Source organism: Hesperophylax consimilis, chromosome 2, assembly GCF_061612785.1.
Source record: "Hesperophylax consimilis isolate HC1 chromosome 2, BYU_Hcon_1.0, whole genome shotgun sequence".
NCBI classification, from domain to species: Eukaryota; Metazoa; Arthropoda; class Insecta; order Trichoptera; family Limnephilidae; genus Hesperophylax; species Hesperophylax consimilis.
Genome location: NC_142837.1, coordinates 31652069 through 31905445, shown reverse-complemented (window position 1 = coordinate 31905445; position 253377 = coordinate 31652069). Strand labels below are relative to the sequence as shown.

The 253377-nt window shown below is 33.2% G+C and overlaps 1 protein-coding gene across 1 annotated transcript; it reads right to left on the bottom strand.

Annotated features, from left to right (window-relative positions):
* Positions 1–31169: 31169 nt before the first annotated feature.
* On the bottom strand, positions 31170–249028 carry unc-13 (protein unc13 homolog). The gene is made up of 28 exons (XM_089642160.1): positions 242968–249028; positions 237526–237569; positions 221509–221599; positions 215746–215754; positions 211940–212014; positions 209216–209435; positions 146416–146536; positions 124596–124702; positions 111479–111620; positions 105679–105805; positions 97997–98137; positions 63874–64052; positions 62971–63121; positions 61901–62059; positions 60907–61032; positions 60619–60786; positions 60078–60191; positions 58779–58946; positions 56518–56739; positions 53737–53903; positions 52799–52943; positions 50584–50715; positions 49614–49760; positions 48682–48904; positions 43987–44085; positions 41864–42026; positions 38314–38440; positions 31170–37938 (listed from the first exon to the last, which is right to left on the bottom strand). The coding sequence occupies exons 1-28, from the start codon at positions 248131–248133 to the stop codon at positions 37774–37776; spliced, it is 8898 nt and encodes a 2965-aa protein (XP_089498286.1). The 5' UTR covers positions 248134–249028; the 3' UTR covers positions 31170–37773.
* Between the last annotated feature and the right edge of the window lie 4349 nt (positions 249029–253377).

The window sequence follows — 253377 nt, the reverse complement described above, 5'->3', positions numbered from 1 at the left end:
CGAAGGTTTTGGGTTCGATGCTCACATAGAAAGGGGGCAGCTAAGTATAGATAGGTGTAGATACACAGGGCCGGTTCTGAGCCAATCAGCGACTGGCGCGCGTAAAAAACCTTTACAACTCTGTCAAAACCAGTAGACGTCTAGGTAGGTGAAACCCTAACCAAAAATATTCGGATGATTTGTATTTTTGTCTATCGGCGTTTTTATGAAAAATAATCTAAAGTGTTAGGATTGTTGGGGGTCAGTTATTACCAGCGCCTTGGCAATTTGGCGTCCGAAGCGGACTGCTCCAATTGGGCCCACGTAGAGCCGGCCCTGTAGAAACATATAAATAGATTTATGTGATAAAATGTTTAGAAATAATTATTGCGTTTGAAAATGGACATTGTTTTATTTATTCTTTTACGCCGGTCCAGCTTTTACATAAAACAAGTATACAACATAGTACATTCAAATTAACATAATAATTAAATAAATTATTATTATATTTCGGCTACTGGCATAATACCTAGCTCATTCATTAAAAATTTACGCGTATTAGATCTATCAAAAAATTTACATATAAAAATGCAAAAATCAGTCATTTTAAATACATGTAGGATAACGAAAGATTTTTTGAATATTTATGTTGAGGGATCAGTAGGATTTATAGGCCCTGTTAGGAGTTCTACCGAGCCGAACCCTCTGATATGAAAATATCTGGAGTCGGTGAATTATTTTCCCATTTGATCTCTGGTGACAACTCACGAACACGTCAACACGTGTTGTTCTTTTATTGTTTTGTATTTATTTTGCTTATATAATGCACTTGCATAATGTGGATTGACTAGATGATCATTCGTGGAAAAGTGTGTGAAAGGGTTTAGTTTTTTCCTGTGGCGAAGATTTAACCCTGACATAAAGTAGAATGACTTAATGAGTAAAACCTCAAATGGTAAAATTTAAGAATTTAAGACAATTTTAGCGATTCTTAAAAATAAGAAAATGATACGGTCGCATCTAGGGCTTGAACCCAGGACCCTCGACAGATAAAGATAAAAATGATACGGTCGCATCTAGGGCTTGAACCCAGGACCCTCGCCAGATAAAGATAAAAATGATACGGTCGCATCTAGGGCTTGAACCCAGGACCCTCGCCAGATAAAGATAAAAATCATACGGTCGCATCTAGCGCTTGAACCCAGGACCCTCGCCAGATAAAGATAAAAATGATACGGTCGCATCTAGGGCTTGAACCCAGGACCCTCGCCAGATAAAGATAAAAATGATACGGTCGCATCTAGGGCTTGAACCCAGGACCCTCGCCAGATAAAGATACAAATCATACGGTCGCATCTAGGGCTTGAATCCAGGACACTCGCCAGATAAAGATAACAATGATACAGTCGCATCTATGGCTTGAACCTAGGACCCTAGCACGCTAGCACGCTAGCGGTCTAGCACGATCAAATTGATAACTTAACAATATCCGATCGATAAGCTCAACTTCCTACGATTTTATACCGATATCCCTAGCACGGTTGCGTTGTCGATAGCCGAACCGATATTGACACGAAAAAATAGGAAATCGTTATACGATGGCAACACTGGCGGATCTGTTTATGTTTTGACATTACTACATATCAGACGGCTACGTAAAAAATAAAAATTCGAATAAATCACAAATAACTTTACCATATATTGGCGGTGGCTAAAAAGAGAGTAATCATTATTTACTTAATGTTATTATTATTTACTTGAATTATTATCTACATAATTTATTTACTTACTTACTATTTATTATCATTATTACCTATCTGTTATTATTTACTTATTTTTTCTTATAATTTATTATTCATAGTATCCATATTGTAATTGTTAGTATGGTTACCCTATGCTTGTGTCTGATAAGCCAGCACAGGTACCTTGTACTTTAGTTTACAGAAAAATATTATTGTTGCCAACTTACTATAAATACTGTACTGCCCAATGTTTCTTTTGAAGATAATTTTGTTTTATTTTCCGAATATTTGTTAATAAAAAATTGTTTATATTTGCTACCGGTCTCTAATTTTATTATTATGTCAAGTTTACTTATATGTATTTTTTTAAATGATAGTAATTGTTAAGCTGCACATCTTGACACAGGAATGCCCTAGTGAGATGTGCGGATTATGTTTGTTTATGTTCAAAACTATTTTTTGAATAAATAAATATGAGATCTTTAGCCATATTTGATATTTGAACAAATTGTGTTGCTCTAAGCTGGAACGGAATCAATAATTGATGGCGTCTTTAGTGAATTAATTAAGTGTATGGATCAAGTGTACGATTTCTTTCAATTCTACGAGCTTCGTTAGTTCACCTCCATTCATTAAAAAGCCAGTTATTCCGCATAACGAACGACGTTATTAAAAAAGTGTATATTAACAGTTGTCATACTTTAGAGGCCACGCTAAAAGCTGTCTACCAACTGTCGGAATCATATTATACTGACCGTGTTCGCAAATATAAGTGCTCAAAGATGACGGATTAAGTCAATATCGTATTGATATTCTGTTTTATCGATCGACCGTGCAAGATGACCAGAGCTATTTAATATTTTCATGAACATACATAATACATTTTCCGCAAAATCGTATTCGTTTTGGGGACCCATCCTGCATTACTTCAACGGCCTCCGTCCATAGCAGGCCCAATGCCCAGTCCCTCCTCGCACAGCCTCTGGAGTGGTTTCTCCTAACTACAATAATACTATTTGAATGATTTGTATAGCGCCGTTTTTTGTGAAAAATCACCACAAGGCCGCTGTACAAATATATAATATATTTCTATAATGATCTATCTGACTGTGAACTACCTCTGATATCGGACGCCAGCTCGAAACAACAGAACAGAGCTATTCAATATTTAGATACATACTTCTTCCTCTTGTCTTATTTGGGTCGGGGAGCCATCGCATGGACAAGGCGTCTCACGGCGTCCCTGTCCCGCGATACTTCAGCGGCCTCCGTTCATAGCAGGCCCATGTCTTTCTCAGTTGTTTCTCCCTAACTCCCTACTATGTCTGTAAACTCCCTACGATATCGGGCGCCAGCACGAAATAAGAAAGCTGAGTTATTCAAGGTTTACATCAGGGGAGGGGAACCTACGGCCCGCGAGCACGTTCGGTGCGTCCTGCTGATTACAAACAAAAAAATAGTATGAAAAATTACTTTTAGAACTCGAGAAGTGTTTTGTTTCACGGTGTTTCAGATACATTATTACAAAACCCAGAGAAAAGTATAACATAGCTGAAAGGTATTCATGTATTCGTTACTAGGAAGCAGTATAGACACGAATAAATCGACAATCCAACATCCCTTTTTCATTTAATTTAAATTTATTAAATGAAAAAATACACTTTGTAAAAAACCGCCTTTATTTTGAATTAATATTAACAGCCAACCAGGTTTCGCTTAGCTCAAGCTTCGTCAGGGCTTATTATATCAACTGATGAAGCTTGAGCTAAGCGGAACCTGGTTGGCTGTTAATATTAATTCAAAATAAAAGTGGTGTTTTACAAAGTGTATTTTTTCATTTAATATATAATGTCACATCACAAAGTGTTTGCTTTCTTCGATATAATTTAAATTTCTTATTAAATTACTAATAAGAATTTAAATGTGTAATGCTAATTAAAATGGGTACTCGTTAAAAGATAAAATTACGGCTATAGATTTATCTGCAGACGCATTTAAGAAGGAAACCATTCTTGACCACAAATTGGTCACAAATTGTCCTTCATCTGATTTTCCGTCAGCGGCGCTTTTTCCGCGTCTTTGTGAATGTAAAAATTCATATTTCACTTCATTATTTATTAATTAATTAACGGACTTCGTCCAATATATAGCAAAGCGACACGAGATTTAGGACAATGTACAATGTAAGAGTAAAGGATGGTATATAAAAGCAGAGACAAACAGAGAAAATATAAGAAAATAGAAATGAAATAGAAGTGTCAAGTCAAGTCAAGACCTTGCTAAAACTAAAGTGATACAAAATATCCTCAATTGCATAGTGAACGACAAAAAACATTCTGACTTCTACCAAAAAAATCAATGACGTGAGTTGACCATTCTACATATTCTGGACAATGGTGAATTATAAGCATAATTAGTCGAGTGTTGATTGAGGAAGAGCAGTTCTTTATTTCTGAGTCTACAAGTAGGTATATTGAATGTGATGAGTTCTAGTAATGTAGACGAGTCAATCAAATTGTTGATAATTTTAAAGAAACAAATGAGATCAGATTTTTTCCGACGGTCTTCTAAAGGAGAAAGGTTTAGAAGTTGTTCATTTTCATAATACGAGTAATTGCCTTAATTCCCTTCACCCATAGCACATGACTACGCCAATTGGGAATACCGTAAAAAAAATTCGCCTATTGCACTTTTTCCGTGTGTTTGTGAATATAGCAATTCATACAAGAGGTAACCATGGAATAAAATTCGTTTTTTTGTATCTAGGTATTTAGATAATCTACACAAATTTACCAATATTAAACGCAGCAAATTTGTATTACAAGAATTGACTCTGTTCTGAACTGTATGGCAATTCACGCTAAATCTTCATTCGGGCAAAGATATTATTTGTACCAGGCTATCTAATAGCCTTCCACATTAAGCCGTCAAATTATTTGTGTTCTTTTAAAAATAATATTAAATTATTTGTGCTAACCGAGGATTTCCAACTTTTTTTTTCGTCTTTGTCCTTTCAAATTATGGCATAATATGTTGTATATGTATATTTTTTCATCCTTTTCCTTTTATAATGTTCCTTTGATAAAATTCTAGTTGAAGATTATGTGATTCATCTGCTGACGCATTTTGAAGAGAATCATTATTGTGTTCGTAAATATCGTAATCGTGAAATTATGAAATATAATTTATAAATTAGCCAAGATATAGACTAAGTGCTCAGATCGGAAGAAACCATTTTCATGTGCTCAGTGTAGTTTTAAGCAAAGCTCGAACTCGCACAAAGTTTCAATATTAAGTTAAAAGCAGTTTTTTCTTCCGAATTTTGTGTTAAAATTCCAGTTGCATATTCATATCTATATTCAGCTGCGGATAATATATATCAAGAATTCCAACACTCTCCCCCCCAGCCAGCAAAAGGTTGGAGCGTTCCTACGATAATAATCCAAATAGCCCCCGACGGCGAAAAGGTTCCCCACCCCTGGTTTATATAGATTATAGATAATGCAATTGGAAGGTTGAAAGAGCCTAAGCGAAATCCGAACACTAAGAACGGGTTGTTTCGGAGAATTTGAACAATTCATAAAATTTCTAAAAGGTACTGTGAAAGTCCTATTCAAGTTCTGTTATTATATACAAATTTAAGTGGGTCAAGATGTCCGAGAGAAACTAAATAAATAAACCAGGACCACACGGAGAAAAATGAGTATTACTAATTTACGAAGAATCTCTTCAAATTATTGGTAATCCGGTTAAAGACGAGATTACAAGCCTGATAAAAATTTTCGAAAATTCGTATTAATATCGGAACACGTGTTCATGCATCTCGAAAATATTATGGCGCCGCAACCGATGAAGCTGCAACATTTGCTGTTGGTTCGTTCCTTTCCCATAATTCGAAGCTCGGCTTGCGTTTCGGCTCGCAAATGTATACGCAACATTAGGATTTTTATGAACACGTTTTCCGACATCGAGAAACATTGGCATTTTATTAAAAGTTTTCCCGAAAACCTGTCAATTTATTTGTTAAGGTTCTCGGATCCCCGTTTTGACCGAATTACGAACAATTTGAAGAGATTCTGAATATATTAGCAATATCTATTAGACGAGATTTTTATCAGTAATTTTTCTCCGTGAGAACATGTAGTTTCTAGTTTCAGCGTTCTATTTCAAAACGATTATGCTGTTTTATTTACATATTACATTATGGTACCTACATTTATTAATCAAACTGCAATAAAAGCAGTAACGGACACGAATGTTGGAGTTGTTCATTTTTCACACTGCTTAAGGCGATGCACTATGTCGTGTAATATTTTAAATTGAGCCGCTATCAATAACAACCTTTACGTAGATGGCGATAAGGTTTAAATTCCCGCTTAACACCATCCGCCTGTTTTGATTTATGCAAGAAAAAAACATGGCCAAAAAGTGCCTTTTATTTTATTTTGTGGATGTTTAGGCATAAATATTTAATTTTTTTTCGATCATTTTATAAATAACTTAATTTGCCACATTATACAATAAAATTATAACCTAAAATGGATTCGTAAGTAGGAGATTTTGAACTTTAAAGCAGTTTTCATAGGCCTTATACATTATTTTTTTCTGGGCTTATAAAAAGACTTGTCTAAAAAATACTCTATTATTTCAAAGGCCAAGATGTATTCTACTCGCAGTATTTAATTGAAGTATCTGAAACATTTCTAGGCGACCAAATTTTCAAACCAAAAACACTTGATTTTGCATTACTACGTATGGCATCGCCTTAAATGTTCATGTCCACAGTCATTCTTCCGATTGATAACGAAACGTTTTATCTGTCTATCGCAATCCATAGCAATGCAACTCGGAGTTTCTAGATGAAACTGGTAGTTTACGTACTCTTTGTGAAAACGGAAACGACATATTCTATAGTTATATTATTATAAGTTGGTAGATACGATGGTACGTGGTAAATTATGTTGTATGACAAAGCAGCGAGCTACTTGGCTTTGGGCTCAGGGCCCGTAGCACAAAGCAAATCGTTCTCAAAGTTTTATCGACAATCAGTTATTTAACATTCCCGAGCACACCAGCAAATGAAAAAAACGTAAATTTTCGGTTATGTGCATATACGTAACAGTAATGCTACGTATATGCACATATATAACACGAGCCGAACTGCCGAGCTAAACCTCAACTTACGGGAATGGAACGAAGCAACCGCAAATGGCGCGAAATGCCGCTTGTTTTTGCTTTGTTCCTTTTCCGTAATTCGAGGCAAGGAACATTTCAGTTGTGTATACTTAACATTCAGAAATTTTTAGAAATACGTAATTATTATTCTTGGTATATTTTAACAGCCTTACTAAAAACGTGGTATAAATATCACGTGGCGCTTAAGGATAGAACAGTGAAAAACTTGCCGAAATCAAGTTTTATTTTTTTATTACCATGGCGTTTGTTTGGTTAAAACTGTCTTGGCCTGGTCTAAACCTGGCTCAAGGCCGGCTTTACTAAACAACATTAACCGGGCGTCTAAGTATTTAATTAGTAAGACGGCTAGTATATATATATAATGAAGTGTTCCATGATAACTCAGCACAGTGACAATTCAACACACTTTTAAAAAGTGATATAAAGTCATTAGAATCGATGGAAACAATTTTTTTTAACCTAACCTAACCTACTTAGCACAGTTAATAAAGTTTTGGTTTCATAACTTTCCATGACTTTATATAACTTTTTAAAGATGTGATGAATTATCATTGTGGTGATTTATCCGGTCACCATTATGAAGTTATGCCGCCGTTCTTAAAATAGTTGGTGATGTAACGGTTAACATAGGTAATTAACTTCCAAGCAGTTGTAAAAAAAATTACATATACAGGGTTTTCTAATAAGAGGTGTTATTTTGACATTCAATCGTAAAAGATCAATGGTTTCGTTGCTTGTGTGGCACGTAGCGCCGTCTTGTTGAAAGAAAACGTTGTCCAGATCAATACCATCCAATTCCGGCCATAAAAAATCATTACTTAATCATCTCTCGATAGCGCAATCCATTCACCGTAACTGTTGCTCCAGCCTCATTTTCGAAAAAGTAAGGTCCGATGATTTCGCCGGACCATAAACCGCACCTAACAGTCACATGTTGAGGATAGAGAGGCTTTTCAACAATAACTCTTGGGTTTTCCGAGCCCCAAATGCGACAATTTTGCTTGTTGACGAAGCCACCGAGGTGGAAATGGGCCTCATCACTCAAGATGATTTGCATTTGATTCACTCAAGTGAATTTTAATAATTTCAATGCGTTGTTGAAGCGTGTATCGTTCCATTTTTATTGATGGCGTAGATTCTACTTGTCAAATGTCAAAAAATGACAGCTTCAAAAGTAACATCTACCGAAATAGCGGGACATTCAAAATAACACCTCTTATTGGAAAACTCTGTATGTATATATATAGTATTTTTTTATATATTTTTCTTCACTGGGATGTTTGTTAGAGCACACATATTGATTGAACACCACTATGACTACGTCAATCATCTATAATAAAAAAATGAGGCAAATACTACAGCAATTTAAATGATTCCTGATGGTGTGGCACAAAATGTTTGAATGCCCCAGGCGCCAAAATACCTCGCCCCGGTTTCGTATACTACACTTGGGGTCAAAAACAATTGTAGTCGAGCAGTTATGAGCATTCACTCAAAAGGACGTTTAAATTGCAATGAATTCTGTGAATGCGCTTTCATTCCCCAACCCTAGCGTGACCTGTGCCAGTTTATTATTCCGGACTCGATAGACCTTTGTTCCGTACCACGAAGATAATAAGGGAGAGGAGGTGGTCGTATGAACATTAAAATTTACTACAAGACTTTTGTAGCCTACTTGCGGTGGCGAACTATGAAGGGCGGGGGCCTTTCGGGCGGATTTACCGACCGGTGGAGCATTTAGCCAACTAATTAAACTAGACATATGGATAGATATAAATAAACTAAATAATAAAACAGAAACCTTACACTTGTTTTTATTTTTAATCTATTTACTCGGTTCTAAAGAAATTCCTTCAAAGTATTTTTCGAGGATATTCAACAATTTAAAAATATTTGGTGAAACATGCGGACCGCGGAAGGACGTTCGCAAAAAAGGTAATTTTTCTGATTTTATTTGATAAATGTTAAGACCATGTAAATTTTAAAAATATATAATTTTTTCCTGTTAAAAACTTTATGTTTATCGAATTGCGTAAAAATATTTTTCATTATTTCGAATTAAAAAAAATTACATTCCACCTTAAATATCTGGCTCGTGACCAAAGATCTATCGCTTACCTCATGACGTTGGTTGAAGTTCCAAAACTAGAGATGGTTAGTGCCTGAAATGGGTTGTCAACATAAATATACCACTCTCTAGATCGATATCTTCCGGCTTTTTGTATCCAACAGAATTATACAGTACTTAACCACAGATATACAAGCAGTACCTACCGTGCGGAGCAGAGCAGTAGACAAGGTAGAGGAAACTCAAGGCCATTTAAAAAAAGATGCGAACATAGACAACATAATTGCTCTCAGCCTACTCTATTCATTCACTAGCCCAAAAAAACTATTATAAAAATAAAAATGTCCTTGAAGCAGAAAAATGTCGAAATGTTTTCCAAGGGCAAGGTTCATCTGACTAAGAAAATAAACTTTTACAGTGCATTTCCTTAAGATGAAACTTGTTAATCTGAGAAGAAGAAACCCAAAATGACAAGAAATTTGCAAAAACACTGAAGAAAATTTCCAAAACATGATTGTCCGACAGTACGACGAAAAATTCCGACATTTTTCAGCCTCATGAACTCACGGTTACATATGTTTAAAAATCTTTAATTTCACCAAAACAATAAGATAATACAGGATAACACTAATCAATAACATGAATAAGTTTATCGATATAATAAATAACATTTATACGTTGTGGAGGAAGACATATGTCAAGTATGAAGCATTGTTCAAAAAACCGAACGAATAACCTAAAACTGTTAATTCACTTTAAACTTGAACTTACGTAGGTAGGTTGAATATAATATGTTTGTAACTCGCTGACACTATACTGGCTTATATTGTATTTTTATCACGAACAACTTTAACACGCAGTATTTTCGACGGAAATGATAGTATTTCGGCAGCAAATGACAACCCGCGTGTATAAATAAACCACTCTCATTTTGTTTGAATGATTTGAAACTGTCAAACGGCAAAATTCCGTCATCTCTTTCTGTTACACGAGTCATTATGGTAGAGAGCGAGAGATCAAACCAATCCTTCTGTTCTCACCAATGAGATCTGAGCTTTTAGCCATATTATTCGTTTTCTATAAGAATTTTGAGGTGGGCGTGGCGGTTTCAAATGAGTTTCAAGGCCAAAGCTTAGTTAAATGCCCCTGGTTGTCAATGTGGTACTAGTTACCGGAGACGATGTGGAACCGTTTTTTTTTATCTATTTACTTTTGAAACCAGTTCTTGAAATATAAAACAGGGAGGGGGCGTTACATGAATGATTCTGAGAGAATAAATGAACCGGTTCCACAAATATTTCATAAAAAAATTTCTTTTTTTTTCTTCTAATCTTAATATAATTTTTTTACGTATTCCACAAAAAACCGGCGCCAAAAAAAACGGTTCCTCGGGGAAATAATATCTACAGTACGAGCATGGACCTAAAAACCCCTTTAAAGGGCTATGGGTATTAGTGACAGCAAATGAACCGGTTCTATGTAACAGCGACAAGAATATTGACCATCTCTATCGGAAACAAAAGATCACTTGACAGTCGGCCACTGAGTGGTTTATTTATGGTCGGCCATCTAATCTTATTATTATCTTAATGACTATAGAGTTTAGGATTGTTGTAAACGAAGGGGTGCCTTCTGTTAATTTCAAAAAGAACCAAAAAGTTTTCAAACAGCATATCCGACGAGAAAGTGTCAAAAATAAAATTTACAAAAATGGAAATTCTTCTAAAACTTTTACACGATTTCCCGCCCTATTTTCCAAAGAAAATTTTCGAGATTAGATGTTCAGATTTTTTTCGTTTTTCCTGTAGGATGTTTTTTTTTTAAAACAAAAGTTTCCAAACATGGAAAATTTCGAAACCTAACACAATATCACAAAGATAAATGTCTGTAAAGTATATTTCTTTAGTTTGTTACTTAATAGAAATTTGTTAAAATTCGTACAGTGAATTTTTAAATAAACGAATTGTTAAATTTTGGATAGGGCCTGACACGCTTATTACGAATATTTTTTAGAAAAAAACTTTATATTCGCCTTAATTACTATAAAAGAAAACTTTTTGCATTTCGGGCGGCGGAAAATGATGCATTTTGATTTTCAATTGCGTAAAACCAAAATTCACTTCGCGAATCGATGTGGTGACAATGCGCCGCCATTAGGAACGCACTGTTATGTTGGTATCACTGATGCATTAACAAGAGCTAAATACGACCGTTGCTATCTTCGTGCGATACACATGAAAGGCGCTTAGTTATGAAGTGCCCGTTTATAGCGCCTGCTCGCGTCAAGGCAAGAAAAACATCCCAGTTTTCAAGTAGTTTAACGGCTACGCTAGGTTTGTGTAACATGGTTTGTGATACAAAAAAAAGTGCCCGTTTATAACGCCTGCTCGCGTCAAGGCAAGAAAAACATCCCAGTTTTCAAGTAGTTTAACGGCTACGCTAGGTTTGTGTAACATGGTTTGTGATACAAAAGAAAGTGCCCGTTTATAACGCCTGCTCGCGTCGAGGCAAGAAAAACATCCCAGTTTTCAAGTAGTTTACCGGCTACGCTAGGTTGGTGTAACATGGTTTGTGATACAAAAGAAAGGGCTGTATCTCCCTCAATTTTAGAAAAATTAAAGTTTGTTAACATTAGAATTCTGTTGTGTTTTCATAAATTCGCGCCAATCCATTTGTATTACACGAAGTTAGCCATAGTCGTATCTACGCAATGTATCAGGGATACCAACATAACAGTGACGTACCTAATGGCAGCTGATTGCCGCCGCATCGATTCGCGAAGTGAATTTTGGTTAACGCAATTGAAAATCTAAATTAATAATTTTCCGCCGCCCGAAATGCAAAAAGTTTTCTTTTATAGTAATTAAGGCGAATATAAAGTTTTTTTCTAAAAAATATTCGTAATAAGCGTATCAGGCCCTATCCAAAAATTACCAACGAATTTATTCGAAATGCTTATGTATATTAAGCCGCATCTCTTGCAACCATTTCCACAAACATTACTACAAACATTACCACAAACATTGATTCAAACATCCTAAAAGGGGGTCTTACCATCCTCATTTTTTGTGGCCTTTTTGGGGCAGGATTTGAATGAATTGTTTATATACTCGTAGCTTTTTCGGTTGGTAGATAATATCCCAATAAAACAGCTAATATCTAATACCATTACAACATTTGACCATTACCAAATGATAATTGCGTACTCCCTAATGCTTATCAAATCATATAAGGTAGTAAGTAAGACAATATACCCACGGGAATAATATCTCGTTGTCAAGCAATCCGAGATATTTTTTACGTATCTCAAATATGGGAATCGATTTGATCTCGATGAATTCTGACCAATGACGTGAATGCTTTAATATCGATGAATTCTGGCCAGTGACGTGACGGCTGTAGTTTCGAATGCTTCTTGACAGAATCGTTTCCTAGCGGCAAAAAACTCGAGGTAGGTGATTTTATCCGCCAGTGGTTCTTTATAATCTTCTGTAATACGTATATGGCGCCTGCTAATATTCTAATCGTTTTTGATAATTTCCTCCACGAACGTGCCCCGTTTATCATCATTCAATTATTCTCAACATCTTACCTGTCATAGCATGATGGTCGGTTAAATAAGACTTTCATTTTGAAAAATTGACAATACTTCTGAGACAAAAATTAGTTCAGAAAAATAATATTCCTAAATGTAGAAGCGTAAAATTCATTAATTACCCCGAATTTATATAATTAGTGAGGAAGTAACACTGCAAATATTCCAGGGATTTTACACTATTTTAAAGGCCCCCACACTGCAAATATTCCAGGGATTTTACACTATTTTAAAGGGCCCCAAAGTTGTTCAAAAAATCATAGGGGGATACAGAATCACCTTTCTACAAAGCCCCTATTACCACGCCCAACTGCCCTAATTTTACGAAGATTTATAACAAAGACTGTGACGCAATGACAAAGGAAATAGATATCCTCATCTGAAAATATTGGAGCCGGCAGTCAACAACTCCGTTTTTTTTCCCAAATGTTCTTGCTACAAAAGGGGGACGGCGGCAACAGACCTATCCTCAATCTGAAAGGTCTCAATCACTTCTTATGGGTAAAAATTTTTTCCTTAATGTCTCATCAGAAAGTTCCCGAATGTCTCAAATCACAAGACTGGATGAAAAAAATAGACATATCGCACGCATATTTCCACATACCAGTCGCAGATACTCACCGTCGTTTTCTAAGAATTATGTACAAAGGACAGTCTTTATAAATGACATGCCTTCCCCAGGGCTTGAGCAGTGCTCCACATGCCTTTACAAAGTTGACCAATTGGGTTGCAGAAACCCTACGATATCAAAATGTGAGGACCATTGTGTACCTGGACGATTTCCTTTTGGCCCACCAGGACAAGGAAATTCTGAAGGTCCAAACAAAACAGTTTTCGGACTTACTAAGAGACCTAGGTTGGACCGTAAATTTGAAAAATGTGTCAGCGAGCTGACACGGGTAGTGGAATATCTAGGTGTGTAATGTGGGATACGCAACGTGGTTGGAAGTCGCTGAAAAAGAGGAAGTGCGAGGACCTTCAACAATCCCTTCAAAGGTTTCAGAAAAAGGGAAAATGGAATGTAAAAGAGGCCCAGAGGGTTCTGGGAAAGCTAAACTTTGCATCATTTGCCATCCCAAGAGGTTGCCTTCTACAATGCACTCCATGATGAAACTCCCCACATAAACGAGAATTCCGATGAAGGAACCCGTAATAAAAAAACATATCGTGGTGGGCACATAATGTAAATGTCTCTAAGCCACTATACGTCCCCGGTTCCTCTCATTTTTTTCTCGACGGATGCAGCAGATCATGGTTGGGGCGCTCAGGTGGACCATACACCGATTGCAGGAAATTGGACCAGGAAACAGCAGCAACTTGAAAAGGATGTTTGCTATACTAAATACCTTAAAACACCAGAACAAATGTTTGAGAAGTTCTACAGTTCTGATACAGTCAGACAACAGAACAGTTCTCGCTTATTTGAGGAACGAAGGAGGGACGAAATCCTTAGGTCTCCTTCATCTGACTTTTCAGATTTTATTTTTAGTAGACCAATACAAAATCACCATACAAGTTCACTATTTACGAGGTCAGTACAATGGCTTTGCGGACCGCTTCTCCCGAGGAACTCGTCTTCCGGAGTAGCACCTTCTATCTCCTGCAACAGAACAGATATTTCACAAATGGGGCAGACCCTTCGTGGATCTGTTCGCCTCTTCGACAGCTCATGTAGTGGAACAAAGTGTATCTATATACAGAAAAGACAAAGCGGCGGTATTTCACCTTGACCTTGACACTTTCCACTGGCGTAGGCATTTCCACCTCCTTGTCTAATTTCCCGAGTGCTGGCTCATCTGAACAACTTCGCAAGAATTTATCTGATAGTGGCTCCCAAATGGACGAAAGTATTTTGGGTATCAGACTTGAAACAGAGAGCCTAGAGCCTTCCTCAGGAAATCAAGCATCTACCAGAGACGCTGCAAGTGTGGAAAATCGGGGCTGGGATGATGCATTGCAAGGATGGTCTGATAGAGAAAGAGAGATTTTAAAGACCAGCTGGCGAACGTCAACGCTATCTTCTTACAAGGTAGCGTGGATTAGATGGCGTAAATGGTGTTCTTTAAACCACGTTAATGACAGAGATTCAATGGGAACTGGCAAAGTTCTTAGCACATTTCAAAATAATGCTAAATTTAGCTCCTAGCAATATAGCTTTGCATAAATCAGCTATTTCAACTTTATGTAACCCCAATAGTGAAAATAGACAAAGTAACCATATTGTGGTGAAGCAAGTTATGAAAGGTATAGTAAACAGCTCGATTAAAGTGCAACGGGATACAATATGGGACCCGAGACAGATATGTTATTGGCTCCGGACTAACAATCCGAAAACTATAACCTTGTTTGAAGCATCCAGAAGGTGTGCAGTCATATTACTATTAGCCTCTGGACGAAGTGTACATGATCTGACACTTTTGAGGTTAACCTCATAGAATTTTATTGATAAGGATGATCATATTGTTTTATGGCCTGCATTCGGTTCAAAGACAGATTCTGCAAAGTATCAACAATCGGGATGGAGTTTAAACTCATCATCAAATCAATCCACAAAGCCTGTATTTTGGCTTTAAAAGCTGTGTGTTCTCTCAGAAGACAGGAGACGAGAGACACCCAATATTGATGACCTGTTTTTATCCACATATGGTCCAACAAGAGCAGCTTCTAGAACAATTATAGGTGGATGGATCAAGACAATACTTAGGGATGCTGGTATTGCGGCCTCTGCGGGGAGCACTAGGTCGGCAGTGGCTTCACTTCGTTGGTTTGAAAACTGTTCAATAGAAAAATATTTGGAAAGTGGAAATTGGCAAATTGAAAATACTTGAAAAAATATTATAAAAAGACAGTCAAATATTCGGAAGCCGGAGACGTCATCCTTGTCAAACCTATTCAGACCAATCATTCGACCAAGGGGGGCAGACCCCCAAAGGCTCTCCATTTCTGGAGTCAGAAGGAGATGCGATCGGTGTGAGGGCAGACCTCCAGCAGAAGCTTCTACATGAAGGTGATCACAATTGACATCAACACTGCCACCAGACGATATACAATTCGCACACAATTCTCACCAAGGAATATTCTGGATAAGGAATGGCACTACATAATATTGGAGTTATAACTACCATTTCAACTCTTATTATGTTGCCTTCCTTATCCAGAATATTCTTCATCCCCTGTCTGGTGAGACCACAATTGAAGAAGACGGCGTGTGTAAGTAGGTTTGGAATGACAGTAAACTAAAAAGTTTGAAGATGTATGTGATAGTCTATGGTTTTGAGCTGACAAAATTTGAGTGTTTCATCTATGTGTGAGTGGTTTATTTATGGTCTGTGATGTCTCATGGACAAGGACATATAACTCCCAGAAACGCCCAAATCCGTTTTCTAAAAAAAATGTTGTGGCTGAAAGCTCAGATCTCATTGCCTTAGAGTTTGACATCTCGCTGGAGGCCACGCGGGCCATGACACAGTTGTAGGATGCCGTGAAATATTATCATTTCATTTATATTGCTTGTTTTATTATTATTATTTTTTACTTTATTTTTTTATTTCATATGGTCTTCGTGATAAACATATAAAGCCAGTGTAGTGTGATCGAATTACAAACATATATTCTTCACCTAAATGTACTTACTACATACGTAAGTTCAAGTTTAAAGTGAATCGACAGATTTTAGGTTATTCCGACGTAAATTACGCGTCAGTTTTTTTATTTTGCAATGGCAAAAGACGATGGCTCGTTGAAAAGTACCTCATACCAACACCTTCTTGGCATATGTCTTCCTCCACAATGTATAAATGTTATTTATTACATTGACCAACTTATTCATGTTATTGATTAATGAATATCCTGTTTATTTTTTTTAAACATACCTAACTACGAGTTTTTTTTCCATTTTTCTATTAAAAATAAGCAGAATAAAGCCGGAATTCATTTGTTGTAGAAAAGCACAATCATGTTGTGCTAAATTTCTACGGTGTTCTTTGTTTTTTTTCATTTATTAAAATTTCTTGTTCCTTATAAAGAAATTCAAATTTAAAGTCATTTTGGGTTTATTCGTTTCAGATTAACAAGTTTCACTGACAAAGTTTCCTATTGAGAAAATTAGCTGTAAAAGTTCATTTCCTTAGTCAGATGAACTTTGCCCTTAGGAAACATTTCGATATTTTTCTGTTTCAAGGACATTTTTATGTTTAAAATAGTTTTTTGGGATAAATAATGAATTGCCGAGTGCAATTATATTGTCTATGGTCACACCTTTTTAAAATGGCCTTGAGTTTCTCTACCTTGTCTATCATCACCGCTCCGTCGACTATATCCGTGGTTAAGTAGTGTACACTAGGGTGGAGTGACATTGCAAAAATCAAATCTCGGTATTGTAATAGCTGCCAAAAGATGCTTCATGTCATTCATATTCTCGTAAAAATACTTAAAAAAATCTAAACTTATGTCTTCATTCAACAACCTAGCGATTTCGTAACGTAAAAAACGTAAATTTAGCCTTTTTTTCCCAAAATCTGAGTACAGTCTCAAAAATATAAAATAATATCCATTACTTTCAATTGCATTTACCTTATTGAACATTACATGTTTTATATAAAAAAAAAAACTGCATAAATTGCTCTTAAACCAGTAAGTTTGTGAGCGCTGTGGAGGTGGGGGGGATAATTTCGCTCCTATTGTTTCGTCGCAGAAACTAGATGCGACTTGCATCTAGTTTCGTTTCGGCTACCGCTGACCGTAGACGTGTTAGAATCCTTGTCCGATTAAATTTTAACACATATAATTGTTGTGAAAATTAATGCAAATTACACGAGAAGCAAAATTTTATGTCCAATATTCGGGGCACCAACTGAAATGAACTCTCAAGTGTTACCTACTGTCTCAGAAGTGATTAAACATTATTTGTTCTTACGATATGAGCGTAATCTTAACTCTACAAAAAAACCGTCAGTATTCGAAATAAAAAGTGTTATATCTGCAATTGTTGAAGGAATTTGGAAGCGCGCTTCTATTCCCATTGTTTCACACAATCGAGTGATGAAACTGATCCAAGATCATTATAACGAATACTTAAAACTTAAAAATTGGCCAAAAAAAAAGTGTGCATTATTATGTTAAGTTAAATTCTTATAAAATCAAAATGAATAAACTTTTCGATATTGCTTCATGCAAATGTAACTATCTGAATATGTGTTCCTGCGAAAAGACGCGCAAGGTACCCACCAAAGAACAAGCATTCCTTGAAGACCAAAGATCCTCGAGAAAAATGATGCTGGGAGCAATAGACACCGACACAACAAAAAAATTACATCGGAAAATGAGGATGCAAGCTCGTTTATCTGAACTTGCTTCGAAGGTCAGCTCATCTACAGCATCAGCGACAACACCACGTCAACTCTTTTTTGATGAAAACCAATCATTTTCTTCACATTCTTCGCAACCTCCAGAAAATTCCCGTATGATGTTAAAATTCCCCACTTTGGCCAGAATCTGCGATCAGTATGGTTTGTCAGACAGGTCGGCATCAGCTGTTGCAAGTGCTACATTACAAGATTTTGGCATAGTAATCGAAGACGACTCTAAAATGGTGATTGATAGGAGCAAACTCAGACGAGCTAGACAAACGTGTCGCACTTCTTTAATAAAAACATGGCAGATGTCGTCGGAGTCAACAAAAATTCGAGGTCTATATTTCGATGGAAGGAAGGATAAAACACTGTCTCAGGAAAAAATAGGGGATAGATATCATCGGAGAACGATTTCAGAAGAACATTATTCCATTTTATCTGAGCCGGGGTCTCAATATGTTGGACATGTTACACCATCATCAGGAACTGGCAAAAACATCGCAAAGAGCATGTTACACCATTTAAAAGTGAACGGTTTTAATTTGAATGATTTATCAGCGATTGGATGTGATGGGACTGCTGTCAATACAGGCAAAAAAATGGAACTATTAAATTCATGGAATTGGAATTAGGTCATTCGTTACAATGGTTTATCTGTCAGCTGCATGCAAACGAACTTCCCCTTTGCCACTTGTTTCAACACTTAGATGGTGCTACAACAGGACCTAAAGGGTTTTCAGGACCTATTGGAAAACTTCTTTCAAGCAGCTCTAAAAACACCGTTATAAATTATTCACCAATACACTTTGAGATGCACAAACTCAACGCAGAGGAATTGAAAAATTTGAGCACGGACCAAAAATACTTGTACGAAATATGTTTTGCAGTTACAAAAGGTCACAGCCCACCAAATTTAGCAAACCGTCATCCAGGTAGTATTTGTCACTCACGCTGGTTGACGACAGCAAACTTAATACTTCGATTATATATAGGAACAACTAACCCTTCAGTGAACCTAAAAATTCTTGCTGAATATGTTGTTAAAGCATATGCTCCGACCAGTGGCGGTTTTCTCTAAAGTGCGTTTGTGCGGCGAACCCCCATTAAAAAGATGAGAAAATAAAACAAACTTGTTTTATAATAATATAAGCACATTATAGATAGCACGCTATTAAAATTTCGCCTTCAAAACCCGCGCCACCGAAAAATACGATACATATTCCAACTTTGTGCGAGTTGTAATCCGCGCCAAACTCTTCATACAAAAGAATTTTAGCCGGTACATACCCTATGACGGTGACATATACAAAATTTGGTCTTTCTTTGCAAAAGTAAGACAAATTGTGTGCGCCGAACACGCGTTATGTTATCACGTGACCTCCGAACATTGACGAATGTAACCGAAGAAACCCGAGAACTTCGCGGTCGACGTTTGAACTTTGAACCATATGGAAGCAAGTGTTATTTTTTATGTTATATTATGGTATTTAACTTTGTAGTCATTTTTGTACATATTTTTGTTTTCTTGTTTCTGCATTTCTCCAACCGTTTGCTTATGGCATTTGCAAATCTACTACCTATTGAAGTAGACTTAGTAAATTTATTTCGTGCCACCTTTATTTGTTTTTTTTTAATGTTTTAAATATCTATTATATATTCTACGAAATTATTCTTCTCGAAAAAACAATAATAATTAGCAACATACATTGAGTGCTATAAAAACATTAAACAATTTAATTCCTATAAAACTTTTCTCATTATCTAATATTTGTGTCTAGTGTAAAGTGATTTAAAAACAATAATATGTAGGTACCCCTCCCACTAACTTTATTTAAGTTGTGTGACTGCTGCCGTATTCGACTATTTGACGAAGGACAACAGTAAGTAAATTTTAATTAGATATGTTTATCTTCTCTTGAATTTCTGAACCCCCTGTTAAAAAGACCACGAACCGCCACTGGCTCCGACATGGTTTGAGATAAAGAGGCACCCGTCGTGTAAAGATGGGGCATTACATGTTTTTACTATAATAAAACTCACCCGATATTTGAGCACCGATCTACGTATATAATTAATCCAGTAATTCAAAGAAACGCCTATTTTTGCCACCCAGAAAATCTGCTACTATCCATGATAATGGATGACAACCTTATTGTAAGAGAATTGGGTTTGAGACGAATATTAAAGGCGCGAGATAGATGTCCGAGTCCATCTGTTGTTAGAGACTTTATTATTCCAACAATAAACTTTTCAGCAAGTAAATATTACGATATTATCAACTGGCAGGAATGCGAAGTTACACCGCCACCGATACTATCCGAAATCAGTAATGACGACCTAGTCAAAATGATAAATAATTTCGGTGAAGAAAAGGACAGTATTGAATTTCCCAGATTTCCCTGCCACACTCGAGCAGTCGAGAGGTGCATCAAATTAGTTACCCAGGCATCGTTGTCTACAGTTGGGCCTGAAGCAAGAGATGGATTCATTCGGGCGACAATAAAATCTAGGCATATAATGCCCGAATTTGGATTGCAACAATAACATTTGGCTGTCATCAGTTGTTTTGTTTTGCTCTATCTAAAATTAATTTTTTACCATTATATTTTGTTTTCTGGCCAAAAAAAAAGTGTAGTGTGTTGTGCCTTGAGGTTTCTTCTCCCTTCTGATCTTCCAGGAGTCACTTTTCGCTGCTGATTTCCAGATATTTATAAACTTTATTACTTCTGTCATTTTTCATACTATTATTGTAGTTGTTTACTGTTGTGAATAATGGAGGAAGATTTCCCTCCTGTACCCCCTACAAAGCCCCCAGATCCCTCTCCGGACCCCCCAGACGGGGAAAATGTAGAAATTTCTGACAGTGATTCTGTCATTTTGACTTCTACCAAAAAAAGGAAATTTACTCCTTCTTCCCCAATAAAACTTGACTCGCCTTCGACTTCACAGTCCCCACCAGCACTTTCTCAACTTCCTCCAACAAACTTTTATTCTCCTCATTCCCGTGGCCCATTCATAGTATACGCCCAAAAAACTGAGCAAGGAAAAACCATCCACCCTCTTGAATTTGGAAAATTCCTATCAAATAGCAAGAATCTTTCAATCAAGCCTGGAGGTGTAAAAGCCGAGGGTCGCTTCCGAATCTCCGTCGAATTCCTCTCAGGGTCAGCTGCCAACAGTTTCATCAAAAATATCTTCATTTCATCTAATTCAAAGTTTAAGGCATATATCCCTACTTTCAATGTCACTCGCATGGGCCTGGTCAGAGGTATCTCGACCGATCTGTCCATCGAATAAATTCTGTCTTCACTTTCAACCCCCCAACACATTGGCAATCCCATAAAAGCCAGGAGGCTAAATTACAAGGACTCCTCTGAGGGTATAATTTCCTGGAAGCCCTCCCAATCTGTCGTTATCACCTTTGAAGGTCAATCTCTTCCCTCCCATATATATTTATTCTTCAACTCATTACCAGTTGAAATGTATACTTATCCCACCACTCAATGTTTCAATTGCTGCCGTTTTGGTCATACCAAAGCTGCATGCAGATTTCAACCCAGATGTTTTAAATGTGGAGAAAACCACGCAGCTGACCAATGTCCTTCTTCCTCCTCACCTAAATGTTTTAACTGCTCAGGCTCACATACAGCTATCAACACATCTTGCCCAGAACAATCTCGCCAAAAAAATATTAAAATTTCTATGGCCTCTCAGAACTTGTCTTTTCTGCAGGCTTCTAAACTATTCCCGCCTGTCAAAAAATCATTTGCTGAGGCTTTTTCCAGCAACTCCTCATCCAACCCTCTTCCCTCCACTACAACAACTTCTTCTCGTTCAACTAAATTCACATACAAAAACGCTATCTCTAAACCGGCTCCTGGATACGATCAGCAACAACACAACTCACTGCTCTTAAATCCCAATGGTTCACCTCTTTCAAATGCCACAAATGGGTGTGCAAATAATTATAATCCGTCCTCAATGAACTCTCTTAAACTTTCTGTAAAACTCTCCCAAGACAATTCTTCATTTATCCAAACTCTTATTATGCTTCTAATTGAGCTTATTTCTTCTCAAACTAATCTACCGTCCAACGCTGCTACTATTATTTCCACATTAAAATCATTTATTCAAAATGACTCTTCAGGATGTCAGAATACTTCAGTGGAATAGCCGAAGTGCTATTTCTAACAAATCTGATCTCCTTAACCTATTAAATTCCAACTTTATTTCTTTGGCTGCTATCTCGGAGACTTGGTTTACTCCATCCACCCACTTTAATGTGGGAGGGTATTCCTGTCTCCGCGACGACCGCCCGGAAGGTTCGGGTGGCGGTGCTGCCCTTTTTATTAAAAAATCCATATCATTTTCCCCAATAAATAATATCAAACCCCCCAATGCTGACTTCCAAATGGTTGCAGCTAAAATAAAGGACACATCCTTTATTTCAGTCTATCTTCCCCCAACAGCCCACTTCAATAAACAAACCTGGTTGCAAATTGTAAGTCAACTAAGCCCTCCTTTCTTTATATTAGGCGATTTTAATGCCCATTCCCCCGTCTGGGGTTCTGCTTTCTCCGACCGAGATGGTCGAAGTGTGATGGATTTCCTAGATCAATCCAACCTTTTCCTTTTGAATGACGGATCTCCTACTAGGATCTCACGCCCCAGCACAAACCCCAGTGCAGTGGATCTATCGATATGTTCTACTAGTCTGGCTTCTCTCTCCTCGTGGGTGGTGTCCCCCGACCCTTGCTCCAGTGATCATTTCCCGATCACCATTACTTATCAAACTTCTTTCCAATCAGACAAGTCTCATATTTCAACAAAAATTAAAACGAAACACACCAAATGGGATGAATTTAACTCTCATATGGACAAGTTCCTATTAAATTCACCCGCCACCGATATATTTTCCGTCAAAGATGATTATAATAACTTCAAATCAATGCTCATAACTGCAATAAATAAATCAAATCCTCCCCCTAAAACTAAATCTCTCAAAAAACTCCCTCCAACTCCCTGGTGGGATGAGGAATGTTCCAAAGTAGTAAGAATTCGGAAAGCTAAATCTCTTTCCTATCGTTACAATATGACTATGGAGAACTATCTTATATACAAAAATGCTGAATCCAATGCCAAAAGGGTATTGAGGTCAAAAAAAAGATCCGGGTGGTACAACTTCTGCAGTTCAGTATCTCCGAACACTCCAATTTCGGAAGTTTGGTCTATGATCCGAAGATTTAGATCCTCCTCCAGTTCACCATCTCCTCGAGCGTCTCATTCTAAATGGATCGATGAATTTTTGGACAAAATTGCCCCCCCTTCTGTACCTAACTTAGATGAAATAACGCCCATCTATAATACTCCTATGTCTAATCATTGGCTAGACTCTCCATTCACCTTAATTGAGCTAAAAAATTGTTTATCAACAGTCAAGGACTCATCTCCAGGCAGAGATGGTATACCTTACAGCATAATCAAAAATAGTAATGATAATGTTCTAAACCACTTCTTGAGCATCTTAAATAAAATCTTCCAGACTGGTATAATGCCTGATGACTGGAGTTGTCAAATAATCATCCCTATTTTAAAAACAAACAAATCACCAAATTCTGGATCCAACTACAGGCCAATCGCTCTTTCATCCACCCTCAGTAAACTTTATGAAAAATTAATTAAAAACCGATTAGAATTTTTCGTCGAGAGTAAACAGCTTCTCTCTCCATCTCAATTTGGATTTAGGAAAAAAAAATCCACTCAAGATAACCTTGCCATCATCAGTACTGATATTAATTTATCAATTTCTAAACAGGAAGTTTGTCTTGCCGTCTTTATAGATATAGAAGGCGCCTTTGACAATGTTTCCATCCCAATCTTGAAAAAAAAACTTCTAGGCCTTGGCCTTCCCCCCATGTTTGTCCAATCTATTATTAATCTATTTCTAGATAGAAAAATTTTCATTGAACTTCCAGATATTTTTCCTCAAAGTAGGTCTATTTGGAAGGGTTTACCACAAGGCGATGTATTGTCCCCCTTACTGTATAATATATACACATATGATATGCATGTCGCTATTCCCCCACAAGTAAAAGTTATTGAGTTCGCAGATGACATAGCTTTCTTCTTATCATCCAAAATCATCCCTCTCGCCGTCAAATATCTTAACGAAGCCATGAATGCTTTTTGCACATGGCTCACGTTAAATGGTCTTGAACTTTCAATCCAAAAGACTCAGTGTGTCACCTTCTCAAACCGCCATAAAAACCCCCCCGTTCAAATTTTATTTAAAAATTCTCCAATCCCCAACGCTTCTGAAGTAAAATTTTTGGGAGTAACATTTGATAGGAAACTTAAATGGTCGTCCCATATTAATAATTTAGTTACTAAATGCGAAAAAAATTTAAATATCATCAGATCATTATCTGGCGTTTGGTGGGGTGCTCACCCTACTTGCATTAAGTTGCTTTACAACGCACTTATTCGAAGCCATCTTGACTATGCCTGCCCACTTTTTAGTACTGCCTCAAAAAATGTACTTGATAAATTAGACAAAATTCAATCTAAATCTTTGCGAATTATAACTGGAGCGATGCAATCGTCACCCATCAATTCCCTTCAGGTAGAATGTTCTGATCCTCCTCTTTATTTAAGGCGTCAACTATTTGCTGACAAATTTGTTCTGAAATGTTTAAATTCTAAATGTCATCAGGTTATCCCCAGCGTCTCGTTGTTCATTGACTCAACCCATTCATCTACAATCAGAGCTTCAACTAAACCTCTTCCTGACATCTGTAAAAATTTTAAGTCTCTCTCAGAGCTTCACATCATCCAAAATGATCTACTTCCCTTATACAAATTAAAATATAGTCACGTCACCCTATCCCCAACAATAATAGAAGGGATCGGAATCTTTAAAAGTCATTCCAATCTCCCGGCCCGAACTGTCAATAATATGTTCAATGACATTATTTCATCTAAATGGCCCAACTTTTCTCTTCTATTTACTGATGGATCCAAATCTCCCGATTCTCCTAACTGTGGTATAGGTATTAACGTTTACCACAATAATTCTAATGACAGAATATTTCATTCAATTTCAAATCAATTTTCAATATTTTCAGCCGAGTGTATTGCAATAATAGAATCTCTCAAATATATAATAAAAAATAATTTTGAACATTCCCTCGTTCTCTCTGACTCCCTCAGTTCCCTCCAAAAACTTAAATCCAGTCCTCTTCTTCATCCTGATGATCACTTTGTATGCCTTATTCGAGAGATGATAGCCTCCATTCAAAGCTCTGGTAAAACTGTAACTCTGATTTGGATTCCTGGACATGTTGGTATCATGGGTAATGATATTGCGGATGCCTTGGCAAAACAAGGAGCGTCCAACCCTGTTGTTACCCTCGTAAACCACATTCCCCTATCTGACATTTTTTCCATCATCAAAGATAGATCCCGCAATGTTTGGTCGGAGTATTGGCACATTGCTAGTCAATCCAAGGGAGCCTGCTATGCCTCAATACAAAGGACTATTCCATCAAAACCGTGGTTTCAGCAATTCCCTCATTTTTCCAAAAAAGAAATTTCTTCACTCATTCGAATGAGAATCGGACATTGTTCCGTTCCTTCCCATCTTTTTAAAATTCACGTCCTTGACTCCCCAGATTGTACATTCTGTGGTCTAGAAGTGGGAACTTTAGATCACATATTTTTTGGTTGTCCCTCTCTAAACAAATATCCTCTCTTCTATCAAGCCTTATCTAAAATTGCCTCCCCTCCATTCAACATCTCATCTCTTCTAAGTCTGAACTCGACTCCAATTTTCATTATAATTTTGAAATTTGCCCATTTAAATAAAATTAATATTTAAATTCACCTTTCATTTCTCAATAATTTTAAATGATGGCCAAGAACACCCTTGAAGGGTGAAAGCCAGAAATAATAAGAAAAAAAAAAATGCCCGAATTTCACACCAAATCTCATTTCAAAACACGATAAATATTATAAAACTTCGATAATGTTTAAATAAATTCTCTTTGTTAAAGTATTTTATTTAATAAAAAAACATGTTTCTCAAAAACACGAAAAAATCAATAAAAAAACAATAATCCTCTTAAAAAAACCAAAAATAGACCCCGCCTTGATACTATGGTAATTTTATTTTTATTTTCACATGTGTTATGCACCTTATTAGCTATAAAACCCCTAATAAAATTGTATTTTTGCTATGAATATCGCTTGTTTATTATGCTTGGCAGAGTTTTCAGCGACTTTTTTCATACAATTTTTTTCTAAATATAAATGTGCTGGTTGTTGAATAAAGGAATGTTTCGATCGAGTTGATTTTTTTAGACGAAAGAGGTGTTATATAAAGGCAACTTTATTTTGCTATTACAGTACTGGCATCTTTAAAAAAAAAAGTCCCATACAACGTCACTCCACCCTAGTGTACACACTTTTTCCATACAAAAAGCCCGAAGATATCGATCTAGATCTAGTGAAAGGTTTTTTTTTTGCTCATGGATGCAGGCAGGGGTGTATAACTCCGAGAAAAGAGTGGGTCAGAAAAAAAGACACGGTAAATCTCTATGGCTGTGTATCTGTGACGTATATTTTCCACAAACCAGTGCGAACTTCATGCATGTTTATAGGCCGCTGTCAAAACATGAAAATGTCAAAAAATGTTAAGTGCGATGTGAAAGGATGTACGGACAATACATCGATTCGACACCGGTTTCCGAGTACCCTAGTCTTTTTCGCAAATGGTCAATACGGATTGATAGATTAGAATTTATTACGAAATACAAAAATCTTCTGTGTTTTTCATTTTTCTGTTAAAAGCAGAGAAATATCAAAATTCGTTATTGTCGTAAAAAAACATTTCAAATTTGATAATCTTATAAATGTTCTTCCTTTATTTAAAGGATTTTAAGTCATTTTAGTTTATTTTTACGACAGGTTGATTGTTCATCTCAGAACAAAATTTTAGGCTAGTGAATGGGATTGGCTTCGAATGAGAATTATATTGTCTATGGTTACGCCTTTTTTATAGTTTCTATCCTAGTCGATGGTGAGTAAGTGTAGTAGTGACGTATATTTTTCAGTTACAGACTTTTATCTATGGCAAACATTAGGACCCATGGGCTCAGTACTAAAAACCCGAAGATATTGATCTAGTGAGTGGTTCATTTATGGATGCAGGATTATTTATGGATGGATATATTATGGACAACATCTTGGTAAAAAGAAAGATCGTTTAAGAGGAAGCTACAAGCCAAAAATTTATATTCCATATTCCTGGTATATCTTATATTGTAGGTAGGTAATAGGCATTTAAATCGCTAGACAAACGGAGTCTAGAAACGTTCGATTTCAAGCACAAAACTGGTTTTTATTTATTTTGTAAATAATTTTAATAAAAATAGTGATTTGGCAGCTTCGCCTTAATAGATGTCGCGGGTTTATTTATGTTATCACGGCTCACAGCAGAGCAGTTCGCTGAGATATTATTTTTTATTTTTCCCCTGCTTTTTCAAACATTTTTGGATAGCTGTTTACTTGATGGTCTGTTTACCATTGTAACGATTTTCCACAACGCATAGTTTTGGAAAGTACGCATGCATCGAGTATTCTCCTATCTAATTTTGACATGTTAAGGAACGCAACACTCGTTGTATTCTACGTGTTCGCAGATAGCGTTAATTAATTAATTTTGTTTAAATACGCTTTTGCAAGGTATTGCTTTACAGTATTAAGACAAATTATTTGTTTGCGCCCTCATATACGCAATATGAATAAATAGTTTTGTCCATATAAAAACTCAATTCTATCGAGAAAGGCATACAAATACAATATTGGATTGAATCATCGGTAAAATTAAATAAAATGTAAGGTAAAATGTATTGCGCCCGTATGGGCGCAAACAAATGATTTGTCTTAATATTCTAAAGCAATACCTTGCAAAAGCGTATTTAAACAAAATTAATTAATTAACGCCATCTGTGAACACGTAGAATACAACGAGCGTTGCGTTTAACCTTAAGGCGATGCACTACGTCGTGTAATATTTTAAATTGAGCCGCTATCAATAACAACCCTAGATACCCACTTGATGGCGATAAGGTTTAAATTCCTGCTTAACACCATCCGCCTATTTTGATATGCAAGAAAAAAACATGGCCAAAAAGTGCCTTTTATTTTATTTTGTGGATGTTCAGGCATAAATATTTAATTTTTTTCAGATCATTTTATAAATAACTTAACTTGCCACATTATACAATAAAATTATAACCGAAAATGGGTTCGTAAGGAGGAGATTTTGAACTTTAAAGCAGTTTTCATAGGCCTTATACCTTATTTTTTTCTGGGCTTATAAAAAGACTTACCTAAAAAATACTCGAATATTTCAAAGGCCAAGATGTATTCTACTCGCAGTGTTTAATTAAAGCATCTGAAACATTTCTAGGCGACCAAACTTTCAAACCAAAAACACATGATTTTGCATTACTACGGATGGCATCGCCTTAATATATTTGTATTTCAACAGTGTAAAAATAGTAAGAATGTCCCATTAAAAGAAAGAAGAACACATAACGCCAATCAAAACACAAATAGAGAGTGCTATCATTTACATGGTAAAAAATACTTTTGCTTAGTAAATTGGTTGTCTTTGAAATCCAAAGGAAACCACCGATTGTAGAAAAGTATATTCCATAAAATAGGTAATAGATTAATAAATAATTATAATACGAAAGATTAATTAGACGGAATCAAAGAAACAAGACCAAAAAACCAAAAACGTAATTATTCGGGATCGCTGGCCACGCTTAATACGATTTAAAAAAAAAATAAAACATGTTTATTCACTTTAATTATCTACCATAAAAAGAAGCTTCTCTATCTCTATTTGGGAAATTTTAACATTCTAATTTTTTATTATGTAAAATGAAAATTCACTGTCGTCGCATGAGATGACATCTATTTCAAATAATTTCTGTCAATTGGTATTACTGATTCTGCATAATTGGCTACATCATTCTATCCAATTTTGTTTACAATATTAGCGACATGAAGCAAAGATTTTTTTACTCTACTAGCCAGTATAAAGAACACAATTGAAACGAAAAATGTAAAATTAAGATTTTAATCAGAATTACTCGAGAGTTTTACTGTTGCGCTAGCATCATATTGGTTTTCATCGCCATTATAAAGCAATATGTTGTAAAAATATTTTAAGTTAGAAATTGAAACAATAGGTACGTTGTAAAAAATGTTTAATCAGAATCATCCGCATTAAGTTGGACGTCTTGATTTGTCTGTGACCGGCACTTACTTGTAGTTTTTCGACATCTATATAAAATATTGGCGAAACTACAAACGTTTGCACATTTTTCCCGCTGGATTATGTCGTGACTTCACAGTCATTCTAATAACACCACGTTCTTTCTAATCACTTCCGACAACCCAATATACCAAAAACCCCAACAAATTACACGACATCATATATTTATCGCACGTCTCGCCGATCAGTGAATTATTTTGAATAATTAATTGTAAACAGAAACAAAACAAACGGCTAGAGACAATTGAATAACATAAATTAAAAAAAATATATATGTATATAGAAACTGTCATTAAAATTGTACCACCTACATGTAAAAGCCCTCTGGGCGTTAAATAAATAAATATAAATAATGTTATTTGATATTACGCCAAAATAGTGCCTACCTAAAGAGCATAAATTATTTATGTAGGTATTATTATTATTTTATTTAACCTAACCTATCCTATAATAACCTAACCTTTTTAAAAATATATTCTTTATTTATGAAACATTCTTAAATACCTTTATTTTATTTTCAGAGTTCGGCCGAAATAGTACCTATATAATTTCCATAGACTAAATGGTAATAACGTCTCTTCAAACCACTCATATGGTATCAAGAATATCAACATAAGAAAACTTCATCAACAGAAATCATTTTGGCTGTCTCCCATACAACGAAAGCATTTTTTTTTTAAGTAATTAAAAATTTCCAAAATGCAGACGGTTTCCTTTTATAGTAATTAAGGTAAATCAAATCGGCCAGCTTTCCTGAATAATTACCAAAAATTTTAAGTGACATTTTCCACAATATGACGGGTACTGATATCGTTTGACATCTTCAGATCATTGGTAAACGTTCATGAGATGGAACAACTCGACTTTGACATTAAAAACAATCAAATCTTCCCAGTTTTCCTTGTAATAATTTAATTGTTTAGAATTCACAACTAGTTTTCATTTCTATTATTAACTAGCTGAAGTCCCTGGCATTGTCCAAATCAAATGCATGCCGCCTGCCACAGACACTCTTCTTCATTATTTAAATGAAAAGATAAGTATTTCTACAAATTAGGTAAATCAAATATGTGTGTATTGTTGTTTCTCCAACTTTAAATAAAGTTTTTGGTAAAAGTATAGAGTTTTCAGTAATTTTTAATAAATTTTCTGTAAAAATTAGTGATTTTATCTGATGTATATTTACTTTATACTAAAACTTAACAAATTGTCGTTAATTTTATGTGCGGCCCATTGCTCAGACTCCACAATTTATTAATCTTATTGAAATGCTTAATTATCATTTACATACATAAAGCAGGGTACTCACCTAACCGTGTAACCTGTAACGTATCTGATACTGTATCAAGTTAGTACGTAGGCATGAGTCTACTGCGAGCCGCTCGCGCGTGGAGCGCAGTGTGCTCGCAGTGACCACTGTTTCACTGCGAGCACTAAAGGCGGATCCGGGAGGTCGTAGCTGGATACGCGGTTACCGTGGACGAGCCGTACCCACTTGCAGATTGATACAGTATCAGATACATTACATGCTACACTCTAGGTGAGTACCCTGCTTATGAGAGTAACTAATGTACTGGGGACTCATTTAATACTTTTTTTACATTTAACATTCTTTAAAACGATGGCAGGAAGTTTTATCCAAACTTCAAGAAATGGTACATTTGGAAGAATTGAATTGGTGTTGGTGTCTGAAAATGTCACAAAACGAAACATGTCTAAATCAGTTAATCAGTTAAACTGTAGAAAGAAGAGAGGTGTAAGTGTTAGGTTCTTGTCAAGTATGTGCTTTTGAAGAACATATCTGACGAGCACCAAAGCACCTGCCGATGTTGGTATAGGAAACGGTGCGACTAAGAGAATAAAGTGATAACACAAACGTTCATGGCATATATTTACAGGCAGTACAACAAATCAAGTATCACAGTTACAATAAAATTATTTTCACAAGTTTATTTCAACATACGTAGTAAGTACTTGGTCAATTTGAATTTTCTTATATTCACTGAACATAATAATCTTTATTTATATCTACCATCATAACATTAGTGATGACAATGGCTAACGTATGCTTCCACGATATTCTAAATTATAAAGGCTTTACTTTGACCAAACTGGCTATTTCTTTTTGAAGGGCCCTCATATGAACATCCCTTGGGGATGAAGCAACTTACCATTTGAAATGAATGCTACATCATGCAATACATTATTATTTGTGATAGTTTAAGTAAGAAACATTTAATTCATATGTTTTGGCAATAAATGTTAGTTTTTATTAAATCTTCAATGGATTGTATTAGTAGTCCTATCAATATATAAGTATATTCATGAGTTTTGTTTTGTTTTTTTTTTGTTTTTTTTTTTAATTTTGCAGTGAATTTAAAATATTAATAATTATTAAGTTAAATATTTTAGTCAAATTAAATTTGAGCTAAAAGTATTTACAAATACTTAAATTTGTCTTTCTTTTTTAACCCTTGACAACAGGAAATATTTAGGTGTTTTAAAGATTTGAATATTATAAACTATTCATAGAATAACTAGCCAAAAAACAATATGAATACTGGTGAATGAATAATGACAACAAATAAAATTATGAAGTATTTGTATTTTATTTTCCATAAAAATTCTACGATCCATAATATGCATGTAAACAGTTAAAAAAGAAACAATAAACAGAGAATGACATACATCGCAAGACTACATCATATCATTAGTTTGTTGTATTGTCAGGGTGTTTTCTTTAGAAATAGTGTTTGGGGGATCTTACAAAACCTATGTGCGCAAACAAAACAACAAAACAAACGTCTCTACTGATACTTCTTCGCGGACCGGGCTGGCGAAGCTCTTTCAACCAATCAATTAATCAATCTAAACAAATGCTTTGGAAAGACCAAAAGTTTACGGTTTACAAACATGGACGAAATGTTTCATTTACACAATAACGTAGATATATCATTGGGGTTAACAGTCAAAACATAACTAACCATTCTTGTGTTATAATAATACAATTTAAAGACATAACATTTAGCTTTTTTTAAAGAATCTTAATACAATTTTTGTTTTCCCTCTCTCTCTTTCTCCCTTCTATATATTTATGTATAAAGTAGTTTCAACTCTTCATAGAGACTTTGGTCCTCTGAGAGGTGTCCTAAGAATATACTAATAACGTGATATGATCTATGTTCTGTAGAGACCCACCACGACCTTGTTTCACTGAGTCGCGTAAACCAATAAATTCCCACTGCACAGGACCATCCACCTATACTTTCAAATTTTGCTTCTAACTCTTGTATTTAAGGTATGACGTGACTCGTTATATTCTATGTGTTAAAAATGTATGTTTTAAAATACGCTTTTTGCGAGGAATTGCTTCACAATATTGAAACAAATAATTTACGCAATATGAATATGTATAAATAGTTTTGTTCGTTTAAAAACTCAATTGTTTCGGGAAAGGCATACAAATACAATTTTGTGCCGATTTTTCAATTCAATATTTTATTTGTATGCCTTTCTTGAAGGAATTGATTTTTTTACGGACAAAACTGTTATTCATATTCATATTGGGAATGTACGGGCGCAAACAAATAATTTGTCTTAATATTGTAAAGCATAAATTAATTAACGCCATCTATGAAAACGTAGAATATAACGAGCATCGCGTTCAACCATATTTATTTCAATGTTTCGATAATGCAATACATATATCTTCATTGAAGTAAATTTTTGTTGTGATTGAACGAAGTATGGTGGGATAGTAATTGATGGTCGAGTACCACACAGGAGAAGTTCAAAGAACAATTTATTGAAATGTTTACTATGCAGGTGAATGTTTTTTTCTACAAGTTAATACAATTTTATTGTTAGAAAAACCACAAGTCGGTAACAGCAGTCATTTTTATTTATTGCATCTGAACTGTTTTCAACATAAAGTGAACCTGTGAAAAGTGAATTGTAGAATTTTCATTTTAAAGTTAATAGAACAATGTTTTTTTTGATTAGTGGAAATGAATGAGAGTTTTAAACATCATGATTATTTTATACTGAGAAAATGAGGAAGTACAGAGAAGAGGCAATAAACAAAAAAGTGTTGCATTTGGTCCTAGAGAACATAAGCCACGTGACAACTTTGGCCGAACCCTTTTTACACTGGTATGCACAACAGACATGGTGTACATTTATTAATCATGTTATTAGGAATTTAAAATTTCATAACATTAAATAATTTGTGATACACATTGGAATGCCATAATATATTGTAATATTTGCGATAATTATAGGAGATTTAAATACCAAGGAGGATTTAATTAAAATATGTTAATCAATTATTTATATTGTTAAAAACTTATGTATATTTGGAATTAAACAGTATTTGTGTATTATTAATATTCACTGTACAACAATCAATATCTTACACTTAACTCTAGGTAAAATAATACATGTAATTCCACCAAAGGAGTTCATCAGTTTGCCAAGATGAATATGAGAAGATCTGAATGCAAAGTTGATGACTGTTTCTTGGTAATGGAAGTTTCAATGAAATTTTATTAATTCCTGCCGATCTTTTTACTAGTTGCGAGTTAATAAGTTATGTTATTTTAGTATTCAAACGGATACAGATACACGAGAAGGATATTTGAATATTAGTTTACATCAATCATCAGCTATTTAAGTCTCATAAAAATAGTTATGGGTAAACATCAATTCTCCCAGCGTTGGCTAAACAAGCTATGTATGAACTTTGTTTATTTTGTGGACCGCACGCCAAACACAAGATAACTTTATAATTATTGCAAAGATTTTTTACACAACAGCATACTTGTAATGAAAATCACTTTGAATGAAGCCACATTCCAAACTGAAGCGGGTCTATAGACATGAGATTATAAGAGAGCTTAAATTGAATATTCCAAATTCCATATTTTGACAACATCAAGTTAACCAAATACTTTGGGTACACAGGGAGTTACAGTAGATTAGTTTAGACACACTACAAGTATGCAAAAATAATATCAAATCACAGAAATGAAATCTTATGTACAAACAGCCTGATTGCCAATATAAGTAATGAATAATTCATTAGTGAATTTATCTCTAAGTTTAACAATTAAATTGATGATATATAACGGATTTCATTTTATTATCTAGCTAATATTTATCCTAAGCCTCGATACAATAATATATTATTATACTAATACCAAATATATGTCAAAAGGATAACAGAATGAGAACATGATACACTAAACACGTAGTAGAAAAACAATGAGAAATTGGAATACATATTTCAGTAAAGTTGTATACTGGAAGATACATGTAAAAGCAATATACTCTTATACATTGCGTGGAATATTTCCAAAGTGGCAACATTTTGGAACACAGTCAGTGTCCATTGTTAGAACTACTGTCCATAAAGACAAGAACCCAGAAGACAGGAACAACACATGAATAAGCATGATCCATTTTAAATATCACCAGACAGAAATGTGGCAAACAGAATTAACTAATTTTTGAGATGACACTCCAGTAATAATTTTTTTTTTGATGTTTGTAATTTGCGATTCAATAAATCAAAGTTATCGATAAACATTTCAAATTGTGATTGAAGAAATCAAAGTTTGTCTATGACATTTCCAAAATTTCAAGATTTTTACTAAAACCACTCTAAAAATTTTATACCTAGAATTTTATTCATCTTTCCGCAGTGATAAAGCTAAACTATATGATATGCAGATTCTTCTAACAGACCTGTATGTATTATTAGTTTTTTTGAATTTCATTGAAAACTAGTTACTTAGTTTCAACCAAAACACATTAAATAATTTTGTTGAAAACACAAAGGAAAGAGTTGCTTTCAATGACATTATAATACATCTAGACATGTTATTGTCTCACAAAATGTGGCAAGTAGCAGTAAACTCTTAATTCAAACGATGTTCGTGATGACAAAGATAGACATTCAAAGAATATGTGGGTATGAACAAAATAGTTATATAGGACCTGCCGGTGTTTTCGTAATAAAACAATTGCGTTGAATAGTACATCCTACATCACGGGTGAGAATGTGATGACCGTGCGCTCACTCGTTTACACCAAGATGAACACGGAACACGACCTACTATCAGTAGGCTGTTCTTCTTTTACTTATGTGTTGATACGTTCGCTACCTCACTTTCTCTAATGGCACTTAAAATCTTTGGGAAACAACCGAAATAATTGTGTAAATTATAATAAGTCATTATTGTATTTTCAAATGAAACGTTATTCTTGGCTTTTACTAGTGTTTGCAGTGTAATGGAAACACTTTCCCATCATACATGAAGGTATTATGGCACTCATTTACGCAATTTGGTTAGAGATAGCACACAACCCTACGTGACACTTGACAGTTTAGTATTAAAAACTAAAACTACGAATTTGAAAGTATAACAATTACTGTATCTTTTACTTGCCACTTTCAGATCTCTAAAACGTGTCTATATGTTTTATAGTGTTAATGGTTGCTTTATAAAAAGTAGTAAGGAGCAAAATAAAACCAACAATACTAGAATTATTCAAAGAAGGTTATTCATATTATTAAAATTGTAACTGCAATAACATTAAAAAACATGACAACAATTAAAATTTATGAAGTATATATTATATATTTTTAGTTAAATCAAAAATCATTTGCCATTCTACACAATTTTATTTTCAAACTAAAATGCATTACTTTACAACAGTCTGTTTTGTTTTAGTTTTGAAAATGTTTTGCCTGTATTAAAAAAGTTTAATATTAAATTTTAAAGATAAAATAATTAATAATATAAATAAAGACTTGTACTTAAAATTATGAATTGTCTATACATTGCAAAATTGCTTACTCTTAATTCTAATCATTCTTATTTCTTGAACCAACTTTTGTAAACTTTTTGGTGGTATTGGTAGTGCAATTTAAAAAAATTCAATAGGTGTCGACACATTTGGCAGTGACAATGATTATTATTGTACCTAAGTATAAAATTCACATAAGTATGCTGAATTAAATAAACTACTTGGAAGGAGAACTCTGAAAAGTTTGTCTAAGAGCTCCCAGTAAATATGTAAAAACAAAAATGGTGACTTGACAACATCTTGTTCTGACAAAAACAGTAACAAAATATTGTTGAGTCAAAATACTATGCCATTTTGTTGAGGTAACATTGAAATTTTTACTATTGTGTTGGCTATTTTTATGAGGATGTTTTGTCTTCAAATGCAATGCTGTTGAAACCAAAACAAGGAATTAAAGACTCAAAGTTAACAAAACTTTGTTCAAGAAACAAGTAGTAAAATATATTGAACCTGAATTTTGTGCTTAATGTGTGATGATAATATTATTTTATAATGTTGTTTAAAAATAGCTAACTGAAAACTTAATGTAGGTATAGATAATAATAAAAATTTATAATGAACTGAGAAAATCATTTTCAATTGATTGATCTGATACTAAAACTCAACAGAGATGGAAAACTAATAGAACATCTCACGAAAGGGAATTTGTGAATTGAGAATGTATTAGCAACAGATATGAACAAGTTGGATGATTCAATTTGAATGATAAGTTAAGTTATGTTAGAAAAATTACATTTAAGCTTAGTTCTAGTTTTCCACCTTTGTTAAGTGTAACCGCAGTACGTATTTACGTTTTACATACATCAGTCACGATGATTCTTAAATTATACCCAATAATAACCAGAACATTTTAATATTGTCATGTATTAATATTTAAAAAAGAGCAAAAATTCTACAGTGAGACAAAATATAAAAATGCACCGCCACGGAATGTGTACATAAAATTTTTGTCTACACTTTTAAAAACTTTATGTAATAAAAGGCATTAGCTATATATAGATTAGACAAATAAACTTGAATAATAATAATATTTTCTTAAAAAAATTCAGTTCAGTGCACAGTGAAGATTCACATTTTGTGCTGAGCTTAACAATCTGATGGGACGACCGCCATCGTGATTGCAAAACCAAATACGTGTAATGCAATCAATCCAAAGAGAGAGTTACATGTCCTGGTGCCATCAGATACCGCCAATTACTTTATAACAAAACATCGTATTCTTCTACACACGCATTCAACACATGTGATATATTACAACTTACGCTAATTTACATGACATTTTAAAATTATTTTGTGGCAAAGAAGCAATGATTAAATTGCGGTAATTTTATTTACGATACCGATGAATTTGCCACACAATGAGCTTGGAACGAAGAAAATAAAGTCAAATCCCACGCCTCACGGAGACGCAGACTTCTCTTTATCATTGTCGACAGGATGGGACAGACAAAACAAGGCGGGTTTATAGTCAACCCGATTGCTGAACCGTCATCCAATGATTGGGGAACTGCCAATTCATTTGAGCTCAAACCTCTGGATTCCTTCTGTTTGGGATCCCCTTCGTCCTTTCATCGGCTTGTGCGTGGTTATTGGAACACCTGGCTGGTGGTGTCTTCGGGGACAGTTCAAGGGTTAGGGGTGGGGTTCTCCGTGCGGATGTCAGACTTAAGCTTGACAAATTCCTTGGCCACCTCATCGTTGTTGCGCTGGGAGAGGATGCGCAGGATGGTCCATCCCGTCTCGTCCATTTGAATTCGACTGCCCAGCGACATCCAACATGCGCATGATCCCTGAAATCAAACAATTATCACATTACAGGCACTTCTGTAATATAAGGTCTTTTGTTATTTAACCTACCCAACACTACCCAATAAAAGTGTACAAATAAACAATAATGTGTTTTATTTTAGACATCCTGGAGTGATTTTCATGCAATAAAACCTATCTTCCATTATCCTAAACATTATGTGTTGCATTGTTTACACAGTGGAACGAATCGCCCCCTGTAAAAACAGAAGCTTATTTTTAGTTTCGAGAAAGGCTGATGATTGTCTTCAAATTATTCTGTTTTTGCTATTCAAATTGATACCATACCTCTATGTATGTTACAGAAAATATGTCAAAAGTTATCTGATGAAATATGAGGTATCAAAGCAAGTTCTTACCTGATCTTCTATGTCCTTCAGTTGCATCACAGCAACACCAACCAGTCTATCCTCTCGGGCAAAGCAGTAATCCTTCACGCAGATGTGAAGTTCGAAGAGACTGAGTTGTTCTTCTCCTCCAATCATGCTGAAAATATTCATGAAAATCATTAAATAAATCTTCAATGTTACTATTATAAGAACATGTTACCAATTGACGTTAATCCATACATTTTATGGCAGACTTTTGTGTTAGTAGTCTTTAATATAAGTTTCAAAGTGTCTTGTGACATCATTAGATGGGAACCGATTCCACAACCTTCCATCAGAGTCAGATAAGAAGACTGTTATGATACTGAGGTCAACCACAAAGTCAGATAAGTAGAGCGTTATATTACTGAGGTCTTCTACAAAGTCAGATAAGTACACCATTATGCTACTGAGGACATCTACAAAGTGATGAGCACCAAAAATTTTGTGATTCATACTTCCCTCTGGTAAAGTTATCCATATTTCAATAATTTAGTTCTATAATTTATTTCGGACCTTACTAATAAACGTGTTTTAAATTTTACACAACTGATAAACAACCATTAATGTAAGGTAAATGTTTTTTTATCAGTTGTGTAAAATTTAAAACATATTTAAATTTTACACAGGCATTTAGTTGCCATTTAAATTAATTTCAATCCTATTTGATAATAATAACCATCATTACTTTCCTTTTTTTTTTAAAAATATTGTCTCTTAAAATATTCTATACCTTACGAGATTGTATATTCTTATTTTTTTGTTTGGTGTGTACCGTACATGCATAATTATTGCTTGCATATATGTCATGGTTATTATGTTATTGTTAATACTACTTATTAAGTAATTATAATCTTTATAATAAACTATGTAGGTATGTAAAAACCTAATGGGCATCTAAAGATGTAAATAAACTAAATAAATAACAATGCCATTGATATAATTAACTACCTTTACTTAATCCACCTATGTTGAAAGAGGTTAACAGTCCGATACACACAGACCAACATATTACTGGAAGAAAAAACTGATTGGTAATTTACTAATCAGCATTTATAACGACTATACATCCTACAATGATTAACTGCATATATGTATATGAATATCAGGGAAATGAGGACAAAAGTTGATGAAATATACGAAAACATCCTTATCAACGACTACGTCCTAGTAAGCCTAATAGAGACATGGTTAAAGGAATCTATTTGTGACCAGGAATTAGTAGATAACCGGTATGAAGTATTTCGGAGGGATTGACTACACAAGTCAAATATAAAACACTATCATACTTTTGGCCGTGAAAATCTCAAATCATACCCAAATGTGCCGTAATTTCATTCACAAAGAACGTTAATAAATTCTCAAACACATATCACATTAAAAATGTCCCTTTACCAAACACAACTTCAATGAAAGACTTGGGCATGACATTTGACTCGTCACTTAGCTTCAATAAACATGTAGATACAATTTCAAAAAGTGCATCACAAGTATTAGGATTAACGCTAAGAATCACAAATTGTTTTAAAAGTGGAGAATCAACTTTAACATTATATAAATCAATTGTGCAAAGTATTCTCAAATAAGCATCAACAATTTGGTCTCCCAATTATGAGATTCATAATTATAGGATTGAATCCATACAAAGAAAACTAACCCGTGTAATTGCTTATCGTGAAGGTTTATCTGGTCAATTTGGAAAATATAATGACCGAATTTTGTACTATAAACTACACTCACTGACAGCCAGACGTAAACTTTCTGATGTATTGCTTCTACACAAAATTATACATGCATCAGTTGATACACCAAACATTTTATCCCAAATTAACATCAACATACATACCATCAAGAAAATCAACAAGGACAAGACATTTTCTATATTAACTCTTTGCACGCGGCCGTATCAACTGTTGTTACGGCAAAAAGTCTATACTCACACGCGGCTGTATCAACAGTTGATACGGAAACTTTGACGGTCGATATTCCAGCGCTCTTTCGTCATAAATATATTTCTTGCTCACTTGGACATTCGTAGAACTATCACGATGCTGACATCTACAAGAATTTCTCAAAAATAAAATTGTATTTCATAAAAAAAGATCGATAGTCAAGTGCGCCTCTTCGCGCCTTTTAGTTAACATTTTTGTCAACGGATGGCGTTAGTACTAGTATGTCATTCACAACTTTTCATAACTAAGAATGATAAGTGATCATGGTGTCCCACTTGTGTCTATCAACGCAGTGGCCTAAGTACACACACGCCGAGTGAATGGCGAGACCACATTCAAAAGATACGGTACGTCTTTGTATGAAATTTTATGTTTGTGTTTTTATAAACATCTAAGAGTGTTGACACACGAGGATTTGTTTTCATATTGTGGAGAATAATCTGTTCTGTCTATATAGTCCAATAAATCATGCCAGAATGCTAAAATTTGACATTTAATTGCGTGCATAGGTATTTGAAAATATGTACCGCGTACGGGTATAGATAAAACGGAGCAAATTAACGCGTTCAAAAGGTTAAAGCCTACCACACAAATACAGGATATTTCTCCCCTGTACCGCAAACATTAGGAAATTATAACACTATACATGGCTCTAATAATGAAATAAGACATTTTTAATGACCAATTTAAACACTTAAAAAAAACGTTTTACCATTAATCATATCAAGCTGATATTGTGATACAGCCCTTTATTTAAAGAGAGGCAATATTGTACCTACCAAATCAGTGTCTCACCAGTAGAGGTGTGACAATAACAAATCGTTTATGAACCTATTTGTATTTATCCTTTAACAATTCTTATTTTTCATTTACTTAGGCATATTTACCTAATTCATTTTGTTACTATTTTTGTTATTACTATGTATTTAAACATCCATGTATAAAAATTTTTGGGCACCATGCCTGTTTTATGTACTCAAATAAAATAACTTGTAAGTTCCTAACAAATATGGTCATGGGAGATCCCATGTTGTTGTTTACGCTCCGAAAGTGAAAACTTCTGCCTATCAGAATGCGCCAATCAACAGACCGAATTAACTGCTTAACGATGCTGCATTGACCATAGATATTTTCAACGTCACTTAAGGACGGTTCAGAAACTATCTTTTGACGCATGTTTCGATACTTCTAGTTGTACCAACGTAACTTACAACAATAATGTCACCTCTTGCTTGTTTATTTGATATTGTTATTTTTAGTATTGTTATAAATCCTCAATACATACATATACTTACTTCTTCTATTTGTTAATGCTACTACTTGTTCATAATATAATTTTTTTTTACCATTTCATTTACTGTACCTTTTGTAAATTGGTAATCTTCCCTGTAATAATACCTATATAGGTGTAGATACAACGTTTTATGGAGACTATGAAAAATAAATAAATTATGGGATTAGGATTGTACACCTCTCTGAACATATCCGCGTGTAGATTAGTTAGAATTAAAGGCACAGTACAGGAAATGTATCAAATAAAAATAATAATAATAAATAAAAGAATCATTCAATGGACAAATTGTACTTACAAGTGGAAGGTCTCATTGTACTTGGGGCTCCAGTTGTTTGATTTGGACTTGGTAGCAAACTTTCTCTTCTTATCGGCGAGGTGAGGTCCAATCAGATTCACTTCCACAAATGGCCGGAACATTCCTGAGGCTATCTGCCACTTGAGTTCGTTTGCCGCCACCACTGTAATAAAATGATTATATCATTTATATATTAACTAGTTACATTGTTGTATCGTATTTATAATATTTATAGCGCTAAGCATAAGGTAGGCGACACATTACGCTATACGCATCATGGCTTGGTCAATTTCAAACCCAATGTAAATATACACTACCAATGGGAATGATTTGTGAACGATATGTTGAAATAGGCCAAGACAAGAAAATATAGCGCGCTTATAACGTGGTCTGTCACGTGCAAGAGTACAAGTAAAAAACAACAGCTTTCAGGAGAGCGATTTAAAATTTATAAACTGTGGTTACTTTTTTTGGGTGATGTAAAAAATGCCTATTTTTAATTGATATATATATATTTGAGATTTTTCATTTAGATTCCACGTGAAGATTTTGTCCAAGATTGAAAAAATTAAATAATTTAAAATTTCATTTTATTTACTTATACTCATTATATCTAGCATGATCGATATATACAGTAATCATACGGGAAGGAAGAACTATATATTTCACAAGCAAACGAAAAAGACGGGACTCAAATTTAGGATGACATCTGTTGTGTATATTAATAAGTTAACCATCGAGGTATGTTTCCTCATCTGAAAGTTTAAGCCAGTCCCTCTGCACAAAGGTATTATGTACACCAAACGGTACCAGGAAAGAATCATTTTAACTCATACCACTCCTTTGTCGAGTGTGGCTCGACATTATATTTCTTACACCAACTCCTATGTCGAGTCATACTCGACATTATAGTAACGCAATTTCGAAAAATAATTTAAATTATCAAATGTATTTTTTTTTCTTTTAAACACTTTATATCTCATTCTGAATATTCCGAATACGCAAAATACATATATCTCGTCAAGTTTCGCCTTTTAGATAATTTTTAAAATCGTATTATTTTTAACCTTGTAAATGCACTGCGCAGTTATTTGGTTGCGACGCATGTAAGTAGGTAGGTACTTGCCTGTCTACCTGCGTAACAATAGGAAGCGCTGAGGGATTTCTCCCAACACATAACAAAGGATTATTATACCTATTCACTTGTTATCACATAATATTTTGTTCTGTTTGTGTATTTACATTTGTTTTTACTGTTTTTAGTAGCAAATATTTCGTGGCCGAGAAAGCACATGTGTCGTTCGGTCTTGAAAATAATACTCAGTAATTAGGTGAAAATATAGTTTTACATTTCTTTTTGTAAAGAAAGAGTAATAAAAATTACATATTTTAAAAATTTTTGTTTAACTTTTTATTGAGGCCACTTTTTATCCCTTTTTTGTAAATTAATTAAGGAGTTGGTAGTAGGTAATTAAAAAAAAAATTAGGAGTGCAAAGGGTTAAACATCAAAGAAGTCAAGTGAAGGTGAACAAAATGATACGTTGTGATGTTAGTAACTTGTTTATATTTTATTTAAATTGCTGACAAGTACATATTCGTTATTCTGAAAATTGAATAGAAAACTTCATCATATTCATGAGGACAGGTTGATTCACAAAATTCGTCAAATTTCAAAGGTAAAATTCAAGTCCTGTGAAAGTTCTATTCAAGTATCAGTATTACCGGTCAGTGGCTGAGTTGGCATCGCGCTTGGGTCAATTCCACGGTTGGTTAAGTCCTCCATCACGACACAAGCAACATTTTCCACTTAATGTGGTGGTAGTAGGAGATTTTCAAATATTTTCAGGTTATTTGTAACCTGGGAATGTTGTTCACAGTACTTGGATAGCAACAGAACTTGAATAGTACTTTCACAGAACTTGAATATTAACTTTGAAATTTGATAAATTGTTAAAATTCTGTCCTCAGCTAATAAATAACAATAAGCTGGTAATTTTTTAAAAATGTATTTAACAAACTGCTTATTATTTTCTTCAATAGTTGTGAATTGTAAATGCTTTTTATTCATTTAAGTAGGTAGATTATGATAAAATTAATAGAATAGAAATAAGTTATATTTTACCTTTGACGGTGACTTTATGTTCCCCAGTAGAAGGATGAGTAAACAGGTCGATTTGTAGTGAAACCTCACCGACACTTCCCTCTTCTGATGTGGCAGTATCTGCAATAATCAATAATAGTATTAGAGATCTGTTTCTTGGTTGTAATCATGAATTTATTAAATAAATAATTCATTTGGCAGTTATATTTGAAGAAAGTACATAACTTATTTGGCAGACTGGTCAAAAGATGAGAAATAAAGTTGTTAATAAATAAGACATAGATGTCAAATTGTTACAACATGAGATATAAATGACAAATTGTTACAACATGAGATATAAATGACAAATTGTTAAAAATGAGACAGTCAAATTGTTGAAAAGAGTAAAAAATTGAGACATCGACGTCATATGGGATGAGATATAAAAAATATCACAAATCATTAAAAAAACCGTCAAACGCTTTCTGCCCATGCAAATTTTTTTATTTATTTATTAACGATTGGTAACTATTAATCAGACACATCATTGGATTGAATAAGTAAACAAACCCAGCATGCAAAAGTTTAATAAACCAACCTTTTGTATTAAAATGTAAACAGGTTGTTTTCATATTTTTGTTCTTGCTTGTTTACAAGACCATTTTACAAGACAAAGTGAAAGCAACCTCCTGAGATTTTGTTCTAAAAGTTTCAAATCTCACTAAGTTAACAACTACCAAATTAAAAGCAGAAGTAAAGACTCTAAGGACGGGTTTTTTCACAGAGTTTGAACAATTCGTCAAATTTCAAAGTTGATTTTCGAGTTCTGCGAAGGTTCTATTCAAGTTAGTTCTTTTGTGATTTCAGTTTTGTGAAGCAACTGGCCAATAATGATATAATAATAGAACTTGAGTAGAACCTTCACCGAACTTTGAAATTTGATGAATTGTTAAAATTCCGTAAAACACCCTGTCCTAAATTCTGCTAAATTCTATTTAGAAAACTCTCACTAAAATAAATAATTGCTAGAAAGTTGTTGAGTATAGTAAACTCTTATGTTTTTGGTGTATTTTTCAATGAACCTAGTATTTTTTTAATGTAAATATTGGTGATTTGGGTATTTAATTGAGTTTTTTTCAGTGATTAAGATTATTAAAGGAATATTTATGTTATATCACATTACCACAGGGGTTAAGGTAGCACAAAAAAATGAACACAAAATTATCAAAAATCATTAATAAGATTAAAAGTAGATGCCAAAAGATGGTTTATTTTACAAAAAATAATGATTGTTTAATAATGATGAAATTACGCCCAGGGTTCATGTTACATACTTATTGTGATTAATAATGTTTGGTTTTTACGTCGAAAATTTAATTTATAAAAATATGTAAGATTATTATATTTACCTAAATCATAATTATTTTAGAAATAAATTGATAGTTAAAAAAAGCATAATATACAACTGCAACTAAAATCAAATAGAAAGTAATGTTAAGTTACCTTTTATACTTATTTGAATACATTCAATATATTAGGTACTCTAAAGTGTACGATAATTCTATTAAAATTATTGAATATTATACAGGGTGTCCGAGGGTAAAGTGCATAAATTTCGGCAGGTGATTCTACATGATGGTAGAAGTAAAAAAGAAAATTAACTTTTTTTCTACGTTGTTTTTTTCCATACACAAAAATATTTTTCAAAAGAAGATTATTATTTTTTTCCATACTAACAATTTAACAGTTTTTTTTTTTTTTTTAATTTATTTATTTCATCAAAAAATTACAGAATATATATAATATATCATTAGTAAGTTGTATAATTATATGTCAGTTAGAAACATAATATAATATTTATATTAAATATAATATTTGTACCTAAAACCTACCTTAATAGGTTTTTTTTCCAATTGTTTCTGGCTTTTACCCTCCAAGGGTGTTTTATGCCATCATTTCAAATTATGGAGAGAGGAAAGGTTAATTTATATATCTATTTTGTTTAAATGGGCAAATTTCAAAATTATATCGAAGATTGGAGTCAAATTCAGACTTAGAAGAGATGAGATGTTGAATGGAGGGGAGGAAATTTTAGATAAGGCCTGAGAGAAGAGAGGATATTGTTTTATAGGGACAATCAAACATATATGATTAAAGTCTAGACCACAGAATGTACAATCTGAGGAGTCAAGCACATGAATTTTGAAAAGATGAGAAGGAACGTAAGAATGTCCAATCCTCATTGGAATAAGTGAAGAAATTTCTTTTTTGGAGAAATGGGGGAATTGAAATTTCGAAAAAGGTTATTTGTCTTTTTTACTTGTACTGTCACGTAGAATCACCATCTGAAGTTTGTGCACTATACCCCCAGACATCATGTATAGTTTGAATACAAGATGTATTTATTTAATTAGGAAACCATTATTTACTCTTCATAAAATAAAAATAAACTGTCAGAAAAATCTCTAAGTACATGGTGTTTATTCTCAAAGTAGTTTCAATTTATTTTCTAGTAATTTAGATTAAGTTTTCTACCAAATCAAACTTATTTAATCATACAAACTGAAATACTAACACTGTATTTCTTAGTCTCAGTTGCTTAGCAGAAATTCAAATGTAACATTGTCATCAAATGGCCATTCTTCGTAATTTAATTTTTTTTACAGTTGGAAGGTTTCCGTTAAATGCCATTTCTAAGCCTGTTTCAGCTTTTGAACAGATTGTGATCAGCAGAAGAGGACAACAATCATACTGTTAAGCTTGTCAGCTTATTACAATTTGAAAGAAAGCTGAAACGCACCAAGAATCAGCATTTAACAGGGACCTTTCAAATGTAAAAAAAAAAACTAAATGGCTATTTGATGACAATGCTCCATTTGAATTTTTGTGAAACAATGGGGACTTAGTATTTAGTTTCTAAATTTATTAGGCAAAAAAAATATATACAAGATAAATCCTTTTCATTAAAAGATTACTAAACATAAATGTCATTCTCCTGCGAAGTTGAGAGCAAAAAGTATAGTTTTTTTTTGCCTGTTGATCACTTCACCTTTGTTGGGCAGAGAAAATGTGTAAAACTCTAATAAACTTGATTGAAAAATGTTTACATGTTTTTGCATAATACATATAGTTCTAGCATTGATTATCAAACTTTCTAATTACGCTAATGTAAGCTAAGTAAAACTTTATAACCTAAATGTGAAATGTATTGGGATAAAAGCTGTGTAAAATTGTAAATGTGGGCGTAGTAAAGTAAATGAAGCATTTGAATGGATAATGCTGTGAAACTAGTAAGTTAGTGGTAATATAAATGTTATAAGGTGAATAATAGTGTGGTAATGTAAACGCTATATATTTTATAGTTGCATTTTTGCTGTAATAGCCTACGTCAAAAGATCTGCTTTAAAATCGGGACAGACTTTTCATAGAATTCATCAAAGCTTTATTTACAGAAGTTGATTTAATTTGATTGGGTTGAGTAAAACAGAACAGTGACAAAGGGAACACGATAAAAGAATAGGCAAGGCTAGTTCAGATAAACAATTCAAACTTTTCTTAATTTTTCTTCAGTGTTTGTTTCATCATGGAACCGATTTGATCGCTAACCGGACAAATCAACACAATGACAATTCAACACACCTTTAAAAAGCGATATAAAGTCATGAAAATGATGAAACAAAAACTAGGTTAAATAGGTTAGGTTTGTGTCTTTTTCATCCATTTTAATGACTTTTTAAAGGTGGGTTGAAATGTAATTGTGTTGAGTTATCATGGAACCAATTTGATCATAAGAGCTTGATTCACATAAAAAAAATGATTCTCCAACGAAATGAATGGAATGATTTGATTTCTTTGATAAATTTCATGAGGCAATCCTCATACATGATAATAATATGAAAGCTTGAAAAACTGCGATAAATAGAAAAGATTGTGCTACATAATGACGACATGTTCAGCACTTTAACCTTGTCGACTTTGCTTTCTTCTGACGGCTCTAAGAGGTTCTTCCAATCCTTCGAGATCGCCTTCCCCTTCGTCTCTATCGCTGATGACCGATCGTTGGCGCATCAGCGTGTCTTTGTTATTTAGCGGTACTGGAGACCATTAATCAAATCATTTGTTTTTGTCCAAAACTGAACAATGCTACTTAAAAATATACATAAAATCATTTGGTTTCATAAATTAGTCAAAAAAATTGCACAATACATATATCAATTCGTTTTAACCAAAAACATGTTAACTACATCACAAGTAAGGGTGATGTCATTCTGAACCACGAGAAGGAACCTTTTGTAAAGTCCAAACATAGGATTTAACAATTATTCTCACAGTTAAAGATAATATTAATACTGTTTCTTACAACTGTGTTAGATAAGGTTAGGTAGAGATATGCCAGGTAAGACAAACATTAGAATGTTATTAACCTTTGAAAGCACAATGTCAAGTCCAAATATCTGAACCAGACATTAAAAAGATGACTCATTATTTAAATGTTAGGTTAAGAATAGCGGCTATTACACGTCCGCTTCAAAGTGGCGGTAGCACGTGCCACTCCAGGCCGACGCACAGAAAATTAAAGTTCGAAAGTGAGGTAATGATTTACAGCGCAGTCCATTGTGAGACTTTTCTGAGCTTCGGCCTGGAGCAGGGCGTGGTACCGTCGCTCCGAAGCATATGTGTGGAAGGGCGTAATTTGTAAATTTAAGAATCCGCTAAAGAAGTATTTGAGTATCTCACCTTCGTTGAGTTGACTAGTAACAAATGTCTTGATGAGTGTATCTGTGGTCTGCGTATACAGCGACAGGGCGTACCGCAGAGATTGCAGTTCGGGACTCCGCTCGAGGAAGGTCTTCTTGAGACCATTGCCACCGGCGTGGAAGTAGAGTTTGATGGTGTCGAGGGCGGCGTCCAGTACCGCGCACTGCTTCGGGGAGAGATTGCGCTCCATGGTGGTGAGGTGCTGAAATAGTCACAATTTAAGGGATCCATATGAAGGTAATATGATAATAGGTTGTATATATATAATAATATAAACGAATTTTTTTCATTTCTGGCAACACTGATTTCTGAACAATTTATAGAAGATTTAAATGTGAGGTTATAATTGGCCCCGAATGTAAAAATTAGTAGATAATGGACAGAAAAAATTGTTTAATTTCATCACTTCATCAATTTTTATTGATTTAATTCATGTAAATTGCTAAAACTGCATATTTATTCCATAAAGTTTTATTTTGATATACTTTTATAATGATCATTTTTAAATTTAACATCATATTATGCACATTCCAAAAATATCAAATATGAAATTTAAATTTCAGTAGCGGATTTTCATGAAGTAACACTATTTTCTGAACACCACTTGATGTTGGTGTGAAAAATATTCACTTAGAACATAGCTTTTTTTTAAAAGTAGTTACATTATTTTTCCATATGAAACCATTTTGTTGCCATTCAAATCATTGCAGTGCATCCATTTTTATCCACACTTTCTTGAAGGAGTGTATGTAATATATATCGAATGAGTTCTAGTACCTTCTGTTGAAAATAGAGGACACTATCGCGAAATAATAAATGTCGTTGCAAAACTCAGATAAAAAAAAAGACAAATTTTATTCACACAAAGTAAAAAATTGAATTAAATTAGAAAATAATATGTAGGTACTTACCTCTTTGGATATGTCCATAACTCCAGACAATGCATTTTTGACATCTTGTTTTCCTGCCATGTGGTTCTTGAATAGTCTCGACATGTCCTCAATTTTAGCATTGGCAGCGAGATTCTTGGCATTATCAGTCAAGTTCTTGAACATCATCTGTAAGAAAACCAGCATATAGCCAATATGTATAATGACAAATTTAGATATTTTGAATGATTTTTAAAACAGTGTCGTCAAATTCAGGCAGGATTAGAAAAATACCTGGGAGTCTTTCTAGTAATGTCAGTCTTTAAAAGTATCGCAAATTGACACTTTAGTGGTTATCTTGTCTAAAAATAACACTGTTTTCTTAGACTCAGAACAGAGTATAAATATGTATCTTGATTACTTCGGTAACTTTTTGAAATTTTGTACAGTGACCAACAGACATTGGGTTGTAGTCTTCGCATAAAAATTATTATAAAAATATTTGGTCTTTAGTGCATATTTGGAACTTCTATGGTCGTTGGTGAATATAATCTGTTAATGCATAGGCATTAATAGTTCAGCCCTTATATTCTTCAAAATATAGACGCAATTCAAATTAGAAATGGTCGATATTCTTGTTTTCCTGAGGAACCGGTTATTTTTCGAACAAAGATCCTATTGAAAATTTTTATCAAAAAAGTGTAAAGAGTGATTATAGCAGAGATTGCTGTGAATTTCGTCAGCCACCCCCCCCCCCGAAAAGATTTTTTCTTGACCGGTTCTTTCCACTGAGAATTTCTCTAGCGAAAAGCTAGCAAAAAAATTCCCGAAGAACTGGCTTCTGTTTTTGTGGTATACTTTAGTCATATATTTTGGGTTGGTAGTGTGTATTTTGGCATTAATAGTGCATATTTCACTATTTTTATGCGTATATCTAACCAATGTCTAGTGATCAACAATGAACATACAACCATTGATATTTAATAATTCTTGGGATAACACGTGGACTTACCGTTTTGTCAGTCATAGGAGGCAACACTACGGTCTTCTCCAGTATCTTCATGACAATCTTCCACAGCTCTTTCAGTAACCTCTTGAGTACCGTCTTTTCACAGGACTCTGCATACATTGTTAGTGAACCATCCTGCAAAGCAAATATTTCAAATTAGTACAGAAATCGTTGCACATATGGTCACCGTGGAGTGAAAAGTCGCTAACAAATTGACAGTTTTGAGATAATGGGTGTATCGTGGTTGCATTTTGAAATGTCTATTAATGGGTGTTATAAAAGTTTTTTTTTAAGAATTATGGTTTTATACAATAGTTATTAAGTATTAGAATATAATTACATATTGCACAATTAGATCTTTATACATATTAACTAAATATACTAAAAAACACAAAAAAATACATTTAGTGATTTTTCGTAATACTGGTTTCTATGAGTATAAATTGTGATTTTATTTACTTTCAGTGACTTTTTGTATCAGCAGTTTTTTGGAGTTTAAAGTAGACTAATCGTTGACATTTAGTGCGTAAAGTCACTAAGTTATTTTAGCGCACTTGAAGTGAAACAACACAAAACTGCGCTATATAAATACTATGTTATTATTATTAGTATTTTTGTTTTTATGAAGGAGATTACTTTTTGCGAAATAAGCGAAGCATTACAATAACTAAAGGAAATTAGTTAATTTATCTACTCAATACGTAATTTGGTAATAAAATGCACGAAAAACTGTTATGTTATCTTGTTTATTTATAATTTCACGCCCGGCTGGGCTTTTACATGTTATTTTTTTTTATTTATTACAAATAAAATCTAAATAAGAACAACAGAATCAAAGCAAGATCAAAAAAAAAGCAAAGCAAAATCAAAAAGAAAACATAAGACGAAATATAAAAAAAACAAAAACAAAGTCAAAAACGAAATAAAAAAGAAACTAGATACTCCACTACGCAAGATGGAAAAATATAACACTTTGAAAATTACACTAAATTGGTAAGATAAGTTGGGAAGGTAAACAGAGCTACGTAGTTTGCATAGTTAAATTATATTAAATTTGATGTTCTTCTTTCTGAAATAAATTGGTTAATGACTTGTTTATATTTAGTGAATGATGTGTTGAATATATCAACAACATCTTTAGTCACCACCCAAAATTTTGTATACGGCGAACGGGGGTATAGAATTGTGATTCTGTGTTGGAGTTATCACAATAAAACGGTAGATAATGCATTGATGTTGGTTTGCGAGGTATATGTAAAGAAATCAAGTATAATAGTTCAGGGCTGTCAATTATTAAATTTTAAACAAGGGACAAATTGAATATGATGTGGATAGTTCAAATGCAATAAATACCAATAAGAGGTTTGATGACAGACAGAAAATAAAAAAAATCTGATTCTATGCTGTTAGTGACTTATACCCACGAAAAAAAAACGATTTAGAGATTTTTCATTTAGATGACTTTTCACTCCACGGTGACGATATATAACTTTTTATGAAATCGTGAGAATGATTTAGTGATCCTTCCATATAAACAAATTTATTACCTGTGGGAAAACGGTAACCGGATAAAACAGGACTTGATAAAAGAACAGGTTATGTTAGGTTAGGTTAACTTGTTATTTTTCTTCAATTTTCTGTTTTTAATAGGATAATAAAGGTTTTTAATAGGAATATTGCATAAACATTTATGTATGTATTTATTATGTCAATTTCCCTTCAACCTTTTGTTATTCCTTATGTATCCTTAAGGATACTACTAAGAAATCATTTCTCTGAATATACCTAGCTATTTTGGGATAACTACTTAGGATAGATTATACACTATTTTCATAAATATATAAACACATTGTCTGGTAAGATGGTACAGTTTAAAAAAACACAATTTTGCAAAAAACAAGGAAGTTATGACGAAAATAGATTCCGCAGGCGCATGGCGAAAATTTTACGTCGGTGATCAAGAAGATAAACATAAAAATAACCACTTGTGACAGATGCCAGACGCAGCGAGCGCAGTTCGCCTATTGGTGGTAACCACTTTTGGTAAGCCAAAGTAGCATCTGGACGTGAATGGTAGCGAATATATTAAATATGATCTCACTTTGAACTGTACTAATTATAATTGGATCCACATACAAATACTTCTTCAACAATACACACTAATTGATTACATCAATTTATGGAACTAACTAGAGGAGAATCAACAATTTTCACTCACCAGAATGTCCATGAGTGGCCTTAGAACTTCATCAGCCTCTCCTTGAGCGGCCCTCGGCGGTGTGGCCCCCGTGCCGGTTCCTCCCTTCACTCCTTGCAGCAAGTCTCCCAGCTCTCGCACTGATGCTGTGATACGCGCTTCCAAACTGGAAATAATAATAAGTTTACATGACATATTGTTATTTTAGTCATGTAATGAAAATAAAGTATTTGCTGTAAATTTTATCTGTGTGCTTTCAAAGGAAGCGAAGGAGTGATATCCAGGTCTTTAAGAGATCTAGATCGCAGAGAGGAAACTTAAGAGACAGCAGATTGCTCTGTTAGTTAATTAAACAACAACAAAACTATGTATATGATGAGTTGCCCTTTTAACCGCTATTTCTCTATTCCAATTTCTTATGAGAGCTTTACTTTTCTGGCTTTAATTATTTATAGATGTACATAAGTATATATTCTGTAATTTAATGTGTAAGTTTATAGGTACATAGTTCTCAAAGAATCAGTACATTTTTGCATCACTAAAATGATGAATTTAAAGCAAAAAAAATACAATTGTGAAAAAGGGAAACCCATTCGTTTTCTTAGAAGGTATAAAGTTGTTGAAAACAACATGTAGTTATTATGATGTAACTAGAAATATTACTGCATTAAGAAAAAGGTTTTAATGTGGTATTCAACCATCTACTAAGTTTAGTATCTTCCATTAAAATACCAGTTGAATATAGTATAACTTTCTTCTGTATATGTATGAACAAGCATGAAAATCATTAGATAAAAAATGGTATTGGCAAAAAATAGGTTAGGTTACATTAGTTTAGATTAGTTTTTCCCTTCACTTTTCATGACTTTATATCACTTTCCAATAGTGTTCATTTTGAAACTGTTCTATTTCGTCTTGGAACCAGAGAAAATCATCATTACACCATGAGTTAATCATACCTATTAGCGAACAGAACAGCCAGATAGTCCAGGGCAGTGTTGAGGCTCTGCTGGAGATCATGCAAGATGTCAGCAGCATCTGTCTCCAATCTCTCTCCGCCCATCTGCTCAAACATTCGCTCAAGCTGCACGCGGAGTTGCTGAATGTTGTTCATCAAGATGCACGCCTGAGGAACAAGTTCATTGTGTTAACCTTTACAATGCTGGCCTCTTCAAGGCGATCTATCCCACTACGCGGCACGTTTTCACACAAAGTATGTGTTTTAGTGAAACATCATGGATCGCATATGCGACATACGTGATCCGTGGGGATAGCCGCTGATGGATGGTAAAGTTAAATAATATACACAATAGTATTGAAATATGAATACATACAAAATTTCAGTTGTAATATTACGTAGTTACATAAACTTAATAAGGGGGCATAGGGATTTTTAAATGCAAAATAGGCAGATATAGGGCTCCTGCGACTTTGACAGCGGTGACGAAAGAGTTTTTAATAAAAAAAAAGGATAAATATAACCGGGTTGCGAATACCTAATAATGTTTGAAAACCTCCTACCACCATAATTATAATTGGAAAATGTTGTGCAAGCAGAGAAATTGAATCCAGGATGCAAGAGTGGGAACCTGATGCATTTGTCCACTCAGCTACCAACCAGCCAAATATGCTTTATATAATTATTACCAGTTAACAAATCGTAGAAATCACAGCTTCTGTCTCGATTAATTAACTCGGTTCATTTTTAAACTTTTTTTTATTTTTATAGTAAACTTAATGTTTAAATAAATTTCAACATTTTAATCTTTCAATGCCTGCTAAAACGCCAGTGACACCACAAGAAGCTTACTTTTTGTACCAACAGGGTCAACGGACTCATAATATAGTTCTATGTCCTTTTGTATTATGGCGAGATATATGATTTAAGCAGTGTTAGAAAGAGTTAACACCATGCTTTGTATTGGATTCTAAAAGCTTACCATACAAAGATTCCAAATAATTGTACTATATTCTGACCTTTGACCACTGCCTGATTACCTCTGTGCCATCCTCTATGAACAGTCAACCTGACAAACATGTAAAGAGGAAGATATGGCACTACAGGGCAACACAATGGGACGGCAAGTGGTTGTTTTTCAGTGCCTTTACCTTGGAGTGTAGTCTGCTTTTTTCTGCACGCGAGGTGGGAGAGGTAATCAAATCAGCGATGGATTGCTACATTCCCTTCTCCGTCAAATCCTCTGGAGCAGCTACAAAGCTGTGGTTTGCCCATCAGTGTGCTGAAGCAGTTAGACTTAAAAACACAGCTTATAACGCACTCCGGAAAATTGGCTCCTTGGATAACCTTTTGGAACACCGAGAACGGGCAAGGGATTGCAAGAGAACTCTTAATGGTACTAAGAACGACCACAACTACTCCGGGTGTTGAATGAGTTGAAAGTCGACAAAGCCAGCGGGTCTGACAGAATACCTGCCCTGGTCCTTAAGAGATGTTCTGCACAATTAACACCAGTGCTGAAAAAATATTTAAACTCACTCATAAGTGGAAAGATGTAAGATCTCAGAAAAAGACGATCATTCGATCCGATCGGCAACATAGATTTCGATGAAACCGATCGTGTGGCGATTTGCTCACATATGTGATGCAAATTTGGGGGCGGTATTTGCATCGTTTTAGAGAAACTAATACCGTCGGGTTAGATATCTCCAAAGCCTTTGACAGGGTCTGGCACGGGATGCTTGTCGGGAAGTGGGTCCATCTAACCGAGTAATCTGGATTCCAAGAAACTGGGCGTCTTTCATCTCTAATGCATAGACGCAATGTGGGCCTGCTGAGTCTGTTCTACAGGTACTTAAATGGAGACTGCTCTAAGGAGCTAGCAGCATTGATCCCCGGTTCACCGATGCACATGCGTGAAACTCGACGGACACAAGGGGAATACCCGTTTTCTTCGACTCGTTTTAGAGTAAGACGGCTCGTATGTGGAACAAGCTACAGGCATCTGTTTTTCCTCCTTCATATAATACGGGGATCTTCAAGAACCTCATTAATAAATCCCTTCCTACAGCCCCTACCTTAACCTGCCTCACAACACTGCCCAACCGGGTGGCGACAAAGTTCCCCTGCCTTTACACTATACGGACAGGAGGTGTGAGATATCACTAAAAAAAAAGTAAAATTCCAGAAAGTTAAATTTTACATATCAGAGAAAGATCTGTAAAAGTTTGTGAACTTTTTACTAATTATTTTTATATGAAACAAAAAAATGTGAAGTGACAGTAACAGCTAATACGTTTGCATAAATAAAAATTTGTTTTAATTTCATGAAAAGGGGTATTTCGAGAGTTTGCAAGAAATAAAGATTGTAAGTGACAAAAAAAATCCTCTATTTTCGAAATCTTTCATCTGCTTTCAAAAACAGAAAATCTATTAGATTGACAAATTTCTGATAACAAAACATCACATTTTCCATAGAATGTGCAGAATTTAAAACACACGAAGGCTAGCAGCGTGACGCTAGAAACAGACGATGCAGTGATGCCAGCCAAGTTGGGAGTTTTGAAGGGATAGTGTTTTATTCATTTTGAAATAATAATTTATTAATATTGTTATTTAAAATTAAACTTGTGTATTGAGAATCGGCTTTTGTCGACCTACATGAATAAATACCTTTTAAGCAATAATATTTTTTACTGGAGTTCCTTATTATCGAGCATTTACTGTACTTAAGTGTAAGTAGGTACTAAAAAACCCTTCAACAGTTAAATAGTATATTTACCAATTTCTCCTCCTTCAGATGTTCGGGGAACTCTTTCTGGACGATGTCCGCGTAAGCGATCAGCACCTTGACGATGGTTTTGGCGAAGCGTTTCATGTAACGCTTCCAAATCTCCGGATCGGGGCATTCCAGCTTGGACACCACGTCGAAGCACTGCGTCAGCTGCGTGAACACGTCCACCACCGAGTTGGAGAAGAGGGCGTGCTCGCTCGACTTTTGAAACTGGGAAGGTTAACATATTCATAACACCAGGAAATTAAATATATTATCTCTTATTATTCTATATTCCGTCAAGAAAGACTAGAATTTAATAAAGTGGAACCAAATTTTTTCATTACTATGGCAACATCGATTTTAAAACAAATTATAGTATGTAGATTCAAAGGTGAGGTTATGATTGACCCGAAAATGACAGTGAGATATTATTAGACAGAAAATAATTCTTTTTTAATGCTTTTAAATAATTTAATTTTTTCAAAAAGGGTGTGTTTCTTCCAATTTAATTTAATTTTGATTTAAGGTTGTCGCCAAAGATAATAGAATATACGGAGATATGCTGTGAGGGACACCTGACCATCGGCGGATCTTGGTCTACTGAGTGTGATTTAGATACGCAAAGAATTCGTTAGTTTAGTCCAGTTTGTGTTGTCGCCGAGTACAGTTCGTCATCGTTTTATAACTTCAAAACAAATGGAATATCATTTCATCTGTAAGTACAAGATTAGATTAAAAGGTTTTATTTTGTATCAATGTTTTTATTGACGTAAGCCCCCGCACTCGCAGGCGAAGCTGTCATTGCAAAGTTAGTGCTGGGACGTGATTACGTTTAAATACCGACTATCGTTATTTCACAATACTATTTTTATTTTTAAATGTATTATTTTTGGTGATAATTATTGTTGTAGAACCTGATGGCGGTAAAAAAATACAATGTTTTTCTTTTCAAATATAAAATATTATTATCTATGAAGTGTTTTTACCTATGAATTTTGATTGGAAAAATGGAACTAAAATGCATCTTTTACCATCTCTCCCGATGAAGATAGTTCTTCTTGTGGTAATTAAGTTGAAACAAAGTTTTGTTTAAATAATTTGTGCTTGGCGGAGTAAAGAAACTTTACCCCTTCTTCCTCACAACTTTCTCCAATTGGGGATGCCAGAGTCTCACTGTCTCCTAAAGGATGGGAGCAGTTAGGACTCTTGTGCGGTATTCACATGAAAAAAACGTGATTATTTATTTATGTTAGGTAAAGAATAATGAATCTCAGTTTTTATGTGTCATAACTTAGAGCAGGGGTTCCCAACCCCGTGCCGAACGATTCTTATGTGCCCGCCACTATTCGAAAGTGAAATAATTTTTTCATAAACATTAATTAAAAATGTGAATTATTTTTATTTATTTGTTAGAGTTTTAATTTGTTTGAGTGCCTAGGTTTATTAAATACGTTCGCATGTTTGCGATATTGTATGTATGAGTGGTTCCTTTGCTGAAAGTACTTGTCGCAACTTGTCTAGCGGCGAGCCTGACTGCACTCTTCACGCTAGCCTGGAACGGGGAGTGTTATTTGCACATCACTCCTTGTACACGCAGAAAACTCGAAGTGAACGAACGCAACAAACTGAGCCGATGAATGCCGAAGGCACCAAAACACATGGCACATGACTCTGCCAGCTCTGTCTGTCAGTGAAAGCAATAAGCACGGCCCCGACAGCCAAACTGACAGTAGTCCTCGTACCATCCCGATCGGTTCGGCGATCATCGGCTCACTTCGGGTTTTCGGCGTGTACAAGGAGTGATTTGCAAATAGCATTTCCCGCCTGGAACCGCGTTGTTGTCATTTTGATTGCGATTGCTGCCCCGAGTTTGTCGATTAAAAATAGGTGGTGCCCGCCACCCTACCGATATTTTAGAATGTGCTCTAGAGTACAAAAAGGTTGGGAACCCCTGACTTAGAGTATAATTATATTTCTAAAGGAAAGAAAAATGGATTGACGTAACTGGGGGAAAGAGAAACTGGTTTCATACTTGCCATAGCATCATTTGATCTCCTTTTTAAAGTAAAATTCTATTTAAAGTTGCATATTTGTACTACGACTGTCAATAACTATCCTGTATGTGAATGGCACTTGTGCCGTTAATTCTAAAGAAATTCCTTTTTCTGTGAACCATCTTGGTGTTACCATTTAAACAATCACAGTGCAATCGTTTTTGTTTCTTCATGTTAAATGATTTCCACTGAACATGAATTAAAAATACTTACACCATCCTTCTTATCCCGATTGAATGCTCCGTTGAGGTATTCCAATGAAACATCATCATTCTCGTTCAGCCATTGCATCACAAATGGTTCGAACCAGGCCGGATATTCAGGCACTGCTCCACAATATGGTGGTACATCCTTCACATAGTTTGTGTGCAGCCATTTTACCTGAAAACAATAAAAATACATTTTGAAACATCATGTAAGTGCACAAAGTTATCTAGCTAAAGCCACAATTGCACCAACCAGCTAGGAATACTACTGAGGTGGTGCAACCGGTACACTAGGGGGCATTGATTTGTTAGAACTTGGAACACATGCTCTGAGGATGGGAAGGAGGTTGGAGGTTAATTGACCAGTTTAATACATGGCAACCTAACAAGCCAATGTGTTGGAATTTAGGATGGGCAGGAATAAAGGAATTGATTGAGCTTCGGTTTTCGTTTCTGACTTTCCGCTTCCTTTTGCTTCCTGTTTCGTCTCCCTTCCAGCTTCTTGCTTCTTGCTTCCAGCTTACCGCTTCCAGCCCTATGCTTCCAGTTCGTGCGTAATTATTTTTTTTGGTTATTGCTTTCCACTGCTTTTTGATTCTCGTTTCCAGCTTCCCGTTACAAGCTTCCAGCTTCCCCGTTTCCCGTTGCCTCATGCTTTTTGCTTCCTCTGTTCATTAATTATTATGTGTGATATATATACGCCCATTGAGCTATTTCAGAGATTTACAATACTCTAGATAAATGTGGCAAGTAAGAAACACTCTTATGTTTCCAGTGAATTATTAATTCAAACAATGTTCATGTATGACAAAGATAAACATTCAAAGAATATATGCGTATGAACGAATTGGCATTTTCGAATTTACATTGAATACTACATTCTATATTACACTATAAAACGAACAGGGAATACTGTAGGAGACAAGCTACTGCTATTACGTTGTCCTTCTCATCACTCACATTTTCAAATTCATTGAAAATCTTCAGGAAATAATTGTATTTTTTTATAATCGTTAAATAATTTGTGTGTATTTACGAATGAAATCTTATTTCTTGGCTTTTACAAGTGTTTGCTGAGTAATGAAAATATTTTCTCATCACACACAAGGGCATTATGGCACTTTTTTAATGTAATTTACTTAGAGGTAGCACATGACTTCTCGTGATGCATGGCAGTTTAGTATGTACTAAAACTTCAAAATCGAAAGCACTACAATTGACTTGCTTTTCGCTTGCCACTTTGAGATTTCTACAGTGGGTCTATATATATTGTAACGTCATTAAATGAGACAGATGTCATATTTACCTTGAAGTGCAGATTCATATAAGCGGAAGACTTGCAAAGACGGTGCTGTTCATGTTCTTCTAGTGCATACTTCATATCCACAGCAAACAGAGACCACATAGTGGCAGCTGACAGCTAAAATATAAACAGCAAACATAATTACATTTTGATTTACATCGAACCGGAGGATAACATTTTCAGTCAGATTGTGACCTTTATAAGCTCTGTTGGCCAAATTTAACAACACAAAACAAAATAGAAGTTTTCCACAAAAAATATTTTCAACTTTTTTTGTTATTTGTTTTTGGGGTGTTATTCCGTGTTGCGCTAACTCCTTCTTTAGCCAACGTTTATAAATAACACATCTGCCCTGATGATGGACACTGCAATGCTATCCGAAACGTTGGCTAAAGAAGGAGTTAGCGCAACACGGCATAACACCCCAAAAACAAATAACAAAAATACTTTTGGCCGTGAAAACCTTAAATCATATTTTCAACTTTGTTTCTAATTTGAATGGTTGTTCATATTATTATTGGTTAGTAAAAAGTATGAGTGTTACCTGTCCGATATTAAGCTCTTGGGGGAATTGATTTAATACGGGTGCATAACTATTTCTATCTTCTTCTATCACAGATACAATCAGTGCTATTAGTTTGTGCCAGAAGTCCACTGTGTCGAGTTGTGGGCCATGGTCGGCGGGGTCACGCTTCGCCTCATTAGGGTCAACCTAATGAAACAAATTACATATTAGTTAAAGAAATAATATAAATCTTCTAACACTTTATCATAATTTTAGCGTGCACCTCATCTTAGAGTAATACATTATTATTTTTGAAGTATTATTTACCTGGAACTCTCTGTTGTAGAGTTCGTAGCAGTTCTCAAAGAGGAATTGATATGTTGATCTTAAACAAGCCTTTACACAATCCTTCACCACGGTGGATGCTCTTGGCGGACTGCTCAACTCTTGCACCTAAAATAAGAAATACATAATTTGACATAAAATAAAGATAAACTATTGTTTTTCATGTTTGAACGTTTCAAAACTGGATTTATTTGGGTTATAAAAGATGTAAACTTATGGATTTTTAATTTTTTCCACAATGTTCCCTATGTAACTGTCTTATATATTACTTATTATTAAGATGCATCAAAGTTTGTGCCAAGATTTCAACCGCTTGGAGTTAAAGGGTTCTATCTGACAGAGCGATATTGTGCAATAGTGGGCTCTAGAGAGAGAGCTATTTCAGAGTTCATTATTGCATAACAATGCAGTGTCAGAAGGAACCTTGTTTTTCCAAGTGATCTATTTTTAGAATAGCGATATAGATGAGTAATAGCGAGCTAATAGATCGGTTATGAGGTTAAGAGAGCTTAACATTATGTGAACAATTTTTATTTAAATAAATATGAAGATAGTAGGCAGGGGTGCCACAAGGATCTGTGCTGTCACCTAGCCTGTTGCAAGTCAACAATCTCGTTGAATGTGCACCAATTCCTTGCTATGCGAACGACAGCACCGTTCATGAGGGTTATGATTTTGACGGCCAGAACACCTGTTAACAGTAGTTGATGTTGTCTTTATGAAAACGGGTTGGTTTCTTCAACTTGTTTTTGTGAAAGTCAACACGTATGTGTAACGATCTACTGGCATCTGTTTTTCTTCCTTCATATAATCTGGACCTTTTCAAGACCTGCATTAATAAATCCCTTCCTACCGCCCCTTCCTTAACCTGTCTCAAAATGCTGACCAACTGGGTACATAGTGATATAGTTCCTCTGTCTTTAAACTGTACATACAGGGGCCCTCTTGTGAGGTGTCAGAAACAAAAATTTCAAACCTTCATTCTGAAGAATGTGATGCTGGTCAAAAGGTCCACTGTGCTCTTCAAGTCCATAAGCTTCTCCTGACTGGAGGCGGGGAAGTTGTTCCTATACATGGACAGGTCTATCCTCAAAGAGTTGTGCAGCTGATCCAACAGCTTGACAAACTTCTCTTTCTGAAAATTAAAAGAGATACAATGTTTAAAAGCTTAAAAACCACCTTGTTGTTTCTCCAATCAGAGAATGGATGCCAATATGGCAATCTATAAAAAAAATATAAAGTGACCTGAATTGAATGCAATCTGAGGCAGCCTCCAAAAAACCAATAAATTCATAATCATATTATAACAATATCACTCTCAAAGGTTATCCAGAATGTCTAGTCCTTTAAAAGAAATATCTACTCTACTTTTGCCACTAACCTTCTAATTAATGTAATATTAATAATAATGAAGGGTAAAATAGCAAATACAAAATGTCCAGTGTTTTTACTACAGCGTCCTCTGCGTGCAAAGTAGTAAAACTTTTTAATAAAAGTGTGTTTATCTGAAGTGACCAGCCAGGTAAGTAAGTATGTTTTTGTGTATCTCTTTGTAAATAATAAGTATGTTTTTCTGAATCTGTTTGTAAATCATAAAATTATATAGAGCCTAGGAACAAATAAATTTTACAGCGCACTTGAGGTGATTTTTCACAAAAACGGCACTCTACGAATCATCCAATCATACATTGTTTTACTTCAATTTGACCTCTGACAGTACTAGGTTAATGCATTAAATTGTATTTCTTGATTCTCACTATACTTTGAGAATCAAGAAATACAATTGAGAAGAAACTGGTAACCAGATAAAATAAAACAGTGAAAAAACAAAATATGATAGAAGAATAGGGTAGGTTAGTTTAGGTTAGGTTTGTTGTTCGTTCCTTTTCTTCAATGTTCTGTTTTGTTACTTTTCTGTTTTGTTACTGTTATCTTTTGTTACTGTTCTGTTTTGTTTCGTTACTGTTCTGTTTTGTCACGAAAAAAAAGTTTAAAAATAATAAATTAAATTAACAATGCTTTTCAACGACTTTCAACAACACTTACTCCAAAATTGGAAGCAGCAAACCGATCGCTGGCGGACACGGCCGAGGAGGCAGTTGTATGGGCGTAGTAAGCGTTGATGTTTGCTAGTAGGGTGCTCATCACTGCGGGCACTCCTGCGCACAGATACTTGGTGGACAGGCAGTGGAAGTGGCTGGAATGAAATAGATGGGTTGGAATCAATCCAAGAGAATAGAGATGAAGAATAATTTATTATTGCAAATGGTGTAATTTTGTGTGGTTAGGATTTTAAAAAGCCTCAAACGATTAATACATTATTTTAACCCTTACGGTCCTGAATTAAAACTGGCAGTGGTAGAATAGTTATGATGCTTGATATCAATTGGTAGAGTATTTTTGAAAAAATTTGGTGTTTTTTTCTTTCTTCAATGGTTAATAGTCAGAGGGCGTGTTTCACATAAAATTACAAATCATTTTATTCAATTAAAAAAAATTACATAAAAATTAAACATTGAAAAAATACTTTCAAAATTTACAGTAAAAAAAAATTGATTAAAAAAAAGTAGAGGAAAATAAAATCACATAAATAAGTCATCTCAATGTGGAATAACCACAGTTCAATAATGGACTCGTACGCTGAAAAAGCCGTCGCAATAATAAAAACTAAAATACTTTCTGAACAATAATAAATTAACATCATTAAATTTGATTTACTTTAATTAAAAAAAATTATTAAATTGAGTTTTACGAATTAAACGCAATAAAAATAAATAAATTGCAATAATTCAATTTCTAAAATTTTTTAACTCAGTAATAATTTGTACACTGGTTAAGTGTAATATTATCAAATATTAAAAGCGTTCAATGTCTAAGTAAAGTGAACACTGCACATTATTATTATAAATAATAAAAGTTAAAAACAACAATGCAGCCGATCCTACTCACGTCATGGCTTGGTAGATGGATTCAATGCCGTATCTCATTGCAAACTCGTCTACAATCTCCTCGGGGGCCTCGTCGAAGTAAATCTTCCAGGCCTCGTCACCCTTTGCCTTGGGCAGGGACACGGAGCCCCCGCCCTCCTCGCACAGGTAGTGGAACTGGTTTTCATGGAGGCAGGTATACTGGAAAACAAATAAGGATTGGTTAGTGATATTCTCCAGGCGCCGCCGGCAATTGGCAGCGGCAGAAAAAGGAATCACGATTAATTTTGTACAAAAAAATATTGAAAGCTGTTATAATGTATTATGCCGTAAGCTATAGTTCTTGATTTCATTGGTGATGTCAATATAACAGCTTTCATTTTCATTGAAGTTTTCAACATTTTATTTTATTTTAACTGATTTATAAGGGCACACCATTTGACAATAATATGTAATTACAACAGTTAAATGGAAAGAATGACATGCTTAATGATTCGAGGCTGGATAATAATAATTATGGACAATCGTTTCCATGATCTATGAAGTAATAATAATTAATGAATCAATACTTTCTGTCAATGACGTTACCCTATAAATAAACCACTCACCGTTACCCGTATGTCAATCTGTCATTCATAAATAAACATGAACATAAATAAACCACCCACTGCTGTTTTTGTTTTACTGTTTATGTCAAAAAATGTTGCCAGTTGCCAGTACCTATCTTATGCTAATACCATAGTAAAGCATTAGAAAAAATATATTGTTTTTTGAAATCCCAACAGACTATTCATTTCTTTTCTGGGTAAAATTTCGATCGCGCTGGCCTCGCTTATTATGAATATTTTTTAGATAAAACCTTTAGATTCACCTTAATTACTGTACGACACAACTTTTAACCTTCGGGGCGGTGGAAAATATTGCAATAAAAATTTCAATTACGTAAAATTAAAATTAGCTTTCGTTTTGTGAAACGAGGCCGTCCATTTTCAAACTTTATTGTCAAATGTCATTTTGTTTTGTTGGTATTTCTGTTACTATAGGACGAAACGAACGGCTAGAAGTGGCTAGAAACATAATCACGCGGGCGTTTTTTTTAATGTTAAAAAATTCCGTCAAATTAGTATTTACCTAATATGCATGCATTGTGTGCGTTGTGATTGAAATTTATTAGCTGGATTTTCTTTTTTTACGTTCAAATTTTATTTAAGTTAACTATTTCTGCGATGTTGAGCGGCTACTTGAAAATTGGGATGTTTTTCTTGCCCTGACGCGAGCAGGCGGTATTAAGGGGACACTTTCTTTTGAATCACAAACCATGTTACACAAACCTAGCGTAGCCGCTAAACTACTTGAAAACTGGGATGTTTTTCTTGCTTTGACGCGAGAAGGCGCTATAAAGGGGGCACTTTCTTTTGTATCACAAACCATGTTACACAAACCTAGCGTAGCCGCTAAACTACTTGAAAACTGGGATGTTTTTCTTGCCTTGACGCGAGCAGACGCTATAAAGGGGGCACTTTCTTTTGTATCACAAACCATGTTACACAAACCTAGCGTAGCCGCTAAACTACTTGAAAACTGGGATGTTTTTCTTGCCTTGACGCGAGCATACGCTATAAAGGGGGCACTTTCTTTTGTATCACAAACCATGTTACACAAACCTAGCGTAGCCGCTAAACTACTTGAAAACTGGGATGTTTTTCTTGCCTTGACGCGAGCAGGCGCTATAAAGGGAGCACTTTCTTTTGTATTACAAACTTAGCGTAGCCGCTCAACATCGCAGAAATAGTTAACTTAAATAAAATTTGAACGTAAAAAAATAAAATCCAGCTAATAAATTTCAATCACAACGCACACAATGCATGGATATTAGGTAAGTACTAATATGACGGAATTTTTTAACATTAAAAAAAACGACCGCGCGATTGTCTCTAGCTACTTCTAGCCGTTCGTTTCGTCCTATAGTAACAGAAATACCAACAAAACAAAATGACATTTGACAATAAAGTTTGAAAATGGACGGCCTCGTATCACAAAACGAAAGCTAATTTTAATTTTAGGTAATTGAAATTTTTATTGCAATATTTTCCACCGCCCCGAATGCAAAAAGTTGTGTCGTACAGTAATTAAGGTGAATCTAAAGGTTTTATCTAAAAAATATTCATAATAAGCGAGGCCAGCGCGATCGAAATTTTACCCTTTTCTGCAGTAGGTACCTATGAACAATTTCAAGTCGCGGGGTGGTGTACGAAAATAATGACTTTACCTACTTAATTTTCTTTCATCATCCCCCGTCTCATCAAATACAAAAAAATAACATAGTAAAAATAAAATGGTATATTTATAATTCTTTCAAAAGTTTGTCCTAGATAGAGCATCAGGGATAAAGCTTCAATGTCATTCATACAAAATCGCACTAATGTCCAGGGCCTTTTAGGTTCATAAGTCTAGTGATGGGCATTGAGCAAAATCGAAATATTTCTATATTTGAGTTATGTTTGGGATTAATGGCTGGCACACAATGCAGCTATTATTCCAAGTACCATCATAATGGTGAAATTACCCCGAAATCCTAATTTAATACAACATTATCAAGTTTCATCGTAGGGGTTCGGGAAGAGAGGGATTTAGAAATAATCGAAATAACTGTATCATTGTCACAAAAAAAGGTACGATATGTAATTTAAATCTAATGAAGCAATTAAACTTCTACGTTCATTTCAATTAGTAATAATACAAAATGTAGATAGGCAGTGTCGGACACAGCCCCAGTTGTTTTCGTGGTTAGTCTAGGTTTATGTGTACAGTTCCTAAGTAGGTGGGTATATTGAAATTTTATAATTTTTTGTTTGAATTGTTTAATTTTAATATTTATTGAGTTCAGCCTAGTAGGATATTTTGTTGATTCTAAAAGTTTGCAGATTTTTGTTAGATGCCGCCTGAGTTGTCAAAATAAGCAATTTACCCATATTCTGTACTTTTGTGTCTGCTTTCGGCGTTTGCAGAGTAATCGTTTTTGGAATGTTGTGCTATACCTTGTCTCTATATTGTCGTGCCCGGTTTTTGTAATTCTGGTTAAACTTTGCCCTCGTATATTTCTAACTTGGAGCCCAAGATGAGTTGTAACAAATACACACCTTTAAAAAAACACTTGGATCGGATAGTTAGTATCTGAGATATGATGGCCATAGACGTCCGACCACCACGAGTGTCATATCGGCTGGCACAAACATTCATCTTCCCTCTTTAAAACGAAGGATGGTCGACTAAGATGGTGGCGCTCTCTATTTTGAAATTACCCCAACAGAAACTGTCGCTCATTTTTGGACGCGAGTGCTTCCGTGCATCCGGCACTGATTTAAAATAAGTTTTCATGACAATTTTTTTTATAAAAACACCGTGTTTTTTTAATATATTTTAATAGATACCTTTTTAAATCAACATTAACACTAGCCGAAATTTGAAGGTGTTCAAAATATTTTATTTAACCTTTGCAACTACGGCAAGTTTTGCTAATCTCTTCCAGCCTGTAATAATTAGTTATCTATTTACTATTGGATTAAGACTTGATGGGCTTGTGTGTACAGTTATTCTTAGACGTTGAGAACTAGTATGGATTCATTTGATTCATGAGTAGAATTAAATGGTTGTTACACTACCCTCCGTAAAAATGAGTTAATCAAGATAAAAAACAAGTTTAGAAATACGAAACAAGCCAATTCATAAATATTGATTCTCCAAACTGTGCATATTGCAAGCCCTTCCTGAGAATTTAGCGACCCCCGATTGAAGGCAGCTTCATAAGAGATTACGCAAACAGTATTATTATGCCAAATTTACACAGTCCAGGCTTAAAGTTTAACTTAACAATAAAGTCCAGAGCAGTCCTACTACTGTTCAGTACAATCTGACCATAACAATGTTATTCGGGTAGCGACAAACACAGACATTTGCATATTATTATGAAGTTATTACGTCACGTATTCGATACTATTTATGGCTCTGTGCGGGACTTTAAGCCAGTGGCGTCACTGGGGTCGGTATCACACCCAATGCGGTAACTCTTTGTGTTACCCCCATGGTTTTCTTCCTATATAATAGTCTTCAGAATCCTTACAAGGTACCTATTGTTATCTGTATTTATACTTCTGTCGTATTGTAAAAATGTTAAGTGACATATTTACGTAAGAACTATTTCATACCAACTTTGCCATACAGAGATTTCTTAGCCTTGGTAATAAATATTTTTCTGTGGATATATAATCTGAATTAATGAAAAACAAAGTTTTTTACTAACCGGTTTACTATTATACAGGGTGTACGGGGGTAAAGCGCACTAACTTCGGGAGGTGATTCTACATGATTGATTGTAGAAGTAAAAATATAAATAACTTTTCGAAATTCTAATGTTTATTTTCGCATACAAAATTGTTTTTCTAATTCAAGTTTTTTTACCTATAAGACGTCGGAATTTCGAAAAAAGTTATTTATTTTTTTAACTTGTACTATCATGTGGAATAACCCCACGAAGTTAGCGCACTTTACCCCCAGACAACCTTGTATATCGAATATGACAATGTTTATTGTATTTCAATTATATTCTCTTTGCACCTACTTGTAATATCAATTGTATCTCGTCCGCTATATTATCTTTTGTATTCGCATACATATTTTGTTCCAATTTTTAATTATTGTATCTACATTGATTTTTTTCCTATTTAATACAGATATCCTTCTGTGCATACTTAATGTTATGATGTCATGTATCATTTTAATGTAAAAGCTCTTTGTCGGTGTATAAATAAATAATTAAATATTCAGGGAATCGGAGTCAAGTGACACGAAGTTAGGCTTTCCATGACCGGGAGAACTGCCAATCTTCGGCTCTTCATGTGGTAATATTTATTCAAGATACGATATAACTCGAAATCCTACCGCGCGCATACAATACAAATAAAAAAGTTATGGTGGTTTCACTGCAAAAAAATACAGGTACACCTCATATCGTCAAGCGCATACTTACGTTTTTGTACAAATAATGTCGAAAAATCTAACTAATGTATAATAAAGATGTTTGGAAAAAAAAAACAATAATATCAGCCCACTCCGAACACATCAATCCGAATGTCTTTTTGTCAATTGTAAAAGCTGAGATCTTGTGAATAAACACAACAGGGAGAATAAAAAAAAGAGTTTTTTATTTGTTATTTTGGTGTAACTGGTGCGGTCCACCCCTCCATCGGTACAATGCTAGTGACGCCACTGCTTCAAGCTGTACTATGTATGTAGGTAGTGTGATTGTGATTTGTGTATCTTCTGTTATAGCCTTCACGGTTGCTTATCCAGGGGTGCGCCAAGAGTCGATACTATCCCTAAAATTTTTTTTCTGAAGTTCAACTTTTCAAAAACTTAAGTTTAGGCAACCCTACAAAATATATCGCGAGTATTGATAAAACGATTAAGATTTAAACCTTTGCATAGCCCTTAAACCATTATCGCTACGACAGGCTGTGATTTTCCTTCCACGGGGTTACGGTAGAGCTGTAAACCGGGGGTGAGAGATTTATATAAAAAATAATTTTTTCAATAGAAATGTATGAAAGCATAAAGGAAAAAACTTTTTAAAAATACTGTATTATATCTAAGATTATTTGTGACAGTTTCACTTGATTAACTTTTTTGCTTTCATACAAAATTATTTACAAAATAAATAAAAACCAGCTTTTTGCTTGAAATCGAACTTTTCTAGACTCAGTTTGTCAAGCGATTTTAATGCCTATTACCTACGATATGGCTTATAGCTTCCTCTTAAGTGAAACTAACACGTCTTCCATTGACACTTAAGGCTCTGTCGTAAGCGTTTAAAAGGAAGAAGAGGATGGTTTGAAAAGGGGACATGTAAATGGAAACGTTAGAGGAAGCGCGCTAATATTTAAATAAACATTTATTATAAAGTGAAAATTCTAAAAATATTTAATAAAACACGATTCGTTTAAAATAGAGCAAAAATCTATCGACACATGTATAAAGTAGCATTTAAAGATACATTGTGATTTTTTTCATACCTATAACACGTTAAATAACAGAATAATTTTCGGAGCGTACTTTGCAATTTTTTCTATCGAAGGAATTAGATATAATTACCGTTTCAGCAAGGCAAATGTATAGATAATATTTACAAAAATAGAATATATATTTCAATATAAAAACAGTGTTCAGTTCAAGGAAAGAATGTTGTAAATCGGTAGAAATTCGGAATGCGGGGGATTAATGTAGTCAAAGGAAAAGTTTTAAACTTTGCATCATAGGTTTAAGAGCCGAATTAGCTTACAAGCTAAACTTTCCTAGCAACGAGAAGATAATTTTCCCGCCTATAGTACCCCCTGTAACAACTACGACACAATGAAGCCTATTCAGCTACAATATCATCTATGCATCATTGTCATTCCTTTCAAATTGAACGTAAAAATGGGGAAGAAATTCCAATAATTGATATTGACAGGAATGATGTAACAAAATGATTTTACTTGAGAATAAAATATTCTGCTATTCACAATCATTTGACTCCTATATGTTATGTGATCATAAAAATACGAAAACTTAACTCAAAGATGTATAAGGCCAATCGTACACGGAAATACGTACTAGCAATTTACCGGAGAAGATTTAGTGGATTGAGGTTATTCTCATGTAGTTCGTTGGCGGCGACGAATGCTCTACAATTAACATTTATTTCGTTGTATGGGTGAACCAAAATCTTCTTTAGATAGTTTTTATTATGAAGAACAATATTTTTGTCTTCGTCACTAGTCACCTAACATCGTATTAATTCAACGGCTGCAAGTGAAAAAATGTCAAATTCAGTAAAATTCGAGTAGCGCCGTATACAGCTCTACGTATACTGCCCTAACACGATATTATATCCATTAATTAAAGCTCAAAAATTGATAATGCGGACTATTTACAAAGTACACTATATTCACCCCACGAAGGACTTATTTAACGACTTCAAAGTACTCAACATAAAATCCTTATACGTCAAAAACATATCCTCCTACTATAAATTCAAACATACGAAAAAAAATATTTTTGAATCGACCCATAATACAAGATATTCCAACAAATCGAATTATACTATTCCCCCAATAAAAACCTCAATAGCACAAAGACAATTTAACTTTCTTGCTCCAAAAATATTCAATAATTTAACGTTAGAAATAAAATCAATAGCCAAATACGACAGTTTCAGGAAAGCGCTCGGGGATTTTTTGATGTGTGATTGTTATAGTGTTAGTAGCCTATTCCAAGTACTCAGATAGAGGTGTATATATTGTTTATATGCGTGAGGATGCGTCATATGGGTGTATGTATACATGTGCTGTTATATGTATATAGGTATGTCTGCTGCTATATACACATGTGTGCTTGCATGCACACATATTAAAAATTATATACATAATTATGTACATTTTTACAATCTAATGCTAATTTACATCTTTCTCCTTTCTAATTTCTATCTTCTACTTTTTATTACAATTTTTCCAAAATTTTAGCTTCATCTATAGTTACTAATTTCATATGTTTACACTAGATTTCATATTTCATACAAATTAATTACACTCAATTGGTCACCATGAAACAGGCAGCCGCCTAGTATGGTGATTCATTATATCTACTCTATGTAAATTTCATAATAATGTAACATGTATTAAATAAATAAAAAAATAAATAAATAAAACAGAGTAGCATATCAGTAGGCTACTTGTGGTAGCGTCACAGTCACATAGCTTGTAAGTATCTCCGTGTGCGAAGGGCCTCAAGAGGAACGGCTGCGCGGCCTTCTTCATACAAAACATAAATTTGGATTTGAGGCAAAAATACTCGACCAAACTAAATAACATTTTTTAAATCAAATGATATAGTAAATATCTAATACGGATAGGTGATGCTTTATTCATTTGTATTTTAAATTTGAAAATATAGGTCATCGAAGAATAAATTTTTTTATGATTTTAATGGCAACTTTGACATTTTTTGTGAATTAATAAAAAAATAATCTTTTCAAACCTATAATGTTGGAAATATAAATGAAAAAAAAATAAAACTTCGTAAAAAGGCATTTAAAAAAAATTATATACGACTAATATGTGTTCCAATGTAAATCGGATATTTGAAAAATAAATTCAAACCCATCAAAATAGTTTTTTAATAATAAGTATTTTATATTTAATTAGTAAAAAAAAACATAATATATTTTTTTAAATCACCATTAAATCAAAAAAAATTCTAAACTTGCCTCTAAAATCGTGAAATATCGATTTCTTTCCATTTCCTGATAAATATCGGAACAGGTGTTCATGCACCTGTATTTGACTTGATAATATATAACGACGAAAATATTAAGATTTTTATGAACACGTGTTCAGATATCATGATAATATAATATGTATTCGTATTTTACTAAAAGTTTATCAGGAAACCAATTAATTCATTCATCAAGGTTTTGCATTCAATTTAACGTTTAGCAGGTAACTAATTTTGATAATCTTGTTGAACATAGCGGGGTAGCTATAGATACTAACAAAATATTTTGTTTTATCTTATCACATAATATTATAATTTATAATTATAAACAAACAACAAATTCTCATATGTGTAATTTGATAATATTATGAAGTTACAGTAATTAAAATGAAACATTTAACAGTTCATACATTAACGTTTATCTTATACCAGGTGGGGCAAAAGAAATGTCATAATGTGAATGTCCCATAATTTTTGTCCAATGTCAATGGGACCCTATTAGGCCAGTGCAATTAGCGATTCGCGATCGAAGTAATTCCGGTAGTCCCAATTTTTTTATATGTTATATAAACTGATCTCCTGATGTAAAATCTGAATTTCCGACCTTGGCACACCTGTGCTCGCGCCGCCATTTTGAAAAAACTGGCCGAAATCGGGCCAAAATCTAGTTTTTCCCAAATATCTCATTTCCAATACAAATTTCGGTTAAAGTGTTTTAACAAGTATAATAGAACATAAAATGACCTACAACTTTTGTAAAAACAAATTTCTTCTATCTCTAATAGGTACCGAGGTAGAAAGTCGTAAAAGTGCGTATATTTTTGAAAAACCAAGTTTTTTGCGCGACTAGGTTTGGTTTTTTATAAATACCTCGTTTCCAGTACAATTTTGTGAAAAATTTATTGATAATAATTTTGTAGAAAATAAAATTTCGTTAAAGTAATAGGTATATAATTTATATTTTTTATCTCTATTACGTATCAAAACTCGAATCCACAAGCAGGCCAAAAATTGAAACCGCGGTTAGGTGTTTTAAACTTGGCATTCCTTGATTTTATTTTTCTTTAACAATTATTGTTCTAAGAACATATACGTTGACAACAATCGTCATGCCTGTATCAGACCTAGATATAAATATAGTAGATAGACTATTTCAGCATATCGGTCGCCATACATTCCCAATGGGAAGACCACTAAAATTGGCCAAGCCACTACATTTGTGCTCGCAGCTTGGTCTGACATGCCTATCAACGTAATCACAACATACATTTAAGATTATTAATACAATTAAGATGATAAGGTACATAAAAAAGATAAAAAATTGGTATTTTCGTAAAATTAACATTTATTGACATTCTTTTCTTTATTAGTTAAGTTGTCAGCATAACAAAAATTAAAATTAATGGTAGATCAGTTTAGACAGAAGTACGAGCCCTTGACTATAGTTTCTTACTTCTGGCCCTGAATAGCTTCTTCATCTGTCTCATCACCCAAATTTGTGGCGACTGGGTCATCATATTCCTCGTCATCGTCATCAACAAAGGCTTCTACAGCATTCTCGCAGGAGTTGCCATTGCAATTAATGCAGAGTAAGGAACATTTCAAACCCGACTTTCTGCAGGTGCACTTTCCAGCGCAACCTTTTTTGCATTGACATGATATGAAGTTCAGCAAGGCCTGAGGTGCAGCTTCCTTCAACATTGTTACTGGAGTAAGTAACCCAACAGCATCCTTTTTCCACCCCCATTCAGTCGGATCTTTATCGTGACCAAGCCAAGTCTGCACTTGCAAGTATGTTCTTGAAGCGTCTTGCTGGACTGCATCTTTGGTGGGTGGTAGCCTGGATAAATTGAATTTGTTCTTTTTTACTCCTTTGACAAAAATGGTGTACCTTAAATTTTCCAAATTTGATTTCTCGTTGCCGCCATACAAAAGTGCAAATAGTTGTTCGGCAGCCAAAGTGATCGTTTCTGTCTTTGCTTTTGGGTCTTGAAATACACGAACAAGTTCATTCACTGAGTTGTTCTTGAGAAGAATATTACAAAATTTGTGTTTGCCTTGACCGAACGGAGCTCCAGTTGTATCGCAACCACTTATGGCATGAAGGAATAAAATGTTTTCAACTATTTCAAGATGTTTAAAACATTTTTTCGAGTACAACGCGTTAGGTGATTTATTTTTTCCAACTTTTTGGTAATATACGTTGGGAGGTGAGAGAGCTGTGAGGAGTACCAGCAGATCAATATCCTGACCAACGATTATGACTACATCATGTTGAAATGACAATGAATTTGCTGTGTTCACTATGAGAACGTCAGCATCCTCTTCAGCTTGTCCTGTCGTTATGTGGGATCGTGCAAATGAGGTTCCGAGTAGTGAAATAAAACGAGACTTGTTCTTCTCATTTCCCAGAAACTTTTCCTGTGGCACTTGTGGGTGCATGCTTTCAAAAAACAAAACTTCAGCAGAAGTTGTAACTCTGGCACGCCGTGCTCTTTCCACCCCTTTAGTGCTTTTCTTTTCCATAGAATCTGGGTATCCATCGAATACCACTACTGCATTGGATCCATAATGATTTTGTACATACCTGACATATTACTGGGAAATTACTGAAAAAGGTTGAGCACGACCACATACCACTTTGTGCAGTAAATATCCTCCATCAAGTACGTGTATTTTACTGCTTCCCAGTTCTGTATTATTTGGTAGAGGGTTGAATGATGAATAAAATATAGACTTCGTTCCTTTGCGCATGCCTTCCTCTGAGAAAAGAGACAATGGTACAGGAGAGAGTTCATATTGAATAGCATTAATGGATCTATTGCCATAGTCACACCCTGATTTTTGACATTCCCGTCACCGCCGCAAGAGAAACTATCGCATCATTACGTTTTAAGTGTAGGTTTCCAAAGTTCTGGTTGATAACTTTAGACATAGCTAATTTCCCCATCTTTTCAGCCATGTGACAAGTGACTTTGCTATCCCCGATTGTGCCACTGCTAATAGACATAATCACGTTTGTTTTAGGAAATGATTCATGGCAAGCAAACCAATCAATGAGAGTTTGAACGTCTCGATCATCCCTCCTAATTCTTGTAGGCCTCATCTCTACGTGTTGCTCTGACGTTTCTGATTCAATCCCACAGAATGACTCGATACCCTCACAAATGTTATGCAGATAAACGAATCCAGCACTCCAACGAAGGATGGAACTGTCTGTGAAGGGAACCGGAGGGGAGGAGTAGAAGGGTGGGGGGGGTAGCCCCCCCATACCAAAGTGCCCTCTAGTAAATTTATAGATGTATGTATTTAAAAATGCAAACAAAAATCTAATAACGTGATAATAAACCGTGATTGATTTTCTGTGCGTACCTACCTAGATTTGTTTATTCTTTATATCGGTAAAAAAAACTATATAAACATAAAAACTGCACAGCCTTTTTTAAAATTCCATGTTCTACATAATTGGTATCAATAAAATTTTCATGAAATTCCACTGGAAACGAGGTATTTATAAAAAACCAAACCTAGTCGCGCAAAAAACTTGTTTTTTCAAAAATATACGCACCTTTACGACTTTCTACCTCGGTACCTATTAGAGATAGAAGAAATTTGTTTTTACAAAAGTTGTAGGTCATTTTATGTTCTATTATACTTGTTAATTTACTTTAGCCGAAATTTGCATTGGAAATGAGATATTTGGGAAAAACTAGATTTTGGCCCGATTTCGGCCAGTTTTTTCAAAATGGCGGCGCGAGCACAGGTGCGCCAAGGTCGGAAACTCAGATTTTACATCAGGAGATCAGTTTATATAACATATAAAAAAATTGGGAATACCGGAATTACTTCGATCGCGACCCCCTTTTTGGCGCTAATTGCACTGGCCTATATCCCTAGATGTGACCGTATCCTTTTCTGATTTTTCTGTTTCCGATTTTCGTCTTCAATAATTAAATATTACAATTTGAGGTTTTACTCAATAAATTTATTCCAAAAAATAAAGATAGAGCATTAGTTGACAACAAGAAATGGAGCGATACATGCCTGAAAAAAAACGGAATTATTGTTACTGCTTATTTGAACAATTTCCGTTCTGTTGTTTTAACGCAGGTGGGGCAAAACCACGCTATGAAGACTTGAGTAACCAGAACGTCCCACATCGGTTCACCGTCGTAAGCGCTTTAAATCTATGGTACTTTTAACAAACATAATCATACAGAGCCAGTAACTTCCAGCATACAATTGTTCCATACAATAGGTTAAGGATAATTTCTTAATAATATGCAAAACTTTGTTGTCAATAAATAGTACATCAGTAATATCTGTAAATAGGGTTTCCAATGAAGATGGTTCCTTAAAAGTTGGTCTGAACTCGCGAATACTGAGATCGAGATACGAAAAATTGGCCGCCGGCAAGCATAGGTAAATATTGGTAAGTGTTGTTTTATTATAACAACCTTCAAATAACTTTCTATGAAAAAGAGCCCATTTTCTAAAAAAACGGCAGTCAAATCACATTATGACATACCGGAAATTGGTCAAATAAACAGTAACAATAATTCTGCGTTCTTCAGGTTGTGTATCGCTCCATTGCTTGTTTTTAACTGTTCTCCAACTGTCTACAATATAAATGTCAAAGCAGAATGACATTTGACGCCATTTGCAACAATTATGGCACATTCACATCATGACATTATTTTTGCTCCACCTGTGAGTACCGCGTGCTTCTCAAATATTATAAAATTTATGAGAAATAAAAATACGACATTGCGGGAAAGATACATTTATATTTGCCCAACCTGCAAGTAGGCAATGTTTCTTTGGAATTTGTTTATCGCCTTAGTAGGCTCGTGTCTGTAAATAATTGAAAGCGAAGAATACATAAAATAAAACTGGAAATGTCAGGAATTTATCTGATAATATGATTTAAGGGCTTATATGCCCGGGCCGCATAAAAACCGAATTTCAGCAGTATTTGGAAATAAACCATAAAGAAAGGATTATTTTATTAGTTGAGAGAAACAAATAAGTGGATACTTGATAAAGCTATAGATGAATCAGTATTATTGGAAAACAGTTGTTGTTTGGACTTCGGTTTCTTGTTTTGTTTGTGCTCGGAAAATAAAATCATTGTGGTTGCTTTATTTGACTAATAATAAGTCCTTTGTTTTCTTTGAAGATCTTTTAATATTTTTTTCTTGAATAATGTCAAAGGTCGATGATCTAAAGGTATATTTGCCTTAATGAAATTAAATTAATTTATTTTTCATATTTGCCAGCTCGAAATTTGGATTTGGCTAACACGTAGTATGACGTTTGTCTTACTTTTGAGAATTAAATGACAAAAAGCCCTATGACAGATTTTCTGCTTTCACGTTATTGTATTATCAATTTAATTCGTAATTCAAAGGACATAGGAACTTCCTAGACATCTATGAATTGAACCCAAAATAAAGTAAGTTGAATTAGCTCAGTGGTCAGAGAACTTCCTTGGCAAGGAAGAGACATTTCATCACAATGTTATATTTGAATTTCTGTGAAATAACTGGGGCTTAAGTGTGTCTAACAAAGAGTTCAATTTGAATGGTCACCTAGAAATGAATTAAGCTGTTTGATGATATTGACACACAACTGATCTCTCATGAGTTATACTAAAGTTTTGGCTAAAGTTATACTAAATTTTTTCGTTCAAATGTGACGAATAAACATTGCGAAAACGACGTTTAGCAAGAAAAACTTCTTTCCATCATCTGTCGGCATAAGATGGACCAGGATTAAGGTTAGGCACAAAGATATTAGGTATTACAGTCGAGCGGAAATGCTACATTTCCTAGGACATTTTAATAAAACGCGGAGAGATATGCGGCAGCTCAGTATTCTGGGACATTTTTCCTTTTCAAATAAGAACTGAGTATTTTATTACCAACAAATGTGAAGAGAGCTATTATTTATGGTAACAGTTAAGAACATCCTGGAGAGTGTAACACAACCATTTTTTATTTTTCACAATTTGAATTTTAGCTAGTGGTACTATAGCATCCCCAATTGGGTTGCTGCGAGGCTTAATGGAGTAGAGAGGGGCATCAGATGTGAAAGAGGAAGGTTGGGACTTAGATATTAAGTTCTGTTCACTCTGTTCATCTAACCCTGCTAAAGCCACTTTAATCAATATTTTAATTCTAAATAGTGGCCCACCTGAGTGATCCTAATTCATAAACTTACACAGCGATTTAAATTACAAGTTTTTATTTATTGACTGCTGCTAAAATGATACTGGGTGCGAAAGACGGCAGTGACGTCATGCCCGCAAACCGTATGTGACTACTAGGCAATCCCGTGGTCACATCATATTATTAATTTCAATTCCGAACTGTTAAGAATTTACGGTTTCAGATAAAATAACAAGGACGGATTGTTACAGAGAATTTGAACAATTCATCAAATTTAACAGTAATATTCAAATTCTGTAATTAAAATATTGACATAACTTCAATAGAACTATCACACAACTTAAATTTTAACTTTGAAATTTGATGAATTGTTCAAATTCTGTGAATCGTGAACGATTTTTTTTTTCATAACAAATTTGCAATTAACTTTTGCCGTTAGTTTTGGTAATGTGGCACGTCGGATATTTTCATCCCAAAAATGACACCGAAAGTCTTCGCTTTCCAGGACTCCTCCCGGGCCGAAATCTGGATGAATGCGTTTTTTTAACTAATCTTATTTGGGGTCAAAGCCCAGTACTAATTTGGTTCATGTGGCCTATGGGATGGGATTTTTACGGTCATCGCTTGGACTATAAGATCAAAAATATAAAAATGGTATTTTAACATTCCACTAATTTATTAGAAAAGCTGCCCCTAATTTGTTAAAAAGTTCTATTCCATATGGTTTTTTGCAAAATTTCCAGCAATGCTTTGAAATTAAAAAAAAACGTGCTTTTGCAAAGTACGAATACATTAATTTCCTACGTCCAATTTATAGCACACCATTTCATCTAGACTCCATGGACGTGGAATGTTAATGAGTGGTACTTTAAAAAAACAAAAAAAACACTGAAATTAATTATTCAGTAATGTTGCCATGCTTAGTTAAGAGATTCCAATGCGATCAATTTTATGAAGTACCAGAAGTTACCACCCGGCTTCGACCGAATCACAAAAAGGATTGAATTTTGTTTCTTATTCCAACAATAAATTATGAATACGGAACAAACTATGAGTACTTTATTTTATTTTAAGTAAAAATAATTTTTAATGGGCCAATAAATTCAAAAATTTTGACTTTTTTTTCAAAAACAATAAAAAAAATTCTTGCACGTGTCGAGACTGGTCAGTCAGCCGAGTAACCGCCCATCCCCTAACATCGATCCTAGCTGTCCAATTCCTACTGATTTGCTATCTTTTTGTAGAAAGTTACCCCAGACCAAAATTTCTTTTAAATTTTTTATTCCAAATTATGTCAGGAATTACTGGTTAGTAAGTCAAGTACCTCCCTTAACATCCTATGTATTAACTACATATAGTTATGTTTTAAAGATATAACATAATACAAGATATATTCAAGAAAAATGCAATTATCCAAATTTATAAAGATAATATAATCAAAAAATTTGAAACCCACTTATCTAAAAGATATTAATACAATATCGAAATTCCAAAATGTAATACCAAACAAATGCAAAATAACTATACCTATTTAGGAATAAAGTATTTCAACAACCTTCCGATTGAAATAAACAAATTAAAGGATATTAACATACTTAAACTAAAACTGAAGTTACACTATCAGAAATAATCAACTAAATAATTGCATGTTTTTCCCTTCATTGATATTTATTATCAGTCTATACCCATCTCCACTGTATTTAGATTTTGTCTCTTTATATATTGTTCCTATCATATATATACTTATAGCATAATGATTATATTTTTCTTATAATTAGTGTAACTCTCTCACCAAGCACAAGAACCAGTTTCTTCATTGGTGAGATTGCGAACATAAATATATTTTGTAATGTAAACATATTTTTATGTACTCATATTATATCCTGTAACCAATTTATATATATTAAATATTATAAATTTTTTTATTTTTAAAAGTTATAAAATTATGATATACAGGGTTTTCCAATAAGAGGTGTTATTTTAAATAGCCCGCTATTTCGGTAGATGTCACTTTTGAAGCTCATTGTCATTTTTTGACATTTGACTAGTAGAAACTACGCCATTGATAAAAATGGAACAATACACGCTTCAAAAACGCATTGAAATTATTAAAATTCACTTCAGTGAAGCAAATGCAAATCATTTTCAGTGATGAGGCCCATTTCCACCTCGGTGGTTTCGTCAACAAGCAAAATTGTCGCATCTGGGCCTCGGAAAACCCCAGAGTTATTATTGAAAAGCCTCTATATCCTCAAAGTGTGACTGTTTGGTGGGGTTAATGGTCCGGCGGAGTCATTGGACCTTACTTTTTCGAAAATGAGGCTGGAGCAACAGTTACGGTGAATGGATTGCGCTATCGAGAGATGATTAATGATTTTTTATGGCCGGAATTGGATGGTATTGATCTGGACAACGTTTACTTTCAACAAGACGGCGCTACGTGCCACACAAGCAACGAAACCATTGATCTTTTACGATTGAATATCAAAATAATACCTCTTATTGGAAAAACCTGTGCTACTATTATTTAAATTCGATATTAATTACAGCGTCGGTATTTTGCCATTACTCATTAGTTTCTTTCTATATATATACAACAGACATTATTTTTCTTCTTTTTTAAACTTCTGTTTGATAATACATCTCAGTATATTTATTTTTTATATACCTAATATACGAGTAAATTATTTTCCTGTTTTCAGTCTTAATGGTTTGCAACAAACATGAATAATTGAATGCATATACGAATGTACAATAAACATACTTACTTTATATTTGGGGTGTTTTGAAGAAGTTTGGTTTTACTTATGAATTATTTTAAGTTTTATTTTATTTTAAAATTTTATTTATTAATTATTATTACGAATTAATGTTGTAAACATTTTTTCAGAATAATTTTTTTAGTTGTGTTTTGAATTCTCTAAAATTAAATAATGAGTCTTATTTTAGATTTATGATGGGTAAGATAGCTACAGTAAGATAGTACACGAGAGCATACAATAACGCTGTGATATATAAGAAGACTTATAAATAATAAATAATAAAACTGCCAATTTCGAAATACTTCACCGATCCACAACTGCGCATGTGCCAATTTAGTTTCCAACATTGAGTACCTCACAAATCAATCCAATCAGATGGCATCTAATGAGAAATGTCCGAAGCTAAATGACCACATTAATTATTGCAATCAGCCTTTTTGTACGGAAACCCCACTAATATGATCAAATCAATTTTAACGATACCTCCTCAGGTGATTTGCTGGCCGAAACAAAATTGATGCAATTCTGAAAGGAAAGCTAGAAAGGGAAGGGTAAACATTCAGAAGGTTTGTTCATTGGTAAAGCCCGGATGAGATCAATGGAAACACTGGCGGCTCGTTAAGGGCCCCAGGGGACGTTAAAATGTTTTTTTCAATAGGGAAATTCAGATCACGTTAAGACTTTTGTACCCAAAAAAGCAAAAATAATACCTACTTTATTATGCTTTCAGAGATATAAAAAGGAAATAAATGCAAGAGAGTTAACCCTCCAGGCCTCGGAAGGACATTACTAGCCACAGACATAATATTACAATAGAGGCTCTGAAGGACAGATTTGACCGGGTATATATTATAAAAGTATTTTTATATTTTTTCTATAATGCTTAGTTATGTGATTTGTTCATCGTTGGAAAGATAAATAATCATTTTAGTCGGTTTGTCTTAAATACACGAATAAAATAAAAAAAAATGTTTTAAAGTATATGATAACGAATAGACGGGATTTTTTCATGGACAGTTGAAAGTTAAACACTTTTTAAGTGTATAAACGGCATAAAAAGTTGGGTGAGTGTTATATTAATTGCCTACACAAAAGGAATGTGTTTTATGGAAATCATTTTTTTTAAAATTATGCACATTCGAGTCAAAATGTCGTTGTAAGTTTTTTGTTAACATTTAAATGTTTGATATTAAAAAAAATATTTTTTAGAATACTGTACATCTCAAATTGTTTTACTGTAATTTTTTTATATCTTTGACGATAAAGATTATGGTAAAAATATTCAGTAAATCATTGCTCTATTACGATTAGTGCAACGATTACGATAACACTATTATTCTATTATTGTTAAATAATATGTTGCACTGATTATACTATGCATTAATTGCGTCTCTTACTTTTCTGTAATATTTGTATTTCATATATATTTTTAATTTTTCGATTATACGAGAACTTTAAAAATTCTCATAATATAGGATTAGTGCATCAGAATCTACTATGTAGTAGATAATATAAGAATAAACACGCCATAGAACAAAATACATTATTTAACATTAAAGAAATTGTCACACGCCAACCCAATACAATAGAACACAGACAACAAATAAACGGAACTGTTTTGTTTAATATATCCAGTCAATTCAGCTACTTGTTCCGTCGGACAACAATAATAATGGCGTGTAGCGTGACTTACCGGCTTATTCATACCAGAGTAAGTACGCTACAATCATATTTGACCGTGGCGTGAACGCGCGGGTGCGCTTGGTACCTTTGCCAATTTTCCTAGGAACCTGTCCACATAATATTACTATATAAATACGTATATTGTGAATCGGCCTTTAGCCTGAACTCGGTCGTGATTGTTATTCAAATGAAGGCTCAGGCGGGTTTCACAGACGAAGCGACCCGGTGTCAGAGAAGGGTCAGTTATTTTGAATATGTAAACATATTTTTTTCAGTCAAAAGAAACGGGACGGGGAGTTTGACGTAGACTTTCAAATACTCTTCGAGCTGTGACCTTCGACATAAAAAAGCCTAGATGACCCATGTCGGAACCCTAGTACGCGAATTAAATTGACGGCATTCGTTGCGTAAGATTCCAAAGGTCGCATGGTCAAAAACAAAGGCACTACATAAATGTATACGTCTCTTAACAGATCACCCCAAGAATTATTATCAATACCAGAGGGTCCCAATCTTTTTGGCCCCATTGCCCAGTTTTCAAATATATTTTTCTACAAGCCCCTTCCTCCCAACAATCGTATCGCGCACAAAGAAAACGGAGCAGGTAAAAAAATTACTAGGTTCAAAATGGAAATCCGTCAGGCGCCCATGCTTGTAAATCTAGTCGGCCTTGAGGTAGTATTTGAATCAAAAGTTACTTGAATTTTACTGGAAACATAATAGTGTTCATTACTTGCCACATTTTATCTTAACTTTATGAGACAATAACAAGTTTAGATTAATGTCATTGAATAAAATTCCTTGTTTGTTTTCCAATTTAATCGATGACAATGTTTATTGCTATCGTACATACGTTATAACAGAGAAATAAACTGAATATATAAACAAATATCTAATTTGTGTTACATTACAAGTTTCATGATAGGACAATAAAACAAATTCGAGAAGAGAATGAAAAGCGATCGAATTAGACCCAAATATAGAAGCGCTTCTGAAAAAGACAACATTGCCAGTCTATAAACGAAAACACTTTGTTCTCCGTTTCCGCTTTGAAGTTAGCTAGTGAAATGAGGCAGTTAGTAGGGTAGCATCTCACTAAGTCCAGGCGGGAGGCAGGGTGCAATAAAGCCCTTAACGACATTAAAACTACTCTTCCTCGATAATTTAGGACTGGGGGCTTGAACCTTTCCATTAGCGAGACGGTTAATATTTATGGCATTAATGCGATGTGGGTGTGTTTCGTCTTTGACCCAAACGTCTATCATTCTTTGCTTTAATTTCAAATGCAGAAATTCGGTTCACCATCATTATATAATTTTACTACAGCTTTTACATTCATTTTTATGACCCATTGCGATTGAAAAAAGGTTTAATAATTTTGCAGACTACACCTGATGAACCTGGTTCCAAGAGATGACCGATCGGATAAGGTGGGAAAGTAAAAAGGGTTGGGGATGGCTCGTGAAACAGATAGACAAAGTCAAAAAAGGAAAAGGGAGTTGGGGATGAGTCGTGGAACAGAAAGACTACGGTCGGAAAGTGAAAAGTGGTTGATTGTGGCTCGTGGCACAGATAGTCTAAGTCAGATAAGTAAAAAGGGATTGGAGATGGCTCGTGGAACAGGAAGACTAAGGTCGGAAAGTGAAAAGTGGTTGAGGATGGCTCGCGGAAGAGATAGAATAAGTCAGAAAAGTAAAAAGGGGTTAAGGATGGCTCGTGGAACAGAAAAACTAAGGTGGGAAAGTAAAAAGGGGTTGAGATGTCTCGTGGAACCAGGTTAGTCAGATATAGTTTGCAAAATTAGTAACCTATTTTCAATCGCAATGGGTCATAATAATTATATTAGTAGGTATAGAATATATGAGAATCACCAACGTTGTTACGACAAACTTTGATGTTATTTCATTACAATGGCATGCACTTATCGATTCATCAAAGTTTCACAATGATACTTATTATTATTGAACGGTTATTATTAAAATATACATGGAACGAGATTTATTAATAAGTTAACCAGAAATTTCAACAATAAATTTCAAGTTTTAAAATATTTTTACCTACAAGTACCAACAACATTTTAAAAAAAATTAATGGAAGTTTTTATTATTGAAGTTGTTGTAAAAATAAATTACATTTTTGAAAATTCATAAAATTATCTTTTGAAATAAACATCGATATTTAAAAGAAATATTATTTTTTTGCCAAACACGAAAATGTCAAAAAAATATCAAAGGATATTTTGACTCGAAACGTCCACAATTTTGTAAGAATTCACTATTTAGAAAACACATTCCTTTTGTTTAGAGAATCAGTAATAAAATTGTCACTTCACTTTTTATGCTATTTTTACGATAAAAAAATATGAATAGTTTTTAACTTTCAACTGTCAATTTATCTTTCCAACGACGAACAAATCACATAACTACGCATTATATACAAAAATATATACATATTCAGAGCCTCTATTGTAATATGATGTTTGTGGCTAGTAATGTCCTTCGGACGCTTGTAGAAGGACGCTTTGTCAGAAGTCAACTAAAGTACAATTCTTCCGTCTGGAACCAACATTACAATATTCATGTACAAGCTATTGAAATAATACAAAATAAATTCTAAAATTTTAAAAGGGGTATTCCAGCAATTTTGTAGAACTACAACACTCTCTCAAATGAAATGAATATGCCTAAACTCTCTGAAAGAAGGATGTTCACTGACAGAAAATTCTAAATAATGCAATTGATAGTCCAGAATTGCTTGCAATGATAAGCTTTTGGATTCCACAACATAATACTAGAAGTTGGGATTTATTTCAGTGCAAATATTATACTATACTATACCATATGTATTCCCCTTTGCCCACAATACTTATGGAGGAAAATAGTTATAGTCAGTACACATCTTGAATTTATCATTGAACAAATACAAAGGATTGTTATTGTCCCAAGCTAGCTATGTTTAAAATATACTGTATAATTTAAAAAAATCATGTGTAGAAGCCCCTAAAATGGGCGTTAATAAATGAACATAAAATCAAATTTGAATTATTTATTTTGAGACTCCCTTTCGCAGATTTGATTATATTGAATTTATTTCCGTCCATTATACCATAAGTGAAACATCTTGACATTAAAATAGACTCTCAGAATCACAATAGATTTCCGCAAGCACAAATAATATACATATATTAGGAATAGGCATAATATGATACTTGACAATAATTTGTGTAAGCTCAAAGAAAAATATTTTCATCCGTTTACGGTTGAAGAAAAGCGTAAAAGTTCAATTAAATTCTTTATTATAAAAGTACAATAAACTAAAAAAATCGCGGATAATGGATGCAGGCACTAAACAACTTTACAATAATAGTCCATTATAAATAAGTAAAAAAAAAAAAAAACAAACTAATTATTAATTTTTTAAATAATCGCTTTATTATTCGGTTGAGCCCAGGTTTATACCCGAAGAATTGACAATCTGAAATAAGTAATTTTGCAGATTATCTGATTTATTGACATATAAATGGGTATTTGAAAGCTGCATATATCTATGGCTTACGTATGATAGAATTAACGCTGTAAGCTAAACATTTCTGGAAGATGGAGTTGTCCTAACTGCTCCCGACTTGGCATTCCCAATTGGGAAAAGTTGTGAAGATGGGGATAAAGAAGGTGGTAAAATATCTGAATAGGTATCACGAAAACAAGCATTTTATTTTATTTTGTAGTTAAAAATGGTTGGAGGTATAATACCTAGTTAACACATCGGTATTTACATTCACTTCATGTAAAAGCCCACTAAGAGGCGTACATTAATAATATTTTTGTGTTTAAAAAATGACAAATTTTAATGCTACTAGGTACTTGCAAAATTATGTAGGTAGGTATACTGAAGTACATACACGTTGTTATCAAACTGAAGTGAAATAAACATAAAAGCAAAGGTATTCAAAAATCTTTTTCATTTCGGAGTGATTTTTTCGAAAATTAATGTCAGTCCGAAAAGTAAACTAATTTGACAAATAGAAATTTTTCACTCCCTAAGATTTGCGTGAAATTAAACCGCCTGGCTCTAGTGTATAGGTAGGCCCCGTCAGATATATTTATATGTAGGTCCTGTAAAAACCTTCCTGTTGTCCCTGGGCTGAAGTAAAAAGAGGACCTTAAAACTTTCAGATTGTAAACTTTCTTCTCCCTAAGATTTTTTCCACTTAAACTCACACACAAATGTTTTAAGGAAAAAATACGGCAAACCTTTTTTACCATAGAAATATAATGTATTTTTCAATTAGTTTTTTCATTTCAAATAATCTATACAACTTAATATTTATAGTACCTACACACATGAAAACACCAACTTCGGAATAACACAACAACAACAACAAAACCAAGCGGTATACTAATATAATATAATTCATACAAAATATAAATATAAAAAAGGTTTTTTTTGGTTTTTGATATTTTTTTAAAAGTTTTTTTATATTATGTATTCATTAAATTAAATATGATAAAGAATTTACAGGTAGTTTTCTTGCATTTCATTCCAGTCTGGAAGATACAATGAAAGGTCGACCTTGCCCTTGAAAATCGGTATTTCTGTTGGGTTTATTTTATTATTTTCTGATGAACGTATTACTAAAATTTCAAATGTTTGTAGAGGGTAAAGACCTATTTTTATTAATCTTAAATTTAAATAACTTGCAACCGTACCGGTCCCACTATTTGAAATTTTTGTTCGTTCATCAGAAATAATTAAAATGTGAACGTCAAGAAAACCACCATTATTAACAGTCTTATGTCGCCTTAAGCCAGGTTTAGTGACAAGATATGATTACGCAAGTAATTTTACTTCCAAAGCTATTACATCTCCTTGCCCTCACTTCTTTCCAACTTATATTATTCCCCAAGTGCACGAGAATACCGTAGATAGACTATCACCATTTAACCTAAATTGTATCGAAAATCCTGATTAATATTTGATTCACATCATGATAGTTTGACTGTGCCTAGTAACGTTGCTCGTCAATGTTTTCATGGATTTGAACTCTGATAACAAAGAAACATAAGCAGGGTGAGAGGTTTATTGTGTGCGACGAGATTGCTGTTTAGTAATAATAATGTTTCTTTATTTATTAATTTTTGGAAAATCAACATTTTACATTTAATCAGTTTGTACATAAGTATTATACAGCCAAAATAAAACCAATTATGGATTTCCTCCTTGTGACTTTACCTCTACTGAGACAGCATAATATGGAATAAATAAATTAAATTTGTAAAAAAAGAATTTATGAATCAAAAAATTTATACAAAACAAAAGATTATGTAAAACGAAAAATTTATAAAACAATACATTTATAGCCACAGAAAGAGGTTGTAGATATAAATCAAATCATAATAGAGATATAAACAATAGAGACATAAACATTATTCACAAACCACCAGAGAAATATTCTTTTATGGACCTCTTGTATTTGGTAAGGTCGCAACAGAAAATATCAACCTTGGATAATACGCTATTGTAATTTTTGCATAATCTGTTTAGGCAAGAATTCTGCTTAGATTTAGTTTTGCATTGACCAACCCTGAACAGGACACAAGAGCGTGTTAAACGCGCAGGTACATTGAATGGAATCTGGTTTAGCAACTCTGGGAATTGAATATTATTGTTAACTACTTTATACAGGAATAGTGCATCCTTATGATGCCTCCGTACAGACAGTCAATCAATTTTAAAGTATGAAGCTGCCTCTGCATAATTTTTAAATCTTACTAATGACTTGTGACAAAGATATTTATTTCAGCTGAACAGAGCGGCGAGTGCTGTACTGTCCGCCATTTAAAAGCTTACATCTAAATAAATTACATGATAATAAAATGAAAATGAAATAAAAGAATAAATGTGTAGGGGCGCGCCCTGCCACTGGGCGACGGCCTCAACAATAGTGTTCTCCGATATCCGGTAGCGCTGACTCGTCCCGGCTACTCGGCGCATCAAGGCAGCAAACCAATGCACTCTTCCCTCTGAGAACATCTGCGAGGCGCTGCATCGCCAATGGAGACCAAACAGCGCCCTGTATGAGTGATTATACTGTACTCATAGTGTGTTCATGACGCCTTGTGTGTAACTTGTCAACAGTTCGCTAGTGTTAAAGCTCTTGCAGTATGTATGAAATAGTTGCTTCTTCACCTGTTGAATCTCCTGGCAATGTTGGCTCGTACTTTCAATACTCTACTTTGACGTTCTATGTCATTTTTATCAGTTAGTTTCAGTTTCGCTGCAGATTTTCAGATTTGCTCCTCCGAGACACATGGGCGGAATGATAACTGGATCAGTATTTGCTTTAGATATCAGCAGTGATGATTTCTTAGCATTTTATATTAGCCCGTGACTTCGCACGTGGCCAGAGGTTTCCTCATTGCTCTTGCCGATGGGGCTAGTATGACAACGTCGTCTACATAGCTAATATTGTTCACACATACCCAGGCAATATGGCATTCGACTCCATCACTTTTACTTAGCTCATCTATATACACGTTGAACGGCACTAGGGACATTAAACGTCCTTGTTTAGACAAGTTTTCCGTACTTTAGTTTAGCTGCTTCTAATAGGCTATCATTCCATCTTACAAAATTTTCCTGCTTTACTCAATATATTGACAATTTGCGATGGTACTCGTTTGGTCAGTTTTTTCCACAACTTATAATAATTATCCCTGTCAAAAGCTTTGCTCAAATCTAGGAAGCATACACTGTAGCATACACATGCGTCACCGTAGTTTTTCTGGTTTTGTAATATTTGATTGTCTGTTTTATTCAGTATATGACTATATCAGTATAGCATCCAGCTTTGAAGCCCATTTGGGAGAACTCTGTACTGAGGTTTGTCTTCCGTTAAATTTAAGATCACATTTACAAAGATTCTTGCGATTATTGAAGCAAAAGATATGGCCTGTGATTAACGGATGAAATCAGGTTCAATTGGCGGGTTTTTGGGATCGGTATTATTATGGTTTTGGATAGTTCTTTCGGAATGTGTCTGAGCCCGATCATGTTGCGTATTGCTCGCTGGATCATCTCAGTTAAGATGACGATGGAAGGCTGTTGTTCTGTTTGATGCGTTGGTGTATCAATCTGTTTATCCAATGTTTGTGGTTGAACTGTAAGGAGCAAAAAGTATTCCCGAAAACTTCAGTTATATCCTTATTTTCAGATTTTCGGTTGATCGATGCGGTATATTTTCCTTTCAATACAGCATTGGTTTAGATAATGGTCGAGCTACTTAGTTGTAATATGTGCATCGCTTACATATTTGTACGAGTCGAGCGGGAGTGTGTCAACATCCTCAATATGTAGTTACATAAATTCTTAGCCGAATGATTTAAGTTCATACCCAAAGGGCATTTTCATATTGCCATTAAAGTCTTTAACCCCAAAATTATACAATTAGGATTGTCTCTTTTCTCGATTATCGTGTGCAATTTAGATAGACAGGATAAATATATTAAAAGTTTTAGAATATAAAATGACGTGAGGCTGACCCAAAGACAGAGAGATATATACCAAGCGTGGTCGAGGTGTAAGGCTCTCGACTAACAAGCTGGAGGCCACGTGTTCAATCCTGCCGTGCGCAAGTAAATTTTATTCGATTAATTTGTGTTATTTAATATAGTATAAAGTACATTTGCAGCACGTTCCAGAGTGGAAGATACTCGCAGTATCTATCTAGTATTAAGACAACCCATCAGAATTGTAATGTTGCTTGAAATTGCTTTGTCCGTGTTTGGTGATCTGAATAGACAGGTACATCTCCACCTTCCTCTTCACATCGCCTACCCTCTCCACTACATTCAGCCTCACAACATACCTCTATTGGGTATGCCATAATCTCACTGGCTCCAGACGGTTGGGAGCAGTTGGGACTCTGGTGCGGTTTCACATAAAAAAACCAATAAAGTAAACTAAGAGTTTGCATAATGTAATAAAAAATATATCAAAAACGCGTTACTCCTTTAGCAAAGTCAGAAATGACAGGTGAGACGCTTTATATTAAATTGGTTAATTTCAATAAAAATCAATTTAGATGTTTCACATCTGCCAGGCGTCCTCTGACGGCTATTAATTTTGTTTCAATAACGCCGCGCCGTTTCGAAACTAGGAATTATCCAAGGTTTATCAATCGCGATCTGGGTACAGTTTCCCCGTGACTGGTTGAGGTAATAATGTAAGTCTTTATTTATTTATTTAAGGAGAAAACACTAATACAGATAGTAATTAAAAGATAATTTTGTAAAACAATAACTTGAGAATTCGCCTGCATCCTAACTATTTCTCACAGATTGACTGGTAGATAACAATTTTAAATATTTTTTTACATGTAAATAAGTAAAAAGTATGCAAGAAAATTATTTTGTATATAGATAATACTCAGTGTCAAATAAACGTGTACACATATTTTTTATACAAGTTTAGAGATAATTATAAAAAAGTACTTAAAGAGTATAGTGAATGAAGTAAGTACACATTTTCTTTTTTTTTTATAGGAAAACAGACTTCAATTTCCTACCAAAAGTACTATATGTATCAAAAAATATGTCGAAATCCTTCAGGTTTTGGTTTTTATTATACAATTGGCACATTCTTACAGCGCCCTTGAGGTGTTTTTGCACAAAAACGGCGCTATACAAGTCATCCAAGTATTATTATTATTATTATTCTTCTGATTGGATCCCTGACACCAGAATTTGTGCGCGTCCGACTAATATGGAATAAGTCGTGAAGCCTCGTCGTTCTGCGTGGTATTTTAAAGTTTATTAGATTGAGTAAGCCAGGACAGTCGATAAAGTTGTTACAGATTTTGTACAAGGTCATTAGGGCAAGGTAAGTTCGTAAGAGTGGAGACGTTATATTTTGAGAGCATATTTGTGTATCCCCGTTTAGGTGCGCTCATTCTGTGGCTGAGGTAACGCAGAAATTTCTTCTGGATACTTTCAATATTTTCTTTATAGATATCGTAAAGTGGAATCCATATGGAGGTGCAGTATTCAAGTTGAGAACGGACCAGCGTATAGTAAAGCAGAAGGTAGGTTTCAGGTTTTCGAAATACGCGGCTGTTTCTGATAATAAAGCCTAGCATGCAGTAAGCTTTATTCACAATGTTTTTAATGTGCGCATCGAAATGAAGTTTGGAATCAAAAAGTACGCCAATATCCATTATACAGTATACAAGATCTAGTGAATAGTTGCCTATATAATAATTGTGTATAATAGAGTTATAATTTTTAGTGAAGCTTATTTGTTTACATTTGTTGTAACTTAGGTAAATTTGTTTTCATTGCAAAACGCTTTGAACCTTACTAAGTCTCGTTGGATGAGCAGACAATCATTTAAATTCCTAACAATGGCAAATATTTTTATGTCATCGGCGTATAAGAGAAATAAAAATGCATGAAACATTCAGAAACAGTATTAATCAAAAATATACATAACAGCGGTCCTAGGATTGATCCCTGTGGTACGCCAGAAGTAACTGGTTCCCATACGGAAGTATGTCCTCGTAATGATACAGCTTGATGTCTTTTTGTTAAATATGAGATGAACCAACGTAATAAGTTTCCCCTAATTCCGTTATACTTAATTTTTTAATAAGAATAAGGTGATTAACCTTGTCAAAAGCTTTTTTGAAATCGCAGTAAATTTACCTGATGGCCTCGATCCATGCTAGTAAACAAGAAATTAGAGTAAATAAATAAATTTATATATAATAAATAAGACGGCCGGCATAGTCCAGTGGTAACGCATTGGTCTGCCATTCCGAAGGTCGCGGGTTCGAACCCGGCGTGCGCAAATAAATTTTATTTGATTAATTTGTGTTATTTCACAATTAATTAATTAAAATAATATATAGTTTATTTGCGGCACGTTCCAGAGTGGAAGATACTACCAGTATCGCCCTGGTGTAAGACCACCATTCAGAATTGAAACGTTGCTCCAAATGGCTTTAGCCGTGTTTAGTGACTAGATCTGAATAGCCAGGTACTTCCCCACCTTCCTCTTTCCTTTCCCCACTTACCTTCAGCCTCACAACATCCCCCAATTGGGGATGCCATAGTCTTACTGGCTCCAGACGGGAGCAGTTGGGACTCTTGTGAGGTATTCACTATAAAAAAAAACAAAAAAAAAATTACTCACGGTAGATTTGCCTTCATGTCTAATAATAGTGCGGCGTTATTGAATAATGCCCGCGTAATGTTCAAAGGCCATAAAGAGACAAAAACGTAAATCTTGTAAAATATGGAAGTATTATCCGAATACAACAGATCCAAAGAATTATGTATGCGACTGAGCAGAAAGGTTCAGATGATTATTATTTAATATTAGAAGTTGGTTTGTTTTTTATTGTGGTATTCCTTCGCTGTGCTATATAATCAAAGGTTGCGGTTTCACCTCACTGATAACTGTGTAAAATAACAAAACTTTATTTATTTATTTATTAATCTTAAGTTAGCTCACATCTTCGTGTGTGCTAATAGTTTTATAAACATATAAACATGTACGTTGTTTGGCAAACATAATCTTTCTTTAAATATTTCACTAAAGTCACAAAAAAAAGAAACATTAATAATTGAGATGTAGATTTAGATGACATATTTTCTTAATTCATATTTGAACTTATTAATATTTTCTATCACAGCAATTTCCTTCGGGATTTTGTTATAGAGTTGAACGGCCTGGTACATCAGAGATTTTTGGGTGCTTGTTTTTTTTCTTGTTGGCAATCTAATTTGCTTAGAATTTCTCGTCCCGTGTCCGTGTATCTCGTTATTGTAATTTATTTTTCTTTTCAGTTCCTTAGACATCATCCCTAGGTTAATTTTATGTATAAAAATAAGTACATTCAAATACACAGTTTGCTTCACCGTCAAAATATTCAGCTCCTTTAACATGTCTCTTATCCGTGTGTATATGTTGCGCTTAAGTATTATTCGCATTAACAATATCAAAAAGGTTACGTTTCGACAGTATGAAAAATCTTCATATCAATTTGTACAGGTTTAAAAAAAATTTCCAATTTTAAAATAACTAAAAATTTGAACAACTCATAAAATTTCAAAGTTAATTTTCAAGTTCTGTTATTACATCAATTAAAATTGAATGAAGAATAAATTGTAATCCATATATAAGAATACTAAATTGTAAACGTTCAAAGTGATAAACGTTCTTCGTGAGTCTGAAATTAGTTCATTTTCCCTAACTTGGAGTTAAATTAAGCATATATTTTCAAGCATCGAAACTTTTTCTTGAACACAAAAATAATTTAATTCATTAGCTTATCTTGGGTCTAGATTATTCCTACGTGGTCCTCAGCAAATTGTAGGATAATCCGTTTTTTCGATTTTAAACTAAAAAGTCTTCATATTTATCTAAACTATCATCAGTTTGGCCAAATCAAAAAAAAATTACCCTACAGGCATTTCTTATACCCTAAAAACCTGGAGTTCACAACGCAATATTCCTTGATATTACAAACGAAAATTATGGATTTAAAGCAATATTTTAAGTGAGATTCAATATTTCACTGAACCGACAGAAGCTGTTAAAAAAAAGCTACTTTATCGGGTATTTAGTTTACATAACTCTCGGGAATTTTTCATGGGAAGCGTATAATCTGATAAATAATGGATTCTCAATTTTTCTTAAAATTGAGAGTCAAAATAAATTTAAAATATTTTGTCTGTTTTACCTATTTGCTAGTGAGTGCCTTAACGAACCAATTTATCATTATTACAATATTTTAATAACCGCTAACAGCATATCAAATTCTACAATGTTTTGTAACATCAGCTAAAACTATAGAAAAAAGAAAAAGTATGTTCATAAAATACTGTAAATTGAATTATATAAAATAATGTTGAAGCACGTAAACAAGAAAAGCTGGCCTAACACTACATTTGGTTCTAAAAGTGAAAAGTAAAAACCGGCTGCGCCAGTTTGTTGTGTCTCCGGGGTTATGTCGAACTCTAAATAAAAATGCTGGTCTCAACAAAACACTTTGGACTTTATTGTGATAGATTTTGACAATGACCTCAGATATCTTATTTAGCAGGCGGTAGGAATAATCTGGACCCCGACCTTGAGGTTGTCACTTTATTTACTATCCTATTATCCTCGACAGCCAATGCCATCTATGGTTAACCTAATAGACTACTATGATCGCCATCTATATGTGCGCTCTTACATTATTGAAAAAAAAAGTAAAACCGCACAAGAGTCCCAACTGCTACAAACCGTCTGGGGCCAGTGAGACTATGTCATCCCCAATCAGGGTATGTTGTGAGGTTGAAGGTCGTGGGAAGGAGAAGAAGAATGGGAAGAGGACGTTGGGGAAGTATCTGGCTATTCAAATCTCGTCACTGAACATGGCCAAAGTTATTTTAAGCAACTTTTAAATTCTGAATGATGGTCTTACACCGAAGCAATACTAAGAGTATCTTCCACTCTAGAACGTACCGCAAATATACCATATATTATTTTTAAAAGAGTAATTTGTGAAATAACAAAAAAATAAAATTTACTTACGCACACCGGGATTTGAACCCACAACCTTCAGTCTAGAGCATTACCCCTCGACAACGGAGGCCATTAATATTTAAAGAATCTTCTGAAAAAACACATGAAGGTTTTCCAAAAAATATAGTAAAAGTTTAAAATAAATTCAAATGAATGAAGTGATTTGCTTGCCATTAGCTTCATACATACAAGTTTTAAATTTTCCAAAATTAAGTTTTTATCGTGAATCGTCAAATTTAAACGTTTTAAAAAAAATATATTTCAGATATATTTATTTCACATATGTATTAATAAATGAGCCATTGAAGTAATTTAAAAATGAAAATCATACCTAATTTATTTGAGAAATATTTGGGTAACAGGTTGTTCAATATTTAATGTACAAATATCATCGTGTTGAAGGTCAGCATCTGTTTCACCGTTATCCAATTTAGTTCCTTTAACATTTTATTTACTTTTGAATATCTATTTTGTCTAAATATTGTTCTCATTGCCCTATTTTGGAGAATTTGAAATTTATTTTGTTCTCGGTCGTTACACAGGAAAAGGATAGATGAGCAGTAGTTAAAATGTGGAGCAATAATGGAGTTATATAGTTATATAAATATAGTTATATAATTATATAGTTATATAATTATCTATATGATATTAACTATATGATAGTTATATAATTTGGTGATTGCATTTTTTCCGGAAAGTTTTTTTTAAATTTGTCCCTTTTATTTGCTTGTTTCGTGACGTGTAAAAAACCTTTTTATAATAAATTGTATCGTTAATCAATATATCGTTATAAAAAAATATTTATTATATTGACCCGGAATTTCGAAACTGCACACAAAATATTAACGTCTTCTCGGTATGATAAGTACATTACCAATGGATTTGGAATACCTAAAAAACACGCTTAAAATCATAGATTAGGTGTACTTAGAAAAATGAAAACACACTTAACATCATAGATTATGTATACCCGAAGACACTCTAAATCTTTGATTGGGTATACCCGAAAAAAACGCCTAACACAATTAATACAATACACAACAGATTAGGTATGCATGGAAAAGTAAAAAATAGACATCATAGATAATATATACCGGAAAAGTAAAAGCACACTTAAAATCATTGTTAAGGTAAAGCCGAAAAAGTAAAAAGACAATTTAAATAATTGTGTAGGTACACTCGAAAAAGTAAAAAACAATTTAAATCATTATTAAGGTAGACCCGAAAAAGTAAAAATACACTTGAAATCAATGATTAGGTGTACCCAAAAAGTAATAAGACATTTTAAATCATTGATTAGGTATACCCGATCAAGCAAAAACACACCTCAAATCATTGATTCGGTATATCCGGAAAAGTAAAAATACGCTTAACATTAATTACACTTACAAATTAAACCATGTACCCTTACAACGAGTAGAATCAATCAGAGATCTTGGAGTACTGCTAGATTCTAAAATGTTATTTAATTAATTATTAAAGATAATATTGAATATATTTTTGAATAAGCTTATAAACAATTGAGATATATTATACGCATTACAAAGCCTTTCACTGTAGCACACACACTAATTCTGCTACATATGTCATATGTAAGGTCACAACTCGAGTTTGCCTTAGTCATTTGGAATCCTCAATATCAAACATACATTGATCGTATTGAAAATATCCAATCCAAATTTATTAAACACCGCTTTAGCGATCATCGGTTTGACCCTACCGCTTTATATAAACGTAGAAAAATTTGTGATGCCCTATTCTTATACAAAATCGTAAACAGTCTTGTTAAAGCATCATATCTGCTAGAAAAGATTGCATTTCGTTGCCCTGAATATTGAATATATTTTAGAAAAAGCTTATAAACAATTGAGATATATTATACGCATTACAAAGCCTTTCACTGTAGCACACACACTAATTCTGCTACATATGTCATATGTAAGGTCACAACTCGAGTTTGCCTTAGTCATTTGGAATCCTCAATATCAAACATACATTGATCGTATTGAAAATATCCAATCCAAATTTATTAAACACCGCTTTAGCGATCATCGGTTTGACCCTACCGCTTTATATAAACGTAGAAAAATTTCTGATGCCCTATTCTTATACAAAATCGTAAACAGTCTTGTTGATTCATCATATCTGCTAGAAAAGATTGCATTTCGTTGCCCTGAACACAACACCAGATCGAACAACTTATTTAGAACACCACACTGTAAAGCCAAATATGCGCAAAACTCTTTAATATGACGTATCTGTAAAACTCACAATGCCTCTAGAGATGTAGACATTTTCAAGTGTAACTTGAAAACATATAAAATGCAACTTACTAAACTGATAACTTAATTTATTTTGTGAAATAATCCTATCATCTTTGTTTATTTAATTGTTTTTATTATAATCATGCGAAAACTGTATTACTACTAACTGTCTTTAATTGTAATGTTTATTCTTTATATTTTTTTGTAATTTATAAATGTATTGTATAGGTGCAAATATTGAATCAACGACTAGAATTAATGGAACATTATTGGTCTAATATTGTAAATAATTGCTGTTAATGCTAAATATATAAATGACTGTTTGTTTCCAAAATAAAAAAAAAATAAAAAAAATAAATAAAAAAACATCACGGGTAAAAGTAAGAACTGACCTGGACATGGTAGGGCGCCACCTTCTCTTCTCCCTTAATCTCCACGTTGATGTGTAACCGAATGGCCCCAGAAACGGCTGACTTGTCAGTTCTCTTTTCCAGGTTATACCACACGTCCATCTCGCCTGACAGAGTCCGGACCTAGGCGGAAACATTAAAATGACATGTAAAAATAACAGTTAGAAATGGCTGTATTCAGCGATTTTTACGAGGTTGAGTACAGGAGTGAAACCGTCTCTAATTATCTGAGAATTCGTTATTTTCAGAAAAAAATGTCCTGCCTTTTCTCAAAATATATAACATTTGGACAAATTTATATTATTATGTATCATTGGGTATCTCTTGTATCTCTTGCTTATCTTTATCCAAACAATTTGTCATTTGAGTGAGTTTTTATAATTTGTGTTTAAATTTTTATGTTGATTTTATTATTTGTAATTTAATGTACCTATTATAACTGAGTTTTATTACTAGATTGTTCTAATGTAAGTGAGAACATCTGTAAGAACCCAGTAAAAATAAATATGATTCGATGCTGAATTATAGAAGAAGTTGAGGATGCCGAGGAAGGCAAGGCACGACCAGGTGAATCAAATACTTGAGTTGGCGAAAGTCAGAATAATAGAAGAGACGGTGCATAAATGTACATGTAGCATGGAGCGTGTGTCAAGATATAGATAGTTGTGTGGCGGTCTATCCTCTCTGCTTACCCCCAAGAAGAAATGTTGCGATGGTTAGTTAGTTATGTTTATTGATATATTGACTTGTATTAATAAAATTTGTAATCTAAAGACCAATAACTAGTTCAGTTTTATAAAATTAGTATCAGGTTAAAACGTTACCATGATAGCTCAGTGGTTTAGACCAGAGTCTGGTAAGCATAAAGGTTCGGATTTAAAATCCCTAGCACAGCCCTGTTACAACCGATTTAAGAATGAATTCCGAATGTTTTAACAATCAAGCATTTTAAAGCTTATAGTTTTTCCTCTTTCGCAAAATATCTGTCAGTTATAATTTACTTAAAAAATAAACAATTGTCCATGTACCCACATTTGTAAATAATTACTGGGCAGTTAGTAAACTAGCACAACGATATACATTTTTGTGTTTACTGCAAAAAGTGAAAGAGAAACGCAATTATTATTTTTATTTAAAAAACATACAGGATTTTTTTCCACTCATAAAATGTGGCAGGATCGTGACAATTTGTCAACAGACAAAATGCAATCTCTATTTTGCTTTGATGACAGTTTGTCACGTGATGTAGTTACATTGTACTCATAAATAAATAATGTATCCCAGTAGCTAGAATTATAAAATGAAACAACATATCGTATGAAAAAATAACATAAAACCCGTTTGCATTATTTTCCGAAACGACCTGTAAAAATCGATTCTATTTGAAACATGACGGATTTTTATGTTTGTTTCGAAAGACAAGCAAGAGATAAAAACTCCTTTTTTTGACGATCGTATGTACCAAATGGATTTTAGAAATAAACAATGTCGAGAGAAATACAATGTCACCGCAGTTTATGGTATGGTATGGTTTGTACTCGTGTGCTTAGTTAGTAATGCGCTTTTTTAACTCTCGTTAGGCGGACTGCTGTGTTAAGCAATCCTTGTTTAAACAGCTGCTTTTTCGTTAGGAAGCCTTTTTCTACCGATTGCTGGGTATATATATATATCTTCTTGCAACAGTACAAAGCATTTAGTAGTATTCACAGTAGTCTTCTCAAATTTACATATAATTTGTAGACGAGTTTGCAAACTATTGCAGTAGTCCAGTTTGGAGACTTCAGGAGTAGGATTTGCAATCCCGCATTCCGCAATCCCAAGGGATTGTTAAGATTTCTTTGGGCCTGATGAAGTCTTCAATAACAGACGCATGGCTTTTTTTTTACTGCACAAAACTGCATTTCACTTTATTTAATGTTACAAAGAGTTAAATTATTCCCGACCCGGACAAAACACTTTTACTAATGGTCTGTAGACCATAATGACTGCTTGTTACTATTTTATAGGAGAGAAGAAGGAATCCAGTCGGCGAGGCTTTTTATAATCTAATCAAGTAAAACACATTGACAAGCTAATTGTAAACAAACACTGTCAAAGAAAGCCAATTGATAAGGCAAAACATCTGTTTTATCTGTTAGCCCTAGTTTTACCTCTGACCGCTAGGTGCTAGACAGGAGCCTGTAAAGTAACTGGTGGTGAACTTTGCTAATGGTTCGTACATTTTTAACAGGGATAAAAGCTATATTTGATCTTAATTTGTGGGAAAGATTTCTTTTTCAATTTACACCAATAACATGCTGTCAGTAATGTCCGTTCACTCTTCATAGACTATGTTTTTTACGATCTTATTTTTCAGGACTTCTAAAAATACTTATTGCGTAACGTTTTCAATGTATTTTTTAAATGGTGACCGGATAAATCTCATGTTTAAAAAGTTGTATAAAGTCATGGAAAGTGATTAAACAAAAACTTTATTAACTGGGTTAAGTAGGTTTGGTTAGGTTAGGTTAGGTTAGGTTTAATTTTTTTTCATCGTTTCTAGTGACTTAATATCACTTTTTAAAAGTGTGTTGAATTGTCACTGTGTTGAGTTATCATGGAACCTTTTTAAATATATTAGTATCATAGATGAATGACCTCAAATGACTACAGAGAGTCATGTCAGCGACAGTTTTGTTTTTATTTCATTATTTTTAGTCTTCAAAGTACTTGTTATGTTAACATTTCGATTAATTTTTGTAATATTACTAGTACCAAAGATGATAAACAAAATAAGACCTCTTAAACGACTTAATATGTTACTTTCTCAATTTATTTTTATAAAATAAACTACCATACTAGTATCATAATATAATTAATACCAAATAATTAAAAATGAAATATTGGCATTATTTCAATTTAATGCCCCTTACAAAAAATCCCGCGGGATTTCAAAATTCAATGTGAAATAACAATGAGAATAAAAGTGACTCGGGTATTGAAAAAGATGATTTTTTAAAAATATATTAGGTACATGGAAACTGAATATGAAGATAATAACAAATGCAAGGTCTTCTATTTTTTAGAAAAACTAAGATAAATAATTTTTTTAAATAATTTTTACATCTTCTAAAGCATGCATAATTATCAATTTTTCTACATAATCGCCATTTCGGCCGATAATTTTTTTTAAGCGCTGTTGCATTTTTGTATACCTATGTCGTATCAGCTCGACGCCATGTCATTTAGGAAGCGTTGAATCCCAGCTTTGTCATTTGTAGGGTGTAGACTTTAATTTTGGAATTACCTTCGTATCTTACGTGGAAGGAAAAGTTTAATATGCAAAAGTTCGAATTGACAAGTTTACAAGATACCATAATTTCACAAAATAGTACGAAGAAACTTGTGGTCGGTTCAATATACCCTTACGCAAAGTCATTGAATTGATAATTTTCAAGGTGCCTTCCGAAAACTTTACACGTAAGTTAGGTTAGGTGTGGTTCAGGATGATTGCTGTTGTTCAATTAGTATTTAATTACCTATCAATGCCTTTTTCATTACATGTCACGATTTTCTTTTGAAAACTAATATATTATTATGTGTATCCTCGAGTTAAACTATAGCAGTAATTAGATTGATACATATGCTCAATTAACTCATTGTTGGCTAAACAATGCTGTCATTATCAGGCTACATGGTGGTATCACGTTTGAATACAATACAAGATGCTGGTCTTACGGACATAGTATTACATTATAATATAACCCAATACATGGGACCTTTAGTTACGTTTGTAGGCATTTGCGCTTATTCACATTATAGTTTTTTTTTAATGAAAATTCCCCACAGGAGGAGCCACTGAGAGTATAGCATCCCGAATATGGTGAAGTTGTCAGGCTCATGTTAGTGGGGAGGGGAAGGAGATGGGAAATAGGGTGGGAGGAGGGGAAAGAGATGGGAGGAGGGAAGTGCCAGTATATTTAGATCTGGCCGTTAAAAACAGATATAGTTGTTTCAAGCAACATTTTCATTTTGAATGATGGTCTATCACCAGGATACTTTAACACTACTCTGGAACGAGGAGCAAATGTACTATATATGCAAATTGTCCCGTAAGCTATGGAGCAAACGAAGTTGGGTGATAGAGTAGGTTATTTGCAATCAAAATGACCGAATATATTGTGGTCTAAGTCTTCAAATACTTTTAATGCTACCTTTAAAAAAACTTTTTTATAATATTATTACTAGTCCCAAAGATGATTGACACAAAAATAACTCTTAAACGACTTACTATGTTGGCTTATCTCAACGCTTTGCCCTTGTACCTACACAATCCGGAAAAATATTTTTTTGATTTTTTCTTCTAATTATGCTGTTAAATGATGGATCCATCTAATGAAAGTAATTTTCTCCGTATATCCATATTACAATAGTAAATCAAGTTTAAAAAAAATATATTTTTATATTTTCAAAAATAAAATCTGCAATTCAAAGGAAGCTGACACAAACACCCCCCTATCACCCCACTTCGTTTGATTAATAGTTTAGACATCCTGTATACAAACATATTAATCAAGGCAACATAGTAATCGTTCACATTTGATTAATTATCTATATTGGAATTTGTGAATTTTAAACGCATTTAAATCAAGGGCAGAATATTCAAGAGTTTCATTATATTATGTACATAGTTATTTAAGCATAAACTACTTTACAACAGTCACAGATTAAATTGAATACTGGAGAATTTTTTTTATTTTTATTTTAGTTATAAATATAAATACTAAAGAATATATAATTTGAATAGTAGAATTTAGACGCCCAAAAAAGACATGGTTTGACCAAGTGAATTAAATAATAACAGAAGAGTACTTATATATGAGACGATTCATGAATGTGAATAAAGCAAGGATTATGTGCCAATACAGAGTTCATGCTCTCTTCCTACTCCTCCTGGGAAACGAAAGTGACGTTAGTGATTAATAAAGACACCCATTCATAACTATAATTTTTAAGAAATGTAGCATTAATTATTAAAAAAATAGCTTTAATTTTGCGTTTTCATAGCTTTTATAGCTAAATAGGATAACGTCAAAGAATGGGAGTCGGCAAGAGGGGAGAAACAATTAAATTAGCAAAATCACTTGAAACATGTTTAATGTATTATTGATTAAAACTCAACATTGCACGTTTCTACAGTAGAATGTGTCATGTTCGTTCTACGATCTGTCAATACAAGATTATAGCGAGTAAAAAATCTTTCTGAGTCAACACTATTCACAGGGGTCCACACAGTCATCAGAGCTGCCTCAGCAAATTCTCTGTGAACATTTTTTACAGCTCAGAGTAGCTGAATTATGTCTACAATGACTCCATCCCTCACTTGCTCTACAAGCTGTCTTTGAAAATAGCTGTTACCTTCCAGGAATTTACTGTCAACAACATATTTGAATATTAGTGCAAGCCATTTATCGCTAAGCCATTTATCGCTTTAATTCGCGGAACATATCGTTAATACTATGAATGGGTGTCTCTAGTGAGTTGTTAGTTATACGAAAATAGCCGAATTATCGCACATGCAACTTCTTAAATTGAAAAAAAGCAGGTTGAGTGGGATAGTGGTAGTGATAGATTAAGTGTAATATTTTTGCCGTTACGCACAGTTTTTAATTGGAGTTTCGTAAGAGATTTAAGTTCGTCCAGAGTTCACCAGAGTTCAGACAGAGTTCAGGTGGTGGATGGAGAGAGTTTCTCAAAAGTTATATCCGGGATTAATGGTAAACTTAAGTTATCCAAGTAAGTTTTTTTTTCTTTAATGCTCCATGCATCGGTTTTTAACGTAAAAACATATTGGCATTTTTTTATAATTATTAGTGCTCTATTTTCTGCTAGTAGGTACGCCTTGTATTAATAAAAAATATCAAAAGAGAAAAAATGTCAATTCGTGAAAAGGCGGTGTTGCGAGAAAAAATCGCTAATATTTACAAATTTTAGACCCAAATATATAAATAATGGTTCCACGATAAATCAACACATCGACAATTCAACACACCTTTCAAAAGTGATATAAAGTCATTAGAAACGATGAAAAAAAATGTAAACCTAACCTAACCTACTTAACCCAGTTAATAAAGTTTTTGTTTCATCACTTTCCATGACTTTATATAACTTTGTAAAGTTGTGATGAATTATCATTTTGATGATTTATCCGGTCACCAAAAATAATAATTTAGAGTTATTGGTGTTTATAGTAATAAATTTATTTTTGATGTAAGAGGAATAAATAATATTAATTTACCAAAATTTTTAAACATTTTGAAATGAATTTATTAAACGGCATACAAACCGCCATTCAAACGCATTACTTATTGTTAGATACTCGCCGAGCTTAAAACAGTAAAATTAAATTTAATCATGAGTAAAAATTTTATCAGTTGAAAAATTAAATGCAACAAAATAAATATAAAGTATTTTAACTTCCAGGAAATATGTCATTAAATATCACTTCAAGAGCTTAACCCATTTTTAATTTTTTTAAATTTGATAGTAATAATAATAATTGGATGACTTGTATAGCGCCGTTTTTATGCAAAATCACCTCAAGGGCGCTGTACAAACTTATAATACATTTCTACAGTGATCTATGTTATTACTTAACTATTTATGGAGAAAATATACAGTACAATACTTACCTGGTAGGTCACTTGAGATTAACACTTAATTAACATTATCTAATTGTTTATTGGCGAAATTTAGATACAGGATTTAGGACTTATGTAATTGAAAAATTGATTATAACTGGACTTTCTCTTAGGAATGGTATATTTAATTTAAGGGTACGACAGCTTAAAAAGGTAAGTTTTTAGTTTAGACCTGAATTCTGTTGGTCTTGTTATGGATCTTAGTTCCGGAGGGAGTTTATTCCAAACCTTCGGCCCAGATACACCGAAAGCGCGATCACCAAACTTAGTATTTGGCTTGCGCTTAGGTTCTATCAGTCTGCCTACAGCTGATGATGTTGCTGATCTAAGAGTTGACTGCCTCAGACCAGTGTTTTCCGGGACGCATAGTTCAGAGATGTAGGGTGGGGCCATTTTATTGATGGATTTAAACACCATCCAGCACAGTTTGTACTGGATTCTTTGAAGGCACTTGAGCCAGTGAAGGTTACGAAGGTGTTCTGAAATGTGCGAATATTTTGAAACCCCGGTTATGAGCCGTGCTGCTGCATTAAACACTGATTGAAGTTTGTCAATTTGATATTTTGGAAGGCTGGCATCAATGCCGTTGCAGTAATCGAGACGTGAGACTACGTAAGAGTTGATAAGTAGTTTTGTTGCTTCTGTAGGAAGGTTTCTTCGGAAAGACTTGAGTTGTCTTAGGTGAAAAAACCGATGCTTAAATTCATATTTATTTGACTTTTAAACGAAAAGTCTGAATCTAAATTGAAACCGAGAAGTTTGACTGTTGTTTTTAGGATGATATCGCTGGAAATGTTATTTATATAGATCACTCACATTTACAAACCTATGTCAACTCTTTACTGATATATGTGATGACTTTACTGAATTCATCATTGATCCATACAATATGTAGAATTTTCGCACAGGTTTTTGTCACGGTAATTTTTGGGAGGATGTATGATTGATTAACTTAAAAAATCGTAATAATTTTTTTATATTTACCTCAATGATAGTTTGTCCCAAGAAGTCGTCGGACTCTCTGGTAAGTTTTTGCCTCAGTTTGGACTTGAGGTCGTTATCTTCATCCCAGACTCGAACCTTGATACGATCGGAAGAGTTGTGGCACTCACTACAAAGAAAAAAATTATACGATTATAGTACTACATAGCGTTAAGAGGTTATTATTTATTTAAAACCAACGGTATGAATATACCATTGGTTAACCATAAACAATGATTATGTAATAATAACCAATGATTATGCAATAATCATTGTTTATGGTATACATTTCTTAAGTTATCAGTTTATGACATAATATACGACAATGATAAATGCTATTTTTAATGGTGAAATAATTAACTTTAGTCAAAATTTTAAATCTAAAATTGATTTTTTTGAATAATTTGTAAGTTAAATTTAAGCCCATCAAAATACTTTTTTTTAAATAATTTGTAAGTTAAATTAAAGCACAAAATAAATATTTTAAAATAACTTGTAAGTTAAATTTAAGCCCATCAAAATACTTTTTAAAAATAATTTGTAAGATAATTTAAGTCCACAATTTTTTTTTTTTAAATACTTTGTATGTTAAATTTAAGCCCATTAAAATGTTTTTTTAAAACAGTTGTTAACAATAATTGCCAAAGTAAATAATAATTTCCTCAAAAACAAAATTTTTAAATAAATAAACTAGCACATATTCGCACTAAACGTATGCTAAACCATTTGAATAAAACAAAAATAGTTTCCAAAAAGCATTTTGGCCTCAAATCTAAATTTAAGTTTTGTTTGAAAAAGGGTGTGCAACCGTTTCTATGAAGTCTTGGCCTTTAGAGGTCTCCCAAATTTATTGCATACGAATATGATGCCATTCACATGAATTATCTGCCAATTTTCAAAATTTCAAAAGAAAATTTTCTCCTACTTTTTTGCAGGTGAATCGCAAATATATATCACTTTATTTTTCAATGTTTAAATATTCTGATGGTGCGCGCTATGTATTTTGAAATCTTGCCCAATAAAATTTTAATGAATGTTTGAAAAGGATCTCTTAAAAATTAATCTATTGCCCGGAACCATCTTATGTAAGGAAATTTAGCCTTATTGCCTTCTGATAAATATGACAAAACATTTTCGTATGAGTACTTGATGATAATCAGATACGCTTTAGTGGAAATAATATGAAATGGCAGGAGGTAAAAAAATAAATGAAAGATTCTGTAAAAGTCAGCAAATAATTTGAAAGGATTTTATTTCCATATTTGTGTATGAGATTTCATAGGCTTGACCATTAGGTCAATTAATCTTAAAGGTAAAATGTTTTCTTGATATATTTCAGGTTACGAAACTTTACAATGATGAATAATCATCAAAAATGATTTATTATGGTCATTGAACGATTATTATATGATTATTATTATTCAGTGAGAATATTTCAGCATTTTCAAACCATAGTCTTGAACCTTTTCTAACCATAGTCTTGAACCCGAATTGACGAGTATATTTTTTGAGCGAAATATTTTTATTAAAAAGAGAAGCTAGGTATACACCCAAATATTATGGGTTCAGACCTTTACACGTCGTAGAACTTGTGTTAAAATGGAAGTAAGTCAGTTTCCTGACTTTTAGTTGAGCGTCCTATCTACCGGGCCACAAGGCTACAAGTACTTCCCAACCTTTTCCTATTCCATCCAATCCATTCTACTATATTTGTAATATCTAATCGTTACGATGTTTTAATAGAAAATTCTTTAAATAATTACTTTCTATTTCCATTAGTAATTTTCGTAACGTATATTCATGAAGTAGAGCGTTGGTTCCCTGAAAAATAAATCCCGAAATAATCATCATAAAAAACCCTCAAAGGAAAACCATCTTTCGTTTTAATTATCTGGGATTGTTGTATATACACAAGATAAAGGAAAAAGTTCTCGGTAAAGAATAGAATTAATAATAAGATACCTAACTTAGCTAAGAGAACGAGTATTCTATGTGTGTTTTTTTCCCTAAGCCTCCTTCAGACCGGGAGGGTTGATTCTGGGTGAGATGTACACAGGCAGTTGAAATAATACGTCTATCTCTGGAGGACTAAGGGATGACTAGGGGAGGACCAGAGATCGTACGCATTATGATACGGGTTCCTTTAGGGTTAAAGAGAACGTTAAGGGTCAAAGACTTGTATTATAGAACTGTAGGGATATTGATTAGAAATGAAATTTTCACCTATTTAAAAATTTTGTCCGCCAGTGTTCTTACCAAGAGCACGGCTCTTATCAGACTGCAACACGTATGAAATAAAAAAAAAACCTGACGGTATAGTTTTGCACCACTCCAAGGAAGGGAATCGAGCTTTCGATTTAGAAGGGCTGATGAGCCGATTGCGTTGTTGGTAGGAAGATGGGATTAATTCCGTTATCATTTTGGGTGATAATAGAACTAGTCCCATCACTACAGATGTGTTAACCATTACATTTCTGTTAAAGTTAATAGTGAGTTACATCGATATACACTGTTTTAAATTCTAAACATTCGCGGAATTTTTTTAACATTAGCTCCACACAGGAGGTTCTGAGGGGAATTATTCCTCTCAGGGCCTTTGTCATCTTTGGGGATGCTCTATGGAGGGTCTTTTTAGAGAAGCAATTAGAGAAAGTTCTGGAAAGGAAAAAAGGGATTGGTTGGGTAGGAATCTGGGGCTCAGTGTATCCAGGAGTAACGGACGTGTGAATTCATCTTACTGAGAATCCTGCTGGAGAGATCAAAATATATCCCTCATCAGTCTGTCACGTTCTGTTGGTGGGTAGACGCATCCACCACCAAGAACCGGACAAACCTCACCAAATGAACCCGGGCACCTTTGCTAAGTCACCAAACGTGGCGAACCACTTGGGGTGATCTATGGGAGAGATATTTGTTTTACCATTTATCATTGGATCCCGGGGCGGCCGAACCCTCCTCCCAAATTGAGCGCAAAACATGGTCTACACAAAAATAACAGCAGTTTCATAATTTTAACACAACGCTCAACAGTTTAACAATGAATGCATTCACTGCAAAAGAAGATACTGTATTTTTAACGATAATTACAGAAAAAACACAATCTACAAATGACAAAAAGAAAATCAATGTTGAAGTTTACCTATATAAACTCGCATTCACACTACGGTGTACTTGATATGAAGGTATCTGTTCACCGGAGTTTATTACCTTTGACCACAGCTGCAATTTGCAACAATGGCAACATTTTTAACAACTGTGAATAATGACAAGTAAAATACGGATCGCAAATACCTACCAATTTGAAAAGACTTAACTAACGGACTAACCATCATTCCATTCCCACAGGTGTAGGCAGAGAGGACGGGCCGCCAAACGACTCTGTCTTGGCCCACCCTTCTTGCCTCATTCACATTAATAAATATTCTTCTGTCATTCTGACTCTTGACATGGTCCAACTCAATTACTCAAGCACTTGATCGTGCAATGCCTTCCTCGGGCGTCTCTGACTTCTACTATTCACATTCGCGTCATATATTCTCCTTAGACTCTTTTCTTCGTTCATTCGTTCTACACTGTGCCCAAACCGCTAAGCGTCCCTTTATTAAATTACGCTTACGTCAACCTTGAATTCTTTGCAAATATGCACATTTCTCACATAGTTATACACAATCTTAAACATATACGCCTCTGAGATCTCATTTCTACAGAATTTAGTCTACTTTCATCCGTCCTCTGCCAGTTCCATGCCTCACTGCCATCAAAATAGGTACCAACACTAGATTGTGGAGCACGCGTAGAATGTCGAATTATCTTCTACACTAAACATTAAGATATACCATCTTCTCTTAGATCTTTCTTCTTTGGCGAGATTTCATTGGAAGAAGCGATGTAACCCCATTGTACATTAAACCCTTTGATTGAAGGGATTTACACTCTGATTTAGTAATTATTATCTGGATTAGATAATGAAGGAAACTGATACCAACAGGCGATGAAAAGGTGGTCAATAAGCCTTTAGTTAGCGGTTGGAGATGAAAACTTCCCTGAAAGTGAGGTTATATTGTTAGGGTTAATAATAAACACTGGATAACCTACTCTACGAAATACTCTGTAAAATGAATAAATATATATATATTAACGGTTAATTTATTGTGAAAAACGAAACACAACATCTAAAGCTCGACAGAAAACAACTGCTAACGGTGCGCATTGTGATGCAACCAACTGTTGATATGTAACGTGAAGATAGCTCTCTCACACTAAATTGTGTGTATCAATACAAATTCGCTGCAACTGCTGACAACGTGAAAAAAAAAATTACCAACATGGTACTTTACTTTGGATTCGAGGAAAAAATTCTAATGTAAATAGTGTTTTTTCGTATTATTAATAATTGTTATTGTTCATCTTTTTTACCCTTCAATTTTATAATATGTATAATAAATTTTCTCATCCCAAACGTGCCACGGACGTACATAAATTTATAAATTGATAAATGATTTTATTATTATTTTGAGACGAACAGCAAGACCGTTTTAAGGATCCCCTTAAAGATGTTCAAATTTGATGCTAATAAAGTAGTAATTATTAAATTACGAAGAAAGGAATTCATTTAAATAAATACTTCTATTCTTGCTACTAATATTACTATCGAAGAATTTCCCAAAAAACTTTACGAATACATGGAACACACTCTTCACAATTAGCGAAAAAACTAATTACAAATTTCACTAGAGCTGGATATAAAGATAGTATTAACACGTTAAAACCTGCATATTAATAAGAGATTTTAAGGAAAAATAATTACGAGACAAACCCATGCTACTTTAATGAATGTTTTTACGAAATTATGAAAACGGAACTCAATGGAAATTTGTAACGAATTAATTATTTTATTTGTAATCCCCCTTTGTTGCGTGGGATGAACATATATTATGAAAACCTAATTTGTTTTCGGTGGTGTTAGTAGAGATAGTGAAACAAGAAATTAATTAAGATATGAGTTGTTGGGCGATGTACGATTTTGAATGTTTGATTTTGACAATTTTACCATGAAGAAATCATTTTGAGAGATGCTTACTGCGAGGCACTGCTCCACTGATTTCAGTTTCTGGATGCCATGCAGGTTCATATACCCTTTTTTATCATTATCATTCAAGTGAATAAACCCCAAACAAGTTTTTTTAACATTTTGAAACATAAACATATCACACTGCACGTGCCAAGTCTTTCAAAAACACAAAGGACCTTAAAACTAAAAATTGTAATAAAATTCGTAACGAGCTACGATACTTAAAACAAATTGTAATTCTCACATTAATTTAAAAACTAAAAAAACCAACGGTAAAAACAAAGTCTTTTCACTATAAAACTTCTATATTCAAAAGCCTATTTGCGCCATCTCTTGGGCCGGCTTTTAGCTAATTTGAGATTTTTTTTAAATTTTTGGTTACGCTGAGGATTGAACCTTGCTCTGCAGGCTCTCAAACTGTTGTTCACTTTTAAAATAAAATAAAAATCAGAAAACATAATTTGTGTGCCAATATCTCTAAAAGTACTTTTTTGGAGATGGCCATTTTTGATAATAACCGTCAGTATGTAAGGCTTTCTGAAATGTTGCCTAAAGGAGGAGGAAGCGCAACTCGGTATAAAGAAAGATATCGTTAATATAAAAGTAAAATGTGAATATACTTTGCCTCTTGATTCCTCTGTTGTTGGGGAGAGTCGGGTGCTTAAGAATAAGACGGAGGAATGAGGAAAGGTAAAAAAAATAACATTAAAACATAGGCAAATGATTACTTACAAGTAAAACTTCTCGTTCCAGACAGGATTCAGCTCCTGCGGCATAGTCCTCGTCCTTTTCTTGATCTTTGAAACCTGAACCGTGACGTAGGGATCCGATGTACCACTCTTGTCCTTCGCGATCAGGCCTTGGGCGCATATCACTGTGTAATAGAGCATGCGTTAGTATTCTCAAGGAGGTGATTGCTTCTTCAAATGAGTGATTGAAGCTAATGTTGTATTCATTTGATCTTGATTACATGTTTTAATTATTGAGATGATTGATTATCTCGATATAACGTTGTATTTTGATTTACTTACATATATTACGTCACTCTCTCTCTTTAAAATGTTTTTGATAATTATAAACGCGGTTGTGAGTAAATGGAATCATTGCATTCGGATAAATTAAAAAAAATATATCAAGTACAATTTGTAAAACTGCATTCTAATTTTAAGATTTATTTTATACATTCAATAAAGTATTTATATTTTACTAAGTGTATTATCAAAAACTATATAACTATATTGAGCTCTATACTCTGTTTAAGGAGCTAAACGTCACAAAGTTCATAAAACTGGGAAGACTTCGGTGGCTAGGTCATGTGGAGAGAATGACCGAGCATCAAGAACCAAAGTCCCTGCTGAGCTCAAGACCGATAGGGAGAAGGAGCCTGGGAAGGCCAAGGTTAAGATGGAGCGACAACGTCCTCAAAGATTTGTCTGCCTTGGAGCTTCGAAACTGGAGAGAGCTGGCGCGGGACCGAGTTGAGTGGAGGAAGACTCTTGAGGAGGCCAAGACCCACCAGGGCTTGTAGAGCCAAATGTGATGATGATGATGATTATCAAAAACAGCTGTCACGAGTAATAATAATTACTCAACGGAACTTAATTTAAAATAAACTTTCTTTTCTGAAATATTATCGGGTAGATTTTGTTGAGGAATGGAGTTCATATTTGAAAAAAAAGTTTTATCAGTCCCAACTAGCTACGCGACTACTAAATATAGATGGAAACTCACTGAGGGTGCTAGTAGGATTATTAACATGACGCTGCCACCTCAGTAGACTAAATTTGATGGTGAGGAAGGCATCTATTGGAGTTAAAAACGTGATGAACGACGTCGCTAAACACCCATCACAACCCTATGGAACTTAATCGAAATGACTGAGCTACTACAGATAAGTAAGTTGAAATACGGGAATTAGCACAATACCCATAATATTACGCTCTAAACGTTTATGCGGAAGCTTCAAATTATCTTATTAAAAGTCGACGGTTATTATACGAAGATTTACTGAATGAAAGCATCTATAATTTTGGAAAAAGTATCTGCAGTTCTATTGAGGCAATTGCGAAAAACATTGACAGAAATATTTAAAGCCTTTTGAGATAAGAAGATCGGTTGGTGAGATCAGAATTTCTAACTCCAAGTGATTACGATCAAACATTGTAAAATTTTATCGACATGGTTAACCCGGCCATAACATGACTTAACCCCTATAAGTACGCATCACGCGGAGTGATATTTTTTTATTTAAGCACAATGTGTGTTAAATGAACATTAAATAGCTTCCAGCTTAAGTATAGCGATATAAAATTTATAACCTTAAAAGCGTCGCGTTTCGAATTGGCACATTTATTAGAGCAGCCCCAGAAAGATAGATTTTAACGATACCATAAAAACTATCTCAGAAACGTAACCTCCAAAAGTGATCACAACATATTTTAGAGCCAAGTTTTCTTGTCATTTTGTAGAACCTTTCAGAGAATGGCCGTTATCGCGCTTGTAAAATTTAAAGACCCCAGACGATGGTCGCGTCCCAGTTACAGAATAGTTTTCGCTTGCAAAAATGAAAACACCAAGAAAAACATTATATCCACAGCGATAAGTTTGCATTGAGGATATGTGAGAGCCTTTCATAATATAGTAAAATGCTAGAAGTTACAGAAAATTATAAGAACTTTTTCACAAAAGGGCAGAATAGTTATAAACTTAAAATTCACACTTTTCGACAATTTATTCACCCTCACAAGCATTACAGTTGCAACACGTAGCCGTCAATAGTTAACGTAAATAAAAATATCATTTTGATACATGCAAAAGAGAAAAAAGCACACTATTAATATTTTGAAATCACAAAAATACTTGTATGATCACATTTTATGCAACCTGCCACATGCAAGTAAAACAGTTAATTGGTATGGTAATTACACAGCGAAAAGAGTGATTTTAATATTTTGTACCAGAACTTAATAATTGCTTTCCTAACTTATCCACAGATAAAACAAACAATTTCATTTAAAAAAAAATTTCAATTTTTTTTTCTTAGATATAACTCATAAAGAGCTGTATCATGTACAAAGTAGGTACAAACGTATTTTTACGATTGTAGATCGTTTTTTAAACGTTGACATTGAAACAATTTCACGGCTGTAATAAAAGCTAACAAATTGTGTTTAAAGTGAGCGTTAAATTCATGTTGAGAAACACTAAAGTCTCGTCTACTTTGAAGGAAATAATACATTGTATTTTTCGGCACTAAGTACCTTATTTCCTCTTCACATGTAGCAATGTTCGTGTCGAAATTCAATGTGTCGGCTTATCGGGAAAATCACTTTGAGCTACATTAGGTTCGTGTGACAAATGATCCTGTGTTCAAAATACATGAATAAATAATTGAATGATTTTAATATTGAGGGCAAACAAAAATTGATCGAAAAATACTCTACAAAATCAATGAATCATGTCTATGAAAAATTCCAAAAGTGATTGGGTTTTTTATTTACAACCTCTTTTGATTTACATATTTGACCGATACACTACAGAAGATTAAGTATTTGTATTCGTATCGGAAATTGAAAAATGGTCCATTCGAAAATAACATAAATTGTGCAGTTACAAATAAAAGCGAAATTTTTGGTTCATTATTGAAATGCCAGATAGAATGAGATGAAGAAATTTAATAAGTAATTCGAATTTGAAATACGTAATTCGATGAAGCCCATTACCAGTAAGTTAAATGGAAATAATAAACTTAAGAAAAATGTAAGTAATTTGAACTATGAAGCAATAAAACTCTAAGATCAGTGAGCTTTATTATGAATTTTTTACCGATAAAACCTAATAAAACGATATTGAATTCGTGAAATCATTTCACCAAATTCAAGGAGTTTTGTGATATTCATCTGTAAAAAAATCGAAATATTGATTGTTTTATATTTTATATTTGTCAATAGGATTAAAATCCTACAAAGATTACGGGTTCCTAGTAATACTGGTTTTTGATATAAAATTCGGTCATAAAATTGAAACAAAGTGTTGAAAATGACCATTTGTAACATGCAATTGATAATAACACGAGCTCAATATAATTCCGAAGGTTATTCATTCTTTGTACCCCATAACATTACCGAAACAACGCGACGGGACAATGGCGTACGGTGGAAATATGCAAATTGATGGTTTTAATTAAGGCATCGCCAAAGTACGGCCGCGATATAGCGGCGGGAAGTGTTATTGTTGTAAAACTTTAGAAAGTGTTGGTGCCTGATTCATTAGCGAAAGTGCAGTATTATTCAATACGACCACGGAACAATGTGCTAGTCGGTTTGTAAGAAAAATGCTTTGTATTGTGACTGAAAATGGAGGAATTTTGATTGGTTGCTGGCGACTGACTTTGGTAAAAAGTTCAGTTGTTTGTTTTTACAGGATATCATACATTTTAAAACCAAATCAAAACTCACTGAGAGATCTAGCAGAACAAATAACACGACACTGCCACTGTTTTATAGTTCTCCTACTACAAATGGAAAACAATCTTTAGAGCACAGCCGGGTGAGATTGCTATACTTGTTTTACAGGTATTTCAATGGAAGATTCTCCAAGGAACTAGCGTCATGATATCTTTGGTACCATTGCGCAGTCTGGCATTTGACATTTGTCATTGAAACGACCCTTTTAACAACTCGTTTGTCGAATGATTTTCCAGCCCCCGTGTTTCCTCCTTCCTTCAATTCCTTCACTCCTATCTTTCCTCAAAAATACCCCTCCACAGAGCATCCAAAAAAACGACATAGGTCCCGATGGAAACTATTTCTTTCAGAGCCATCTGTGTGGAGTTATTGGAAAAAAAGTTGCTGAGAGCGTATCAATAACTGAAGGAAATGTGAAAAAGATAAATAAACGACCAATAATTGTTGATGTTAATGTCCCTCAATAATTGGAGAGAGTCTTAGATACCTGGAGAGTAACGTTGTGGAAACAATCATATACGCAATGACAATCGAGATAATCTTTATAAAAAATGGGACAACGAAATTGAGTGATTGGCAAAAAGCATAATGTACTTTTGACATGTGAACTTGAGAGGGAAATTATGCAGACTATCTCCGTATCATTTACTGTACATAAATACCACGTTTTGTTGAAATCAACGATTCTTGAGAGATTTTTTTTCAGAATTTTTTTTTTCGGCAGTGAATAACTAAAAAAACACATTAAATAATGTTAAAAATATTTTAGAAATTAACATCTTAGCGGCGAAAGATTTTAATTCATATGAAACAATGTTACTTTGTTTGAACCACTATTTTTTTTATAGACGCTGACTGTACGGTTTCTTCCGCAGGGCAAATTATACTAACTTAACATTGCAAAACAATGAGTGAACATAATATATTACTAAGCGTTGAAGTGGGGCTGGGGGCGTGACTAGGGATAGCGAAGGTGGGGATATGGAACGGACGTGAAAGGAAACATATCTATGATGGGAGTGTAAGATAATATTTTTTGTTATTGACGATAGTGGAATCATCATTATTAAGGAGCTTTATAAGGCTGCTGAGGCTTCTAATACATTTAATCCCTTTTAATAATATTTTTTCCCCATAATAATAATATTTCGACTATCAATAAATAAAAAAAAATAAATCTAAGAGTCCCATCTTGGACATGTTTCCATCTCGCCCCATTCTTCACTAATTCTTAGTCACGCCCCCACCCCCACTTCAACACATAGTAATACATTATGTTCAACCATTATGTTGTAATGTTAAGTCGGTATATTTTGCCCTGAGGAAGGAACAGTTGTTCCGAAACCGGTCAGCGTATATAAAAAAAATATAGTGGATCGAACAAACTAACATTGTTTCATTTATTTATAATGGATAACCACAAAGTTATAGCTACATCATTTTTTTTATTTATTTATGTCGTTTTAAAACTACACCAGTATTAATTTAGTAAAAGTGACGTGTAAAGAGCAATGGTATATTAGATGTTTCAATATAATATTAAAACTGTTGATTGCATGAAGAAAAAAAATTGAGTCATAGAAAACGAAAAAAGGTAAGCTTATCAACATGATAATACAAAACGAACTGAGAGAGGAAAAATTAGGGTAAATAATATTAACTGAATTAATTTCACAATTTGTGCCAAAGGAATCAATACAAAAACAAGGAGTAAGTAAGTATAATTAAGATTGTACAACTCTCCAAGTCTGTTTCAGGTCAAAGCTGGCAGTATCTGACAGTCTGAAACATCTGAGAGGCTGTCACTAAAGACAGATTGAAACTGCAGATTAGACTTGTTAGTCCGCTGAATGCTATTGATTACTCCCAGAGAAATCGGGAGAAATTGAAAACTGAGGCAGGGTGTCCTGATTTCTTTAAAGGTTTTCCGTCTCAAAGCTGAACGGGAAAGTTCCGCCGGAAGGAACAAAACAAAACATTAAAAACGGAAACTTTGGAGACATTCATTATTTTAACGTAAAATTACCAAAACTCGAAACATTTGAAAGAATATTACAATTAATTTTGATTAAAAAGTAATTATTCATTTAATAAGTATTTTGGCCTCAAATAAATTTCAAGTTGTTTTTATGACAAACGTCGTGGTTTACCGCCTGCATATGTTTTCAGAAACGTTCATAAGACTGTTCCAAGAGAAAGCAAATTCTACAAAAAAACATGCATTATTTGGACTACTTCCTTTGGTCACTAAATAATGATTTATTCAATATCGAAGTGCGAATCATAATATAACGCACAAACGTGGAACGTAAAGTCACGTGATCTCGATAAAAGCTCGCGTTTAAAAACAAAAGCTCGCAGCAATGGCGTGAGGCTTATATTAAAGTGACCTACTTACCACTTCCCCCGGGAAAAAACTATGACAGTTTGTGGAAATATTGCATACAAGCTTTTATTTTTACATTTAAGGCGACGCCGCGCGCCGTTTTTCATGTGTGAAACAATAACAGCATTTTTATAGAATCAGAATTCAATTGGATGCCATATCAAGTCCGATATTTATCTTACCATACCCGATATAGAAAACCGAATGCATTATCCAAATAGTTTTCACCATTCTTTGTTTGTATCAAAGAATACTTTTCAATAAAAAATCTATCTCTGTATATGGTACAGACTTGTTATACAACAAGGATATCCACAAAACATTTAATTGTCTGGCAAAATGATATTTCAATTACTGAGTGTGGAAACAAAACTGAATTCAATATCCAGGACTTATGACTTCTACTAAAAAGTATTGTTATATCGATTAAAAATACACTTAACCTATTTCTATTCAAGTACCTATCAGTTTCATAACATCACAGCTGGAAGGATATCGGGTTTATAGCTTTTATCGTTTTAAATCATTTCACACAATAAACTGCTGCACTTTTCTCGTGGGGGAAAAGTAAGGAACAATAGTTTATAGTTTCACCATTACGGAACATTACACCATTACTGCGGAAAACTACAGAATCACGACAAAACAAGAAGTGGAAAACGATTCTTTGGAGAATTTATTGTCAGGTTTGTAGTTGAAAGTATAGTTTTAATTTGAAAATTATAGCGCAGACGATTTTAACGAACATTATATATAATATTATATTCCATTACAACCAGCAACTAAATTGGTTGCTGTAACGAATTACGAAGCTTTTCATCATTATTTAACACATTGTGAAACAAGTTCAAGGTTCACATCAAATACAAATATTTTAACGCAGTAAAATTATACAATACAATACAAGACAGACACAATAAATATGACAGTATCGATTGTACTTTTGTAATCGGTTCTAAGATATCACGAATTGATAAAAATCTTTAAACACATAGGACCAAAATGAATACAACATAAAAAAATTGATTGAGTAAGAATGTTTGAGAAATAACATCAAAAGCAGAGTAATGAACAAAACAGTATTTGACTTTAATGGAATTTTGGAATGATTGGCATCAATATTATTATTTGGATGAATTGGAATGATTTCCAGTTAATATGAATTTGTGGTGATTGGGACGGGAATTTTTTAAAGAATGATTAGGGTATGATGTTATTTATATCACAGTCATAATATTCTAGATCGTGCAAGGGATATTTTTACAGGGATTTGTTAATTAAGCATGCAAAAACATAACGTAATAACCTATCACACAATGTTTTACAAAAACAACATTCAAAGCGGGTGCTTAACCAAAATAAGTAAGGTTCCCAATAAAAATTAGTTAGTAACTAAAATAGCAAGTAGACGTTTTTTTAAACAAAGGCGAATAGTAAACGGTTTTTCTAAATTCATAAAATATTAATTGGTAGGCGTGAGACATCGATATGTTGATATTTTGGCACAAGAAAATGTATGCTTCAAGATAAAGTAGTTAATCAATTGTTACACCGAAAAAAATGAATGTTGCTAATTTACCGTTGCTAATTTCTCTTCAAATTATGGGTATTTATTTAAAAACGGGATTGCAGTCCGTTTTTGATAAACTTTTAATAAATTCCTAACAAATAAGAAAACGTCTACACCTGCATTTGCCTTGATAATATACAATGACGAAATGCGGAAATATTAGAATTTTGATGAAAATGTGTTCCGAAATCGTGATAAAACATTAGTATTTTACTAAAACTTTATTAGGAAACCTATTAATTCATTTAATAAGGACCTGCAATCCCGTTTTTAACCGGACTACGAATAATTTGAAGAGATTACTCAATATTAATCATTTTTTTCCCTGTAGGTTTTACATGTATACACAAACATACAAACATGCAAATATGTAGTTTAAAAAAAGTGCTTACATACCATTCGTTCATTGGAATATGTTTTTGTCGTTGGGCCAATTGATTACATGAAATATCGGTACGATGTTCAACCGAACGGGGAAGCACGCTGAAAACCCTCTACTTACGTGAAGACATTTCGTCTAGGTAGACCAAAAAACAACTGAAATATCAAATGCATACCAAAAAGCTATGTAAATCATCTTTACAAGCAAAAACAGACAACAAAATTTATTTGAATACATGATATGTAAACTTTCAAAAGGACAAATACGTATGTTTTATCTTTTTTAAATTCAAGGAAAAATGGTTTTGCACATGTTATGTGATTACGTATTTTTTAAATTTATTTATTCTCCAGATCTTATTCTGTGTGTGTGAGGAAAAAAGAAATGAGTCAAATAATAGGAGTTGTTAGATGCAAAGTTTTTTAAAATTATTTACGATTATTAGTTAATATCCATCAAGGAAAAATTATATTTATCAAAAATATTTATATAATATAAAATTGCTTCTTTTGCGGTAAATAACATTATGATTCACCATTAAAAAAAGCAGGAATGACAGAAAATTGAGTGTACTCATTTCGTTAGGGTTTTTTTTACTTATTCCTTTCTTCCACATGAATATAGAATTAAGTTCGGTTTCCAAGATTTTTTGGGATATTTCCAATAAACCAGTTGTTTTCATCCATAAATTAAACCAAAATAATATCAGTAACTTACCAATTCAACAACATTATTCATAGCTTGAGAAACCTACTCGCACCTACTTAAAAATTCTAAGTGTAGAAGATAAATGATGGGAACACTTGTTACGGGGAAAATATATATGACAAGTGCGACAGAAATGGATGATGTAGAGAAACCATTTAAAACAAATTGACTGTATCCGATGGAAGAAGAAACGAGCGTCTATTTGAGGTTTTTGTTTATATTGGTATTTTGTGTGTTGAATGTTTGTAAAGGTTACTTATTTTTTTCTTGAATCTTATATCGTGGAGAATAAAACAAGATAGGTATGTGAAATTGTGTCAGAAATTTGAAAAAAGAAAACGTGAGTATAAATTGAAATGTGATTAAAAAATAGGTATTCGTGTGCAGAAAATGAACAAAACGGTTTGGTGGTGCTTCTAGAACTAAATTTTAATTTATGCATTCATTTATAAGATAAATTAGATACATGTTTAAACTGGGCATTTTTTAAATGGATACTAGTGGTTAAAAATGAGTTTCGAATTTGTTGATTTGATACAAATAATATATATTTTCAAAATGAATTTTCGAGTAAAAACAGGCTTATAACGCAATGCTAGTTTGGTTCAAATTAGTTAAAGATATTAATTATAACGGTCAGTGATTCAGAGTAAACTGAGAATGAATAAAGTTATAAGTATAGATGAAATAATAACAAACGATATAATAATTTTTTAATAAATGTATCGATCAGAGCTTTTAAAAATGTTATGAAAATATAACATTAGGTTGAACTGGTATAGTAATAATACAAATGTTAATTTTATCAATTAATCATTGATCCAGAGAAAACTTCGAATGCAAAATGAGTTTGGTCGAAATAATAATGATAAATTAATAGTTAATTAATTTGGACAGGTTTAAAATACATAGCCTGTTAATTTAGTATAAAACAATAAGTTAGTGATATTTGTGATAGTGTACGATTTAATGTTAATAATGTACAAATGTAGAATGGTAATAAGTGATTCATGAATCAAGTCAAAGGACGATAGTTTAACTAAATATAGGAATTATTAAAGATGGTAAGAGAAAATCTACAAAAAAACACCATCAATTACTCCACGTCATCGGGAATGTTGTAATTGATCGTCTCCTTAAGAATAAGGATTAAAGTCTTTATTCTAGATAGATTAGTTATACCCAAACACACGGCTGAAGAATAGGACTAAGATAGAAGAGGGAATAAAAGCTTCAGATCAAAGGTAGGAAAGCCCTCTAATCAAATCTCATCAGGCAAACTCAGTTACAGAAGTATACACGATTTATCAGTTGGTTCGTTAGAAAGTGTAGTTTTGTTAATGTGTTACCAATGTTAGTAATTGTAATAAATTTTGCATATATAGACAATTAATCAACTGTGGGTTGGTGTTATTAATTCTATTGAATTTTGATTTTACTTGAAGAATATTTTGTGATTGCAAAGAATATCGTATTGTTTTGAGAAACATAATATCTTCAACAGAAATGACATTTAAATATATTCGGCAAACTAAAATGATTTTTACAGCTTTTTGCGAGGCGCGCCAAACAAATCAAATAATATTAAACTAGAGAGTAAATACTCTTTTTACGCAATGAATGGAAATGACTACTGCTCAATTTGACAATAATTATAAATTTGAATACTTCAAAGCACGACTTTATTTGCCTCCATTAAAAAGCGTTTTTCTAAACAGAAGCATAATATTAACGAAATAACATTTTTTAAGCTCAGGTTAAATTTTCTACTAATTTGTATGGTAATAGGAAATCGTGATTCAAAGAGAAACATAAAACTGAGCAATACTGATTCAACAATCTATGGTTTTCTAATCACTTGTTCACTGTATGAACGCATCGATTTTCAATCATTAATTTTGTAATTGCATAAGATTATGTAAAGGTAAGGTTGTGTGATATAAGGTTGCTAGGTAAGGGCAGGTTAAGTTAAGGTGCTTAGCTTATATTACAAAACATGTAGGCATTTGTAATTTCGTTAACCGTGTAAGAACGCTGAAAATCGATCCGTTAAAACATATTATGAACAAGCACCGAATTCTATGTTAAAAATGGAATATCTCAAAACAATACTGTTCAGTTAGTAGTGTGAGTGCGGTGGATGTTGATTGGGTGGTGGGTGAGTGGTGGGTGGTGTCGGTGGCACAGTGGGTGAGTCCTGAAACCGCCCGATGCCTGAAAGGGCGCCCACCTGTTATGGCGATCTTGCAGGACCATTTGGAAGTCCCCTCAATATTAATATCCTTGGCCTGCTCGACTGAGTCTATATGCGTGTCGAAGTCCACTGAAAACGTTCGCCTAGCGACCCGCACCGAAAAAAATAATAACATTTCAGTGCTCTGCAATTTGCCTAACAAACAGGGACTAGCGAGATGAGATGCGACGAATCATACTATTGACCAAAAAACATTACAACTTTTACAAATAAGCAAATTAAAATGGAAATTATTTTACCAATTTCATTGTAATTATATAGAGAAGAAAGTTCAATTTCAACATTTATTTTAGACCATTCATGATAATTTTAGGTATTGTTTAGAAAAGTTCCGCTTGTTGTAGAACAACTACAAAACCATACAGTTTCGTATGTCGTATCATACATTAAAGCATAAAACGAGCTAAGCTCTTTAGAAGTGCACACAAATCGTCTAGGAAATACAACGCTACACGAAAATGTAAATATGTATTTATTTTTATTTTAATCCATAGTTTGATTTATCGAATCTTTACAATTTCAATCTCCCTCCTGCTGTATTGTACCCACTGAAAAATTGAAAACACCAAAGTACTCATAATAAATCATACACCTTTGATAGAAGCATAGTTAAATACTTCCCCAGAACCACACAAAACTGTTTAGTTTACGAAGATGTTCAGAAATTATTTTTCCTGGAATATATTTATTACCTGTTACGAGGAAAGAGATTTTCCGACAACCTTCACACCTTTAGTGTTATGTAAAAGAGGAAAAAGAAAAAAAGGATTTTAGGCTGTTGTCTCATCCTCTACATTGGCAAGCAAGTGGATAAAAAAGCAGATAAAAGCACAAAAGAGATTTGAGAGAAAAAAATGTTAAACTCCGTAACAATTGTTTAGATGACAAGGTAGGAGGGATGATTTTTTTGTTTACTTGGTCTTATAAATTGATATTAAAAGTTAGCAAAGATATCTTGATAATAAAGGTGCTATTAAAAGAAACCTTAAGCTTTTTCCTTTTGAAAATTGTAAAGAAATTTGAAAGGTTATTTTTCTAGAAACAATTTCAAATTTGTCTTTCTTTGTGTAGATCATTATCAGAATAATACATTATATTTTAAAATAACAAAAAAACATGGGAATTTAGGAGGGTATCAAAATAATACGTTTGACATCATTTTCACAAACACAAGAAAATAAATAAGGAACATTGATTAACACAACAACATTTAGACATAACCTAATTGTTTCATAGCTATTTACACATAGTTTGGTTTGAAAATCAACAGACACCCTTCTCATTGTAATAATAGTAGGTCTAGTGGAAATTGTTTATAATTACTTCACGTCTGAGGCATTATGCCTCGTTTTTATCAGTTTTCTTGCCCGAGTTTTACAGTTTCAGTGCACTTTACTTGAAGTTGACGAGCACAGCATCTTTCCCAATAAACCGGAAAGTGGAGCAACAAGTTAAAGGCATAATACTGTGGAGGAAAACCAGTATTGGTTAGATTTTAATATGAAGCACTAACAAAATCTATCACATCTGCAATTTTATACCCCGGAGGCACACTTTAATGAAGAACTAAAGTTTTACTTATTCCTTTATTAATGGTGTTTAAAATTATCTTCAACTCAAAGGAATAATAGAGATATCGGAGAAAAATATGTCTCTAAAATCATTTTTACAAATGGTATACATACAATGTGGACATCTAGACGTACGTAATATTTTTTCCAATGCCATTACGTAGATTTACGTCTCTAAACAACACTGTTAACCGTATCAATAATTTAATCAAATTTTCTGAGAAAAGACGTGGTGGAAAAATAATTGTCGTCGGTAGACGATTTTATTGGAAGAGTGATTTTGTGTTTTTATGGAGGTTCATACAATGAGAGAAGTGTGTTGATTTCTCCCAACAAAACATTCATAACTCGTACATATCACAAATTTACGACACATAAAGATAACACAATAAGGTTACAAAGAAAAACATAAACTGCGAAAAACGAAGAAATCTGCAATGCATGACAACGAAAAAGAAAAGTTAGGGAAAGCGGGGGTAGTGTGGCACCGGGGTGGCTCGGTCCCGACAAACCTGTGATAGCGATTTTCGCACTCCATTTAGACGTTCCGTCCAAGACCGATTGCTTCACCGCTTTCATGTGCCCCGAGTGACTCTTCTCCTCCACAGAAAACACCGCCCTGGTGTTTCACACAATATTTTACATTTAATAAACAAAACACAACACATTTGACACACCGCTTATCACCCCTGTCAAAAAACATACCTAAAATTGGGTAAAAATCACATTTTCTCAAAACAAAAATTTTTGGTTAGTGATTTTGCATTACACATTAAATACTCTGCAATCATGAGTCTCTTCTGAAAATATATATCTGAAAATAAATAAATCATAATAAAACGAAATAAAAGTAAATTAAATAAATAATGTTAACTTAGAAGTACTATGAACACTAGAAATTAAACTTTTTCCAGGCAGGTAAGTACCATAATATAGAATAAAAAACGTGTTTAAATAAAGTCCAAGATAACACGAGTTCACATTTGCAAAAATAGTTTTTACTGAACTATTAAAATGGCCACCATCTCGAACCGGAAACGGAACGTACAAAGAAATTTATAGATACACAATGAAAAATGGTCGAGTTGAAAGATGATCTTGCTACGCTTAGTCTATATAAAGTTATTGTAGCGCTAATCGTAGAATTGCGTTTGCGCCTATAAACGTTTGTGGCAAGTGTTAAACTATGTATTTACCACTTGCCACAAACGTTTGAGTCTATAAACGTTTGTGGCAAGTGGTAAACTATATATTTACCACTTGCCACATATAGTTTACCACTTGCCACAAACGTTTGCGTCTATAAAAGTTTGTGGCAAGTGGTAAACTATATATTTACCACTTGCCACATATAGTTTACCACTTGCCACAAAAGTTTGCGTCTATAAACGTTTGTGGCAAGTGGTAAACTATATATCTTAAAATTCAGAGGACAAAACAAATTATCAACATCACAACGCCAGAACACGCAACCTCCGATTAAAAAGTAAAGGGTATAACCACAAAACCACATATATACTACTCACTGTATGTGTATATCGTATTGTACTATACGTACTGTATTTGTAGATTATCTTAGGTAAGGTTATGTCAGTTTCCCGTTTCCCGTGGGTAAGCGATTCGAAATCCTAGTTATAAAAAAGAATTATGTATGAAATAGTTAATTTTTTTATTTATTGTTTTTGTGTTTAATTCGTAGAACTCCATTTAATTTTTTTTTTAAATTAATTAAAATGAAATTTAATAATATAATTATTAAGTTCGTACAGTTTAATATGATTTTTTATACGGCGCGGCGTCAGTTTACATAATTCCCGAAGCGATCTGCTAAAACCACGTAGAATCCTAAAGAAAGACGAAATCCAAACAGATTGAAAACATAATGAACAAGAATTAGAAAGTGATGCTGTGGATATGTTGTGCGAATGGAAGATTGAAAAGGGGGTGTCAGAAGGAAAATATATCATGCGCAAGTAACGGAGACGTCCATAGAAAACCTTACATGATCAAGTTTTTGTTTGTTTGTTTGTTTTTAACTTTATTTATTTTCATTTCTTTACATATATTATACATAATAATAGACAGTAAATAATAACATAATAAATATATTACCAAATTGTATACACAAGAAATGAAAACCCACTAAGGCACTGCCTGAGTGTGGGTAATATAAAACCATTACTATATTTCAAGTACCTAAGTATAATAAATATATATAAGTAGAAAAAGTTTTTTTGTTTATAGTTATTATAAAAGTAAAGAGAAAACATTATGTACAATAGTTTATAAAGTTTCAGCAAGTGAGTTGTAGAAAGGATCAATAAATTTATATAAAAAGCGTTTCAATATCTGCGTCATTCAGCCATAATTTTACCTCCTTAACATATTCTATTGTTTTATTTATCATTTGAGTTTGTAGTGGTAGAAGGTTAAATGTACGAGGACCAATGAAACTGCTATGTGTCTGCATTAATTTAGTATTTGTTTGGGGGGTGTAAAATATATTATTTGTTCTTTTGCTCATTCTGTTTTCATTTATTTTGAAATTATTTTTGTTTTTAAATAAATATTTTATTGTTTGTAATATAAATAATTTACGAATGTTAAATAATTTAGATTCTTTGTATAATAGGTCAGTCGAGAATGTTTTATTTTTGTTATATATGACTTTAATTATGTGTTTTTGAATTATTTGTAGGGGCTTAATTAATGTATCAAGTGAATCAAATCCTTGAGTCAGGTCGTGTCACGTATCAGAATAATCTAAATGAGAATAAAGCAAGAAAGAATTGTGTTTCAATATACTTTTTGCCTACCGCCAATGGTAATATATTGTAGTATTACTTATTTCGAGCTGATGTAAAAAATACGTTTGCCTTCTTCCCTTTACCCCACATTTTCAGCTCCAGAATCCACATAACGTTATTGTGTTGGTTGAGTACTGTAATATATTGTCGGTACCAAGTTGACCCACTTTCGTTACGTTGTGTGTGTTTTTTTTATCATAAAAATAACTCACGGTTGCCAAATCAATTAATCTTTGGAATGCACACCCCTATGCGAAGACGGAACTAGTTGCAAATTGATCTTTACATGGAAAAACAGTAATGACGAAATTAATGTTTTGAATTGAAAATGGTTTACTCGTGCGCATTTTGCATGCACCTACGTATCGGTGCATAAGAGGCATATTATCTCTGGTTCGATATATTTGGAGTAATGTAATTATTATTTTTTTTGTTTATTCAATATACATTTGCACAGGCAACACTATGAACATTTATTGAGTAACTATTATATATTTATATAAGACAATAAATAGTATCTCGCTTGTTTGAACCCATCTAAGTTGTATTGTAACATATTTTACAGTAGGAGCAAGGCTTTGAAAATAGGTTTTTAAACAAAAAAACATTCAAGTTCTTCTACTTCAATTAATCTGGTGGAAAGGATAGAATGTATTTTAAAGAGCAGGTTCTCTAAAATATAAAAACTTTAAAGCTCATTTATCCAGCCCCAAAAATGAATTATAAAGTATATCATGATGAAGACAAGCTCCAGTCCTAATTTTGAATTAATTGCACAAGTTTGTTATCAATTCACTCCTTTTGGGGATAATATGGATTTTATGTCAAAACTGTCTACAATACGAATAAATCTTTAAAAGGTACATGATGTGAACTGAGAATACATAAACGCGGCTGTTTTTAATGCATCATGGCTTAGATTAACTCGGCTACCTGTTAAATCAAGAACAAAATATTCACCAATAGGGAAGTCTCGTGCATTTTGTAAATAATTTATTTCAATGAAGATAATTATTTTATTATGTGCCTCTTTTTTTATTATTTTTTAAATGCATTTTCAATTTTTTGTAGTTGTTTTAAAAATTGCGTGCTATTTCGGCTCTGAAAACGGTCATGCGCCATTTTGACCGCTACGTCACAAGTGCTACGTCACACCTTTGCCGCCGCCGACGCCATCGGTAGGCAGGATCTACTCAGGCCGGTCAACAGTGACGTCATCGTTCGCCCTTGAACGCTTGATCAATCACCGGGCGTTTTTAGCTGCATTGAAATATTTCGTTCGCGCCTGTTTTTAAAGTCATTATAACTTTAATAAATGATTTTTGAAAATTATAAAAACTATGTATTCTTGTGTCTGAAGTGTTTCTACATGTGAATAATTAATAATAAGTGATTTTTTGGTGTGAAGAGAATTCCCTATTGCGAAAATGTATTGGGTTCTCGAACCCAATTTAAATTCATATAGGAACAACGAACACATTGAGTTAATTTATTCCTCAGGTAAAAAACTACTATAAATCTGGAAAGGTCTGCAATAACAATGCGTTACTTGGCCGCAAATTTGCATAAGAAACGGTTGAATGAACCAATTAGTGGTTGCATTCTAGCTGGCCTGGCGTTTGGGTGCCAAAGCTTAATTTTGTCACAAATTTGTCGCAAAAAACATGTAGCATCCGTTCTACAGCATCTGGTCCATATGTTATGATTATAATTCTTAATATATTTCGCCATTTTCAACAGCCATGTGCGTTTCTGCTGAACTCGAAAACAGAACAGAAAAGAATAGTATTGAGTTCAAGTATTCAAGAGTGCGCTTTGTGAAACGAAAGGATGTGAGAGTATCAATACGGAGAGCGGGAAAAGTATACAACAATACAGGTTTAACCCTTGAATACTATAATAAAACTATTAACAATCGTCTTTGTAGCAAAATGATTTCGATAACAGCTCTAAAATAAGGTTATTTATGTTTTGATTAGTAAGTTTATTAAATTACTTTTTATTGGTTTTTCGGCACTAAAATCTTAACTGATTTACATCAAAGATGATAAGTGTTTTATATTCTAGTTTAAAAGATAAATATAATTATAAAGCTTGCAGATCGCGTAAGGAAGTTGGAGATAAGAGTATCACAATAAAGCTGGAGGAGAGGGGAATTTTAATTTGAAATTGGAATGTCTTAATTATGCTTGCAGAATGTGTATTAGGTTTTCTTATTATAAGAATGTTTATAATAAGAATGTCGTCATAGCGGAATGTTCATTAAATTAAAAATATAAGATTATTATACTAGCTTGCAGAATGAGTTTAAAAGTTTAAAATATGATATTAAAGTTTCAACAAAGTATATAATTATTATAACGTGTGTTAAAGTACAAAACTAATAACGCGTATTAAAATGTAAAATAAGAACATGATCGCTTGCAGAACTGTTCCGGTCAATAATATTTAAACTGAAATCCGAATGGAAAAACGATTCGTCGTTTTATTTTTCGGGGTGTAATCCAGCGAGAGGGGCGGCTATACAGGATGGCCCGAATCAACAGGTCACGGCAGATGTCCAGAATGGAGGAAATATTATAAGGTATTTGTTGGCAGGGAGTCAAAGTTCCGCCTTTGTGCATCTGCCGCATATGGCCAGTATTATATGCGCAAACTGATTGAACTGGTTTTGGTGAATTTAATTTTTTTTGGATTTAAAATGTACTGGACTAGGTATTTATATTTTTTTGACTGGCGGTGACTACAAAAAATGTAGTTAATGTAAAATGAGATCATTGTGGGTAAATTTTTAAATAAAAAATATTTTTATATGAATATTGCACAAGGGTTCCAACATTTCACAGCTGTCCAGAACCAGTGGGGGAATGATATCTCCAATTGAGGTACGTTGTGAGCATTTCAAGCCATTTCTAGCAACATAGTGGTACTGTATCCTCCACTCTGAATCATCATCGAATATAGGACCACTGAAAACAGTGACCTTTCATAGAAATGTTTTTAATTTTAAATTTTAAAAAAATCTTCCAAATTGAACACTTCAACAAGCCGAGAAATTTTTGAAAAAATATGGCGATTGGTTTAATTTTTTTAGATGTTCAATAAAGTATGGCACCTTGCTTTAGTTTTATATAGTTAAATGGGTATTTCACAGCCCCGTAGCTCACAATGGAAATGACAATGAATCAGTTGCTGAACAGTTCCACTGAATAGTTGAGAAATTTGAAACAAACATTGTTAATTGAACTATTATCTGATCATTGTTAACTGATATGCATGACGCCAGATTTGAGAGATTTCTTTGCTTCAGACAAACAGATATCTGTTACGATGCAATATATCTTTTTATCCTAAAGATACAAAAATAGACCAATCTCGGTTGCAAAATGATAAAGCCAACACAAGCCATTTAGAGAAAAGAAAAGTACTTTTAAAGTAGTAATAGTTTTCACTTGCCAGATGCGTTAACGGTTCTGTACCCCTGCTCCACATTCAACTCGGAGACGGGAGACAAAGCCATTTATAGCAAAACGTGTGCGGTGTGAGGTAAATAATATGGCATAATAGTTTTCCCAAACATCTAATGTTTGTTCTTGGCACGATTGTGCGAGGAAGTACTCGTATTATCTAACCTTTTTATAAATTAATATGATTCGTCATACATTTGACTTCTTGGATTGGGGTGACTATTAAATATCAAGTAAATATGAATGACTTTGACAAAGAGTTATATTCGAACTAAATATTTATTACAATGACCCACTTGAGTTATTTTATGAACTTACTTTGAACTAGAGCTCTGCTGAAAGACCAGTATTCAGAATCGAAACCATGAGAATTGAAAATAAATTAGTGGCCAGATGATATTGTTAATTCTGAGTTTTAAATACGATATCGACAAATATGACGTTTAATAAATACGTCTTAATGGTCGAGTGGTTTAAGACGCCTGTCCCGGTAAGACAAGAAATCCTGAGTTCGATTTCTTGTTGTGACCGTTATATTTTTTTTCTGTGACTTGTTCCATTTAAGGCCTCCGTGGTCGATGGGTAAGGCTCGCGACTAGCAAGCTGGAGGTCGAGGGTTTGAATCTCGGCGTGCGCAAGTAAATTTTATTTTATTAATTTGTTATTTGACAAATTACTCATTTAAAAAATATATAGTATATTAACGGCAAGTTTAAGAGTGGATGATACTCTCAGTACCGCAGTGGTGTAAGACCACCACTCAGAAATGAAACGTTGGTTGAAATGGCTTTGGCCGTGTTTGGTGACCAGACCTAAATAGTTAGGTACTTCGCAACTTTCCTTTTTTTCCCCTCTCCATTACCTTCAGCTTCACAACATACCCCAATTGGGGATGCCATAGTCTTACTGGCTCCATACAATTCGGAGCAGTTGGGACTCATGTGCGGTTTCACATATTAAAAAATCATGTTTCTATTAGATTTATTAGTAATATCTTGTTCTTCAAAAATATATTATCGATTATCAAATGTTAGAATTTCAATTTTTTGCTTTATAGCGAAAGTTTACATCGTGTTCGAGTTCTTGGCTAACGGTCTTGAACGTTCATAATGATTAGTTATTCGATTAAAAGAAACACTTGAAGGGGAGTGTGAGTACAGGGGAATAAATAACTTCGTAAATGATTTGTGTACACTTAAAACTCAGGTTATTCTAGATTGTTTATGTAAATGTCAAAAAGATTTATTCAGAGTGAACACGAGAGTATTGGAAAAATCAAGCTATGTGTGTTTGTAAGGATATTAATTTTTTGTTCATTTTAGCTTAGATACAAAAGTACTAGTATAAATTCCCAAATGCCCGGAGTCAGTAGAACTATCGCGGGGATATCGGAGTGGGAAAATAGAGGAGATGGTCGGAAATCAAAGAAGATTCCAACCAATAACAAAACGCGCGCACCCACAATAACTCGATTAGTGCGACAAATTATAACTCATGTTTTGCCGATTGAGGGGCGGCCCTCAAAGTCGGAAAGTCAAAGAAAGAACGGCGTATTATTGATCTGGTCATTAAATGCAGGTAAAATGATTTAAAGCAACATTTTGATTCCGATTGGTAGGTTTTCATCTATTGAACGAGGTGCAAATAAACATATAAACTTATTTTTGAAAGATAAGTGTATATATGTAAGGAAATATGTTTCACAATAGTCAGATGAGTCTCCCGGATAAAGGAAAGTCCCTAGTTCAAACCTCGGTCGAAAACCTAATCATTTTTATTTTATTTATCTTTTCCACTTATTTTTTAATGTATACCACATAAGAATTATAACTGGTGCCAACCGTCTGGAGTCAGTGAGATTATGACATCTCCGGGTACCTGGCTTTACAGATCACGAACACGGTTAAAGCCATTTAAAGCAACGATTCAATTCTAAATTGTGGTCTTGCAATTGAGTGATATTTTGAGTATCTTCCACTCTGGAAAGTGCAGCAAGTTTAGTATAGGTACATTATTGAATGAATAAATTGTGTAATAACATAAAGTTTACTTGCGAACGCCGCCGGGGCCTTCGGCATGCTAGTCAAGAACCTTACCCCTCGACCACTCAGACCGTTATGTTTCATGTTATTTGAATAAATAATTATATATTTGTATTAATTTTGTGTGCAAAATCCACTAGGATAGAATCTACTGGAATATCACTGGGGAGCTAATAAATGAATGTCTCACATCGGAATGTCAAATCTATCAACAAGGGACAAGAAGTGACGTACGTTTTATCGGCTCAGTTACTGGGCAGGATAAGACGCAGTTTCCCAACTCTACTTTCCTTAAATTTCTCTCGCTAATAGGCTAACTTTTGGAAGCTTGTGTCCCTTTTGTGCGTACAAAAAACTCCAAAAACCTCATTAAATCCACAATGGCCTGCGCGGGGTTTGCTTTAGACACGAGGAAGATCGGAATTTATCAGCTTTAATAAAAAAAAGTACCTCGGCCTTCCAAGCTTTTATCAATTTAATAAGATTCCAAGTAAAATGAAGATATCTTGGCTTGGTCATGAATCTCGTAAAATCAATATGATACCCCCCACACATCGCCTCGAGGACTTGCCGAATAAATTGGTGATTACGAAGGGTTTGTCTGACAACTTATTCCGTTGAATAGTTTTGGAGAAGGGTGTACAACTTGACTAATTGACTGCACAAAAAGCCTTTGCTGCTAAAGGTTAAGTTTCCCCGAAACGATATCCGCTTTAGTCAATCAGTTTACATAACCGTCTTAATTAAATCACACAAAAATCTGTTGTATGTATGCATCAACAAAAGCTTTCAAATGGTGAACTCTGATATCGTAAACTCTGTTGTCTGTATGCATCAACAAAAGCTTTCAAATGGTGAACTCTGATATCGTAAAATTTGCGCAGAAAATCCCGTATTGATTTTCCAGATCGGCACTTTACTTTCAGATAAAAAAATCTGAGCTACAAAGAAGAAATCAACCAAACTTTCGAATAGTGAGCACTGCCATCATGAAATTTACACAGATATTTCTATAATGTTTGATTAGAAACTCTGCTTTGTATCTCACATAACTTCTACCGCTAACAGGGGTATGAAAATGTTAAGTTTTATTGTAATAATTTCCAAGGATTTTAAAAATATCAACACATTAAAAATTCTGTTCACATCTCTCGTTAGAAGTATTCTAGAATACAACCTCTACAATTTGGTCATCTGTCTTTAATAATCACATTAATACCATTGAAAGAGTCCAACGCAAATTTTTGAGGTGTATTAATTTTAAGCTGGAATTCCTTTAGAAACAAAAGATTATGATTTCTTATTACATTAATTTTTTTTTATTGGTATAAAAATTACATACAATGTTTTTTATACTCGCTAAGCTACTGCAAGTATCTTGTCAGCAGGAGATTAGTTGCACATATAATAATAGTACAATACATAAATGAAATAATCATTAACGCTTTAGCGTAGTAATACATACACATACATATCTACAAAAACCAAAAAAAAAAATTGTGTTATACTTTAAAGTTGATAATACAGAAACAATGTTATGGGGAAAAACAATGTATCACAGTCTTAATACATGAGGTTACTCCTTAGTAGCCATGATTTTAATTTTAAAGATAATTTAATAATGGTATGTAGTAATGGTGCCTAGTATGTATTATTGTGACAATTATACCACAGTCTCAGGATATAACTCAGTTATAAATAGATTGCACACACTTGAACTTTTATGCTAAAATCGCAGATACTTTTAATATTCCAATTGTAAAGTATAAAGCTGCACTAATAACACATTTTAACGCCACTTATTTTAATGAGGTCACTACATAACAGGCTATTGTCATTGCTTCTTTCTTTACTGTTATTTTATTTGTTATGTTTTAAGTAAATTTAATTCTTTAATTTTTCACTTCAAAATTTAATAGTGCACTATGTATATGTAAAAAAAAAAATAAAAACTTTGTATGTAAATGGCACTTGTGACTTTTTGATCAACGCTATTACTTTAAGTTCACAAAACTATTCCCATACTTTAAAAATTGAATTAGACATGTTCTTTTCAACAATTCGATATGGAGAAGGATTTCATGAAAATAAGGTTGAGAATTGGGTGAAACCGGGTAATAAATAGTCGATAATAATAGTTATGATGACAAAATATGTAGATATTGCAATAAAATTGATTGCTTGAATGACGTCATTACGATTCTTCTACCGTTTTACGACTTATTCAATGTTTTAAGCCCACCTGCCTTTAATAAAGTTACACGTTTTATTTAGAAGAGGATTTAATTAAATACCAAGCAGATCCAAAGCATTCTCGAAACGAAATTGTATTTTGGGAATTTCACAAAACATAGAATTCTTCAAATTCCAACAGACAAAAATCCATTGTGACGAGTTCAGATTTTCATAGGAGTCTAACACGGTGGAGAATATTGTTTTCCGATCGATTAAAGCATCCCTAACAAGGGTTGGTGAATAATGGATCCCTGTCGTTGTGAGGGGTGATTCTAATGTATGAAGGTTTACATTTTCCAAGCCATTGAATGGGTTGTTCCCAACAAACCCAATTGGAAACTGGTTATCCTTCTTAAGGCGGAATTTCATTTTATTCTCACGCTCATAAATTTAGACATCTAGAAGTTGAATTTGTTCATTTCGACAAGGATTAACGATGCTCAAATTACACTCCAATTGAAATAATTACTACAACACAGAAAATCTGGTGTTTGTTGCTGCCAAAACTCTTAAACGGAAGTTTTTAACGTCATGATTTGGCACAACTTTCTCTTACTGAAATTTCTAAGAAAAATTCTAATTTTAAATCAGTTATTTGAAATGATGGCCATAAGCATTGAAGTTTAACCCGGCAACATTGAAAAAATAGTCAACGCACCTATTTTCAGCTTGCAACATTATTTTGGGTTCCATGATAACTCAACACAGTGACAATCCAACACACTTTTAAAAAGTGATATAAAGTCATTAGAAACAATGAAAAAAATAAATTTAAACCTAACCTAACCTAACCTACTAATATAACCGATTATCTTTTTTTGGAGGAATTCATTTCACATTAAAAATTGATATATCTAGAAAATGAATTGAATTGAAATCATCACACAGCGTTACCATTAAGTACCATATCTATATAAGGCAGCAAAACTAAATGGTGAGTTTTATCGGTTCCATGCTAACTCAACACAGTGACTATTCAACATACTTTTAAAATGTGATATAAAGTCACTAAAAACAATGAATTTTTTTTTAACCTAACCTGACCTAAACTACTTAACCCAGTTAAAAAAGTTTTTTTGTCATCACTTTGCATGACTTTATATAAATTTTTAAAGATGTGATGAATTATAATTTTGATGATTTATCCGGTCACCATTTTATCATAGTGAAATTTGCAAACCCTTTTCGGTCTATAACTTCAAGCGAACGCACCTATTTTCAGCCCGCAACGTCAATTCTTTAAGTTCTGAAGCTTTGTATTTATTATTTACCCATTTTTTCACTCTCCAGGACAATAAAAGAATGAAGCTAATGGGAAACTTGCTATCGTTCATAGGAGGGAATTCTATTTGATTCTTAAGTTACTGAATTTAGAAATAGAAAAGTTGAATTTGTTTATTTTGACAGGGATTAACGGCGTTCAAATAATATGCGATTGAAATATTTCAGTACTTCTAACTTTTAACATTATAGGAAGTATTTGTATTCTAATACTCGTATATCATAGTGACAACCATCCAAGTCGTATTATCTATGTATTATCCTATCAGTTGTCTGTGTATCTATGCAATGGAAGTCGTATTGTCTATGTATTAACGTATCAGTTTTCTGTGAATCTATGCAATGGAAGTCGTATTGTCTATGTATTAACGTATCAGTTGTCTGTAAATCTGTGCAATGGAAGTCGTATTGTCTATGTATTAACGTATCAGTTGTCTGTGTATCTATGCAATGGAAGTCGTATTGTCTATGTATTATCGTATCAGTTGTCTGTGTATCTATGCAATGGAAGTCGTATTGTCTATGTATTAACGTATCAGTTGTCTGTGTATCTATGCAATGGAAGTCGTATTGTCTATGTATTAACGTATCAGTTGTCTGTGTATCTATGCAATGGAAGTAGTATTGTCTATGTATAACGAATGCAATTCTCCCGAAGTCCTGACACATTTGATTATAATTGTAAATCTTACGCAAAAATAAACTCTTCAGTTAGTCGACTGACCAATGAACCTCGTTTCTGTTAAGTAGGAAGCAGCCAAAACTCTGAATTGAAGATCTTCAGGTATTCTTTTTCAGGAAAGTATAGATCAAAGTAACTAAATTGAATATTAACTTGACTGTCGTAAAATAGGATGATATGCCATATTATTTGACCCACACATTTAAAATATTTCTGAAACATAAAACAATTTTCGAAACTGGTTAGTTAGTACCTACACCTATCAGTGGCAACTGGTGAATTTTGAATATACTACAAATAGTAATGTTAAAAAATTGAATTATTGATGTTGTTGTAGACGAAAACTTTTTTTTTCGGAAATTCAGTTTTTTGTATGTGTTTTCAGGAAATTGGTGCAGCGCACTGCCAAGATAAAATTTCCCGAACAAACGTGTTTCAAAAATAAAATCGTTTTGAATTAAATAACATCAATAATACAGAATTTTTAGCACTCTATCACACTCAAAAGTAATGAGCCGCCACTGACACCTTCTGGCAATAATTAAATAAAAATATGCATAAATTCAACTGATAAATACGGATTGGTAAAATCCTAGTAGTTTCAATCAAAATAATACAACTATCATTCTTAAACTCGACTAAGAAAAGTATCATAAACAAATGAAAAATATTCATTTGAATAAAATGTTATCCGAGGAAATCCGTTAAAAATCCGGCGCCCTTTTCTAGTTGGCGCCTTTCTAGTTCAAGCGAGTCGAGGCGCCTAGCGGACACCAACTCTCGCAGCGAACAAAGGTTTTCATGTCAGGGATGTCACAAAGACTACTAAGCAGACAAGCCTTGAGAGGGTTGTTAATTATAACAAGTTGCCGGGCAAGAATGTCTGGGAGATGTTTCTGCTAAAAGCTTTAAGCTCTGAGACTTGCTTAAAATACGTAAGCCGTTCGCATAACAACACTAATATACGAAATACAAGGAATTAGATCTGGAATAGAATTATCTGTTGGTTAGAGGTTAGTAAGGCTATTGTTTTGCCCGAGATTCAAAAAGGCTAATAATTATTAGCTTATACTTTTGCGTTGCTAAGCAATTATATCTGGGTTGTAATTTTACGCTTCGAGAACATAAGGCGTTACATTAGATTTGGTATCACTATACGCAATAGAAAAAAACATAAACCCTAAATGGATTCATGGAAACAATGGTTTTTTAGTATTGGGAGGGAAGCTAGCAAAATTCTATCCCTTTCCTTTTTTTCTGATTCTTTTAAACCTTAACAATACGCGAAACGACAGTGAAAACGATCGTCTCTATAAGTTAGTCGTCTATGCATTTGACTTTAAGTTAAAGTGGAAATTGGTGGGTTTGATTCTACCGAAGCGCAAGAATATTTAATAAAAAAAAGTTTATGCTTGATTCAAATTTTTTCGAGGTTAGTATTTAGCTTGTATTTGAATAACTTTAAAATATACAATACGGTGCTCTACGGCTGTCGCATAGCTTAGGAAACGTAATACCTTTAGGAAATCAAGAGTTCATTTAAATATTTGTTTAGTAAAAGAGTTCATTACTAAAATTTGTAATCTTTTAAATCTGTAATAAAAACACAATGAAAACATTACGATTTATTATTGAATGCTATGAATCAGACTGGCAATTCAAGTTAAATGCCTAATAACCTTACATAAAAATTCGCAATCAGTTTCGCAGATGCTGGGACTTGAATCTGAAAAATTTGGGTATTAAAATATAAAAAAAATTGTAATTAGATTTTCTTTGATGTGAAAATTCTAACCTACGACTATTTTTTTTCCTTGAAAGTGCGTTTTATAGAATACGTGATTTGTGGTTATAAAAGCAAAAATACAACTTGTCCTGTATAAATATTACGGTAAGCCGCTTTTTACCTGTGACTAAACATTTCTTTTTATTATAAGAGTCGTTAAAAATAGTAAAAACACGGTCAAGTGGTAAATGATGGCCTAAAAAAGTCCTGTATGCCAAGCTTACACGTGCTTACAATCACGCTTGTTTTGAAATGGTTATTCTTTATGTCTTTTATGGCAATTGAAATAATAAAAGTAAAATAAATCTTTATGGCACCAAAGAGTTGTAAAAAGAATTAAAGCTTGTACACAAACATAAGAAAATTATGCGTTAAAGAAAAATGTTTCACCAAAACTCAATGATGATGCAGTGCTTTGGGCAACAAAGAACGTGTTATATATAAAACAGAAATTCTTCACTTTGTAGTATTTTTTACTAACCGGCTCTGTCCAAAGTAATACGTTCTTCCAACGAAATATATACATTTTTTCACTTGTAGCAAACACTTTGTGGGTATACATAATTATAATAATTAAAATAAAATAACTTTGTTTTAATACCACTTTATTGTATATATTTATAACCAACCGGTTTCAGTTCAACCTCAACCTTCATCAGGGTTAGTAAAAACATATTGGTTTCAATATGTTTTTATTAACCCTGATGAAGGTTCGGGTTGAACTGAAACCGGTTGGTTACAAATATATACAATAAAGTGGTATTCAAACGAAATATATTTTATTAATTTTAAATTTTTTTTGACGGTTAAAAGGATAATTTCAAAACCGCATACTCGTTGCGTTGACTTGTAGTTTGAACGAAATCTTCAGACCAAAAAAAGTGTGCATTTCATAACATAGCCATAGCCAAAGTTCTCCGTTGCAAGTATTTGTTGCTTTAAAATACTCAAAAATAACCGTAAAATCACTCTTTTTCCAGAATCATATATTTTTTGATCTCTGAAAAACCGAAATTAGTCTTTGACCAAAGTATATAATTCAGAATATTTAAATTTACAAAAAGTTGAAATGAATGGAAAAATGATAAATGAATACAGGTATTCGAACGGAATAATAATATTTTATCTGAAAAGCTCAATTATAAAATAGATCCACAGCGTTCAGACTTCTTTCATACCAATAATTATTGCTTTCGATGGATCGTTGCGCCTTGAACTCTGTTAGGGTTGGGATTAAATGAAATATTTGATGTTATTGCTGAGGGGTCACCACTAAAAAGAGGAAAAAAGCTAGCGGATGTATAAACAAAAAAGTCTTTAAAGTAATTGCTTTTGTAAAATGTCAGCGCGAGGAAGAATTCTGAATAAATGTTGAAAATAAAAAGCAACCGGAAAATATAGCCTGAAGTTTTCTTTGTCGTTCGAAAATTTTCATTTAGTCAACGTCTGTCTACTAAATGGATAGACCATGTATTCATAAAGGATAATCACGTTTTTTTCATGAGATTTTGATTAAATTATCTTTGACATTACGTAGCAGAATATTTCAGCATCAATTTAGAAATACAGCGTAGACACCAAGATTTTAGATAAATTATTTATTTTTAGCCGTTCGATTAATATAAATAACCCCCTTAAAAGATGTATTTAATTAATACGGTGACATGATTGTAAACATAATTCTAGTTCAAACTATCGAAGCAATTTCAGAGTGGTAGATACTAGAAACTACAAATATCGCCCTCAGGAAGATCATCATTCAGAAACGTTAATTGAAATGGCTTTAACCAGCATATTATTAAAAGGTCAGGTTATTCCTATGCTTTCTCTTCCACATCTCCTTCCGTTCCTCCTACTTCCAGACTTACAAAATACTTTAATCGGGGAATTCCATAGATAGTTTATCTGGCACCAGATGAGGGGAGAAGTTGAGAACTCTTGTGAAACTCGCAAAAACTGAAGAAAACAACAACAAACGATATCATTATTATGGTCCATTATAGAAGTGTATATTCTAAGTATGTATTGTACTAAATGTTTGTATGTCCTTAATAGTTATTTTAAGAAGAGATGACTCAACAAGATGGCTAAGCAACAAAAAAACCACAGATATATGGTCTATTGGTCGTAAAAATATAATACACATAACCGCATATGAAAAGTACGGGGTTTCCATTGTCCGCAACTTAAATTCGATTACATTTGACCGATAAAAGTCTGTTATATTTATTTCTAACTGGTAAAGGTATACGATGCATATAAATCTGTATTGCAAGTGATTTACGGTTTTGTGAGAAATACAAAATAACGTATGAGCGAAATTTGAGTAACTATTGATAAAAACGGATCAGAGGAAAGCGATAAAATACAGACGTGGATAAGTGTTTTCCACTTGAGGGAAAATATGAATTTAGAACCATCTGAAAATATCCGAAAATCCCTTTAGTCTCGTAAGATATAATAAGAAGATATAATATATCTGCGGACTACATCTCGCAACCTCTCCCCTATTTCACTCTGGTGAGGAGTTTGTTCAGACGAATTGAGCAATTCATCAATCTAGGGAGCAACATAAAGATTGGCAAAGCTTTCTCACTCACACTGCCATTTGTTGTATGAATAACACAAGGAGAGAAGAACTACAGCGGTTCAGGCAACAAATAACTTCACAATTATGCTGGAAAGCCATGTGGAAATGTATATACGTATATACGTAAATTGTTGGCATTTGAAACATGAGCCGTTTGACTCTATTCAGTTGAACCAAAGCACAACTTACTTCTTTATAGAACGGTACTAAACTCTTACACCATTCCACAATCTGGGTATGCTAGAGACAAAATATTATTTTCTCCCACTCATATCCCCTGAGGCCTCTGGTATATTCTGTCAGACGATTCCATCAAATCCAAATAAAAGTAATAATTCTGAACTTTTAACAGTTGAAATACGCTTTCAAATTTCGTTATTAGAAATTAACAAATAATTTATGAAATATGTATTTATTTAAATGTTTTAAAAATAGCACAACTTACGTTTTTCGTAACAAAAAGTATTGATGAAAAACACAGGCATTTTAATACACAAATATGTTAGAAACGTTAAAGGACAAATCACTTTTAGTCTTTTCATAGAAATAAAATTATTAAAAATTTTACGTAGTTTTTTAAAATTGCGGTCAATGTTTTTGGTATCATAAAGGTGTACATTTTAATCCTTCTGTGGTAAACGTCTAGATTTGAATATAAAGCGTTATGTTTTGTCTTTCTAAAATCGTTTAGAACATATTTCTCACCATGGCAGGAGGGAGACACAACCTTGTCTATGACACCATAAGAGCTGTTCCCAAAAAGGAACAAATTAATCTGAGGGGTTAAAAGACTATATTTTGTTCACAGCACCCTTAAGTATTAAATAGGTTTAGCGATAAACCTTTTGATGTGCCACTGTCTGCAAAAAACTAATTTGGTGTTTTAAACAAGTGGTTAAAAAACTGACTAATACCAGGTGGGCATGTGGCCAAGAAACTTAGTTAGCACTCAGATCTAGTTTAGTACGCATAGCAGGTAACGCCAATACCGGCTTGTTGTTATTTAAATATATGGAACGAGAAATTATGTTTTAGAATTTAAAAATTATCGTAAAATTGTAATTTAAACTTTCAAATCGGTTCATAGAACTTTTAGTTCGAAGTATTACAAGGTGAAATCTTTGAATATATCTGTTACTATGAAATATGCCTAAAGTCTTCGCTCCACAGTTCTACAATCCAAGAAAATACATCAGTCCATATAACTAATTTGACACAACATTGGCAGACGTTCAGAATTAATGTTGTTCTTTCAAAGGGAAAATTGGTTCATGGAAAGTGAATTGATTGAGAAATAAACGATGTTTTACATTAAATTATTTTATGAAAACTTGTTATTGAATGCAAAAAAAAGTATAAAGTATTTTGTGAGTTTATAATTTGTTTTTCAAAGACTTTTATTAATCTACATTATGCATCGAAACTGGTTTGCCAAAACACAAGGTACAAATTTGGTCACTCTTAAAAATAATAGAATTTTTCTTTACCGATGACTTGAAAATCAATTACCATTAAATCAATAAACACTAACAAATATATTAATCCCTATGGCAGAACACGCTTTGAGTTGTTTTTTGAGCGATATGCCGAAATAGGCCAAGCCATGATGCGTATAGCATTAATCACACTATTTTAAAATTAAAATACTTGTCATTGATGTATTAAAAACAGTCAGTTTTGTAATCCTTTTCCCTGGTCAGCAAGATGGCCTCAAGAGCTTGCTGTATTTGTGTATCTAATAAAAGGTGTGGTCACAAAAATTGAGAACTTACTGTAAATTTGAGGTTACAAAGTTTTATAAAGCAAAAACCTGTAATTGATAACATTAATTATATGGTATACATAGTTTGCACCCACTAAATATGGTTATTATCACATGAGAAAAATTTGATTTTCACAGAAAATCTACTGAATAAAAGCTAGATTTCCCACTTTTGGAAACACGATCCCTTCGTTAATTATCTACTTAACAAGAAACCGAAGAAAGCTTGCTTAGTAGCTGTCCAAGATTGTAAGAAAAAGCTACGTAAACAACGATTGAAACCACGGAAACAAGAATCCTTTGAATTTGTAGACGTACGTAATTGATTTTATGAGCTGAAAGTTTTCATGAATTTGTACATATTTTATGTGTTCTCATTTATGTGTTATATACAGGGTGTATCGGCACGTACCCAACAAACTTTAACCAGCTATTCCTTAGCACATTTGGAGTAAAAAATGTTATTGGCACTTTGCTGTCCGGTAACATTTTTTTTCCATTAAAAACAAAAAATAAATCCACACTCCTTCACTGTCATTTGCATTGTTTCTCGTGTTCAACAGCTGTTATTAGCAAGTGTGTCAAAAAGTGTCCTCGCTCTTTCGTACACACTAAATAATAATAGTTAAAAATGAGACGAATGGTGCCGTGCCATTTTGGTTGTGATTGTAAAAGCGCGCCAACGTAGGTACGTACGTACATTATTCAACGAAACTCGAACAAAATATTGACAGACGGGTTTTCAAACTTTGACAAAGGATAAAACATTGGTGACATGTGGTGAAAATATTAATAGTTAATTTTTTATTAAAAAAAATGTTACCGGACAGCAAAGTGCCCATAACATTTTTTACTCCAAATGTGCTAAGGAATAGCTGGTTAAAGTTTGTCGGGTTCGTGCCGATACACCCTGTATATCACAGAACACCTTTGCGAAATTCGAAACTCTGTGGCAAAATTTTGGTACGCATATTTGGTAGCCCGAGCAGTACACATATGTGATTCGACGTATAGAGTTTTCAAAAAATGTACTTACTTGAAGAAATAATTTGTACACATTTGATGTATTTAGTACTCACTCAAGTATGTGTTATTTCAGCAAACCACAAATCACATGTCATAATGTAAAATTAGCAACTCCGTGGCTTGATGGCAACATTTTAGTATGTGTTTCTAAAGCTGAAGCGTGAAAATTGTTTTCTAAAGCTGAACGGTAGGCGTACGTAAATCGAACCACAGAGCCAAAATTTTAACGATTTTGTAACACGTTTGATGTATTTATTAATAACTCAATTAGTGAAGTGTTATTTCAGCATATAACGAGCCGAGCTGTAGGATACGTGATTCAAATTACAGAGCCAAGATTTGAACGACTTTGTACACATTTGATGTATTTATTTATAGCTCATTTACGTGTGATTTCAGCATACAACAAATCAAGTGTCATAATCGTATTAATTGTTGGCAACATTTTAGTACCTGTTTCAGAAGTCGAGCTGTAGGTATATCTAATTCAAATCATAGAGCCAATTTTTTAACGATTTTGTAGACATTTTTAATTATTTTTTTAATGTTAATATAATAGTCCTAACTGCTCCCAGCCGTCTGGAGTCAGTAAGGACTATGGCATCCGCAATTGGAGTATGTTGTGAAGCTGAAGGTGGAGGGGAGCGGAAGGAGATGTGGAAGAGGAAGGTGAGGAAATACCTGGCTATTCAGATCTGGTCACCAAACGCGGCGAAAGACATTTCAAGCAACGTTTCAATTCTGAATAAGGGTCTTATTACACTAGGACGATTCTGGGAGTATCTTAGACTATTTTATTTTAAATGAATAATTTGTGAAATAAAACAAAAGAATAAAATAAAATTTACTTGCCCACGCCGGGAATTGAACCCGCGACCCCCAGCTTGCTGGTCGAGAGCCATACCCCTGGACCATGGAGGCCGTCAAATTTATTTAATAATCACTCAATTACGTGTTATTTCAGCAAACCACAATTCACATGTCATGATAGTATTCAAAGTAGGTACGCAACTGGTGTGGCTTGGCGGCAACATTTTAGTAACTGTTTCGGAAGCCGAGCCGTAGGCAAACCTAATTCGAATTATAGAGCCAAAGTTTTAACGATTTTGTACACATTTCATGTATTTATTAACTCTGTGGCTTGGTGGCAACATTTTGTACGTGTACGTGGTTTTTTGTACGTGGTTTCGGAGCCCGAGTAAGCAGACTGCTTGTTGGCAGCATTTTAGCACATCACATTTTAGATTTCGGAGCCCGAGTAGGCGGACTCTCTATGAAGTTGTCGCTGTTAATCCACATGTAACTAGTTCCACGGCTGACACCCTTCCGGAACACGATGTAACTGAGGAACGATGTGTGAAACCTCAATTGAATTGATAATCTGAAGCTTCGTAGCTCATGATAGAACTAATAAAGCGTATTATTAAGGAGAAAATGGTTAAGTAGAAAAAACATTTCAGGCAGAAAGAGTTGTAACCTAGGTTCGGGAATTTTTTTCTGCTTCGAATTTCTGCTCCACAACGAAGTTTTAAAATGTATTATGATTTCTGTTTGAGTTTTTTTATTTCGATTATTTTTGTTCTGTGTGTTGTGATGTTGATCTTCCTTGAAACTTGAAAATAAATTTGTCTTGTTTCAAGGATGTATTTTGTTATTTAAAAAAAACAACCTTTTTTACTGAAATTAAAAATGTGAATATTTAACAGTACGATAAAAAAAATATTTAAAAAAACCATATGAAATCAGCGTTAAAAAACAATACAAAAATAATAAGATATCAATAACAATCATAAACATTTTTCAACCAATCAAACAAATGTAATTAATATCCAGTGTCTCTCCTTCTGCTGCCAACTGCAAACTGAAAGCAAATCATTTTACTGGGTAATGTACAAATGTTCAACTTCCAAAGATGGCAAGTGCTGAAAATGTAATGGAAAACAAACATATTGACTTATATTGGATAATAAACTCAGATTATCAACAAAACACTGACTTTTCTCTATAAGTCTGGTAAGTGATTTAGTTCACTATAAATAATTTAAAATAAATGCCATTATGCTAGTATAAAGTGTTCATATGTATCAACGTCCTTTGAGTACTTTGTTTTGAATTAAGTTTTTTCTCTTACAAAATAGACACGCATCGATTCAAGAAAACTAAGTTTGACTTCAGTAATAGTTAAGTACTTAGTTTTCCTATAAATTTTGCACAAGAGCTTAGACAAATCGTCTTTTTTAATGTAACATCACTGACTATCCGAAATAAAAATACTGATTTTACCCATATCGTAAATATTCAGCGGATGCAAAGACTTAAATCTATTTTCTTTTCAGCGAAATATAAAAGTTGTTGAAAATTGACATTTTAGTTATTTTATATATAAAACAAATTAATTTCAGCTAATTTAATTTCAGCGAAACTTAAGAACAATGTAAATGATAATGGCTTTCAATACAGAATTACACATATTACGCAAAATTGTAATAACAGAGTAATTAAATAAGTGTTATGTATATTTAGTATTTCAATTCTAGATAGGTCACTAAACACACCTGGTTAAAATTTTGGAAAATAATTTACAAGTTTATAAAAATAAACATTATTATAAAGTCAGTTGGTAAATATAGTAGGTGAATAAGTTTATGCCTTACCTGATGAGTTCGAAGATCTCCGGCTTGTCCCGTTCCCTCTGCTTCATTCGTTCCTTCATGGCCGTGATGATGGAGATGGCCTTGTCTTCAGCCCCGTGCTTTGAGGACTTCTCAGCCGCCCCTGCGAAGCACACTGAGGTCAGGGGTAGTGAACAGTTCGGGGGCAGAGGAGAGGGGTTGATTGGACCAGGACAAGTCACTACTGTGCAAGAAAACTTCGATAGACTACCATGAACTTATGTGATAACAAGCCGTATAAAAATGTTACATTTACAAAAAAATTCCATGAGTTTAAGTGAAAATTTTTTTCATAGTTGACAAAAATTTATCTCATTCGGTGTTTTGGTTCAGTTGAAATATTTTTGGCAGCATATTTTCAGTAATTGTAAATGCGCGACTGTTGCGAGATCAATACGCTCGACAACACGTTAGTTTAATTAAAATCCCTATCGAAGTTTTCAAATTTATCAAACGCATGAGTTAATCTCATACATTTTAAAGCAGCAGATACTAAAAATACCACGGTGTGAAATGAAAAACATTAATTAATTAGTTTGTTTTTATAGAATTAAAGCGATAGATTTTTGTAAAACATATTTTGGGTTGTTCAGTTCACTTCGTTCTATTGTTTAATAATCAAAATGTATTCAAAAGCATTTACATAAAAATTTAACTTATAACAATGGTTGACAGTAATAATACTAATAATAAATACCTTTTGTTTAAATTCAAACGTGTAAATTTTTTAAAAAGATATTCACCATCAAAACCATTGGGAGGGACAGAACCTGAATAATGTGACAATCAATACGATAAATAATAATACTTATTACTAACGAGCCTTACATAAAATATTAATTTAAAATATGCCCGCTTACTTGATTGCTTTGTACCAGGGTAATGGTTCCTTTTAGGTCTACAATTCGCATAATTTACCTTTCCGGAATACGTAGAATCAAAACGAAGGCAGTTTATAAAGGCTGGAGAGGGAAAACACTTAAGTTAGTAGTATTTAGTTCAAATTCGAGTCAGTATCATGCATACTACACACTACGTATACCAATGGAACGTGCCCAACTTGAAATATCTTAAAACCAGTTAGGTTAACCGATATTGAAATAGATAGCTCATCTTCCGTAACGTGAAATGAAAAGTTCCACTCAATTTGAAGCGCTTTCCGAAATAAGTGATATTTTTGACAAGATGTGAACACGTTTCATTTGGTATTTTTTTGGATTTTGGCACCTACATGATCTGGTTAGACGGACGGACGAAGAGACATGGTTTTTTTCATGGGGAGCTTTCTACTGGAGCACTGGACAGCTGAGATTCGAATTGACGGACAATTGGTCATTTGTAATAAGGGATGTTCGCGTGATTTGTATCAAAAGGGACAACAAAGAAAGACTTTTAAAAGAAAAGAAAATTTCCATTTTCGTGTTTTGTCATTCATGTTGATGTTGATGGAGGTCGTTTTGATTTCTTGTTAAATACATGATACAAATGTGCAATTATTCGTTTCCCTTTTTTAATTAAAAAATACGGTACTTTTAAGTACTATACTAACTATGCCCATTATTTCAGTGAAGTTAATATGATTTCTCGAACCGACAGTATAAAGACAAACTATTCAAATGAATTCCGTGAGGTTTATTTACAGTTTTTGTTTACAGTTAATACGATTTCACGAGCCCATAGTATAAAGACAAACTATGCACAATATTTCAGTTAAGTTTCAATTGTTACTTTGTATCAAACATGGTGGTTGGTAAGGTTTTTATGTATTTTTTTGTGATGTGTAAATTACGGACTCTAATACTGGATAAAAAGGATATGTTTACAGTTAAGGTGGGTATGATGTGTTTTGGAGGATGTATTTTGTGGAATTGAACAATGAAAACACAGGAAATATCAAAAATAAGAGAAAAATACACTAAGATTTAAAAATGTTTCATAATAAAAGGGGGAAACAGTGCAGACAAATAGAAAAAAAACACATTTGCACTTGTGAATATTATAATCAAATGTTTATCTGTGAACCAATAGAAAGCTGGAAATGGCATGCAACATTGTATTACGATGAGATGAGTCTTAAAAATAGTTATATAGGTATCGAAAATACAATAATTAATTATGTTTTATAGAATTTGTTAGTTATTTATACATCTATAAAGATACATTTGGAATATTATAGGAAAATGATCGAGTATATATTATAATATATGAGCAGACACATTCAAGGCAAAATAGATGCTGGAGTGAGACAATAAAGGATAGAAAAAGAGATAGATACAGTGAGACAGCATTCCACATAAATGGATCGAGGGTTGACAAGGGACTATAGCAAGGGAACGAGAAAGACAGTTTAGGTCCAAAGGCACAGCAGAAAGCAAATATAATGTCCTTCCATCTTAGAATCGGCCTGAACAAATCACACACACCTTTGGACACACCATTTCAATTATTTATTCTCTCATTAACACTTATTTTGCTTTGAATGCAATTTCGAAAACCTTTACCTGTTTGCTTTATAACCCTACAATTTTAGATATCATAATAATAATTGGTACAAATCAGTTCATATTATTTATCTACGAGACTTTAAATATGAATAATTGAATGTACTTTTAAAGGAACTTTGTATACTTTTCTGAAACAGTGTCAGTGTCAGGAATATGATTATTAAAATTATTTATTTATTTTGTTACCTGCTATATAGGACCATATTTGGTAAAGAAATGAGTGTATCGTTTACCACAATATTGTAAAATAAAAATTGTACAAATTATTGTCTTGTGTAAAATCAATTTGGTGAGTAATGAAACTCTGTATAAGTAAGGTTTTGCTTGTTTAGTATTAAAATGTTTAACATGTCTTTTCATGGCTCATTTATAATGTTATATTGGTACTGAATATTTTAAAAAAAATCCATTTTAATCAATATTGTCAGAGATTGTCGGAGTCAGAGAAACAATAACTATTTTAACGAATACACACATTCATAAACAGACTAGTTCGAACATTATCTTAATATTATGCTAGATATGTTTTAGTTTTGGTTATGAGCAGTGGCGGGTAGTTACTTTTTTCGTGATGGAGAACCAAGATTGAAACAAAGGTTTTAACACTGACAAAAAATAGGCTTAGGAATATTTAGGTTTATTTATACTTTATTGCCAGAACCTCGAGAAAAATAACTTTCAGCCACTGACATTCTAGTTTTTGAAATGATTCGACAGTATGATAAGGATGTTTTTAAACGCAAAAGAAATATGACAAAAAATTTAAACAAAAAATCTGTATCGTTGTATTAAAAAATTCAATACTATAAATCCTAGTAATTAATCTAAACATATAAGCGTTTATATTTGTATTGAATGAAATTTTATGTAGTTAATTTTAATAGTAGCCCAGATTATTTTAATAAGCAAACAAAAACTTAAAGCCGCAATAAAAATTAAGTATGAAAATGTCTACAAAACCGTTCGGTTTCCTCAATTAAGAGATTTAAATACTGAATGCCTTCACGTTTAATGAGAAAAAAGGATCCATCTTATGAAAATACTTTCACTTTAAGAATACTACTCCAAAGCACATTCATTTAAATTCGAACCGAATTAGAATGTATGGTTTACCAAAATCATATTGAATAACTTGTTGTATTATATATTACATTTTATGGTATTTCAGAATTTTTCCAGTGTTTGGGTTCTTATAAAATTCTTGTGACAATGACTTTCAAATATTGTTCGCAGGTGCGCCTTTGGAGAAAAAAAAACCTACGTGAGAGACCCAACATTTTGTAGAGTTTCACATCTGTGAAATTATTCTAATGGAAACGTAGTTTTTGTTGGTATGTTTTTATGTGGGGTAAGGCATAGATTTTTTTTTGTTCTGGGATGTGTTATCCGAATATTTATAGTAAGAACATAATGAAATACAAAAGCCGTAATGTTTTTGGCAAATGCAAACGATACAGTTGTAAGGGCATATGAATAAATAGCGGAAATGTTATTGTTTAGAAGCGTCTTAGAAAACGAAATTTTTTTGCTTGTATGTATCTAAACTTAACGCTAAGAATTATATTGTATTGTACCTACCTAGTATGTAGTATGGGTTTGACGCATAGTTAAAACTGCAACTAACCTACTGTACCTACAAAATTACTATTGCAGCGTTTTTGCCTCTACGATAATGAATATTCTAATGAATATTGTGTAAGTTATTATGAAATACTCTACATATTAAATTTAGTAGAGGCCATGTTGTTAGTAGAGCTCATGATGTACATGTGTGTGTACGTACTGTGTCCCTGGCCTGCTCGTGTACATACACGTGTCGTGCGTGTGTGAGAAACATACATAGTGATGGTGAATGAAATATTAATGTTACAAAATGTTAAGAGTTTGGCGTCGATGAGTGATACATAAATGTTAAGAGATTGGCATCGGTGTGTGATGCAGGAATGTTTACAGATTGGAATCGGTGAGTGATACAGAAAAGTTAAGAGATTGGCATCGTTGAGTGATACAAAAATGTCAATTACTTTTGGCGTCATTAAGTTATGCAACAATGCTATGAGTTTGACTATGGCTAGTGATACAGCTTAGGTACGTTAAACAGGTTAAGGATTTGTGGGTGATACATAAATGTTGAGAAAATGTCGCTTGTTAGTGATACAGAAAGGAAATGCTATGAGTTTGGCTGTAGTGAGTGATACAGTATATGTAGGTAAATATAATATGTTAAAGATTCGCAAGTGATACAAATTAATTGTAAAAAGACTACAATGGTTTTTTTATTCGGTATCAGCCGGAGTCGTTTGAGGGGTGAAATTTATTCATATTAAACATTTTTACATTCAATAAAATAAAAAAATAAATCTGAGATTTTTATTCATAGGTGAATTATATAAGTTACTATTTACACATGAATATGAATATAGAAATTTATTGTAATATATTCGTTGCATATAATCATTATGGATTGAGAATATTTCGTTTTTAAAGCGATAGTAGATTAAACATAATAAAGGGATTACAACGAACATTTGTATTAAACACTTATTTCGATGTAACATTAAATAGTCATATATTTTAGTGCCGTTTCTCGAGAGACAACTTGTTAATACTTGAACGATAAGCTTCAATAGAGAATAATTTGGATTACAATGTATGTTTGTATACTCATAATTCAACGTCGTCTGAGGGAATTAATAATGAAATAATAGGAGATTGTCAGCAAACCTATGTTCATATTATCGTATCTCTATGAAAGGGATGATAATAATTTGATTCATTGTGCCTGCGAACACTTCATTGAATTTAATTACGAACGTATATTATTTGCTTTAGAATATGGTTAATGCCAATGAGGCGTGTCTGTTTATTGATCGGTGATCCAATTAAAATATTATAGGAGATGAAATAAAAAAATAAAAACGTGTTTAGAAAAATGAATAGGGTTGATTTATTGAAATCCTGTTAAAAACGTGATGGCAATCCATTACCTAGTAAAATATTGATCCATTCGGAACATATCGGAACATGACCGGTCGGTGGCTGAGTTGAAATCGAGTTTGGGTACCACCCAGGCGTAGTATGTTCAATTAAGTCCCCCATCACAAAACAAGCAGCCTTTTCCGCTTAAGTGGTGGTAGTAGGAGATTTTAAAATATTGTCAGGTGATTCGTAACCCAGGAAAACTTGTATTTCTTTTGAAATTAATTAAAAAAAATCAAATGTAATATAACGACGAAGTGCGCCGTCCTAATAACATATTCGCATTTTACTGAAAATCTATTAGGAAATTTGTGTAATTTATTTGTTAAAGGCCCGCAGTCCCGTTTCTAACAGGAGTACGTATTATCTGACCAGATTTTTAATAAAATAGCAACATTTTATTTCAGTAAGTTAACTCCATGCCTGAGGAGAATAATTTCCCTCCGGGTCTATGTCATCTTTGGGGATGCTGTGTGGGGGGGGGGGTATTTTTAAGGAGAGGAAGGAGTGAGACAAAAAAATATTAACTGAAAGAGTCAATGGGTTTTTGAAAAACACTTAGTTTCTTAGTTCTGTCTTTACCATCAAACTGGTAGATAACGATAACTGAATAATAAATTAAGAATTATAGAAAAGGCAACTCTCAAACGTTAAACATTGATGTTACCAATGCGACTCTTTACCGTTTTATAAAAATACCAAATATATGTTTTTTTTATTTCGTACACTCACACACAAAGTCAAACAGGTCACAAAGTGATTACTGGTTTAACGTCTGGCATAATTCAGGCACAAAACTAAAATATCGGAGTCACTAACGAGACTTTTTATTATTCTGTACACTTACAAACACAAAATCTAACAGGTAATAAAGTGTTCCAGAGTCAACGTGGATTTGGAATAATTTTTGTAATTTATAATTTTAACAAACGTTATTATTTAAAAAATATAGACATTATGATATTCAGTAAATTTTTGAAAATTTTAGTAAATTTTAGCAAAAGATTTTTAAAATTTAACAAAGCGTTCGCTTAATTTTGATTGGTGAACAAAATTCGTAAATCTTCCACTGCTCGGCCTATTTGTAGCCGTTGTAAAACAAAACATGAAATAATCTTATTATTGTTGAATCTCTTTAAGCGAGCTTTAGCCATTTATAGGCGCCTAGGAACCAGCTTAGAGAATATTTCAACAGAGGAGAGAATTTTTAATTAAAATTCAGGGAAACGGAGCTTTACAGAACCTAATCAACTATTTGGGTTTATAGTTGGGCTAAGGGAAATTGTTGTGCCTTCATTAGTATTATTATCTTTCATGCAATGATGAAAAAAATATGAGAATATTTTTTCCCAGCAGTGAAATACATAATTTAATAAAGTAAAAATATTTGAACCTATACTAACTCGTCATTAAAAACTAAACCATAACAATTCACAAGTGAAAATTTATTCAGAGAAGCTACTTAAAAAAAAAAGTTTTTCATCTCCAATCAATAACGAAAATTTTTTCAGAGAAGCGATATAAAATTTTCGATTTTCTAAATATTGATATTGAGAGTATCTTCCACTTTGGAACGTGCCGCAAATTTATTACCTATATATTATTTAAAATAAGTAATTTGTGAAATAACACCAATTAATCAAGTAAAATTTACTTGCGCATTCCGGGATTTGAACCCACGACCCCCAGCTTGCTTGTCAATAGCCTTACCCCAGACCACGTAGGCCGACTGTTTTGCATTAGTTTTACATGGATGTTTTCATGGTTAAACTGAGTCCCTTTTAGATTTATACGCTAAGGTTACTATGCTGACCCTGGGTGTATGGTGTGATTTACGATAATGCTATGCTAAAAAGGATATTGAGCTCAAAAATACCCTTACGTAGTATTCCAAGTTATTCAAAAAACACAAATTTATCTCGTATCTACATAAAATGATAAAATACTACCGCAGTCCCTAAAAATAAATCATTTCCCAAAAAAGTATTCGCATTCTAGTAAATATTTATGTTATGGTTTAATATTAACCGCCAGTTCAAGAGAGTCTGCTTAGAATTGTCCCGATCTACTAGAGACTCTAATATCTCTGATGTTTGCGAATATTCTAATCTGTTTTAGTTTCTTTACAGAGGTGATGGTACAAAAAGACGAGGATGCCCCAGGAAGACGTAACACACTATCTCTGGAATGGAATGGAAGGAGATACGTGGCCGAATTTAAGTTGATTAACGTAGTATTTTACCAGTAATAATGTGGATTTCACAATACTATCGGCCGCTCTTCCCAATCCTACTGATCAACTGCTGAGCCGAAATTTTTGCTCAACAATGCTCAAACGCACAACTATGCTCTTTCCAACGGAAAAGTGACAACTGAGTGATCAACCAATTTAAGGAAGCCAAACTACTGGATTAAGCTTGCCTCAGTAAATGACTACTTATAAAAAGTGTCAACAGAGTGAAACATATTTGCGAGGCCAAGTCACGGTGGCATTAAAGTCAAGCTAATACTTTATTTTTAACATATTTCACACGCAAATATTAAATATCGGTTAACGTATTACAGTACTTAAAAAAAAAAGCATTAATAATAAACACAATAATTAATTCGTCAATGTTAATTTAGCATTGAAAGTTTTAACTTTGATGTCATTTTATTGTCTATGATAGTAAGCATGGCCACTTAAGGTAATCAACAGTAAAGATGTTTGGAAACAGGCGAATCGAACGTTACTGAAGAAATCACTTGGCTGATTGGACCCTGAGATTGATCATTCGAAATGTTGGGAACAACGGCCGTATATGAAGTGAATGGTAGATAAAGTCGTAGATGGAAGACGTGACACGATCAAATGAATCATATACTCATGTGTAGCAAAATGTCACGAATGAAGAAAGGGGTGTGAGGAGAATGTGTGACGTGAGAGTTAATGGTAGATGAAGTTGGGGATGTCCAGGAAAGAAATGTCAGGTTCAAAAGAAACAAATACTTATGTATGGTAAAATTAAGCATATGCGATGAAGGAAAAAAGGTGGCGTGGAAGTGAATGGTAGATGATGTCAAAAATGTCCAAAAAATAAATGGCAGAATCAAGTTATACAAATATTAAGTACACTTTTTATTTCTTTACTATAATATTATTGAGCCCAGTTTTCAGGTACACTAAATATCACAACCTCAAAACTTTTTCTCCAAAACATTTATAACCCCGAGCAACGCCGGGAATACGTCAGCTAGTCACAGACATAGGAATTAATAGACGAGAAGATAATGGCGAGGGGTAAAATCAACTGTTGAAGAACGAAGGGAGTGAAGCTGACTGTGATTCGTCAATAAATCAATCTGACAGTAAATTGGCATCTCGCATTATAATATCACCATTTACTTCTTAAAAGTAAAATCTGCTTTTGAATGAATAAGACATTTTTACATGGGAGCGCAAATTACTCGCCACGTTATGAACAAATTTGCGTAGTCCAAATTCGGCAAAAAAATTCGGTTCCATTTTCAGAGTCGAATATTTCGTTTAAGTATTTAGTTAAGACACTTTTATAAATGTTCATAATTTACTTCCCAGCAACCAACCAGCTTTGTGTTTCGCGTCCAGACGTTTCTCGATGTGGTAAGTAACAACTGATTCATATTATACGATGTGAATATGGTTAAAATAAAGTAAAATAATGCTTATATATGGAATGTAATACGACAATTGGGTTTATTCTCTTGTTCACATCTATTTTTACAAGTTTTCATAGTACAAGTCAACATTTTGCCGTGTTATTTCGTAAAATGAACCGATGATGCCTCGACCATAGTTCGCACAAGAATGATGACGTCACGTTTTCAAATTTCACTTGAGGCCATACGCGAGCACAGCCGGCTCCAATGGAACCGGTATGGGGAGTGGGGATAATACGCTTTTAATCACTTAGGGCAGGTCTACTAATATTCATATGTCTATGCAGCTAGTCGAATATAAATCACGTAATTGTAAAAAGCATTCATTTTGTGGCTCATCATAATTAACAATAAAAACACATAAATTTGTTTTTGACCACTATAGACTCAGTTTTTAATATTCTCCTGACAAAGGAAGGGTTCTTCCGAAACCGGTAGAGAGAAAATAAAACTATAGTGGTCAAAAACAAATTTATGTGTTTTTATTGTTGAATATAAATCAATATATACTTTAACACAACTAATTCATACCCCAAACCGCATGGCTCCCGGCACAACAATGACTTTAAATGAAAAAAAAACCACCGAGAAATTACCTTAAACGGACAAAAAACGAATTAAACTTGTACAGGGTTTTCCAATAAGAGATGTTATTTTGAATAGCCCGCTATTTCGGTAGATGTTACTTTTGAAGCTGTTATTTTTTAATATTTGACAAGTAAAAACTACGCCATTATTAAAAATGGAACGATACACGCTTCAACAATGCATTGAAATGATTGGAATTCACTTGAGTGAATCAAATGCAAATCATCTTGAGTGATGAGGCCCATTTCCACCTCGGTGGCTTCGTCAACAAGCAAAATTGTCGCATCTGGGGCTCGGAAAACCAAAGACTTATTGTTGAAAAGCCTCTCTATCTTCAACGTGTGACTATTTGGGGCGGTTTATGGTCCGGCGGAGTCATTGGACCTTACTTTTTTGAAAATGTGGCTGGAGCAACAGTTACGGTGAATGAATTGCGCTATCGAGAGATGATTAATGATTTTTTATGGACGGAATTGGATGGTATTGATCTGGACAACGTTTACTTTCAACAAGACGGCGCTACGTGCCACACAAGCAACGAAACCATTGATTTTTTACGATTGAATATAAAAATAACACCTTTTATTGGAAAACCCTGTATTTCTACTATCTTCTACGTAATATTGTTGTCAATATATAATGTAACAAACAATCTTTTAACATTGTTACTTCAGATGAAGAACGAAAGCAGTTTTCTGTTTACGGAATTTGTATAATGAAAGAATTTTGTTCTCGCCATTTTTTTGCCACTTCCCGCAGTAGTTAAAGCCAGACTAAACGATGGTAGCGGAACTACGAAGAAAATAGGATAGAATAAGTTAAAAATAATTAGCTGTCATTTGCTCTTTTCCCAACGACTTATTATAAAAGTTACTTATTCTTAACTTGTTTAAACCCCATCTTAATATTTAATAATTGAAAAAACTATTAACAAAAATTGAGACTTGGAACACAGTTTTATTTTAATTGTGAGGTGTAAATATTATTTCGATGAATAAAATGAATTATTTTTTAGTTATAAAATCAACAGAAAAAAATATTATGACTCTTTATTTTTTAACTAGCGGAAAAACGAGTTTCTGGAGTAAAATAAACTTTAAATTAAAATCTCATTCAAAAACTCATTTTGGAGGCGGATTTGGATACCGCCGTTTCGGAAACTATTAATTGGATAACTACCTATGCCGTAGATCACCACAAGTTGTTTGCAACGTTTGGTGACTTAGGAGGAGTGTCCGGGTTCATGGGATTAGGTTTATCCAGTTCTTGTGGCGGATGCGTCGGCCTATTGGGGGTGATACTTTCACCTCTCCAGCGGGTTTCACTCGACCCATCACCTTGCACCCCAGTGGGAGGAATGAATTAATACGTCTCTCACTCCTCGATACACAGAAAGTATATGCTGTACTCCCATTGATGAATTACAATTCGGGTAGTTTAGGTTTAGGACTACCTTCAGTCAGGTTAATTTAGATGGCGTTACGTTACCTTTAGGTTATGATTTATGATGTGTCAGGTTACGTTATGAGACCTTAGAGCATTTATTAAATTATATTATTAAAATGCGACCATAACATTTGGCTAAAGCAACTCCACGATAGTCTTCACTCTAATGTTAACCATTTAATTGCCACGGCTGGTGACCACTTCAGGGTAAGTTGTACGGAAAATGAAATAGGTCAATCCCACCAACTCCTTCACGTTAGCCCAATTATAGTGGGAGCGCCAAAGCATCCTATAATAAGATTTGCGGACGAAACTCAACCTTGCCACTAATTACACTGTGGAGATTTTAAATGTAGAAATATTTCGTGAAAAACTTTTTTCACTTAACTTTGAGCATTTAAGCCTTTTAAATTTAAGAAAAAAATGGTTGTCATTCTTATGGTATCACAGAATTTCATATATTCGTAAGAGAATGGTAAGAATTTCGGGATCGTATTACTTATATACGATTGAAAATATAAATGACCCAAATATGGTAGATTGTTTCGAGGCTTTTTTTTATTTAAACCAATGATTGACCCCTTTCAGAAATACCTTTTTTGACAAAAATAAAACTAACTTTTTTTCTTAAAAAGTTAAATTAACTTTTTTTCTTCCCATCCCAATAAAAAAAATAATGCTTCTGTACAGTTTCATTGAATATAGTGACTTAAAGACATTATTCGTTTCGCTTATTATAATTATGGAAAGCCACGATGTAATTGATTTTTGATAATATAAACATATTTGTTTTTTACCTTTGATTTAGAGCGGAAAATATCATTTTAGTAACAAGATCAAAATAACCAGGAAATCCCTTTCTCTTCCATTTCAAAGTCTCACTAAGCACTCTGGGCAGTAGAAATACTCTTGTGTTAAATATAGCATTTTTATTAGGTAATAAACATCGAAAACGGTAATTGGCTATTATTTAATTGTTGTGTTACTTATGCAATTAAATAATAAGAAAATATGTTTTATTACCATTAGAACATGGCTATTCAAATTAAGAAGAAGATACAAGCCAAAATGTGTATATTCTTGGTATACCTTATATTGTTTGTAATAGGCATAAAAATCGCTTGATAAACGGAGTCTAGAAACGTTAGATTTCAATCAAAAAACTGGTTTTTATTTATTTTGTAAATAATTCCATAAGAGAGTAAAAAAGTTAATCAAGAAAAACTGTCACAGATAATCTTAGCTATAATACTGTATTTTTTAAAAGTTGTTTCCTTTACGCGTTCGTACATTTCTTTTGAAAAAATATTTTTTTTAGTAGTTTACATTTATATTTTTTATTGAGTAATTTATTTTTTTAATTGTATTCTACTCAAAGCAAAATGATAGGAAAACCTTCAATTTATCTAAAGCACATTTTTTAATATTCATAATGTAGACGAATTCGTTATCAACATTAATCAAAATAGTGATTTAGCATTTAGCAAGTTCGATGAATTTGAGCTAAAATAAAATCATTAAAACAAGCTTTCGAGCTAAAATCACAGTGAAATAAAATAAGAAAATATTTAAATACTTGTTTGGATATCGTCTAGCTTTTATTAAAAGCAATCGAGAAATTTTTTTAGGGCCAATCATAATTCCGAGAAATTCTACCCTGAAATTCACCGTCCGAAAAAATAATTTATACCATCTCGAGCCGGCAGTAATCTAGCAAAAGGTTTTCATGGAATTATATTTCATATGGCTATGTCCTTGTGTTCCATCATTTATTTAAGCATAATGCATTATTTTTGGTAAGAGGATAACAGAGACAAATGCCACAAAGGGAATTTTTTTATGTTGACAAGAAAAAAATGAGGAATAAATGAATAGGATTTAACGTCGCAAATATCAAAACTAGTTGAATTTTATGACAAGATTCTCGTAAGCTTTTATCATATATGTTCATAATGTACAGTATTATTTGTAACATCAAAAGGTTTTATTCCCGTAGGGTGAACTTTATAATTCATTTTGTGTCTGCTACCTCTCACGATAATATTAACGTTACAATGTTTTTTTCCAAAGGTTACCAAATAACAAAATTTTCAATTTTGGTGTTTATCGAAGCTACGATAATGGTGGCATTTTGAAAAACTAACGGTTGTGTTAACCAATAAATACCAGTTTTATGCATTTGAGTAAAAATTAAATACCAGTTAAATTGTTCAATGAAAGCGAAGTTTCGCATACAATTGGAATCAATATTAAAATATTATACTTAGCAAAAACGGTTTGTTCTGGAGAAATTTGCAAATGTTTCTTACAGAACACTACTGATTTTAAGCACATGGCAATATTTCCATCATGAGTTATGGATTTATGAAAAAAAACTATTTAAAAACACGATAAGACACACTAATGTTCGTTCCATTTCACAAAGACTAAAACCATACCATTTGCTAAAATACCTAATTAAAAACAATGTTTTTGATAAAGTTGTTTTGTTAAACCTTATAAGCTGGCTACCTACAGTACCTACGCATATCTGGGAGATGAAGTTTTAGCATTTTCTTTACCATTCACGGCTTGATGGTGCTAAGGTATTATGAAAAACAAGACTTAGGGCGGGTTGTTAAAAGATACTAGAAAGATGACGTCACGAAGGACCTCTCGATAGGACTATCATGTCGTCACACGATTATCGGTCAAACAAATAAAATATTAACGGCTTATATCTTTGGTACAATTCGATATTATCCGAAAATTAAAAAAAGTTTTGGTCCTATGTTAATACGATACTCAAATGAAATAACATGAAATTTTGTCAGAAAATCTCATTCGTCCGGAACATGTATGATATTCTGTACTGTTAAATTTGAAGTTTTAAATGTAAAATCGGAGTTAAGAGATAAAGTTCTGAAAAATTTGCATTTCGCTGTACTTTGAATTAAACACCCGACCTTAACACTTTTGGGTCCAAAGAAGCGAAGCTAGCAGTCCACAATGGAGTGCTGGTACCTACCCTGATATATGTAAGTCAGGTATAGAACTTGCAGCCAAAGGACGAAAGAAGACTTGATGCTGTAGAAATGAGATCCTTAAGGCATATGTGTGGTAAAACCACGTATGATCTTGTGAGAAATGTGGAGATCTGCAAAGAATGCAAGGCTGATGTAAGCGTAATTAGTAAGATTACGAAAGGGACGATTAGATGCTTTGGGCATGTAGAGCGAATGAGCGATATGTGATGCAAATGTGAATGGCAGCAGTGGTCGGGGATGCCCGAGAAAGCCCTGGCACGATCGAGTGAATCAGATACTTGAGTCGGGCCATGTCAAGAGTCAGAATAATAGAAGAGTATGTATGAGACGATGTATGAATGTGAAAGCGGCAAGGAGTGTGTGCCAAGACCGAGTTGTTTGACAGTCCGTCCTCTCTGCCTACCAATACGGAGAAACGGCGTGATGATTAGTTAGTTAGTGAATAGTGGTTGTCTTGTACCATCGCGATAGTCTACAGAGTGTCCAAGGATAAATTGCACAAACTTTGGGAGGTGATTCTACGTATTGAAATTCCGTTGTTTTTTCCCGTACGAAAATGTTTTTCGGTGGAAGAATGTTATTTTCTCCTCGCGAACAATTCAACTTTTATGCCTAAAAACTAGCTTGAAACATTGACATTAAGATTTTTTTTTCTTTTTTACTTGTACTATCATGTAGAATCACCATCCGAAGTTTGTGAACTTTACCCCCGGACATCCTGCATATCTTATAATCTAGAATGCGTCGCAAATATACTTAACATTATTTTTAATGAATTAATTGTTAAATTGTTTATTTGAAGACGCTACCTCTAGTAGTCGAAGATCTTGATTACTCGACCGCAGAGACTGAACTGACAAGCTTGCCTGGGATTTTTAAATGTTCTATTCTATCAAGTTGGTTGTTCCTCCCAGAGATATCTCCTTTATTTTCCGAAGAAGAAAGTACAAACTGAAACGTAAAGTAAATGCGACTGAAAAAGTTAAAGCGCCGCATAAAATATTTACACAGCCCTAAGTGGCTCACTCGGAATTTATTAACACAACAAGTTTAATCAGACGGAACGCTTTCAACTGAATATAATCATTTTTCTACCGCTACCGAAAAAATATACTCCCATAAGAGAATACTGTGACATGTGGGATGTATTTGGACGAGTTTTTAAGGAAAATTTAAAATGTGATAGTTTGTTTTGTTCTTTGTTCGCAGCGAATTGCTTTGCTCCAAACAGGGTCCGAAAATACTCCATTTTTGAGTGGTCACCTAAAAACACGTCTTTTTACGTGAATACCGCCAAGAGTCTACTCTACTCTACCGCTACTCTCCGGAACCAGTGGGATTATAGCGTATCCAATTGGGGTAAATTGTGATGCTGAATGTAGTGGAGAAGGTAAAGGGATGGGGAAAAGGAAAGTTAGGAAAACCTAGGTATTCAAAACTAGTCATCAAACGGTAAAAGCCATTTTAACTTTTGATTCTGACATCGACCACTCTGGAACTTATGATATTAAATAATAAAAAAAGATAAGTCTACACACACCTACCTACCTTTGTAAAATTAAGATGCTAAATTAAAACATTGTCAAAAAACTGGTTCTATAAAAACGAAAAAAAAATTAAGCGTTTTGTCTTATTTTTTATAGCAAATTTGATCCGAAATAGCTTCGTAAATCATTTTGTAGTAATGATCAAATATAACCGAGCTGAAAATAAGTACTCTGTATGTAAACAATGTGGCCCAAATTTCACTCATACACACATATAATTTTGGAATTAGTTGATAATAATTAATTTGATTAAAACCACCAATTGTTTAATTTTCTATAACCAACCGGTTTCGCTTAGTACAAGTATCTTAAGGGTATAAAATTAAATAGTTTAATTTTATACCGTGAAGATGCTTGTACTAAGCAAAACCGGTGTACTAAGGAAACAACAAAATTAAATAGTTTAAGCAAAACCGGTTAGTTATAGAAAATTCGTGGTTATAAATTAAGTCAATGTTCCTAAAATAATATAATTATTTGTTTGAAACTGTAAGCACCTGAAAGAGAGTGAAACTGAAATACTTTCAGGTGCTTTCTACTAGTGTTTATGAAACAGTCGTCTATGAAAAAAAATATTGAAGACTCGAAGGAACTGTTTATTTTTCTATCTGAAGAAGTATTGAAATACCACAAATTGAAAATGCTTTCACCGAATAACGTCTCGATCTTTCGATGACAAAATGCCAAAGCATCCAGTGCCATTCTCAAGAAGATCACGAAAGGTCGGAGGTCAGAATTCTTGAGGTCGAATAAATGTTATGTTTTCCGCAGGACTCGGGAAATGCTTGTCAGTACTTTGATGTAGGTTATTAAATAATGTATTAAATACTCGAAGAAAAATATGGGACGTTATTTATGCTCATTTGTAAAATGTCGATTTAATTTATTTTTTCTGCAATAAAAAGTTCTCCGTCAAGCTTCTCTAAAAATAAACATTTTACTATTTTTTTAAATAAACACAAATTTATAACATCGTTATAAAGAGATAAGGCTGTTGGGTTTGGTGAGGAAATTATTGCTCAAATAATAAAGTCATGTGAGTAACAAAATATTGTAAATAATAATAACAATGTATTTTGTTTTACTAAAACTTGGAGCCAGTGGGGTGACATTATGAGCTTGTTAGATGTGGAAGATGAAGGTTGTTGGTAAAGAACACACTTTTCTAGATCTAGCTAATGTTTTGAATCTCACAAGGGTAATTATTCTTTCATTTAATGAAATAAAATCACTTTCTGTACACCACCATTTGATCAAAATAATCGACGTGTTTTGTCATTAAATCAATATGACAAAGTGAAATTTCGATTGATAAAGAAATTATTTTCTTTCAACTGAAACAAGTGCAAATACACAATTAATTAATATTTTAACACGACTATCCGACTAGATCAATAAATGGTGAGAGTTAAATGAATATTTCAAAGTTCAATAGCTTAAGATGGCAACGATTCTGACAGCTGAAAAGAATTGCGTGGACCAAGGAAATCCCAACATAGAAGCCGTTCAAAGTTCTTTGATGCCAAAAATCACTACTTTATAGTTACTAAAATCATATATTTGAACCAAAACTCTTAACAATTACGTAATTTGCATTATTACTCTTAAAATCTATGAATTTGTTCAAGAGTGAAATACTTTTACCTGCGTGACACATTACAAGGCTCATCACCAAAACGTTCGTTATATCTATGTATGTACCTCAATGTTTCATTGACAAATAAGGTTGAGAAGCCTAGATTGCAGGTATTTATAAACGAGTGATAATTTATCGTAATTACTTTACCAGATTTTCTAATTCTATTTCCCCACCTTTGAAATTATTTAGGTACACGATTTATGTTTTAAGGGATAGGTCGATTCAGGCAGTTGCTGACGGTTTCACCTCATCCTCACACTCTATAAATGCTGGCGTCCCACAGGGATCGGTTCTGTCTCCGACTTTGTTTTTGTTCCACATCAATGACCTTTTGACATGTGCACCGATTCATTGTTACGCGGATGACAGTACAGTTCATGATAGCTTTTTGTTTGATAAGCCCCCAAAGGGCACACAAACTCCAACGGCTCGGAGGGCTTTGAAGCAGAGAATGGACGGTTATCTCGAGAGTATTTCCTCCTGGGGTAAAAATAATCTCGTCGAATTTAATGTTTCAAAGACCCAATCCTGTCTGATTACGTCTAAAAGGGATCTAAATGATAATCTACTCTCCTTCAACGGAAGCAATCTTCCGAACAAGCCTTCCATTGATATGCTTGGTGTAACTATAAGTGACCAGCTCAGGTATGGGGGTTCCATCGAAGCCAGAGTAAAGCTGGCCTCTCAGAAGCTGGGCGTACTGTACAGGGCCCGCAGATACTTTAATAGTACACAACTGCTGACCCTGTACAAATCACAAGTGCGCCCTACTGTCGAATTTGGCAGCCATCTCTGGTCCGGAGCCCCTAAATACCTGAAAAAAACCCTTGACTCTGTGCAAAAACGGGCGGTCCGTTTGATAGATTCCCCAATCTTAACAAACGGACTGCAATCTTTAGAGCACAGGCGTCGGGTAGGTATGCTGTCCTTATTCTATCGGTATTACAATGGAAGATGCTCTGAGGAACTAGCGTCATTGATCCCTTCCGCACCGGTGCGTAGTCGGGATACACGCCGAACGCGCGCCCAACATTTGTACACGGTTGACATTTGTCACATGAGAACGGGTCGCTTCTACGATTCGTTCTTGAGTTCAACAGCTCGGCTGTGGAACGAACTGCCGGCCTCTGTGTTTCCTCCCTCCTACAACATGGGACTCTTCAAGACCCATGTTCACTCCTTCCTCTCCACAAAAAGACCCTCCACACAGCATCCCCAAAGATGACATAGGCCCTGAGGGAAATTATTCTCTTCAGGGCCTCCTGTGTGGAGTTAATATAAAAAAAAAAAAATGTACAAATTCCCAGCAAATAAAGGGACCTTTTGAACTCTCTCTGCCAATGATAATAATATAAAGTTATTTGTGAATGTTTACAAAAGGGTTTTACAACAATAATAAGTTAGGTATAAACTCGCTTTTGCTGTTAGTTACTTACGCATTCGAGGAGAAATTTTATCTTTTGTAAATAAACTTAATCTAATATTAATTAGTATTCTGAGAATATCGCGTTTAAACCGTTTACGTTGGGGACTTCGCTATGGAAGAAACATTTTAAATACTTCAAAATTATTTGGTTTATAAAATACACGAACCTGTTATGTGTAGTTCGCAGGATCGATGTACGACGATGTTCGATATGATTTGAGAATTTAACGGTTAAAAGTATTGTAATCATTTATTTTTGGAGAATTATGCCGTGTTGTACTACCTCCTTCTTTGGCCAACGTTTTGGACAGAAACCTGACCTGATGATGGACACTGTAGTGCTGTCCGAAACGTTGGCTAAATAAGGTGGTGGGCTAATACCCCAAAAATGAATCACGATAATTGAAAGATGTTCGTTTATTTGGTTTCTCAGGCTAAAGAGATAAATAGATAGAATGATTTAATGGGCTTGTGTATTGTTTTCGGAAAAAGGGGAGATTTCTCTTACTTCGAGTGAAATGTGATCAATCTTTTCCAATTCAAAATTAATAACGGAAACAATTTTGAAGTAATTCATTGAAAAGAACCATTATCATGTGTCTGTCTCGGGCGCAGGAGTCGAAAGGTCTTATGTGAGTTGAAGACATCAGTTTTCTTTCAAATCGGTATGGATCACACTTCTACGGATTATTTGTTCAGGGGTTTCTTGTCTGTCTGCCATCTTAAGAAAAATTCATCTGCACGAAAATCTGTACCAAAATAGAACACGTCTTTTTCATTCCGAATTCTTATGAAAAAGTACCCATTTTATACCCACCTGGAAACTGGACGAAAAAAGCATTGTGCGAAACGTCCACCGAATACAATTATTGAAAAACAATTGTCGGTGGCTGAGTTGAAATCGCGTTTGGGTCCCACCCAGGCGTAGTGTGTTCAATTCCTCGGCTGGCTAAGTTCTACATCAAGCAACATTTTCCGCTTACTGTGGTGGTAGTAGGAAATTTTCAAATATATATGGTTATTCGTAAACTGGGAATATTTGTTTTTATTTAAACAAAAATAAATAATTTATATATAGTGTAAAACTTGCAGCAGCATATCATTTCAAATACTAAGCAAAATACACAGAAATTTTCAGTGCTCAAGTCTCAAATAGCAGCTAAGAACCTTACAGGCATATGAATAGCTCGAATTCCTATACAAGTAGTAAACCATTCAAAATGTAGTATCTTTAAGGTGCATTCTCGGAATTCGCAACAGCTCTATGAAATTCCCCTCATGGACAATTTATAATTTTCTCAACAGTGTCGTACTGACGATTATCTATCCCCCGGGCAAGTTTGCAAACCCGATCCTACAATCTCGTCTCTAATACACGTTTAAAAATTCGATCAAATAATGTTTTGTACTTGATGTCAAATTATGCTAAAATGTCAATAGCTTAGGTATGCCTACGTGATGTTGGTCGTAAATCATATTTACGCCGCAAGCCGAATTTTGGGTTTCGTCTACGACATAGTTCCTAAATATTAATATGAACACAAAGTCAGAGGCGTGCCGTGATTATAATGTTTTGTGTTTTATCGAGTTTCCTTGCTAGATTGGAAATCCTATACTTACTGAATAGATAATTCTTTTAAGATGGATATAACTTTTATAACGCAAGTAGATTATACCACACAAAAGTTTTCATTATTTGGAGCCAAAAATATGGATTATTAGTACGTTTAAGGTTGCGGATTCGATTCCTATACAGCGACTAAACAAGCATTACCAATTTTTGTATTTTATTTCAATTAGTTTGCCAGACGTTACAAAAATGGTTAGTTAAATGAGAATTAAATGAAGTATTTTTATTCAGATTTGATGTTAATTTTTACTTCTTGACCTTGGTGTTCAATTATTTAATGATACGCGTTTGATTTCTTATACATAAAATACACTTATTTCGGGAAGATTACGAAACATCTGAAAAGATTTATTTATATTTTATTTATTTATTTATTGACGCCCTACTAGGCTTTTAAGTACATAACAATTACAAATTTCATTTAATTCATTTAACAACAGTATTTTTTAATTTATTTATTTATTATAATATTGATTATATTTTATGATTTTGAATGTCCAACTAGGAAGGATTCCCGTTTCAGGACAGTCAAATTTACAGGTTTCAAGTTATCCTAGACGAATACAGGATTTAAGACTAGCTAAAATAAGTATGTTAAAACGAAGATACATAAAAAGATACATAAAAAAGATATATAGAGGGGTTCGTGATTTCAAATTACATTTTTTAGTATAATTTCGGAATCAGTCCTGCCTAGATCCAACAACCATTATTACGACAATTTCAACGAAGAGACTGACTCATCATAGATTCGGGAATCTAGTCTTCGCGCATTGATTTACTTATATAGTCAGGCATTAGAGAATTATAAAATGAGTGATTTCCTGACGCAGTAATTTTGGAAATCCGCGCCTGGGTTTGTGGCGGCATTCTTTACGCCAAGGTTGCATAGACGTTCTCTACGCCACTGATTTCCAGGCTTTCTGCTAAACAGTGTTGTTTATTGCCTTGAATTATCAAGGAGGGACTAGGTAACCAAAGGTGTAAATTTTCGTGTTAATCGTAAGCCATGGAGATAAGCGAGGATTAAAGTCGTCACCCATTTCAACACTTCTGTTGAAATTTAATTAACCCCGAGGCGATAGCTGAAATAATTAACTAAACCTATACAAAATCTAAGCATGTGTATATTTAAATAAATGGTTCATGATGATTCAAAACCGCGACATTTGAAATTGAGTAAGTAATGGATGCAGAATTTTGGGCGTCGTCTGGTAAAATAAATTGGTAAAGTGCTTCTATAAGTTTCAAAATAGTGAATAGACATCTCATACTTTAGTATTAAGAACAAAAGGAAGACTCCAAGGAATGTTGCTGATTATTTTTATAAATAAGCAATTAAAATTGCACTATTTGCTCTAATAACCTCAAATGTTAATAAAAAAAATATATATAAGAAAATAAGCTATTCATTTCTTTTCCATTGAAAATAATGTTTTTCCAGTAATTGCATTGGAAGCGAATGTTAGACGATTCATAAGATAATAATATTTTACGCCCTATTTATATTTCACTTGCAAATTATTGTACTGCGGTAACGCTACTAATACAAATCCTCAGAATAATTAAATAATAAAACGTCAGAAACGATTGACATCAATTATTTATTCTGATCGTTTATTAGCATGGCTTATTTATTCCACCTTCTCTCCGCTGATTAATGAGTACTTACACTGGCAAATGCTTTGTACTAAAGATGGATAGTCATTATTCTTAATGTATGAATAATAAAACAAAAGGAGTTCTTAATTGTTACTGCTAATTTCAAATTTACATCTCTTTTCAAGATGACAATGATAATAATCAGTAACCATTAAAAGACTTCAGCAGAAATCTTTTGGACATAATAATCGTATAGTCTTATACTGAGTGTGCAATACGAGAGATTGATAATTATTAAATAAATATGTTTATTCCCAGGAAGGAAATACTTGGGGTGTGACATTATATAATAAATGAAATAACGCACTTTGTAATACACCACTTTATTATTGAATTAATAAATGACAGTCAAGCAGGTTTCGCTTATCTCAAGCTTCTTCAGGGCTATCGAGAAAGTGGGGTTTTTCAAATAATACACATATATTTACCAAGATTTGAAGAAAGCAGCTACACTTTTTTGTCATTTGTCAAATTACCAACTTTAGTTTTACTTCTCAACAAAATATTGAAAGATTAGAAGATATGCTTTGCAAATATTTAGGCAAATCGTGTCGGGAACTTGAAATAATCGCATATTCCATTGTTACAACTCTATCACCTATGTCTGAGTCCATAAATTAACAAACAGAGTGTTAAGGGACGCACTTTGACTTACTTCAACCAGTTAACATTATTTGGAGTAAAACATGTAAATGTGTTTTTATTCTCATCGAAATTTTGGATGTATTTTTTTTTCAACAAAACATAGAAAGTTGGGCGGTTACTTGGCCGAGTGACCAGTGACGACAAGTAAAATAATTAAAAAATGAATGTTTTTAGAAAAAAAAAATTGGAAGAAAATACATTCATAAGTCACCGAAGACCAAAATTTCAATGAACTTTTTTTAAAAACTCCAAATAATATCAGGAATCACTGGTTTATGTGTTAAAAAAAGATAATGATATTTAAAGGAAAAAGGGAATTATTTAGTTTTTTACCTAACGCTATCCTAACTAATATCATGTATTCAAGTATTTAAATTGATTTTAATCAAGTACATCGCTAACATCCGATATATAATTCTTGAACATGCAATCATACAATATTACTTCAATTCCTCGTCTGGCTGAAGCCGTCTCCACACATGTCCGGCTTGAAAAGCCAGGGAAGGGATCGACATGGAATGGCCTTGACTTATCAGGATATTCGAACTTTCTGTGAGAAAAAGTTCTCTATTTGGAATAAATCCGCCACTTACCGATTTTGACACGCTCGTGTCATTAACATAGCATTGGCATTTGACATGTCGAAACCGGTTGCGAATTTATATAAAAAGTAACCTGTATACACTGAAATAAACCAATCAAAACAAAATGTCTATAAATTGTTACGTAGTAAATACTCAAGAAATACAAAACTCCACTTTAGAGTCAACCCCAGTATTCCCAATAGGAATGTATAGCGAGCGATACACTCCTATTGGGAAATAGGCCAAGCCCACATTTACTATGAGAGTGACTATCTTTACTCTTCATTACATAACTCTTTTTATTGCTGTTATTACTTTATATATATCAATATATATTACCGATGCTGCTAAAGTCATAAAATAATTGCGCAAATAAATCCAGGACTATGAATTTTATTTTAAAAGTTTTACCTAAGTTATAACTTCAACTTTTTTCAGAAGCTGTCACGCAAAGAAACACTTTATGCGACTAATTATTTGCAAAACGCTGAAAAATATGCACTAGTTGTTTCCCTTGAGATGTTTTCTCCTGTAAAATTCCACTTCTTACTTTACTCTGAGATATCTTTAGTTAGCAAACTTTTAGCAGAGATATTTTCTATCCGGAGCATTTTCCAATGAGCCATTCCTAACTAGTAAAAAAGTGCTTAAATTATAGAAGAACCTACTTTAAAGTGAACAACCAAGATCGAGCGTTGAATTTCACACGAGTTTAGGCGTTGAATTATTAACTCACTTGAAGTGTCTAGTATTTGTAAATTGAGGAATCGAGTTTCCGAAAACAAGTTCTACGGATTACCTGTAAAAACCCGTCAGGCATTTCTTCAGGGATTATTAAAATATGAGATGAAACAATTTTCTTTCTGACTTTATGGAAATATATTAAGCGTATATTTAGATGATAAAATGGTATGTGTGTGGAGGTGATAGATAGCTACGTGGATAAGATCCTAGATCGGCAGCCTGACGCTGGCTGGAGTAATTCCATACTCATAACGGGTGCCGGCCTACCTTGCCTTCTCTAAACAAAATATTAAGCGTATATTAGATGATAAAATGGTAGGTATGTAAAGGTGATAGATAGCTACGTGGATAAGATCCTAGATCGGCAGCTGGACGCTGGCTGGAGGAATTCAATACTCATAACGGGTGCCGACCTTCCCAAACGAACCTTTCCAAACTTGTTCACTACTGGGAATACAACTAGATGCAAATATAAACTGGAAAGAACATTTATCTAATGTTCTAGCAAAAATCAGTAGCTTTTCTTTTGTTCTAGGCACCATTAAAAATATTTTAAACATTGAGTCAGTAATCACTGCATACTATGAATACGGAATAGTTTTTAGGAGAAACTCAGTAAACGCCAGAGACGTTTTTATAATCCAAAAGAGATGCCTACGAAAAATTACAAACTCTGATCACCTGGATTAATGTAGACCAATTTTTAAGAATCTTAGACTTCTGACGGAAGTGACGGAAATATATAATCGTATAATGGAGTTATGCCTGTTAGTTCGATCATCTCCAAAAATGTCCCCAAAAAAAACTCAAAACATAAACACGCTACAAGGTTCACAGAAAACTTATTAATCCCAAAAGCAAACAAAACTATATTTCAAAAAAGACCACACTACATGGCCATTAACGTATATAACAACCTTCCACGTAGTATCAAACAAATAACCGACATACTTAAATTTAAATATTCACTAAAAACATTTCTTTTTAACAAATGTCACTACACTTTAAATTAATACCTTACATAAATTAAATACCTCTGTTTTTAATTTTTTTAAATGTTTTATTTACAAATGTTAACATGAAATTGTTGGGTTTTTGTAATATAATGTGTATTTTTTGGGTTAGCTGGAAGAAATACGATGTAACCTATAAGCTATACCTTTTGTTCTCTGTATTTTTGTTCAATAAATGTTTTTTGAATTTTGAATTTTTTGACCTACCTTGCCTTCTCTAAATAAAATATGTTCATTGCGAAAAGGTCTGTATGTCTGTAATAACTTTTAAATTAAAAACGAAAAATTTACTATATTTTCTTATCAAATAGAGAAACAACTTTCATAAAAAATTATTGGTTCAGCTGTAACACGTATTGGGTAAAATTTTCCACATCAAGCGAAAATATTTCTGTTCGAAGTTTTTATACCTTTTTGATAAAATTATGAGAACATAAGATACAAAGAAGAACTGAAATTTGGGCACGATGTTACTGCGATGCTTTTAATGAAGTAACCCCAACGCAACCTACAGACAAAAAACATAAATAATTTTTGCTTAATTTATTTTATGTTTTGTGGGAACCAATAAATTAGAAGATGAGGAAATCATGATCAACACAAATACAACAAACTACAGTCCGCCTCGGAACAGGAATACCTAGTGAGGAGGACTGAGAACAAACTACATCACTTTATATCTTTTTTTACTTAATATTGTATATATATATATTGTATGTATAATATTGTATATATATATATATATTGTATATATAATATATATACACGCAACACAAAAAAATATATAAAACACGCAACACGCACAAACACATATATCATTATAAATGCCGATTTACATTCTCTTTTGATATTTTTCTTTTAGTGTTATAATTATATTTTAATTTTTAATCTTTATTTTTATTTTAAATTTATTTTTATTTTAATGTTGTTTTTCTTTTTTTTTTTAAATGTATAAATTCTTAAATTATAAAATGGGGGCCTCAGCACGGGTAAACAACCCAGTGAAGCCAACATTACTGAATTGAAATATGAAATATTGTAAAAAAAATGTATCAACAATAAAAAAAAAAAATAAAAAAAAAAAATAAAAAAAAATTGTATCATTTTTACTTTACTGTATATTGCCGTTAAATAAAATAAAAAAATATAACTATTCTAAAATTTAAATATTTTCATGTTATTCGTAACTCGGAAAACTTTACAAAAATATTTGTATATTGTATTTAATTGAAAATATATAGTTTGAAATAAGTATCAATCTGGTCATTGCACATCCTCTATACCGAATAATTTATGCTTACTTCTCTGTAGGACACAGATGAGCGTTTCCCATATTCAATACATAGTTACCGTTACCGGTATGTGCTAGCAGTTTCCCGGTAACGTGTTGCCAGTTTAACCGTAACTGTAACTTGCCCATTTGGACGTATCGTGGCGCTCAAACATGGACAAGATTCAACTGTGCATTCATAGTCGCTTGCAATCGGTCGACGTAACATTTGGAAAACTGAATAAATTTACGCTATGCGGAAATTATCGGGTAATATCAGAATTCACTACAATAATTAAAACTTTCTCAAACTTTCAATAATATACTATTTTCATTAAAGCTGCGTTTTTTAGCAATTTTCATAAATTTTTTTTTTTATTTAGTCGACCTAAGAAAAAGTCAAGTACTAAAACAACATTGTTACACAAATTGAAAAAAAAAGTTTCATTAAATATTTCCCGATTTAGAAAACAATAATTTTGAAAAAAGGCTTATGAGAGTATATATCCCCACGGGACACATAGGAATATATAAAGACATACTTGCTTAGTAAGTAGATAGGTAATACATGTAGCAGATAGGTATTTATGTGCACTTGATGATGCAGATAGACAATGTGAACATTAAACTGTTTTTAGATACGGTTTATTGTTTTCAGAAAGGGACTACTTTGATTGAATTTGAAAATACGAAAAGTTTGTACACTAGCAACCTAGTTTTCCGTAACGTCGAATAAAATGGTTAATTTATTTGTATTTCTATGTGAATATCGCATAAGAGTCCCAACTGCTCCCTAAAATCTGGAGCCAGTAAGACTATGGCATCCGTAATTGGTGTATTTTGTGAGGCTGAAGGTAATGGGAAGGGGAAGGAGATAGAAGGTAGGTATATCTAATAAGTTAATATAATTAAATGATGATAAAGAAAAGTAATAGTTTACAAACAATATTGAATTATATATTTATATACGAAACATGGTCACCTTTTTTAAAAACGTAAAATTGTAAAGATCTATGTTGCTTGTTATTGGACAAGAACAACAAAAAAAGCTTTGTCTCTAAATTTGTGGAGCTTATTAAGGTGTCATATTCATAACATAAAATGAACTCGTTATAATATAAATATATAATTGCAAAGAGCGGGTTAGGTCACTAAGATTGAAATTTAACTATTCAGAATTTTAATTTGTTTTGAGAAAAGAATCTTTTTAAATTACTACGTATTTCTTATTTTTAAATATTGAAGACAATATTAGTGATTTTTAAACGCAAATCTGAAACAGAAAAATCAGAAAAGGAAACGGTCACATCTGGAACCCAGGACCCTTGTCTTTCCGGGACAATGCTCTACCAACTGCGCTAATGGGACCCTATCCTCATCGGTCACTTTTAACTGTATCATACTTCGAATAAGAACTACCAGATGTGACCGTTTCCTTTTCTGATTTTTCTGTTTCAGATTTGCGTTTAAAAATCACTAATATTGTCTTCAATATTTAAAAATATTATAATTTGAGGTTTTACTCAATAAGTTATTCCGAAAAATAATATTTCTTATTTTTTCATTTGATTCAATTACGACAAGAAAATTAAAAAAGTAAGATTAAACAAAAAATATGTACTTGAAAAATTTAAAGGTTTAATCATACTGTGCCTGCTGAACCTAAAAAATATTCATTTACCATTTAGGTAATTTTTTTCCATTTAGTAACAGGAAGTTGTATATCTCTTCCCCTCATAAATAAATCAAGGTAAACCTTTGAATAACTGGGATAACACCCGAGGCAAAGTTAATTTGATGTTCAGTAGAGAATTTTCTTCTATTTCAAGGCATGAGCCTGGTTGTTTGGAGAAAGATATTAGCTAGAGGGCAAACACGGGCCATTATGCACGGTTTGTAGTTACCAGAACACAGAAACAATCTATAGAAAATGTATCTGGAACAATTCTAGAAGAGGCACGTGGGTTCGAAAAAGAGCCACCATTCTGCTGTTTGGTTGTTAAAATATTTTATTTATACTGTCATTATGTGCGGCTTATCATACACACAAATAACTGATACACAACTATATCAAGTACACACTCTTTAATTCTATTATATATTATTAGTATATATCCTTCTAGTATTGTGACTACCGATTTATTAGGGCCCAACTCAAGTATTTGATAAAAAATGATCATCCCTTGTCTCCCTCGGGCATCTCCGACTTATTTTACCAACTTTTTAAATATCTAATATAGAATAATCTTTCTAGGATTACCTAAATTATAGAGTATATTGTGATGTAAGAAAAACACGAACGGAACGTTTACTAGTGTATAATATTGATACAGCTTTAGGACTTATTCCATATCACAAGGTCCCGTCTAGAATATTGTCATCTCCCTTGTTCCTCTCTTTCCTTCAAAGTCGAATATTGCAAAAAAATATTGTTAGCAAGAAAGAAGAAAGAATGCATTACCTACTCAGCGGCGAAGTGGCAAATATTCGTAATATTGTCGTTGTTTAAAAGATGGTTAATCTCGTTGCCTTCGAAATATTTTTACTTAAAAATTGCAGATCTATAACTTTCAAAAAATTCACCACTATCCTAAATTGAATGTCGTCGTATATAGAAATTAAAAATAATTGTGTTCTGAGATGTGCACCTAAATATCTATGAACATAAAAGGTGATACATGTGGTGTGATTGGGTTCTTTGCCCATGATTTGGTGCCCATTTTACAATTCAATAAAAAAGTTAATGAAATAAAAATGTCAGGAATAGAATAAAATACAACAATAAAGGCGGTAATGAAAAAAAAAAAATACACGGCAAATATTATGAGTTACCGTTAGATAGGATTGGAAGTACCTCCGTAGGTATTTGAACAATAAATCAAATAGACATACGCCGATACAGAAATTATAGTCCACACGTTTGGTGAATAATTAATCCCTTTTCCAATAAACTCGAAACAATATAATTATTTTACAATTACAATTTTTAGCCTAAGTTGACTATTGACCTATTATTAATCAATACGCGATAATTTCGGAATAAAATACCGGAATTAAATGAATTATTATTTTCACAGCGGCTTAGTGCACCTGACCGGCAATCAGAAGGGTGCGAGTTCAATTCCCGTCAACGGCATTTATTTTTTCTTCAAAGATATTTATGTTTCAGGCAAATAATTATTGATTATAATAATTCGAAACAATATGTTGGATGTTTGAAAACCTGTCGATTCATTCGTTAAAGGCGTGCAATCCAGTTTTAAACCAGATTAATTAATTTGAAGAGAGTCTTAATGAATTGGCAATATTTACATCAGTAAGTTTTCTCGGTGTATTTATAATAATAATATATTATATTTTGTACAGGCAGGTAACAATCAGAACTTTGCTTATCTGGGAGATCACTTAAAACTGTTTATTGTTTATTCAATTTATTTATCTTTACTCCACATTGGAAATAAAGAAGTATTTCTTTGATGAACTTCACCTCAGACATTATATGGCAGTTTTGGATAAACAATTTAAACATCCTTATTTGTTAGATTCTGGAGATTTAAGTAGCAGTATGAAATCGGTAAAGAAATATTATCTTTGTGTATTGTGTGAAATAATAGATATGGTGGACTGACCCCCTATATTGGAAACATACATAAAATTTATAAAGTTAAAGGTACCTATGTTGGCATGTATGATTGGGGTTGTTAAAATTGGCTACTACTGCCCTCTGTTAGGCTTAAGCTTTTTAGGTTTTGAACTTGATTAAATCAGGTAATTTTTTAGTTGATGATTATAATGTTGAAGTCTACGCAAGGCTCACACGATACCTAACATCATTATGTCTTTGTTTGAAAGACTTTAGTCATCATTTTAAATAAACCAGATAAGTTTGTTAAAATTTTCTATATTCTATTTTTTGTATTTCCTGGCAATTTCTAGACATTTTTGTTTAATTGAATTTTATTTATTACTTAAATTTCGTTTACTTTGCTACCGGTTTCAACACAACCGTGTTATTAACTAGCAATCTTAAAATTAACTTAAATATTATACAAGTACAGATTTAGATTTTATAAGGTGAGTTGGGTGATTTTAGGGGTTGTGGAAGGGGGGAGGGGGGTGGGTAGAAAGGTGAGAGGAGTCAAATAATTTAGTTAACAAGATTAAAGCACCCTGCAAGTCACCTTTATTGACAAGTTTCCCTGTATAATACTTGTATGATATTTAAGTTAATTTTAAGATTGCTAGTTAATGACACGGTTGTGTCGAAACCGGTAGCAAAGTAAACCAAATTTATGTAACAAATGTACATTGAAAAATAAAACTCAATAAAACAAAAATGTCTAGAAATTTTTACATAGTTAATACACAAGAAATACAAAAAATAGAAGATAGAAAATTTTATATTATTATTTATATATTTTTTAAAAGCTTGGAGTAAGAAAAATCTTGAATTTTAATTGAAAAACACATATTTTAATGTTTTGGAATAACTTAATTGAGTGAAATCTCAAATCGTAATATTTTAATTATTGAAGACAATATTAGCGATTTCTAAACGAAAATCTGAAACAAAAAAAATCAGAAAAGGATACGGTCACATCTAGGACTCGAACCCAGGACCCTTGCATGGCACTTATTCTTATTTTTAACACCTTAAAACACTTATTCTTATTTTAAATACAGTCATATTGTATGTAAATAAAATGATTTAATACCATATTATTGTAGAAAGCAATCACTTTGTGGATTGACATATTTAATAAAATAAAACATTGTTTGTTTTAAAACCACGAGTTTTTAATAATATTTAGAACCGACCGGTTTCGCTTTACTCAAGCATCCTTATTAGTAATAATTTGTACCCTGAAGATGCTTGAGTAAAGCGAACCGGTCGGTTCTAAAAATTATTAAAAACTCGTGGTTTTACAAAAATTTTTTTTTTATTTGATTTAATACCGTTTTAAATTCCACTAGCCATCGTAGAAATTGGAAAAGATCAGAACTTTTCTCACAAACAATATAGGTACCTCAGAGGTCATTAGAGATTTTCAAGGCCAAAAGCATTAGAGTGATTTATTTTGGGGTATTATGCCGTGTTGCGCTACCACCTTCTTTAGCCAATGTTTCGGACACTGTAATGGTGTCCGAAACTTTGGCTAAAGAATACTCCGAAAATAAATTAGTATAAATGTAGGTACCTATTAAAGAAAATTTACATTTTAAGTACTTTTAAAAAACACTGTATGCTTCATGGAATAACTTTATGAAATATGTAGGTACGGTTATTTAGTAGAGAATTTAAAAGGATAATTCAAAATTTTGTGTAAATTACAATAAACCTCAACATATCGCGTAATTTGTAAAAAAGTTGGTTGGATTAATGATAATTTAGTAACTTGATCAAAAACAATATGTTTTCAATTTCTAGTTTAAACGTCGACATATTAAACAGTAATTAAGGAATAAAATCAAGAAGGTTTTAAACTCCAAATAATATTTATTTGACCATTACAAACTAATTTATTCGCTGAATTACAGAAACAAAAGTTTACATGATAAAAGAGTGAAAGGCCGTCGAACCCTCTTTTTGATTTTTTTTTTAATAAATACACGTATTACAATACAGAACCTTTTTTCCAATTGTAAGGATTTAAAAATCACAAACGGATGTAGACTGAAAGAGGCTTAGTTAATATTTAATATTGAAAAGGTTAAGTCCGATTATCAAAAGGACGCTTTCCTTGATGTGCTCCACAAAGGTACGGAAGAGATTAGGCGGAAAGCAATATACCTACATAACCTTTATATGAGGTGTTTTTTTGTACAGTAATATTAGTAGGTTGCAATCAAATATGACTTTATTTTTGAGAACTTACAGTACAGGATCTTTGCGACCTATTTAGCGGCTTATGCACGGAGAAAAACGAGTATTGCTAATTTATTAAGAATTCAAAATAGTGGTAAACTGGTGAAGAACGAGATAGCGAGCATTAATTAATGAATTAACCATTTTTTCTGATATATTTTTAGAATATTACAAATATGTTATCATTATGTCAGAATAGCATTTGCATTTGACTGCATTGGTAATATATTATTACGAAATGTGAAAAAAATCGGATTTTCATGAACACGTGTTACAACATCGTGATAATAATATATTCATATTTTACAAAAAGTTTATCAGGAAACAAGTTAATTTATTAGTTAAGGCCTTCGATCCCGTTTTTAAACGGATTACCAATAATTTGAAGTGATTCTTAATAAATTAGCATTCATTCATTCATCCATCAAGAAGAGGACTGGAATTTGATGGAGTAATTAGGGGTCGTTATTATGTTGATTGGTTTAATTGATTCTTTGTGTTGTTAACAGATGACAAGTGATATTAAGGTCGCTGAAAGGATATCGATGCTTAGGTTGTGTTTACGGTACCAGTAAAGTAAGCATATTTTGAGAAACTTTAAACGTTTAAGGTTTTTAACAACTATCCCATTATATTTATGTAATTTCTAAAGGTATGACAGTTTTAAATTTAAAAAAAATATTCTTGCATAAACATGCTCCATTAACATAAATATTATGTTCTATAGTGTAATCGATTTAAGTGGAGTGTTAGTGTAGTCAATGTAAAGGTAAGAATTAAAAAAATAATGATGTATCAATTACTAATAATATTATAATAATAATAATCTCTAATAATAATAATAATCTCTGTAATATTAAAAAATCTGTTTCTGAAAAAAAAAGAAATACACAGATTTAGGAAAATAGATTAAAAGAATTCGGCATTCTCAGACTATAAAAATATTACCATTTGTTATTTCGGCTACTGGCATTATACCTAGCTCTCTCATTCAAAATTTAGGTTTATTAGATTTATATATGTATTTATATATAAAAGTGCAAATATCATTAATTTCAAATACATGAAGGATTGCCAAAGATTATATTGTGGGATAAATAGGATTTATAGATCCAGTTAGGTTCTACCGAGCCGAACGCTCCGATATGAAAATATCTGGAGTCGGTGATTTATTTTCCCATTTCATCTCTGGTGAGTTGACGTGTTGTTCTAGTATTGTTTTGTATTTATTATGCTTATATAATGCACTTGCATAATGTGGATTGACTAAATGATCATTTGTGGAAGTGTGTGGAAAAGTTGAAGTTGAAGTTGAAGAAGAAGTTGAAAAAATTTGTACAAGTTTGTGGAAGGGTTTAGTTTTTCCTGTGGGGAAGATTTATCCCGGACATATAGTCGGAAAAAATAATAATAATACGCTATGACAATAATAATGACAAATAGAAATATTTACCAATGGTAACAATCTGTACACACACATAAATAACCTCAACTAAATGATTATCAAATTACAGGATAACTTAAATAGCATAGAAATCGATTGTCAGAATAACCAGAATTTTTTAATTGTTCAAGAAATTACAACAACAAAAACATAAATCAGTAATAACCTTATCAAAATAACGAAAGAATTTCTTCAGGGATTACCTATATTAGCCGTAGATAACTGAGTTCGTGAGTAGACATCTGTATTGTGTCATCGATATATTCCATACATCTGTTATGTGTTCACGGATATCACCTAAATGTTGTATTTTATTCAACCGAGTGTTCAGTTGTGCACTTGTGCAGCCGCCTTAGTGTTCTTGCAATAGTACGCTTTTTTATTGTAAGTGATGTTTTCAATGCAAAAATGGAGGATAGTGAGATTTAAATTTTAAAAAGTACAACATTGCTTGGAAGTAGGATTGTAGTGTGATTGTGTGGGAGTATACCTATCAATATCTTACTTTATTAATGGCGTAATGGTTGTCCACTTGAAACTTTAAAAAAAAAAAATGATTCAGGATAGTACAAACAGTAATAAAACCCTCTTAAAGATGTTTCAAATCTTTCATGATGTATTCCTGTAATTTCTCAGAAGAAGTTGTTCTGAAACGAAATTTTAATCGTTAACTTAACGTTTTAAAAACAGCATTAAAAATGATGCCATAATCTTAATTTTAATATGCCTTCCCATCTTCCAATATACATATTTTTTTAATTTAACCGCCCAAGAGTTCCTACTGATTATAACCATCTGCAGCCTGCGAGACTATGTCATCGCCAATCGGGGGTATGTTGTGAGGCTAAATGTAATGAGGAGGAGAAGAAGATGGGAAGGAAGAAAATGGGAAAGTACCTGGCTATTCAGATCTGGTCACCAAACACAGCCAAAGCCAAATGGTGGTCTTACAACAAGATGATACTGTGAGTATCTTCCACTTTGCAACATGCCGTAAATATACTACATGTTATTTTAAATGAGTAATTTGTGAAATAACAATAAAATTTACTTGCGCATGCTGGGATTTGAATCCGTGACTTCTAGCTTGTTAGTCGAGAACCTAACCGCTCGACCACGGAATCTGTTCACCATGCATGGCTAAATCCATTTCCAATTCAATTCTGATTGGTGTTCATGATGGCCGCAAATCTTAATATATAAAAATCACACTGTGTTCGTACACGCTAAAAATACTCGACAGCATATCTCCTTGTATTCAAATATCTTTGATTCAAACTGTTTAGTACCGACGAATGATACTTGGTCTGTATTTTAACGAGAAGAAAAGTTCAACCAATCGTATTTATTTATCACAAGTAATAGTGGGAGTGATCGAAGCAAGAATTTACATGTTAATTCTTTTGGAGTTCTGTTGGTTTCTGGAAGATTTCGTGGGCACTTATAGTTCAAAGATGATATTATAAGCACCGTTAATATTAGAGATTTCTACAGCTCGAAATCAATTTTACAACCACCACAGGAAAATAATGTATTTAACTTGGGGAAAATCACTTGCACTATTTTACGAGATGAATTGTTAGGAGAAGCGAAATAATATGCAACGACTACTACGACGAAAATTCGAACCTTAAATAAAAAGTCAATTGCGTATTTTTTTCAAATCTTCTTAAGTCCAAGGTAAGGAAAGGAACACCCTTAGGAAAGGAACAAAAAAACATAGACAAAATCAATTTGAGCAGTAATTGAAATGTGGAATAATCATAAAACTGTTTCAATATTAAACACGAACACTTCAACTTGTATTGACGCCTATCATTTTACTATCTTGCGAATTAAGTTTAAACAAACACGACTTACCTATAAACTAAAACATGAGAAAAACACAAAGATGTCAAATCTGTAATTATAACACGCCGATTATAACATGCCATGATGCAGAACTGGAACTTACAGATAATATAATTTGACACCTCGGTACTAAACAATTTGAACTACTGTACCAAAACTATTTATAAAAGCTTCTTGTTGAGTTTTTCTTCTTTCTTTTACAGCTACACTTTATTTGGTCAATATTTGCCTGAAGCACAAAACAAGCTTCAAACATTTCGACAAGTTTTCCATTTGGAACATTTCTACTACACTAATAAGTACTAAATAACTACTAAGCCTTACAAAGGCCTCATTTTATTTATAAACGAACAGGTTTTAGGTATTTAGCGAAGTGAAATTAATTACAAACATAGCTTTATAGTTTAAAAATTCAGAGGGTCAAAAAGGGTCAAACATTGCCAGCGGGGTCGGCGCGGCGGTTTAACGCGGAAATAATTTAATGAAAACATTATTTTAAATTTAGAAAGCAAACATCAGACGTTTCGCTATCGTTTCTGCAATTATAAAGAGCGTCGTACTAATCGCTTTGGACTGTGTGAAATGTTATATGTTTTATAGTGGGGTATATACACATGTATAACCGCTACTATACGAGTTATGAAAAATAATAACATTGTGGAGGTAAAAGCCATTATTGCAATTAAATGCAATAAAAAGCAGCCATCTTCATGACAACTGTTTTGAAAGTAAATGAAAAATAAAATTATAACAAATAACATGTAAGATGCTAGAAAATAAAATACTTGGATGAGTTCAAGTTTACCTTTTTTAAAAAAATATGGTATGAAAGAATTGCCCAATAAGAGATGTAGAAATAAGAAAGTTTGGTAGCAATAATTAACTTAATTATTGAAGACAATATTAGTGATTCCTAAACGAAAATCTGAAACAAAAAAATCAGAAAAAGATACGGTCACATCTAGGACTCGAACCAAGGACCCTTGCCTTGCCGGGGCACCGTTCTACCAACTGAGCTAATGGGAACTGAATCTCCTTCGGTTATATTTAACTGTATCATACTAGTACTTCGAATAAGAACTAACAACATTGCCTTCATTTTTCTCACCGCACATTTTTATTGGCAACTATCTTTATGTATGATCGCAAGATTCAACGCGAACTAAATGCAATATAGACAGTGTCTTTAGATAAATATATACTAATTTTATTTTAATGTGCGACATCTATTGACTTTTTTGCAAGTCTAGGATGAATATTTATTTTTTTGAATAACTTAGTGAGTAAAAAATCCAATTGTAATATTTAATTATTGAAGACAATATTAGTGATTCCTAAAAAAAAATCTGAAACAGAAAAATCAGAAAAAAATACGGTCACATCTAAGACTCGAACCCAGGACCATTGCTTTGCCGGGGCACCGCTCTACCAACTGAACTAATGGGAAGTAAATCTAATTTATATAATACTGCTAATATGAACACATCTTTTACTTTAAATATTAATTTATTTGCTTATTTTTAACATTAAACTATCTTAAGTATTTTATAAACTGGAACGTAGGGAGATGACTCAACAAAAAACTTAATTACTGCAATAAAGCGTGCGACCACTTTAATAACTGCCGCAGATAAATATATTTTTTTTTAAAGAAAGACAAACGTTCCCGGGTTACGAATAACCGGACAATATTTGAAAATCTCCTACCACCACCACAGTAAGCGGAGAATTTTGCTTGTGTTGTGATGGAGGACTTAGCCAGCAGATAAATTGAACACACTACGCCCGGGTGGGATCCAAACGCGATGTGAACTCAGCCACCGACCGGTCAAATATATAATTGGAATAAATAAATCTTGTTTGCATTCAAGCTCTGCTTTTGAAGCTACCCAGTAATACAATCCCCACATTGCTGACAATTATTTCCACTACGATCCCGAAAGGGGAATATAATTACATGGGTTTGCGTTGTCGCAAATCTCGTATCTACGAGCCACCACAGAATCTTATCAACTCTCAAAGAACATCATTGGTAAGTGCTACGTACCTAGTATATACTCTTGTATTCTTCGGGATCCGAACTAGTACTGTATGAAGATATCACTAACCGTTGGAAATAATAGCTAAATGCCGTCTTCACCCAACGCCATTGATGAAGAGTTGCGTTGAATAAAATAGATCAATTATTTCGTACGAAAATAATTATTGAACGAAACGCAACGCAGTCTATGACTACGTATTGCTTCAGTAGCTTGAAGTCAAATAAATAAAAAGGTATAACAGTTAACACTTTTTTAGCGATATTATGCATAATTTCGAATGATATTTTGGTTTTGTTCCACCGTACTGAGCGTCTTTTTTCTGTCCTTTACGGTCAAGACGTTGCGCCTAGTGTCGAGCGATTCTGCCGGTGGCAAGTAACATAAACATAGCATTTCGCTCGTTGACCGTTGTCACAACAACAGTCCCAACGTTCAAACGTTAAAAAGATAAGATTGTTAATTACTGTTTTTATTAGTGCGTTAACGTCAGCGTTATTTTCAACGGTTATATTCCACAATTGTTGACGATAGCGGCGTTGGCGATATTTCGAATTGTCGTCAACGCCCAGTACTAGTCCGAACGCGATCATGTTCTTCATGAATTCTGTGAAGCGGTTTCTCATATGAGGAGTAAACGTGATTCGAATGCCGGAGTAGTCGAAGGCCCCATATTACTATTTGATAGTCGCCTTGGCTTTAATAAAGAGATTATTAAAAGAAATGCGGAAAACAAATTCACAGCTTTCCGGATTTTTTTTTTGCTGTAGATTAATAAAACATATGTATTGTATGTCAAAAGGCACAAAAACGAAATAATAAGAAATTATCATTTAAGCAAGGGCAAGCCACCCAGTGAGGCCAACATTACTGGAAAATTTTAAAATTTAAAAAATTGTACAAAATATTTTTTTTTTTTTTACAACTTACTTCCTCTCAGAAGTTCCAGTTACAAGGTGAAACCGGTCCGGTAAAAATAAACAAGAGGAAATAAGTAAAGGTTCTTAAAAAAAAATCATATCAAAATGGAATTCCAAAAGTTTCTCTTTTTTTTAAAATAACTAATAACGAATTGCCTTCGTGATGCAATTTACATACTGAATTTTAAAACACCATTTTCAGAATCCATCATACCTACGAGTAAACCAACTTAAATTCGACATGTTTTAGTTAAAAAAATAAAAATATATAGGTTTATATTCAAAAAAATAATAATGTTACATAATTTACAGAAAACAGAGTAATTATTTCACCAAATTTTATACATAAGATGTAGGTACCACCATAATAAAGCTAGGCGTATAATATATTTTGTTTATTATTTTTTTATGTAATATGCCCAGTTACTCAGTTTATATTTTCAGTGTGTTTTTTTAACGTGTTGTTTGAAATCTTTGTTGTTATTTATATTTCGGATACTTTCTGGATATGAATTTCAAAAAATTACTTAGTGTTTTTTTACATTTTGGTGGTGGGAGTATTTACGTTTGTCTGAATAATCTATTTATTTTAAAAGATGAATTTTTATTTGGAATATTATCTTTGTAAATTTGTAATTTTGCATGATAGAAGTCTAATGTATTTAGTTTTCTGACTTTAATTTAATTTAATACGGTTTAAATAGAAATATATTAGAAAATGCCATACTGTATTATTGATTGGCAGAAAGCAAAGTGTGTCATTCTGAGTAAATCTTATTATAATGTTATTGTTGGTGTGTGAAAAGTTTTAACTTCTCTAATGATTCATGGTAATTTAATGGTTTTAAAAATGTATGTATATTATGCTTTGTAGTCACTTGAAATGTTATTGTTATATATTCATGTTCTACATTGTGGCTTCTAGTTATATGCGTGCTTTAGTGTAATAATTCGTATTGTGAAATTGACCTGCTGGCAAACTATTTTGGCAGTTTAGCGGATGCTTATAAAGAATAATAATTTTGTCGTTTAGAATATACCACTTGTTTTTTTTAATCGTATTTTGAAACCGTAATTTTTGTTAATAGAAAATGCATTGAACGGACTTCAATTAATTTAAATGTCAAAGTTCAGGATGTGTTTTATGGTTTAGAATACCGTAGGATCCGAGATCGTAAAAAGAATTATAGATATTGTATAATCCAAAAGATTGCTTCTTAACTACGAAAAAAAGTTTACAGGCAGCAAACACAGGTTAATAAAGTTAAATGTCAATTTCAGAAAGTCGACGTCAATATCAGTGTTGCTATATTAAATAAAAACGTAAAGTATAATAAAAACATAAAGTGTGGAATTTATAAAAATAATTACAAAATAATCGCAGACCGGATATTTTTGTAGTGACGAAATTCAGAAATTCATCATAAATTACAAGCAAGTGACCGATTGTGGAACGTTAAGTTCCCAAAATAACATTTGTGATATGGATTTGAGAAATCGATTGCTACATATGTCAATCAATAGGTATTTTTTAAAACTCAATGATGCAGGTTACTATTAGTGCCGTGGTTTTAGTTTTATTTTAAGAAGAGTTTTTTTTTATACACAAAATATATAATAGTAAAAACGCTGACAAGTTGGGTCACAATTTTTCAAGGTTTCTAATTATGTTTTCTTTCCTTTTCTTTATCATAACTTTTGTTTTTTTCTAGGTAAAGAAACCCTTCCAATAAAGGAAAAATACAATTAAATATTGAAGTGTTTTATATTGATGCCAATCATTATGAAATTACCCAAATCCATAGCTTATATAATCGGTCTGAAATCGGTTCCGTGGAAAATCTGGAAAGTCTGTAAAGCAATGTGAGGAAGAGGTTAATTATCAAATCCGTCGATTAATCGATATAATTAACCATCGAAAACGTATCTCCATCGGCAAATATTTTAAACTATATAAACTCGCGAAGGTACCAACATAAAAACGGAAGTACGCTTTTAGAACCATTGACGTTTTAATTTTTTTTAACAAATGATATTGAATATTAAATAGTAATAAATCTTTTATTTTTTTATTATTATTTTTTATTTTTTTAAATAAATTTAAAATAAATCAAATTTAAAAATGTTATATTAATTATTAAGTTCTGCAAGTATTTCTGTTATTTTAACAGTTTTTAAAGTGACAGCTGTTTCGGCTTTTGAGGCCGACAGTATGATGATGGCACATTAAAAACTGTCTCACTAAAAACTGTAAAAATAACAGAAATCCTTGCAGAACTTAATAATGATTATAACATTATTAAATTTGATTTATTTTTAATTTATTTAAAAAAATTAAATGGAGTTCTACGAATTAAACACCAAAACAATAAATATAGTAATAAATCTATTGGTAGAAGATTCCTATCGTAATTTATTTTCCCAAAGCCTACTCTATGTCATGATTCATGATCTAAGCTTAGATTCTAAACTATGCTTTGAAAAGATGTTGATAACATAATAAGTTATTCGATGAAAAACGGAGTAAAGAAAGACTACTTACTTTATGGTTTATACATACACATGACTGGTTCGAGTGCAGTTCTGAGAGAGTTTCTCTAGGCTAAGTGCTACAGGTTGTTGGTTTCCCTAATGATAGCCAACCCCTGATAGAAGAGGGCATTACCAAACATACCAAACAAAAAAGTACATTTATTTTTCTCCCTTTATGTAAGTAGGTAGAAAGTAGTTCATGGAACAAATTGAATTAACCAACATTATTTAATGTTATATTAGATTAATGGGGTCACGCTTAGTTCACTGGTTCATGTAAGTTCAGTAAGTGCATGTAGGTACTGTTAACACAATTATTAAGTTCAGGCTACAGGGATTCTACGTACATACGTTTGTATTTGAAATACCAAGGCAACTCCCGGGTATGGTATTTTCATCTCCTAGGAACGTGAATGATATCGGAATGCGCCTAGAACCGGGTAATATTAGCTCGTTCTCGTTGTAATACGTATATTAGCCCAAAGAACTAATACAGATGAAAAATACTTCGTGAAGTCTCATTTCTTTATTGTTTTATGATTGAACTATAACTACTACGCGGCTTTAACTCTTATGTCCCTATTAGACATTTGTTTTGTCTCCTTTTTGACAATTTATTGGATATTTCTGAGCTCTAGTACAGTAATAAACTTTAATAACAAACTGTAAGACTATAGAAATAACCTTTAAAAAGTTGTAAATCAAACAATTTTTTTTAACACATTGAGGAGAAATGATGACAGAGGTCATGGTTCGAGAGTTTTTGCTGATCCAGAATACAGGTTTTCTATAATGGATAAGATATTTCTATTTATGATTGGTTTTGGATATTTTGGTGGTTTTTTTTTACCATGAACATAAAATAAGTTCTGATACTAACCCTGATGTATTAAACTATCAGAGGAAGGACAAAAGCAGTCTTGAAGCTTAGTTACTTGACCATTAGTGCTTGCGAACTTTGTATGTGTAAGTCGGTTTAGGAAGTCAGGGAAAGGCATCAATTACCAAATCAATGCTTTTTACAAAATATATAAATGAAAAGTAATTTTTTTCATAGCTTCATATTTGACTTTTCAACGTTAGTAATGAAAAGATGATGTAAATTTTTCATTTACGTCATTCAAGTTGAACAAAGCAAGTTCGCGTGTTGTTTATAAATGAGATTATGCAGCCATGTAGGTTGAGATTCCATTAGGACTGATTAATTTCGTAGAATTAATATTTCTATTTATTGATGTACTGAAACAAAAACATAAAAAAGTTTTAGGAAACATCAATAAAAAAGGAATATAAGTGAATCCTGGAATATTCTTTGTAATTTTGCATTCACCAATAAAGAATTTAATTACGTAATAATTGTGTTTGCCATCTTAACGACTTGATCTAAATGCAGAATACAATTTCGTTTGATTAGAAAAGCACAATGAAAATCATTTCTGTAGTCAGAAGAAACGGCAGTAAGTATAACGTGTTGTTGCAGCAGAGACGATTCTCATTCCAACGGGTAAAATTTCCTTTACAACCAAGGAAAATCTTTTCCTTTCGTATTCAGTGATTTCCCTCAGAATGCGCACTGGGGAATGTTTCTGCAGGTTCCAGCAAAGTTTTCTGCAGTTTTTAAAATTTTTATTTCTGAATCTTGAAAGGTGTTTACTGTCGTGTTTTCTATTTTTGAATTTCATACACTGTACCTACCTGCACTTTAGTCTCGAAGGACCAACATGCTATGGCAGATTACATTTCCGAGGGAATTCAAGCCAAAAAACACAACACGCTAAAGGAATATCAACGGATTTTGAAGAAAATTTAGATTTACAATACAAAGAACTCTCAAGGATGAAGAAAAAAAACTTTTAGAGAAAACAGAGGCAATAATTTTATATTTTAATGATTGTCTTGTAATAGAGGTTAGAGTTTTGGGTTAGGATGGCAATATAAAATACGATTATAATATTATGTACTCGTACATAATAGTTTTATATTTTGAAATACAATAACTTCGTACCTATAATATGTGACATAGAATATATATATATACAGGGTGTATCGGCACGTACCCGACAAACTTTAACCAGCTATTCCTTAGCACATTTGGAGTAAAAAATGTTATGGGCACTTTGTTGTCCGGTAACATTTTTTTTTAATAAAATATTTATTATTCATATTTTCACCACAAGTCACCAATGTTTTATCCTTTGTCAAAGTTTGAAAACCCGTCTGGCAATATTTTGTTCGAGTTTTGTTGAATAATGCACGTACGTACCTACGTTGGCGCGCTTTTACAATCACAACGAAATGGCACGGCACCATTCGTCTCATTTTTAACTATTATTATTTAGTGTGTACGAAAGAGCGAGGACACTTTTTGACACACTTGCTAATAACAGCTGTTGAACACGAGAAACAATGCAAATGACAGTGAGGGAGTGTGGATTTTTTTATTTATTTTTTGTTTTTAATGGAAATAAAATGTTACCGGACAGCAAAGCGCCCATAACATTTTTTACTCCAAATGTGCTGAGGAATAGTTGGTTAAAGTTTGTCGGGTACTTGCCTATACACCCTGTATATATATATTTTTTTTATGTACGCTTACATGTTTAAAAACGAAATAGACACCTTTCCGTAGAAAAACCTACTATCAATGTCTATGCTTCCTCAGCCAGGCTGTCACCGTTATCACCATTGAAATAAATAAAAATGTTGTGAATTTAAAAAAAAATCGCTTTAAGAATTTTTTTACATGTATGGCTGCATAACATCAAAATATTAGCTGTTGGTTTCCTCAAAATAAAATACTCACCGCAATTAATTTCTGTAATATATATCCATATATAATATGGATTTATATAAATTCATATTCATAACTAATTAAACGAAATTGTTTACTGCACTTAGATCAAATCCTTAAAATGGTAAACACAATTACTACGTAATTAAATTCTTTTTTGCTGAATGCAAAATTAATTTGTAATTGTAATTTAGTATTCACTTATTTTCCTTTGTTATGGATGCTTAATAAGATATTTTATATTCATGTTAAAGTACATATATAGCGTGTCTGTTTGAATTCGTGAGGAACATGGACGCAACCCAATGCATTATTTCCTGAAAAATGTTAGCTGTGAAGGCCAGTGTAGACCCAGAAGCAAAACAAGTAAAGATTTATTGGGTAACCTCATTTGTACAAGAAGTTTAATTTAGTCAAATTAAAATTTGCATTAAAGCTTATCGAATAGGTACTATTTGGTCGTGTCTTACATTTAAAACTCTTTTAATCGCTTTTTGTTTTACTTAAAAGTTGAATAATGTCGAACAGATCAATATACGTCTTTTCTTTATATGTTTAAACTGATATTTAAAAACTTCATATCTCATGGTGGAAATAAAGTGACGAGCTAAAGGTAGTTGCTATGACCTGTACAGTGTATGTAATATTGGATGTAATAACAACTTATTAAGAAAATTGTAGTTTTGAGTAAAGCGCATTCAATTTTGTTTTGACGTGCGTAATATTCACTTGTAACTTTTGCGTGTAGCTCCGTCTGTGTAAAACCTCCAGAAGTCATATTAACAAAACTGATATGATAAATAAGTGATTGGAGATACCAAAAAGAGGATCGTAGCCAAAATAGCCTGTGTACATTTAAGCTGTTATTGCAGTCAGCTCCTCAAGTCCAGACGGAATAAGCTCTAAAACTAGAACTCACCGTTCGAAAGATCTTGACATTTCCTGTAGTCAGATTTATGCCTTTTATGATATATAAATGATTTTGCTCCTCGGTGGCAACTGAATCTCCAATATTCGGATCCAAGGTAAATGTTGATTTTTATTGTACCACAAGAAACAACAGGAAACTTTTAATTTTTTTTTTACTTTTCACAGGAAACAACACTTGAGTGTTTATTCTAGTTTTATTTCTCTCCCCGTCCATTATTTTTTTAAACTAAACAATCAATCACTTGAAACAATGTCAGCTTAAGAAAAGAGGATAACAGCTACATTCTTAACGTGGGTATTTTTGTTTTGCATCCACAGAATCCGGGCAAATTGATTCGGAAACCAGAGCAAAAATAAGTAAAAAAATTTAATACGTTTTTGCTCAAGTAAGAAAATTAATAATTGGTTCAAAATGAAAAAAAGAGCTTTAACTTCGCTCGGAAAGTGAAAACTCTGAATTAGGGGACCGATTCGGTTCTCCAAATAACTCGGTGATGAATAAAGTTTCCTACGATCTTTACGATAACTCAAAGTGCTTGCTCGAGAAAACTATAGACTTTTAATCTTTTTATTTGAGATATGAAATCAAGGTGAAGTAATGAAAGAAGGTATATCGTTTAAATTGAATATAATCTATTTTGTGAAGATGGATAGGTGCATTAGGAAATGAGGCATAGTTGTGATGCAAAAAGTCGTCATAGAAAGGTCAGTGTGCAAAAGTTCATCAACCTCGAAAAAAACTGTAAATGTTTACGCCGATGACGGCGAATCGATTATTTAATAAGGAATCGGTTTATTAATTGGCAATGCATTTTGTTCCTGATCTCCTTCCTCTCTTCCATTCCCCGTTCCCGGGGGTTCAGTCAAAAATTACCGCCCGCGAAGCGACCATCAAAGATATTATCGGACATAATAACTAATTGCAACACATGTCATTTCAAACGCAATTTAAACCCGCATCACAGTATTATAATAATAAGATAATTTATCCAGGGCTGTATAAAAAACAAAGTGAATTTCCATACGGACCAGCATCCTTATTTCACCTATTGTATTTGTATTTTTATATTTCGTAATGTTGTTAATTGAGGTATATAAATAGAGTCTACGTTCCTTTTCTCGTCAGAATTAATATATTTAAGCAAAACATTGCACATTGGAAGTCGCGAATTTTCCTAGTTCCCCAACTTGTTTTTAAAAAACGTCCAGGGTAATAATGATGTTCAACATTTAAATGCACTTCACACAGAATTCAAAACTAAGTTTGAGGACATTTTGACTATGGAAATGCAACGTTGAAGAATCGGATATCATGTGACAAGAAGAACTGAACGGAATAAGCACTGAAAAAGAACTTAAGGGGCAGAACTGTAGGGCTAGCTACAGAAAGAAATACCCGTTGCTTATCCAGCTTCATTTTCATTTGGTGTAATACCTCACAAGGGTGCCCCTGTCTGCACAATGTAAAGACAGAGCAACTATACCGACACCCGGTTGTTGGGCAGGCAAGGGAAGGGAATATTTTTACAAAAAAAAAAATATTATCACATGGGACATTATTAGTTTTAGGAAAATTCAATATTCGGCATGCAGGGGTTTACGGATAAAAATATATTTGGAAAATGGTCTACTCGGCAAAAAAGTTTGGGAACCTCTGCTTTACATAAATACATAGATATACTGATTTATGTATTTTACAGACTTCAATATTATGATATTCACTATAAACTAACGATTTCATGTGTCATGCACCTTTATGTAAAAGCCCCTGTAAGCGTACAATGAAATAAATAAATCATCCAATACGACCCTGTACAAATAAGGGTTGATTGTAAATTTTGAATACTTTTTTGTATACCAAAAAAACCATGAACATCATTAGAAGGTAAAAACCTTATTAAAGTTGACATTTAACTAAATATCCTCTTTGAAATTGGCTCTAGTTATTCAGATGCATTTGACATGATTATCTCAATTGACATGAGAGCTGCAAGCGCTTTTTATGAAGTTTGTATGTAATTTGTATTATCCATAATTTAAAAGTTTAGAAATAACCACGTTCCGAAAACATGAATTATTACAAGTGTTAAACAAACATCAAAGTTTAACGACAGATAATATTCTGGAAATATTGTTTTAGTGGTGTGTTACACAGAAATGTTACTATAGAACTCGTTAAGTGAAAAGATATTTTTGTGAGTCAAAATGCTATCGCTTTGCAACACACGAAATTGCACATCTAACGTTTCAACCATCAAATATAACGTTCAAAGTTTTGATGTTAAACAAAGAAACACTTCACGTAAGTACAATTATGTGCTCTAAGTAAAACCATTTCTCTTTACAGCTTATGAAATTCTGATACTATTTTAAATTCGTTTTTTGAAATTTCATTTCAAGCGTTAGTTTTGACTACATGCAGAAAGTTCAATTTTACGCATTATCAAAATAATCATCATTTAATGTTTTTGCAGTCCTGATTATTTTGTCATTTTTTGAACAAAGAAACGCTTTGTTTCGCCCGCAGAATGTTCGCAAATTATTATTGTTCTTTTTCATCAGCCAGAACAATTCTGGTACGATAAGGCCTTAGTAAGTCTGAGTATTTTTCTTTTTATAATTTAAAAAAAAATGATAACAGCGTGAAAAATTTACTTGATTAAATATTTTGATACTCCGAAGAAGGAAGAATGATAAAAGAAGTTAAAGAATGGTCGTCAATATATTTTTGTAGAAAAACTTGAATTCTCAATTATGAATGATTTTTATAAATGCTTATTCATATCCAAGTGAAGAAAAATGATTAACCTTTAAAAAAGGACGTATTTATATTTTACGCCCATAGGGGCTTTGAAAAACATGTTATATATATATATAAGATATGTTATTTTAGCCTTCTTGTAACTAAATTCATAATCTATTATTTCTGAGAAAGTATTGCTTAATGCATGCAATACTACAAGTACAAACGATTATCTACATGATTGAGTCCTGATTTTGTCGTTAAAATGAAATCGGATGTAATACAAAATAGTTGAGACGTTGTTAAGGTAAGACGGTACAATTTACAAAAACATTATTTTACCAAAAACAAATAAGTTATTACGAAAATAGAATCAACTGGGGGACGGTGAAAATTTAGCTTCAGCAATCCAAGCATTAATAATGCCCGCGATTGGCAAAGTAGCGATTAAAGACAGATATGTTCTTAGCCAATTAGGTCTTCGATAATAGCGATCAAGGTCAGATATATTCTAAACCAGTTAGATCTTCGATAATTGCGGTCAAAGTCAGATATGTTCTAAACCAGTTAGATCTTCGATAATAGCGATCAAAGTCAGATATGTTCTAAACCAATTAGGTCTTCGATAATAGCGATCAAAGTCAGATATGTTCTAAACCAATTAGGTCTTCGATAATAGCGATCAAAGTCAGATATGTTCTAAACCAATTAGGTCTTCGATAATAGCGATCAAAGTCAGATATGTTCTAAACCAATTAGGTCTTCGATAATAGCGATCAAAGTCAGATATGTTTTTGTGGAATTCAAGTAAAATTTTTACTTTTCTTATATTTATTTCCAATAGAAACTATTATCCCTTATTTTTTTTAAACTGTTGATTTATAAAACCTGGCAGAACATTTTTTTATAAATAAACCGAATAAAAAACGGTCTAACGAATACAATAGGAATACGGCCCAATACACTTGTAAATATTATGATGTGGTAAAATTCAAAAAATATATTTATATAAAAAATAATGGGTGTAGATATCTAGATTATCGAGCAGTTTTCCCCAAGGAATGAGGCTCTACCGGCTTGGCGTTATGGAAAAGACATTATATCACGTGTTATAAGGAACAGCCTCGAGTTCACTAGAGCCCGATCTCTCTACTTCCCGTTGCAAAAAGAAAGCCTTAATGGCGTGACAGATGATTTCCTGTAGGAGCAATATGGGGGTGTTGTGGCTCCAGGACCAATACCGTGTATCGACTAAATGTGCCAATAAAAGTAATCGTCTGTTGTTGTTTTGTAGCAGGTAACGCGAAGGAAATACAAAACTAGTTATAAATGACAACGGATTTGTATTATTTAAAAAAAAACTTTGACATAGTTTCTTGTTTCCAATTAAATATTAGTAGTTCTGTGAACAGAAGACGTCGCATCCTAAAAAACCTGTTTCTAATTATCTCTTATTGAATAAATCAAAACCAAAAATTCCTTTGAAATAGTAATATTTGAATTCATTTATCATATGTACTGAAATACTCAGCCTATTTAATTATAAACCGTGTATTGAATAAAATATTTTTTTTTCTAATAAGATATTTCTTAATTTGTCAAAAGAAACGTCACTATCTCAATGACAATTTTTATTTCAACTAACATTATTTGAAAAAAAAAAATAATTCTAATAAGGAAGTTCAAATAAACGTGAAGATTTCAGATTTGAAAAAACCAATTTACTGAAATTTCAAAACGGTCACCATATTGAAACGGAACGTACAGCCAAATTTACAGACAGAAGAAATGCAAAACGGACGAATTATAACAGGACTTCGCTTCGCTAAGTCAATAAAGGATTCATTTAATTAATCATGTAAAGTTTTGGTCCTTGATTAAGGAAATAGAATTTATGTTACGACGTTTATTGTGTGGCCAAAAACGAATAACAAAGAGATGACGAACTAACAGTGAATATACCTTTTATACCACTGCAAGCAATCATTCTCGATTGTACTTATCTATCATTATCTATCTTACTCCCTACATTTTGTATTTATAGGATTGATATAACAACTAACTACATCTACAAAAAAGAGGTTTTGTTACTTTCGGTGACCGAATAAATCATCACAAGGATAATTCATCACATCTTTAAAAAGTTATATAAAGTCATGGAAAGTGATGAAACAAAAACTTTATTTACCGGGTTGAGTAGGTTAGGTTAAAAAAAAATTTTTTCATCGTTTCTAATGACTTTATATCACTTTTTAAAAGTGTGTTGAATTGTCACTGTGTTGAGTTATCATGGAACCGTTACTTTCAAGTATCGAATAATGCCGTACTATCGAGTAAGGCACAAACTGATTACACTTTAATTCTTTAGTATTGAAAGAAATGATTTTTATTTTGCTTGTTTTTTACAATGAACAATTTTCGTAACATTTCTGAACAATATACTCACTCTAATTCAAATCTTATTTGTAATTATTATTTTTTTAATGAATATAAATAACAGTGTATCTCTACACCATTATTTAATCAAAATAATCTACATGTTCATGTTGGATTTTTCGTCCGGATAATATTATTTTGTGTTAATTTACAAAAGCTTTTGATAAATAGTCTATATAATAATTTTATTTATTTTTAATAATTTACCTTTTTGTGATATTTTGGCCTACAGGGACTTATTTGTTCCAAATTCAAATTAAAAAAAAACATTTATTGCACAAGAGTACAAAGGGTAAAGCTTATAGGTTACATCCTATTTCTTCCAGCTAACCCAACAAATACACATTATATTACATAACCCAACAATTTCATGTTAACAAATTTATGTAAATAAAAAATAAACAAAACAGAGGTATTTAATTTATGTAAAGTGTAGTGACATTTGTTTCCAAAAATGTTTTTAGTGATGATTTAAATTTAAGTATGTCGTTTATTTGTTTGATGCTACGTGTAAGGTTTAAATACTTTAATGGCCATGTAGTGTGGTCCTTTTTGAAAAATATTTTTGTTTGCTTTTGGGATTAATAAGTTTTCTGTGAACCTTGTAGTGTGTTTATGTGTTGAGTTTTTTGTGGGAACTTTTCTGGAGATGATCAAACTAACAGGCATAACTACATTATATATATGTCCGTCACTGTCAGAAGATTGAGATTTTTAAAAATTAGTCTACATGAATCCCGGTGATCGGATTTTGTAATTTTTCGTAGGCACCTCTTTTGGATGATAACAAAATCTTTGGCGTTTACAGAGTTTCCTCAAGAAACTATTCCGTATTTTATCATTGAGTATACGTATCCATAGTATGCGGTGATTACTGACTCGATGTTTAAGATATTTTTAAGGGTGCCTAGAACAAAAGAAAAGCTACTGATTTTTGTTACCACTTTAGATATATTTTTCTTTCCAGTTTATAATTGCATCTAGTTGTATTCCCAGCAGTGAACAAGTTTGGGAAGGTTCGATATGATTTCTATTAAAGTTAACATTTATGTTTATAGGTGTAGCTTGTACTGGACAAAATTTTAGAAGTTCAGTTTTGTTTGTGTTAAACGACAGATTTTGTAATAACAGCCACATTGATATTGTTTGACAAGTCTCGTTAACATGTTTATTAAACTCGTCAACGTCTCCAGTACATTCAAATAACAGAGCAGTGTCATCAGCAAACATTGAATTTTATTTTCATTCTACATTTATCCTGACGAAGAAACCATTGGTTTTGAAACATGTTGATTATTTTAAATAAATTGTGGTGTATACAAAGTGCAGTGGTGAATTTGGGATTATTGAAGAAGCAAATATTATTTTTTTGGAAAAAGATTAAAAATTGAAAAATCAACTGTAAAGAAATAAATACATCATTGGAGTGCTTGCTTTATCAAATACAGTATTACGCGGCTTATTGGCAGTCTTGTAGATTTAAAAGGTAAAATTTTAGTTTAATTAACATCTTTGACATTACTCTTCACGAACAAAAGCTTCAATAAAATTTTTTACTATATTTTTTTTAATATAAATCATTTACCTGCAGATTACGCAGAATTTTTTTTTCATTAGAGGAAATAAAATATTTAACAGTAAAAATAAACCTTAAGGCCGCCCCAATTCGGGCAGCAAGCTTTGAAACGCGTAAAAATTACGAGTAAAAATACATAAAAGATCCAAATAATATTGTTCACAGCAGCTTTTCGTAGACTAAAAAAGATTTCCCGCAAAATATTCATCTAGATCACTTACTAAGTTTTTATGTTGTTTAAGGAAAGAGTCGCTTTTTGTAAAGAATTGCTTTCACTTATGTCATTCTTTCAAATGTAAAAAAAATAATTCAAATTAAAGCTAATGTCAAAAAAAATCTGTAATATGTCGTGAAAAAGACCAATATTTGTTTATTTTATTTTAGGGAAATCCAAATGGTTGGTTTTCACATGTGAAATTTACTTAACTCAGAAACCAATTAGAAATATAAAATATATGGTTATAAAAAAAGATACTCCATAAAATATTCGTACGTCATTACATTTTATGTAGTTTGGTTTTGGTTTGTATGAACAAGTGAATACTTATACCGCCTCGAACGTTATAGGTAACGATAGGTGTATACATTTTGAATAGACATTTTCTATTTATTTTCGTTGCAATTGAACATATCTACACCAGAGAGAATTTTATTATATGTTGAACATAAATATCATCACTATCACTAAAGAAAAATAATTACCGAAAACTTCTTTGGTATTTTTCGTTCTGAATTATCTTTATAACATATTATGTGGTTGTTTTAATTTGTATTCCTGATGTTGGCAGAATAAAGTAAGTTTCCCCGTAAATAGTTTACACAAATAACAAAGCAAAGTATTTTATTATTAATTAATATCAATATATGTTTGGTTTTACGAAAAATATTATTTCTTCTGTTTATACAAAGTGATGACAAAACTTATAATAACAATAACAGCAGGACAGGACAAAACAAGAATATTATATCTAAAACATAATATAAAACATGAGGCAGTTTGTGTTCAGAAATGAGAATCTTCTGAGTAGACATTTTAAAAAAGGTACAATAAGGAGGCAACCGAAACCAAACAATTACCGGAAGTTTTAGAATATGGCTTATTATAAAATATTGAAAAAGTTAAGATTTATGAGTGGTAAGATTTTATAAATAATTTTGTTTTTAAAGCCCGTTTAAATTCAGCCAAATTCTGAAGATAAGTAAGAGCTGAGGGAAGTCTATTATAGAAGCGCGGGTCTGTTACACATAAAGAGCGATCATAGTAACCGGCTTGATTTAACCTAGAAAGTTCGATTAGACAATAACTTACATCTAGATCTGCTGACCTTAGAGTAAGCTGTCTATTGCTTAAGTTTTGTCGGACACATAGTTCCGATATATTTGCTGGCGCCATTACTTTAATGTAAAGGGAAGGGACAGTATACAAATAGTAAAAGATATTTCATCTTCATACCCAAGGAATTCCTGAATTTTCAAGTCTGATTAAAAGGAATTCTTCACTCTAGTTTAAGGTTTCCGAAACAAATTAAATATTTTCAATAATGACGGTATAGGTTTCAGGACAGATAGCATCTAGAAAGGATCAGTGGCATTAAAAAAATGGCATTATTGATGTTGTTGTAGCCGAAAACGTAGATAAAAAGTGTTGGACTAAACAGCATCAATAATATAATTTTTCAAACATAGCACTCAAAAGTCACAATCCGCCAATGATAAGGTGGGTAAAGTATGCATTTGAATCAAATTTAATTTTACCTCCCGGGTTGCCGACGATGAAATAAAAATCAAAAGTAAATAATTACTTCAGGTAAAACAGAGAGGAACATAAGTGACATAATATCATGTGTATGGTGTTCTATACATATACATTCCACATATATACATATATGTGAAATGTATATGTATAGCATCAATATAAACTGCTTGCTTCAGATGTCTTATAGTGTTGGCTAACGGATGTACGAGTATTATTTTAATGAAAAATGTTATTTTTAATTGTCAAGTCTCTGACAGCCCTGAACTGTGTACTTATAATCTAATGTTTCACATTACTGTAAAAGCCTTTTATGGCGTTTAATAAATAAATAGGTATTGGAATTTTTAAAATTATGTGTGAATTTTGCAAAAGAGTCGCAACTGATTGTCAATTGTTTGGAGTTATTGGGACGGTATATTATAATATAAAAACTGCTTTTGTGCAAAATCTCACACTTACGAACCCATTATCGATTATGGTTTTATTGTTTAGTGTGACAAATTAAATTCCTTAGAAAATGATCGTAAAATAATTTTAATATTTGTGGCTGAACTTCGCTAAATAAAATAAAACATACTATTGGCGATGTTTTTGAAGCAGGAATTTAAACGTTTTCGCCATCTGCATATGGAGTGTTGTTGTTAGCGGCCCGATTCCAAACCAAATATAATCTGAAATAAATCCGTGCTTCTCGTCACACGCCCAAAGCACTCTCTAGTTACGGTGTACTGAATACAATTGTCGACGGTAGGTTGTCGAAGTTCTGATTCCTAACTCACAGCTCGGAATATCTTAGAACCCAAAAGCGTTCGCCATGATGTCTAAAGTTTAATCCATTACAGTTATGCCAGTATTTCAGTTTTATTATTGCGACAGCTATTTTGGTGTTAAGGTCCATTTTTTAAAAGTTAATACTAACTGCTCCCAACCTTCTCTAACCACTGCGACTATGGCATCACCAATTGGGGTAGGTATGTTGTGAGGCTGAAGGAGGTGAGGAGGTATGCACATCTGATCACAAAATACGGCTAAAGTCATTTCAAACAAACATTCCAATGACACAAATTCACCAAATAAAATTTACTTGCGTAAGCCGGGATTTGAATCCGCTACCTTTCGATTGCTAGTCGAGAGACTTACCCCTCAACCACATTATCAAACTATCACGTGAAAATAAATCCACGTTATTTTTAAAAAAAATTATAAATCAATGTTTATAAAACAAGGTTTTTATGCATAGCACAAAGGATAATAAATTATTATGAGCATAAAATGCAATATCAATACAGATTGAAAGTATCCTTCGAGTAAAAACAAGAGTTCAGAGAGTCTGACCGGACATCAGATGGAGCGGGTTCAATTCCCGTCGGCGGCATTTATTTTTACTCGGGAGATATTTTTAATTTATATTGATATGGTAGGCGACTAATTATTTCTTATAATGACTTATAAATCTACGTACCTGCCACTCTGAATATTATTGGTCTTTTTTTCTCTTGGTATTAAAATTTCGTGTTATAAGTATCGATTTGACTGTAAAGTATCGAAAACCGATGCGCTTAGTGCAAAACCAAATTGCCTCACAAAATTCGATCTCTGGCCACGGCAGCTGGATCCTGACCTCTTATTTTACTACTAATAACCTCACAAATCTGTTCAAGCTTCTGCTCTTCTTTGAAATACGTTCAATACTTTCAACCCATTTAAAATCTCATATTCGCGTTATAACAGGACCTCGCAAGTTCGTAATATAAAAGTCAGTAACGGAAGAGAAAATAATTTCATGAGATGTTATAACTTTTAATAGAAAAATTGAGAAGGATTTCCTGTTGATACAAAGCAACGGTAAAACTATTTTGGAATACATTTAAATTTTATATAATTACATATGGAAGGACTTTAGGAATCTATAAAGAGCAATGTTATTGATATAACATTGCCCGGACATCCTGTATTTATACAGGTTGTCCAAGGGTAACGATCGCTAACTCCGGGAGGTGATTCTACGTGGTGATGGAAATTGAAAATTTATTGACAATAAATTTTATTTGATGATTTTGCATTTCACAATTTCGTCATTTAAAATAATATAAAGTATACTTGCAGCATGTACCAGAGTGAAATGTACTCTCAGTATCGCACTGGTGTCAGATCACCATTCAGAATGGAAATATTGTTTGAAATGGCTTTGGCCGTGTTTGTGTGAACAGATCCAAATAGTAAGGTATTCCCTCATCTTCTTGGTGTCCTTCTCCTCCCACTCTCCCTCCAGCCTCACAAGATACCCCAATTGGGGATGTCATAGTCTCACTGGCTCAGATGGTTGGGAGAAGTTGAGACTCTTGTTTCAAATAAAAAGATACACCTAGATTTAAAAAAAGGGTAAGATATTTACAATTTTTATAAAATCCAATGTTTTTAACTAGTTACCAAACACAGCTAAAGCCATTTCAAGCAACGCTTCAATTCTGAATTGTGGTCTTTCACAAGGGAAATACTGAGAGCATCTTCCACTCTAGAAATATGTAATTCCGCAAATATAAGTATTACATATTATTTTTAAGTATTTAATTGTAACAACACAAACCACTTTAATAAAATTTGGTTCCATGATACTCGAAGTATCTTCGACCACGATTGGAATGCAACTGTTAAAATAAGAAATATTTATTAGATTGATAACCCGTAACCAGCTGCTGCATCCGAAACACGTTTACTTCTCATCGAATGTAAATGATTGTCATTTGAATTGATGCACGCAGCGATGCCACATTTCAACGAACTGCCTCGTAAATATAATAATATATAATATCTTCCTGGAATCATTTCATTCATTGGTATTGATAACCGACTGCTCGACAAAATAAACAAAATTACATCCACAGGTTCAGTACGAAACGACCAGAATGCTTCATTTGATTATACCTTACTTTACATAAACTTACTAATAAAAATGTTTGCCCAATATAACCAATGGCGTACCTCTCGGGGGGATAAGACACAAGCAGTCTTACTTGTGCAGTTTCCCTAATACGCCGCTGCAGCGTTGGTGTAGCTACACCAGGAAGAGCACCGTATACTGCTCTGGTTAAAATCTTTACTCAAAATAATAATCATGAATTTTTTTTTTAATTGGCAACACTTTGTTCCAATCCTTGAAAACACGGTAATTTTCGTATTTTGTGCTTTGTCGCTAACTTCAAGTTTGTTCATTGACCCGGTCTGTTTTGAATTGCATCGAAATCCAGAAAATTTGATTTGCTTTTGTAAATTTATAATTCGATTTAAAATATTCCACTGATAGTTCTGCTAATAGGTTTTACTGCTTTTTTACATTCGAACTGCGCTACAGATCGATATTAATTGTTAACATCCAGGATGTTAACATTTCATATGATGGTAATACGTCCCTAATCCTAGGGCGGTTTAAAAATCTTCAGCCACTAATACTGCGGTATTACGGCCGGTATAGGCAGTACGCGTGCGCATGAGTATGAGTAACGTTTACTATCTATTATAAACAATGGGGTATGTAAATAAAGTCAGACTTGGCGTTCGAAGTATGGGCCACACATATCGGATCATTGTCGAATGAGAGATATCAGATATTGCTGCAAATAGATATTACTGCTTTTTTACATTTTCATTGCGTGACTGATCGATATTTTTTAAATCAACCAGGATGTTAACAGTTAAGTCCGCAATATCCGTTTTACCACGATCGTAATAAGTTATAATTTCTGGGAGTCGGACGGATTAAAAATTTGTCAAGTACAGGGTTTTCCAATAAGAGGTGTTATTTTGATATTCAATCGTAAAAGATCAATAGTTTCGTTGCTTGTGTAGCACGTAGCGCCATGTAAAGTAAACGTTGTCTAGATCAATACCATCCAATTCCGATCATAAAATATCATTAATCATCTCTCGATAGCGCAATCCATTCATCGTAACTGTTGCTCCAGCCTCATTTTCGAAAAAGTAAGGTCCATTGACTCCGCCGCACAATAAACCGCACCAAATAGTCACACGTTGAAGATAGAGAGGCTGTTCAACAATAACTCTTGGGTTTTTCGAGCCCCAGATGCGACAATTTTGATTTTTGACGAAGCCACCGAGGTCGAAATGGGCCTCATCACTCAAGATGATTTGCATTTGATTCACTCAAGTGAATTTTAATAATTTCAATGCGTTGTTGAAGCGTGTATCGTTCCATTTTTATTAATGGCGTAGCTTCTACTTGTCAAATATCAAAAAATGACAGCTTCAAAAGTAACATCTACCGAAATAGCGGGCTATTCAAAATAACACCTTTTATTGGAAAACCCTGTATTACGAGTTACCCCGTATAATCGATTATGAGTAAGCCGGATTATGTATTAAAAAGTTGTATAGATAATAATAATAAAAAAACGTGCAACAGTACTCCAACGGTATTAACGTTTCACGGTTGTAACGTAGTGATAATAATTAGATTAAATTTTTACACGAGTGACGGTATAGTTAAAATATTAATAAATATTAGAACTTCTGTGAAGTGCCGAGCGAATTTTTCATAGAATAAAGTGCTGTTAGTGTGCATGAAATTTGTTATTGTCCTATTAGAGGGCTAAACCACTAAAATACACCGATAATTTTGTGTGTTTTTAAATTTAATTAGGGAGTCACCTCTGGGCTGGAGCCATAACATACTTGAAAAATACTACTTGATTGATACTCCGTTGTTAACAGTGCGATTGCAGTCTCTAATGTACGACGCAATGTAGGCATGCTGAGACTGTTATACAGCAATTTCAATGGAGCCTGCTATAAGGAGCTTATCCACTGTGTACCTGTGCACGTACGTGAAACTCAACGGACACAAGAGGAACACCACAGTTCAGAATGGGTCATCAAGTCGGGACGTATGTGGGACGAGCCACCAGCATCTGTTTTTCCTCACGTCCTGCATTTTTAAATCCCTTCCTACAGCCCCTACCTTAACACTCCTCACAGTGCCGCCCAACCGGGTTGCAATATGTTTCCCCGTCTTTACACTGTACAGACAGGGTGGTCTAGTGAGGTGTCACAAAAAAATTAAACTAATGTATGCTATAGGTACTATTGTTTGCGACGGCCTCCACCCTTATTTGCATATTGACGACTGTGGTACACTAAAATGCTGTAATTTCGGGGTAAGTACCGACTTAATTCAGGTTATTTTATTTTAAATTTATATATGGCTCATTAATTTGTATATTTAATCTAAAACACTTTCTTTCTATTTGTAAAGGTTTTAGGCTCGTTGTTGTCAAGCGGCCGTTTTTTTTATTAGCTCCACACAGGAGACACTAAGTTTTTTTTACAAGAAATACAAATATTCCACAAATATACGAATAACCTGACAATACTTGAAAATCTTCTACTACCACCAAAGTAAGTGGTAAATGTTGCTTGTGTCGTGATGAAGAACTGGACAACCGACAATTTGAAAGTACTACGCCTAGGTGGGACCCAAACGCGATGTTACTCAACCACTGACCGGTCAAAAATATTTTTCCTCTTTATGGAAAGGAAATTTTGGGTAGGAAAAATGACGAAGGACGGGTAAGAATTTGGAGGGCGGGTAATTCCAGGAGCGTCAGACTTATGGATCCATTTTTAATATCGGTTTTTTTACTGGTCAATGATTTAAAAAAATGAATTGATGACCGAACACCGTAAAATATGAATGTATAAAGGCTGATTATAACGAAAATAAATTAAATAAAATTAAATCCTTCCCTTATACAGCGAAATACGGTGATGGGCCGAGACAGTCAGTCTGGAAAGGTCAAAGGGTCTCCATCAACCAGTCTCTCCCGATCCGGCCTGCCATGAAGTAGGTGGGCAGACGCATCTTATACCTCAAGACCTAGCCAAACCTCACACAATAAACCCAGCCACCCCTGCTAATTCACCAAACGTAGCTATACCCATTTGTTACCCATGGTATGGTACCCATTCCCCCTTGGGCGGGACGAATAAATACGTCAAACGTAAACAGTATCGGGTACGGGTAGGACGTATAAATACGTCCTTGAAATATATGTTGCGCCCTGGAACGAGCGGGACGTATATTTCTGAACATATCACACGGAAATTGAGTTTTTAATTTTTACATATTTTAATTTGTTAAACTCAATGTTTCTCTTTTATCTGTGTGCTTTTATTTATTGTTCTGTAATTATAACCTTTTTTATATTTTTTGTAATCTTTATAATTGTTTGTAAATATTCTATTTTTTTAATTCGATGTTTTCACTTTTTTTGATGCATAAATAAAAAAAAAATAAAAACAAAATTAACGTCCACCGGGCGTGACGTATTGATACGTCCTAGTGAAGGAGTTCGCGCCCGTTATATGCTGCGTAATTCAAAACTGAACTCCCCGGTTAACAGGTTAAGCAATAATACTGCACATTTCGATATACATTTACCTATGCACACAATTACGGTTACTATGAACTTACAACTTGTATAATGTATATTCATATAATGGGTATAATGTTAGACATAATGGCTAAACTTCCATATGCGGTTGATAATTCAACGGCAATTACTGTCGGACAGTATGGTTTGATGATTTGGGTCTTTAGTTTACCTGCAGTGTACAAGACGGACTGATAGTTTGACAGACACGAAAACCGCTACTGCAAGTCAAGTATTTGCATTGCTACATTATAACGTCACTCATAAAATCATGCATTTCATATTCAAAGCGTTTCCAAGTTTAGTGGACAAAATAAATAAGTTAGGATTTCATGAAGGTTGACTTAGGTACTTTAAACGATACACTCTTTGAAAACGTGATTGAGTACTCCGGAGAAATGAGATGTGAAATGTTTTTTCTTAAATATTAAATTAAACTATTATTTTTTCAACAATGAGGAAAAAATCTCCTGAAATTGAACTATCGAAGAAAACAATCACTTTGTGGCCTAACATAGTTGTTTCGTGAAGCTGAATTGTTTAGACGCGTTTTTCAGCTCCAACCAATAAGGAGGCTAGGATTCAAATTTTACTGGTTAGAATCTGCGCAGTGTGGCTTTGAGTTGATCGAGCCGCCCGCGCCTGCGCCGGAACGAAATCGTCTTTTTGAATGACAGTTGTTGTCAATAACACCATACCGTGAACAAAACCGATGTGTTACTTCGAATTTCAGCCGGGCTTATAATCAGTTCAATGTTACTTTATACTACGCGTGATAATTAGTACAATCCTCTCCGGGTGCCTGTGAATTCTTCCACCAGACGATCGCTCACTGGTGGCTCATCCTTTTGGTTGGCGAACTTAGCGTTAATTCACATAGTCACATACCTGCCTAGATTATTACAATTATAATCTAACCCATGTGTTGATGGTCTACACGACTATCGCACAATAGTAATTAAATGAAAAAAAAACTTTTTTTATCACTTCAGTATAATTTATAAATATTATGTCAACTAGTTTCTTTATTTTAACCAAATGAAAATAATAATATACATACTCGTATATCGATTGAAGTTTATTGTGAAGCGTTTACGTGTTTCGTAATTTACACGCATAAACGGTTAACGTGTATACATGGTTCAAATAAATGAAAATAATATTAGGTATATTTATTAGTATGAATCTATTGAAGTTTATTGTGAGCGTTTCCGTGTGTACGAAATAAGTATAATTTTTCATGATTTCTAGTAAAATTGATCCAATTTTTTCAAATATCGAAAACTGTCTTAGATAAATTTCATTCGCCCTCTGTGTCAATTGCCTTAGAATCGAAAATAGATCTTACGTAAACTGGCGACATCAGTTTTCTTTTAAATCGGCACAGACCACACATCTAGAGAGTATCTTATCTGTTCAATGTATTTAATCTATTATATCTTGAATATTTTATAATTAGCATCACGTGCCAGTCAAAAATAATGTTTTCTTTGCGTACCGAATTTGAAGCATGTTCCTCAATATTCTTTAGCCACTTATATATTGAACGCGATAAAACAAACAAATAAAATATGATATATAGGGTGATTTAAACAAACATCATTGCATAAATGAATTAGACGTGATATCTTGTGAAGTATATGTGATGATGAAATTAAGAGCAATGAAAATTGGTGCTTATTTGATGATGATTTGTGTAAATTTTGATGAGCAAGTTTGTATAATGTTATTTGAAGATCGTTTAGTAAAGTACATTGTTATTGGGTATATATCGGCCTAGAACCGAAAGTACATTTTTATCCCAGAAAAAAGAAAGAATTATTGTATAAAATGACGATAAAATCGTAACCCTTTAAAAAAACAAAACCGAACAAACAAAGACACAACTCCCATTAAAATTTTTCTCATCATTTTTCAAGTTGAAGCCTCCATTCCACTTTGTCCATTAGAGAAATCGAAAAAGGTGAAAAGCTCTGAAGTTGGTAGGTGGTGTATTGGATTTTTCGACCCTTTATAAACACACTTTATCGAAGACACACGGGCCAGGGAGTGTTTGCCACAATCATATTTCAACCGAGAAAGAAATCAAACCGATCCGTTGTGTCAGAGAAAGACCGCGCAAATGGGAGTTCGCCATAGTACTTCTTGTCTGAGTTTATCATACACGGTCTTAAAGTTGGAATCGTATAACAAATGCAAAAAGTTTATCAAAGGTAACTTTATATTGTGAAAACAAAATCTTTTTTCTAACCAGGTTATTTCAACTTCAAAAGGAATGGCTGTTTTTTTGGTCACAAGATATCATGAATTGACAAAAGAAAGATCAAAAATTATTTTATACATACCCCTATACACCCCTTTGTGATTCTACATGGTAGTAGAAGTAAAAAAAGATAAATTAATTCGAAATTTCATTGTTTATTTTCCAATACAAAAATATTTTTTAGTAGAAGAATATTTTTTTATCTGAAAAGTACTTTAAAACGTTTAGAATTACTAGTAATCACGTAGAATTACCTCCCAAAGTTTGTGCACTTTATACCTAGACACTAGACATATAATTAAATGTTTATTGTTTGAAATATATTACATCCATATATACTATGCTTCTCTTTGAAGTGATGTTTGTGAAGAGAAGCGGGTATAATTATCAATCAAACATCGTTATTTTGGGTAAATAGCTATTTTTTGCAACAAAATGCCAACCGGTTTAGGCATAACCGTGTTTTCGCCAAATCAGAAAAGCGAAGTTTATATCTACCCTGAAAAATGGACGGTGTGCTGAAACCAGTTGGTATTTTGGAATAAAAGCGAAGTGCACAATATCCAATCCATCACAGAGATTAAATAAGCGATGGTCATCAACTGTCAATTGTTTCATTTAGTTGCTTGTCTTCTTTTAACAAATATTTTTGTATAATGTTGAATTTTATGTAGGTATACGAAAAAACCTTTGAATAAAAATTCAATAAAGTGTGTTTATCGGACAAGAAAAAACGTTCATAAATATACAACACAGCAACACACAAACCGAAAAATTCACACAAAACAATTGCAAAATCGGTACTCACTCTGCAGGCAGTCGGCGTTGAGCAGGTCCTTGCACTTTTCGTGGCACTTGACCCCGCACTCTGTGCACCGCACCCCCTGTCGGGCGATACCCCACAGGAGGCCCTCGCACTCGTAGCAGTAGGTCGGAGAGGTGGCAGTCCACAGGACGAAGTTATGGGGGGTGGTGGACGAGATAGGGTATATCAGGGCCTGTAGTGTCTTCTTGTACACGTGCATCTTCTACGGTGTCGAGATAAAATGGTTAGAATTCAATCAAGAACTGTGCATCTCTTTCATACAAAATAAAAAATTATATTTATTTAAAAAAATTGTCGATATTAAGGCGATGCACTACGTCGTGTAATATTTTAAATTGAGCCGCTATCAATAGCAACCCTTACTTAGATGGCGATAAGGTTTAAATTCCCGCTTAACACCATCCGCCTGTTTTCATTTATGCAAGAAAAAAACATAGCCAAAAAGAGCCTTTTATTTTATTTTGTGGTTGTTCAGGCATAAATATTTAAAAAATTTTCGATCATTTTATAAATAACTTAATTTGCCACATTATTCAATAAAATCATAACCGAAAATGGGTTCGTAAGTAGGAGATTTTGAACTTTAAAGCAGATTCCATAGGCCTTTACATTATTTTTTTCTGGGCTTATAAAAAGATTTATCTAAAAAATACTCGATTATTTACAAGGCCAAGATGAATTCTACTCGCAGTATTTAATTAAAACATCTGAAACATTTCTAGGCGACAAAATTTTTATACCAAAAACACATGATTTTGCATTACTACGTATGGCATCGCCTTAAGCATTATTTTTTTTGTATCCATAACGTCTCGCTAAAAAAAACTATCGGTGTACCGGTGTTTCACTGACGGTTAAATTAAAAATCGTCGAAATCAACTATCAGCACCCTTTTGTATATCTTTACAATTGAAAGATTCCCGTTAGTTGCCGATTTTCGACCTGTCAGCGTTTTGTTATATTTAATTGTTTTTATGCCAGGTAGCTTAGTGAGTGAATGATTTAAAAACCTAATATCAAATTTGATCAATCGCTGTTGGGCCGAGAATCGGCGGTTATCGGAGACCATTCAAATGTTTAAAAAAAAAACAAAATTGCGTTTATCATGCGCCTATCAAATGCGAGGATCTAAACTAATACTCTTTCTCTCACTCTGAATAAAGCCATTCAAGTTAATGACTAGAAATTTTATTAGATATACTGGAAACAAATTAAAACAAAGCTTTTGTTTAAATAAGGCTCGCACTTGTTTATTGTTGTAATACCGTTAAGCATTTCCATTAGAAATAACGATTTTAGGCAAAACAACAAAAATTCCAGTTTTAATTTATGAGGCACCGAATTATTTACATTTCAAATAAATTTATGCTTAGTGAAAGGTACCGTTCTATACATCTTGGTTTTATAGCTTATTTTCAAAGGACGTGAATCAGAACCAACGATGTGTAGGAGCAAATCAGCAATTAAAGTCACGTGAATTATTGAATTGAATGAATGTCTCTGAGGCAATGATTGATAGTGACGTCATTGGCTGTTTGACAAAGGACAAGGGCAATCAATCATCACGCGATAAACAAACGAGTTCGCAATAGTGAAACATGGATGCGTTAAAGAAGACACGAACCAATATTTTTTAAAACATTTACTTGTGACGAAAAAATTATATTGAAAACTTATGTTTGTTAACTTTCTTTACCGATATAACTTCTTATCATGTATTTATTCATTCGTTTTTCAATATAATAAATTAATACAAAAAGATAATTTTAAACTCTCGACATAATTTTGTGAACCAAAACATCCCAGATTTTTTAAAATTTGAGTGGAGGGAACAGCGAAAAACAGAAAAAGCTGATTTAATGCGTTTAAAATAAATGCTGAAATTATTTGGTTCCAATTATTTTAATGAGATCAGAACGATTTCATCATGATAATGGCATCTTGCGATCAGTTCTGTATTTGCCAATATCTGTCAGGACTAGTGGGAAACCGGTTTGGTTCTGAATAAATAAAATGAAGCCAAAAGTATTTTAATTACTTAAACCAATAATAACTTTATCATTGAAGAAGAAGAAAATAATACTGATAAATCTAAACACGAAACAGAACAAGGCACAGAAAAAAAGTTAACGGTCTCAACTGGCAATCGAACCGAGAATCTCTGTCTTCTCATGTTTCGTTTAGAATTATTAGAATGATTTTCTTCTTTGATGATATATTACATTATGGATATAACTTTCAAAAGTGATTAAAAGAAAAGTTATTCCAATGAAAATTTGTTTATTTTTATGATGAACTACCGGTTTGGCACAATTTCAAGTGCAACACAAGGGTACACAATTAAACTAAACAAAAAATTAATAATATAGTATGTGCTGTAAAAAAATAAAAATAAATTATTGGAATTCCGTCACGAAATGATGGATTCGCAGAATGAAATATTAAAAGTTCTCAGAATTAAGTGTTTCGTGTTTAAACTAAATAGAGTGGAAATATAACTTTTAAGTATGTGTCAGGCCAACATATATTATCTCTCAATATTACTGTAATCGAAATCAGATTGGAAGGTATCAACGGTTGATATTATTAAAAAAATGGAAAAGAAAAAATGTACGTATTATTACGTTGTTGTTTTTCAGAAGAACAGTATAATTAAAAACAAAGAAATAACGCAATAGTTTGTAAATAAATAAAAATAGTAATTACCAGCTCTTCGTCGTTGAGAGTGGCACGTGGTACTGCTGATGTTAGTCCGGCATTCCTTTTGGTAGCAGCCATCGTCTAAGCACAAAAACAATCATTTGTTTTGTTATAAAACACAACTAATTACCCATTCATTTGTATTTATTTCAATGTAAGGTACGCCTCTACAGTAAAAAACATCGTTAGATAAATTTAAGAGAAGCACAGTGCCACAAAGGTCACTTTAGACTGAAATTCGAAGTACAAAATATTAATACAAGAGAAAAGAAATGAAAATTCATCGTCAAAAATAGCATAGGTACTTACGAATCCTCGTAATTGGCTTATTTTTGGGAACTTGAAAGACCACATTTTAATAAATTAAGCCTACACATTTGTACGTGCAGGGCAAAAAAGTTAAATAAGTTTTTCTGTATAAAATTCAAACAAAATTCCGTGTTAGAAGCATATTCCTAGTTAAAATGAGTGAAAAATAACTGTATTCAAAATAATATGAGCAAAAAATGGTCTGTAAGACTCCTTTAAATTGAAAAATCTGTCAGCAAAATATAAAGTGTAAAATTGTCATTTTTTCAGGGGGACAGATTGTTTTCGATTTTCGATTGTTGATCATACAGGGTTTTCCTATAAGAGGTGTTATTTTGAAAATCCCGCTATTTCGGTTATGTTATGTTACTTTTGAAGCTATCATTTTTTGACATTTGACAAGTAGAAACTACGCCATTAATAAAAATGGAACTATACACGCTTCAACAGCGCATTGAAATTATTAAAATTCACTTGAGTGAATCAAATACAAATCATCTTGAGTGATGAGGCCCATTTCCACCTCGGTGGCTTGGGTGAAAACCTAAGAGTTATTGTTAAAAACCTCTCTATCCTCAACGTGTGACTGTTTGTTGCGGTTTATGGTCCGGCGGAGTCATTGGACCTTACTTTTTCGAAAATGAGGCTGAAGCAACAGTTACGGTGAATGGATTGCGCTATCGAGAGATGATTAATGATTTTTATGGCCGGAATTGGATGGTATTGATCTGGACAACGTTTAATTTCAACAAGACGGCGCTACGTGCCACACAAGCAAAAAAACCATTGATATTTTACAATTGAATATCAAAATAACACCTCTTAATGGAAAACCTTGTAGTATGTCAAATGAAAGAGTACACAAAATTTAATACATTGAAATATATTTTACAATAATCATACATTGACCGAACAACGGAAATTTTGATTGATTTTTTTAAACTAATTATGCATTAACAATATAAGCATTGAAAATATATTTGGACAAAACATAAACCCTTTTCATACTCTTTATCTTCACACATCACCACCGACCCGTTTTCCGGAAATTGGAAAAGCTTTTGCACCCAATACCGCAAGTCCCGGTGATAATTCTATCAAATATAATATTTCTGCACTAGAAGGAAGAAGGTCTGGAATATAACCGTATTTCAAAGGCAAGTGTATTTCTCCTTTTTCGCCCCCAGCGTCATTACGAGGAGCGTCACGAGTCGAATGCGCAGCCTAATCTATTTAGAAAACGAACGACGTTTGCAGCGAGATGAAATCATGGTTAGGAGATAAAATAGAGTCATTCTGATGGAAGAGGAATTCTGAAGTCATCAGATATCATCAAAGAAGTGGAAGTAAATCGCTCAATCTGCGCACACAGATATTTTGAAGAAGAAAGTGGCATTGCCCTTGAAAATTATTCAATAGTTAGTCTCGTGTTGAGATTTTTCGTAGTGTTGGTTTTTTATTTCAAGCTTCTCTTTGAGTAAACATGAAATTTATCTTAGATTGAATGACAGGTTAATTGACTAAGTAACCAACCGCCTGGTTTGGGTATCGTCGCTCGGGGAAACTTTTATTGTAAAACCAACACCCCTGCCATTGATCAGCCCAAATGGTTTGTTACGTTTGGAGAGGTGCCCGGGTTTGTGGGGTGAGGTTTGTTTACGTCTTGGCAGCGAATGCGTTTCCCACCTGCTGCGTGGGGGGCCAGATCGGGAGAGACTAGTTGATGAAGACCCTTTGGATTAATTCATATGTCCGTCATTCCTAGACACATTGACCCCAGATTCCTACCCACCCTCACTCCTTTTTCCTTCTCTAAACTTTCTCATCTTCCTTTCCTTAAAAAGTCCCTCCACACAACATTCCCAAAGATAGTATAGTTCCTGAGGGATTTTTTTTCTTCAAGGCCTCCTGTGTGGAGCTATTGTTAAAAAAAAAATGCATCTGGAGGTACACTCTGAGGGTAGACCACCACACAGTCCTGTCTTAGCACACACTCCTTTCTTTACTCACATTCACTCACTGTCTACTTATAGTTTTGTTCTAGTGGCTTGACATACCCGACTCAAGTATATGACTTACTTTACAGCGCCATTTCATCTTCCGAGTCCCTTTCTTAATCTTGTTCATTGCTGTTCAGTCTTCATAATGCGGCAGAATATTATTATACCACACTTATACCTCAAAGATCTAACTTCTAGAGCACTCAGCCATATTCGGTTTTCAGACAGCTTATTGCCTCACTGACACATATCAAAAGAAAATGGCAATATTCAAGATTGTCTAGAATTGAGTTGCTCTTGTTAGCTTTAAATAACATTCAATTCAACGGATTAAAACTTGAATGCCATATAATGTAATAAATAACATTTGTAGATTAAAAACATAATTTGTAGGTACCAATAATATGCAGGAACATGTACTAAAATGTTTCCAATCTATAAAAACACATTTTCTGACACGCTGTTGAGCAAGTGATAAACAGTAATCTCAAATTATTAATTATACAACAACACAAACCGCAATATTCAGGTGACATAAATATAGCAAACTTTATTTAGTGGCAACATAAAAAAAATAAAGCGTATTTTATAATAATAATATATATTTATGTGACAGTGAAAATTAAGGCATTCGAGAGAATTATTTAGTGCGGGTAAACCATGCATAAAGATGGAATGGATGAAGAATGGAAAAAGGTGAACTAAAATGTTTATGAAGATGTGCAAAAAATGTATAAATTACATGCTGTACGTGATTTGAATACATATTTGTTTCGCCTTCATGGAAAAATGTTATCGAACAGCACCTGTCAATCATTAGAAATATTCCACATGTTCAAAGAGCATTTAACTTGTAAACGTGCGATACTGTATTCACACGCACAATATTCTACCTTTATGTCTACAAATAACTTGTACAACGTTGGCGTTGGCTAACAAAAAGATAATTTGCAAAAGTAATCATAAAAATTTCTAACAATTAATAGCTGCCTTTTCTATGTTGATATCTAAATATTATGCTCTTTAATTGTACAATTGCATAAAATAGCTCAGTCATATTTCAACCTCCGTCACATTACATTGACGATCAGGGTCATTTAGAATTTAAAAAAATTGTATCAGTTTTTGATCAAATTTTGATCATCTGTGAAGTGTAACGGTCATGTTTGTAGCTGGTCACAACTTGATCAAAAGGCGAAACGACCGCTCAAATATCGAAAATCGAAATGGCGTTGATTGTCGTTTTGATTTTTAGTCAAATGTGACGGAGGTCAAAACATACCATTCTTATAGAGCCTATTTAGATAAACAATGTTCGTATGTACCTAGTGCTGGCAATATTACGGTAAAATAATAATCTAAAAGCGATAATGATTACATATCGAATTCTGAAGTTATCGTGTGATGATTTTCTAATGCTTAGCTGAAAAATATGCATAACATACAAACGGCTCATAAAGCATTATTTGTTTCAGCATTAATAAAATATCAATATTTATATACCTTGAGCACCTGTGGTTCCATCCATGATAAAATATTGTGGGGAATAATGGCATGGATTAGTTCAACATATTCTAGAGAGCCATCGATACAAGGTGGGAGGACAATAGGACTATGTGGACTAGTAGGGGAGAGTGAACAAAAGGATAATAGCGTGCTTTTTCGAACGAACGATAAAATAATAACGAAAACAATGATTTTTCCAGAGTCATCAAAAAAGAGCATTTAATTGAACGGAACTGTATTTCATGTTATGCAATCATTCATAGGTACCGTTAATTAAAGCATTTTTTGTTGAAAGAGGCACAATTTTTTTATTTACATTTTTTATTCGCAGTATTTTAAAACTCGTGATATTTTTGGGCGAATCTTTTTAAAATCATCCGATATTGTGTTTCTTTTTTTAGAAGAAAGATAAACATTTCTGATTTACACCTAACAATATTTGAAAAACTCGTACTACCATAAACATAAGCGAAATTTTTTGCTTGTGCGATGATGGAAAACTTAGCTAGCAGTGGAATCGAGTCCAAAATGTCTGGGACGGCAACTCATAAATCTTTTCACTTGGCTTTTAACCGGTCTAAAATATTTTAACATTTAATGCACTGGACTGGTTTATAATCATATTACTTACTCCAATGGCTTGGCACAAGGTACTGCTTTCTCGAAAAAAAAAATAAGTATTATCATTTAAAACATTTTTTGACAGAAAACTTAATAGCTAGTGACGAAAAAAATTCAAGCTTATAATTACGTTTAGCAAGGCGTTTCAGACTGGCAAATGACAAAGTACAAAACTACGGATATTTCATTACACCCGAACTCCCAGAATATAGTTAACTATTCCTACCTTGCTTAGATTGAGATTTATCCAATAATTTGAAAAATACGGAACAAACATATTGATGTGTAATTTTTTTCTTAGGTTTCTGCTTTATTGTTTTATGTAAATTCGATCTGCAAAAGCGAAATAAAGTCAATCTAATAATATATTTTTAAAAATAATGTGTCCTGCAAATAATGTCTCTTAAAATTTGGTATGGTTTATGTCAATGTCTAGTTTCCTTCCGCTCTCATATACAAGAAAATTTATCGCTTCTGACTCGACGGTTCCTATAAATTAATTTGCCATCTTATTATGCTCTTCGCGAGATTATTTGTACTAGCAGCCGTGTTGGTTTGTGTTAAAATTATTTATTATGTACTCCTAGTACATAAATTATATTCCCTAGTTGAAAATTGGTCCCTTTGTCGGCATTGCAGACTAAATAAGTACTAATAAACACAACATCTCTGTGCACTTACACCGTAACATTCATTACTATGATGTTCATGAGATTTCGGAAAATTAATTTTGTATTTTCCACCTGCACCCGTTATGCAAACTTCCTTAGAAATATTTGGGTCACATAACAGTGAACTAGATTGTACAATGCCGATATTTCCAGCAGTGTTTTAAAAATATATTGTAATATTTTTTAGGTTTTTAAGGAGAGAATTTATTCTTAGCACTAAAAAAAAGTTAACTGTTAATAGTGTCCCTGAAACTGTGGAATTTGAAAACAAAAGGATTGTTATACCAACATATAACATAATCTCAGGAATATTAATAAAAATATAAAGATTTGTATTTTCTTTAATTTGAAATGATTGATTATTTGACATTCTTTTCAGGTGAAGAAACTAACCACCCGAGCGATAGCTACTCGAATTTGGGTAGCACCTCTAATTCGGGTAGCACCTCTAATTCGGGTAGCACCTCTAATTCGGGTAGCACCTCTAATTCGGGTAGCACCTCTAATTCGGGTAGCACCCCTAATTCGGGTAGCACCTCTAATTCGGGTAGCACCTCTAATTCGGGTAGCACCTCTAATTCGGGTAGCACCTCTAATTCGGGTAGCACCTCTAATTCGGGTAGCACCTCTAATTTGAGTAGCAATAAGTAGGTAATTTGGATGAATTGAAATTAAATTATTATTTTTTTTAATAAAAATTTCGGATAAAATATGTTTGAATTCGAAATCTCTATCACTCAGTGCTTTTTTTAAAATGTTCTGCGCTCGATTGGTAAAAGAAATCTATGGAATTGCTGAAATAATAAAAAGCTTAAGACACAAATACCTAATTTCTGTTTCACCACTTTTCATAACTTTAAATTAAGTTGAATTGTTGTTGTGTTGAGTTGTGCTGTTACCCACAATATCATTTTAGTTTAAACAATACGCCATAATTTTAGTAAATAAATTTTAATGCTGCGCATCAAAACAGGAAAAGGTGGTTAGCAAAAGCATTGAAAAAATATTTGTTGAGAAAAATCGTTAAGATGGAAAAAATGTAACGGCCTATAACAATCCCTGGTTTGCAGACAAATGAACTTTCTTCTACTCTATCATGAAGACAAAAGGACACATTTCTACCGTACCCGGAACATCCGACTACATAATAGCCATGACTTCATTATTCTGAATGAGAAATATTTTAAACAACGAGGGCTACTTAATACCGTAATAAAACAGGGGGTGGAATCAAAAGCTCTCAAGTAAAGCTACCTTTCCCAAGAGTTTTAACATATATATTTCATCTTCGTAAGGTTTTTTATGGTCAGCTTAGCTAATATTATAATGATGTACAAATTTCTGTAAATTCATTCAGAAATACTTTCTTACTAAAGTGAATATATCATTCTCATTCAGGCAAAAGCGAAAGCTCTATTTTAAGATAAAACTTTTAAGTTACTTTAAACTCCATTTGTATATAAGCTTCTCCCTTATCAGGGGTGCAATGTGATATTTTTGCTTAAAATAACCAGTAGTTACTACTCGGTTCCGGGGGACCAAAAGAACATCATATTTTCGAAAGCTCTTTCCTTGTTGAACAATTTGTAAAACATGGAACAAACATTCCGGAATTTTTTAAAAATATTTTTTTTCAATCCTAAATCATGATGGAAATTACTATGTGAACTGAACAGTTGCGTTTTCATAGAGATTCTATGCAAACAAAGCCGTGCAGATGTCTTGACGACAAAAATCGTCGTTTGATTGATTTTGCTGATTTACATTGTGAAGTTTAACACACCGTATTCAATGAGCTTTGTAAATGTATATGTATATGATGCAAATTCTGAATCAATGTAAATTTTCGATTATTTTTTGTTACTGTACAATATAGGGTTTTCCCAGGACTAAATCAGTTTTCGGGTACCGACTTCCATTCCTTGATGAAGAAGTACATACGCTCACTTGAAGAGGCTTTATTAACATCTCCTTCCCTCTCGCAGTTCTAATCCGTAAGTATGAACGTAAAAAATAGGTACCATAAGAACTAGCAATTTTACTTTGATTGATTTGAGTTGCTCAATTTGCTGACAAGAAAGGAAGAAAGTTTAGGAATAGGTTGAGCCATATAAATTTGTTTGCTTGGCGATGCTTTGGGACCCATTTGCATTTAAAAGTATAATTTCTACTGATAAAACCATAAATAATTTTATCCCTCATTCAAATTTGAAAGATAGTGGTATAAAGACTATGAATAATTCTGCGATCCATTGTGATGATAAAGTTTCTCGGCTACAGAGACTGCGGCTAAATTGTGTCATAATTTTCAATATTTTATCAACGAACATCAAAAAGAGAAGGAATGCCGATAATGAAAGGAAATTTACGCAGATCGGCCTTTTCTTTGGCAAAACATATATTACGGACGCGATACAATACAGGTTGGTTATAATACCGTACACAAAGAAAGGATTTTAAAAGGAAAAATATATTGCCGGTGAGGCAATCGTATAAGATAAATAAATTGAGATGTTAATGCAAAAATCTATATCGTAAATCTTAAAAAAAATAATTTGGGAAATAAATTAAACTTTTCTCTCATTCTTAATTTTTTTTTCAAGCTGTAAAAGTCGTCAAAATTTTTTACGATGTACATTAAAGTAGTGATGTAAAAAATATTAGAAATTGGTGCTGTTTAGTCTAACAAGGTTGTTAAAAGGAAAAGTTACGATTCGAAGGGATGTTTAACGTCGGTATATCATTAATGTTTACGTCTTTATGCTTTGAATTTACTGCTTTTTCTAGAAGAAAGATTCAGAATTGTCCCGTAAAATGTTTCCACTGGTCCTACGTGTTGACGTCGTTATTACTTCATTCGGGTGAAACAAAAAGAATTCTGTTTTGTTAAATCATTTTTATCTGAAAACTAGTCCTTTACAAATGCTTTAATTATTATTGTTATACTTTCGATGGAGATAAAACACCTTCATATAAAAACACATAAGCGCCCTTCAAGTGTTTTTTTTTTGCTTAAACGAAGAAATATACAAGGTGTAGAGGGGTGTACTTGACTTATTACAATCAGTGATTCCTGAAAATTTTCGCATTCGGTAACATTTTTGATGTTTTTTTTCTCACGGTCGGAGTGAGGGGTTTGGCTGTTATTCTGCTGAGTGTAGAAAAAAAACCTAATAAAAGTCAGCACAGACCAAATGTTTGTTCATATATTTTACTACAAATAATGTAAGAAATCACTTGTAAAACTATGTCAACTACATACCTCCGTTAACATCCTGTATAATATTTCTCCCACAAGCCTCTCTCTGAATTTAATTAGAAACCTACTCAATTTTATAATCCTTACGCTGCTTAATTTATTATAAAACTTTTAATTTTCATTTAACCCATTTATTCATAATTATAAGTTACTAATTATCAATTAATTTTCGATTCAATATTAATTAATCATTTTGTATTTTTTTTAGAACCTATATATTGAATTACAGATCACAAATATTCAATGTCAATGATTTAATGTCACGTTTAATTTTAATCTAAAATAATCATTTCATTCACATATTTGTAAGTAATATTTCATATGCCAAGACTTTAAGATATAACAGTACAATAACTGATATGTAATACATGAAATCATTTCAGGCAATTATCGCTATAAGTCGTTCGAAAAAACACGATTTCAGAAAATATAATATTTAGTAAGTGGATAAATATTTATTAAAGGGATAAACTAAATCTCTAAAAAACATACACAGAAAACAAAGATTGGGAAAATATAAACAACGTTGGGAAATATCAATAAAATAGGTCACAAAACGTGAGTTAGATTAGTGGAAATATACTGAATATAAACATTATATGATCGGAAAAATATCGCTTGAAGAATTCCATGGTAAAAATAATACAATTGGAAAAATTTGAAATAAAGGCGAGCAAAAATTGTTTGTTATTACAAATAAACAGCTGGTTTTGGTGAATTTGTGGAATAAACTGCCTCATTAGCCTCTGTTTGGATATGAGGTCGTGACGACAAATAAAAACGGTTAAGACATCCGGTTTACCTTGTAGAACAAAAAAACCTCTCTTGGCATTCATTGCGGAGTTTAAACACGGTACAAAATGTATAAACTGTTGCAGTAGTGTTTTTATTAAATCTTTTAAATTGATGAGATTCTACAATTTTACAGTTTTACAGAAAAAAAACCTTCTTAACTGCAATTATTACAATTTTAATTTCCGATCTTAGTGAATAGGTAGGACCTACTGTTTACTTTAAATTTTTTTTTGTATATTTGTGTTTTTTTGAAATTTAACCGTTTAAATAAATGCATTTTTCTAATATCCTGAGTTAGCCGGTAGGCACTGTTAACTTTTTCAAAGAGTTCTAACTTTGTAAGTATTGTTTTGAGGATTTTCAAGGAATCGAGTATCCGGGAGCTTTGGTGGAAGGAAATAATTCGTTTCTTACCAGCTCCGATACCAAAGGTATGGATTTTCTTCTTGGCCTGATGTCCGGCATGCTGTCGATATTGCTGTAGAATGGATTATCACCAGGGTGTCTGAAAGAAGAAACAATTCATTAGAAATATACACAATAAATGTAGAAAAACAGTGCGCTGTACAGTAAACAAATCGAAAGAGCTAATTCTTCATAGTATTTGATGAACGATGTCTCCATAGAAACTGAAATATGACATTTCTTATACTTTATTAACGACTGTCTCTCGACCCATCGAGAACCTTGAACCGCAGTGGGAGGGATTGATTCATACGACCGTCACTCCTGGACATATTGATCCCCATATACCTACCCAATCCTCGTATCCTTTTCCGTCCCACAATATTCTCTCCTTCCTTTCCCTAAAGATACCCTCCACACAGAATCCCCAAAGATGACATAGGCCCTGAGGGTTTTTTTCCTCAGGGACTCTTCCTTGAAGAAATTGTAAAAAAGTATCGTTCATTCAATAAAAAAACATTTTGGATTCAACCACCACTAAGATATTGATAGCGAAAAAGTATTTTTTTTAACCAAAGCGCTTTAAAATAATAGTGATTGATGTTTGAATAAACGAGAAAGTGGATGAGAAGACAATGATCATCATTTACAACTACACTGGAAGATACTCTCAGTATCGCCCTGGTGTAAGACCACCATTCAGAATCGAAACGTTTCTTGAAATGGCTTTGGCCGTGTTTGGTGACCAGATCTAAATAACCAGGTAATTTCCCTACCTTTTTCTCCCCCATCTCCCCCTTCTTCTCACTAAATTCAGCCTCAAAACATACATAACATACCATTTTGGGGAATGCCATAGTTATTTTTATCTTTATGTGCGGTTTCACATAAAGATAAAAATAATTTTTTTTTCACACTTATCAAAATACCCAGTATGAATGATATCCTAAATTTCTTTCATTTTTTCTTACGAAATTTATTTGCTGATTTTTAAAAAGGTTCTAGTAATAAAAGTTTTTCGACAAAGGTTTTGGAATTGAAAAAGCCAAAACTTCATCTGCTTTATAATTTTCGAATAACAAAATGATATAAATTTCCAGGAATATATTGAATGATGAACTGTTTTTGTTTATATTATTGAAAAACTATCGAAGCCTATTTTCAAAATCTAGTTCACAGGATACTTACTTCCTGAAAATACTCAATGAAACCCTCAATTATAACAAACAGGAATGATTAAGTAAATATTTATTGTTTTTATTAGATCATTACTTAGTATGAAATTATTGTTTTGATTAATTCAAATAATATCCACCATGAAATATTTATGAATTGAATAAGTTTTTGACACAACTGAATGTAAGTCTCCATTTGGTTGTTTCAGCTAAGCAAGTGAAAAATAATTGTTTATTTATCATAGAAATACTTGACCTTAATCTCCTGTGAATTCAGGTAATTTGATAAATGAAATACCACAATACGCACTGTAACAAAATCTACTTCTATTAAATACAATTTTCTGCGCACCCATTCTCTTGCTAGACTAATTCTCAACATGATGAGAAATCCCTCCATACAGCAATTCCAAATATGTCATAGACCCCGAGGCAAATTATTTCCATCGAAAAGTGGAGTTAAAGAAAAAATAATATTTTCGTGGATCTTTTCCTAATAAATATACAATCCACTTTGATGTAAAGGCGGGTCTCTAGAGACAATATTATCACAAACATTACCACAATCCATGGTCGATGGAAAACAAAAAAAAACCGGTTGTGGCCCCGACCAGTGCTTTTGTTTTTTCCCGATATTCCGAAAACATTTTATCGTTGGAGACCCGATTTCATATTAACATTCCCTGACACTCTTTACTCCGTCCGTCTACTTAAAATCCACTGAAATTTAGGGAAAAATAAGGGCCAACGATTTTATGAGAAACCGTATGGAGCCAGTGATAATATGGTATCCCCATTTGGAATATGTTGTGTGGCTGAAGGTAATTGGGAGGGGAAGGAGATAGGGAAGAGGAAGGTGGGGAAGTACCTGGCTATTCAAATCTGGTCACCAATCAAAGCATTTTAAGCAACGTTTCAATTCTGAATGGTAGTCTCACACCAGGGCGGTACTGAGGGTTCAATCCACTCTGAAAAGTGCCGTAAATATACCATATATTATTTTTAATGATTCATTTCCAAAATAACATAAACTAACCATTAAAAATTTACTTGCGAATGCCAGGGATTTGAACCCGCGACCTCCAGCTTGCTAGTCCAGAGCTTTCCCCCTCAACCACACGGGCCGTCAAAAGATAAAATTTAGCCAAATTTATGATACTTGGTACTCCATTATTTCAGTCACCACATTCATCCAAGGAAATATGTACATTGTTTTTGCAGGTGTGGCCTGCGCTAACAATTTTTCAGATATCAAGAAAATGATATGTTCGCCGGCGATAAAGAAACATGTGCAATAATTTATATTGTATTCTGTCCAAGGAGTAATAGAAATGACCACATCAAAATATGGTAATTCGTTGAATATCTTGATCGATGGACGTAAAATGGATGTAAAAATGTCCAAAACACTTATGCCTTTTGCAGAAGAGCCTGTGTGAATATTCTATGTACGTATATCCTTCGGGAATTTGAACTCAAAACATAAAAGTGTGGAATCCGTACAACCCGTGATTTATACTTTAAAGAAATGTCGAGTTTCTCAGACCTTCTGAAAAAAAGGCGCGGAGACGAAATTTAGTTTATAAAGTGCGAAACTTTGATTTGTGTCTTCATAAAAACATAATTTATTTGAAAAGAAGCAACTACGAAAAAAAGATTTTCACCGTTAATAATTGTCATTTCCCAAACAACAAAAGTGTTGGATAACTTTTGATTTGTTAGAAACATAAAAAGTACTGAACAAACAAAAAAGTTTTGATCTAAATATACGTAATCAAAGATACCTACTATTGAACCTTTCTTTGATTATTTCATACCTAATTCTTCAATTGTCGCAATTTCACTTTGTAGCGTCATTTAAAACATCACTATTTAATAAAAAAAATCGATGTACTAAACATGTACCTATAGTAACCCCCTTATTAATAAACATTTTTTTAATATTTCACATTAACTATTTACCTTAAATTAATGGTTGTTTATCAGTTATATAAAATTTTGAAACGAGTTAGTATGTCCCTAAATATATATGTATATACAATTTTTTTAACTATTTAATTATTTTTTAACTATTTATTTTTTATTTATTTTATTTTTTACAAAACATAACATATTAAAACATAGTTTATACACTCTCCTATAAAAGCTGACGCTTGTGGTTAGGAGAGGACAACTTATTAATAACTTAAAAAACGTAAGAATTTAAAATATTAGAAATTTATACATAATATTTTTTTAAGATTATGAAGATACTCGTAATTAAAACAAGAAATGTATATGGGATGTACATAAAACATTGGGAATAACAAAACAGTCAAGAATATAACTAAGAGGAAGTTAAAATTATATGGTGGTAATACAAAAATATGATTTAATTTTGTTTTTTATATTTCTCGTATTTTTTTTTCTGTTCACATATCAGCGGGTAATTGATTAATTAATTTTATTCCTTTATATACAAAGTGATTTTGTGTGATTTCGTGCATTTATGAAACTTCGGGCAGACATTCATCTTGGCAGTATACATAAGGATCTGCATCAATGATGGAGGGATGTTCAACCATTTTTTTTCCTCGTACTACTATTTTACTATTTTAAAGAAGCGTATTTTTTGATATTTGACAGCAATATAAAATATTAATTTTTGAATATTACGAAATGGTAGTAGTAGGTATTTACATAGTGTGGTTTAGAGAATCAATCTTCTCAACGGAGTTATATATTATTTGTTATTGTAGGAGTCAAAATATAATGTGCTTTATCCATTAGTTACAATGTCTCAGAACAGTTGGTACTATAATAGTAATTTAATATTTTAACGTAGTTAGTTTCTTCGAAAATAGAAAAAAATCGCATTAATTTAAAATAGTTTGAAACGTTAATTAATTGAAATAAAAGCAGAAAATTAGAGTTTGATTTATGTTTAGGATTTGAACGGTCTAAGGGTAGGAAAGGCATCTTTACTACAGCTGCCCAAATCTAACAGGGTATTTTCGTACGCGTCAGAGGTAGCTAAGGTATGCATCTTTCAGTATCAATTTACGGTAAGGCTCCTTCCCGCTCGCACGGTGAACATTATTAATAGCTTTTCCTGAAATAACGGCTGCAGAAATATCGACTCGATGGCAATGTGCTGCCGAGGGATTTACTTTCAGACTGATGCCGTAGAAGATTTAGCTGCTCCGAATTGTATGTCTGAGATTCGATCTTTGGAAATTGAATCTTTGTTCATATACACCTGTTTAAACGTTATTTGAAATTAGGTAGGGGTTGAGTCGGGCCATGTCAAGAGTCAGAATAATAGAAGAGTATGTTTAAGTCGATGTACGAATGTGAATGAGTCAAAGAATTTGTGCCAAGACCGAGTTGTTTGGCAGTCCGTCCTCTCTTTCTAGTAATCGGCATGATGGTTAGTTAGTTAGGTAGGGAATGTTTTGGTTCAATTCCTGTCACAATACAAAATAATGGCTCTCAAACTGTCAAGGGTTAATTTAAATAATCTACATAGAAGCAGATTTTTCGGAAATCGTAGCCTAATTCCCAAATCAAAATTTACAATAAAATAGTGCAACAGGTTCATTGATTAGGTATAATGAATAAACAGATATATAGGAAATATATTCTAATCATACATTACTTATTAAATTAACATTGTACGCCTCAATCTGTCTCTTACCGAGGGACGAATCACATTTAGGAAGATAAATTCGAACAAAATCATTTTTCGGGCCATTTTAAAATTTACTTTTCTTTTCTAAACACGTTCATTAAAGAACTTTTATAACAGAATTATATTATATACAATTATTACACATCAATGTAAAAGTTTTATAGATTTAAGTCGGTGTGTTATGCAAACTTGTACTGATGCGATAATGTAAGTTACCTCGTTACTTGTACTGATGCGATAATGTAAGGGACTCGAAAAATGGTCATATTACTTTGTAATTTATTCTCGTGTAAATTATTAGAGTTGCTTTTATTTTAAAACGTTATAATTTAACAGCCTCTAAAAACAGTATACACGCTTTATATCTTACACGTTATTAAGTTTTAAAGGTTTTAAATTGATAGGTTCACGCCTATTATTATTATCAACCGGACAAAAAGTTGCTATTTATTTTTCGGAATAACTTTATTGAGTAAAACCTCAAATTGTAATATTTAATTATTGATTAATTATTTATTATCAATAATTAAATATTACAATTTAAGGTTTTACTCAATAAAGTTATTCCGAAAAATAAATATTCATTCTAGACTTGCAGAAAAGTCAATAGAAATCGCACATTAAAAAAAAAAAAAAAAAAAAAAAACAGATAGGTTTATCGAAAAAAGACGCTGTCTAGATTGCATTTAGTTCGGGTTGAATCTTGCGATCATACATAAAGATAGTTGCTAATAAAAATGTGCGGTGAAAAAATGAAGACAATGTTGGTAGTTCTTATTCGAAGTATGATACAGTTAAAAGTGACCGAGGGGGATAGGGTCCCATTAGCTCAGTTGGTAGAGCGGTGTCCCGGAAAGACAAGGGTCCTGGGTTTGAGTCCTAGATGTGACCGTATCCTTTTCTGAGTTTTCTGTTTCAGATTTTCGTTTAGAAATCGCTAATATTGTCTTCAATAGTTAAAAAGTTGCTAGTTGTTTCATTTTAATAAATGCTAAAATGGAATGTGTTATGGGGCTGAAGGGAGTGAGAACTTTCCCAAGTGAAAGTTGGAAAGTACCTGGCTATTCAAGTCAGTAAATTATTAATCTTTTCAAATTATTGGTAATCCGTTTTAAAACAGGATTGCAGGTCGTTTTATGATAAACTTCTAGAAAATTCCTAATATATCGGAACACGTGTTCACGCAACTGCATTTGCTTTGAAAATATATAATGACAAAATGCGGAAATATTAGAATTTTTAGGAACACGTGTTCCGACATCGTGATAATATATTCGTATTTTACTGAAAGTTTATCAGGAAGCCAAAAAGCCATAAGTTAAGGTCCTGCAATCCTGTTTGTGACCGGACAATTTTTTCAGTGCACTGGTTCCATGACAAAAACACATGCGTTTTCGCTGTAAAAGCGTCTAAAACGTTGTACACCGTACAGTACACTGAATTACATATGTAGTAAGTTCCGCTCTTTTAGTGTTTTTTAAACACATAACATAAGAGTCCTTTTCTAAGTTGATTGAAATAACCATTTCTAAAGACGGGTTGTTTTAGAAAATTTTAACAATTTGACAAATTTCAAATGAAATTTTGATGTTCTGTGACAGTTTTATTAAGGTTCTGTTATTATTTCAGTTTTGTGATGCAAACAGAACAAGAAAATGAACGTTGAATTGTTCAAATTCAGTGAAACAATCCTTCCTAAGTTGATTGAAATAACCATTTCTAAAGACGGGTTGTTTCAGAGAATTCGAACAATTTGTCAAATTTCGAATGAAATTTTGATGTTCTGTGACAGTTTTATTAAGGTTCTGTTATTATTTCAGTTTTGTGATGCAAACAGAACAAGGAAATGAACGTTGAATTGTTCAAATTCAGTAAAAAAATCCTTCCTAAGTTGATGAAATAACAAATTCAAATGTGTATTACGAATTCTTTCACTTTCAGTAAAATAACCTAGCACTCTGATGAATTGGCCAATGACGAACTCATTCTGAGTAAACCCGCACATGCTACCAAGAGAATTGTTTACTCTTTTTGAATGTTTTATTATCGCAACTTAGGCAAAGTTTCCATGTATTCCATCGTAACTTCGCAGAAAAGAAAGCAGTCCTTAGTTTATCCATGTTATATCAAAGAGCGCCATTTTGACGGAGACGTTGTTTGAAGTATTTGCTGCGTAGCCAAGTAGGTATGTCTCATTTAGGCATTGCTGGAGAGTATTCAAATGCATAGATATAGCAAAACGACGACAAATTTAATCTATCGATGTATAAATAAGGAGGTTGAGCTGCGTGGACTTGATTTTAATAAAAGTCTACAGTTTTATTCCGAGATTGATGAAATTTCGCACACATATCCTTCAAAACAAAGGAAAAAGAAATGTCACTGTTGATACGAGTTTTTGAATACCTCCCCATCCTCTTTTCCCACCCCTTAAAACATAATTTTCATACTTCTTTCCATATATACATTACAAAATTTGACTGGTTAGAGCAAAAGCAAGTAGCTTGGTAGAATGGTAAGAACAAAAGCAAGCAGCTTGGCAGACGGGTAAGAGCAAAAGCAAGCAGCTTGGCAGACTGCTAGGAGAAAAAGCAAGCAGCTTGGTAAACTAGTAACTTGCAAAAGTAAGCAGTTTGGTAGATGGGTAAAAGCAAAAGCAAGCAGCTCGGTAGATTGGTATGAGCAAAAGCAAGCAGCTTGGAAGACTGGCAATAGCAAAAGTTCCTAAATGTTATGAAATTTTAATTTTATCAATTTTTTAAATAAAAGTAAATTGTTTGAGCGTATATGCTGTTTCTAACCATATAAATACATACCTACAAAGACGGAAATTATGTTTCAAAGAATATCAAGTTTGCTCACTCTGCATCACTGTCTTTTGAAAATCTTTGTCTTATGGGAAAAAATTGAACAACCGAAAACTATGAAGAAAAATAATACAGAACACAAAGCACCTATTGTATTTATTCAGACATACATTTTTCATCACTGTATAGCTCATGTAGGAAATGAAAATCCAAGATATAGCATAACATAATGTCACCGATTTAAAAAATATATATATACAAGATCTATATAAATTTCATGATGATAAAGCTCACTGATCGTGTATTGCCACTTCAGAAAACCGAACGAATTTTTTGGTTAAAGAATAAAATTTATGACTTTATTTATTATACTGTTATACTTGTGTACCTAATTTTGTATAAATTCTGTAACAAAAGAATTTCAATTGCCAGCCTGAAGATGTCCATAATAGGATGAAACCGGTAGTGGTAAAATAAAAAAGTGGAAATAAGTTAAAAAATGTTTTATTTTCTATTTTAATAAAATTTATCTTTAAAATTTTTGCCAAACAACATGTTTATATTATGAAAAAGACAAATCGTTATTCTTCTCCATTGTTATCAATCAAAATATTGTTCCTGGAGCAACTGGCAATCTGGACCACGCGGTATTTCTCCTCAGGCCAGCAAATTCTCCAAGCGAGCTTTACCCACCCCACGACATCTCCTTCACTTTTCACCCCCGAGAATTTTCATTTAACCAAGTACAGTCTCAGAGATTTCAGATCACCGCAAGAATGTTTGCTTTGACAGGAATTATTACCAAACTTAAACACTAATCTTGTTATGCCGAGCATTCCTCCTGCGAGGAATAATAAATTAAACTTTTGGCATTTTAAACCAAACAACACTTTTGTTTTACTGATTGAAATGCGATTAAGGAATTTCGAGAGTTCTTGTTTTTGTCCACGTTAAAAGATATTTTAAGTCTTTTATTTTAAATTTCAGTTTTTTCTTATATAATTGTGATGTATAATCTTGAGATTTTTTCCGTTATAATTTTTTTGACATATTTTTTCGCTAAAACTTTGTAAAGAATTATATACAGGGTGCGGCAGAGAGGACGGACGTTTTTGTGATGGGTAGTAATCTCCCCCTCCGTCTACGAGAGAGGTGGGGGGTACCGCTTGACTCGTTAGTTCCTAGCATTGTTTTACCAGTTGTCGTCATGGAGCCGTGGACGGTGGAGCACCGCGTTTTTGCCTATGATTGTTTCGTCAGAAATAATGAGTCAGTCACCGTCGTACAGCGTGAGTTTCGTCGCCACTTCAACATTCATCGGAATAGAACTGTTCCCTCTCGAAACACCATCCTTCGTTGGGTTGAATCAATTCGCAGGCGTGGTGAACTGATCAACAGAAGACCAAGAGGAGCTCCGCGAACAGTTCGAACTCCTGAAAATGTTGAACGCGTTCGACAAGCCTTTCTTCGCAGTCCGACTCGATCTGCCCGGAAACGGACAAATTGAAGGACGCAATTCGCGTGGAAGTCGCTCAAGTTAAGAGAGCGATGTTGGAGAGAGTCTACGCGAACTTCCAAGAACGCCTTCAGCACTGCATCAACGATTTCGGCCACCACATGCCTGATGTGATTTTCCACACTTGACTGTCTCAAATGTTATTTCCTCGCAAACCTGATTCCATCAATACATTTGTTTTTGAGTAAAAATTAACTATTTTATGATTTTTTTAAAACCGTCCGTGCTCTCTGCCGCACCCTGTAGATGATTTATTCAATTTAGTTATAAAATAACTTTTTATAGCATTTAGGCATAGCCTAAAAAAGCAACAAATTGATTAAAATTGATATTGGAATATCTCAAATCTCTCCCTAGGTATACAGGACACACTTGTTCTTTAAATCATGTATCGTAATAGAACTTGGTACTCTTATATTATTCTTAGTCTCCTTTCATGTATTTCCGGAGCACCCCGATAACTTCTACCATACGAGTCATATAATTTCTAAACATTATTTTTTTTAAGAAAATTCTTTAATTGTTGTTCAAGAAGTCCAAATTATCTGAGCATCCATTTATAATCTTCATAAAACATAGTATCCATGGAACAACTTATCATTTGAAAGCTCCATTTGAGGTTGGGATTTTGAGTGATTAACGATTAGAATAGAAACAATACTGACTGATTTTTCAGAGATTCAAACGGAAAATCAAAGCCACAGTGAAAAAGAGCCATTAAAAATTTCAACAGGATTGTTGAAATATATATATTTACGATTTTAAATTATGCGCCACAAGTGACTATTTCTGAAATCTCATTGTAGCTTGTAATAAGTAATCCTTTTCTAATCCAGCCTACTCAGCTTCAGAATGGTCAATACATGATGCGAAATCTCATTGTAGCGTGCTATAAGTAATGCTTAACTTACCCAGTCTCTCCAGCTACAGGATGGTCAATATTTTACGCGAAATCTCACTGTAGCTTGCAATAAGTAATGCTTAACTAACCCAGCCTTTTCAGCTATAGAATGGTCAATACTTGATGCGAAATCTCACTGTAGCTTGCAATAAGTAATGCTTGATTAACCCAACCTGTCCTGCTTCAGGATGGTCAGTACTTTTAAGTACTATTAAGTTTTAAATACATTAGTTATATACGCTGCTTTTTAAATATAAAACTCTTCTACAACGTCACAATACACGATTAATCTGCCTTGAATTGTTTGTGTAGACAAACGAAACCACGACATTTAATTATTATACGTTGTACTAATATTTATTATCACGTTCGAAGTTCTATTTAATAATAAATCCTTTTGATTTAATAACGGAACATAAATAGTTTATTCCAGAAGATATGTAAGGGTCGTGTGATGTAATGCCTTTAATACGTGAGAAAGATATGATGATAATTATCCACAAAAACTTTTCGGTATTTTATTCATTGAGTTTCATTGTTTACGTTTATTACGTTATTTCGTTCTATTACGTTACCTCTATTACGCCCTTCAAAATATTGCATTTCATAGGTACCTACAAGTTACCCTATTTAATATACTAACCAATTAGCTATCACGCCGTTCTCAACAGGAGTAGGCGGAGAGCATGGGACACCGTACAACTCTGTCTGGGGCATATTTGTTCTTAATATTTTTCTTTACGCTTACAAAAGTATAGAGTTCTTTCTGGGTTCGATGATAATATCAAATTAAAGTTAAATACGTCTCAGGAATCTTATTTCGACAGCAAACAGTACTACAAAAACAAAACGTACAATAAAAAAATTCCAGACGAAAAAGTCACACTAATTTCCTCTAAAACTCATCGCCCGGTATATTTTTCATTGACACTTAAACTCTTATTCAATACATTTATCTTCCATTAGCTGAGCCCAGAACCCAGCCCTACCGAGCGTAAGTAATTTTATTGTAATTATCTCGTTCGACGGTTTGTGCCGCTAGACCTCTAACGAGGACTTCTATAATCCGTCCTTCGCTTGCCTTATTCCGCAGTGTAGGAGCATTGCAACAGTCTGCCAAATTTGATGAAGTTGTGGATTTTTAACTAGCGAGGAAGATATTAAAATAAAATTGTGACTGTTATTTTAAATCAAAAGCAAAATTTGGTCATAAAAATATCGTATTGTTTACACAATTTTAAATGATGCTAAAGTATAAACAAAAAAATGCATAATATTCCAAACTTATAGAAGTAGTAGTCTCAAAATTTTTTCAGTGAAAGCAATTCTGTGGTAGAAAATTGTATTTCAGCACATAAATAACCCCTTATATATACACTGGCTAGAACACAATCATAATACTCGTTTTAACTTTAATGAAAGACTTATTGTACCTAAGCGTACAAATAAATATGGACAAAGAACGTAAACTATATGATTCCCAGTTGTTTTTGTTTGTCACCGTTTGTCACCTGCTGAAATTAAAAACTGTGGCCAAAACAAACAATTGGTGAACTGACTGAAGACTTAGCTTACTGAAATAATTAATTTGTATTAGCTTACAATGATATCGGGACTTTTTTACCTTATATTTGAAAAGTGTGTAAAATATAATTTGAAAAAATGTTTTGATTTTGAATGTATGAATTTTTGAAAAATATGGAATATTTAATATAGAATTATAGTACCGAAGATAAAAGCTGTTAAAATGTAGATATTTACGGTTGGCCGAAAAACGTGTCATCACGGTATATGCGTGGAGGTGCTGCAGCACTGCCATTCGAATTGTGAATTATTGTAATGAATTCTGTCTCGAGTGACGTCACGAGAAACGGATCAGACATTTCAGTATCGGACTTGTAAACAGACCTCGAATCAGAATATAAAAGTTGATTGTAATAGTTCCACTGATTTAAAACTGTTGTGTGGGATCAGTAGTATTACATATTAATTTCACCAAGCGTAACTCTTATTAGTAAAGGGGTAAGCGGTATTCACTATGAGAAGTGAAATAATTTCTTATGTATTTCTTACCATAACCATGTGAGCGTTCTACCCGACATGGCATTAATCAACTTATCTTCAATGCCAACAAGGCTGATCCAATTTTATGCAGTACAATTCTGCAGAATTAGACATTTTAAATAGATCCATGACTACGCATTGCAACCGTTTCGTGCACTGAAAGTATATGTAGTAAAATAATCAGCCTAATGCATTAAATTCCTAAGTAAGAAAGTTTGTGTTGCTTAGAGCTTTACTATTTTAGATCGAATAATGCAAGTGCTTGCTTATGACATTATTTGGCTAAGTATCTACTTGGGAACAGAATTCAAATAAAACTTTCACAGAACATGATAATAAGCTTTGAAATTTTCACATTCTGTGAATCAACCCATCCCAAGCTAGACAGAGGATTAAATTTGCTACGATTGGTGGGAAATATCTCCTATTTATTTTGTGAAAAACACAGGAAAAAATAAACCGCTCCATGAAATAACTCATGTTTGAAAAAACGTACGTTTATTTTAAATAAAGTAATATCAAGCGATTATAAACATTATTGCATCAAAAAATTAAAAATAAAATAATTTGACAACACGACACGTTCCCACACGTTACTGAATATGAAAATATATTCAATTTACTTTTATATTTAACGGGTTGAATGCATAAATATTTGTTCAGACGTATTGACAAGCAAAATAATAATAAATTCTGTTTTCCAGTATGCGGGGAGGTTATTGAAATTCTGCATATCCCATAAAGTATGTACCTATATACATACAAATAAGTGTGAAGAATATGCAATTAAAAAAAATAATATATTTACCGATTGCAATTAAAATTATACTTTCTTGAGAAATTGAATATTTTTTCTTAACTAACTATCTAACCATTACACCGTTTCCCAGCAGGGCAGGCAGAGAGAAAGGACGGCCAAACAACTCGGTCTTGGCATACACTCCTTGAGTCATTCACATTCATACATACTCTCATACATACTCTTCTATTATTCTGAATCTTGACATGGCTCGATTCAAGTATCTGATTTACTTGATCGTGCCATGTTTTCCTCGGGCGTCCCCGACTTCTGCTACCATTCACATTTGGTTCATATATTCTCTTTACACTCCTTTCTTCGCAAATTCGCTCTACATATAAATATATGCCAAATCATTTCTTAATCTTACTCATCACACTTGTTTTGCATTATTTTACGGATCTCCACTGATTTCTCATACGATCGTGCATAGTTTTACTACACACTCGCCTCAAGGATCTCATTTTTTCAACATTTAGGCTAAATGCAAATAAACCGATTTAAAGGTTTTAAGGTTAAGCGCAACGTGCAATATAATCTATGTGTTCAAAGATGACGTTATTTTAATTTTTTTATGAAAATGTACTTTTTGTAAGTTATGCCTTAAAATATAATAACGAATTATTCGTTTGTGCCCGTAAATACGCAATACGAATAAATAGTTTTATTTTTAGTTTAGTTAAGAAAGGCATACAAATACAAAATGTATCGGAGATTCAATCCAATATCTTATTTGTATGCCTTTCTTGAAAGAATTGGGTTTTTATGCGGCCAAATAACCTAACCTAACCTTGACTATTTAATTCTGAGTGGTTTTTACAGTTATTAATAGATGAATGAGGCTGTGAAACAACGCGTACATATTTAATTTTTCAACGCCGTGTTTCTAACCCGTGACCACTGCGTCTAAAGCCAATGAGCTTTCAACCGTTTCAGTATTTAAAGTTACATGTCAAAATAGCTATCTGTATATATGGTTTACCATAAGGTTTTTAATATTTCATTACCTGCGCACCTGCGTACCTGCACGTTCAACACGCTCTTGTGTCCTGTTCAGGGTTGATCAAAGCAAAACGAACTCTAAGTAGAATTCTTGCCTGAACAGACTATGCAATAATTACAATAGCATATTATCCAAGGTTGATATTTTCAGTTGCAAACTTACCAAATACAAAAGGTCCACAAAAGAATATTTCTCTGATGGTTTGTGAATAATCTTTATGTCTCTATTGTTTATATCTCTATTATAATTTGATTTATATCTACAATCTCTCTCCATGGCTATAAATGTATTGTTTTGTAAATTTTTCGTTTTATATAATCTTTTGTTTTGTATTAATTTATTAATTCACTTTCCGTTCTCATAAATTTAAATAAATTATTCCATATTATGCTGTCTCAGTTAAAGTCACAAGGAGTAAATCCATAATTGGTTTTATTTGACTATATAATACTTATGTACAAATTGATTAAATGTATACTGTCGATTTCCCGAAAATGAATAAATAAATAAATAAAATAAATAAATAAAGAAGCTCCTGTGTTTTAAGTTTTCACTTTGACTAGGTGAGTTGATCATATTAAAGGTCTCACGTCTGATATTGCAAAGGTTACACGGGTAACCACAAAACGATACAAACGAGGCTCTACCTAAATAACATGAACTCGTAAATAATGTTCTTTAACGAGAAAAAAAGTAAATTAATATTGAATGTAGATTTATAAAATGATTTACCCACCATGTGGTTTTACGAACGTCTGTACATAAGCTCGCCGTTTATTATGAACGACTAAAAATAACCTATACACTAAAAGGAATACCAATAAATGACAACTGAAAATATGGAATTCCAGGAAAAGTTTAAGAAAAGAAAGTTCTTCTCATAAAGAAAAGGTTCATAAGGCGTGGTAACTTACTTAAAGTAAATTAGAAGATCCTAAAATTGGTACTATTATACTTTGTAATTAGGCTACTCTATTATTTGTTATTTTCAAATATAATGCTATATTATGGAATAATACGGCAAAATTATTATTTAATTTTAGCTTTTGTTTTATTAAATAATAATTTAATAATACTAAATAAGTGGCTGCGTAGGTACCGTGTTATGTGATTTAATGCGATACATTTGGAGTCTGGTACTTTGAGTTCAACGAGATCATGGAAAGGTATTCTGAGTACTGTCATCAACAACGATATACACAATTGCACATCAAAGACACCGTCTTCTCGACCTGATTTCCACAAAAACTGGCGTTATAAAAATTATCCAAACATTACTTCTTTTATTAACGGCTTTCCAACAATATTTTTTTTTCCGGAATACGTCATAGTTACAATTTTGTTTCAGAAAAATATGCAGTTGACAGTATTCACGAAGTTCAGAATCTAGTGGTACAAGCGGGAAACTGGTGAATCTACGTCACATAGAGAAACCAAAAAAATATAATTTCGAAATTATACTTATTATTCTATTGGTTACAATTAATTTTTAAATTTTTCTATGGACTGTGCAAAAGAGTCTCTATCATCTGGGCTGAATATATTTGGCTAAAGTAGAATTGATAAACACGAACTCGTGAACTTTCAAGTATCAAATCCGCTGGTAAGAAATTGTCTTCCCAAACAAACTTTTATATAACCAGTTCTATTTTCAAAAGTATACCAATTTTAATTTTCACTCTTGAAACACAGTGCAAGAAAGGAAAATATCATTTATGAATGCATTTAATTACAGGTTGCTAGAGAATTTTTATATTTATCAAAGTCGTTGGTTGACTACTAGAATGCGCTTTTTTGCTTCCAAGCTTTGAGATAACGGGTAATTTGTTTATTTTGGCAAACTGAAACCGTTCAGCACAGGTTGTTTTAGTGAAAAAATGTCTTTATCTGTTTTTAAAAGCTCGGAATATTATGTGAAAGGTTTTTTCACTAACCCTTATAAAACTAAACAAATATAAACTATTATTTTGAGTTTAACCATTTATATGGAAAAGGAGTATGCACACTATTACTTTTTCCTATTTTATGTGTCGGTAGATGAAAGTTGTGATTGTTAATTTATAAATATGTAAATAAATCAATAAAACTCACCCATTTGCTCGTCCACTTGAGTCTCCTGATCCTCCAGCACCATTCTTAAAAAAAAAATAAAAAAGTAAAATTAATCAACAGGAAATAAATAAAAAAAATAAAAAAACAATTGTTTTCATCCTTGCGAAATGTTATATCGAAATTCAACGCATTTTGTATGAAAACGAAGTCAAATGCTATTAATTTTTTGTTCAGTGTTCGTTCCTTATTTAGTCAATAAAGCAAACACAACACTTTTATCATATTACATTTTCTATCAAAGCGTTTTCAATATTTCATTAAACAACTTCAATATATTTAACGGTTCGCAAAGAAGAAAACATTGAAAAATTAAAAATTTATAAAAACAAAAAACTTTTATTGTAATATGATTGCTTACAATTGACATCGTATCACATCTAAAGCACTAACGATATTACATTGTTTGTTTTTTAAATTATAGCATTAATACAATTAATCAATAATTTGTTATCGAAATAATAATACCGAGTAATCACAATAAAGCATTTCGATGATCAGACATTAGACATTTAGTTTTTTAACAACATTCTTTAATATGAAACATTAAATTTTCTCAATAAATATCAACCTTGTTCCTTCCATGTTTACAAGTTACTGAAATTACTTTAATTAGCACGAAATAACAACCAAATTACTCATTTCTTACTAGTGTTTCGTTTTAATTGTCTTAACTTTGATAGAAATAATATTTTTATCGGTTAATACATTTTTAAATACTTTTAGTAAGCTTAGTAAACTTTATAACGTAGAAAGAAATTCATAAGATTAAAGATTGTTAACAAATACATATTATTAAAACTTTCAATGCGATTTTGAGTAGGATTTAATAGAACGCTTAAAAATAATTAATTGAATACTAGTTAGGTATGTAGTTTTTTATAGGCCATTAATGTTTTGATTAAATAAATAAGCTTACGATTATGGTAAATAAATAATTAGTTTATTCTGTAAAATATAAACTAGGTATACTGTTTTTCATAAATTGAGAATACGAGTAGGAACATTTTTTTAAGCTAAAGTCTACAAATCGGAATACATTGAATATAATTTTATAGTTAAAGGTACATTTAAGTCAATATTGTTATAGTGGAAGTATTGTTTAGTTATTAGAAGCTCAGTTATTATATTATAGACGATTCAATTAAATAATAAATGCTGTAGTGTTGGAGTATAAACTTGCATAGTAGAAAATTGTAAAATGACATTAACTATGTAACTTCATTCGTTTATAATAACATATCTTTTTATGGCAAAAAGTATTAATTTTTTATTGCAAAGTCTTAGACATAAGTGGCAGATAATAATATATTTCATACATATTCAAAGGGAACAATTTTTACTTGTTTAAAAAAGAAAAAAAATGGTATTTTCTATTGAAAGTGTCAGTCAATGAACACGGAGTGTACATATTTTGATTACATTTCCATATTCATGTAGGTTTAATTATGCTTAAAATATTTCAAAGAAAACCTTTTAAAATGCTCCTGCTTATTGTATTTAATTGACGGTCTGTCTTTACTTTCCATTCAAATATAAAAATGAATAATTTTAAACAAAGTTTATAATTTTCAGGATATTTAACCCTTAATAAACATCTTATCTGTTATTGACAATTGTGCAAATCTTTCTAATCCAGGTATAAAGAAAACACTAGAAATAGATAATAATTTTATCGAATCAACCATATAAAGTTTAATCAATCTCTTGATGTTTTAGTATGTACTAATAACATCAATTTGTCAGTTTGAATCAGCACAGTGATTTGTGAGTATTATAACTTGATCACGATACAAGGGAGCATTACTTATTATTGCTTTAGGTTTAAGCTAATCTAGTGTTTTCTTTATCATGGTTCTAATCACTTAAGCGGTGCAGTTTACACTTTTCAAAGCACGCTATAATTATTTTATCGACTCACAAGTCCGGTGAAAACCTGTGCAATGGACTAGGTGTTTAATTTATCTTATTCAATATTTAATTATTAATTCTTAATATAATTAATTACCCATTTTGAGATACTAAAATACCCTCTAATGGGGTCACAAAAAGCGAGTTATCATCAATGGCTGATTTTAAACCATTTTATTTTTAACTATTTTATACTATTTTATATGATGTAAATAGCTTTATAATTATAGGTATAGTAAATTGTAAGTAAGAGTTTAATAAGTTTATAATTGACAATAACTGAAATAGAAAAAGGCTTGCAATGAATGCATCATTTTACACATTTATTTTCTGTTTTTTCTTTGTCTGACAATGACGTTTTTATTCTTTGTACGAGGTTAGCGAAATATTTAAAATTATTTTCAAACTACAAGTATTTTTGTCTACTTTGATAAAATTTTAAGAATTTTCTGAAATTATTTCTTAAAACAACAACAAAAGATTTTCCTTTTACAACCTTCCGAACACTTCACATTCCGCAGTACCTTCCAAATAAAGCTTTGGAGTAATCTAAAACAACACATTTTTATATAAAGTTATGTTTTTACACATATTCATACAAATATTATTTTGTAACAAACACACCTATTTTAAACTAAGTGTATTTTGTTTTATTGGACCTACTCTAACAAAACTGAACGTACAATATTTAGATGAATAACACAATTAAATGCTTTAGGAAAAATATTTCTTTCTTGTTTTATTTATAGTACCTAAGTTAGAATTGTCCCGATAAAAGCTTTCCACCAAAAAGAAATACGAGATATGCAACATATAAATGCAATATCCAACTTTGTTTCAGTTTTTAGGATTTACAGAAATCTGGTCTCGATTTCAGTGGAATCTCTTCTAACTGAAAGCACACGGATATTTCACAGAGGATTCTTTTGGAATACACAATATATAAATATCACCACAACTGCGATTCGAAAGATATGCTCGGAGTCTGAATTAATAACACTGATACCAATAATGCTATATCTGGAAAAATTCTCTGGATGCAGTCAGCGTATAAATATGTATCGAGTTTTTGGTCGCAGACAATTCGTGAAAAAGACCGGTTCGTAAACAAAAGAATTTTATTGTTTTATATTTTATCCATTCTCACTCATAGACATGTTATAGAATCGATTTAAATGAAATAAATTGAAAAAACGATTTTAACCTCTCAAAAACCATTTTGACTGTTGTGGGGATTTTTTTTAATTAATCAATGTCTGAAAAAAAAGGTCAATTATATTCTCTATTACAGAACGAATGTAAAAGAGAAGCAGTCTTGGTCAGTGTGCTTCTATCAAAGTTAAACATAAACATTAAACATAAACTATTTAAAATTTAGTTTCTTACAAAAAGGGGATTAATCGCACGTTTTCCAAAATAAACAAAGAGAGCTGCTGAAAGCGCTGAAGTATCTCATTTTTGTTGCAGTTGGCTCAAAGGAGAGTTTCATTAATATTTTCAACTTTCCAACATTTAACGATGCATACAAACTCCTAACTTTAATTGATTATGATTTGAATTAAAAATATTATTTCAAGGAAAATTCTTTCCATAAAATATAAGTGGAGTATGTTTTTCCCTAAGAACTCATTTCAGAAGTGCAATATTTAACTATAAGTAAGTAAAAAACCTCCAATACGCCTAAAATGCAATTAAAATATACAATCTAAACGCCAGGAAGCAACAACATTCTATAATAAATAAGAGCACAAATTTTTTCTGAAATATATTTGTCCAAGATTATTGTAATTTATTTATCAAGTTCACAATTACAAATATTTTAAACGACAATAATAATTGTTACTACTCACTCTTTGAAAAAGCTCATCAGAGTTAATTAATTATTATTGTATAAAATTGTCTAAGATCTATGGAGTTCTCTATCATAATAATCATCGCAATTTCACCACTGAGAGTGCAAACTAAATATTCTACGTGTATCACCTAATATTAACTATAAAAAGCACCACTATATCTAAAGCTACCACAATCAATTTCCTACGAGTATTTAAGTACTCATTTAAAAGTGAATGGCTCAATCAAAAGACCACAACAATATTGTTACAATTGCAAGTTTAGTAAAACAGATTTTCACTCAATTTACAATGTTGTTAACGGATTCTGGCATTCTATAGTTTCTAACGACCAACTTACAAGTTAAAACCTTCAAAAGTTAATTTAAAAAAAATTCTAATATCGACCACTAATACTCGTTTTATGTTAATTTTACTCCTGGTTATAATCACATTTAAATGTAAACTTATAACCAATGAACAGGCATTGTTTTAAATATCGCCTTGTAATAATAAAGTACAATTTTTGAATGAGACATATTATTATCATGAAATATTTATTCTTTTGCATTGATTACATGTGTATAGAGTGAAAGCTTTTGTGAATGTTATGTAATGGTAATGATTTGAACTGATAGTAAGTATAAATACTGAACCTCTAAATTTATAACATATGAGAATGGAAATGTTGAGGAACAGTTCGACATTTAACTATAAAACTTCCAAGAAAAGCGAAGATTGGATGGATTTTGTCGATTACATGATAAGATATATGGACTTTAAGACAGTAAAGATTTTTGGTCAAGATGATATGAGTTTGTAATGATTCGATAGATAACAAATTACTTAAAAAAAGTTTTAATATTAATATAAATGAACAAGTGTGTAACACAACAGATATTCTTAATAAATTTTTAAACATTAAATATACGATTAATTTCTTAAGCCTTCATACAAAATTGTTTACATTATACATAAACATCATAATATTTCTATTATCTAGTTGAAAAAAAAACCTTAATAGTAAATGCTTACAGACAATTTTTTTTTAAAGTTTGTATGATTGAAACATTCAAACATCAATCTTTATGGAGGAATCGTATAACAAAAGAACTATGCTTTATAATTATTGCATTCTCAGATTTAAGGCCATTATTTTAGCATTTTCTGCAGAAGTTAGAGTTTTAAGATCAAAATAAACATATTTCATGGAAAGCACTCGTTATTAGAGCGCGACTGTTATCAACCATCCACGATTCTCGCAGTGTGAAAAACTTTCAATTAATATCCTGGATGTACAACTACTGGCATAAATAAAATATTTGTATTTTATTTTTTGGAATAACTTAATGAGTAAAACCTCAAATTGTAATATTTAATTATTGAATACACTATTAGCAATTCCCAAACGAATATTTGAAACAGAAAAATCAGAAAAAGATACGGTCACATCTAGGACTCACCGGGCCCCGGCAAGGCAAAGGTCCTGGGTTCGAGTCCTAGAAGTGACCGCATATTTTTCTGTTTGAAATATTCATTTAGGAATTGCTAATATTGTTTACTATAATTAAATATTTGTACATATTTAACAAGTTTAGTATTAACTTATAAACTAACAATTTTAGCTCTTGACCCTTATTTCGTAGAATTTTTGCATAAGGTAGCTAACGCTTGTACTAACTTTATCTTTTTCAGTAGCGGCTGCAGCCTGCGCTGTCTCCTGGTTGCTTTTCTCTTCCGCCTTCCGCTCCTTCAGGGTCTTGAGCAGCTTCCACTTGCTGCCCAGAGGACCATCCTTCTGAGGTGGTGGAGATGCAGGGTCTGTATCCTGTGACGCCGGCTGAGAGAGGGAAAACGTAGCCACTGGTTCATCATCCAGCTCATCTGCACTCTGTTCTCCAGGACTGTCTGGCCCAGAAGTTTCTCCAGAAGACTCGTCACCATCCTCGTCACGCTCATCTTCTTCTATGTCACTTTCTTCTGGTTTTGATGGTTCTTCGACAACTTCTTCTGCTTCTTTAAGTTCATCGGCTTCCTTCCAAGTTTGATAATCTGTTACTCTAGCAAACTCCGCGTATGCAGATTTGGGAGCAGTTAAGGGGCTCTGATTTCTACTATTACTATTACGTCTTTTTGTTTGTTGTATTGTTTCTCTTTTCATATCATCTACAGTTAAAACACCTTCTATTGGCTTTCTTTTTATTCTGAGTTCTCTAAGAACAAACGACATTTTTTCTTTGACATTTTCGTCAGGTTCGAATGGACTTGAATCTTTTTCAAATTCAGGTTCTTCGGTTAGAGTCTCGTTTCTATCAAGATCCATTACTGACTGACGCTCCATTTCTTCTAATTTTCGTAATTCATAACAATACCATTCATCTTCCGAGTCAATGCTATCTTCGGTGCTTTGCCTTCTTGAGGATACTCTGGACCCACTCCTCCACGAGTGAGTACTTTTATTGTCTTCATCTTCATGTCTTGAAAAAGGAACATCTAAGCTTTGCTGATGCCTTGGCATAAATCTATTTGAGTGACTTCTGATGCTTTGTGCTGATGGACTTCCTTCAGGGATAGGAGATGGTTCTTCCACAGATAAAGATCTAACAATTTCGGGTGGTTTCACTACATGCTGTGTGGATTTAAATTCAGGTTCATTGTGAGCCTCTTTTGTGGTTTCTTCAGTTTCATCAAATGTTGCCAAATCATCTGGTTTTGGTGCTGGGTCATCTAGGCATATTTGATCGTCTGAAATAGAAGAAGACTGCCGCAAACGGTACTTTCCAAGTGCTCGAGATACGGCAAACTCCATTGAGCCTCCACTCATTCCATATGATCTGCTTTCGCCGCCTGATTCATCTGAACCTTCTCTCCTTTTGACATCTCCGATTGTAGCGAAAATTGAAGAAGAACCACTCTGACTACCAGAACTTTTATTTCCTTCTTCTTCCCCAGGAGCATTATCAGACAAATCTGTTTCTGGTTCTGTTTTGTGACCATCGGATAACTGGTCTCTATCTTTTGAGTGTCGTTTTTTAATTTGTGCAAACACGGGTTGAGGGGGCGATGTTTCACTATAATTTGATACAGTCTCAACATTTTTGGGCGGCGAATCTCTCATAACTAATTGTTCATTTTCTGGTATCTCTTGAGACTGCGACATTAATTCAAATTGAGGTTGTGAATTATTTTGGGGTTGGACTCTGGCTAGCTGCTGGCTTTGTTGATGCAGTTGTTGCTGTTGTATTTTCTGCTGTTGATCCATTTTTTCTTGTTGACTAAGCCTTCTTTGTTTTTTGTTCGAGGCGATTCTTGCAAACATACTACCGTCTAATGGAGCATCAGAAAATACACTGTCACTATCCTCGGACTGAGCACTGGATCTACCACCAGACCACTCGTTTTCTGAAGTTTCGGGATCAGAAAGAGATTGACTACTGGTATTTGTTTTTCTCTTTGCTTTTTGCAGAATTCCAGACATAGTGGCTACAAGGGGATATTTTTTCTTTTTTCTTGGTAGCGGTCCTGTACCTCTTCCTTTTGGTTCGGGTTTTGGTGCTTTTTGAACAACAACGTCATCTCTATCCACACCCGAAGGTAATGAGAGGGATCTATTTCTTTTAGGAAGGTGCAAATCAGGTAGCCAACTACTCACTGAGCTCATGGCTTGCTTCAAAGAACCTCTTTTAGGTTTTTTTGTCACTTTTTCTTGAGTTTTAGCATTTTTTAAGTCAGACGAAATAGAAAGATAGCCCGAATGTGACACTAAAAGCCCACTTGTATTATAATACTGTTCACCTGATTGTTGCCGCATTGCAGCTTGTTGTTGATGTTGTTGTTGATGTTGTTGTTGTTGATGTTGCTGTTCATGTAAATTTGTGTTCCTTAAATCTTGGTCGCCCTGTTGGTATTCTCTCTGAGACCACTCTCTATGATTTTGTTGATCTCTAGTTTCTTCGGGATTTTGAAACATTTGAGCATTTTGGTAAATCGGTTGATTAATGTTTTGTTGCTCAAATTCTCTTTGTTGATGTCTAAAATATTCTTGTTGCAGTTGGTTTTGGTATTGTTTTGTAGCTTGCATGTTATTTGCCATAGTCTGTGAAGTCATACTGGCTGTTGTATCCATTGAGCTGGACGTTGAATCATGGGGTAATTGAGACCCATCTGACGCCAACCATGCTGCTGGATCATTATAGTCTTTTCTTGGTAAATTAAATGCGGCTGAGTCATATCTTGCCGATGTTGGATAGTACGATAATGCATCGGTTATATTTCCAGAAGGAAACATTGTTCGATGCATAGCATTCCTATAACCTTCGTGATTTGCTAAACCTTCGGTAGGCATTGCACCAACAGATACTCCCCTCGTTAAGGGTTTTCTTCCAGCCTGAGCTTGAGCCTGAGCCTGAGCCTGAGCATGGGCTTGAGCGGACTGTTGATGGTGAACTAATGTATGAGCTCTATAATTAGGCTCAGGAGGATATCTTTGAGGTGAAGCTTGAGCAGCGAGCATGGGATCATTATAAGATTCTATGATATCAGGATAATTTTGTGGTAAATTTGATGAACCGGACGTATACACAGTAGTAAATGTTTGTTGACGATTACTTCCCGCCACGGAGTATATGGCGGGTTGCTCATTTCGGTAATAAAATTCATTAAATACCGCCGGGTTTTGTTGCGGTTCAGGAACTCCCATTGTTCTACGAATGATGGAACTGACGTCCATTGTACCACTCTGAGAAAATTCTGACATATATTGTTCGTAAGCCTCGAGGCCATTTTCAATAGGTTGGGGTGATTTTACAGACGAGAATGCGGAAGAGTGATGCCCCATATTGACTGTTGAACTGCTTCGTTTTACATGCATGTGTGAATCTATATCACTTTCTAGGTATCTTTTGGCTTCAGAATACGCTGGCTGACTTGCAGATGGAATTGGTGATACTGCTCTATTCTGGATAACTTTTTGATGCTCGGCTAAGTGTGAGGTTATCGGTGGGGCTTTATTAGTTCTTGGCGATCCTGGACTTTTTTCAAGACTAGACCAACCACTCATTGACGACAAGCCAGAGTCAGATTTAGCGGGCACTATATTTGGAGGATCTTTTTTCGCGTGCCGAGGAGATGTTCTTGGAGATTTGGGGGATCTAGGACTAAGTCTCCCATGATCATGTTGAGCACTTAAAGTGGCTTGTTGACTAGTTGCAGAAAGATAAACTGGAGATGGTCCTCGATGAGGACCTGGAACCAAGGTACTTTCAGGCATAAGAAAAGTTTCTCCACCATCTCGAGGAGCTGGTGGTGGAGGGCTTGGCGAAGATGATGAATGATTTCTAACCTCGGGTTGTTGAATATTTAATCTGCCAGCAGAATCTATATATCCATCCTGACGAGTTCTCATACTGTGAACTGATAACGTTGGTGACACAGGTTTGTCAGTAGTTTTTAGTAGAGCCTCATTAGAAATAGTTTGAGTCGGGAAATTGTTCCCGTACATTTTATTATAATCAGTTTCACCGTAAGCATACGAAAGATCGAATCTATCTCGTGAGAGAGCTCCGGGAGATTTCGGAGGTTTAGCATGGGAATCTACATTTGCTACAGCAGAGTTATAAGCTAATCTGCCGGTCACGGTCGTGTAGGGTTCAGTCGTAGCAGATTTTTCTACATGATATTTATGGCGTGGAGAAGTGATATTTGGAGACCTAAATCCACCAGCCATAGCATCAGCCACTTCTTTATCAGTACTAACGGTACTGTCTGCTATGGAGAGGCGTGAAGAAGACCGATTAGCATGTGGAGGGGGCGGAGGTATTGCAGCAGGAACTGCACTAGCAGCCAGCAGCATCAATTCTTCTATACCTCTTGGACCGCTACTAAAACTCCAGTTTTCAGAATCAGCATATATTTGACGAAGTTGTTCATCAATAATATTCCCGTCTTCCACTAGCGTTCTTGAATCCACTTCCTTATCATCTCTCATCTTAAGTTGCACGTGTTGGGGACTAATCAGTCTACTTTTCAGTTCTTTGAGGTCTTGTGAATCTTTCTGTAATTTTGTTGTCAACCTATCTAATTCATGTAATTTCTCTATGGCTATTTGGTCTATTGAGCTCAGTCTAGAGAGTTGAGCCAGGTCTCTTTCACTGACGCAAGGAGAGTTGCCACGGTAGTCTTTATAGTCCATCGCACTAAATACTTCTTGTCTTTCATCTTCCAGAGCCTGTTCCATTAACTCTCGTACTTCATCTTTAGCGTGGGGATCTTCCGAATCTTCTGGATCTTCCCAAATCATATCCAACTGGGAAGATGGCCGAGATGGCTCATTACAAACTAAATCCTCTCGATAAGCGCGATTCAGACTCCGATAAAATGCCTCATCGGAATCGGGCACGACAAGCTGCATATCATCAGGATCCACATCGACGTCTATCAACATACGAGCTGTGACTCCAGTTGCTTCAACGCCTTCTTCTAAGCCATCTTCGACCGTCCCGTTTCCTAAAATCTCTCGAATCACTTCAAGTTGCCCCAAGCGAGAGGTGGGCGTGCCCCTTTCTGCCGTGTAAAAGTCCAAAAGGTGAGCTATCACCCCTTGTTGCTCACAGAGCAACCCTTCGAGGCGTTCCAACCTCTCCCACATTTTGATATACTCCTGAGACAAGAGATCTAGAGCCCGCCACGCGTACTTGAGTTCTGTTTCTAAGATGTTAAGACGGGTACCAAGACGCTCCATGTAGTCACTGATGATGTAGTCGGACTGGCCGTCGTACCCCGCTGCCCCCATCCCGGCCAGTGCAACCGCCCCTACGCCGTCGCCTTCCATATGACCTTGGCCCTCCATTACATATCACTTATAGACAATTTTACGTCAACTCGACAAATTTAGGTTCATTATTATAAGAAAAATTAACTCAAACACACAAGTATTTACTTCGATAGAAATTATCTAGATTCTTCAATAATTAAAAACAACACTTTATTTATTAAGAGTTTTAACATTTATAATATAACGGATAATAAATACTTTGAATTAGTTTCGATAACACCACTGATATGCTACAATCTGTTTGAATACCGTGGTATGTAACAATCAACTCATCTCGTTTGATATGATTTTCGTTGCACTTTGAATGGATTCCTCCCCTTGCAGAGTCTGCCCTGGAGCGAGGGTGCGAGCGGGCGGCCCGTAGCGCCACTCGCCGCACATTTTATTCTACACATTTTTATCACATTTTTTAAACTTGGTAACAGATTATTAATAACACTGTTCAATGCAGCACATACTTTTTACCCGCAAAACAGTCCAATGATATCATTATTTTATATTTCTCGTACTATTAAATTGTCTTTACGAGCCTCGAGAGCGCATTGTGTGAACCTGTAACAAGGAACAAAAGAATATGTTAGTTACGAAGGTCTAACTCCTAAATATGCATACTCACCTTTCGAAACGCTCAGCCAAGTCCTCTTTTCTTCATGCATCGGGCTTCATCTTCAAAATCCACTCAACCAGCATCGAAGAAGGCAATTTGGAGACCCGATTAGCTCGCTATCATACTAGCGTATCTATAAACCCGAATAATTTATTCCCCGTGAAATTTCTAACGGCCGAGAAGCGCGGCTGGCAATCCGAGATATAGTAACACGAATAAACTCATGGAACCATCAGGGACGGTGGTACTTCCCCAGGGCGACAGCGAATCTGTCTTCCACCTTCAGATAGAGTAACACGAATAAACTCATGGAACCATCAGGGACGGTGGAACTTCCCCAGGGCGACAGCGAATCTGTCTTCCACCTTCAGATATAGTAACACGAATAAACTCATGGAACCATCAGGGACGGTGGTACTTCCCCAGGGCGACAGCGAATCTGTCTTCCACCTTCAGATATAGTAACACGAATAAACTCATGGAACCATCAGGGACGGTGGTACTTCCCCAGGGCGACAGCGAATCTGTCTTCCACCTTCAGATAGAGTAACACGAATAAACTCATGGAACCATCAGGGACGGTGGAACTTCCCCAGGGCGACAGCGAATCTGTCTTCCACCTTCAGATAGAGTAACACGAATAAACTCATGGAACCATCAGGGACGGTGGTACTTCCCCAGGGCGACAGCGAATCTGTCTTCCACCTTCAGATATAGTAACACGAATAAACTCATGGAACCACCAGGGACGGTGGTACTTCCCCAGGGCGACAGCGAATCTGTCTTCCACCTTCAGATATAGTTACAAGAATAAAATCATTGGACCATCAGGGACGGTGGTACCTCCCCAGGGCGACAGCGAATCTGTCTTCCGCGTACAGATACATATAGAGATATCTTACAAATAATCGTTTTGTAAATAATACTACTTACCTATCAACAATTTTTTTTAGATATATTATTTTTATTTCGTATAAAAGGTGGCGTACGGAAGAAACCCTCACCAAACAAAAGTTTGTTTGAAAATTTAAAAGGTTTAAATACGCGAACTACCAAAATTTTTGTAACTCTGTAACTACACTAACTGCAAAGTTGTGTAATATCTGATTAGCTGCGTTGCTGATGATGGCCTATAACTTGTTGAACGGTCACATCAACAATCCAGAAATTTTGAATAAAATTTTATTTTACGTCCCTGATAACTTCGCAAGAGCGCGTAGACACAAACCATTCATTCTTCCGAGATGTAGGACTAACTTACCATCAGCAATGCCTCTCGGAAGAATGATAGGCCTTCTTAACTCACTAGCCTCTGACATCGACATTTTCCACCTGCGCATTACTAAATTTAAATTGCTAATTAGGCAATTATGATTGTATAATGTATATTTGTTAATGGATATTTTTATTCTGTAAATATACATGTAAAATATAAATAAATAAATAAATATCATGGGTGCACCAAATAATAATCGCAGACGTAGTCAAAATAAAAAAATGGTATCATAATAGAAATAAATTGAGAAACATAAAAAAAAATCATTTTTGAAAATAATTTCTCCAGTTTTATTTAAATAACTAAAACAATATTTAAAAAGTAGGGCAGTGGCAGTTGCTCAAGAAATTTTTCTTTAGTGCTCAAAGATTCAGAAAATTGAATATGAACATTTACTGCTGTGTTATATTACAGATGCACGATTCAAATGAACACTATGAAACAGCTTTGCAAATCTGAATGAATTGTAAACAATGTATTGGCCGAACATTTTAATTAAAAATTTACGTAGCGCTTATCGAAAGCTCCAAATTAAAACACAAGTGAAGCTTTCAGCGGCCTTAAAGTGAAGCCGATTGAGAAAAGCTTTCCCGCTAAGTGTTTTTTTTGTTTGTTCCCGATCTGAATAAATCCCGAAAGGCCTCCACATACCCCAGCTGTTTATCGAGTAGGAAGGTGGGAAGGCAGTAACGGCAGAACTGGAAGAAAGGGAAGGGATGAGTAAAGGAAATTTTGTTTTGCTAGCGATACTTTAATGAGCTTTATTGGCTGTTTGTATTTATTTTTTTAAGCTTTAAGTTGCAATTATTATTTGTAGCATAATATACACATAATATTTTAAATACGTATACTATACAAACTTTTCTCTACATATCTCAAATAATTGCCCTGAAAGTCACATCTACGAGTGTAAAATTGTAAGAGTGTCGAATTTTTTTTTACATTAAACATAACAGAAAATAAAATTTAATGCAATATTAATGTAAAGTATCTGCTCCCAAAAGATACAATATATAAATTTATTGTGAGCTGCCCACTTCAGTTAGGGAATGATTTATTTTTGCCCCGCTGTAATACTTGTACTTCTGTGTAGTTTAAATACATCTATTTGAAATTCACTTTTGTTTTCGCCAATGAATACAAATCTTAAAAGTGGAAATTAACCCACTTGCTGACATCCGATCAAGCTGAAATTCGGCAGATATACTCGAATTCTATCAACTTTTAGTGGCAATTACGCGGACAAATACGCATTTCTCTGAAATTCGATGATATTGTGGCAGTAAATAAACGCAATAAATTTCGGACTTATTCAATCGTAATTTGGCTCGGTTTGTAGAGTCGTTGAAAGGTCAAAGCATTTTTTTTTTGTTTTACATAAAAGGTTAATTTTTTAATTAAAATAACATGTTCAATGGTAACATACTAATTTGAACTTTTTTACACCGCGCGATATCCAATAACCTTAACCGTAGGCTAATTCCAATTTTCTTTAAATTTATTCAGCTTTACTAAAAAACGTGGTGTAAACAGTGAACCACTTGAATTTTACCACGGCGTTTGGTTGGTTAAAACAGTCTTAAATAGGATCGAGGCTGGCTTTACCACACCGACATTGAACGGGCGTTTAAGAATCTAATTAGTAAGACGGATGAAATCTAGCCTTTTCAAGTGATATATCAAAGTAAATTTATCTGTACCTAGTTGACATTTATTTTCTAGTATTTTCAATAGTTAGTAAAAAGCGTCCTTGAGTGAACAGCAAAAAATTATGCTCTTTCAAAAACTAGAGTATTTAAAAAAATCATTTAAACGTTTTAAATTCAACTGCTTTATGACTACTATATTTAAATGCTTAAACAGTACAGATACCACATTAGTTATCAGGGCGTTTTGCAGTATAAATATTATATAAAGTGTTCACAAGAGTATCTTCAACTCAAAATATAATCAAGTTTCACGTTATGTGATAAGAAGTGCCAGTGAGAATAGTAAAACTATTTTAGGAGGCCATGATAGTTATGAAGATAGATGTAATAAACTTATCTTGAAAGGTGAGAGAACTACGGAGGTACGGAACCGAATATTAAACACTACAGATTAACTTTATAGTTTTACACATGAATTGTTACATTATGCATAATACGCGTAAGAAAGTATAAGGCGTAGTAAGTTTAGAATGCGAAATGCAAAAGATGGCCTTTTTCAGAATGATATTTAGATGTGCAATTTATAAAAAAAATATTTAAAAAAATTATAATTCTTCATAACAGTCTCACCTGCTTTCAACCGTCTGGAGCTAGTGCCTATACCCAATTATTATGGTATATTGTTAGGCTGGGAGGTTGAAGGAGGGAAAGTACCTGGATATTCCGATATCGTCCCATTTCAAGCAAAGTTTTAATTCTGAATGGTGGTCTTACACCAGGGCGATACTGAGAGTATCTTCCATTCTGGAACGTGTTGCAAATATACTATATTTATATTATTTTTGTTAAGTTATTCATGTGAATAGGGCTCAAGAGTCGCAACTGCGTCCAACCGTATGGGGCCAGTGAGACTATGGCATCCCAAATAATTACGGAAAATGTAGTAGGGAGGGGATAGAGATAAAGAGAAGGAAGGTGGAGAAGTACCTTGCAATTTTAAGCTGGTCACCAAACACGGCTTAAGCCATTTCAAGCATCGTTTTAATTCTAAATGGCGGTCTTTCACCGGGGCAATACTGAGAGTATTTTCAAAAATACTTCATTACATTAAAATTCATAAATTGTTAAATAATATAAACTAATGAAATAAAATTTTGAAACTGCGACCTCCGGATTGCTAGTAGCGATCCTTACCCCCTGAATCCAGAGGTCATATGCCGGGACCGCATATGTGAGTGCTGCACATTATCTACGAATTTAAAAAAAAAAAAATATGTGCGATTTTGACCCTTATGTATAAGGAATTTGTATGAAGAACAAGGTCACAATCGCTTGAGCTATTCTCGTTCTTTACGCAACAAATACCGGAATGACTTCTAGCTTTTCAGATTTTTTACAAAGAATTTTTCTGTGGAATGCCAACGAAATATGTGCCGCGTTTTTAGTGTCAAAGCGTCTTCTTTCATTATTTTTGATATAAATTGATTGTGGAAATAATAGATTTGAGGTATCATCAGAAAGATAATTTTATCTACATTATTTTGATGTAATTTTTATAATATTTCACCCAAGAAAAGTGATGAAAATTAACTTCGTAAGAAATGTCAAAATTTTTACGTCATAATGAATAATTTTATTTTTAGCATTATTTATTTACAGGTTTCTTGTACAAAATAATATTATTAGTAACAACAGTTGTATAAAATACCGAAATCTGGAAGAATTGT

Excerpts from the sequence above, each read along its gene's own strand:
- unc-13 (XM_089642160.1), bottom strand. The coding sequence starts at position 248,133 with ATGGAGGGCCAAGGTCATATGGAAGGCGACGGCGTAGGGGCGGTTGCA. Across the intron at positions 48,905-49,613 it reads TTATGGACATATCCAAAGAG|CACCTCACCACCATGGAGCG; the intron begins GTAAGTACCTAC and ends TGACTATTTCAG. Across the intron at positions 37,939-38,313 it reads TGAAGGACATAGAAGATCAG|GGATCATGCGCATGTTGGAT; the intron begins GTAAGAACTTGC and ends GTTTGATTTCAG.